Source organism: Indicator indicator, chromosome 9 (genome assembly GCF_027791375.1).
Source record: "Indicator indicator isolate 239-I01 chromosome 9, UM_Iind_1.1, whole genome shotgun sequence".
In the NCBI taxonomy this organism is placed as follows: domain Eukaryota; kingdom Metazoa; phylum Chordata; class Aves; order Piciformes; family Indicatoridae; genus Indicator; species Indicator indicator.
Window position 1 is genome coordinate 28616791 of NC_072018.1, and position 235234 is coordinate 28852024.

The 235234-nt window shown below is 49.7% G+C and overlaps 3 protein-coding genes across 8 annotated transcripts; all 3 read left to right on the top strand.

Moving 5' to 3' along the window:
* Window positions 1-647: 647 nt before the first annotated feature.
* On the top strand, window positions 648-152400 carry DTNB (dystrobrevin beta). 6 transcript variants are annotated; one of them, XM_054383428.1, is made up of 16 exons: window positions 648-714; window positions 4727-4807; window positions 7125-7338; window positions 13817-13902; window positions 20349-20503; window positions 24271-24376; window positions 31396-31562; window positions 44284-44408; window positions 69377-69454; window positions 79693-79782; window positions 87225-87312; window positions 94032-94117; window positions 96596-96709; window positions 100813-100909; window positions 140932-141082; window positions 152300-152400. In XM_054383428.1, the coding sequence occupies exons 1-16, from the start codon at window positions 648-650 to the stop codon at window positions 152398-152400; spliced, it is 1806 nt and encodes a 601-aa protein (XP_054239403.1). The 6 variants fall into 6 exon arrangements, with proteins under 6 accessions (XP_054239403.1, XP_054239405.1, XP_054239404.1 ...); XM_054383430.1 differs by lacking the exons at window positions 140932-141082; window positions 152300-152400 and adding exons at window positions 92967-92981; window positions 107160-107189 and having other exon boundaries at window positions 87225-87309; XM_054383429.1 differs by lacking the exons at window positions 140932-141082; window positions 152300-152400 and adding an exon at window positions 107160-107189.
* Window positions 152401-182856: 30456 nt separating this feature from the next.
* DNMT3A (DNA methyltransferase 3 alpha) lies at window positions 182857-214861 on the top strand. The gene is made up of 23 exons (XM_054383454.1): window positions 182857-182925; window positions 187023-187127; window positions 188635-188637; window positions 196525-196864; window positions 200248-200294; window positions 201105-201251; window positions 206923-207132; window positions 207208-207366; window positions 207447-207554; window positions 208095-208251; window positions 208535-208684; window positions 208977-209021; window positions 209504-209583; window positions 209735-209847; window positions 210965-211148; window positions 211263-211347; window positions 211453-211598; window positions 213127-213217; window positions 213312-213460; window positions 213558-213643; window positions 214155-214224; window positions 214513-214631; window positions 214720-214861. The coding sequence occupies exons 1-23, from the start codon at window positions 182857-182859 to the stop codon at window positions 214859-214861; spliced, it is 2805 nt and encodes a 934-aa protein (XP_054239429.1).
* A 7630-nt stretch (window positions 214862-222491) lies between these two features.
* DPYSL5 (dihydropyrimidinase like 5) lies at window positions 222492-234847 on the top strand. The gene is made up of 13 exons (XM_054383850.1): window positions 222492-222523; window positions 226509-226773; window positions 228126-228284; window positions 229014-229193; window positions 229295-229363; window positions 229573-229617; window positions 229725-229800; window positions 230294-230450; window positions 231184-231325; window positions 231980-232122; window positions 232207-232414; window positions 233818-233986; window positions 234762-234847. The coding sequence occupies exons 2-13, from the start codon at window positions 226513-226515 to the stop codon at window positions 234845-234847; spliced, it is 1695 nt and encodes a 564-aa protein (XP_054239825.1). The 5' UTR covers window positions 222492-222523; window positions 226509-226512.
* Window positions 234848-235234: the final 387 nt, after the last annotated feature.

Below are 235234 nucleotides of genomic sequence, written 5' to 3' on the forward strand. Positions count from 1 at the left end.
GAAGGACATTAAGGTGCTGGATCATGCCCAAAGAAGGATAATGAAGCTGGTGAAGGGTCTAGAGCATAAGTCTTGTGAGGAGCAGCTAAGGGAACTGGGATTGTCAAGCCTGAAGTAAACAAGGCTGTTGGGAGACCTTCTTGCTCTCTACAGCTCCCCAAAATGAGTGAGGTGGGGGTCAGTCTGTTCTCCCTAGTATCAGGTGATAGAATAAGAGGACATGGCCTGAATTTTTGTCCAAAAAGGTTTAGATTGGATACTAGGCATTTTTTCTTTACTGCCAGAGTGGTCAGACATTGGAACAGGCTATCCAGGGCAGTGGTGGAGTCACTGTGCCTGGAGGTGATCAAAAAACTTTTGGACATGACACTTTGGGACATGGTTTAATGGCAATGATTGTCGTAGGTTGACAGTTGGACTTGATGATCTTAGAGGCCTTTTCCAACTGAAACAATTCTATGATTCTATGAAAGTCTGTCTCTGCTGTAAAGCAGGATTGTTACAAAGAGGTGTCTGTCTTTCCACTGGTTTTTTTCATTTGCTAAACACAAACTTTTAGTTGAGGGATAAAATCATGTTCTTCACAGTAAGTTGCTCTTCTAACAGAAATTCTAGCACCAACAGTGTTTGCCTTTTTTGTCTTCAGAATGATTGAGGAGAGTGGGAAGAGGAGGAGGACAATGGCAGAGAAGAGACAGCTGTTCATGGAAATGAGTAAGTAAGACATTGCATGACGTAATGTCACTTATTCTTTAGACAGAGCTTCACTGTGATAGTTTTACATCTTGTTTCCACAAGACCATTGCCTCATCTAGTGAAAAGTGTCCTGGGTTCTGGTCAGAGGTGGGTGCCTAAAAGGCCCTTCATTTCTAGGTTTTTTTGAAGCTCCTTTTTTAAGGAAAATTTATGCCTTGTATGTGGAAATGCCTGAAGTATGTGGGCAGCTATTAAAATAAATAATGACAACAGACAGATCACCTTTTAACTTTAAAAAACCCAGCCAGCTACAGAACTGCACTGTAATTCTGGTGTGATCCAGAAGAGAAACAATTTAAGGGGTTTGGGAGATTGGGTTTTGTACTTAAAAGGGACTTATAAGAAAGGGAGGGAAAGACTTTATAGCATGGCCTGTTGTGACAGGACAAGGAGTGATGGTTTTAAACTCACAGAAGGAGATTTAGGTTAGACAGAAGGAGGAATGTTTCATGTTGAGGGTGGTGAGACACTGGCCCAACTTGCCCAGAGATGTAGATACCCCATTCCTAGAACTAGTCCAGGTCAGGTTGGATGGGACTCTGAGCTACCTGGTATAGTTGCAAATGTTCCTGCTGGCTGCAGGAGGGTTGGATTAGATAACCCTTAAAGGTCCCTTCCCACTCAAACCATTCTATGATTCTTTGACACTCTAGATTAGGCAAGGACATCCTATAATTCTGGTTACAGGTTGATGAAGGTCTGGCTTAAAACAATAGTGTATCTGTGCTATTTTCTTGGGGGAATTCCAGAGTAGTATTCTTAGTGTGATGATGAGCATCTTATAATTTCAGGAACAGTTTAATTCCTGGCTAATCTATGTCTGCTTCTTCCTGTGTGAGACTGATCTTGGAGAGTGTTTCTCCCCACTTTCCCAGCTTGAATTTATAGTCATGTCCTTCCTTGGCTTGTTCAATTTATGGCACAAGCTAACTCCTGTGCTCTATACCTCATCTTGTGCTCTTCCGAGGCCTCTGTTCAGTTTTACTTAGGCAAAGGTGACTGAACTGTGTGTGATATCCTGGATGAAATCTCATTAGAACCTTTTAAAATTATGATAGGACTTCTCCTAGAAATGCTTTGATGAAGTGCATCAGAGTATGACATCTGCCTCACCACTTTCAAGTGTTGTAATCATCCTGTGATCAGTTAGTACAGAAATGGCCTTGCTAGTTTTGAGTTTGGGCCAAATTGTTAAAAATGCTCAGAATTTTTCTGATTATCTCTATACAAGGTGTCTTTTTTTTTTCCTCAGCTGTGGTTCTTGCTGTTTGTCAGTGACGGTGCTGGTGTGTAGACATTCTGAGCTGCCTTTCTTTGTAAGGCTCTTTGGCATGTTGCTATGAGAAGTTTAAGGTCTCCAAGCTTCACCTGTGCTGTGGTGGACTGTTTCATCACAAAGTGAACACAGAAATGTTTTCCCTTCTAGGTGAGCTTCATACTCAAGTAGATGTGCAATGTGTAAAATCAATACTGTCAGTGACCATTTGCTCTTGGTCAACATACAAAGTGCTCAGGTGAGACGAGAGTGGACTTTGACATTCACCCACACTGGACATGACACCTAAGGATGTGCATGTTGGGTTTGTCATGACAAAGAGAAATAATCAGTGTGCATTACTTTCAAGACGAGTACACCAAGCTGAGTGGAAGAGCTTGCACATCTGAGGGACAGGATGGCATTCAGAGAGACCTAGACACGTTCAAGAAGTGGGTCCATGAGAACCTCCTGAGTTTCAACAAGGTCAAGTTCAAGGTCCTGTACCTGAGTCAGGGCAGCCCCTGGTACCAGTCCAGGTTAGAGAATGAAGTGATGAAGAGCAGCCCTCTGAAGAAGGACTTGGGGCTGCTTGTGGGTGAAAAACTGGACATGAGTTGGCAGTGTGTGCTCACAGCCTAGAAGCCAACTGTCTCCTGACCTGTATCCAAAGCAGTGCTCCAGGAGGTGAAGAGAGGTGATTCTGCCCCTCTGCTCTGCTTTATCCAGACCCCACCTGCAGTGCTGTGCCCAGCTCTGGGGTCCTCAGCACAGGAGAGACATGGGCTGGAGAGGGATGCAACAATGATGCAGCCTCAGGAACCTTTCTGCTGTGAGGACAGGTTGAGAGAGTTGGGGTTGCTCAGCCTGGAGAAGAAAAGGCTCCAGGGAGACCGTCTTGCAGCCTTTCAGTAATTAAATTTGCAAAGAAAAGAAATATGGGAACAGACTTTTTAGCAAGACCTGTTTTGATAGGATAGGGGGTGATGGTTTTAAACTCAAAGAGGGGGGATTTTGAGTAGATGGAAGGAAGAAATTTTTTACTCTGTGAGTGGTGAGACACTGATACAGCAATTGGAGACCTACAGGAGGATGTGGCTTTGGTTTGTTGCTTTTGTTTTGAGGTATCTTAGAAGTCTGGATTCTCTTAAGTCACAGTTATCCACGTTTCTCAGTTCTCTACTCATCTAGGCTATGGCTTTTGAGAGAGGTGTGAAAGGCTGCAGCAGATCCTGCTTTTGTGCACTCTCCTGAGTGTACAAGAGGTGCAGGAGCCATGCCATTTCCACCATGCATCTGGACTGTTTAGACTGCACCTTAGAACTGTGTTGACTATAGGATGTAGTTGCTAACACTGGCATTTGGGTTTCTAATGGGATCTTCAAGGCTTGACTTTTTGCCTGCTTCCAAATCAGAATGATCCATACTGGAATTTAAGCCAGTGTCATTTATCATCACCACATCAGTTGCCATCTCATTTGAGTGGTGTAGGAGGTACCCAGGTCTGTTAACTCAGGCAGAGGGTTAGCACAATATCCTGCAATGGCTCGAGTTTGTAACCTTCAGAGAAATTGCTGGAGCTGGGAGGTGTGGTACTGATCAGTGATAGAAATCTCCCATGATGTGGCAGTGTTGGAAGGTGTGACACTGACACAGCTTACAGTGGGAGATTGCTGGTGAAGAGAACATTTTTTTTTTCTTCTATGTGTTTTCTTCTGCTTCTTACCTGATTTGGATCTATCTGGGAGACCAAAAGCATGCTCCTGATGCAGCTGCAGTGCTGGTGGTGGTAGGAGCACCAACTATCCCTTTTCTTTGTCTCTTTTTGCTTACATCTTCTAGCACCAGCACACTCCTCTTCCTTACCCACTCACCACTTAATTCTTGCTTCTTTTGAAGATAATCATAGAATCTTTTAGGCTGGAAAAGACCTTTAAGATCACAAGTCCAACTGTTAATGCAGCACTGCCAGGTCATCACTAAACCACGTTCCTCAGCACCACATCTACATGGCTTTTAAACCCCTCCAGGGATGGAGACAACCACTGCCCTGGGCAGCCTGTTTTAGGCCTTGACAACCCTGTTGGGGAAGAAATTGTTCCTCCTGTCCAACCTAAACATCCCCTGGCACAACTTGAGGCTGTTTCCTCTTGTCCTGTTGCTTGTTACCTGTGAGAAGAGACTGACCCTCACCTCACTCCAACCTCCTTTCAGAGAGCTGTAGAGTGAGAAGGTCTCCCCATAGCCTCCTTTTCTCCAGGTTCAACAGCCCCAGTTCTTGCAGCTGCTCCTCATAAGCCTTGTGTTCTAGACCCTTCACCATCTTCACTGCCCTTCTCTGGACACTCTCTAGCACCTCAGTGTCCTTCTTGGAGTGAGGGACTCAAAACTGAACCCAGGATTTGAGGTGTGGCCTCACCAGTGCCCATTACAGGGGGGGACAAACCCTGACCTAGTCCTGCTGGCCACACTATTGCTGATCCAAGCCAGGATGCTGTTGGCCTTCTTGGCCATCAGAGTAGCTCATGCCAGTCTCAAACTTAGGTCAATTTATAACACACTGCTGAAAATCATTTTGCTGTGAGATAATGAAAATCTTCATCATGTTTCTATGACAAAGGTGATGTCTGTGAGGAAACACTGATACCATTTTTGAAGTGATTCTCTCTGAGTGTTGCAGAGGAAAGAAAAACAGCACCTTTTCTATATTCATAGGAGCACAGAATTTTGATGTCATCAGACTTTCAACGTACCGAACAGCCTGCAAGCTGCGGTTTGTACAGAAAAGATGTAATCGTAAGTTACAATTATTCTTTGTCTTCCAAAATTCTCCTGCATGACTGTTTCAAATGTCCTACCCACTGTGAATTTGAAGTATAGCCAGAGTAAGCAACATTTTGTCAGACAGTGGTAGTTGTTACTTAAACGAACCAGAGATTAAAGATAATAATTAAGAAGAGGCAGCAGTCTTTGTCCAGTGTGCTTTCATATCTTCAGTTTTATACCTTAGTGTTTTGAAACTTTAAAACATCTGGGCCAGCTTGGTGTGTTTCAGTTGCCTTGACTGCTGGATGTGAGCAATCTCAAGCTATTTGAGTTCCTGTTCCATCATGGTGTACCACAACCACCCCATAGCAAGGCACAGCTGTTGAGTCTGGTGATGCAGATACAGTCCCCAGTGTGCAAGTGGCTGGATCTGATCACAGTGGCATAGAAGAAATATAGCAACCTAAAGAATTCTGTATGTTTATACCATACTAGTCGGTGTAAGTTTTCTCATTCTCCTCTGTGGTCCTTTGACCTTGGATACTAAACCAAGGATCAATTCAAGGGTGAATAGATGATCCTACTCTGCGTTCTGCTACCAGCCTTGAACTGGATGTGGCAAAAAGTGGAACAGACTGATGCATGCAGGAAGATTCCAGTGAAGTGAAATTGGTGTGTGTCTGGTGTGAAAGAGGGCAGGATACCAGCTGAGAAAACCTCTAGGGTCCATGTGCCACTTCAGCACAGCTGTCCCAGGGCCGTTTGTGTCTCAGGGCTGTTCTGATAGCCCCCAGTGCCTTTTATTTGATGGATGGCTTCCAACTTTTTTGTCCCTGTGGAATAGTGTTAGTCCTGCTCTGTAATTCCTGCTTTTGAATCAAAAACCTCTGTGAATCTATAGAGAGGTATTAAGAAATGCTGAGGATACTACATGGCACACTTTGGGCCCAGCTGTCTGCTGCACGTGTGTATAGATGACTGTGCATTCATCATCTTTGTCTGGACACAGGGTGATCCAGGGGCTGATGCTTGGTGTCAAGAGGCAGCATGGCTTTTATCACTGTGTGGTTTTTAGTTGAGAAACCATAAGATGAGTTTTGTGTAAGAAGGGCCACAGAAGAGATCTGAGGGCTAAGGACAGGCTGAGAGAGTTGGGCTTGTTCAGCCTGGAAAAGAAAAGGCTCTGGGAAGGCCTTATTTTGGCCTTTAGTGCTTAAAGGCACCTATCAGAATGCTGGGGACAGACTGTTTTTTGGCAGTGCCTTTTGTGACAAGACAAGGGGTGATAGTTTTAAGCTAAAAGAGGGGAGATTCAGGCTAGGGAGAAGAAAGACATTGTTTACACTGAGGGTGGTGGGACACTGGCCCAGCTTGTCCAGAGAGGCGGTAAATGCCTCATCCCTGGAACCATTCCAGGTGTGGTTAGATGAGGCTCTGAGCAACCTGCTCTAGTCAAAGATGTCCTGGCTGATTGCAGGGTGAGTTGGTCTAGAGGACCCTTAAAGGTCCCTTCCCACCCAAAAGATTCTCTGATTCTATGAAATGTTAAAGATCATTCTTATTTCAGAGCCTTGTTTTATAAGTTAAGATAATGAAAGGTGTGAAGTTAGTCTGTCCTTTGTAACTGTTGGATCACATTCAGTTTGGAGTGGTGGATTTCCTTTGATCCTTAAATGTCTTCTCCCACTCTCATACCTACATTCCAAGCTTTGGAACATTTAAAAATGCTATTTAATGTGGTTCTGCAGATACTCAGTGTGGATTTGAAAACCTTTTTCTCTACACTGTTAACACTTAGATATGTGCTAAGATACAGCAGGATAATTTAGAGGAACACTTTGGAGTTGTGGACCTATGTTTACAAGGTGTAGTTTTCTGGACTTGGCAACTGGATCAACTGGAAATAGTTCTAGTTTAACTGGAACATCAAGTTCCTCCCTCAGTGCTCAAGTACTAGTCAACATGAAGATGTTCAAAGTTATTTTAAGCAGATGATAGTGGATGTAGAATATGGCCGATGTCTCTTTCAGATGGAGATACCTACTCGAATGCCCTGCATGATGATGGAAGATCACTTTTCTCCTTTGGGAAGTTGTTCTCTCAGAGCACCCAGAGGTCAAAGGGTGGAATAAAAGGCACTCAAGATGTCTGGACACTGCTCTGTTACTTTAAACTATCTGACACGAGCTATGAGTATAAATATCAAGAGGCTGTCTCTCCCCACGAGTATAAATAAGTAACTGTTCATTCCAGAATGAAAGCTAACATAGTAACCAGAAACAGTACCATAAAAGTAAGCTTGCATGCGTTACAGAATAGAAGTTAATTTTTTTTCCTTTATTTTTAGTTCATCTTGTTGATATCTGGAATATGATTGAAGCCTTCCGAGATAATGGCCTTAACACTTTGGATCATAACACAGAGATCAACGTGTCTCGACTAGAAACAATCATTTCATCCATCTACTACCAGCTAAACAAACGCCTTCCTTCTACTCACCAAATCAGTGTAGAACAATCCATCAGCCTCCTCCTCAACTTCATGATAGCAGCATATGACAGGCTAGTAACTCCTCTTAAACTAATTTTCTTTTTTAGTTAGCTGAATGCAGCCAACCAACTGCATGAGTCTGGCAAACTGTCCGCATGCTGTTTCTGAAGTTCATGAAATTGTGTGGCACAGACACACAGCTGTATTGAGTATTGTGGTAGTGCCTGCAGAGTTTTACATTGCCACAGTAGCAGTGCTTTGTCTTGAAACCTGCTTTCTTAAGAAAGACGAGTTAGTGCCCTCTGTAAGTGGCAGGCTGTTGTATGCTGTGTGTCTGACCTGAAGATGAAGTGAAATAGTGCTCTACAGGCTGTGATAGAATGTAATGTTAACCTCTTGGTGGTATGGCAGTGTGGTGAAAAAGTGAAAGTGTTTCACTAACTCCTGATCCACAAGACCATTTTATAATGCTACTTCTATCCCATTCTAACATGCTGTGACCCCATAAAGGCTAATTCTCATTTCTAGACTGGAAGAAGCTTGTTTACTCGTTCAGGAGACTGTCCAGGCATTTCCTTTTGCTCACTGTTATGAGTTTCTTTTGCAGACTCTTTCTTCAGGGTTTGGTTTGCTGATCTTCTTAAGTAGATGTGTCTCTGAGGGTTCTCTGAGTAGCAACTGCAAATCTTTCACTGTGGTTTAGCACTTCTTACTTTTTCTCTTCTCTTTTTCAAGTCAGCTTTTATTTCAGTCTTATCTTGCTTTTGCTTTTGACCTCTCATAGCAGTAGAGAACTGCTTGTGGCCTGAATACTGTCACAAGGTGACTTTTACCCAGGGCAACTGCAACAAAGAATATACCAAATAGTTGCTCTGTTTGTAATGTCCAGACTTTGATCCTTTTTAATCTTATCATCACCAGAAAAGAAGCCCCCAACAGTCCAAGACTTCAGAACAATTCTTGTCTCTCCAAGGGCGGATTCAAACAACCCAAAGCTCAGAGCAGGAAGACAGCTGTGACAAAAGAATCAAATGTGTATTTGCTGTTTAGTTGTGATTTGGTCTAGTTGTGAGACAAGTTGTGAAGGTTAGCTGATGGGTTCAGTTATTCTGAGACAGATCACACTAAAAGTAAAATTTAAAAATAGAAATGGTTGTGTTTTGGGGAGCTGGCTCAAAAGTTTGAGGCTTTAGTCAGAGATAGGTTTTTGTGCCCCCAGCTCTGCAAGCTGTGCCTCTTGAGGGACCCAAGCAGCAGGCGACAGCTTCCTTTCAGCTGCCTGACATCTGGGATCAAAAGAGAAGCTGGGATGCTGTGCTGTGTGGAGCAGTGAGAGAACCAAGAGTAAAAAGGAAAGGTAGGGCTGAGGCTCCCTCTCCAGGAGTTCATCGGTGCGGCAGACAGCACCAGAGCACAAATCCAGGCTGAGCAGAGGATGGTTAAAGAGCAGCCCTTCGGAGAAGGACTCAGGGTGCTGGTGGGTGAAAAGCTGGACAGGAGCTGACAAAGTGTGCTCACAGCACAGAAGCCAACCATCTCCTGGGTAGTGTGGCCAGCAAGTTAGGGAGGGGATTCTGCCCCTCTGCTCTGGTGAGACCCTACCTGCAGTGCTGTGTCCAGCTCTGGAGTCCCCAATACAAGAAGGGCATGGAACTGTTAGAGGGGGCCCAGAGTAGGGCCACAAAAATGATCAGAGGGCTGGAGCACCTCCCCCGCGAAGACAGGCTGAGAGAATTGGTGTTGTTCATTCTGGAGAAGACATGGTTCCAGGGAGACCTTATTAACAGCCTTCCAACACCTAAAGGAGGCCTACAGGATAGCTGGAGAGAGGCTTTTTGCAAAGGTATATAGTGACAGAACAAGGGATAATGGCTTCAGACTGCAAGAAACTAGATTTATATTAGACACTAGAAATAAATTCTTCCCCATGAGGGTGATGAGGCACTGGAACAGGTTGCCCAGAGAATCTGTGGAGGCTCCAACCCTGGAAGCGTTCAAGGTCAGGTTGGATGGGGCCTGGAGGAGTGTGGTCTAACAGGAGGTGTCCATGACCCTGGCAGGAGAATTGAAACTAGATGACCTTTAAGGTCCCTTCCAACCCAAACTGCTTTATGATTTATGCTTTAAAAAGAATGACAAATCTGGAATTGTATCATCAGGGCAGCAGTGTGGTTGCTGAAACGAACATAGGAAGGTAGCTAGTGATAACACCACAAAGTCATCAGCATTCCACCAAGCAGGGACAGGAATCAAAGTTTTTTACCAGCACCTTCCCCAAGGAAATATTTCAGTTAGAGCTTATCTTAGAGCACAGTGAACACTTCACTGGGACCCACGTAACAACACTGTTCACAGTGGTGTAGAAATGATGGCTCCTGCTGCATCCGTGCTGAGCTGTAAGGAGGAGCTGTGCTGTTCTCTGTTTCTTTCTCCCACAAAGCTTTGTGACAGTTTGTTCCTGGTCTGTTTATCCCAGTATCCTCTCACGACTTTCCAAAGTCCTTAACTCATTTCTGGCAGCCCAGGCTCATCCCCTGACTGTGTCTGGCTGTTTCAGAGCAGTCAGGTTTTGATTTCATCGTTCCTAGATACCACATTTTATTTCACGGTGGGTTTAGTTGCTCCAACTTCTTTTTTTACAACTCTTGCTCCAACTATTTTTTTTTCCTTTTTAATTTAAATTATCAAACCACACTGTATGCTGGCAATAAAGTAGTGTGTAATAAGAGGGAGGGAGAGGATGACTAACTGTCAAGGGTTAGGACTGGGCTGGCCTCCAGATGGGTGACAGTTGCTCTCTATGATACTCCTCTCTCTTCCCAAAGGGAAGAGAAATGGAATAAGGGAGAGATACTTATAGTTTGGAAAAGAAAACTAAATCAGCTCTGAAGGTAATAACACTAAAATGAAATAGATACAAATGGATACCAACCAATATTGAACTCAGCCCCCTGATGGAAATGATGTCACCATTACCACTGATGCTGTGGGCAGGCACTGGGGAAGTTCCAGGCTGGACTCAGCAGAAGACAGTAACTGGATTCTGGAACTGGATTCAGGAGCACACAGGTCAGGATCAAAGGCAGAATAGATGGAGTCCTTCTCAGACACTGGCTGTTGAAGAAGAGGCTTGACCCTTGTGGTCCCTCAACCTTATGCTGAAAATGATGTCCATGTAATGAAATCCTTTGTTGGTCAATTTAGGGTCACCTGTCCTGTCTATTTCTCCCTTCAGGTGTCACCTCTTACTGCCCCCCAATCTTTATAATTCTATGGACATGGCACACAAGATTTAGCAGTGACCTTGGGTTCCATAGAGGCAAGTACAATCAGGAGCACCCCAGTCCTTGGAAGTAACTCTAAACATCAACATTATCACTCCTAGAAGCAGACACTGTCTGCAAAAACATGCTGGTGACATCGGAAAGTGCAGTCACTGAGAAGAGACTCAGCTGAGAAGTCAAATCACTGAACAGAATTCTGTTGTAGCTCAACCCAGGACACCAGCAAACAAGAAAGTGAGTTGGTGAGCAGCATGGAGTGATGCCATTAGGAGGAACCTTGTAACCAGCAGAGCAGAGCTGGAAGGGACTCAAAGCAGATGCATAGACATAAGAAAATGCCTTCAGATCAACATTGTGCAGAAGGTTCTTGTGCCTTTGCTGGGCAGTCAACCTGATCAGGTGTCTCTCTGAGATACTATTGTGTGCAGCATGGGGGAAAATCAGGTCTGATTCCTCTAGAGAGGACGTGGTGGGAGAACTGACACAACTGGAGTGCTGCAATGGGCTCTTTAAGAGGGACAGACCAGGAGGGCAAGTTGCCTTTTCTGTGAGAGAGTGGCTGGAGTGCACGGAGCTCTGCCTGGGGATGGAATGTGAGCCAGCTGGGAGCCTGAGTCAGGATTAGTGGGCAGACTGACATGGACATCACTGCTGTGGGCATCTGCTGCAGACTGCCTGGTTTGGAAAAGGTAGAGGCTGAGACTTCTGGATGCAAGACAAGTCCCCCAGTTCTCTTTCAAGTCCTGAGAGCTCCTGGTGGTGCCAGGATTTACAAAATCATGTTGAAGGTTCTGTCCCTTTTCTGTTTCATGGGGAATTCAGTAGGCTGACTAGCAGTGGGACAGAAATACATTTAGGGAAGATGTTTAAAACTACACCTCTGCCAGATTGCAGGAGGAAGAGTTTGGGGCTTTCTCTTGATTAATAAACAGAAGGTCTGCAGAAGCAGTCCTGATATCTGAAGGCACCATAAGATAGCTTTGCAAGGGTGTGTCCTCTGAGGAGGCATTGATGGCTTTAGTTACTTGTTTGTTTTTGTTTTGTTTTGTTTCCTAGAAATTAAAGCTGAACTCTTTTGGGAGAAAATTGTCTATTGAAAAGAAAAGAGGGAGGGTGACTGAGGCTGTAATTTAAGAATCTGCTAGAAAGATTTGGTTAGATGGAAGGTCAAGTCTTGCAGGCCATGAATTTTTGAGGCAAGCATTTTGAGATATGGTCAAATCTTATTTATTTTTTTCCACACTTATTCCTTTGAGAAAACTGTTTAAGAGAAAAGACAGAAAATGGGAGAGCTGAAATCTTTTCACAGCCTTTATATAACTTGAAGTAAATATCTAATGTGTTTCATTTTCTCCCTTTGTTTAGCTTCTTCAAACAGAGATTCACAGGTAAAGTGATGGCCTTTGGATTGCCATTCCTCTTCAAAGATCTTCCTGAAGCTGTAGCTCTAGGAGAGGTTGTCTCTCTTCTGTAGAGGGAACATTTGGTTCTGTGTTAGAGAAATAGCAGATTATGTTTCAGATATTCTCAGGTTAAGAGCCTTTACCTCACTGTGGAGTTGTTGACAGAAGATAATATTTGTGTATTCATTCTGAGTATGTGAAAGGGAAAACAGATTATTTAGTTACTTCCTGATAACTCCACTGGACTGCTTGACTGTCATTGATGTTAGACCTTGTTACTGCTTCAATAACATGAGCCAATGTTTACTTTGAGTGATTCTGCTCTTAACACTTTCCAAGTGCAAATGTTACATCACAGAATGCCAGGTTGGAAGAAACCCCAAGGATCATCTGGTCCAATCTTTCTAGGTGATAGTGTAGTTGAAATAAGATGCCTGTCAAGCTGAGTCTTAAACTGTCCAAAGAAGGGGAATCTTGGGAGACGATTCCAATGACTAGCTGTTCTCATGGTGAAAATTTTTCTTCTGGAGTCCAAAACAACTCTTGCTGAACTCATAGGCAAGAGTATGAGGGTCCATCTTGTAGGGATGTTGGGACATCTTGTTTCCACTTGCACATCTTCTTTCCACTGAGAAGCATTCGAGAGTTTTTCTAGAGCTCTTACAACACTTAAAGTATTTTCTCCACCATTGTAGTTGCTATGATGATAGTTCAGATTATGTGTCCAATACATTTAATTAGTTACTTGAACTTATTTTAATTATTTATATGTGATTCAACTTTCTTGGTGGAGTCTGCTGTTTATAGTTAAGGTTAATGATGTGGCATGCTTCTGTCTGGCAATAAATTGCTCAGAATTCCAACAGCTTTTACCCACTTTTACACACATTTTTTTTTTTTTCCCTAAACCATTCAACCAGGTTGTCAGTAAGGGTGGGTTTACACTGAGGTGACCACACTGTGACTGTCTTATCACATATCAGAGGTTCCCTGACTTCTTCATCACCAACAGAGGAATTCAAGAGGCAGAGAGGGTAGGGTGTGTGAGCCTTCTGCCCAGCACTGAGCTGGAGAAACTGACTGACATCAGCTGTGCTGTGCTTTATCCCAGCCAGCTGCCTTCTGCATTCCTGGTGACTTTACTTCCCTCATAATTTCATCCTTATCTGTCCTTCTGGTAACAGGAATAACACATGTAGCAGTTTCTACATCTCATACCATGCTGAAAGGCTCTCTTCATACTTCCCATAGAGACAAATTAATTTTCCCTTGAAAATAATTCCCCAGTGTGCCATCTGTTCTGATAGCACAGCAGCTTTATTAACTTAAATTGGAAGAAAAGATTGTTCATATCACTCCTGTTCTATGTGAGATATTAAGGGCATCAAACAGCTTCTCCTTTAGCTATCAATCACTGTACTATTTGCAGAATGAAATGTATATTTGAACATCAGAGCTTAAATCAAGGAGTAAGAATTTATAGTGCCTAACAAAGGGTAGCAGAGATAAAAATGAGGGGGTTTTGTTTGTTTTTTTTTTTTTACAGTGAACAAATGGGGTTCAATGGAAAGATTTAATTAACACATTACAGTGATGGGATGAAAAGGCAAATGTAGTCTCTTTATCTGTGCATTTGTCATAATTCTGCAAGAAAATTTGATGTGTGCTGAGAAACTTGTTAACTCTTCCAATATATCAGAAATGCTGCTGGAGTTATCACTGGTTTAATGTTACATAAAATAGTTTTGGCAGATTTGAGTAGTTAATGGAAGGCATCTGTGCATTTCCTTCCTGGGCCTCAAGTGGTTTTGTTATTTCTCATTCTGAGTAGCAATTACTTACCCTGTAATTTTTTTCCACAGCGAGGGCCATGGGAAGCTGACGGTGTTTTCAGTGAAAGCTATGTTAGCAACCATGTGTGGTGGTAAAATCCTGGACAAACTGAGATGTAAGTACTTTCACCTTATGAAGCACTTACCTTCCCTCCCTGGCCACAGGTTTTATTGTGTTAAGTTGTGAAAGCTGACTTTTTTACTTGCTCAGCCATCTTTGTACTGAAACAGAGCTTGCTCTGTTCATGTTTTTGTGACCCAAGCCATCTGCTGTCCATAAACCACACTGATTTGTCACTGAGAAGACTTCACAATCTGTTTATTTCTAAATACTTGGGTGCTTCTTCAGATGTAAAACTTTAAGTGTGATTTTGCTGGTAGTAGTGTCAACTTGTTGCCATCTTCCCTAGCCTGAGGATGTTGAGGAGGGCCCACTTGCTGCATACGGAATTGGGCTGGATGACTTCACTCAAAGAGTTGTGGTCAGTGGCTCGGTGTCCAAATGGAGACCAGTGACAAGTGGCATCTCTCAGGGGTTGGTACTGGCACCAGTGCTGTTTAACATCTGTCAGCAACATGGACAGTGTCACTGAGTGCACCCTCAGCAAGTTTGCAGGTAACACCAAACTGTGGCCCACTTGTCACACTGAAAGAAAGGGATGCCATCCAGAGGAACCTGGACAGGCTTGAGAGCTGGGCCCATGCCAACCTGAAGTTCAACAAGGCCAAATCCAAGGTCCTGCATCTGGGTTGGGACAATGCCCAAGCACAAATAAAGGCTGGGCAGAGAAAGGCTTGAGAGCAGTTTTGAGGAGAGGGACTTAAGGATGTTAGTTCATGATAAACTCAACATGAGCTGGCAATGTGCACTTGTAGTCCAGAAGGCCAGCCATATCCTGGACTGAATCAAAAGGAAGTGTGACCAGCAGGATGAGGGAGGTGACTCTGCTCTTCTAATCTGCTCTGGTGAGACGCTGCCTGCAGTCATCCAGATCTGGGTCCCCCAACAAAAGAAGGACTTCAAACTGTTGGAGCAGGTTCAGAGTAGGGCCACGAAGATGATCTGAGAGCTAGTGTACCTCCTATGGGGACAGGCTGCAAGAGTTGGGGCTCTTCAGCCTGGAGAAGAGAAGGCTCTAGGGAGAACTTCCAGTGGCCTTCTAGTACCTGATGAGGGCCTGCAAGAAAGCTGGGGAGAGACTTTTTACCAGGGCTTGTAGTGATAGGATGAGAGGGAATGGATTGAAGCTGAAAGACTGGATATTAGGAAGAAATTCCTTACAGTGAGGATGGTGAGATGCTGCAACAGGCTGCCCAGGAAGGTCATGGATGCTGCCTTCCTGGAAGTTTGAGGCCAGGTTGGATGAGGCCTTGAGCAGCCTGGTCTAGTGAAAGGTGTCTCTGCTAATGGCAGGGGGATTTGAACTAGATGATCTTTAAGGCCCCTTCCAACCCAAACCATTCCATGACTCTGCTTCATTTGAGGCACGCCCTCCAGCTTCTCATTCTGTAATTAGTCTCTTATTTTTAAATTATTTGTTAATTGTCTTTTTCATCAATCTTACTTAGTTTTGGTTTTTGCTTCCATGAACCTTCTGCTGTGACTGTAGAGAATCAGTGGTATCACAGAATCACAGAATAGTTTGGGTGGGAAGATTAATCTAGTCCAGCACCCCTGCAGTTAGCAGGGACATCTTCAACTAGTGTCCTCTGTTCAAAGCCCTGTCCAACCTGACCTGGAATGTTGCCAGGGATGGGGCATCTGCCACCTCTTTGGGCACCCTGGGCCAGTGTTATACCACCCTCAGTATAAAAAAATACTCTTCCTTCTATCTGGTGTGAATCTCCCCTCTTATAGTTTAAAACCATCACCCCTTGTCCTGTCACAACAGGCTCTGCTTTAGCACTTCTGGACTTTTGAATTTTAACACAGAATTTTTTAAATCCTTCTCCTTGCCCTCTCAATATGTCGCTCACACTGACTTTCCCACATTTGATCTTTTTGAACTAGTTCTTACGACAGGGTGTTAACTGTTACACCTATGTAAACCTTGGGTTTGGTGAGGGGTTTTTTGTTGTCCTGTCAGGTCTAATATCTTACAAGTCAAATGAGAAAGAAAAAGATCCATGCTGGTTTCCCACTGCTTTGTGTGGCTGCGGCACTTTGTTCACGTGCACCATCTGGTGTGAATGCTCCTCTGTCACTTCCTCATACTTCTCTGGCCCCTTATGTGCTTCTTGTGGTCTCTGCTCAGTTGGAGATGTTATATTATTATGAATATGTGATTTGAAGTTGAAGATTTGAACCACCTTATATTAACCTCTAGAATGCTCACAGCACCGTGTGTGAGATTAAACACAGAGGCAGAGTCTTGGTGCATGATTAGCAAAATTGTCCAAGAAAAGTGGATTTTGGCTAGTTTGGAGTTGAGCTTTTAGGAGTTCAGGAAATCTGTGCAGAAGGGAAAAGCTTTCTCTAAACCAGGACAGAATGAGGCTGTTGACTTCCCAGACAAGGTCATAGGAGGACTTTCTGTGAAATATGGGAGAAAAACTGGGAAAATCAGGGTTTTGTGAAGCTTCTGAGGGCAGAGAAGTGTGTTGTGTTGTGTTCTTAAACTAAGTTTCCAAATACCACCAGAGCTCAGATAAGTAATAAAATAACTAAACTATTAACTGTTGGTTACTTGTCTGTCTGAAAACTTCCTAAGGGACAAAGAATGGGAAGAATAAAACGCCATGTGACGTTTGGGAGGGGAGATGTGAGGAGCTGTAGGCTTCCCACATTCTGGGAAAGCTGCTAACAAAAAAGAACAGAACTAGCTGACATGTGGATAAATGAGATTTTATTGTTGGGGGAAATGGCTTCTGTGAAAGGATGCCCTATAAAACCACAGGAGTCCATTAAAGGAGGAGGAAAAAAAATGTTCTGGCTGATGCAGACAAGTCTGGGTAACCATGAAATAAAATGGTAGATGAAACTCAGTGTAATTTGTCAAATGGTGCATGCTGGAAGAGTGTGATCCTAATGCACAGAAGGGTGAACTAAGGAAGTTGTTATTGCTCAGATGAGAGCAACAACTGTGAAGATGTTGATGCTTTGTTTTGTAATGGCTAAAACCCATGTAGAATAGTTCCGTTTGGGAAAGACCTTTAAGATAGAATCACCAGGTTGGAAAAGACTTTAAGGTCATCAAGTCCAACCATAACCTAACATTTTCCTGTACAGAGGTGCTTCTGTCATTGATCATTGAGTCTGAGCAGTAGTTTTTCACGTTCCCTTTTTTTCCGTTCTCTCTGCTTTAAAAAAACCTGATTGTTTATAGTGTAGCAACACTGAACTGCAATTGTATATGAGAGCTAAACTATTAATTCCTTGTCACCAGGGAGCTGCTAGCACAAGCCTGCTCTGACCCTGAGGTGAGCTCTTGAGAATTGGCACTGTCAGCCTCTGTTTCACTTGAGGTTTCGTCTTTGAGGGTAATTTAACACCCTTTCAAAGGGCAGGTGACTGTGTAATGATATCCTACTAATCTTTATCTTCCCCAATTTCACTGCTAATTTCCCATGTGTGAGGCCCCTGCTGAGTTCATCATTACTTTCATTGTAAGGGCACATTTTTATGAGTGCAAGATGTAGGTTAGTGGGCTTTTTTTTTTCCCCTTCATACAGCCTGTTCCATTTTCTCATCTTCATTTTCACAGCTTTAATTACTTTCTCTTCAAAATCATTTAAAGCTTGCATACTGTTCAGTTCAGGTTAATAGACTGCATATACCCAGAAGAGTACTGTCCATTTTTAAATACAGAATCACAGAATCCCAGAATCCCAGCATGGTGGAAATGGGAAGAGACCTTTGTAGATTGTCTGGTCAAAGCCCTCTGCTAAAGCAGGGTCACCCACAGCAGGTTGCCCAGGATTTTGTCCAGGAGGGTTTGGAATCTCTCCAGAGGAGACTCTACAACCTCTGTAGGCCACTGAGGAGTCTGTGCCTTGCCCTTTAGATATGGATCAGCATTAAAAAAATAACCTCTTAGTCTTGTCTTCTCTAGGCCAAACAGCCCCAGTCTCATCCTTTCATCAGAGAGATGCTGTTGTCCCCTTACCATCTTCATAGCCTCTTCTAGACTCTCTCCAGTAGTTCCCTGTCTCTCTTGAAGTGGGAAGTCCAGAACTGGATCCATGACTCCAGATGTGGTCTCCATAGAGCACAGTAGTGAGGGAGAAGAACTTCCCTCAACCTGCTGCTCATTATTCTTCTGAATACCACCCAGGTGACTGCTGGCCTTCTCTGCAATGAGAGTGCATTGATGGCTGATAGGGAACTTCTTGTCCCCCAGCACTCCCAAGTCCTTCTCCACAGAGCTGCTTTCCAGCAGGTCAACCCCTAACCTGTCCTGGAGCAGGGTGTTATTCTTCCCCAGGGCAGGACCCTACAAGAGCTGTCATGTTCCAGTCATGATACTCCTTGACTGATATTTTACTAGACCTTCAGCTTTTGTTCATGTGCCAGTTCTAGACTGATTCTCATCTACAGTTGATTAGGATTCTGGATTTTTTGCTCTTTAATTAGTTTTAGTTGTTTTCACAGTTTCATTTGTTTGGGTTTTGATCCTGATTTTTCCTTCACGTGCAATTTTCAGTGTAATTTTTCCGTTTGGCTTAGTTTTCTAAAAGACACAATTTCTTCCACCCTCTGTCTCTCTCTTTCGTTTTTTCCCCCCTCATTATTCCAAATGTGTCTTCTCAGATTAGGGGGGCAAGGAGGCTGAAACTAGATAATCTGTAAAGTCCTTTCCATCCCAAACCATTCTGTGACTCTATAAATTATTTCACAAGGGCTCCAGACTTGTGCTTCAAGCTTCTCTGCTTCTCTGCTTCTGTTGTCATCTTCTTCTGTAGCCAATGATACAAATTCCAGACAGCCTTATCACCCTTAACGTGGATATTGCAGGCTTCTTCATCAGCTCTTTCATTCAGGAGAGGATTGCAATAATTTCTCTGGTTTACCCAAAAGAAGCCTTTCTGAAACAGTATTTTTTTTTTAATGGACCTAGTTTTGATCACTAAATTCAAGCTTAGTTTCTGTCAACATAATCCTGTTTGATGTTTCATTACTGACAGCGTCTTGAGTAACCTCACGGATGATTCAGTGGCTGTTCAGTGAAGAATTCTGGTATCTGTCACATCTTGGAAAATGTTTAGGTGTTACTAATATTAGAGAAATTTTCCTTTGCAGAAGAATCTGACTCTGCAAGTTATCTCAGGGACCCAGTTTTCCTCTTTGAGGGATTTGTCTTTTCTAAAGAGACTTCTCAATCCCAGGACAGTTCTGCTTTATCTCTGTGCACCTGTCCTAATATTTGCATCATTGAGTCCAACCATTAGATCATTGAGTCATACCATTTTAGATGACATAATTTTCTTAAAATGCTATTTCCACATCTTCTCTATGTGTACCTGTCCTGAGCTATGAGATCTGGTATCTTGCATTGGTCACGTGGAATGGCTGGAGCAGAGTGTCTGGAATTGAGCTCTGTGGTAAGAGGACAGAGGAACTCCAGAGGAGGAGGCTCAGGAGACCCCTTCCATCCACATGCCCATAGCTAGGAGCATGCCATGGGAGTGAAAATACCAACCCCTTGCCACCTGTGGGAGCACCCTCACTTCCTTCTGTGTATACACAGGACTGCTGAATATCTTGCTCCATCCTCTTTTTGGTTTCAGAGAGATTTTAGCCCTGCAGAACTGATTACAAAGCATCCCCATGACAAACATTCTTCTTGTTTAAGGACAGAAGTTCCTTCAGCGTGTGCACCATCTCTTGTATAAAATGAGATCAGATTTTGCCTTCCCAATCTACTTGTGTGTCTTAGACTCAAAGGTGGAGGTCATTGCACCCCAGTTCCTGACTGCTCTACTTCTGAGGGTTTCTCTTCTAATGTTGTGGTGTATAAATTCAACATGACTTTAACATGCATCAGAATCATCAAGTCACAGAAAGGTTTGGGTGAGAAGAGACCTTTAAAGGTTACCTAATCTAACCCCTCTGCAGTCAGCAGGGGTATCTTCAACTAGAGCAGGTTGCTCTAATCCCTGACCAGCCTAACCTGGAATGTTGCTGGGGATGGGGCATCTACCTGTTCCCTGGGCAACCTGGGCCAGGCTCTCACCACTCTTAGTGTAAACTATTTTTTCCTTCCAGAACTTCTGCCAGATTCAATGTTGTGATTTTTACAGCTTTGTTTATTTCTAGGAAGCCTTCTCAGAGGGTTTGATGTTGTTTTATTTTGAAGGTGTAACCTTCAAGATGTGATGTTCTGTAACTTCTATAATACTTTCTAGCTCCTGCTTTCTCATTGTTGCAGTTAATGCAGTGGCAGAATCTTTCCTGAAAACTGGGTGAGGTGGGATGGAAGAAAGATACCAGAGCATGTTCAAAGATGTTCCTGTATAACTTGTATCTTTATAGTAAGTGATAAGTAGAAATTTCTTAGGGTTTAAATGAGTTACTTTTTAGTAAACATCTGTTTACTGTAGGTTTTCTTCTGTTTTCTTACAGATATTTTCTCTCAAATATCCGATTCAAATGGACTAATGATATTTACAAAGTTTGATCAGTTTTTGAAGGAAGTTCTGAAACTCCCAACAGCTGTTTTTGAGGGGCCTTCTTTTGGATACACAGAGCATTCCGTACGGACCTGCTTCCCACAACAAGTAAGAGCTCACAACACAGGATTTGGGCAGAGCTTGTTAAGGCAGTGCTTGCTCCTAAAGTCTAAGGCAGTGCTTGCTCCTAAAGTCTAGGCTGCTTGTAGTTTGTCTGGGGTTTAAAAGGAGGGGGTTGACAGTGTGTAACTATATAACTGAAGCAGTTCTAAGGCAGTCTGAATGGTTTAAATTAGTATGTCTAGTTTTTAGGCAATTAAAGAATTTTTCATGTTTTAGTTTGTTCCCCCTTCTTGAAGGGACACTTCTGTCCCCATCATAAGAGCAAGGATCACAGATTCACAGAATGTTAGGGGTTGAAAGGTCATCTAGTCCAACCCTCCTGCCAGAGCAGGATGACCTAGAGTAGGTCACACAGGAACACGTCCAGGTGGGTTTAGAATGTCTCCAGAGAAGGAGACTTCACAACCTCTCTGGCAGCCTATTCCTATGCTCTGTCACCCTCACAGTGAAAAAGTTTTCCCTTATGTTCACATGGAACCTCCTATGCTCCAGCTTGCACCCATTGCCCCTTGTCCTGTCATTGGACATCACTCAGAAGAGCCTGATGCTGTCCTCCTGCCACTCACCCTTTCACATTTTATAAACATTAGTGAGGTCACCCCTCAGTCTCTTCTCCAAGCTAAAGAGCTCCCGCTCCCTCAGTCTGTCCTCATAAGAGGGATGTTCCACTCACTTCAGCATCTTTGAGGCTCTGTGCTGGACTCTTTTAATCAGTTCCCTGTCCTTCTTGAACTGAGTGGCCCAGAATTGGACACAGTATTCCAGATGTGGCCTCACCACCTATTTCTTTTCTAAAACAGGAAGCATAGCACATTTCTGTCTTACGGTGAACTGATAGCAAGGAAGCAAATGATGACAGAGAGTGTTTATGCAGAAATGTGTTCTGGGGAGTATTTCTCAGAATACAGCTTGGTGGGAGGTGGAAGGAAGCTCTGGGCATCCAATTTCCCTGCTAAAGCAGAGTCATCCACAGCATGTTGTCCAGGATCATGCCCAGGGGGGTTTGGAATCACTGCAGAGAAGGAAACTCCACATGTTCCAGGGCTTCAGGACCTTCACAGGAAAGAAGTTTTTCTTCCTGTTCAGATGGAAACTCCTGGGTTCCCGTTTGTGCCTGTTGCCCCTTGTCCTGTTGCTGGGTACACTGAAAAGAGTTTGGCCCCATCCTCTTACCCTTTAGATACTGCTAAGCATTTAGAGGAACAATCACTAGTGAGCTGTGCCATTTCCTAATTTTCAGTTTATGTTCTTGGAGTTTGGAACCTGCTGGCAGATTATTTGATTGTTGTTACATCTCCACGTGGTAACTGACTGATGTTTTTGTGATTGCTCCATAGTTGAGTCTTAGAGCAGCTCCAAGAACAGGCTTTATCTAGGCTTTTTCTCTGGCACATTCATAGAAGGAGAGGGCTGTTTGCTTTTCTGTCAGCTCAGCCATTACCCTGAATGTCGATGTCCAGACACACAAAAAGCAGCAGTGATGCTGCTGTGTGATTCCTTTCGGCCAACTGGTTGCAAAATATCCCACAGGAATGGGTGAAAATAAAGCCCAGCGCTTGTGTACCTACCGCCCTCTTGTGACCGCCATGGGAATTGCATCACTCCGCACACCGGCTTTGACGACTTACGTAAGGTTCTCACTCCTTGACGGGAACCTGGCTTTTTCCTTTGAGGAACAGCCTTGTCGGTAGCAGAAAGAAACTTTCCTCACAGGTCTCGTTTCTTCTGCCATTGCGTGTATCATATATCACTGTCTGATCATAGAGGGGTTTGGGTTGGAAGGGACCTTAAAGATCACCTAGTTCAACACCCTTGCCAGGGACAGGGACATCTTTCACTGATTCAGGTTGGTCAAAGCCCCATCCAGCCTGACCTGGAATGGTTCCAGGGATGGGAGATCTACCACTTGTCTGGGAAGCCTGGGCCCGTGTCTCATCACCCTCAGTGGTGAATCTCTTTCCATCTGAATCTCTCCTTTTAGTGTAAAACCATCCCTACCTTGTCCTGTCCCAACAGGCCCTGCTAAGAAGTCTATTTCCAGCTTTCCAGTGGGCCCCTTTGAGTACTGAAAGGGCACCAGAAGGTCTCTTGGGAGCCTTCTCTTCTCCATGCTGAACAATCTCAACTATTAACCTGTCCTCATAGCAATAAGGGTTCAGCCCGCAGATCATTTCTGTGGCCTCCTCTGGACCCATTCCAGTAGGTCCATGTCTTTCCTGTGCTGAGAACTCCAGTTTTTACTCTGCATCCTTCTAATGCTTAAAGAAAGATGGGTCTGGAACAGAGAGACCTTATAAACATTGGAAGAAGTAAAATTAAATATTTGTTGGAGTTTTCCTTAATGGTAACTGGAATAGACAATGCTAATTCCATATGATGTCTCCAAGGCAATTAGCTGCAGAGCTATAAGATGTACATATTTTATAAACCTCTTTAATTAATAAAAGCCAACAAAAGAAAACAACCCCCATGAAAAAAAAATCTAATTTTTTTTTGGCATGATAATTGCAAGTGGAAGCTGCTATTAATTTCACAGCTCCTAGAAAACCAGCCTGGCTTTCCCTCTGGCTCTGTCTGCTCTCCCTGTTGCAGAGGCTTTTTGGAATAATGCTGCCATATGCTAAGGTGAGAAAAAAAGCCACCTGACCAGCTGTTCTTCTGCCTCTGGGGAGAATCTTCAGCATCTAGCTTACTGTATGCAAAAGACAATGTAGTCTTTCTTTATATCCATAATCTTAGCTTGTTTTCTTACAAATTATCTTTCTGTTTGTGTTTGCAGAAAATATTTTTTTCTTGCTCATTTGAATTTGAAACCTTAGGAAATACTACTCTTAACATGCCTGACTTCCTTCTCCTAATGATTTAATTCCAATTTATTTTTGTGTGTTTAGTTGTTTTCAGTCATAACCTACTTCTCCCTTTGCCTCTTTTATTCCTTATTTTGCCTTTAAAAATATTTACTGCAGGGATCCTCTAGGACTGTTAATTGTAATTACTCTTTTGTGCAGCTACTTCTTTTAGAATTGCCTGTGTATGTCTGAATTACTGTTTTCTACGTTGTTGATGTGAGTTAATGTTAATTATATGTTAGTAACTTCTACTCACATTTCATAGAAGGTTTGGAAGGGACCTCCAAAGGTCGTTAGTCCAACCCCCCCGCTGCAGTCAGCAGGGATATCCTCAATTAGATCAGGTTGCTCAGAGCCTTGACCTTGAAAATCTCCAGGGATGGGGCCTCAACTACCTCCCTGGGCAACCTCCTTCAGTGTTCCACTACCCACGTGGTAAAGAACTTGTTCCTAACATCCAGTCTAAATATACTCTTCTTTAATTTCAAACCATTGCTCCTCATACTGTCACTACAGGCCTTTGTAAACAGTTCCTCTACAGCCTTCTTGTAGGCTCCCTTCAGCTACTGGAAGGCTGCTATTAGGTCATTTGTTGTATTCTTCAAAACAGGAACCTTTAACTGCAACACAGGACCCAGTCCTGACTGACTAGTGCTCCCTATGCTGCAGTTTTCTATTCCTCTGTTTGTCATCTGTTTTTGTGATTACTTCATATCTATATTAACACCTGTTTGCTTAATATAGATTGAAACTCCTTGAGCAAAGATTTTTATCACCTTCTAGCCTATGAAGCATTCTTGATAGATAGAAGTTGAGTCAGAGATTTTTAACGCTGAAGTAGTTTTTGGTATATAAAACAGAAATTTCTCCTATAATTAAGTTCTCTTTCTCTTTCCTTTGCAGAAAAAGATCATGCTAAACATGTTTTTAGACACGTTGATGGCTGACCCACCTCCTCAGTGCCTTGTGTGGCTGCCTCTCATGCACAGACTTGCCCATGTTGAAAATGGTAAATGGAATGTTTTCTTGTTTAAAACATCTGTTCTGTTCAACATGTGTGGATATCCTGTCCCTTCTCATGCCACAAAGCATTTAGTGCCTTCACTCTTCCAATTGTAACCATCTCAGTCCCGGAAGCATTTACCCCACACTTCTCATGGAGTGAAAAGTGTTCTGTGTTTCTGGGATGACGACAGATTCTGTATGAAATCAGTAGCAGCAACAATGCAAAACAAGATTAATTTTGGAGTGGAAGGTGGAAAAACAAGCAGCAGAAAGATGATCTTCTCCAAAAATTCATATTTATGCTGGAACTTTTCAAAAGCTTCACTTGAACTGTGCTGTAACACACACTTCAAGTGTGAACTCCCAGAGATTTTGGTACCTGTTCAAATGTCTGTCTTGAGTAGCATTTGAACACAAGTCACTTCAGTGCTTGCTGTGGAAGGCAAATGCTGAACTTCAGACCTTTTCTTAGCTAAATTGTCCTGGGTTTGCTGCCTACAGAAAGTTTTTAAGGGGCAGTCAGGGATGGAAAACTAAAGAGGGACAGTGACAAAGAATGCTGAAAAAGTTATCTGGCTAGGAGGGCTTTATGGAATTCAGGGAAGCAAAAAGGTTTTGCAAGTGTATCAAAACTATTTCTTGGGTTTGGTGGCCAAAAGGGTGGTGTGTGTTTCCTGCACAGTTGCACACAGTGTATGTATGTGAGTGTATGTGAATTCTAGGGGGAAAATCCCAACCTTTTTATTTCTTCACCCATAAACTAAATGTCATTCTTTTACCTTCCCCACTAAGTAAAATCATGTTGTCAACCTTCAAACCCCTACTAGTTGTTAACTCTTCTTCCTTTTAATGCATTTATAGTCATTTTGAGGTCTATAGAGTCTTCCTTTTAAGACACAGACTCTAGACTCTTGGTTTTGCTCATCTGTTTACAGGCACGCCTTGGTAGTTTTCATGATTTATATTCCATTCTCTGATTCTTGACATTTATGCCTGTGATGTGGCTCAGTATTGCTGTGATTTTTGATGTGCTGGGTTCTGGCATTCCTTTCATCACCTTCTCTTGATCCTTTTGCAAATCAGGATTGTGAATTTAACCTGCATTTGTTCAGCACTGAACAAGCTTGGAGTTGTGGTGTTCTGTGGGCCTTTTTGTTTATTGCAACAGAAGAGAAGGTGAATTTTCCATTTGCTCAATATGTGTACAGACCTTTTCTGATAACTGTGGGTCTCAGTACTAAAGTGATTTGAGAAAGAATTTTTAGGAGAGCAATTTCATGAAGACAAATCTTACAGGAAGACATAGCAAAAAGGTGAGGAGGATGATCTAGTTGAAATAGTGTGCTCTACAGTAGTGCAGTTTCATTCCCATCCTTCTGTGACAGGTTGCTCTGATAGCATCTGGCAGAAGCAACTTCTTGCTTTCTTCTTCCTTTATCCTCTTAGCCTTATAAAACTTGTACTTCAGGAAAAGCACACAGGTTAAACTCAGTAAGGAAACAGGCAGTAAAATTGTTGTATATGAACTGCAGGTCAGGATAGAATTGTACCAAGCTTAGGCAAGGATAAAATGTTTAAACAGAATGTATAGAAAGACCTGGGATCTTTCTGCTTGAAAGTAGCTGAAGGAAATACTAGATACCCAGAATAATATCATCCTTATAGATGACTGCATGCATTCCTGTATTGTCTGAGAGTTTCTATTGCCCTCATTGTGCCTTGGGGCTGCATGAGTGCCCCTTTTGCTAGTACTTTCTTCCAAGCAGCAAGAGAGTCTCCCCATTCACCTATTCTGCCAACCAGTCCCCAGATTTCATAGAACCATAGAATTGTTTTGACTGGAAAAGACCTCTAAGATCGAGTCCAACTGTCAGCCCAACACCACCATGGCCATTAAATCATGTCCTGAAGTGCCATGTCCACAGGTTTCTTGAACAACTTCAGGGACAGTGACTCCACCACCTCCTTGGGCAACCTATTCCTGTGCCTGACCACTCTTTTTGTAAAGCATTTTTTCCTAATATCCAATCTAAACCTCTCCTGGGATAATTTCAGGCTATTTCCTCTCATCCTATCACCTGATACTAGAGAGAAGAGACTGACCCCCACCTAACTACAATCTCCTTTCACATAGTTGTAGACAGCAATGAGGTCTTCCCTCAGCCTCCTCTTCTCTAGTCTAAACAACTCCAGTTCCCTCAGCCACTCCTCACAAGACTTGTGCTCTAGACCCTTCACCAGCTTTGTTGCCCTTCTCTGGGCACACTGCACACTGTGTTGGGCCCAAACCCAAATACAGTATTTGAGGTGAAGCCTCACCAGGGCTGAGTACAGGGACACAATCACTTCCCTACTCCTGCTGGCCACACAGTTGCTGGTAGAAGCCACACTACTTTTTGCCTTCTTGACCACCTGAGCACACTGTTGGCACACATTCTCATGGCTGTCAACCAACACCCCAGGTCCTATGGTACACACAGGAGTCTTGTTTCACATAGGTGTTTAGCAGTCAGATAACTTGATAGGATAACTTTTCATGTTTGTGGCGTTAAAATTCTGTTTCTAACACTTCTCAGCCTGTTCTACAGCTACCTCCCAAGCTGCTTGCAGAATTATGTTACCATCTATAATTCCTGCCAGTGTTCTTGTCCTCTAAGTTACTACAATTTCTTTGTTTTCCTCAGAAACTTTTATTCTGTTGCAAGTGATATCTTTGCTCCAGAGTCAGGCAGCAGTTCCTCTGACTACTTAAAACAACTGATGAGAAATCATTGCAGCTACTGTAGAGAGGTATGTGGCAAGTCATAGCAGTCTGAGGAGGTGGGGGGATTGAGTCTGGATTATGCCCCTGCAGTAAAAGAATGCTAGAATCCCAGAATGGTGGGGGTTGGAAGGAACATCTGAGGAATATTCAGTCCAACTCCCCTGCTAAAGCAGGTTCATAAAGAACAGGTTGCCCAGAATCACAATGACCAGGAGGTTTTGGAACCTCTCCAGAGAAGGAGACTCCAGAACCTCTCTGGCCAAACTGGTCCATTGCTCTTGCTCCCTACAAGAAAGAATTTTTCTTCTCATGATCAGACGGAACCTCCTGGGTTTCAGTTTGTGCCTTCTGCCCCTTGTCCTGTCACTGACCACTACTGAAAAGAATTTGACCCAATCTTTTTGACCCCCACCCTTTAGTTATTGATCAGCATTGGAAAGACCTCATCAGAGAGATTCTTTAGTCCTCTCAGCATTTTTGTAACCTCTGCTGCACCATCTCCAGTAGTTGCTTGTCTCTCTTGAACTGGGGAGCCCAGATCTGGACCCAGTACTCCAGAGGTGGCCTCACTAGGGAAGAGTAGAGGGGCAGAAGAGGAGGAGAACCTCCCTCAACTTGCTGATCCCACTCTTTAGAATTCACCCCAGGAGACTATTTGCCTTCTTGGCCATGAGGACACCTTGCTGGCTGATGGGCAGGTCCTTCTCCACAGAATTGCTTTTCAGCAGGTCGACCCCTAACCTGCCCTGGTGCAGGGCTCAGGAACCTACAGTTGCCCGTGTGAACTCCATGAGGTCCCCCTCCACTTACATCTTCACCCTCACCAGCTCTTGCTGATTGCCAGCACATACTGCTGGTGTGTGAGCCACAACTCCCATTTTGTGTCATCAAAAAAAGGAGTTAAAGGAGGCTTAGTGTTGGGGGAGTGACTATGGGTAAGTAAAAATAGCAATCTTGAGGCATAGAGACAGTTAGAAGGAATGCTTGTTGGAACTGGAATATTTGGTAGGATAAGAAATACTGAGGGATTCCAGATGTTCCTGGCAAAGAAAAAGCAAGCCAGCAACTTTTGTGGTTTAAAATCTGGGACAGGTCATAGGCAAGAGTTCATGCTTGCTGTGGATCTGGGCTAAACATCTCCTATTAAGTGGTAATTTTCAACTTTTTAAAAGCAGTAGCTTAATCAGCTTGTGTTGACATTGGCTGCTGCTGTGGCTTCTTTGACCAGATGAGTATGAAGTTATGTTGTGAGAGCTGTGTTATGTTTTAATATTTGCAGATATATTTCAGCTTGGTTGAAATGAACATTTGTAGGAAGTCTCTTTTCAGTCAGAAAACACAGACAGAAACATGAATGAAGAAGAAATCTCTGCTCATTTAAAACAGGATCATCTTTTATTTGAGTATGTTGAACTAATGATAGAATCATAGATTGTATTGGAAAGAACCTTTCAAGGTCATCTAGTCCTGCAGTCAGCAGGTGTATCTTCAACTAGAGCAGGTTGCTCAGAGCCCTGTCCAAGTTAACCTGGAATGGTTTCAGGGATGGGGTATCTACCACCTATCTGAGCAACCTGGGCTGGTGTCTCATCACCCTCAGTGTAAAAAAAAAATATTTCCTTCTCTCTAGTCTAGATCTCCCCTCTTTTTGTTTAAACCCACCTCCCCTTGCCCTGTCACAGCAGGCCCTGCTAAAAAGTCTCTTCCCAGCTTTCTTATGGTCTCCTTCAAGTACTCCAAGGCCTCAATAAGGTCTCCCCAGAGCTTTCTCTTTCAGTCAGATTTCTGTCAGCCTTCAAGCCAGCCAGAACTAATCCTCTGGTTTGGAGGAAAGAGTTGGCCACAAAGGTTATCCAGTCTTTATCCATTACTTGATAATGAGTTACCACCCCAACTTCCTTGAGGCATTACCTCCACTTCTGATCCTGACCAGCCATTCAGTGCTGTGTGCAGGACTGATTTTTCCCAGGACTGACGTGGTGGGAAAATCAACATTGGATACAGTAAGAATTGGCATCACCCCATGGAAATCTTAGAGCTGAAACCTGAGGCTTGATGGCCCCAGACATAATATTGGAGTTGTTTCATAAACTGTTCCACAATTAGGAATAAGGCTTGTGTGTCAGAAATGGATTTGAGCCCCTAATGCATTTGGTACGCTTGGGTTTTAAATTTTAAACCACAGCTGGCACCTGTGTTTCTGCACGATACAATTTTGGAGTGATAGGTTCTCACATCCAGCACCAGCTAAAATCAGCAGCAGTCATGACAGGAAGAATAACTGATATAGTCCACACGGATGCTGGAGGTGCTTTGCTAGGGTTGCTGTGAAAGTCTTGCTGGCTGATGAACCTCTGTTGTGTTGTGATCTGATACTAGAACTTGTGAGAATTGTGAAACTTTTCTACCTTCACCAATGCTAAACATAAAGATGGATTCTCCGGGCAAAACAGAATCCCATCATGGTGGGGGTTGGAAGGGACCTCTGCAGATCATCTAGTCCAACTCCTCTGCTAAAGCAGGGTCATCCACAACAGGTTGCCTAGGACAGCATCCAGGTGGGTTTGGAATCTCTCCAGAGGGGAATCCACAACCTCTCTGGGCAGCCTGGTCCAGGGCTCCAGCACCCTCAGAGGAAGGAATTTTTTCCTCATGTTCAGGGGGAACCTCCTGGGTTCCAGTTTGTGCCCATTGCCTTTTGTCCTGTTGCTGGGCACCACTGAAAAGGGTTTTACCTCATCCTCTTGCTGTCTGCCCTTTATATATTGATCAGTATTGGGTAGATCCCCTCTCAGTCTGTGCTTCTCCAGGCTAAAGAGCTCCAGGTCTCTGAGCCTCTCCACATGTTTGTCCTCGTCACAGCTTGTAAATATTCCCATTAATTTCTGTGGCAATCTCTGCTGAGTTACTTCAGAAGCATTTGAACACCTCAGTTGACACAAAAAAATATCCTGCAATCTTGGTTGTCTTCTCCACTCTGATACAAGCAAAAGGCAATTAGCAAAATAACACTGCCGGGTGAAGAAGAACATCTCTTCTTTCTTGAGGCATCAAATAAGCTCATGGATTGCTATTATTGATACCACAGCATGTTATTTTTGAGAGCTATCATCTCAATTTGCATGCTGATGTGCAGTGTAATACAAGTGTGCTTTTTGTGCAGGCATTCTGATCTGGTTAGCTATGCTCTTGTAGAAACAGAGGCCTTTGTAAATGCAAGTGGAAGAAGCCTGCAGGCTATGTGGGTTTTTTTATCTCTCATTTGTAACAAAGGGAAATACAGAAACAAACAATTAGCTTTTAAACTTGTCATGGCTGTTACCTTAAGCTTATATTAAGATGTCCTGGTGAACAAGTTTCCCATGAGCTAGCAGTGTGCCCTAAGGCTGATGGTCTCTTGGGGTACATTAAGAAGAGTGTGACCAGCAGGTGGAGGGAGGTTCTGCTCTCCCTCTACTCTGCCCATATGAGATGCAGGATTTAGCTGACACAATAAAATCTCACTTTTACTTCATTCTCACATTTCTCCTTTATTTATTCTGAAGACTTTTCTCTTAAGTGGACCCAAGTCTGTGATTGTTCCTGGGTAGAAGAACAGGAAAGAAACATTTGTTTATTTTTAGCCTGCTTCTTATGGGGGGCTCTGCCTCTCACACCTAATTTAATGTTCCAGTTCTTGAGATATTCAGATTTAGAGGTGTTTTAGAGATTTCTCCAGTTTAAGCTATAGAGGTACAAGAGGCAGCACACAAGTGGGGATGGGTGAGGGAAATATCTCAGTGAGAGGTGGTTCAGAGCAGAAGCCCATTGTTGTGCTCTGAATTTGTCTGTTCTGTGGAAAGCTTTCCCAGCTGACTCCAGGGCAAAGCAATCTCCTTTAGGCAGGAATTAACTTGTGTGAATATAGCCTGTTGCTCTCCCTGTCCACTCATATGTGTTTCCACTGCTCTTAGACTGCCACAGAGGCTTCTGGGTCTGAGTGCATCAGAGGAGGGAAAAAACTGATGAAAAAATTACTGAATTTGTCAGATGGAACTTCTGTGTTATCATCAACTTCATTAAGGTTAATCTTACTGAAATTACCTGCTCTGCCCTCAAAATCCATGACTTGCCCAGAAAAACAAGTTGTTTTTGTGGTTAAGAACCTGGGGGGTGCTTTGGAAGCTCCAGTGAAATTCTATGATCAAGATTTTCCTGAAGTTCACTTATTACTTTTCGCTGTTTCTTTTTTTCCCCCCTCCTTCCCCATCCCCACCAAGTCTTCCATCCTGTGGAGTGTTCCTATTGCCGGTGTGAGAGCATGATGGGTTTCCGGTACCGATGCCAGCAGTGCCACAACTACCAGCTCTGTCAAAACTGTTTTTGGCGTGGCCATGCCAATGGTCCTCACAGCAACCAGCACCAGATGAAGGAGCATTCCTCTTGGGTAACTCACCTTTGTTTGTCGTGCTGAAACCACCACCTCAGTACTCATTTGTTCTGAAAGTTGTAGTTCCTATAGTAGAGCTGAGCAGTGGGACTTGGCAAGGTTTTATAGAATCATAGAATGGTTTGGGTTGGAAGGGACCTCTGAAGGTCATCTAGTCCAACCCCCTCTGCAGTAAGCAGGGGCATCCTCAACTAGATCAGGTTGTCCAGAGCCTTGTTGAGCCTCACCTTGAATATCTTCAGGGATGGGGCCTCAACTACCTCCCCGAGCAACCTGTGCCAGTGTTCTGCCACCCTCTTGGTAAAGAATTTGTTCGTAACATCCAATCTAAATTGTTTGAAAGTAGCAAAAGCTTGTAGATAGTTAAACTGTCCTGTTTTTATCGTAAGTCATGGTGATTTATTGATGGTTGTCCCTGTATTCACTGCTGTTTAAAGCACACAAGACAGCAGCCTCCATCTGAAGGCCTTAACAGGTGGTTTTGCCTCCTCTTCACAATAGTGCTACTTTTCTTGTATTTTCTTCTCTTCTAGCTTGAAAAGACTTAAAGGCTGCCATACCCTTCCTCCCCAGGAAGGAAAACTGGTTACCATGAATGTTGTGCTTAGAAAGGGACTGGTTTCTTTAAAGACAGTATTTCTGCAAGAGAAAAATTCAGTACTGTTATTGTAAATATATGCATTGAAAACTTGTAACTAAAAAGCCTTAAAGAAATTATATGAGAAATATAATTTAGTTAGATGACAGAATCCTAGCATGGTGGGGGTTGGAAGGGACCGCTGCAGATCATCTGGTCCAACCCCCCTGCTAAAGCAGGGTCACCCAGAGCAAGTTGCCCAGCATGGCTTCCAGGTGGGTTTGGAATCTCTCCAGAGAAAGGAGACTCCACAGCTTCTCTGGGAGCCTGGAGCAGGACTCTGGTATTCTCACCTGAATGAAGTTTCTCTTCATGTTTGGATGGAACCTCTGGGGAGTGCAGAACTGAACCCAGTACTCCAGATGTGGCCTCACTAGGGCAGAGTAGAGAAGGAGATGATTATCACAGCACAAGAAATAACAGACAATTTTAGATACAAACCCTTATTTTATGGCAAAAGATTAAGCCCAACCTTTCACTTATTAAAAGAGAAGTTCAAATGATGATTGGATTATAATTAGTAATTATCTTCATGAGGCAGAGTCATTATAGCATTACTGTTTAATTTAGAAAATTGGGGCTGACTACCATGCACTAGTTGGAAGGTGAAGAGAGGAAAATTCAGTCTTAAATATTGTCCTTTTTTAAACTATGTGAGTAATAAAGTACTGGAACGTTTAATAATGAGCTTCCAGTAGACTATTATCCCTTTAAGTATATATAAATCCAGCCTGGATTGTTTAATACAAAGACATATTTAAATAAATAGCTTTAATGTAGATATTTCCTTCTGAAGTTCTGAGCTGTCTGAAGCAAGCTGGGTTAGATGAACTGTGCCCCGTTCTGGTACTAGGATCTGTGGCAGCCTTTTTTGGCTCACTAGTAACTTTGAAGACATTTGGTTCTTACTGGGCTGTGCAGAATAAGTTAGCTTTAAGATATAATGTGATTCGCAGGAGTGGAAAGTTGTCTGAATGAAGAAGGAGGATATTCAGACTGTCGCTCTGATAAATGAAACGGTGCAGGTTTTTGGATGATCTCACCTGCAGGACTGCTAGCGGAATCCCTAGCAGACCAAACAGCACTCTCCAAACAGCTCCTAAGGTAGGTTTAGGAGTTGACACAGGCAAGGAACCTACTAGACAATCTGGGTGCAGTTTGGTACAGAAAATGGCAAAGTTCTCGGGTGGGATGAAGCAGCTGCAAAGTTTTGTGAAGGGGACATGGCTGGCTCTGCAGAAGACAATGTGGGGAATGTGGTTGCCTATGAACTGAACACATATGAGCAATGTCATATTGCTGTGAAAACACTATACTGGTGCCTGGAGAGGAAGACAAGACCACAAAATCCACCTCTAACTCTTTCTTCTACTCAGTGCTGGTGCAGTTTCAGCTCTTAACCTGTCCTGGTCCAGGGTTTTTTTCCTCCCCAGGTACAGGATTCTACACTTGCCCTTGTTGAACTTCATGATATTCCCCACACCTCTCCAGCCAGTCAGGGTCTCACTGAATGGCAGCACATCCTGACTGGGTGTCAGCCACTTCTCCCAGTTCTGTAAATCACATAATATAGTGATTTTTTTACTATAGATAAGAATATGTATTATTATAGTGATATCATAGAATCACAGGCTGATTTGGGTGGGAGGGGACCTTTAAAAGTTATCTAGTCCACCCCCCCCTGCAGTGAGCAGGAGATACATATATTATATATATCTGAGTTCAGGTGGTACTCTTTCTTTAAGAGTGAGGTTTTGCTGCATGAGCACAATTCTTGTTGGGGCCTGTTTGGGGGAGAAACAAAAACACTTCAGACACTTCCCACCTTTTTCCTTCTGGGCTATTTCAATTTTGGTTTTATTAAATAGCTTCAAAGGCTGATTCATTTGGTTATGTACACGCAGCAGATCTGAAACCCAAACTGTTCCTTTTGAAAGGGAGCAGATTAGTCATTGTTCATTCCATTTGTTTATATTTGTTTAGTCTGCTAAACTTCAACAGCCTCTGTCATCTATAAATCTCAGGTAAAATGCTAAAACAACCAAGTTCCCCTAAAAGCCCAAACCTGAGGGTCTAAGTTTTCACAGATTCCTAGACTAGTTTGGGTTGGAAGGGACCTTAAAGATCATCTAGTTCCAAGCCCCCCACCATGGGCAGCAGCATCTCCCACTAGCCTAGGTTGCTCAAGGTCTCATCCAACCTGGCCTTGAACACCTCCAGGGAGGGACATCCCCAATGTCCCTGGGCAACCTGTTCCAGTGTCTCACCACCCTTACTGTAAAGATTTTCTTCCTAATATCCAGTCTGAATCTGCCCTTCTTAAGCTTCAATCCCTTCCCTCTTGTCCAGTCACTACAAGCCCTTGTAACAAGTCCCTCCCCAGCTTTCTCATAGGCCCCCTTCAGGTACTTGATGCTGCTATAAGGTCTCCCCTGAAGCCTTCTCTTCTCCAGGCTGAGTAGCCCCAACTCTCACAACCTGTCCCCATAGGGGAGGTGCTCCAGCCCTCTAATCATCTTTGTGGCTCTCCTCTGAACCTGCTCTAGCAGTTCGATGTCCTTCTTGTGCTGAGGGCCCCAGAACTAGATGGAGGACTCCAGGTGATGTCTCATGAGAGCGGAGTAGAGGGGGAGAATCTCTTCCCAAGATTTGATGAGTGATTATTAGCTATAGTTGAGTTAGAATCTGCTTCCTGCTGTAAATAACTGAATGTTTGTGATTTATAACCACCCTTAACATGGTGGCTTTGGAGTATGTATCCACAAACTAAATCAATGTTCAATTGTTTCTATAGTAATACTATATATGGCTTCTGTTGGGAAGCCATTGTTCTGGGTGCTAATCAAATGGGAAATAAAAGACAGAGCCTTTCATCTGCTAACTGTGAGACTAGCATGACCCTAAGCAGTTGTTAATAAGGTTTTGCTCTCACAATGACATCTCTCCTATTTCTGCTTCATTTAATTTCCCATTTAGACGACCTTAAAGTTATTATAAATTTTTGAGCAGATTTTGATTTGGTCCCCCAGAAAGGAGCCAAAAAGGAACATGGCATTAACCAGTGTGCTCTGCAGCCCTGTCACGTTGCTGTCTGTGTGTGGACTTCCACCATCACATGGCCTCCTGTTTTCAGATGTTTTCAAAAACCCTTCCATCATTCGTCATTTTCCAGCAGAGGGCACACTGGCCTCGCAGACAGACAGATCTAGGGTGACCCTGCACCTTCTCTGCTGGGAGCTGGAGGCACACATGTGCGTTAGCCTCCTTCACCAAATACCATCTCTGAATAAGGGTTGCATTCGCTTCACTTAGCCCATTTGCTTCTTTCTGCTTAACCACGGGGCTGCTCAGCAAAATTCCTCTGCTGGAAGAAGAGGAAATGTTGTCTCTGTGCTGACTTGGACAATGTTTTTTGCTTACTTACTGCTTTTCAGTATAGGGGAAGGAAAAGTGTTGCCTTATTTCATAGAATCAGAATCACAGAATGCTTTGGGTGGGAAGAGGCCTTTAAAGGTCATCTAGTCCAACTCCCCTGCAGTCACCAGGGACATAGAATCATAGAATCAAGAAGGCTGGAAGAGACCTCATGGAGCCCTATCCAATCTGATCTAGAATGGTTCCACAGGTGGGACGTCTGCAACCTCTCTGGGCAACCCAGGCCAGTGTCTCACCACAATCATCATAAACAATTTCTTTCTTATGCCTAGTCTGAATCTCCCCTCATTTAGGTTAAAACCATCGCCCCTTGTCTTGTCGCAACAGGCCCTGATAAGAAGTCTGTCCCTGGGTTTTTTATTGACTCCTTCAAGTACTGAAAAGCCTCAATAAGATCTCCCTGGAACCTTCTCTTATCCAAACTGAACAACCCCAGCTCTCTCAGCCCATCCTCACAGCAGAGGGATTGCAGCCCTTGGCCTCTTGATCCGCTCCAGCAGGTCCATGTCTCTTCTATAGTGAGGACCCCAAAGGTGAACGCAGTACTGCAGGTGGGGGTGTGTGTGTATCTACCAGAGCAGAGAAGAGGGACAGCCAGAGCACTACTCTAGCCCTTGTGCACTACTGTAGTTAGTCCATCATAGAAGGCCACTGGCTTTGTCGTGTTTACATCCTGTGTAGTTTATCATATTGAGAGGAGCATCAGTAAAATGCAGTGGATACTGTGGACGGGAGTGAAGAGAGAGAGAGAAGTAACTTTAAACACTCGATTTTCAAACTGGTCTTCTTGCCAACCAAGTTTCAATATGGTTTCTATAACCTGCAAATTTCTAAGCCCATCATATCCATGTTTACTAGACACTTGAGGTGGAGGTGATTTCTAAATAGACACAGGCTACCCAGAGAGATTGTGGAGTCTGGAGACATTCAAAACCTGCATGGATGTGTTCCTGTGTGACCTACTCTAGCTGATCCCGCTCTGGCAGTGGGGTTGGATTAGATGATCTTTTGAGGCTCTTCCAACCCCTAGCATTCTGGGATTCTGTTACTCTGTGATAAGGTGGAAATCTAAAAAGACAACTTTTAATCTAGTGTAGTTTTGAATTTCTGGCTTTTTTAATTCCATGAGAGAAGTATTATCTTTTTTTTAGCAGATCGGCATGCAGGTGGACAAAGGCAGGATCTATAAGCCATTTGGAATTGAAAAAGGTCTGGCACACACAATACAGATGCAATTTGGAACATCAGAGTTGTGTTTTACTGGTAATTTCTCATATCTTTCCATAGAATCATAGAATCATTGAATGTTAGGGACATGTAGAGATCATCTAGTCCAACTCCTCTGCCAAAGCAGGACCACCTAGGGAAGGCCACACAGGAACACATCCAGGCAGGTCTTGAAACTCCAGAGAAGGAGACTCCACAGCCTCTCTGGGCAGCCTGTTTTAGTGCTCCATCACCCTCACAGTAAAAAAAGTTTCTCCTTGTGTTGAGGTGGACCTTCCTGTGTTCCAGCTTATCCATGTTGTTCCTTGTCCTATTATTGGGCACCACTGCAAAGAGACTGCCATCTTCATCTTGACACCCACCCCTCAGATATTTATAGATATTAATAAGATCCCCTCTCAGCCTTACCTTCTCAAGACTAAACAGCTCCAGTTCTCTCAGTATTTCTGCATAAGAGAGTTGTTTGAGTCCCTTATTATCCTCATAGCTCTCCACTGGACTCTCTCCAGTAGATCCCTGTCTCTTGAACTGGGGAGCCCAAAACTGATTAGTTTTGTACATATAACACAGCTTTTCAGTGCTGTATGTTAACAACATATTAATTTCCCTGGCAGAGATGATCAGCCCATTTGCATGATGCAGATACCTGGGCCATGTGTGTTTGTGCAGATTTAGGCATCTCCAGGGGTGATGCTTGCCCGGCCACAGGCACAACACAGCTTTCTCTAAGCTTGGTTAAGAATGTGCATGCTCAGCACTTGCCGTGGTTTTGTGGGAGAGCCCTTCATGGTATTTTCCTCATCTCCCTGGCTAGTGGCTGAACCTCTACTGTCAGAAAGAGCTGCAGAGCAGGGTGCCTGTTTCACTGGTTGAGCAGAGCCAGACCCCACACAGAGCAGCCATGTGCTGATGTCTGGGTCTCTGGGAAAAAGGAGTGGGATTGTTCTAGTACTTAAAATGGCTTTTATTTATAGGCTTGTTGCACGCTTACACAGACATCACTACGTCAGTTACATTTTGTTCATCCCCTCTGCTGTGAGAACAAGCTGAGAGAATTCGGGTTGTTCAGCCTGAAGAAGAAAAAGCTCCAGGGAGGCTTTCTTATAGCCTTTCAGTACTTAAAGTGGCCTTTTTAGCAGGGTTTGCTGTGACAGGACAAGGGGTGATGTTTTTAAAGTGAAAGAGGGGAGATTTGGACCAGATAGAAGGAAAAAATTTTGATTGAGGGTGGTGAGACACTGGCACATGTTGCCCAGAGAGCTGGTAGATGCCCCACCCTGGAAACATTCCAGGTAAAGTTAAATGGGGCTCTGAGCAACCTGCTCTAGTTGCAGATGTCCATTCTAGGGGGGTTGGACTAGATGACCTTTAAAGATCCCTTCCCACCCAAACCATTCTGTGATTCTATGATTGTTTATGAAATACAAATTTTGAGTCCAGGACAGTCCATGGCTGATTTAGCAATGATACCTTTACTGAAATAACTGAATCCTGAGTGTTTGTTTTGCATTGATTCTAACTAAGGGTGGAGGCCATAGGGAGAGTGAGTCGATAGTTAATAGGCAAGGTCCCTTAACCTTACCTTGTGGCTACACAGGTGGAATGTGATATCACCTGGAGAGGTACAGTGTAGAGCCAGAATCTCCTTCAACTTCTTACGTTAAAAAAAAAAAAGAGCAAAGCTTCCAGTCTCTCAGAAGTATTTATTTTACTTTTTGTTGAACTTTCTTTGGAACCTGGAGAAGCCAGCTGTGCTTGCTGGTAGGTAGACACTGTTTTGGATTGTGCAAGCTACTTCTGCTACTTATGAATTTGAGTGGCACTGCTGAGGAATGCAGTTTTGCAGCTTCCCACTGCAGTGGCCACAGCAGCTGTGTATGGCCCTGGAGACAGATATGACTGTTTTAATACTTGCCTGATCTCTTCTGACCTCTGTTTCTTGTTCACCTGAAAAATTTATTGAAATGTATCCTGTAGAAAGTGGGGGAAGTAATGTCACAGAAACAGTTCTGGGTGCCTGGATTCATACATAATTAAGTGGCCTGCCTCTGATTCCAAACTTCTCAGGGTTTTCAAAAAACAGGAACCCCCAAAACGTGCATCTCAGATAACCAGCTCAAAAGGAGGAGGATCCTCTGGGATGTCTTAATAGCTGTGTACTGAATTGTGACTGTTTAGAAGATTCATTGGGCCCTTAAGCATCTACAGTAGCTGGTGCAAACATTTCTCACAACTTTTATTACTATCAGCATAATGAAGAAGAAGCTGTTTCTTTTGAGAATTTCATGATAAACCTGGAGAAAAGGTAAGTATCCTCCACTGATAGGGCTAGACATGTAAAAGGCTGAGGGAGCTTGCTGAAGAAGGAAAGACCATGAAATTTAAGATTTGTTATGTTGAAAAGCAGGAGTTCTGCAGGAAGAACTGCAGATTTTCCCTCCTAATGCACACAACACTGCAAAGCCCTGTTGCCTTATTCTGAGGCACAGGTCTTGTGAGGAGTGGCTGAGAGAGTTGGGGTTGTTTAACCTAGAGAAAAGGCAGAGGGGGAGACCTTCTCACATTCTACAACTCCCAGAGAAGGTGTTGGAGAAAGGTGGGGATCAGTCTCTCTGCCAAGTAAAAAGTGACAAACAGCCTTGAGTTGTGCCAGGGGAGATTTAGGTTGAACATTGGGAAATTTTTTTTGCCCAAAAGGGTTGTCAAGGCCTGGTGGCAGTGGTGGCATCCCCATCCCTGAAGGGCTTTAAAAGCCATGTAGATGTGATACTGAAGGACATGATTTAGTGGTGACCTGACAGTGGTGGGTTAATGGCTGGAGTCAATGATCTTAAAGGTCTTTTCCAACCTAAAAGATTCTGTGATTCTGTTGTTGCTAAAGCCAAAGTGACACCCGCACCTGGTGAAGCTTTTGGAGTCACCTGGAGAAGAAACCTTTCAGGAATACCTTGGCAGTTAGATGATCAGTAAAAGGGGGAAACACAGTTGCTGTATGACAGCGTTTTGGAGGAAAACCAAAGCCATGAATTCCTGGGTCCCAGGAGGTGGCTGAAACGTGGTGTCCAGATAGAGAGCACATATTTTGTTTGGTTGTTGGGGGGGCATCAAGAGCCACGCTTGAAGTCAGGCTGGTAGGATGGCCACAGCAGTGCAAGTCCTGCTGAGTCATGTACATGTACCATGCCCATTCAGGAAGTAAAACAAAATGGATTGCCTGCCAGCTGTTCCCGGGAGAGCGGAGGATGAAGCTGAAGGCAGAGCAGTGTGTTGCTGGCTGGTTTCTACAGTTACACTTCTGTTGCAGAAGAAAATGTTCGAAGGGGTTGAAAACCCTTTGAAAATAAAGGCACACCAGATTGTTTCCCCATCCCAAGCTGAAGGCTGAAGATAAGTCAGACAACAAATTGGGACTGGAGGATGTGTGAAAACTTTTTCAAAGCCTGAAATTGTTTATTAGTTTTTAACAGCTGGTTTTGTGTTGAAATTAATTTATAGCAGTAGTAGATCCAGGTTCCAAACAGACTGACATCCTGTTGTGACAACAGTTACTGTCATTACAGGCTTTTGTAAACAGTCCCTCTGCAGCCTTCTTGTACGCCTCCTTCAGGTGCTGGAAGGCCTCTATTAGGCCTCCCAACTCTCGCAGTCTCTGTCCATAGGGGAGCTGCTCCAGCCCTCTGATGATTTTTCCTGACCCTCCTCTGCACCACTTCCAACACCTCCATGTCCTCCTTATGCTGGGGACACCAAAACTGGATGGAGTACTCCAGGTGGATTCTCACCAGAGCAGAGGAGAGGGGTAGAATCACCTCCTTCATGCTGCTGATCACACTTCTTTTGATGCTGCCCAGGATATGGATGGCCTCCTGGGGTGCAAGCGCACACTGCCAGCTCATGGTGAGTTTTATCAGCTGACACCCCGAAGTCTTTCTCCTCAGGACTGCTCTCAAGCCACTCCTCACCCAACCTATATCTGTGCTTGGGATTGCCCTGACCGAGGTAGAGTACCTTGCACTTGGTCTTGGTGAACTTTGTGAGGTTGGCTTGGACCCACTTGTCAAGCCTGTCCAAGTCTTTCTGGATGGCATCCCCTTCCCTCCAGTGTGCCCTTGTTGAACCTCACGAACTTCTCCTTCACCTAGTTCTCCACCTGGTTTAATGTGATGTGGAAGGCGATCGTGTTATTTGTGGGTTTACAGTGGTGGATAAGAGGATTGTGTTACTCTGGGATTTTTTTGTTTGTACTTTATGCTTTTTTTTTTCCTTAAGAAAAAGTTGCTTACAAATGCTCTCAAACAAGGGATCCAGGTTAGTGACAGTGATGAAAGAGAAATGGCTTCATTAGAAATTTCTAATGGAGAACTCAGCTAATTAAAAGAAAAAAAAAAAGAGAGCTATTTCTCTGGGAAATGAGACACCCATAAGAGGTTTACCTGCCTGTGAAGCAGCACCTCACTCAGCCTGCTCTGCTCTTCTCACTATCAGCTGCACTGAGAAGCATTATCAGAAGGTTGGGATCAATGGGAATTATCTTTCCCCTGTAATTTGGGGAAAGCAAAGCTACAGTTGTGGCTCAGTTGTGCAGCGTTGCAGACAATACTCTATGTGTTTGACACAGTAAATGGTGGGGTAGCACAAGAGGATGTAGTGTTTGTTACCACAATGGGGAAAAAAAAATCACCTTCCAAATAAGCCTAAAACACTGCAAAGGGGAGGTCATAGCAAAAGGAAAGGTCTCATGCTGAGAATAGATGGGCTGTGCAGGAACTGAAAGGTGAACAATGGGAAAATAAAGCAGGAAATACTCTAAAAGGAGAAGTGAACAAGTTAAGAGACAAATAAATGTGGGAAAATTCAAGATGTAGAGGAATTAATTTAGGACAACTAGAATTTTAGCTTTGCTATTATCACATTTAGGTACATAATTTAAATTTGACTGCACACTTTACTAAGCAGTGATATAAAGATTGGATCATGGGTTTCATAGGATTTCAAAATAATTAAAGCTGATGGTTGTTGGCCAAGAAGGCCAATGGTTTCCTGGGGCACATTTGAAAAAGTGTGGCCAGCATGAAGGTTCTCTTCCCCCTCCACTCTGCTCTAGTGAGGTCATAACTGGAGTCATGTGTCCACTTCTGGTTTCCCTGGTTCCAGGGAGACAGGGAACTGGAGAGAGTCCAGTGGAGGCTGAAGATGTTGAGGGGACTGGAGCATCTCTCTGAGGAGGAAAGACTGAGAGACCTGAGGCTGTTTAACCTAGAGAACAGCAGACTGAGAGGGGATTTTCTCAATGCTAGTCAGTGTCTAAAGGGTGGAGAGCAAGAGGATTGAGCCAGACTCTTTTCATTGGTGCCCAGCAACAGGACTAGGGGTACCGGGCACAAACTGGAACACAGGAGGTTCCACCTGAAAAGGAGAAGGAAATTCTTTCCTGTGAGGGTGCTGCAGCGCTGGACCAGGCTTTCCCAGAGAGGTTGTAGAATCTCCTTTGCAGAGGTTCCAAACTCACCTGGACATTGATAAGTGGGCAGCCTGCTCTGGGTGACCTTGCTTGGACTAGATGATTCCCAGAGGTCACTTCCAAGCCCCACCATGCTGGGATTCTGGGATTCTGTAATTTTCCTTTAACGTGCATCCCGATTTACTACAAACTTTGTAAATCTACAGAGGGAAGAGCTTTGTTCACACAAAGGTTCTCCACACAAAAAGCCATTACTGCCTGGTTTATATCATGACAGCCAAAAGGCCCAAAGTTGAAGATTCTCACTGGTTTATGGATTATGAATTGTTTATTTTCTTCTTAGTAAATAATAATAATAATAATTGTCAGTAATTGCTAGCTACTAATTTATATTAGCTGTAAGTATGTGTGTAGCTCCCTCCTGAGCAGCCTTGCCTTCTACTTAAATCAGTGTTAATCTAAACTTTAATTTGATTTTGTCTTGAGAATTTGCCCTAATTTCCCTTTGGAAGGCCTTACAGGAGCATTAAAAAAATTAGAGGAGTAATTAGCCACTGGGTTATACCTGCATGGACTGTTGGTGAATTGGATCAAGAAAACAGGTTGCTTCTGATCTCGTAAAAGCATTATCTGGCCTCCCACATCACTGGCAAGACTCCAGTGGGTATAATAACATTTTAAGACTTAATTTTGTATGTCAACATTGGACCTAAACCACATTTTCAGTGCATGACTCAGGCCAGCCAGCCATTCTTGTGTGTTTGGCAAGACTTGTCTGCAGAGTTGTAGTCTTTCTTGGATGATCCCTGAGTACTTGCTCCTGTGAGGTTAGTTAGCACAACCCAGTGAATTTGTGGAAGAAGATAAAGGAAGTGGTCATTCATATGTCATAATTCATACGATTCTTAATTTTATGATTCTATATCTTATCACTGTGGTTCACCTTGGCTTTGCCCATAATGACCAAAAAATGTGAAAGTTGTCCTGCCAAACTAATTGCCTTTGCAAAGGAGGGAGGGGGCACAGCACCAGCTTTCCATGAATGCCAGTGGCTGTGAGATGAAAGCAGTGCTGGCTCTTGGTGCATCTGTGTGTGCCAGTTCCTTACCTGCTCATACACCAGGTCCTTTGTCCTTCTCCTGCCCTTCCCTCAAACTGAAATGCCTGTGCTCTGAAAATATAAGTATCAAAAATTCCTTAACTGGGTAATGGTGGAACATCACTGACAAGGAGAGGCTGAGAGACCTGGGGATGTTCAGCCTGTAGAAGAGCAGACTGAGAGGGGATCTTCTCAATGATGGTCAATGTCTAAACGGTGGGGGGCAAGAGGATATATCCAAACTCTTTTCAGTGCTGCCTAGCAACAGGACAAGGGGCAACAGGCACAAACTGGAACCCAGGAGATTCCATCTGAGCAGGAAGAGAAACTTCTTTCCTGTGAGGGTGCCAGAGCACTGGAACAGGCTGCCCAAGACAGGTTGTGGAGTCTTTTACTTTGCAGAGGTTCCAAACACACCCAGATGTTGTGAACCTGGGCAGCCTGCTCTGCATGTCCCTGCTTTATCAAGGGGCTTGGATAGATGATTCCCAGAGGTCACTTCCAACTTCCACCATGCTGCGATTTGGTGATTCTGTGGTTGCCACTTGATTTAATTCATAATAGAAATGCCAGACAATTGGTTTATTTCTTCATCTTGCGTACTGTTGTGAAACTACTCCTACAGCACAAAAAACCCACCCTCACAAACCTTGTTCACCTCTGTAGTGTCTGTGTTAATTACTGATCTCAATGTCCGAACTAATTTATCCCGTGTGGTACAACATACCAGGGTATTTCTGAATATTCTGGTACTATGTATTTCTTTACACCTCTGTGTTGTCTTATTGCACAGTTAGCTATTATCTCATTACCCTGCTCTTTGTAATATTCAACTCATTTTTGTCATTCTCACCAACAGAAATCACCTGCAAAGAAGCTGAGCCATGCAATTAGTAAATCTCTTGGTTGTGTACCGAGTCGAGAGCCACCTCGTCCTGTATTTCCTGAGCAGCCAGAAAAGCCACTTGATCTTGCACATATAGTGTGAGTATCTGTTTTTATCTGTTTTTCATAGATTTAAAGCTGTATTTGACTTCAGAATAGGCTGACAGAGAAGAGAATTTAGGTTTGAATGATAAAGTTATGATGCCATAACTCTTGTGTTTCTCTCAAAAACCATTTGAAGCATATTGTTTTGTTAAAAATACCTCATTAACAAGAACAGAGACACTGAATGTGTTTATGTGCAGTTAGACCAAGGTCTGACTCAATACTCTCCTTGCATCTATTAGCATTTCAAAGTACTGATCAGTCTTACAATCAATCAATCTTAGCAATCAATATTTTGCTCATCACCATATTGCATCAGACTCTATATTCTCATTTATGGTAGGTTAAAATTATCTAAACAAATAAACTGAAACATATTTACTTGCACCTTGATGTTGCCTCTTATTAGCAGCAGCAGGTTTAGCTGCCTGGCAGCTCTGGCTTTACATCCTTATTTGTCTCACTGAGGGGGTTGCTGTGTTTTCCTGCTCAATGGCATTATTGTTACCCTTTCCTTCTGACCTTATTATTGAACCAATGCAATGATTGTACTCGTGCTGGTTTGAACAGGCTTGAACTCAGTCTGCTTCCCCAGTTTGCCAGTTTTCATATCAAAAATAAAACCTGAGACATCCCACCCCCCTCCAAACGAATTCTGTTACTATGTATGTATAATAAATGAAGCCTCCCAATAGATCTGTCCTACCAAGTCTGGAAAGAAAGTCTCAGTCTCTTCATATATCTAAATTTAAGGACATGCTCTACAGAAGGGTGAGGAGAGGAGCAAAGCAAAGGGATATAATTGGTGTAATGGGGGACTCCTCTTCATGCTCATTGAGTCATTTGCAGTTCTGAGATTAAGTGGAATTGATGGGTTTTTGGTTTTCTTTTGATGTCACAAATAGCAGATTCTTCTTGAACTATATTTGTCACCATTTCTGAACGGAGAACCAAGGTATTCACATCTGAAAGTCCTGTAACCTCTGTCAGTTCACTGCTAGGATGTGCTGCTTGACCTTTCCTGATGCCATATGGTTGTAATTGACTGGCTCTTCTGTACACTCCTTTTGACAGTTGACAGTCATTAAGGAAAAGCTGGAGGCTAGCTTGTCAAAATATGGGAAAGGTGAGAACTGTAAAGCTTATCATAGTGTGGTAAAACACTCATGTGGCTTTCTCTTGTGAAAAGCATAGAAGATCCATAACTTGACATGGAAGTGTAGATGCAATGCAACTCCTTTACAACATAGTTTTGAGCTTTACCAGTTACTGCTTAGCTGTGTGAGTGGTTTTTCTCTTGTTCTTGCATCACCAAGTATTTACCACCTTTTCTATTGCTTGCTTTAGTCCTGTGCAGTGAGGGGAAGCTGATCTGATTTAATGGAATATGATTTTCTCTGTGAAATTGCACATAAATTAAAACCAAACCAAAATGAAGCCTGTTCTGCCGCTGTTCAGCTCAGAGCTGAACTCTCTGTTCTCCTTAATGAATGGCTTATCAGACCCACATGGACAAGGCTGTACATTGTCCACAGATTTAGCTCTATGCTTGGCTGGGATGTGTTATGGAGCTTACCCTTAAATCTGAATGTTCTGTAGTAAAGGTGCTGCTCAGCCTCACAGAAAACAAGATTGTTTAAAAATCTTATCAGATCATGAATCCATTCACATTCTTCTGTTTAGATTTTTCTCTGTGCTGCTTCCATGTTGAAAGGCACTAACATTCACAAGAGAAAATGAGTTATTTACTATGTCATACTTCTATAAAAATAAAAGAATACGTAATTGCCTAGGTACAGTGTATGAAAATAATTGCAAGGGTGGTGGTGTGACTCCTGCATGGACAGCAGCAGAAATGGACCCCAAAATTAATGAAGCAAAATTTCAGCTCTGACACAGATGACCAAGTCTGATAAACTCCTCCTTTCTTTCACAAAGTCATAGAATTGTTAAAGTGGTAAAACATCTTTAGGATCGTTGAGTCCAATGGTTAACCCAGCGCTGCCAGGTCGCCACTAACCGTGTCCCTCAGCACCACATCGACATGGCCTTGAAATTCCTGCACGGGTGGTGACTTCATCACTGCCCCGAGCAGCCTGTTCCAGGCCTTGACAACCCTTATGGGGAATAAATTGTTCCCAGTGTCTGACCTAAACCTCCCCTGACACAACTCCAGGCAGTTTCATCATGTTCTGTCACTTGTTACTTGGGAGAAGAGACTGACCTCCGCCTCACTCCCAATCTTTTTTCAAGGAGAGTGAGGTCTCCCCTAAGTCTTTTCTCCAGGCTAAACAACTGCAGTTCACTCAGCCACTCCTTGCAAGACTTGTGCTCTAGAACCTTCACCAGCCTTCTTGCCCTTCTCTGGACATACTCTAGCACCTCCGATGTCTTTCTTGGTGTGAGGAGCCCAAAACTCAATCCAGGATTTAAGGTATGGCCTCACCAGTGGCCAGTACACTGGGATGATCACTGCCCTGGTCCTGCTGGCCACACTATTGCTGATGTAATCCAGTCATCTGGGCACATGCTGGCTCGTCTTCAGCTGATGCTGAGCAACACCTCCAGGTCCTTTTCTGCTGGGCAGTTTCTAGCTACTCTTCCTCAGTTCTAGAGAGTTCATAGAATGTTTGTGACCCAAGTGATTTGTTTGGCACTTGGCCTTGTTGAACCTCATCCCACTGACTTGGGGAGAAATAAAAACAGGTACCAGTACAGGTTAGGGGCTGCCCTGCTGGAAAGCAGCTCCTCAGAGAAAGACCTTGGAGTGCTGGTGGACAGCAAGGTCTCCATGGGACAATAATGTGCTCTTGTGGCCAAGAGAGCCAATGGGGTCCTGGGATGTATCAAGAAAGGTTTGTCCAGCAGGTCTAGGGAAGTTCTTCTACCTCTCTACTCTGCCCTGGTGAGACCACACCTGCAATACTGTGTCCAGTTTGGGGCTCCCCAGTTCAAGAGAGACAGAGACCTGCTGGAGGGAATCCATTGGAGAGCCACAAGGATGATTAGGGGACTTGAGCATCTCCCCTGTGAAGAGGGACTGAGAGCCCTGGGGCTGTTTAGTCTGGAGAAGACTGAGAGGGGATCTGATCAATGTCTATAAATATCTGAGGGGTGGGTGTCAAGTGGAGGGGGCCAGGCTCTTTTGGGTGGTTCAAAGTGATAAGCCAAGGAACAATGGGTTCAAACTTGAACATAGAAGATTTCACCTCAGCATGAGGAGAAACTTCTTATACAGTGAGGGTGACAGAGCACTGGAACAGGCTGCCCAGGGGGGTTGTGGAGTCTTCTTCTCTGGAGAATTTGAAAACCCACCTGGATGCATTCCTAAGTGATCCTGCTCTGGCAGGGGGGTTGGACCGGATGATTTCTTGAGGTCCCTTCCAACCTCTGATATACTGTGGTACTGTGATACTGTGACCTTGTCCCATCATTCCAGCCTGTGCAGGTCCCTCTCTAGAGCCTTCCTACCCTCCAGCAAATCAACATTCCCGTCCTCCTCAGTGTCGTCTGCCACCTGGTTGAGTGCACTCAATTCCCTCTTCCAGATCACTGATAAAGATATTAAAGAGAAGTGGCCCCAGTACTGAACCCTGAGTACCACCACTTGTGACCAGCCACCACCTGGATTTAACTCCATTCCCCACCACTCTTTGGGCCTGGCCATCCCAACAGTTTTTATACCCAGCACACGTGCCCTCATCCATGCACATCACATGCAGCAGCGATGGTGGGAGCCGGACGGGGACATGCTGGCTCTGAGGAGATGGGTGGGAGGGTGCTGAGGCAGGCTGGGGAACCTGACAAGGGTATGTGACCCTGGGGATGAGCAGTTGGGGTACAGCAGGACATATTCTGCAGTGACTGGGCCTGCTGCCCAGATGTTCTTGGCAGCAGCCTGACAACATGGAGACATCTGCTCTGGGCTGCCAGCTTTAATTAAAAAAAAAAAGGAAAAAAAAAAAGTGTGTCCTAAGAAGTCAAAGTAATGGGAAATGCTGCCTAATGCTTCAAGGACAACTGTGGGGAAGTCTGGGGTGAAAATAATGTGAGTGGGTGATTTATATCAAACACTAAATCACATGATAATAGAACATAGGGAGGGAAAAAAAGACCTGCTGGGTTTTTTTATATAAGTGATGGAAGGCCTTAGGGGGTTTCTGTGTAAGTGATACCACTAAAGTTAAAGTGAAAAGCAACATAGCCAGCCAGATTCTTTAATAGAACTCAACTAATAAAGAGGAACTGCTCAGGGCCACAATGAGTCATTATTTAGGTGTTGGTGATCATGGCATGATTCCATTTGTTTCATGTAAATGAGGTGCCCATCAGCATCTAACACATGCTTTAGAGGAGACTCACAAAGCTAAAATCAACTTCAGCTGAGTAAATAATGAGAATGTAAAAAATATTAATAACTAGGAACAGTTCAAAAATACTTGGCCAAAGATTCCAGGCAAAACAAGGCTTGGAAGGGAAGAAAAACAGCTATGCTTGTCAAGGGGAGGAGACAAGGCAAAAATTGGTAGCAAGGAATGTAAACAAATGGTTTAAAAGTTGCTAGAAAATAGTTTCCATGTTGTGGTTTGGCAGGGGGGCAGCAGTTTTGTGTTGTGCTGCTGGTTAGATATTTACCTTGCAAAGGATGTAGAATTGCACCATTGATGTTTTCAGTCCAAACTGCATGTTGAAAGGATTTCTTAATTTGAATTTTTGCTACTTGATTGCCGGTATGTCTTGGAGCATTCAAAAGTTCCTGGAGTACTGGAGGAAAATTCACATGATCTCATTTCTTTTTTTTTTTTTTTTTAAAGGTGTGGAATGAAGTCAAACAGGGCAATTTCTGACATGTTGTGTTTACCAACATGATTTTGATGGTGAAATAATTGAGCAGTAGAGAAGCTGTTTTGTTGATCAGTAAATAAAAAGATAACTCCTGCCAGTCAACCAAAGCCTTTTTGCAGTCTGGTGTAGTCAGACACAGTTTATATCTTCTTTAATTAGATTAAGTTTGATTAATAAAGTGATATCTGGCTTCTTGTCTGTGGCCAAGAAGGCAAATGGTATCCTGGGGTGCATTCAGAAGAGTGAGAACAGCAAGTCGAGGGAGGTTCTTCTCCCATTCTACTCTGCCCTAGTGAAGCACATCTGGACTACTGGGTCTGATTCTGGTCACCCCAGTTCAAGGAAGACAAGGAACTACTGGAGAGAGTCCAGCAGAGGTTACAAAGATGCTGAGGGGACAGGGGACTGGAGCACAGCCTTTCCTGTGATGAGGAAAGGCTGAGAGATGTGGGACTGTTTAGCCTGTAGAAGAGCAGACTGAGTAGGGATCTTCTCAGTGCTGATCAATATCTAAAGAGCAGGGGGCAAGAGGATGGGGCCAGACTCCTTTCAGCAGTGCCCAGCAACAGGACAAAGGGTAATGGACACAAACTGGAACCCAGGAGAACCTATAAGGAGAATCTTTGTTTCTGTGAGGGTGCTGGAGCTGTGGACCAAGCTTCCTAGAGAGCTTGTGGAGTCTCCTTGTCTGGAGAGATTCCAAATCCACCTTGGCATTAGGATCCTGGGCAACCTGCTCTGGGTCACCCTGCTTTATCAGTGGGTTTGGGCCATGCTGGGATTCTGTGATGTTGTTGGCATACTGCTTTTATTATGAGCACTGAATAATTTAGAAAACAATAATCAATAGAGCACAGATAGAGCAGAGAAAAGAGTTGTTTAGCTTTTTGAACTCAATATAACTGCAAAAAGCAGGTTGATGAGTAGGGTCAGTTTCCTGCAGAGATCAGGCCTGTCTTTTGTGCTGTTACAAGTTTGTTTCATGACTAGGAGCAAAATGTGTAAAATGACTACTGATAGGTTAGACAGGGAAATGGAAAAAATACTGGAGGGTTGAAGAAGATGAAAAAAACAGCTTACTGCTCCAAAAATGTTTGGAGGTTGTGGTATCCAAAGGGCTGAACATGTGATTGCAGGTCATTCTGTAACCTTAAAGGATCACAGAGTCACAGAACGTTAGGGGTTGAAATGGATCTTGAAAGATAATCTGCCAGCCCTGCCAGAGCAGGATCACCTAGAGTAGGTCACACAGGAATGCACCCAGGTGGGTTTTGAATGTCTCCAAAGAAGGATACTCCACAACCTCTCTGGACAGCCTGTTCCAGCGTTCTGCCACCCTCACAGTGGAAAGCCTTTTCCTCCTATGCTCCAGCTTACACCCACTGCTTCCTGTCCTGTCATTGGACATCACTGAGCAGATCCTGGCTGTGTCCTGCTGACACTCATCCTTCATGTATTTATAAACATTAATGAAGTCACCCTTCAGTCTCCTCCAAGCTAAAAAGACCCAGCTCCGTCAGCCTTCCTTCGTAAGGGGGATATTCCACTCCTTTCAGCATCTTTGGCTCTGTGCTGCACTCTTTAAAGTAGATCCCTGAGGTACTTCTTGAACCAAAGGACCCAGAACTGAACAAAATATTCCAGACATGGCCTCACCAGGGCAGAGTAGAGGGGGAGGAGAACCTCTTTCAACCTACTAACCACACTCCTTCTAATACATCCCTAGGATGCTGAGAGTGCCAGCCACAGAGTTAACCCACTGTGCTGGGTGGTGGCAGGGTCCTTGTCAGGAAACTAATTACAGTTCTCACCATCAAGACAAATACTGAAAGACTGAATAGTCTGAGAAAATCAGGGGATATGATGAAAGGACTGGAATTAGGTATGAGAAGATGAACAGCTTCATATCCAAAGAGTCAAGGAACATAAGTGTAGCACAACGAGGTTAAGGAATTATTTAATATGTCTAAAAATACCCATCCTAGAGAAATTAATTATAATCCCAGAGTGCTTTAGCAGACAGGCTTAATGAAAGTCATAGACCGTAAGTTTGAGTTAGACAAATTCAGGATAAAAGTAAGAAATAACATTTTTAATTGTGAAGGTAAGTAAATAATGGTTAGGATAGATTACCAAAATGAAAAGTGGTGGTACAATTTCCTCCACTGAAACCTTCAAACCAAAGGGAGAGTATTTCTAAATCAAAGAAGAATTGCAGTCAGTCTTTGGTTCTGTGATTGACAGAAGCTCAGTTCTTACAGTGTTTCCTTAGAGCTTTATGAGAGAGAAAAAAATGCATACAAAACTTTTCATGTACTCTTGAGAGTCAGGAATTTTACAGTATCCACTGCAGGAGCACTGTGCGCATGCTGCATGAGGCAATGACAGATTTGCTTTACTTGTATCTACAACAAGTAGTACTGGTATTGTCCTGCTGTGAACCTGACAGTGCTTTGGTATTCCTGTGCTATTGCTGAGCATGGTTGTTCTTGATGACACAGCTGCTGCGGTGTCAGATGGGTTGCATCATGCTCAACCTGGCAGGTGACGCTGCTTTCCCTGAGCTGCTCCTCTCTCCTTGCTGTGAGACATTGGTGTCTTCATGGGATGGGTGACAGAATGTGGCATTTGTCACCTGTGCAGCTCTTCACAGCTTGGAGGGGTTTGGCGTGGCCTAGTGAAGGTATGGTTGTGCTGATGGGTTGTGCTGCGTTCAGTGACGTCTGGAAAGGAAACATATGTCCCACTTGGATCACAGAAAGGGAGGCTGTCTGCAACTAGTCTCTCCAGGTGACACTATGTGAAACCACAGAGAGGTAAAGGACTATTGATTACTCCAAATGAACTTGCTGATGTTAGGGAACTGGAGATGCTTCTTGAAGCCTTCATCAGATAAATGAAAATGGGCTGAGGAACCCTTTGTAAGGATTCACAAAGTGTTTTGTACTCCTGCTCAGCAGGGCTGACAAAAGTAAAGTTAGGAGCCACATTGTCCTTATGTTAATGTACTTGCCTTGTGCTCAGCCAGAGCCAGTGTCACAAGGGAGCAATAATCTCTGGTATATAGCAGTTGTCCCCCCAGAAGAGAACCTGGGGACATCTGAGTTTTGTTGGTTGCCCCAAGTCAGCTGATGAGATGATGTGAGACACTGGAAAGCATATTTTAAGTATTGTTACTGATTTCAATCTGAGCTTAAGGAAAAAACTTCTTTCCTGTGAGGGTGCCAGAGCCCTGGAGCAGGCTGCCCAGAGAGATTGTGGAATCTTCTTTGGAGAGATTCCAGACCTGCCTGTATATTGCTATCCTGGTCAACCTGCTTTGGGTGACCTTGCTTTAGCAGGGGTTGGACTAGATGATCTTCAGAGGTCCCTTCCAAGCCTCACTATGCTTGCACACAGTTGTGATATCTCATCATCCTCTTGGTTTTTTTTCTGTTCACATTTTTTGGAAAGTTGCTGTGTTTTCCTAAGATCTGCAGAGGCATTTAGTAGGAATTTATTTCTTGGGAATATGATGGCTTGTTTTTAACTTTTGTGCTCATTCTGTTGCTGCTGAGGAATGCTTCTTTCTCATTATAGGCATTTTTTACTGAAATGACACAAATACTCATTTTTAAATTGTAAATATGTTTAACAGAAGACAGATAACATGGTTCTTAATAAGGGCTATAAAACTAAACATGTTAGAAATCCTTCTTTTCCTTGATTTTTCTGTTCTCTTAGGTTTTGTATTTCAGTATCACACCTGCTTCCTTGAATTTTTCCATCATTTCATGGAATCATTTAGGTGGTACAAGACCTTTAAAGTCACCAACTTGAAGCATATTTCCCAGGGAAGGAGCCAAGTTTCTGTGTTCTCTGAAGTTCTCTTGATTGTTGCTTCTTCAGAACTAAAAATGGTTTTAGGTATCTGCTCACTGGTGGTTTCAGTTGCCTGGTATCCAACAGTTTCCTCATAGACTTAAACCAGTACTCACTTCTGCTGTGTCAGCTGGACTTCAGATGAGCTGCCTCATAGGCAGGATCTTCATCTCACACCAGGAGAGGAATTCTTGCTGGGTTTCCCTGCTTTTCATGAAGTGAGCTATTCTTGGAGAACAGGGAAATTTCCTAACGTTTGGGTCACAAATACTTTTGCCATTTTGCACAATTTATCTGGATCAACACATAGCAGCTCTCCACCACATTTCATAGGAACCTTTAATTTGGGGACCTGATGGCCCTGTGCAGGGTGTTATGTGTACAGTGGGCTTTTTCCTGAAGCATTTGGCTAGTCAAAGAGTTCAGACTAGAAAGGCTTGGATGATGTGCTTGTCTTAACTGCAACTCTCATTATGCTCCATGACATCAAAAATATTTCTTCCTTTCAAATTCTTTGGTAAGCTGCCAGGTGGAAAAGGACCTGGAGATGTTGGTTAACAGCTGACTGAAGGTGAGCCAGCATGTGTCCAGGTGGCCAAGAAGGCCAACAGCATCCTGGCTTGGATCAGCAATAGTGTGGCCAGCAGGACCAGGGCAGGGATTGTCCCCCTGTACTGGACACTGGTGAGGCCACACCTTGAATCATGGATTCAGTTTTGGGCCTCTTACTCAAAGAAGGACATTGAGGTGCTGGAGCATGTCCAATGAAGGGCAACAGAGCCAGCAGCAGGTGAAGGGTCTAGAACACAAGTCTTGTGAGGAGCAGCTAAGGGAACTGGGGTTGTTTAGCCTGGGGAAAAGGAGGTTCAGGTGAGCCCTTCTCACTGTCCACAACTTCCTGAAAAGAGATTGGAGCAAGGTGGTGGTGGGTCTCATCTCCTGAGTAGCAAGTTACAGGAAAAGAGTAAATGGCCTCAAGCTGCACCAGGGGAAGTTTAGGTTGGACATTGGGAACAGTTCATTCCCCAACAGGGTTGTCAAGGCCTGGAACAGGCTGCCCAGGACAGTAGTGGGGTGACCATCCTTGCAGTGGTTTAAAAGCTGTGTAGATGTGTTGCTGGGCGACATGGGTTAGTGGTGACTGGCAGTGCTGGGTTAGTGGTTGGACTGAATGATCTTAAAGGTCTTTTTCAACCAAAACAATGTGAGGATTTTATGATTCTTAGTGCAATTTTTGCTGGCTGAGAGAAAATAATGTGAGGATTTTACGATTCTTAGTGCAGGTTTTGCTGGCTGAGAGAAGTCTCTTCTGCATTTCATGCTGGTAGAAGGTTATTATGATACTATCCAACACAATGAATAGAAACCTCCAAGTGGTTGGATTTTCATTCTGGTGGGTTGTTTCGGGGGTTTTTTAATTGTTTTTTGTATTCACATGTTAATGATCTTTTTACAGTATTAGTAAGCAGCTTTCCATCTGCACCTTGACATGTGGTATTATCAAGGTTCTTTGTTAGGCCATCAAGTTATGGGATAGTGTCAATATTTATTAAATAATCATCTGACATAATACTTGTGTTCACAGCCATGGTTCTGGGAGTAATGCTGGTATGGAATATGAACCATTAGTTAGAAGTCCTTTTATATTTGAAAGAGAACTTCTTTTAACCCCTAAGCTATTGATGCTGAAGCCAAACAAATGTCAGGTCAGAACCTGCGTTTTATGATCAAGACAGGAATGGAATCAAGAACCAAGGGGACATGTTGTGGTGTTTTGCTGAGTCCCAGAATGATAGGGGTTAGAAGGGACTTCTGGAGATTATGTAGTCCAAGTCCCCTGCCAGAGCAGGTTCACCAGAGCAAGTTGCACAGGATGGCATCCGGGAGGGTTTTTAATGACTCCAGAGGAGTCCCCACCACCTCTCAGCAGCAGCCCATTCCAGTGCTTCACCAGCCTCAAAGTAAAGACCTTCCTTCTCACATTTAGGTGGAATTCCTATGTTCAAATTTCTGCCTGTTACTTCTTGTTCTGTCACTGGGCACCAGTAAAAAAAGACTGGTTCCATCCTGACACCTACTCTTTAAGTACTGATGATACCCCCTCAGTCTTCTCTAAGCTAAAAACCCCAAAGTCCCTCAGCCTTTCTTCGTAAGAGAGATGTTCTAGACCCCTCCTCATCTTTGTAGCCCTTTGCTGTACCCTCTCAAGCACTTTCTTATTCTTTTTGAACCAGGCAACCCAGAACATGACAGAAGACTCCAGATGAGACCTCACCACAGCAAAGTAGAGGGAGGAGGAGAACCTCCCTCAGCATTCTTGCCACACTCTTCCTGATGCACCCCAGCATGCCATCGATGCTTTAATTGTCAGGATGCTTTGGATCCAAGCCTGCTGAAATTAGGCTTTAGACAAACTGGAATAACTAGTCTCAGTGCTAGAGTAAATGGAAGAAATGTGATTTTTTTTGTTTATTAGATTTTTTCATATACAGGAGGGCAGATTGACAGGTGGAATGATCTATTACATTTGCAGTTTATCAATCCTATATTAATTTTTCTTTGAGTTCAAAACATACAGCAGTTTGCATTTCACTGTGTGTATATTGGCTGGATCTGTGCTTCTGTTCTAGTCAGTCTTTCTATTCTCTCTGCCACCCTATCCCTTCTTCCTTGCTGTATTTTCAATGCCCAGAGGTGCTTGGTGTGGTGCAGAGAACAGCCTATCTGTGTATCCACAGCTCTTCTGTGCCCCATTCTCTCTGGGCAGCAGAAGATCAGTTACTGATGCTGTTTGTATTAAACTCTCAGGTTTCCTGGAGTTCATAGAATCGTAGAATGGTTTGGGTTGGAAGAGACCTCTGAAGGTCTTCCAAAGGTATTGCTGAAGCTGGGATCCTGGTGAAATAGGAAAAAGTCTGATCCACTCAGGACTTTAAAATCACAAATGTATATGTGACAAATAATTAGGCACCAGAATTTCACAGAGGCTGTGCTGTGCTCTTTCTAACCCACATGGGATTTGGCAGGACTGGCTGTGAGCAGCCTTGTTGGAGAGCCATGATAATGTTCTTCCCCAAAAAGCCAGTGGCTTGATCTCAGCCTGGTGATTCCTTCGTTAGGGTGCTGTTTCTCTTGATGACTATGGGATTCTAAAGAGTTGACTGCTATTCCATTTACATGCAGGAGACAGCATCCAGCTAACGCTCTTCACTGTTTTTCTTAAAGATGTGTAGAAATAAATTGGCTGTTACAGAAAAAAGCAGCAAAGCCTTCTTTGTAAAACCTGTCTGAAAGAACACAGTGCAGATTTTGCAGTATACACAAACTGAATTGCAAACTGCTGTATGCTGTGAACTGAAAAATTAATAGTGTGCCCAGGCAGCCAGGAAAGCCAATGGCATCCTGGCCTGTGTCAGGAATAGTGTAGCCAGCAGGACAAGGGAGGTTATTCTTCCCCTGCACTCAGCACTGGTCAGACCACACCTTGAGTCCTGTGTCCAGTTCTGGGCTCCTCAATTCAAGAGAGATGTTGAGGTACTGGAACGTGTCCAGAGAAGGGCAACGAAGCTGGTGAGGGACCTGGAACACAAGCCCTATGAGGAGAGCCTGAAGGAGCTGGGGGTGTTTAGCCTGGAGAAGAGGAGGCTCAGGGGTGACCTCATTGCTGTCTACAACTACCTGAAGGGAGGTTGTAGCCAGGAGGGGGTTGGTCTCTTCTCCCAGGCAACCAGCACCAGAACAAGAGGACACAGTCTCAAGCTGTGCCAGGGGAGGTTTAGGCTGGAGGTGAGGAGAAAGTTCTTCACAGAGAGAGTGGTTGGCCATTGGAATGGGCTGCCCAGGGAGGTGGTGGAGTCACCATCCCTGGAGGTGTTCAAGAGAGGATTGGACGTGGCACTCGGTGCCATGGTTTAGATAGGCATGAGGTGTAGGGTGACAGGTTGGACTCGATGATCCTTGAGGTCTCTTCCAGCCTTCTTGATTCTATGATTCTATGATTCTGATTCTATGATTCGATGACAGGATGATCTTGGAGGTCTATTCCAACCTGTTTGATTCTATGATTCTATGATTCTATTTCAGTTCATCTAAAGCCTAATTTCAGCAAGTTTGGATCTAAAGAAGTAGGTCAAGAGAGGTTCTTCTCCCCCTCTGCTCTGCCCTGGTGAGGCCACATCTGGAATATTGTGTCCAGTTCTGGGTCCCTCAGTTCAAGAAGGACCTCAGGGAACTGCTTGAAAGAGTCCAGCACAGAGCCACAAAGATGCTGAAGGGAGTGGAACATCTCCCTTATGAGGAGAGGAGACTGAGGGAGCTGGGGCTCTTTAGCTTGGAGAAGAGGAGACTGATGGGTGACCTCATTAATGTTATAAATATGTGAAGGGAGAACAGAGGACAGAGCTAAGCTCCTCTCAGTGTTGTTCAATGACAGAACAAGGAGCAATGGGTGCAAGCTGGAGCCATGTGAACATAAGGAAAACCTTTTTCACTGTGAGGGTGACAGAGCCCCAGAACAGGCTGCCCAGAGGTTGTGAAGTCTCCTTCTCTGAGAGATGTTCAAAACCCACCTGGATGCATTCCTGTGTGACCTACTGTATGTGATCCTGCTCTGGCAGGAGGGTTGGACTAGATGATCTTTTGAGTTCCCTTCCAACTCCTAACATACTTGGATTCTGTGAAAGCATCAAAGAGAAAAAGTCATGACACCTTCCGTTGGTTGTTTATTCTATTGCTGTCTTGATCATAAAAGGCAGGTTCTTACCTGACATTTGTTTGGCTTCAGCATCAATAGTTTAAGGATTAAAAAAACTTCTCAGCTCCTTTTTCAAGTATAAAAGGAATTAAAACTAATGCTGAGTATTCTGTCCTTGAATAACAGTATTATTTCCAGAAGCTTGGCTGTGAATACTGCTATACTAAGATGTTAAATGATGATTAAATAAATACTCATTTATTCAAGGTGGAGAAGGTAGTGAAATATATATCTATAAAGTACTGTATGTTTGTTAAAGAACTTTACCTGCACATCAACGTGCAGTGTCCAGCTGGCAGGGTGATGGACACCTCTGTCCTTCACCCCCAAGTAGGTCAGAGGGGGTTAGATTACAAAAAAACCCTCAACAAAACAACAACTTAAAACCCCATCCAGAGTCCTTTTGTAGCTGAACAATTCATCCTAGACCGCCTCATCCAACCCAAACCTGTTTTGTGGGATAACATCCCCTGTGCCAAGGAGATGCTGGGTCACGTGGCAGCCCCGTTTCCTTAGAGACGGCACCGTGCGGTGCATCCATCGGGATGCTGCCTGTCGTCAGGATGCCAGCTCGGTGGAGGACAGGAGAGCTGCTCGCCACCAGCACAAAGGTTTGAGGATTTGCATTCCTCAGCAGGAAAACGTTAGCCAGGGCTTTGGGAGCTGTGGGGATGTGGGAGCGGCGCTAAGGCAGAGCGAACTCTGGATTTGGGTTAAAACGTCACCCTGACTTTTTGTGGTGGTGCATGGGGAGCTGTTACGGACTTGGGAGAGAGGGACGCCAGCGAGGAGCAGCAGCACGACCATGCTGGCAGGTTTTGTTTCTTTCTGGCTGTTGTAAACGGCTGGTAGGAGCAGCTCAGAGAGGGAATTGGAGGGGTTTCTTACTGAGCCACTGGGAGCGGGTAACTTACTGACTGAATGCTTCCTTTTCGTCGCTCCTGTTAGTCATTTTTGAAGAGGGGGAGAGCAAAGTCATTATGAAGTAATCCCTCACTCGGTGCCTTGTTTACAATCGGAACGATTACTAACAGCTCATCCCCACCCTTGTGACGTTTTAGTGGAAACCAAAAGAATTTACTGTGGCTCTTTGTCACAGTAAGTAACAGTGCACGTTGCAAATCACTGGAAATAAACAGGCTTAATAACAACCTCGTGTTCCTGTCAGTGTCTCTGAGCAGCTCCTGCTATTCCAGCTACGTGATGGAGACAGCAGCTAGCTGAAGATGCTCCTTAGTGTTTTTGTTAGAGATGTTGCATCCAAATTAATTGCTTATTACATAAAAAACAGTGAGCATCTTCTTGTAAGATCCCTCAGAAACAATCCAGTGCATGTTGTGAGAGTGTTCAGGGATTTATTTTCCTCAGTACCTATCTTTTGTAAGATGGACAGAGATTTGATCAAGCAAATGTTTTCAGGATTGTGACTGGTGTTTAACTTCTCAGTATGTCTCATTTGTTTCTGATCAGCCATACACCTTAAACAATTTTTTGGAATGACTACAAATCCTGTTAAATTAAAACAGTCTGTTCATCACCCCTGCTGCTAAGTAACCTAAATCCATAGTTTTCTGGAGGACAGAGCAAAGTGATGAGGTCTTTGAGTCTCCTCACCTGCGCACATGGCAATGCAAAGCCAGGGTGAGTTGCAGGATGTTGCTCTGGCTTTGGGAATGAGTCAGGTTGTAGAACATCATCATATCAAACATGTTTAAAATGTTTCCCCTTGGCAAATACTTATGCTGCTGGTTTGGGGTTATATATTTTTAAATGGAATTGCTGGATTATACATTGTTCTTTTTATTCCTATCTTCTTTTGCATCAAGAGAGCTTTGGGCTGGTTGACTACGAGGCAGCATTAGGAAAATTAGTCACAGTTAAACAGATGTAAAAGCTCCATAAAGGCATGTGTAAAACTAGCTCAAAATGTTACAGGGAAGCAGAGACCACATTGCTCATTCCTATTCCACAAACAAATAGTAGAAGAACAGGAATTGACTATTTTCTACTCTTTAAAGTAACAAAGGAAACACAAGAGTAATTAATCTGTAATATAGAAACACAAATGTTCTAGAAAGTGGCTCACATGATTTACACTGGAGGGGGGTGGTGAGATCCAATTTGGTACTACAGTTATGTTCCCTTTTTATAGGGAAAAAACTGTTGGCTCAGGATAGCCAAAGATGTATTTGCCCTTGGTGTTCTCATTGGAGAAGTGTTAGCATATATTTTTAAACAATTCCCTGTTTTTTCTGTACAAATACACTATCTGTCAGGAGTGTTCCAGTGAGGAACTGCCAACAGTCATCCTGAGCTTGGAATCCTCCCTGAAAGAGCAGTTAGGGAGATAATTTAATTACAGTGAACTAATTCTTTAGAACTATTTAAACAGTTCTAGAATCTGGATAGTTTAGGGAGTAGGTAAAGAGCTATAGGGCATTTTTCATTTGTTTTTCTGCCATTCAGGGACAGCCACAGAATCACAGAATCCCAGCATTGTAGGAGCTGGAAGGAAGCTCTGGGGATAATCTCCCCTGATAAAGGAGACTCACCCAGTACAGGTTGCCCAGGATCACAATGTCCAGGCAGGTTTAGAAGGAGACTCCACAACCTCTCTGGGCAGCCTGTTCCAGGGCTCTGGCACCCTCACAGAAAAGAAGTTTATCCTTGTGTTCAGGTGGAACCCCCCCATGTTCTAATTTGAGCCCATTGTCCCTTGTCCTGTTGCTGGGCACCACTGGAAAGAGTTTGGCCTCATTGTCTTCCTCTTGCCCTTTAGATCTTGATCAGCATTTAGAAGACCCCCTCTCAGTCTGCTCTCTCCAGGCTGAACAGCCCCAAGTCTCTCAGCCTTTCTCCTCAGAGATGCTCCAGTCCCTTCAGCTTCTTTGTAGCCTCCAGTAGACTCACTGCAGTAATTTCCTGTCTTGCTGAAAGTGGGGAGTCCAGATATGGACTCAGTACTGCAGACATAGCCTCAATCGAGACACAAATGCAGTTTCATTGTCCAGTTTGTTTCATCTGCACATTTAATTAATTTACATGTCCTCGAAACTCACGTTATCCCTATTAGGGGATTTTTGTTCCTTGCTCAGAAAAGAAATTGAAATAGTACCAGTAGCTTCAATCTCTCTTCTTTAGTGAAAGTCCACTTTGACTTTAAACAGACTTTCATTTTTAGTTAACAGGGGAAAAAACAAGTAACAGTGTCCCACTTTTTGCTGGAGTTTTTTAGTATTTTGTTGTGAGATCATAGAATAATCTCCAAGTGACTTCAAAGCTCAAGGCTGAGCTTTATTAGCCACTCTCCTAGGCTCCCTGATGAGATAAAATAAGCCCTTGAATAGAGCACAGATGAGGTAGGAAGTAATACGAGGTTTTGGTTGCCCTGTGGCCATGTCTACACCTGCCTGGACACTGCAGGACTCTTGTGCAGTTTTACCTTACAGGCACCTTTACAGGTGCACAAAGTCATAGCATCATGGAACTATTGTGTTTGGAAGAGACCTTTGAGATCCTCATATCAATCATTAACCCAGCACTGCCAGGTCACCAGCAAAACATGTCCCTCAGCACCACATCTATATGGCTTTTCAATCCCTCCAGGAATAGTGACTCCACTACTTCCCTGGGCAGCCTGTTCCAGGGCTTGGCAACCCCTTTGGGAAAGAAAGTTTTCCCTGTGTTCAGCCTAAACCTCCCCTGCAACAACCTGAGGCTGTTTTCTCTTGTCTTATTACTTGTTGCTTCGATCTATTCCTCCTTCATAAAGAGGGAGAAGGTAGTTTTGTGATTCTTAATCCAAACTCCTACCCAAGATTAACAAAACCATAAAATCCACTAAGGAAAGATCCAGTATACTTCTGGCTTTTGCACAGTACCTCTACCAAAAATACTTTTACTATTACAAATCGCATCAGGTTGGATGGAGCTCCAAGCAACCTGATCTAGTCAATGTTCCTGCTCACTGCAGGGAGATTGGACTAGATGACTTTGAGAGGTTCTTTCCCACCCAAACCATTCTGTAATTCAGTGACTCTATGGTTTTGTGGTTGGTTGTCAGCTGTTAGAGAACATGGGCCATAGCTGCCACCAAGTGTCATTTTGAATTTGCTTATTCTGCCTCTTGAATTTGGCTGCTAATTCTTCTGTTTGTGTCTGATGGGGTTTTGGTGTCATGTATTTGTCTTCATTCATTGTAAGGAATCACATCATGGCAAACAAGAGTTTCCAAAACTTCTCCCGATGTGAGGCTTTTCCATCATGTTTTGGGGCAAAAGAGCTGAGAACATTTCCACAGATTATTCTACAATTTTTTCCTAATTCAATGTTCATGGAGTCCAAGTGAATTATCATAGGCCTTTAACTTCAGCTACAAGTGGAACAGAAATCAGAAGGTTTCTTTGAATTAATTCCAGTGCAAAGGAAAAAATACCAACAAATATGAAATGTTTTATAAAAAGCTTTGAAGTTTCTGATGTGAAGAGAGTGCCCGTGTCCTGGGAGTATCGCAGAATCACAGAACATCAGGAGTTGGAAGGGACCTCAAAAGCTAATCTAGTCCAACCCTCCTGCAGAGCAGGATCACCTAGAGTAGGTCACACAGGAACAGAACTAGGCAGGTTTTGAATGTCTCTAGAGAAGGAGACTCCACAACCTCTCTGGCAGCCTGTTCCAGGGCTCTGTCACCTCACAGTGAAAAAGTTTTCTCTTATGTTCATGTGGAACCTCCTATGCTCCAGCTTGCACCCCACCCACTGTCCTTGTCCTGTTATTGGACATTACTGAAAAGATCCTGGGTCTGTCCTCCTGACACTGCCCTTCACATCTTTATAAACATGAGTGAGGTCACCTCTCAGTCTCCTCTTCTCCAAGTCAAACAGACCCAGCTCCCTCAGCCTTTCCTCACAAGGGAGATGTTCCACTCCTTGAATCATCTTTGTGACTGTACACTGGATTCTTTCAAGCAGTACCCTGAGGTCTTTCTTGAACTGAGGGGCCCAGAACTGGACACAGATGTGGCCTCACCACAGGGAGGACAACTGCTCTCGACCTACTAACCACACCCCTTCTAATACACCCCAGGATGCCACTGGCTTTTTTGGCTCATGCTCATCCTTCTATTCACCAGTACCCCCAGGTGGCTTTCCTCTAGGCTCTTCCCCAGTACTAGAGCTGGTAAATTAGTAGCTGATGTTGCTTTGCTGCACTTTGTTCATTGCAGTTTCTGCCCTTTGGATTTTGTTATGTCTTTGCTTGTGTTACTGTGGTTTGGTTTTATTAGAAGTAAATCAAATTTAGATCTAAGTTGCCATCACATCACCACATAATTGTCTGCTAAATAGGAGGTTTGGAATTAGGCTTCTCTGTGGAAAGAATGTTCTCCAGCTTGGAGCTGTTCCTGTTTTTCTTCACTGAACCATTGCTGCTTTTCAGCTTCCCTCTTGAATTGTAGTTCCTCAAATTGGATGCAATTCCATTAGCATTCTTAAAGAGCCAAACGCAACAAAAACTCTCAGTTCCCAGAAACTGCTCTCCTACTTCTGCACATGGTTACTGCAGTTGGCTCTTCTGCTCCAGCATTTCACCAGGGATGCTGCTTAAATTGACCGCCATGAACCCTTGTGCCTTTTGCAGTCATTTTCCCAAAATGAAATCTATTTCTGTCCCTCAATCTGTTAATTTTGTGGAGAAAAAGAAGGGTAATTCTAGCATCCCCTTCCTTCCTGTTGTGAACTTTTTTTTTCCTTAGCAGCTCTTGCAGTTTATATAGCTCTTTTTTTTCTCTGATGTGGAGAGACTGAGAGACCTGTAGCTGCATATCCTGAAGAAGTTCACAAACTGAACATGAGGAGAAAGTTCCTTGCTGTGAGGGTGCTGGAGCCCTGGCTCAGGCTACCCAGAGTGGTTGCGGACCTGTACACAATCCTGGGCAACCTGCTGTGGGTGACCCTGCTTTTAGCACAGGGTTTGGACTAGTGGATCTCCAGAACTCCCTTCCATCCCTCACCATGCTGGAATTCTGGGATTCTTTTCTTTGTTCTTCTGCCTTCAGTGATGTATTGATCAGATATATTGATCTTATATTCTACTTACTCAGACCTGTAGTCAGAGGGAAAAGGTGGCAGGAGATCATTATTTAGCTCTGAATAATAAAAATTGGGCCTTAGTTTGGTTCTATATAGTATACTGTACAAAAGAAGTCATTATTTCATGCCCACCTACTTTATGAGGGGCTTTGAGTAATTAGCAGATAAGAGTACTAGTAAATACCAGTAAAATAGTTACCCTCTTAAACAGCAGAAAAATTTGTTTGTTAGAGAGACCACTAGACAGGAAATTCACCCATCTTGTGGTCACTGTTACCAAGGGCATGGTGTGACCTACTAACATCAGAGCTGATGAATTTCAAAGCAAGAAAGTATCTGACCTGATTAACTTCCAGAAGTGTTTCAAGTAACTGTTGAATCTCTTCAGGCACACAGCATGGAATAGCAAGGGCAATGTCCAAGTAAGAGGTCTGCTACCATTTTCACCTAATCTTATTTAAAAGTGGCTCCATGAGCTATTGAAGCATCAGTATCTTGCAGCACTGCACAATATCCTTCTCTCCATGCCAGCCCTCCTCTTTCAGTTTAATGATGTCTGTATTGCACAAGTTTCATACATGCTCCACCCCAGAGCCACTGCACACAAAGCTCTGAAACATATATGTTCTCCTGCCTAGCATGAATTTCACTTCTGGACATTCTTTAACCTGTTTTAGATAAATAGTTACCAGTGCTTGTGTAAAGTCAGGCCTGAAAGGACAATTTGAAGCTCATGGACCTTAGATGTTCTGGTCTTCTCATCTGCTTGCTCACTTCCTGCTCCTCAGCACATGTAGGTTTAGAATCATAGAAATCTCAGGTTGGAAGGGACCCTTAAGGATCATCAAGTCCAACTTCTTTGATGTTAGTGAGTGCAGACCTTAATTCAGACTACCTTGTTTCTGCAGATTGTCCCAGATCCAACTGCTCAAACCCTCTGATGTAAGAAGAAAGGCTGCCTGATTGTAGATGAAGTATGTGAGGGTAGTTGAACATTGACATAGGTTGGTCAGTGGGGTGGTGGAGTCTCCATCCTTGTAGATGCTAGTAACCTGACTGAGCAACCTGATCTGGCTGCTCAAGCTTGGGCAGAGAGTTTGGACTAGTTGATCTCAGAGGTCCCTTCCAACCTCAATGATTGTGTCAGCTGAAATAACCAATTGCTTCAAGATGCTGGAGGCAGGGTAATCAAGCAGTGCCCTAAATCATTGGTTAACTCATGACTGCCAGTTGCCTGAGTGCCACCACTGATGAGGAGTTTCCCTGGATCATTGCTTCTGCTCAAACACCATCCTCTGGCAGATTTCTGGTTTAAGTGCTGTGCAGACTTGATAGCAGAGAAAAATTGAATCTGCAAAGCCAGAGCAACAAGCCTTTGATCCAGTCATAGTGCTGTGCATGGCTGTTAATTTGAATGTGCCTGGGACTGCTCTTTGCCAGTGAAACAGCTGGCTCTGAACTATCACATCCATACTATTAATCCTTCTCACCTTCAAAAAGAGTCTGGCCATATCTGAACTACTTCCTGGGAGTTGTTCCTGGCTCCTGCAAACTCCCAGGAATTGTTAGGAGAGAGCTGTTTGACTCAGCCAAGTCTATGCTAGTCCCTGCTAACAATTTAAATGTGTGGATGATCCCATTCCAGGGTTTTGGAAGACTTCCTGGCACTGTTTCATTTATTAATCTGAGTGGGGCCAAACTGGCTCTGGATCAGGTCATCAAACTATGTTCTTGAAGATCTGTGGGACAGGTTGAAAATGAGGCATGTTGGAGCAGGCTCTAAATTTTAAGTCAATAAATGGGCTCTCCCATTTTTATCATTATCTTTTGGAGAATTTGCAATGTAGTGGGGGAAGATGCTGCCTTGGGGGACTATGGTTGCCACAGCCATCTGTATTTTTTAACTCTGCTCCTTCAGTGTCCCTCTGTGCACAGAGCAGGTTTCTACACCAGTCCAAGCCTGCAAAGTTGTATGTGAGCAGGTGAGGTTGAAATGCTCTCCTATCATGGAGCAGTTTGATTTTAAATGGCCAGACTCCTCAGACTGCAGCAAACTGCTCAACAAGAATGGCCCTAATTCCCTAAGCCACACAGAGGATCCACCATGCTGCCACCCTGGTTTCATCCACAGCTACGCACCAGTGGCCGTGAGCTGCAGCAGCATAAGGACAACCTCAGCAGATCCTCCCCTGAGAACCTTGGCAAGTTCCAGCATGGGGAAAAGAGTTTTTTCTTTTTTTTCCTTCACTCTAAAAGGACACTGAGGTGCTGGAGCATGTCCAAAAAAGGGCAATACAGCTGGTGAGAGGTCTAGAGCACAAGACTTTTGAGGAACTAAGAGAGTCAAAATTGTTTAGCCCAGAGAAAAGGAGGCTCAGGGGAGACGTTCTCACTCTCTAGAACTCCTGAAAGGAGGTTGGAGCCAGGTGGGAGTAGATCTCTTCTGCCAAGAAACAAGCAATAGGACAAGAGGAAACAGCCTCAAGTTGCACCAGGGGAGATTTAGGTTGAACATGAGGAGCAATTTCTTCATGGAAAGCGTTGTCAAGCCCTGAAACAGGCTGTCCAGGGCAGTAATGGAGGCACCATACCTGGACAAATTGAAGACATAGAGATGTGGTGCTAAAGGATTGAAAAGACCTAGAGATGTGGTGCTAAAGGACAAGGATCTAGCAGTGGACTTCACAGTTCTGGTTTAAAAGTTGAGCTCAACGATCTTGGAGTCTTTTCCAACCTTTATGATTCTACAACTCTTATGATTCTACAGAGTATTTTGCATATAGTGGTGTGGTTTTACCCTGGTTGGCTGCTCCCTTGAACCTTCTCCTCACAGCGACCCTTACTTTTGGTCATTTAAATCCAATGATCACTTTGCTAGAGCAACCAGACTTGTACAGCTGTTAGCACTTGATGACCTGGATACGCTTTGTTTTCATGGTTGCATCTTGTGCCTTTTTGTCATATTGCAGTGCCTGCATCATGCCAGGTAGAGGCAAGACTCTGTTCTCCTTAGAGCAACCCAGTGTCCTTGTACTGCACTGAACGTACACCAAGTCTTGTCATATCTGTGACAGATGGGGAGATTCTGAGAAGGAAAAGTTCCATATAAATGATTAAGTTCTTGGGCAAAGTGCATTTCAAACATCTATCTCTGTATCTATCTTCCTTTGCAACTGCTTGGTAGGTTCTTCAGTCCTCTGGCAAAACAATCAATCTCCTTTATACACTAACCTGGAAGACTATGTCTTCCTTTGGCTTTTGGATTGGAGTCAAATTGGCCAGAAAGGAAGCTTGATAACAAAACAGCAGCAATAGGTCCTGTATCTCATCATCTTAAAGGTAAACAAGACTGGCTAGAATAACAGGAAGCACAAGCAGCCCACTAATCATTCTTAGTGTGAATAATGTCCATGTTGGCCTGGTGAAAGAAATGATCTATCATCTCAGCATCAAGTATGATAATGCTCCTACTGATGTTGATGAACCATTCAGTCTGTGCCTGACTACAGCCTTTCTGAATGAAATTGTTGAATCTCAGACTCATTTGGGTGGGAAGGGACCTTTAAAGGGCATCCACTCCAACTCCACTGCAATGAGCAGGGACATCTGCAACTAGAGTAGGTTGCTCAGAGCCCCATCCAACCTTATGTAGAATGCTTCCAGGAGTGAGGCATCTGCCACCTCTCTGGGCAACCTGGGCCGGTGTCTCACCACCCTCAGTGTAAACATTTTCTTCCTTTCTCTCTAGTTCGAATCTCAACTTTTTTTAGTTTAAAACCATCACCGCTTATTGACCCCATTAAGTACTGAAAGGCCATGAGAAGGTCTCCCTGGAGCTTTCTCCAGGCTAAACAACCCCAACTCTCTCAGCCTGTCCTTACAGCCTTCAGATCATCTTTGTAGTCTCCTTTGGGCCCACTCCAACACTGGGGAGTCTCTCCTTTGTTGAGGAGCCCAGAGCTGGACACGGCACTGTAGATGGGGTCTCACCAGAGTGAATCAGAGCCTGCTGGCCACACTGCTTTGGATGCAGCCCAGGAGACAATTTCCTTCTGGGCTGTGAATGCACATTGCCTGCTCCTGTCCATCTTTTCACTCTCCAGCATCCCCAAGTCCTTCTCTATAGGGCTGCTCTCTATCCCTTCAACTCCCAGCCTGGACTGATGCCAGGGGTTGATCCAACCCAGGTGCAGGGCAAACAGTTCTAGTGAATTCTAATGAATGGTACTTCTTAAACTGCTGTATGAGAGAAACTCAAGTTCCCAGAGACAGAGGACTCAATCTCACTTTATTGCTTTTTCTAATTGACACCTTCTCTGAGAAAAGTGTTAGGATTGTCAGGCTGGCTGATGATTTTATCTGATCTGTTGTGTGCACTTTTATGCTTCATCAGCTGTTGCTTATCATTCATGGAGGGGGTTTCAGTTAATGAACTAATCTATGGTTCTCTATGGATTTGATTGCTATTCCTTATAATCCCTATATTTAACTTGAAACAAATCTTTCTAATGGTATCAAGGTCTTGAGTGCAGGGTCTTCTGCTTGTGAAGCCAGCCTGCCTGGCCCCAAGAAATGCTTACCTACCAATATCTGCAAACCCACTTGTTTTCTTTTAAATATCTCCTTAAAATTCCATCAACATGCCTGTGAAATAGTCATCGTCAGTCACTCTATAGTGTAATGTGATGTAACATCAGTGTGATTCTTCAGTTTCATGTCTCTAATATAAACAATATATCATGTGTGGAGGCTACCAAGATGCTGAGGGGACTGGAGCATCTCTCTGAGGAGGAAAGGCTGAGAGACCTGGGGCAGTTTAGCCTGGACATGAGCAGACTGAGAGGGGATCTTCCCAGTGCTGATCACTAGCTAAAGGGCAAAGGGGAAGAGGATAGGGTGACACTCTTTTCAGTGGTGCCCAGTACCAGGACAAGGGGTAGTGGGCACAAACTGGAACCCAGGATGCTGGAGCCCTGGAGCAGGCTGCCCAGGGGGTTTGTGAAGTCTCTTTCTTTGGAGAGATTCCAAACCTGCCTGGACACAGTTCTGGGCAGACTGCTGTTGGACTAGATGATCTCCTGAAATCTTTTCTGACCCCCACCATGCTGGGATTCTGGGATTCAAATAATTGCCCTAATTTGAATGTTTCCTACATTTGCTTGAGGTATTAGACAATGCCAAATGTCAGTTAATGACAAACGTTAGTTTTATCTCATTTAATGTAACACATCACTTGTGAAAAATTATTAGACAAGAGTGGACCAAGCTCTTCAAGTCTCTTTGTGCAAAGCAGTTTTTGCTGCTGCTTTTTGACCTGATGCTGTCACAGAGCACACCAATGTCCTTTTCCCTTGGGTTGGGTTTGTTTCCTTTTTTGCTGAAATCACTAACTGGAATAAATATTTCTGTTGTAGTCCTCCTCGGCCTCTGACTAACATGAATGACACCATGGTGACCCACATGTCCTCTGGAGCACCTACCCCAACAAAAAGGTAAGCATGCCTCAGTTGTTGATTCCTCTGAGAGGTAAAAATTACAGGTTTTGGGGGTTGTATCACTAGGACCCTTCTGTTTCAGACGACAATGACACTTCCAACCATGTATGCAGCACTGGTAATATAAGGAACTCTTTGCAGTGCTTCCTGTTGTTCTCTCTGGAGTGGTTTTCTTTTGTTTTGCATGAGAGTGACTGAAGAAATATCTAAAGAGCTCTAAAGATGTTTTTAGTTTTGTTTTTAGTTAGAGCATTGCTTTCAAAGCTGTTCTGAGGAAGGCAGATCTTGTATCATAGGCTTCTCTGCTCACAAAGACTGATCTGTTCCGCTGGAGATAGTTCACGTTTCACCGTGCACTGCACTGCTGTTGTTAGCTTGTGTTCTGCACACGCTACACAGCCAAGCTGCCAGAGGTCTTTGGAGTTGCCCATGTCTGCTGAAGGCTTTTAGGCTTGAGTTGAGTTTGGGCTTAAATTTCATTAGTTCTATATATGTAAATTAGCATATGGCTGTATGTATTCAACCATCAAAAAACCTAGCTGAATCCTTCTGGAATTGCATTTTTCTTGTTAAGATATGTTAGGGAGGATAATGAGGTGGTTCACTGGAGACTTCACTTCTCCAAAGCTGTGAGTGAATATGCCCTTCAGGGAATGGGCAACCTAGCTGTCACTCTTCTAGTCACAAGGTAGTACTCAAGAGGCAAGCCAAAGGGCAGGGGCAAGAGGACGGGGCCAAACTCTTTTCAATGGTGGCCAGTGGCAGGGCAAGGGGCAACAGGCACAAACTGGAACCCAGGAATTTCCACCTGAACATGAAGAGAAACTTCTTTCCTGTGAGGATGCTGGAACCCTGGGCCAGGGTGCCCAGAGAGGGTGTGGAATCTCCTTTTCTGGAGAGATTCCAAACTTGTCTGGGCATTGCGATCCTGGGTAGCCTGCTGTGGGTGACTCTGCTTTATCGGGGGGGTTGGACTAGATGATCTCCAGAAGTCCTTTCTAACCCCCACTGTGCTGAGATTCTAGGATTCAAATAATTGCCCTAATCTGAATGGTTCCTGCATTTGCTTGAAGTACTAGACAATGCCAAATGTCAGATAATGGCAAATGTTAGTTTTCTCTCATTTAATGTAACACATCAGTTGTGAAGAACGATTAGAGGTCCCTTCCAACCCTCACCATGCTGGGCTTCTAGGATTCTGTAATGCATCCAACAGCAGGGGATTTTTTTTAGCCTTGAGCATTTCAGGGTCCACTGACTTGTGCATAACCTCTGTGTAAAGCCAAACTGGATGGCTGTGGGATCTGTGAATTTAGCACTAAGCTCGAAAGCTGAAATACTTGACTCTTGACACTCTTAGGTGTGTCTCATTATATGCCTGTCCATGTATCGTATAATGTTTCCAAGTATTTTGAGGCTTTTAGTGCACTGACTGAACCTCTGAATATGTTGAAGCATTATTGGTTCATCTGTCATGTAGCCTGTCACAGAAGCTCGTGTCTGGGCTGTTTGTATCTTACATTTCTGTAAACTTGGAGAATGTAGAGGTGAAATAGAGTGAGGTGAGGAAGAGAAATGGGGTTTTCCCCCTTTGAAAATTCACTCAATTTCTCTTCTGTCAGTTCACCTATGTCTCATTACAGTGTTTTCCCCAAGATTTATTACTGTAAGTATTGCTCTGGGTTAATCCATGATGTAAAAGCCCATCACTGACTAAACTTCAGGCCTCGTTTCCCTAGCTGGAGGCACTGTCACATCTTGGCAGCATGAAATAAAGATAGCAGGGTCACTGAGACTGCTCCATGTGAGCTGAACAGGGCTCAGAGCCACATTTTAATTTGCTGAAGCTGTTCAAACTGAATATGTTTCAGTGGCTTCACTTCTTTGTTCCTAAATTAGAGTCATAGAGTTGTTGAGGTTGGAAAAGACCTTTCAGATTGAGTCCAACTGTTAGCACTGCCAGGTCACCTCTAAACCGTGTCACTCAGCATAACATCTGAATGGCTTTTAAACCCTTCCATGGATGGGGCCTCCTCCACTGCCCTGGGCAGCCTGTTCCAGGGCTTGACAATCCCTTTGGGAAAGAAATTGTTCCTCATGTCCAACCTAAACTTCTGTTGGCACAACTTGAAGGTGTTTCCTCTTGTCCTTCTGCTTGTTCCCTGGGAGAAGATACCAACCCTCACCTTGCTCCAAACTACTTTCAGGGAGTTGTAGAGAGTGAGAAGGTCTCCCCTGAACCTTCTTTTCCTCAGGCTAAACAACCCCACTTCCCTCAGTTGCTCCTCACAAGACTTTTGCTCTAGACCCTTCACCAGCTTCGTTGTCCTTGCTGACTGCAGAGTAGCTGGATTAGATGACCTTTAAAGATCCTTTCTCCCCTAAATTATCCCATGATTTGATCACGATGGGGCCAGCTGCACTGCAGACTTTCTCACTCTTCCCAGTGAACACTGACCATTCAGTGGCAGGGAAGGACAGAATCCTCTTTTTGTGATTTCCTGGTCTTAAAAACACAAAAATAACCTGCCTTTGACAACTGTTTGTTGGGAGTGGGGCTGAGCTGAAAGAACAGGGTTTTATGCCTGAGCTCACTTGTTTTGTCTACTAAAAAGTGAAAAACAAACAACCCAAAGGAGCCCTCTCTGACACTGCTTTTGATTCCACACACATCTCTTGGAGGAGCCTTGAGTGTTTCCAGCCTCCTCATCCTCCACTTTCAGTGAGAAAATATCCAGAGGGGCAATGAACTCTTCAAGTACCACCATTGCAATAGCTCTGTTTTGCACAAGGGAGCAAGCTCTCCAAACTGCTGTAGACAGAATGAGGTCAGAGAAAGATTTTTGTGGTGATGGGGGAGTTTCGGGAGCTGTGGCCACACTCAGCTGTAGATTTGTTCACATTTCCATAGGTAATGTTACAATTTTGGTGTTCTTTGTCTTGCAAAATGTAAGTTTCCAAATGGAAAATGCCAGTTTATTCACTGGTGTGTTTACATGTAATGGTGTTGGTTCAGAGGTGGAAGCCAGATGTTCCATATATTCATGGAGATATCTACAAAGGGAAATCCCAGAATCTCAGTATGGTGTGGGTTGGAAGGGGCCTCTGGAGATCAGCTAGTCCAACCCCCCTGATAAAGCAGGGTCACCCACAGTGGGATGCCCATGGTTGCAATATCCAGTCAGGTTTGGAATCTCTCCAGAGAAGGAGACTCCTCGACTTCTCTGGGCAGCCTGCTTCAAGGCTCTGGCACACTCACAGAAATGAAGTTTCTTCTCATCTTCAGATGGAACCTCCTGGGTCCCAGTTTGTGCCCATTGCCCTTTGTCCTGTCACTGGGCACCAATGAAAAGAGTCTGGCCCCATCCTCTTGCTCCTTGTCCTTTAACTATTGATGAGCACCAAGAAGATCCCCTCTCAGTCTGCTCTTCCCCAGGCTAAACAGTCCCACGTCTCTCAACCTTTCCTTGTCAGAGAGATGCTCCAGTCCTCTTACCATCTTCATAGCATTTGCTGGACTCTCTCCTTTAGCTCCCTGTCTCTCTTGCACTGGGAAGCCCAGAACTGGACTCAGGACTCCAGGTGTGGTCTCACTAGAGCCAGAGTAAACGGGGAGGAGAACTTCCCTCGACCTGCTGGCCACACTCTTCTGAATGCATCCCAGGAAACCATCAGCTTTCTTGGCCATGGGGCACGTTGCTGGCTGATGGTGAACTTATCGTTGTCCACCATCACTCCTAGAGCCTTCTCTGCCAAGCTGCTTTTAATGCACCTTTTCATTTTAATGCAACCTTGCCTATGTTTGTTAATCTAACAAAACTCATCATTTCTCTCATCTTCACAGCCAAGGAGCCTTTCTAGCTGAACAATGATTATGTTTCTTCTTTTGGACTTGGTCCAGCCACTAAATCTTGTTTTGCTTTAGCTAATTTATTTTAAGTTACTTCAGAAATAGATTTGTTTGTTTGTTTGTTTGCTTTCCCTTGTGGTCAATGTGCACTATTGTTCTTTCAGTAATTCTCTTCCCAAAGACAGCATGTCCTTCATTAAGTTAATTACATGATTTTCCCACTTCAAATATCCTTCTACTTCAAATACACTTCTACCCTTCTGCCCTGCTGAGGAATCTTCTGCAGCTGTGGTGAGTCCATAGGTTATGCAACATCTTTTCCATTGCAGATCCATGTTAGACATTAAATTCCTTGTATTTCCATCTTGTTAATGTATACACTATGTGCAGTAGGCTTCCTATGAGCTTTATGTGTACAGATAACATCTTCTGCAGTGTGACAGAGCAGACCTGATCTAGATGTCCACTCTAAGATGAGAACAGGCCTGAGGAGATGCATCCCAGAGTCCTGAGGGAATTAGCTGATGTAGTTGCCAGGCCACTCTCGATAATATTTGAGAAGTCCTGGCACTCAGGTGAAGTCCCTGGAGACTGGACACATTACACCTACTTTTAAAAAGGGTAGAAAGGAGGAACCTGGGAACTACCTACCTGTCACCCTCACCTCTGTGCCTGGGAAGGTCATGGAACAGATCCTCCTAGAAGCTCTGACAAGGCACATGGAAGACAGGGAGGTGATCAAAGACAGCTAATATGGCTTCATTGAGGCCAAGTCCTGCCTGATGAACCTAGTGGCTTTCTATGTTGGAGTGACTGCATCAGACCTACAGATGTTATCTATCTGGACTTCTTCAAGGCCTTTGACACAGTCCCCCATGACACCCTACTTGCCAAGTTGGAGAGATACAGATTTGACAGGTGAACTCTTCGGTGGATTAGGAATTGGCTGGATGGTGGCATCTAGAGAGCACTCAATGGCCTGCAGTCCAGATGGAGACTGGTGACTAGTGGTGTCCCTCAGGTTGTTTAGAGCATTCAGAGAATGTTGTGGCTTCCCCATGACTTCAGATCTTTAAGCCAGGCCACATCATGGTCTGAACAGGCAGCTGCAGGTCAGGCAGAGGCATGGCTTTGATTAGAAATTACTGTGCTACATTTCAGCCTCTGTGTTATGCAGACAATGGTGGTAATTATCCTTTTTGACCTTCACATCTATTTAAATCAGTCACAGGGGAAAGTAATGCAACAGAAAACAAGTGACCCCTCTAGATTACATCCTGGCAGCTCTGTCAAAAACTCCTTCCCTTCTTAGCAGCCAGAGCAGCAGTGTGCAGTTTAGTGAAGATTTACAAAGTTGTGAGCCAGGAGAACAGAAATTTGCAGGGAATTCTGCTGTAAGTTCAACAAGGGCAAGTGTAGGGTCCTGCAACTGGGGAGGAATAACACCCTACACTAGGACAGAATCATAGAATGGTTTGGGTTGGAAGGGACATCCAAAGGTCATCTAGTCCTACCCTCTCTGCAGTAAGCAGGGGCATCTTCAACTAGATCAGGTTAGGGGTTGATCCACTGGAAAGCAGCTCTGTGTAGAAGGACCTGAGACTGCTGGTGGACAAGTTCCCCAGGTCCCTTCCAGCCCCCACTACACTGGGATTCTGTGATATGAAGAAGAATTTTTTGCTGAAATACTTCTGTGAAATTCAAAGGGATACCTTCAGATTCCCAAACACATTATAAAGCAATCGGCCAGGGCCCACGTAGAGGGGTAGAGAATAAAAATAGCTGACATATCTATGTGGGGAACAAATCCTGCCCAAGAATGGAAACTGGGTGATTCTGCCTGGGTGGGTGGCCTCCTAAGGGAGGGGGAGGCAGCAGTTTAAATTATAGTGACTCATAAAGCTCTCAACACTATCCCATATGCTGTATTCATAGATAAACTAGGTGGATGTGGACTGTTCTGGGAGTGCAACACCAGTGGAAAAATTGCAGTCAGAGAAGGAAAATATCAATATTTTCCCATCAAAGAGGGAACACAAGTCAGGTGGGACTCCAGGGAGTCTGTTCCTAGTTTGGCATTACTGGGTTTATGTCTTGGCAGCCTGCAGGGGCAGGAACAGGTAAATGTCACAGCTACTATGTGAGGGAGTGCTGAGGATTCTCCAGCCTGTGATTCAGAATGATCTATAGATGCAGGACCAAGAAGGCCAATAGCATCCTGGCTTGTATCAGCAATAGTGTGGCCTTCAGGACCAAGGCAGTGATTGTCCCTGTGTACTTGGCACTGGTGAGACTACAGCTTGAATACTGGGTTCAGTTCTGGGCTCCTCACCAAGAAGGATGTTGGGGTGCTGAGCATGTCCAAAGAATGGCAATGAAGCTGATGAAGTACCTGGAGCACAAATCTTGTGAGGAATGGCTGAGGGAATTGGGGTTATTCAGTTGGAAGAAACAGAGGCTTGGGGGAGGCCTTCTCACTTTCTACAACTCCCTGAGAGGAGGTGGGAGTGAGGTGGGAATCCATCTCTTCTCCCAAGTAACAAGGGACAGGACAAGAGGAGATGGTATCAGGCTGCACCATCAGAGGTTTAGATTGGACCTGGGAAAAAAATCTTCATTGAAAGAGTGATTAAGCTCAGGGGCAGAGTGCCCAGGGAACTGGTGTTGCACTTAAGGACATGGTTTAGTGGTGGACTTGGAAGTGCTGGATTCATGGATGGCCTTTTCCAACCTTTGTGATTCTATGATCCTGTGATCAAAATGATGAAATTAATAAAGACAGCTTTGAGTGACAGAAAATAAAATCAAATGCATTAATAGGTTGTAGAGAACAACAGACCTGACAGAACTCTTGTTGAGAGGTGTCTGTGGAGTCATAGAGGATTCAGGGCTGAACACAAGACAACAAGTTCCCACAGAAAAGAAGATGATGATGTCATTGGGGTGTGTAGTTACAGAAGCATCTTATCTAGGACCTCAGCTGTTTGACCTAGAGAAGAGCAGACTGAGAGGGCATCTTCTCAATGCTCATCAATATCTAAAGGGCAGGGGACAAGAGAATGGGGACAGACCCTCTTCAGTGGCACCCAGTAACAGGACAAGGGGCACCAGGCACACTGAAACGCAGGAGGTTCCATTGAACAGGAGGGTAAGCTTGTGAGGGTGCTGGAGCCCTGAAGTAGGTTGCCCAGAGAGGTTGTGAAGTCTCCTTCTCTGGAGAGATTCCAAACCTGCCTGGACGTTGCAATCCTGGGCAGCCTGCTGTGGATGACCCTGCTTTAATGGTGGGGGCTGGACTATATGACCTGCAGAGGTCCCTTCCAACCCCCACCATACTGGGATTCTGGGATTCTGGGATTCTAGGAACAGCATTCAGACTCAGTTGAATCTAAGTTATTTCTCTTCCAAACCCAGGAATGCTGTTTGTTGTCGAAGCTGTTGCCATTTTGTGTTACAAACGTTGTCATCTCTGTTGGGCTTTTTCCCTTTCAGAAGAGCAGAGCATTGTCAGAACTTAGATGAAAAAGGTCTTGGAATTTTACTGGTTGTGTTTGCAGTCATATGCTTGCTCTAAAGCCCACCTAAACCAAACTTTTCAGCAGTTGGTGGTAGTCAGACTTCATGAAGTACAGATAGCTTAAAAATTCCTCCATGCAGTGGTTAATGTTAAGGCACTTTCTGATTACAAACCCATTAGTACAGAGGTTGCTCTATGCCCAGAGGGGTTGGTGTGGATAATTCCATTTTACTTCTTTTTCTGTAAGGTCTTATTCTGCTTCTGACAGACTTCTCTGGCATGTTGCTGCATGTAACATAGAAGAAAAGAGTTTGTGCATCTAAAAAATGTGAATTCTGTTTTCATAGTGTCAGTGTATTAATGCTGACAGCAATAAAAGCCATGTCTTTAAAGGTCTCCTGGCCATGTATGGAGAAGGAACTAACTGCAGGTTATGAACTGAAAAAGCTTCTCTATCCCCTGATAGAGAAATGACAAATGGGATTTCTTAAACACTGGTGTTTTAGGAAGAAATTCACATTAGGCTAAAATAACAGTGATTTATGCTCAAGAATAATTTTTTTAATGTAAAAATCTAATCTCATACCTGCACAGGACTTTCATTTCTCAATAGAGAGTGGTGCTTTCTCTAGACACTCACCATTTTGTGTGGTGGAACGGCAGGCAGGAGAGAGTGTGGCCAGCACGTTAAAGGAAGTTCTCCTCCCGTTCTACTATGCCTTAGTGTGGCCATATCTGGAGCCCTGGGTCCAGTTCTGGACTCTCCAGTTCAAGAGAGACAGAGAACTACTGGAGAGAGTCCACCAGAGGTTACAAAGATTCTGAGAGGACTCGAGCATCTCTCTGGAGGAAAGGCTGAGACACCTGGGGCTGTTTAGCCTGGAGAAGAGAAGGTGATCTTAGTACTGATCAATATCTGAAGGGCAGAGGTCAAGAGGATGGAGCCAGACTCTTTTCAGTGGCACCAAGTGACAGGACAAGGGGCAACGGGCAAACATTAGAACCCATCTGAAGATGAGGAGAAAGTTTCTATCCTGTGAGGGTGCAGAGTCCTAGAAGAGGCTACCCAGAGTGGTTTTGGAGTTCCTTCTCTGGAGAGATTCCAAGCCCACCTCAACATTGTGATCCTGGGCAACCTGCTATGAGTGACCCTGCTTTAGCAGGGAGGTTGGACTAGGTGATCCCCAGAGATCCCTTCCAACCTGCACCATGCTGGGATTCTGAAGCTCTGTGAAATAGACAAATAGTTCTTTATGTCATCAGTAAATTTGTGGATGACTCTAAGATGGGAGCAGGTGTTGATCTGTTAGAAGGTAGAAGGGCTCTGCAGAGGGACCTTGACAGGCTGGACAGATGGGCAGAGTCCAACAGGATGGCATTCAACAAGTCCAAGTGCCGGGTGCTGCACTTTGGCCACAACAACCCCATACAGAGCTACAGGCTGGGGTCGGAGTGGCTGGAGAGCAGCCAGACAGAAAGGGACCTGGGGGTACTGGTTGAGAGCCACCTGAACATGAGCCAGCAGTGTGCCCAGGTGGCCAAGAGAGCCAATGGCATCCTGGGCTGCATCAAGAATAGTGTGGCCAGCAGGAGCAGGGAAGTCATTGTGCCCCTGTACTTGGCACTGGTTAGGCCACACCTTGAGTACTGTGTCCAGTTCTGGGCTCCTCAATTCAAGAAGGACATTGAGATACTTGAATGTGTCCAGAGAAGGGCAACGAGGCTGGGGAGAGGCCTCGAACACAAACCCTACGAGGAGAGGCTGAGGAGCCTGGAGAAGAGGAGGCTCAGGGGTGACCTCATTGCTGTCTACAACTACCTGAAGGGAGGTTGTAGCCAGGAGGGGTTTGGTCTCTTTTCCCAGGCAACCAGCCCCAGAACAAGAGGACACAGTCTCAAGCTGTGCCAGGGGAGGTTTAGGCTCAAGATGAGGAGAAAGTTCTTCACGGAGAGAATTGTTAGACATTGGAATGTGCTGCCCAGGGAGGTGGTGGAGTCATCATCCCTGGAGGTGTTCAAGAGGGGGTTGGACATGGCACTTGGTGACATGGTTTAGTGGTCATGAGGTCTTGGGTGACAGGTTGGACTTTGATGATCCCTGAGGTCTTTTCCAACCTTATTGATTCTGTGATTCTGATTACTTCTGACAAATATTTCATGTGTCCAATCTCTATACATAGAAATAGTCAGAAGCACGGTAGCCTTATTTTTACAAGTTCTCAAAACAAGCAAGCAAACAACGTCATTTAATTAATCCCTATTAGAGGGTAGTTTGATTGGGTTTGTAGGTTTTTGTACTCATTTTGTAGGTTTTAATCACTTTCCTCATATTTTCATTTATTATTATGAGAAAAAGAAACTGGCCACTTAAAGGTCTGACTTTAGACACAGCAATCAAACTGCCACCCAGTTTAGTTTGAGGTATTTTGGGTGCTGTTTGCCCGCATAAGGGTAAGTTCTCTACAGGTTCGGGCTCCGGTCTGCCCAACCATGCTGGCTCTGGCTGTTCTCAGCTGTTCCCAGGAGCTACCTGAAGACCACAGATTCTGGTGGGAATGTCCCTGCTGCCATCAGAGCTTCGATGGCATTGTTTGAGGCTGTCTCTCTCTCCAAGTGGCATGCGGTTCAGGGACACTCCCCAGCTGTACCCATTCCATATTTACCTACCCAAATGTTGCTCTGAGCTGCATTTCCATCCCTCCCTGCAGAACAGGTCATTTTCATGGGGCTTACAGAAACATCTTTACATGTTTAACCGCTCATGTTTGGTTTGATTTTTTGACTGTTTGTTTTGTTAACATTCATTAATGATTTGCTTTGTATTCATGTCCTGTTTTGTTTGCTCTCTTTTGCCTCCATTAACACCAGGTCACCCCGCAGCCTGGAGGCTGCCAGCCCAGTTGCTGACGAGCACACACTGATAGCCACCTACGTGAGCCGGCTGCAGAGCGGGGCACGGTTAGTGTTAGGGAAGCCTTCCCGGAGCAGGGACAGGTACAAGAACTGCTGCTTCTTCTGGGAATGATGGTCCCATTGAAGGTATTTGCCCTCCGTTGGCAAATAGAGGGAAATGTTTGTAGTATTCTCCAAAACCTTCTGAAAAAACACAAACACCTGTTCATGCATGCACCAAGAGCACGGGGGAGACATCTGACAGGAAGGGATCTCTTTATGTCCATTCCCACTCCATTGCACTCACTGTGTGACAGAATCCCTGACAGGAATGGGTTAATATTGGTCCAAACAGGTTAGGTAGTTTTTCTCTCTGTCACCATTCTGAAATCTTGTTTTTCACCAATAGGAAACTGTCAAATTTCATAGAAACATGGAATGGTCTGGGTGGGAAGGGACCTTTAAGGGTAATCTAGTCCAACCTCTCTGCAGGCAGCAGGGACATCTTCTCAGCAGGTTGCTGAGAGGCCCGTTCAACCTGACCAGTAAAGTTTCCAGGGTTGGGGGACATCTACCCTTTCTCTGGACAACATGGGCCAGTGTCTCCTCACCCTCATAGTGATGAACTTCTTCCTTATATCTAATTTCAATCTCCCTCCTTCTAGTTTAAAACCATCACCCCTTGTCCTGTCACAACAGGCTCTGCAAAAAAATCTGTCCCAATCATTCTGATAAGCTCCTTTAAGTATTAAAAGGCCACGAGAAGTTTTCCCTGGAGCATTGTCTTCTCCAGGCTGAATGACCTCAACTCTCTCAGCCTGCCCTCACAGCAGAGGGGCTCCAGACCTTGGATCATTGTCACAGACAGATGTCCTATCCTGTAATCACCTTCATTACCTGGGCTAAATAAGCAAGCTCTTCCAACCCCATTAACATGATCTTCTTTTCTTTCTGTGCCCTTCCACAAAAAGGAGTTAATGCTTTGAAGAATTTTTTTCTTTAATCTCAGCTTTACTATTTGTTCACATTTATATTTCATGTCTGTGTCTATACAGAAATTTTACCCTAAAGCCCCAAAATTCAGCTCTCCCATTTCATCGCAGGACATAGCTGGGAGGTTTCCCATATTCCACTTTTGGACCTAATTAAGTTCTGCCTTTGCAGAGCCAGAGCTGAGTTGGAGGGGAAAGGAGGTTTGGTAATCTGGCGGCTATATGTAAAGACCTTGCTATGTCCATGCTGTCATCCTCTGGATTGTATTTTTAGAGCCCTATTTCATCACTGTGTCGTGTAGCAATGTGTGCTCCACAGCTTTGTCGATGAGGTCCATTCTGGCTGACGAGATCTGTGGGGAAAGTCAGGGTTTTTTTCTTGGTAGTGAATCACTCTTGTCTGTCATCACCTGCTATGAACTGAAAGCTCATAATATTGCTCACGAGACAATAAAAACCAAGGAATGTCAGGCTCTCACCCTCACTCAATTACTGTAACCATAGGACTTGGAGATACAAAGGAATGCATGATGGAAATCCTGTGTGTAGCTCCTAGCTGCCATGTCACAACCAGCTAGAGAAGAGGTGCTCAGGCTTTGTAAGGCTTTACATATAAAGAAGCCACTTGGTACAGTACTCCAAGGAGTCAAACACAATGAAAGCAGTTTAAAACCTGTTTTCATTGTGCATGGGAATGTCTCCCAGTTCAGCATGAGGAACTGAGGAAGGTGTGCTTCACTGGCACTTCAGGGATCTTCTCAATGATGATCAATATCTGAAGGGCAGGAGGCAAGAGGACGAGGCCAGTGATGCCCAGCAACAGGACGAGAGGAGATGGGCACAAGCTGAAACCCAGGAGGTTCCTTCTGAATAGGAGGAAAAAATTCTTTCTGTGAGGGTCCTGGAGCCCTTGAAGAGGCTGCCCAGAGAGATTGTGGAGTCTCCTTCTCTGGGGAAATTCCAAGCCCACCTGGATGCAATGCCAGGCAACCTGCTCTGGGTGATCCTGCTTTTAGCAGGGAGGTTGGACTGGATGATTTGCAGAGGTCCCTTCAGACTTCCACTATGCTGGAATTTGGTGATTCTTTTGGTTTTCACTTCTCACCCCTCCAAAATCTCATGTAACAGTACAGCTTTCTGCTCTTGGCAGTCTTTGTGGATATTTTTGTACTCCAGCCAGCCCTTGCAGAGCATCTCTATTTCTGAGTGAGACAACAGTAAAGTCTCACTTAGGGAAGCTCTTCCTGTGATAGCCATCACTTACTTTCTCTTTTCTATTCTCCTCTTTGCATCTGCTCTGGGCTGTTGTGGGAGACATAGTACAGGGCTGCTGTTCTGACCAGTTGGCTGTTCTGATGCTCCTCACGGCCCCTCTCCTGTCAGAACAGTACCAGAAGAGATCATTAGAGAATCTTGTGTGCCATCTCACACCAATCTTAACACTAATGTCCAGAAATTTGAACATCCAAAAGGCATTTGGACAATATCCTTTATAATGTGCTCCAAGTTCTGTTTAGCACTGAAGTCATCAGTCAACTGGGATGGTTGGTGTAGGTCACATCCAACTGAAATAATCTATCCTAGCCTAGCCTAGCCTAGCCTAGCCTATCCTACCCTACCCTACCCTATTCACTGAATTATAGAATGATTCCCCATAGACCATCTGAAGGGACTGCCCTGTTTAGAATCATAGAATGGTTTGGGTGGGAAAGGGACCTTTAAAGGTCATCTAGTCCATCCTTTCTGAAGTAGCAAGGACATCTGAAACTAGAGCAGGTTGCTCAGAGCTCTGTCCAATCTTACCTGGAATGATTCAGGGACAGGGCATCTACCACCTCTTTGGGCAACCTGGGCCAAGGTTTCACCACCCTCAGCGTAAACAATTTCTTCATTCTTTCTAGTCTGAATCTCCTCTCTTTTAAACATCATCATCCCTATTCATCCCTGAGCTGAACCTAATACTTTGTTCCTCTGAAGATGTAGCTTTCAGAGAACATTATGATGGAGAAGCCACTCATGTCATCAACAGTCTGTCCCAGTGATTAGTTGTGCTGACTCTTTTGAAAAAGAGCCCTACTTCACATTTGAATTTATCTTTCTTCCATCCCCAGCCACAGAGTTTGTGTATAATTACCTCTGCTCTTGTCATGTCTTTCAGCCAAACTTTGAGATCCTTTCAGCCATAATTAGCCAGATGCATGAGATTTTTTTGTCATATTAAAAGTTCTTTAATTCACTGATTCCAGCCAAAAAGTGTATCCAGACCACATAAGGAACAGAGCAAGGAGAGCTCAGTGAGGTTCATTTATGTTAAAATAACATCTTTTTCTGGATTTTTCTACCTTCTGTACAATTGTGGTAGCAAGCCAAATTGGTTAAGTGCTTTTGAAAAAATAATAGAAAATCCCCACCCTAAAGGATGTGCTGGAGGCAAAGCAGCTGCAAAGCAGAGCAAGTTACACAGTTAGACAGTACACAGTTAGAAAGCTTACAGAGCTGATGAGTCGTGCTTTATTACTTGGTCAGATGTTTGTGACATATTTCTTAAGCTCAGCATTCATAACTTACGTTCCGCATCATTCACCAAGTCTATTTGTCCCCATGACGTTTCTCTTTCAGCTCCACTTTTCACCAGAAAAAAAAATTAAGCAGCCCTCCCCAGAATGTCATTATTTTTATGTATGTTTCCTGCAGAAGACAACTGGCTGAAGTGTGGACATGGTTTGCTTTTGGTAGGCTGATCTAGGCAGATGGGTGGGTGGTTAGATGCTTCACTGGTTTGGTTTGCTTTAACTTCCTGACCCTCTGAAACTGCAATTCTCTGCAGCACTCCTGGGTTTAGAGGAGAATGAAAGAGAAAGGGCACTTTTAAAGACTTTAAAGATTCTGTCCCCACAGTCTTTATTCTTGGCTCATCATCAGTTGACACTTGGGATGTGTGGCTCTTCAGGTCAGTGCTAGAAGACTAAGTCATACCTCCTTTGCCACTTCTCAGCATCATGAATTCCTAAGCAGTTTTGGAAGGAACCCAAGATCTCAAACCTCCCCCTGTGGTGTATCATCTTCTCTTACATCCCTTGGGACCTGTTCCAGTGCTCTGGCACCCTCACAGGAAAGAAAGTTTTTCTCCTATTCAGGCAGAGCCTCCTAGGTTCCAGTTTGTGCTCACTGCCCCTTGTCCTGTTGCTGGGCACCACTGAAAACAGTCTGGCCCCATCCTCCTGTCCCCTGGCCTTTAGATACTGATGAGCATCGAGAAGATCCCTTCTCAGTCTTCTCTTCTCCATGCTAAACAGCCCCAGGTCTCTCACTTTCCTCCTCAGAGAGATGTACCAGTCCCCTCAGAATCTTTGCAGCCTCACAGTGGAGGCTTTCTCCAGTAGTTCCCTGTCTCTCTTGAACTAGGGAGCCCAGAACTGGATCCATGACTCCAGATGTGGCCTCACTGCCACAGAGTAGAGAGGGAGGAGAACCTCCCTTGACCTGGTGGCCACACTCTTCTGAATGCACACAAGAAGACCATTGGCATTTTCGTCCATGCAAGCACATTGCTGCCTCATGGTGACCTTGGAGGTCCTTCACAGAGCTGCTTTCCACCTTGTTGCCCCTTAACCCATCCTGGTGCAGGGAGGGGAGGGACCCTGTGCTTGCTCTTGTTGAACTTCATGAGATTCCAACCCCACCATGCTGGTATCCTGTGTGCTTTAAATATTAAAATGAAATGTTTTTAAGATGAAGAGACCTATAATATTACCTTTCCAAAATTCTGCTGCCGTGAAAACCTCTAAACTGTCATTCACATCTCCTCCTCCTCCTGAGCTCTGGGCTTAAGTCAGGGTTAATCTTTCCCTTTGCTGCCTTTCCTATTCTCCTTCACTGCTGCCCTCAAGTTGGTGTGTTGGCTGTCACTCCAGGACAGGAAAGCACTGGATACTGGTGGGGTTGCTGTAGGCAGGGGGAGTTTCACAGTTTGCAGGGACAAAGCTCCACAAGGCATATGTCCGAGAGGAGTTTTCAGGGGTGGAAATCCTTTCCAATGGCTCCAAAGAAATTAAAACTACAGGAAAGTGAATTTTCCTTCGTGAAACAATGTGAAGAACTCAATGGTGTTTTGCAGATGGTGTTTAATGCTCCCTCTGTTAATCCAAGAGCTGGAGGTTGTGGTCCAGTTTCCTTGTTTAAGGTGGTTTATATTAAAGAATATGCAGAAGGGCCAGGAGATGGACTTGAACTCTAAAAGTAAATGCAGAAGAATTTATTCTTATTTACAGATTTTCTTCAGGAAAGTAGGAAATTGTCAATAAGTATTTTCTGATTCACTTTGAGAAGAAGAGTTTAAAAGTTACAGGGGCTGGAAGAGGTATTGGGAGAAAGCAGATAATGGAAAGGGAAGAAGGGATGGAATGAACTTGTACAGGCAGAGGCAAGCCAAACAAAACCAAGACCTTCAGAAAGTGGGATGGCAAATTGTTCTTCAACAAAAATTAATCAGGAAATGAATTGGCGTGAAGGCATGGGAAGGTTCATCAAGCCTTCTGTAAAGACTTGATTTTTCTTCAATCTCTTTTCCCACAGGTTTAACTCACCTTTTGCCAGCTTCTTCCATTGCACTGTTTATTTAAACGCCTTCAGGCCCTTTCCACATGAATCCTGGTGGTTTTCAGTTAATAATGGTGTGGTTTATATAACTAATTCAATGGCTTCCCTTTTAGAGGAGGTCCTGGTTTTGCTGGGACAGAATCACAGGCCAGGCATGTGCTGCAGGCCATTAGCAGTTCTAAGTCAGCCAGGACAGCTGGTTTGAGTTGGCTCACAGGTGTACCCCAGACCATGAGCTTCACACTCAGTGTAAAGGGGGAAGTTTGAGGATAGGGTCATCTTCAGCTTGAATTTCCGGCTTGGGCTGCTCCTCAGCCTACTCCGCTTCCTTCTCCTGCAATGTACCTCGTTGCAAAGAAGGCCAATGGCATCCTGGGGTGTATTAGAAGGGGTGCAGTTAGTAGGTAGAGAGAGGTTCTCCTCCCCCTGGTGAGGCCTCTTCTGAAATCTTTTTCCCTTTCTTCTGTAATCTCATGGAGGTGGGGGCTGGCCTCTTCTCCCAGCTAACAAGCAATAGGATGAGAGGAAATGGACTCAAGTTGCACAATGGGAGGTTCACATTAGATATTAGGAAAAATCTCTTCACTGAAAGTGTCATCAGGCACTGGAACAGACTGACCAAGAATGTGGTGTAGTCATCATCCCTGGAGGTGTTTGAAAGACATTTGGATGAGGAGCTTAGGGAGGTGGCCTAGCAGTTGTGTACACGAAGATGTTAGGTTATGGTTGGACTCGGTGATTTTAAGGTCTTTTCCATCCAGGCTATTCTATGACTCTGTGGTGCTGTCCCTGTGGCTGATGATTATATTGGCAATATTTTGTAATACCTCATTCAGCAACATCTCCAAGGCAGCCACTGCATTGTCTGCGTGAGGTGATACAAGGCAGCTGGAACCGTTTCACCCTCCCCTAGCTGTGGAGTGAAAGGCCAAGTCTCAAATTACCACCTTTTGTACGTTTGGTTGTGTGTAAGGCAGTAGTAAGTCAGGTGGAACTCGGGCTGACTTACTAAGTACTGTTTGCATTCAAGTTGATGCCATTCAAGGAACAGAGTCCATTCTTGGCTTAGCATGGTTCCCCTGGTTCTTCTTCCTGGAAGTCACCCTGACTCACAGAGCCACAGAATGGTTTAGGTGGTAAGGGCCTATAAAGGTCATCTAGTTTAAGCACCCTGCAGCGAGCAGAGGTTGCAGAGCAGGTTGCAGAGAGCCCCATCCAAACTGATCTGGAATGTTTCCAGGGCACTTCTCTGGGCAACCTGGGCCAGTGTCTCGAACTCCCTCAGCATAAGCAATTTCTTCCTTCTGTCTAATCTGAGCTTCCCTTCTTGTTAAATACCATCACTCCTTGTCCTGTCACAACAGGCCCTGCTAAAAAGTCTCTCCCCTGCTTTCTTATCAGCCCCAATAAGTAAAGAAAGACTGCAAGAAGATCTCTCTGGAGCTTTCTCTTCTCCAGCCTGACCCCAACTCTCTCAGCAGAGAGTCTCTCACTGCAGAGGTGCCCAGACTTTGACACTTTGTCATCCTGCATCTCCTGAGGACAAAGCTTTTCTCTGTTGTCATTCAGCTATTTTCCCCTTGGGTAAATCCAAAGGCTTTGCAGAAAAGCTCCTCAGAAGCAAATTAAATTTACTCGTAGTGATACATGTTTATCAATTGTTGAAAACAAATTATTTTAATTATTAAAAATTGGAAAATGTGACTCCTGGATGAAATGCTGCTAGGCAGAAGGTCTGGAGAGCAGTCCCCGTTTCAGAAGTGGAATGTAAAAGGGAATGATCTCGTTTCCCATGTGACTCTTCACTTCCCCATCACTGTCCCGTTGCAATAACACAGCTTTTCTCTGTTATGCCCCAGCCTGAGGAACATCTAGAGGCAGCAGGTACTGACAAGGTGTTTTGGCTTTCCCCAGCAGCGTCCTGGACAGCCCTGGCCGGCTGGACGAGGAGCACCGGCTGATTGCCAGATACGCCGCCCGGCTGGCTGCTGAAGCCGGAAATGCAGTAAGTCAATATTCCATCCCCCTCTTACCGACCAGGGAGCGTGGAAGGAGGTGTTTTTCAGAGCCTAATGAGTAGTTTGATGCTAATAACTGCATTAAACCCTCTGGTTTTGTTTATCCAGCTGAAAGAGCAGCTCGCTTTCCTCCTCTTCAGCAGAAATGCTGCGTCCTCTGGCAACGGGGGAAACAACAACACAAATTTAGTAGAAATGAGGTCAGAGGAGACAAGGGAATAAGCAGATTAGTCCTACTTAGTTGAGAGAAGAGATAAATACATAGATACCTGAAGAAAACAAATTGTGGAACAAACAGTGTGGAATATATTTATACCAGAGGGAAGGAGCCTGAGAAAGGAAGATATTTGTTATGTTTGCAGTCTCTCACAATAGGCAAAACTAAATGAAGCACCCAACCAATTTTAAATTGGTAAAAATAAATGCTGCTTGAGCAGAAAATTGCTAGAAGAGACTATGGCAATTAAGAACTTACTGAAATTCCATAGAACTCATTCTGTAGCTGGATGAGATGCTTATCTTTGCCTTTTTAGCCATGTGAAAGCAGAGCAGCATTTGCAGGAGCTCTCTTCCCTAGCAGCAGTGGATCTCCCTTGATTCACAGCTGCCATTTTACATTTCCCCCAAGATGAAGCAGCTTGACTTAGCACGTCCTCAAAAACCTGGCCACTCTTCTGTCTGTTGAAAGTGCACACACACCATCAGGCCTGCTCTAACAGCTTTGGACCGGCTGTGCCATCTCTTCCTCATTGCTGCTCTACACAATTCCTATTGCAAATGAAATTTGTTCCCATGTATAGTTTCCAATACAGCCTTTGTCTTCTGCAGCGTCCAGCAGCAGCAGTCCTAAGCATAGAATCACACAATCATTTTGGTTGGAGGAGACCTTTAGGATCACTGGGTCCAACCATTAACCCCACACTGCCAGGTCAACACTAAGCTATGTCAGTGCCACATCTATGCAGCTTCTAAATCCCTTCAGTGATGAGGACTCCACTGCTGTCCTGGGCATTCTGTTACAGGCTTTGCCTACCCTTTCAGTGAAGAAGTTGTTCCTCATGTCCAGCTATGTTTCCTTGGTACAACTTGAAGCCATTTCCTCTTGCCCTATTACTTGTTCCTTGGGGGAAGAGACTGACCCCCTCTTCACTCCAGCTTCCTTTCAAGGAATAGTAGAGAGTAAGAAGGTCTCCCCTCAGCCTTCTTTTCTTCAGGATAAAGAACCCCAGTTCCTTCAGCTGCTCCTCACAAGATTTGTGTTCTAGACCATTTGCCAGCTTTGTTGCCCTTCATTGGACATGCTTCAGCACCTCAATGTCCTTCTTGGAGTGAGGAGCCCAAAACTGAACCCAGTTTTTGAGGTTTGGCCTTACTAGTGCCCAGTGCAGGGGGACAATCCCTGCCCTGGTCCTGGTGGCCACGCTGTTGCTGATACAAGCTACAATGCTGTTTGCCTTCTTGGCCACCTGGGCACACGCTGGCTCATCTTCAGTCACTGACAACCAATGCCCTCAGGTCCTTTTCTGCCAGTTTTCCCTATTCTTCCCTGAGCCTGGAGCATTCATAAGGTTGTCAAGACCCAGGAGTGCAGTACCCAGCATTTGGCCTTGTTGAACCTCATCCCAGCCCGCTCAACCCATCGATCCAAGGCAATACCTCCTTCTCACTTGCTTTCACTCACTGCCATCTTTCCCTGTTTTCAGCTGTAGCACACACCCAGATCCTCCTGAGGTTCTGCTGATACACCTGGGGAGGTTAGTTCATGCAAGCACAGGTTGGTATCTGGTCTGTGAGGCAGATGTGCCTGCTGCTTCCCAGTGACTTCTGATGGAGAGTGACTCACCCAGGCAGGCAGCAGCCTGTGGCACTCAGCAGGAGCAGAGGTCCACAGGGACTATGCACTCTTGGCAGGACTCTGCTGACCTTTGCAGCCTGGCAGCTAGGAAAAGTACAAGCACCTAATAAATATGAGATAATAATCATGGGTGAGTGGATAATTAGGTTGAGTTATGTGGATGAGTTACGATAATTAGGTTCTTGCCCACATTGCTCTTTTTTGACAGCAGTGTGTGGTTGCTTCTCTTCCCTCAACATTAAGCACTGCTAAAAGCATCATCTCATCTCGTTAAAGCTACCTACAGCCTAAATAGTATTTATCATTTTCACTTCATGTAACTTTTCTTTTAGGCTTATAGGCATCATTATTTAATAAATAGTTTTAATCAAGGAAGAACAAGTAAATTAGATTTCCTGCTGTACTTCTTTGCAGGATGTATCTGCAGCTTGGTCCTTAGGTCATTGCTTCTTCTCCTGGATGCACCAGTTATATGAGACATTTTTTTTCTTATTTGTTTCCTCGTCTTCTTTGTCATAAAGAACATTGTGATACCACAGGGAAGGGGAGGGGAAATACTGTTCCAGATTTTCTGTGACACCATGATGTCCTTGCACCAAGAAACCTGGAATCTGATGCCCATGAGACATGAGCTTTACTGTTCTTTGACAGTTTCTTCCAGATCAGAGTGATGGAGGAGTGGTTTGCCAAACTTGGGTTTGGGAGCTTGATGAAACGCTGTCGTTAAATCCTCTTCTGTCACTCAAAGAAAGGTACACTGTAGGTGAGGTCTGAATGCTCTGTATTTGAAATACCAGTCTAGTGAAGAGTTGGACTCACAGAACCCCAGCATGATGGGGGTTAGAAGGTACCTCTGGGGATCATCTATTCCAACTCCCCTGCTAAAGCAGGGTCACCCACAGCAGGTTGCCCAGCATGGCTTCCAGGTAGGTTTGCAGTCTCTTCAGAGAAGGAGACTCCACAACCTCTCTGGGCAGCTTGGTCCAGGGCTCCAGCACCTTCACAAGTTTGTCCTCCTGTTCCAGTTTGTGCCTGTTGCTGGGCACCACCGAAAAGAATCTGTCTCTCTCCTCCTGTCCCCTGCTCTCTAGATCTTGATAAGAATTGAGAAGATTCCCTCTCAGTCTGCTCTTCTCCAGGCTAAACAGCCCCAGGTCTCTCAGCCTTTCCTCATCACAGAGATGCTCCAGTGCCCTCAGCATCTTTGTAGCCTCTGCTGGACTCTCTCCAACAGTTCCCTGTCCCTCTTGAACTGGGGAGCCTAGAACTGGACTCAGGACTCCAGATGTGGCAAGTGATGTGATGCAGGGGATGAACCAGAGTTCAATAAACTACCTACTGTACACAGGACAGCCTGCAATCCTCTAGACTTCAGAAAGGCAGAGACAAAGTTTTTTAAATCTCGGTGTCCTTTGTAGTCACTTTCATGATGACGCTGTGTTTTTGTTCGATCTACAGCAAGATACTCGCCAGAGAAAATGGTTACGTCTCAGGACTGGGTTGTGAAGGAGCTTGGTTGATTATTGATCAATGAGCAATCACAAAAAGATTAAGCTACTGATCCTGTGAGCAAAGTAACTGATAAGAAATGTTATCATCCATGATATTCATGGAAATATTGAATAGCACTAACTGTAAAACCCCTCAAAAGGATGCCAAAAGCATCTACTGTGTTCATAGTTTCCTGTACACAGGATTTGATTTTTTTCACAGTGAAAGGAAAATGGTTTGCTTTGGTGTGATTTGTTCTTAAAAACTTCATTTAGATGACTCTTTAACCTGTTCCAAGCACTGACAAGTGAGTTTACTCTGTGGTTTTTTTCCAAGAACTGGGTTTAAGCTGACTGGTCTGTTGGTTCCTTCTTGCATTGTTTTGAGGTGCAACCTTTAGGGATAGCCTCTTCCCACATCTGAGGTGTCAGCTTATAAAACTCAGTGCTTTCAGAGATGAACTCAAAAGCTTTGAGGCTGCCTCAGGTTTATTTAAGATGAAAGTAGTCTGATGAATTTCCTTATGCCATGGCTACTCAAAGCATCTGTTTGTGTGTTCTTCAGGCTGCTTTCTCTTTTCTGATCAAGATTTTGCCTGAAGGCTGTAAAGGCTGTGTCCTAGGTAGTTGTCTTTTTTCAATATTAAACCTATTATTGGATTTTTTAAAATAAAGCATAACCCAGGACTGCCTCTTGCCCACCACTGCTTCTTGCACTGCTGCCTGCAGCTGGGCAGTGGTAGGGAGGATGTAGCCTGCTACTTCCCAGGATGCCTGTCTGCTGGGGAATGTGGGGCAGGAGCTGTGTCTTCTTATCCATGCAAGGGCAAATATATCTAGAACAGGTGTCAGATCTTCTCTGGGCAATTGCAGAAACAGTTATACATGTACCTCTGTTGTATTTCCATCAGGCTCACTGCTCTCTCAGGTGACCCTGATAGACTTTTGAATATGGAAGAGTTTAGCCACATCTCCTCCTGAGCCCACATCATAAGTGACTGATAAGTGCTACTTCTCAATAGCTGAGGGTATCATAGAATCACTAAGTAATGCTTTGGGTGAGAAGGGACATTTAAAGGTCACCTAGTCCAAACCCCTGCAGTCATCAGGGAAATCTTCAACTAGAGCAGGTTACTCAGAGTCCTATCCAAGGTGACCTGCAATGGTTCAAGGGATGGGGCACACTGCTGGCTCATCTACCACCTCTCTGGGCAACCTGGGCCAGTGTCTTATCACTCTCATGGTGATGAACTTCTTCCTTAAATCTAATCTCAATCCCTTTTTAATTTGAAACCATCACCCCTTGTCCTGTCACAACAGGCCCTGCTAAAAATTCTGTCCCCAGCTTTCTTATAGGCCCCTTTAAGTAATGAAAGGCCACAAGAAGGTCTCCCTGGAGTCGTCTCTTCTCCAGGCTGAACAACTCCAACTCTCTCAGCCTGTCCTCACAGCAGAGGAGTTCCAGCCCTTGGATCGTTGTTATGGCCTCCTCTGGACTTGCTCCAACAGGTCCATGTCTCTCCTGACCTGGACACAGCACTGCAAGTGCAGTCAGAGCAGAGGGGCAGAATCCCTTCTCCCAACCTGCTGGCCACATTGCTTTAGGTTTGCATCTGTGCTGTGAGTGCAAATTGCCAGCTCCTGTCCAGCTTTTCACCCACCAGCACCCCTAAGTCCTTCTCCACTGGGTTGCTCTCCATCCCTTCATCCTCCAGCCTGGATTGATACTGGGGGTTGCCCCAACCCAGGTGCAGGACCATGCACTTGACCTTTTTTGAACCTCAGGAGGTTCACATGGTCCCACTTCTCCAGCTTGTCCAGATGCCTCTTGATGGATCCCATTCCTCAGGTGTATCAGCTTCACTACTCAGCTTGGTGTCATCTGCAAACTTGCCAAGGCAGCACTTGATCCCACAGTCTGTGTCACTGAGGAAGATATTAAACAGCTCTGATAGACCCTTAGGCTTCATATGTAGCAGTCATTAAATCCTTCTGGTGCCCACATCTATCATCCTGGGCATTCTCCCCCACCAGCCCAGTGCAGCTGTGCCAACGCAACCACCTGCTGCAGATAGTTCTCAGCTTAGAGTATATCTTGAACCACACTGAGGATTACTGGAGAGATCCGTTCAGTCCAGGCTAAAAATAGAGTAGGGGCAATGCTAAACATCTGACAATAAGGGTGGTCAAATTCCAGTGCCTCTGCCTGGTGCTTTTAGGCACTTCCTTTGCAAACCTCCAGGCTGAGCATCTTCTAATAAGTTCAAGAATTGGGAAGGTTTAGATATTGGTAGAGAGTCAGCAGCCTAGGGTTTTTTTTGTGGTTTTGTTTCCTTGTTTGTTTTTTTTCTGGGTGTCCTTAGCCTTGAGAACACTGGTGGGGGTCTTTTTGTGTATTGATAATGGTTGTAAGAGGCAGTGGAGCCAGTTCAGTGGTGTCATGATAGAACAAAAGGTAATGGGCACCAGCTCATTCCATTTAAACAAAATAAAAAACTTTTCTTATGGTCTAAGTACTCAAGTAGTGTAGCAGGCTGTGGAGTCTTCATCCTTGGAGGTATTCAAAACTCAGCTGGACAATGTCCTGAGCAACCTGCTGTAGTTGGCATTGCTTTGAGCAGGGGTTTTGGGTTAAACTGTTTCAAAAGGTCCTTTCCAATCTCTGTGACTCTGACTTAAAATGAAAAATTAAATGTACTCTTGGAAGCAATAGAACAAATAAGAGAACATTGGCTTGTCCTACAAAAGAGCCACTGTAGTTTCCAAAAGACCTCTTGACTAGTGATGTTTGAAAGTGAGCAGCATGAAGGATGTCTCTCCTCTGCAGTGTCGTCTTTGCTCCTGAGGACTCAAGTACTTTAGATCATGAGGGTGATTTCAGGCTTCGGACAGGATTTCCGAAGAAAGGGATTAAGGACTAGATTGTATTTTTCACAGGCACATCCCTTCTTTTCAGCAGAACAAAGCTGCTTGTGCTTTGGATGGAGCCCCAGAACCTCAGGAGCTTCCTGAGTCTGCAGATGAAACACATCACCTGCACTTGTCCTTGTAGCTGATTGTACAATGATGCAGGGAGATACCATGGGACCTCGGCTTTGTGACACACTCTTTGGGGATAGCAGTAGGTCATCAAGTACAGCTGAGAACCCAGCACTGACAGGGCTCCACTGAACCATGTCCCTCGGCACCACATCCACATGGCTTTTTAACCCCTCCAGTGATGGGGACTCCACCACTTCCATGGGCAGCCCATTCCAGGTCTTGACAAACCCTTTGGGGAAGGAGTTTGGTTCAGACTATGTCATAGGTGGTAACAGGTAATGAATATTGTGTCTAATTTTCCTCTGTTTCTTATCCCCAGCCTCGCCCACCTACAGACCTCGGTTTCAGCTTTGATGCCAACAAACAACAAAGACAGCTGATTGCAGAGCTGGAAAACAAAAACAGGTAAAGCAAGCTTTGATCAGCACTGTTTGGGGAACAATGTTTGAAGAGAGAAAAGCCTTTAGTCCTTGTGCTTTGTTGTTTCTAACCTTTTGTATTGCATTAACCAGATTGTTCTTCTAGATCTTTTGTTGAAGCTGCCTCATTAACCAATTAGCTCAGTGTGGATAGAGCTGCAGGGCTCTTAGTCTCCAGGGAGCAGGTTGATCTTCTTCACTGATCTTCTTAATACTATCTTAGATGGTGACAAGTGTTTGGAGCTGCTTTGCAGTCTTCTATTGAAGTCTGCAAACTTCTCACCACAAGGTCAAGCAGTCAGATGGCAAAAAAATAAGTGGACTGAGACAATGTAGTGAAATTAGCAGGTTGGACAGCTGGGAGGAGTAAACTCGTCTTGAAAAGAATGAATGTTTTTTTTTTCCTTTTGTTGGGACACAAAACAGTCTGAAGGAACTGGTTGGCCTGGAAGAAATAGGAGATGGGCTGTAGGAGATGGCTTCCTTCTTCTGGACAGGAGCCAGTGGTGTGCACTTGCAGGCCTGAAGCCAACCTTTCCCTAGGCTGCATACCCAGCAGCATGGTCAGAAGGTTAAGAGAGGGGATTCTGTCCCTCTGCTCTGCTCAGACTCCTCCTGCAACGCTGGGTCCAACTCTGGATTCTCAGCATAGGAGAGACGTGAACTGTTGGAGGAGGGCCAGAGAAGGCCACAAAAACACTCTTACGGCTGGAACCCTTCTGGTGTGAGGACAGGCTGAGAGAGTCAGGTTTGTTCAGCCTGGAAGGCTCTGAGACCTTGTTGTGGCCTTCTGGTACTTAAGGTGATGGAGAAGAAAGCAGGGAACAGACTTTTTAGCAGGACCTGTTTTGACAGGACGAGGGGTGATGATTTTAAACTAAAAGAGGGAAGATTCAGACTAGAGAGAAGGAATTTTTTTTTTTTTCCTGCTAACAGTGGTGAGAAACTGACCCAGGTTGCCCAGAGAGGTGGTAAATATCCCATCCCTTGCAACATTCCAGACAAGTTTGGATGGGGCTCTGAGCAACCTGCTGACTTCCCTGTTTGTGGCAGGGGGGTTGGACAAGGTGACCTTTGAAGGTCCCTTCCAAATCAAATAATTCTGTGATTGTGTGACTTGTTGGTCCAAAGGGACTACTAAGAAGCAATCTGCCCTGGTGGATTGCATAATACTGCATTTGCACTCACCTGCTTCTTCAGCAGCTGCATTTTGAGTTCATGTTTTTCTGGCTGAGAGAAACTAATTGGTACAGCTCTAAATAACAAGCTGCTGAGTAGTTCAGGCCCCAAATGTTGTATGCAACAGCAGCCCCTGTGTTATCTGCAGAGCCTCTCCTGGATGTTGGTGTGCTCTCCTCAACAGTGTACTCTTCTCGTAGCTGTGATCTGCTCTCTCCGTGCTGCAGCTGAGCCTCACTGGCATGCATGAGCTTGCTGCCTGCACAGCCCTTTGCCAAGACATTCACAGTGCCAGGTAAAAATACTGAAGGTTAGTTTGGAGGAGAACCAGTTCCTGGAGAGCGCAGGAACAGCTCAATCCTTGCACTGTCATAGCTTCCATATACTACCAAGAGACCTTGCAGGTATATGAAGTTCTTTGTGAAGATGACAGATAAGGGAGATCTCAATCAATGCTGGTATGAAAGCCTGGGAGGAGAGCAGAGTGGCTCAGCAACTTTAAAAAGGGCAGGAGGAGAGAACAAGAGATTATGATCTTCACTCTTGAAAGGATTTCATTTCCCTTTCATTCAGTGAGCCCTTGGCTGTCACTACCATATTCTCTCACCTCTGGCTATGCAGAACACAGTGGCCTTAATGGTGCTGCTTGCTGATCACCTTTACTCTGGGAGACCTCTGAATTGGTCTCTATTACTATGAGCTCTTGTTTTCTTTAGTTCTGCTGACCTGCCAGAAGGCCTTGAAAAAGTGAGTGGGAAGCTGAGGCTGCCAAGTGAGAGGCTGCCAGACTGTCAGGCTGTGCTGCCATTCAGCGAGACCTGAACAGGCTGGAAGTTGGGCTTACGAATAGCTAAACCATGAGGGACAAGAAGATGGGAACAGACTCTTTTCAGTAGTGCCCAGCAGCAGAACAAGTGGCAACTGGCACAAACTGGAAGCAGGCTACCTAGAGAGATTGTGGAGTCTCCTTCTCTGGAGTGATTCCAAACCTGCCAATCCTGGGCAACCTGCTGTGGGTGACCCTGCTTTAGCAGGGATGTTGGACTGGATGGTCTCCAGAGGTCCCTTCCAACCCACACCATGCTGGAATTCTGGGATTACAGTAATTCAAAGGACTACACTAATTTCTGTATTGGGTTTGAGTCCATGCCATCCACATATGAACCCAATTGCTGTGCCTAGGCTGGAAACTGGCACAAAATGCTCTGGAAGGGCTCTGACTGTATTTAAGAGCCATGTGTACACTGACTGACCTTTCTCCTCTAATCTTCCCTCTCTTCTATAGGGAGATACTCCAGGAAATTCAGCGTCTCAGGCTGGAACATGAACAAGCCTCTCAACCCACTCCTGAGAAAGCCCAGCAGAACCCAACTTTATTGGCTGAGCTCAGGCTTCTGCGGTAAAAACAATCCCAGCTCTGGTCTGTGGCTGTTATTGGGGAAAGAATATCTGCAGCATATTCCAATTTGCCCACTTGAAGTGTATTTAGAAGTAAATCAAAATGTCTCTTAAAATCAATTCTATTTGGGTAATTCAGGCAAGTGTTTGTAAAGAAGAAACTTACATGAAAAAGAAGCAGAAAAGCCATGAACTGCTCCTCATTTATTGTTTAAAGGAGCACAGCTGAAGATAAATGTCAGTCAAACTCTGAAAGTTCCTACATAGGAATAGTCAGATATGCATCCAAAGCTAGAGAACAAACTTCAAAGCCTCTGATTAAGTTTGTAAAGCAACAGGGGGAAATTGTCAGTGGGGTTGTTCCTTTTGCTGGAAGATAAAAAAGTCTTAAGAAACTGGAAAAGGATTGGTTTAGATGCAGCCTAAGGAAGAACTTTCTCAAGCTGAGGGTGGTGAGATGCTGGCCCTGAGTGCCCAGAGAGGTGGTAGATATCCCATCCTTGGAGCCATTCCAGGTCAGGTTGGACAAGGGCAGATGTCTCTGCTAACTGCAGGGGGGTTGGACTAGATGACCTTTAAATGTCCCTTCCCACCCAAACCATTCCATGATTCAGTGATTCCATTAATTAGATGGTTTGTATTTTACCAAGGTAAAAAAAGATGAATGATCTTTGTAGCCGTTTCTGGCCTTCAAATATGTAAACACCACTGACAAATACAGAAAAAAAAAAGTTAAATTCAGCATGTCAAGCTGATCAAGCCAGTTGTCCTGTCTGACCTTCTGTGTGTCTCAGGCTGGGAAATTTCCCTGCAGCACTCCTGCAGAACACTTTTGGGCTGGGCTACAGCATCCATGTACAACAGATGTTCAGGCTTTTGTTTCAGAGATGCAGAGAATCCCATGTCCCCTGATATCCTTAATGTGATCATCAGCTAATTTCTGTGCCTTGGCTGTGCTCAGTGGACTAGAAGCATGCACATTATTACTCACCTCCAGAAGCTTGGTGCTGTTTCCCAAACCTTCTCTTTCCCTCAGGTTTTGTCTACTAAAGGTCTTTCTCAAAATTCCTCTATATGGGATTTTGATTCCCTCCTCTCTTAACCTTATCTTGCCTAAATAGCTTGAACTGGTTCTGGTTTGCCCTAAAGCTCTTTTGACACATCTCCATCTCTGCCTTCAAGATTGCTGTCAGGTTCTCTCTAAGTCCTCTCCATCTCTTCCATATATAGACTGGGATATACTAGCTTCAGTACTTCATATGGAATCTCACTGGTGCTATAGATAGAACTAATGTTAACTTCCTTACCACTAAACATCGCCCTCATTAATCAGTTCAAAATGCACACTAATTGTCTTGACTGCATTGAATCATGCTGGAGGGTCACAATTAGCAGGTTATCCATGATGTGAATGTACTTCCCAGAGTCACAGCTAAAGAGCAGGCATTTCCCAAGGCCGGGAGCAGTGGGTGATGACCTTGCCTTCAGATGTATGTAAGCACCGGGGGCTGGTTTAAGTTGGGCATGAACAATTTCTTCCCCAAAAGGGTTATCAAGGCCTGCAACAGGCTGCCCAGGGCAGTGGAGGAGTCCCCATCCCTGGAGGGGTTTTAAAGTTGTGTAGATGTGGTGCTGAGGAACATGGTTTGGTGGTGGCCTGGCAGGTTTGGGTTAACAGTTGGACTTGATGATCTTAAAGGTCTCTTCCAACCAAAATAATTCAATGATTCTATGATTCTAAGTATGTTCTTAAATGTTCTCAGTTGCTGTGCAGAGTTTAGACTGTGAAAGCCTGAGAAAGATAATCCCTGGAAAATCAGCTTGTCCTAGGTTTCAGAACCTGCCTACAGTACAGCCTGCAGAGCTGAGTCAGCTCCACCATGCTGCTGGCAGATGTAACCTTGGAAGAAGCACGGCTGGATCCCTCGCCCTTCCAGATCCTGCCTTTGATGCAGACTGCATCTGTAGGACTCGGCTGCATCTGAAAGTCCACGGATGCTCATCCCTATCCCAGTGCCCCAGGCTGTGCCTCAAACAGCATCACTCCATTTGCCCTTAGAGCTTTTCCTGACCTTAGTTGTAAACATTTAAACTATTTGTCATTGCCAAGCAGTACGTCCTCTTTCCTCACTGGAGGGCATTAGAAAAGAGATTGAGTAGCATCAACCAAAATCAGGCAAACTGATGTTGGTTCTTCATTAACAACACCACTGCGGGGGCTCAGCTTATTAAGTAGGTTGATTTTTACATGATTTGTAGATGTTAAATAGAAGAAAATATTGAACAGAATAAAATATTAAATAACTATAGAATAAATGCTTTAGGTTTTGAACTCACCTAGAGAGAGAAAAAGGACCATAGAGATGGATAAAGCTCTGTCTCTGGTGGGCTTTAACACATTTTAGTGACCAGGCACCTGTTATCTTCTATGACCTCATTTTTGTGATGTTTCAGCATTTAATAACCATGTTCTTCCAAACACAAAAAAAGTGTTGAAAGAAACACCCAAGATAGTTAATACTTCACAGTCCTCTGTCCTTTTAAGAACCAGTATAGACACAAGTGAATTCTGGCACATAGTCTGAGCAGTTTTCTGGTTGGGGTGTATGCTAAAGGTCTGCCATTTTCCTGGTCACCATGATGAAAACAAGCCACATTCAACAGAATTATCCTGTCTAAGTAAATGGCCTCTTTCTTTTCCATGTCCCAATGTCCACTTGGTGTTTCTCACAAAATTCCCACAATGGTTTCTCCATAGTATATTAGGTGAGAACACAAATAGGGCATCTCTATCAGTCTGTTATATGTGGTGCCTTGAACTTAGGATTAAGACATCATGCTGGCCACAAGAAGAACTCTAGGTGAAGTTACTGAAGTGAGTCCAGAGGAGGCCATAACAATGATCTGAGGGCTGAAGCCTCTCTGCTTTGAGGACAGGCTGAGAGAGTTGGAGTTGTTCAGCCTAGGGAAGAGAAGGCTCCAGGAAGACCTTCTTGGAATCTTTCACTACTTACTGGGTTCATCAAAGATGGGGACAGACTTTTTATCAGAACATCTTGTGACAGGACAAGGGCTGATGGTTTTAAATTAAAATAGGAAAAACTCAGACTAGACCTAAAGAAGAAATTTTTTATGCTGATTGTGGTGAGACCCTGGCCCAGGTTGCCCAGTGAGGTGGTAGAAGCCCCACCCCTGGAAACATTCCAATGGAAGGTTGGGTGGAACTCTGGGAGACCTGCTCTAGTTGCAGATGTCCCTGCTGACTGCAGAGATTTGGACTAAATGACCTTGAAAGGTCCTTTCCCACCAAAATCAGTCTGTAATTCAGTGATTCTACAATGTAAGACTTACATTTTTTTTTTCTTAGTTATTTGTCATTACTTCTGTGTGGGATTTAGGGGGCCCAGCATCTGTTAAATCATCTTAAGATACTGAACTCCTGACATGATGATGTTCATCTTTGAATATCTTTTTTATATGAGTCACTTTATTTTTTTAAAATATGAAATAAACCCAAAGTGTCATATTTCCTTAAATATCTGATAGATAGGCATCAATAGTCATAAAGAGCTTTCTGATGCCAAGGAAAGGGAAGGTCACTTTTCATCTCCTTTTCTTGTTCCCTGGCTTCTGGTGCAGCCAATATGTCAAAATTGTACGTCACAATGGTGGACAGAAATAGCTCTGCTGAGTCTCCATCCAGAGAGTGATGGCGTTTCCTTCCCAAACATCTGCAGCCTTTTCTCCTCTGGTTTTTTTTTCCTCTTCCTCCCATAGTTCATTCCTGCTTGTCTGAGTGCTCTGCAGGGTGTCTGAGTCTGACGTTAAGAGAGTTCTTAACAAGGAGAAAAAAGCAGGGTTTTCTGCTCAAAATGCAGGGCTGTTGACAAGGGCTTCCCGCTGCCAAGGTGCTGAGTGAGGATCTCTGGAGCTGAAGTGAAAAGGCTGATTTTCTACATGGGTTTCATGGTCCTTTGCTTTGCTGTGGATTTTAAATTGGAAGCAGGGGGGAGTGATGAAATCGAAAGACACAGATATCTGCGTGAACTTCTGAAATAACTCAAAGTTTGTTTTCTGGCTCTTTTTTTCATGTAACTGAAACAGACAGAGAAAGGATGAATTGGAGCAGAGGATGTCTGCACTTCAAGAAAGCAGAAGAGAACTGATGGTGCAGCTCGAAGGGTTGATGAAACTGCTCAAAGTAAGCCATCCCTTATCTGAAATTCACTCCTCCCTCTCTTCCTCAGCCCTGGAATTTGTATTGCTACTCTGAGATTCCTGCCTTGCTGTCATACCATTCATTATAAACACTTCCTGAGGAACAGGAACAATTGGCAAAAAGTCATTTCCACATTGGCTCTGTGCATTGGTGCAGCTGGTTGAGCGGTTTCAGGTCCATATCTTGCTGCTTCGGTTAAAGTATCAAGAACCCATAAGATTTGGAGGTCTTTAGAGAAGTATTAGATTTGGTGATCACCCGAGTGCTGTTCTGGGTACCAGTTTGGTTCTTCCAACCTGAACTGGAAGATAAACTGGAGACTCTTGTCCCTGCAGTGCAGAACATGACTCACCCATGGCACAGTGATGTGTCCCACAGGTAATATTGCACTGATCCCACAATGTCTGGGGAGATATTTTCATTTAGAGTGTGATGACATTGACTCTGATCTACCATATAAGTTGATGCTTGGATTTCTGAGGAGGGTATATTACAAAATTTTATAGAGTCCCACTAGATTTGAGCTCTTAAAATCATTCAGGTTGGAAAAGACTTCCAAGATGATCAGGTCCAACTGTTAACCCATCACTGCCAGGTCACCACTAAACCATATCCCTCAGCACCACATCTACACAGATTTTCAGTCCCTCCAGGGACTCCACTACTGCTCTGGGCATACTGCTCCAGGCTTTGACAACCCTTTCAGGGAAGAAATTGTTCCTCATGTCCAACCTGAACTTCCTCTGCCACAACCTGAGGCGGTTTGCTCTTTTTCTATCACTTGTTCTTTAGGACATGAGACTGACCCCCACCTTGCTCCAAACTCCTTTCTGGGAGTTGTAGAGAGCTTCTTTTCTCCAGTCTAAACAGCCCCATTTCCCTCAGCTGCTCCTCGCAAGACTGGTGCTCTAGACCCCTTCACCAGCTTCTTTCCCCTTCTCTAGACTCAGTCCCACACCTCAATGTCCTTCTTGGAGAGAGATGCCCAAAACTGAGCTAAATATTTGAGTTGATGGCTATAGACTGAAATATGTGCTTATCCTTTCTGGTTTTTAACTCAGACAAGAGCCTTTATAAAGTGAATGACAAAACATTGGCTTTACTCAGAGAGGTGTTAGTCCGAGACAAGATGCAACAAAGATTCTATAGACAGTGTAGGAAGTGGGAGAGAGATTGTGGCAATGACACTGATGAGAGCAGCACAGGGGGTTATACATTAGCTATAGACACATCCAGAAAAATGAAGAGCTTCTCTGCACTTGGCAGTGATAATGAATTCACATCATCTGTAAATCCAAAGTGCAGCTGCTCCTCAGATTAGGCTGGAGTTCTGGAACAGGAGTGTGTATCCAAGAGTCAGGCCATTACTATCTACCATTCTGTGATTCTATAAACTATGGGTTTAGGACTCATTCATTAAGTTCAATTGTGCAGTTCAGTTATGAGCTTGACAGAAGCTTTAATGACATCTAGGCTGTATCATACAAAAGATTAGTTTAGAAGCTGATTCTTACTAGATTTTCATTTCTAAATCTAGTATCTTTTAATTAACTCCCCTTGTTCCCAAAGTTATTTCAAAACTCTAAGGGCAAATAGGACTGGATATAAAGAGAGACTCCTTCCCCATGAGGATGCTTAAGCAATGGAGCAAAACCCCAGAGAGATTGTCCTGTCTCCACCTTAGGATATTTTCATGACTCAACTGGACAAGGCTCTGAAATTAACCTGTCCCTGCTGTGAGCAAGGAGCTGGATGTGAGACCACCTGAGGTCTTCTCTGACCTGAAGTATTCTGTGAGCCCATGACTACTGGAATGATTTGGTTCTACACACTGCATAATGGGGTTCTTTGCATTCCCCCTTCTTAGCTCTCTATGGAGCCTGGCAGCTCCTCTTTGATGAAAGCATCCTCCACAAAGACATCTGGTCTTGAACTGAAGGAATCAGAAATTCTCAATTCTCTGCCAATGCAAATTTGCTTGCACAGTTAAAAATTTATTCCTCATTTTCAGTTTTAATGCCTTTTGCTGCAGTTTACACCCATTGCCTTTGGTACGTGCAGTTCTCCCTCCATTAAATTAAGGAGTATTTTAGCACCCTGTTTTTTTCCTACGCAGATACTTACTCATCCCAGTGAAGGCACTTCTCAATCTTCTTTTTTAAATCAGTTAAGCAGGTAGAGGTTTTCTGGGCTTCCAACAGTCCTGCACTGCAGAGTTTTTTATGGGCTATTTCTTTACCATCTCCAGATTTTTAACCCAATTCTTACTTTGGGGGGGGAAAAAAAGAGAACAAACAACTAACTGTAAGTTGAATACTTCTCTGGAGCATAGCAACACTACACACAGAGCTACAGGAGGAATTTCGTTGCTCTTTATCACTATTTCCCTTCTTGCCTTTCTGCACCAGTGAGTGCTTATTGAAAGCTGTCAGTTCGCCAAATCTTACCCTGTTAAAAAGTGATTTATTTATTTCATATAGTGCTAAGTGATTAGTGACAATGTTTTACACCTTTGGCCTCTGAAGGAAATGTGGATATGAAAATATATCACATCTGTGCAGTCCCTCTAGAAGCCAAACTTGTAAGGCATTCAGACAACAATTCAGATTTATTTGGCAAAACCTCTTTTCCGTGAATCCCAGACTTCCAGGTTGGAAGGGATCTCTGGAGATCATCTATTCCAAACCCCTGTTAAAGCAGTGCCACCCAGAGAAGGAGATTCCACAACGTCTCTGGGCAGCCTGCTCCATGGCTCCAGCAACCTCACAGCAAAGAAGTTCTTTCTCCTGTTCAGGTGGAACCTCCTGGGTTCCAGTTTGTATCCTTTTCTCCTTGTACTAATGAAAATGCAGTATCTAATATCAGTGCAACTCAGCACATTCCAGTCCTGGCTGTTCCAAGATCTATTAAAAATTACCTTCACTGGGCTGAAGAAATCCTCATCTAAGTATTTTCAGAGTCTAACCTGCAAGCCACCCAGACCTGCTGATCTAAAGATACTATTTCTCGTAGGTACTTTCTAACACCTTTTGTCATTATTAGTGGCAAGTACTTCACTGATTGCTGACAGAAACTATGAGGGGGAAATACTGTGAATCAAACACAGTGCAGAAATGTGGACACCTCTCCTCATATTAACAATTTTACTGGGACAGGTTGGAGAGCTGAGCAGAGGGGATCCTCATAAAATTCAACCAGGGCAAATATAGAGGCCTGCACCTGGGGAGGAATAACCCCTTGCACCAGGACAGGTTAGGGGTTGACCTTCTGGAAAGCAGCTCTGTGGAGAAGGACCTGGGAGTTCTGGTGGACAAGTTCACCATGAGGCAGCAGCGTTCACTTGTGGCCAAGAAGGTCAGTGGTCTCCTAGGGTGCATTAAGAGTGTGGCCAACAGGTCAAAGGAGGTTCTTCTCCCCCTCTACTCTGCTCCTTTGAGGCCACATCTAGAGTACTGTATGCAGTTCTGGGCTTCCCAGTTCAAGAGAGACAGGAAACTACTGGAGAGACTCCAGCAGAGGCTAAGAAGATGCTGAGGGGTCTGGATCATCTCTGACAAGGAGAGGCTAAGAGACCAGGGGCTGTTTAGCCTGGAGAAGAACAGACTAAGGGGAGACCTTCTCAATGCTCATCAATAGCTAAAGGGCAGGGGGTAAGAGGATAGGGCCAAACTCTTTTCAGTGATGCTCAGCAACAAGACAAGGGCAATGGGCACAAGCCAGAACCCAGGAAGTTCTATCTGAAGGTGGGGAAAGACTTATTTTCTGTGAAGATGCTGGAACACTATACCTGGCTGCCCAGAGAGGTTGATGGAGTCTCCTTCTCTGGAGAGATTCCAAACCCACCTGAACATTTTATCCTGGGCTACATGCTGTGAGTGACCCTACATTATCATGGGACTTGGCCTAGATGATCTCCAGAGGTTCCTTCCAGATTTCTTCTGATGTTAATGTTCGTTTCAGAATATCCTTTTTGGTGGTTTTAGCCCTTCCTGACATGAACTTTTCCCACAAGGTTTTAGCCTTTCTCATCATTGAGAAATATTCATCTATAATTTACAGCAGCTGTTAAGCTTTTATGATTTTTTCCATTTTCTTACACAGTATTTTGTACATTTTTAATGCTGCCTTCATTCCATTATTTAGTCCTGGGTTCAGCTTATCTAATGCTAGTTATCTGAAAATCGGGTACCTCAGTCCCTCTGTGAAAAAAAAGAAAAAAACAGAACAAGAAGAAAGCTTGTGTTTGAAGAAGATGGTCTCAGGAGGTTCATCCATTCTAACATGGTGAGCCATGCTGTGATAATTGACCTCAGAGCACAGAAAGGCCCTCAACTATTTTAGTTGTTAGTGTGGAGGTAATCAACTCCCCAATTAATGTCACAGAATCCTCAAATCACAGAATGATTGGTTGGAAGGAGCCTTTAAAGGTCATCCAGTCCAATCCCCTTGCAGTCAGCAGGGGTATTTTCAACTTGAGCAGGTTGCTCAGAGCTCCATCCAACCCAGCCTGGAATGTTTCCAGGGATGGGTCGTCTATCACCTCTTTGGACAACCTCTTCCTGCTCTGTTGTTTACTTAGCCCCCACAGCAACCTACCCATGCCACTGCAATTTAGAGTTAAGGTTGGGTTTTACCTCAAGTGTCCTTCCACATCTTGTTGTTGACTCTCTTGTTGAGAGGTTCCTGATAAAGGAATGTGATGGTGGTTTTCCCTGAAGGAGAAGTTCTGGCTGTTTGTCTCCACTAAGTCATTGGTATCTTCTGCCATGTTGTCCCATACTCTTGCGAGACCCTGGCTGTATCTGTCTGGTGAACTTGTTAGTGCCAGACAATGTTCCTTGGACAGGCACTCACCTACCTGCTCTGCTGGTGGTGTGGTTGCTAACGTGCTTTTGGATCAGAGCTACCAGTGGTTCCTCAACACATCTCCAACCAGCACCCAGAGGTTATCATGTGTGGATCATAGCTTCCAGCTCTCCCCCAAATCATCTCCAACCACCACCCAGAGGTCATCAGTAGCCAAACCCATTCCTGGAGGCCAGTGTGGATAAGGCCACCCCAAGAGGGTAATAAGGGATTTTAGCAGCATGGGTATTTGCAGTTGGTGATGGAGAACAGTTGCAGAGTTTCATTTAGTACTGTAGCCTCTGAATCTGCAGAGCTGCTGAAGTAGCCACTGTAGGGCTCCTGTTGGCTGCTAACCTTGTCCTCCTGACCATTCCAGTCTGTCTGGACTGAGCAGTGGCCAGTGACCTGTCAGTACTCAGTGACTTCTTTCCCTATTTTTGTCTTATTTTCCTCATTGTGGCCGTTGGCTTAGCATTCTCTTTTTTTCCTGAGGATTCTGTGATCACCTGATGCCATTACCTGGCACTCCTCTAAGAGGAGTTTGCCTCCTGCCTGCCTTGTTGCAGGGCTTTTGCTTTCGCTGTTGCAGATGTTCCACAGACAGATCTCATTTCACTTTTTCCTCGATGGTGATTTCCTCACTGGCTGATCTGATGATTTATCTCATCACTGCTCAGTCCTTGTAGCCAAGGTCCATGCCTCTTGGGATTATTGTTTCACATCTGTAGTTAATGCTAAAGCCTCGTTTTTCAAACTAGCAGTTTCTTTCTAGAGCGGAGATCATTTAAGATCTTTTCCCTGACCCCACTCGCCATCTGGTCCTGCAAATCCCACTGCTGCTAGGAGGAGCAACTGCAAACGTGTGGGAATGTGGTAGGGACAGCAGTGGCCTCTGCTGCTGGTGTGGGTCTGTGGTTGACAGGATCCCAGTGTGGTAGGGGTTGGAAGGGACCTCTGGAGATTATCTAGTCCAACCTCCTGCTAAAGCAGCATTATCCATAGCAGGTTGCCCAGGATCACAATGTCCAGGAGGGTTTGGAATCTCTCCAGAGAAGGAGGCTCCACAACCTCTCTGGGCAGCCTGGTCCAGGGCTCCAGCGCCCTCACAGGAAAGAACTGTGGCCAACACTGAAGGCCAGTTTAGACAAGAGTCATCTTCTGAGAGTGGAACAATTGACCCCTGTGCTCTCCCACCATCCTGTGGTGTCTGGCATCCTTGTTTCCTTTGGTGTCTGCAGATGTTTCTACACTTTGCCATGTTCTGTTCTTCAGTGAGGTCTGTGGTGGATCTTGTGTGTGTGTGTGTGTGTGTTCAGTTTCTATTCATGCCATAATTAATGATCTTGTTTCTCTCTTCGCCTTTTTCTTTTGCCAACATTTATAGGAAGAAGAGCAAAAGCAGGCAGTAAGTTGACTTCCCTTTGTAGGTGATCTGACTCTTTTTCTTTCTGCATGACAACAATTTTCTGCTCATTGGCTTGTATGCAAATAATCCACGGGCATGTGGGGCCTGTCACACTTGTGAATTTGAAAGCAGCCTTTCCAGCAGAGCATGTTTTTGTGTCTGTCCCTAAAGTTACTCCCCTCTCCCTTCCAAATTAACTTGATTGCCATGGGTACAGCCAGTGGCTGCGTTCGTTAGGTTTTGATAGCGTCGTACACTACCATCCAAGGTTGAAAGTGTGGGCTCTAAGCCGGCTTTGTAGTTCGTGTTGTTGGAGATTCTTCACTGTACGCAAAGAAAGCTTTCTTGTCTCTTCAGGAATCCTTTAGTTTCTCTCCTTGCCACATACAAGTCCAGGCATGAAAACTAATTAATGACTTAATATTCCGGGCATGGATCCATATCATTCAGTCATGATGTAGTCTCCTTGAATCGATCCCAGTGCGCTCGTTGTAAACAGGAGGAGTAAGCTGAGAGACAAGAACGCATTTGCTGTGTTACCGATTTTCATTTGCTCTGCCCACCGATTAAAATCTGCATCCTGTGTTAATTTTGGAATTCACTCCAGAGGGAGCCCTTCTGCTTTCCTCAGCCATAGCCAGATGTTCCATCTCTTCCTTCCAGAAAAACAGATTTTCAGCCTTTTTGAACGTGGTTTTCATTATACACAAAGCTTTAATGAAGTTTAATCCTGTGTTTCCCATTGTTGTGTTTTTTTTTTTTTACACGTTGCTTATTAGCTATGTGGATATTGGATATGTGAATTGAAAATTGTGGTGGCTTATTTTTGTAAGGAAATACATACTTATGGCTGGCTTCTATTGCTGAAAGCACTTGAGTTCTACATGTGCTGAAATTGGCTTTTGGTTCCTCTTGGATCGCCTTGTATTAAAGTTCTGTCATCAGTTTAAAAAGAAGATGGTGGTAAGTGTGCATCTGCTGATGGAGCTCCATTCATAGAATCACATCACAGCATCTTAGCTGGTGCTGCCAGTGAAGATTTCAAGGAATCTCAGCATAATTAGGGTTAGAAGGGACCTCGAGAGATCATTTAGTCAGACCTCCAGCTAAAGCAGGCACACTCAAAGCAGGTTACCCAGGATTGCATCTAAGGCAGGTTTAGAATCTCTCCAGAGAAGGAGATTCCACAACCTCTCTGGGCAGCCTGGTCCAGGGCTATGGCAGCCTCACAGGAAGACTTTTCCTGATCTTCAGATGGAACCTTTCTGTGTTCCAGTTTGGGCCCATTTCCCCTTGTTCTAATACCCACACATTGACACTGTCCTGTTGTGTTCTCTTGGAATCAGTGATGAATGAGCCAGGAAGGGTTTAAAACACAAGAAGTCAGCTTTTCATCAACCAAAGGACACATTGCTGGCTTGAAGGAATTGTGAATTTGCATCCTTACATTTACAGACTGAAACAGCTTGAAATGCTCTCCTCTTAACTACAAAGGTGCAGATGGTGCCCAGCAGTCCTGGTCACACCCTTGAGAAGCATTGCATTGTATAGAGATATTATTCCACTAATGGAGTATTAAGCCACATGGTATTCATAGTCTATCACACTATTCTCTACTACTGCTAAGATTGTTGTGTCTCAGCTTATAAAGATCTTTGCCAGTGTAAATCCTAATTCACAACAGGACCATTTTCATGTCACAGCTGGTGAGAGGCTTGAGTAGTCTGCTAAATATTAAACCCTCTTTGTTTATAGTCCAACGAACAGCCGCTGGAGCTGTAGTCTTCCACATTCAGATGAATGTTAAAGGAATTCACAAAGACGTACATCACATCTATGATGTCTTTGACATGTAGTACAATTCATCCTACACATCCAGAAGAGCATCAAGGGCTCATACTCCAACACATGAGAACTTCTCTAATGCCAAACAGGCACAGAAATGGCTTCACAGCAGAGGAGCTTGCTTGGGAGTATTTAAACACTGCCATGGAAATCTTTTTGCATTTCAGAAGATGGTGGGAACTGTGCAACAGAGCTGAGCAGGCTGAGCTCATGAACTCTGAGGTTATGTTACCAATCAAACAAAGCAGACATGCTCTCAACCAACAATCCTTGTGAAGTCATGGAGGTTGTGGGAGGGATCCTGTGTAACCCTGTGGAGACTGAGTCACGAGTTCCCGTTTTCTCCCATCATTTAGATTCAGAGCATATAGATCAAAGAATCACTGAATGCTTTGGGTGGGAAGGAGCCTTTAGAGGTTTTCTGGTTCCAGCCTCCCTGCAGCAGGCAGAAACATCTTCACCTATACCAGGTTGCACAAAGCCACACCAAACCTGACCTTGAACACTTAATTTCAGTCAGCTTGTCTGCAGGCACCACTGCACATACCCTTAATGAGATGAACCTTCTTAACCAACTGCTGTAGCAAGTCTGAGCCCAAACAACAAGCTAGGATGATACTTGTGTCCTTTTCCAAGAGGTGTAGAAATCTGTAAGTGGGAGATTCTCTGCCTTGAAAAGCCCTGTGACAGCTGAAGAAGTCTCATCATGTCAAGGGAGGTGATTCTTCCCCTCTACTCTGCTCTGGTGAGACCCCACCTGGAGTACTGCATCCAGTTCTGGAGCCCCTATTACAAGAAGGATCTGGACATGCTGGAACATGTCCAGAGAAGGGCCACAGGGATGATCAGAGGGCTGGAGCACCTCTCCTATGAAGACAAACTGAAAGAGTTGGGGCTATTCAGTCTGGAGAAGAGAAGGCTCCAAGGAGACCTTATGGTGGCCTTCCAGTATCTTAAGGGGTCCTACAAGAAAGCTGGGGAGGGACTTTTTAGGGTGGTGGGTGGTGATAGGACTAGGGGGAATGGGGCAAAACTAGAATTGGGTAGATTCAGATTTGATGTTAGGAAGAAATTCTTCACCATGAGGATGGAGAGACTGGAACAGGTTGCCCAGGGAGGTGGTAGAAGCCTCATCCCTGGACGTTTTTAATGCCAGGCTGGATGTGGCTCAGAGCAACCTGAGCTAGTGTGAGGTGTCCCTGCCCATGGCAGGGGGTTTGGAACTAGATGATCCTTGAGGTCCCTTCCAACCCCAACAATTCTATGATTCTGTGTTGGTAACCAAATCTGAGACTGCTCTTCAGTTCTGCATCCCTTTTTCCATCAGCCGAAGGTCCTGTACACCTCTCCAGAGGGGATCACTGATGAAGTAAAACTTCTTCTCTGTGAGGGTGCTAGAGTACCAAACAGACTGCCCAGAGAGGTTGTGGAATCTCCTTCTCTTCCAAACCTGCCTGGACATTGTGGTCCTGGACAGTTTGCTGTGGGTGGCCCAGTTTTAGCACTGGGGTTGGACTAGATGATCTCCAAAGGTCCCTTCCAACCCCCACCATGCGGGGATTCTGTGAAATAAATGGAAGGCCACCTTCTGGAGGGTAGGATTGTGCTACAGCCCAAGGAGCATAACGTAGAATAGGAAAAAAGTGCCTGTTTGGGATAAACTTAAGGACAGGACCGAGTCTGGTTACCCACTACACTGGCAGCCTTAAATGCCTTCTCTGGTTGAGCTGGCAGGGTTTGTAGCATGCAGACTGCCTGTAAATGCACACAGAAAAGTCTCTTGCACTGAAGGCAAGCGGCGTGACGCTGCCTGCCTCCATGCTCACAGATTCGCTTAGCCTCTAAGGCCTGGTGGCTGCAGGCAGCATTCGGATTGGTGTACCTGGGAACTGCTGAGAAATGTGCTAGCTGAAATGTGTCACAACCCTGCCAGGGAACGTTCTAACACTTAGATGCTCTAAATTATCTTGTTCTCCTGCCAGAAACACTCCCGCATATGGTTCAACTCACTAATATAGCTATGGAATAAGCTTTGAGAGGTTGCCTCCACAATAAGAGCCACGTTCATGGGCCTCCTGGAGGATAGCAAACCTGGAAAGGCTCCTGAGTCATGTCATGTAGGGAACCAGACCTCCACACCTATGGAGTTTTATCTGTCAGTAGACTTTCTGGAAGGGAGGGCTGGGTCTGTACTGGCTGGTATTAGGTAGCGGAGGTGAAGAAGACCTTACCCTGCTCTTGAGTTGGCAGACGACTTGAGGAGGAAGGCTTGGCAGGGAATAGCCATGGCTCAAGAATCCCACAAACAGCCATGCATCAGGATCGCTTTCTTGGAAGTCTGTTTGCTCTGATGGATGGCTCACACTGTCCTGTGGTGGCTGTCAGGTAAGAGACAGATCCCTCAAGGGTCATAAAATCACAGAATGATTTGGATGGGAAGGGACCTGAAGGTCACCTAGTCCAACCCCTCCCATGTGGTTAGCAGGGGCATTTTCAACTAGAGCAGGTTACCCAGAACCCCACCCAGCCTGACATGGAATGTTTCCAGGGATGGGGCTTCTACCACCTCTCTGGGCAACCTGGGCCAGGGTCTCACCACTCTCAGCTTAAATGCAGACCGAGGTGTGAAGGTGATGTCTGCAGAACCCCCAAATTCTGTCTGAAGGGAAGGAAAACACTTCTTCCCACACCAGTGGCACATTAGCAGGTTTCTCTGGGCTCACACCACCCTCCCCTGCCACCTTTTGCCATCTGTGCCAAGCACAGCAGGCAGAGCTAAGAGGATTGAGCATGGCTTTGTCAGCAGCACAAAAAAGAATCACAGGATCCCAGAATCCCAGCATGGTGGGAGTTGAAAGGGACCTCTGGGGATCATCTAGTCCCACCCCCCTGATAAAGCAGGGTCAGTCACCCACAGCAGCTTGCCCAGGATCACAACGTCCAGGTGGGTGTGGAATCTCTCTACAAAATGGAGCCAGGAGGATCTGTAACACCCAAAGTGAAGAAGTTTTTCTTCATGTTCAGATGGAACTTCCTGGGCTCCAGTTTGTGCCCATGACCTCTTGTCCTGTTGCTGGACACCACTGAAAACATCTGGCCCGATCTTGCCTTCTGCCTTTTAGCTATTGATGAGCATTGAGAAGATCCCCTCTCAGTCTGCTCTTCTCCAGGCTAAATGGCCCCGAGGTCTCTCAGCCTTGTCAGAGAAAGGTATCTTCATGGCCACTGTTGGACTCTCTCAGGTGGCTGCCTGTTGCTGTTGAACTGGGGAGCCCAGAACTCCAAAGTTGGCCTCACTAGGGTAAAGCAGAGGAGCAGGAGAACACCCCTCAACCTCCTGGCCACAGCCTTCTTAATGCACATGAGGAGGCCATTTACTTTCCGGGCCATGAGGGCACATTGCTGGCTCATGGGGAACTTTTTGTCCACCAGCACTCACAAGGTCAGTCTTTTTGTGTGAATCATGTAAGTTGCTTGGCAGAAAATAGATGCAAACACCTGTGGATCAGGATGGTTTGCTTAACAGCAGGTCAGCAAGAAGGTTATAAAGGCTGATAAGCGATGTCTCTCCAGAGCCAGCGGTCATTTAGAACCATGAATTCAGTGTTTAGGCTTATCCTAGAGGTTTATTTCATCAGTCACCATTCATGATTTCCTATGCCCAGTCGTAGTGACCTTCAACACACATCGAAGATGTTCTCCCACTGCCTGGGCACTTCTGTCCTTTGTCTCTTCTTCGTGGCACATTGGTGGCATTTTTTATTTCACCTAGATATTTCCACCAAATCAGTTGTTGCCACACTTGGGGACAGATATCCACGACACATCATGGAGGTATCGATGAGATGTACTCCAAAGGTTTGCATTTGCTTTGGTGCTATTTGGTTTTGCTTGATGTGTGTTTAGTCTCTCAGAGATGTGATGTGCTGATGAGATCAGCAAGAAAGAAGTAATGCGTTTTTCTATGTTTTTGTTGAGCATGGATTTGAACTGGTTAAATGATAATCCTTGTGAAGTCCAGGATGTGAAATATTTATGGCTACCCTGATCAGTTCCATGGCCATGGTGACTCTTCTGAAACAATGTTTTCTACACTTCGTAGTCAGGGACCTGCTGTAGTACACCAATAAGCTTCAATAGGTGCAGACATCACAGGCATGCTTCTCCTTCAGGGTGTGATCCAGCATCAGTCTTAGTTCTCTGCAGTTAGTAATTCCAAGGGCTGTAACCCCTCTGCTGAGAGCTGGGATTGTTCAACGTGGAGAAGAGAAGGCTCCAGGGAGACGTTATTGCAACCTTTCAGTACTTAAAGGGTCCAAGAAGAAAGATGGGGACAGATTTTTATCAGGGCCTGTTGCAACAGGACAAGAGGTGATGGGTTTAAACTAAAAAAGGAGAAATTCAGACCAGACTTAAGGAAGAAATTGTTTATGCTGAGGATGATGAGACACTGGCCCAGGTTGCCCAGAGCAGTGGTAGATGCCCCATCTGTTCTAGGTGAGGTTGGATGGTGCTCATAGCAACCTGCTCTAGTTGCAAATGTCCCTGCTGACTGCAGGGGATTGGGCTAGATGATCTCTTTAAAGATCCATTTCCCACTCAAACCAGTCTATGATTCTGAGCTTTCAGAGGCAGGGAAAACTGATACTTTTTCAGACATTCAACAAGACTATCCAACAAGATGTTGATGAAATTCAGATGAGAGCTGTTGCCTGTATCTTGGCTGTCACTTGTAGAAAGGATTGCTCCTTGTATGGAATCATGGAAAATACAGCAAGAGCTCATGAACTCATGTCATAACTGAGGCTGCTGTAGCTCCATCCTGAAGGTCTGCCTGCTCTACACCTTGTGTAAGTTCCATCTGCATAGCTGACCTCCAGACATTCAGGAGGGTATGAGGTGCATAATGCTGTTAGTGCCCCCTAATTGAATTGCAGAGAAATTAATATTAAACGTGTTTCTGTGTGCGTTCCCTCCTATCATTATCCAAGCCTGGAAGGGTAATGAAAGCCACGTGGAGAACATCTGAATCCAGTGGTGGTTTATATGGCACCTGGCCCTTATTAATAGTAATAAGGAAATGGCAGTTTGGGATTTCTTGACCTCACATGAAATTCATTTTGCTGGGCATAAGCTGTTAACAGATGGCAATGATTTGGGGCTCATTTCATCATCTGTTATACAGATTTTCTTGCTGCATTTTGGCCCTTTCCTTTGTAAGGAGCTATCCTTTTTTCCACCTCATCTCTTTATAAGAGTTGTCTCTTTCAAAAGGAGTTCTGAAACATCTTGTTAAAGCATGTTACATGTAGCACAAAGGTTTAGGTATGGTCTGAAACAACAAAATGATCCCTTTGAGCATAAATCACTCTTTTACTAACTGTGCTATAAAATTTTCTCTTTTTGAAGTCAGTATTTTCTTCTGGGTTATTGGCCTCTCTCCAATTTGTATTTCCTTGGCCCACAAATACAGTTTTGCACTCCAACTTTGAGCAAATGGAAGAGCTACAAGAAGACACAATCCCTGAACTGTCTACACCACACTGTCTCAAACTAGTAATCATTTCCCTGAAGTCCAACCTAATAACCTAATCCATTGAGCTGGACACCAGCAAGCCTGGTTTTGAAGGGTGCTTACAGAAAGGATTTGTGTTTTGGTGTTTACCTTGCTGTTGTTACATTGGTGTTACAGAAATCCCAGCATGGTGAGAGTTGGTAGAGACCTCTGGGGATCGTCTAGTCCAACCTTCCTGCTAAAGAAGGGTCACCCACAGTGGATTGCCCAGGTTTGCAGTGTCCTGGTAACTTTGGAATTGCTCCAGAGGAGACTCTGCAGCCTCTCTGGGCAGCCTGATCCAGTGTTCCAGAACCCTCAGAAAAAATAGGTTTTTCCTCATGTTCAGGTGGAACCTCCTGGGTTCCAATTTGTGCCTTTTGCAGCTTGTCCTGTCACTGGACACCACTGGAAAGAGTCTGGCCCCATCTTCTTGACCCTTGCACTTTAGCCATTGCTGAGCATTAAGAAGATCCCTTCTCAGTTTGCTCTTCTCCAGACTAAACAGCCCCATGTCTCTCAGCCTTTCGTCCTCAGAGAGATGCTCCAGTGCCCTCAGCATCTGTAGCCTCTTCTGGACTCTCTCCACTAGTTCCCTGTCTCTCTTGAACTGGAGCCCAGAACTGGACCAAGTAGTCCAGAGGTGACCTCACTATGGCAGAGTGGAGGGGGAGAAGTCAACTGAGTGTTGACTCAGTTATCCTTAAAAAGCCTTCTAGGTTGAGCAGCCAAGAGGAGATCTTTGCGCAGTGGCTTGTACAAAGGTTGGTTGGCATGTGCTAGGTATCCTTATTGGTAGCTGTGAAGCTCTTTGCCAAACAGAACCATTTGTGATGCTCTTCAAAGGTTAAAACCTTTGCTCTGTGTGTTTGGGTTTACTTTTTGGTTGTTAGGGTTTTGTTGTTTTGGGGTTTTTTTTAGTAGTAGCTGATTTGAAGCGTGCTAGAGGTAAGATGAAGAAACCTGGAAAATACAGACACGATGCTGGTTAGTAGTAAAGAAATATGAATTCAAGACTCTGGAAATGATGAGGTTTGATATTTACTTGCTCAGATGTTGCAGTAGCCATTATAGTGATAACTTCCTCTTGAACAGTGGTGGCTACTGCTCCACGATTACACAGCTGAGCCATCAAAAACATCAAAATGCTTTACAGTGGTGTAAATATTACACAGTACTACGGAAAACGTTTAAACCCCCCATACCTGGAATCAATTTATCCCTAGTGCCAGATCAAAACAGTTTTACCTAAGAGACTGATTGTATGAAAGATCCATTCCAGCTGTAGATGTGGCCTTTCATGATGCTTTCAGGCTGATACCTCATGGGGGTTTTATTTATCCAAGTGAAATGAAGGTTGTCCTAATGACTAAAATTGTCATGTAATCCAAATTGGGTTTAGAGGGAAAGGCTTGTGCTGTATTTGTGATTTAGTCTGACTGCTGTAAATATCCCTCTGGTTTTGCAGACTTAAGCCTGTGCTTAAATCCACAGGGAATTAAAACAGCAAAGAAACAGAAAAATCTCAGTGTTTAAACTTACCTAGAATCGTTTAGGTTGGCAGAGACCTTTAAGATCATCAAGTTCCAAGTAGTTTAGGCAAAACCCGGCTTGTGAATATTAATTCTCTTTTCTCTGAGCCTCTAAATTCACTGAGGGAGGTGCTTGCTTTCAGAAACAACTGAGTCCCAGTAGCCTCTTGGGACTGTGAAAACGAGGAGCAATGGTGGAGCCATGATGTGGTCAAGCCCAATCATCTGAACTCACCTGCAGACATCACGTTTGCTTCTGGCAGCTTCAGTTCTCCAGATCCTTGGCAGTTTAATTCTGTACTTCTAACAAGCAACATCAATTACTTCATCAGATTGAATGAAATACAGGATTCCGGGAGAGCTACATCTTGTAAGTTGGGTAACATTGCTATGAGGTCCAAACTTGATGTGCTCTTGGCACTTCGGTATGTCAAGGTTGGACCCTGCTGAATATTGCTGCAGATGCAGGTGTTGGGTACTCCTGCTCTCCATGTGATCAGAGCAGTCCTGGCAGCCCTGATCAGTACGTCCCTCCTGAGGAGACTGAAGTGCCAGATTCTTAACTCCAGGGATTTTTCTCAAAGATTCCTGCAGTCTTTCTCATCTGTTGATGTACAGCCTTTGATATACAGGCTTTGACCTGATCGAGCTGTGTGCTGACAGTCAGGTTCACTCCGGCTCAGCTTGCATCTTCAGATGTCACTTTCCACATCCTTCTTCCTCAGTGTAAGAGACTGGAAACCTTTGGTCCCCTAATCTCCCACTGCTAATAGTGACTGATATCCAGAACTTCATCATCTTGATATCAAGGATATCAAGAATCCTCACCATCAGTTTCTAGTCTTACCTTAACAGTCAAGAATTATTGCAGACAATACATCGCTTGCGACATTAGGAGATGCCTTGTGGCATTGTAATCTCCTTTGACAGCAGCAGTAGCCTTGGGCAAAAGCCACAGGAGGAAACAAGAAGGAGCTCTGAGCTCCATCATGTCCAGCCTCCCTACCAGGAAAGCCATTGCCAAAGCTTTTGAGAGATTTATAGCACAACTATGTGATGTGGTTTTATGTGGTAAGAGGACATCAGGCTTGATGTCATAGAATCAGAAAGGTTTGGGTTGGAAGGGGCCTTTAAAGGTCATCTAGTCCCACCCCTAAAGAAAGTCTAGCTCTGTACTACTCTAAAAACCAGCAGGTGGCTGAAGAGTATTAGAAGAATTAATGAGTTTTAGAGACTGTATTGGTCCTGGTCATCATCAGTGAAATCTCTTAAGAGATTTGATCATGTGGATGATGTTCAGCCATGGTGCTGTACTGGCCTTCAAGCTACTCACGTTCAAATGGTTGGAGATCAGAGCTAAGCCTGGCTGCCAGGATTTGTGTATTTTACCCTGTGCCCATTCTCGCACCCTGGATGTGTCAGCACTGCAGGAACACCAATATGCTGAAGGGCACATTTAAGGGCTGGTAACTACAAAGGCTGAAGATCTTATGTGTCCTTGTCTGCAAGCTGCCAGACCATAAAAGCCAAGCCCAGTGCTGTTCAGTATCTTCATCAATGAGATAGTGGGATTGAGTGCACCCTCAGCAGGTCTGCAGATGACACCAAGCTGAGTGGTACGGTTGATATGCCTGTGGGATGGTATAAATGAAGAGGGACCTGGACAAGCTGAAGAAGTGGGACCATGTGAACTTCCTGAGGTTCAACAAGGCCAAGTGCATGGCTGAAGGCAAAGGGAGTAAAGGAAGGAATAAGGCAAGGTCAAGTAAATACTGGAGCAGAGGCTGCTCTCATGGTTTTCAAAGCTGTTAACATTCATCATGAAGTAGAACAAGGCCAAGTGCAAGGTCCTGCTTTTGCCCTGAGTCAGGGCAACCCCTGGTATCAATACAGGCTAGGAGACGGAGATGGAGTGGGGGGCAGTCCTGCAGAGAAGGACTTAGGTACGCTGGTGGGTGAAAAGCTGGACAGGAGCTGGCAATGTGTGCTCACAGTACAGAAGGCAACTGTCTCCTAGGCTGCATCCAAAGCAGCATGGCCAGCAGGTGGAGGAAGGGGATTCTGCCCCTCTGCTCTGGTGAGATCCTGCCTGCAGTGCTGTGTCCAGCTCTGGGGTCAACACATGAGAGATACGGACCTGTTGGAGCGGGACCCGTAGAGGCCGCAACAATGATGTGAGGGCTGGAACTCCTCTGCTGTGAGAACAGGCTGAGAGAGTTTGAGTTGTTCAGCCTGGAGAAGAGAAGGCTCCAGGTGCTTCATCTGTTGCTTAGACCCATGGCTGTCACATCAGGAAGTGTGTAAGGGAGCCCTAGAAGAAAGACAGGGACAGACTTTAGCAGGGCCTCTCGTGACTGGACAAGGGGTAATGGTTTTAAACTAAAAGAGGAGAGATTCAGACTAGAGAGAAGGAGGAAATTGTATATGCTGAGGGTGGTAAGACACTGGCCCAGGTTGCCCAGAGAGGTGGTAGATGCCCCATTCCTGGAACCATTCTGGGTTAGGTTGGGCAGGGCTTTGAGCTATCTGGTCTTGTTGCAGATGTCCCTGCTGACTCCAGGGGGTGTTGGTCTAGATGACCTCTGAAGGTCCTTTCCCACTCAAACCAGTCTGATTCAATGATTTTATGATTTCAACTGGAGCATGGTGATTCTCTTCCACTTAAAACCCCATGGTGTTCATGAGGGATGGAGATGAGCTGAGACAGCTGGGTTATACAGCAGGATTGGTGATAGTGAACATCAAGCTCCGAGCACAGGGTTTCCCTAGGAAAGGGAAAAGTCTAGGTGTTTGAGGAGTTGGTGTTTATGGGATGGGCTCTGTCTGCTGCCTGCCATCTCAGCTCCCTGCTGCAGCTCCACCCTGCAGCCACTAGCTCAGACAAGGCAGCAGTTGCTCTCACAGCATCACAGGCAACTGCTGCTCTACTCATAGGGAGCAACCCAAAATACAGCAGAGATCATCAATCTGTGTCACTCATGATGGCTCATGCTGCTCCACTGGCAGCTCTGTGAATTTCAGCCTGGATTTGGGAACCACCTGAGAAGGAGGGAGCAGAAAATGCGGAAAATGGAAGAAATTTCACTTATCTCCCTATAGCATCAGACACAAAGGGGCAGAAGTCGTTGCCTGTGCCTCCAACACCCATTTGTGTGGCAGTCTCTGTGTCTCATGACCCTTCTCTCAAGTGATGCTTCTGTCATGAACTTGTTGTCAGACAGCATGTGCTTATTGCTGTAGCTAGGAGCTAATGGCAGGTTTTATTCCTACTAGGTTTTTTTCTTTCAAAGAGCTTTGTTTCTTTCTGATATTTGACTCAAGAAGATGAAAAAAAAAAAAAAGGTGCTGCCTCTGTCTCAGGTTCAGGATGGTACTGTCCTCCAGCCCCAAAGTTGTATGGCCAGAGTATGCCCTATTCATACTTTCACATTTAACCCATTAGTCTTAAGCTCTTGGAAAATATGAGGAAGATTTTATCATCATCATAGGAAACAAAGTCTGCAAGGACTGGTCTGCTCTCAAGCCAGAATAAATTTCCATTAGAAGCACAATGCTTATATTTTACCCCAGCCATCACAGAATCCCAGCATGGTGGGGATTGGAAAGGACCTCTGGGGATCATCTGCTCCAGACCCCTGCTAAAGCAGGGTCACCCAGAGCAGGTTGTCCAGAACCTCCCTCAACCTGCTGGCCACACTCTAGGACCTGGAACTGCTGGTGAGCAAATTCCCCATCAGCCACCAATGTGCCATTGTGGCAAAGAAGACGAATGATCTCAATGGGTGCATTAAGGAGACTGTCACCCACAGATTGAGGTAGGGTTTTCGTCTCCCTCTACTCTGCCCTAATGAGACCACCTCTGGAGTCCTGGGTCTGGTTCTGGGCTCTCCAGTTCAAGAAAGAGAGAGTCCAGTGGAGGCTATGAAGATGCTGAGGGGACTGGGTATCTCTCTGAGGAGGAAAGGCTGAGAGACCTGGGGCTATTTATCCTGGAGAAAAGCAGACTGAGAGGGATCTTAGCTGATCATAGCTAAAGGTGAGGGAGTGGGGAGGGCAAGAGGATGAGGTCTGACTCTTTTCATTGGTGCCCAGTGACAGGACATGGTACAGCAGGCACAAAGTGGAACCCAGGAGTTTCCATCTGAACTTTTCTGTGAGGGTGCCAGAGCCCTTGACTAGGCTACTCAGAGCGGTTGTGGAATCTCCTTCCTCTTGAGAGATTGCAAACCCACCTGGATGCAATCCCAGGAATCATGCTGTGTCTGACCCTGTTTAGCAGGGTGTTTGGAATAGATGATCCCCAGAGGGGGCATCTCTACCATTCTGTGATTCCATGATTCTGTTGTAGAAATCCCATTCCTGAAAACATACCAGCTCAGACTGGACTGGGCTCTGAGCAGCCTGCTCTAGCTGGAGATGTCCCTGCTGATTGCAGGGAGTGTTGGATTAGATGACCTTTAAAGGTCTCTTCCCACCCAAAATTTCCTTCCATCTCTAGGATGAGAGGTGCCCAAACACCCACCCTGAAAGCCAGCCTCCCCAATTGGCATTGTGGGGAGGTTATTAAACATACTCTCTTCATTTGAGATGCTGCCCACCCTACATGTGGCTGTGCTCATCCAGCCCGCAAGCATCACTAATACTGCTGGACAGGAGGAGGTGGAGGAGGAAGGAGGTTCATTCTGCAGGCACAGTGTGACAAGGCAGCCTCACTGCCTCTTTCCCATGTCATCTCCATACACTTTTTGTGTAGGCCATTGCCTGTGGAGGCCCACACTGAGGAGGAGCTCCACATGCAGATAATTTGATGTGTTAAGGTAATTCATTTGTAAGGTATTTGCAGCATCCTTACGTGACAAGCCTCACAGGCGACTCATCTGCATTTGTTTTTGCTTCTTTTGAGAGCCAAGTATGTTAAAAAGGGATGACAAATCCTGGAGAATTTTATAGGTAGCCCACTTCAGAGAAGCAGTGGAAGTTGCCAAGTAACCAACCAGCTGCTGCTTACCAAGGAAAATATGTACGACTGTGACTTCAAAGGGTATCAGAATTACTAGTTAAGGGCATGGGAGCCTTCCACTTCATGTCTAAAACATAGCCAAATTCCATCATAGCACAAGTGTTCTCAGCCCCAAAGCAAATATTTATTTGTCAGCATGGTCTTCCTGAAATGGGTTGAGAAAGTGCATTTTGATCAGTTCCTACAGAAATTCACAACCTTACGTCAACAGCGAGATAAGATTTCTTCACTGTGCTCCTCACTGCCTTATATCCTTCTTATCAGACTTCATCTTTCCATCTATTTTAGCCCCCTTGCAGCTATTCAGAGAAAATATTTAGACAGAGAAATCAAACCATCTAAGTTTTTGATTATTCAGTGGTGAGGTTTAAGTTTATTAAGAGTATAATACGGTTCTGTGCCCTTTTGAAGACTGATTTTATTGTCCTACTCTGTGGTCAGTGAAAGATGTGTCTTCCTAACTATCTTTTTTTAATGTTTTCCTGTCTTTATAATTACCAGCATTTAACAAATGTGTCTTCTGGTGAAAAAGAGCAGAGACTCAGGTGGTGCCTGGAGTGGCACCAGTGGTGTTGGCATCAGTGGCACTGTGCAAGGCCCAAAAGCATGGGTTCTTAAGATGGTTTGTGTTTGGACATGGTCACCATCTTCATGAAATGAATTTTCTGAGAGAGTTCATGGTCAGGAAGGTTTCCTTATGATTTTGTAACATGTAAGATCCACGTGTTCAACACGGCAGAGTCTAGTTGGAGGCCTGTAGCTCACAATGTTACCCAGCGGCCAAGACTGGATGCAGTCTTGCTCAACATCTTCACCAGTGACTTGGATGAAAGGACAGAGTGGACTTTCAGCCAGTTTGCTGATGGTACCAAACTGGGAGGCATGGCTGACACACTGTCAGGCTGTGCTGTCATTCAACAAGACCTGGACAGCCTGGAGAGCTGGATGGAGGGGAATCTCATGAAGTTCAATGTAGGGTCCTGCATCTGGGGAGGAATAATCCCCCCACACCAGTACATATTAGGGTCTGACCTGCTGGAAAGAAATTTGTGGAGAAGAACCTGGGAGTGCTGGAAGACAGAAAGCTCCCCAGAAGCCAGCAGTGTGCCCTTGTGGCCGTGAAAGCAAATGGTTTCCTGGGGTGCATTAAGAGTAGTACAGCCAGCAGGTCAGGAGGTTCTCCTTCCCCTCTTCCCTAGTGAGGCCAGCTCTGGAGTATTGTGCCCAGTTCTATGCTCCCCAGTTCAAGAGAAGCAGAGACCTGCCCAGAGAGGTTGCGGAGTCTCCTCTGGAGAGATGTCAAACCCAGCTGGACACTGTGGTCCTGGACAACATGCTGTGGGTGACCCAGATTTAGCAGGGGGGTTGGACTAGCTGATCCCCAGAACTCCTTTCCAACCCCTGCCATGCTGGGATTCTGAGATTCAGCTGAGGGAGTCTAGCCAAAGTGGGGTCATGTTTCATTATTTCGTGGCTTGACTAAGCCCAAGTAGGTGACCTTCCCAGTTCAGCTCCTGGAGAGTCTCTGCAGCTTGTCAGCACTGTTGGTTGTAGGCTGAGTGCTCATCTCTCACGAATAGTACATTTTTTTCTCACATTCCAGGCAGCTCCTTGTCCCTGCCCTGCAAGCAGCATGTTCCATGCTCTGTGCTCATGCTGGCCCCAGTGCCTCTGTTCCAAGGCCAACACTGGAACATGGATGTGTGGCTCCAGCCCACGTTTCTCAGTTAATCACCTATGTTTTGGCCTTTTCCATGGCGCACCAACAGAGCTGTGCTACAGCAACACCTGCCTTGGCAGTGTGCATCACCAGTGCAGAACTTCCCAAGCATAGTCTACAGTGTCCTTGAGGACTGGGAGAGCGTTTCAGGAAATGAGGGAAGCCATGAAGAATTTAAATGTTTTCCCGAGTTCTCTGTCCACACCCACATTCTGTCTTCGTTGGCTTCCTCTCCTTTTTTCCAACACACTCAAACCTTAAGCCACATTTTTTAAAGTCCTGCAAGAAAACTTGAGTACTCTCTTGCTTTTACACTTCATAGAAACATTGAATCACAAAGTGGTTTGGACAGGAAGAGACTTTAGAGGTCATCTAGTCCATCCTCTCTGCAGTGAGTAGGGACATCATCTAGACCAGGTTGCTCAGAGCCCTGTCCATCCTGACTTGGAATGATTCCAGGGTTGGGGCAGCTACCACCTCTCTGGGCAACCTGGGCCAGTGTCTTACCACCCTCAGCATAAACAATTTCCTCCTCCTCCCTAGTCTGAATCTCTCCTCTTTTAGTTTAAAACCATTACCCCTTGTCCTGTGACAAGAGGCCCTGCTAAAAAGTCTGTCTCCCTCTTTCTTCTAGGCCTCCTTTACACACTTCCTGACGTGACAGCCACAGGTCTAAGCAACAGATGAAGGACCTTGTAAATCCACACGGTGTTTTCTCCCCATTCAGCATCTGAAACCATATCATTAATTAATGATTAGTTCTCAGACACAGTTAATAATTGTTTCCACCACCACCACCCACCAGTCTCCTCTGGGACAAGACTATAGCTTTTTATCTCTTCATACATCAGTAAAGTCTCAAGGGCTCAGTTTGGGACCAGGATTTCCAATAACTTGTTCTCTTCTTTCACCTGATTGCCACTGAGAGTCCCTTTATGAGGGTCTGTGTGCGATGCCTTGCAGCAGTTCCGTAGTCCTGCTGGCAAATGCTGATCTCTATTACAAATTCCTAATAGTCCTTCCTCCTCTGAAGATCTCTGAATGATTATCCTGTAGTGGAATGGCTCTCTGGAGCATATCCAAAGAAGAACAACAAAGTTGATGCAGGATCTAGAGCACAAGTCTCATGAGCAGCAGCTGAGGGAACTGGAGAAGAGGAGGCTCAGGGGAGACCTTCTCATTCTCTACAGATCTCTGAAAGGAGGTTGGAGACAGGTGGGGATTGGTCTCTTATTATAAGGAACAAGCAACAGGACAGAAGAAAAGGGCCTCAAGTTGCACAAGAGGAGGCTTAGTTTGGACATGAGGAGCAACTCCTTCATGGAAAGGGGTTGTCAAGCCCTTCAACAGGCTGCTCAGAACCCTGGAGGGGTTGAAAAGCTGTGCAGATATAGTGCTGAGCAATGTGTTTTAGTGGTGACCTGGCAGCATTGGGTTGACATTTGGACTTGATGATCTTAAAGGTCTCTTCCAAACAAAATCATTTTCCAATTCTGTGATTCAAGAGGAAGATGTCTTCTTGATGAGAGGTATTGCTCTTAAATATGGTGCATCTAATGCTGTTATCAGGACTGGTCAGATAAAGTCTGATCCGAACAATGACACAAATTAGTTATTTACTGGGTCTAAAAGAAGAATTTTGACTTGAGAAGTCTTTTTTTTTTATGGCTTCCTTCAACCTTTCTTAAATGCAAGAGTTGCAAGCTCAGAGAGATCAGATCTCTCAGTAATTCCATTGTTCTGTAAGAACCTCTTTTCTCTTTGGAAAGTAAAAATATTCTGCTAATGCATTTTTATCAGTTCTCTCCTTCACGGAGCAGGTGGATTCTCTTCCAAGCAGCCTATTTTAAGTTACTGAAGGGTTTCAGTTCCTCAGAAGACCACTATTCCTCTGCCATTGTTAGTATTCACTCCTCCAAGTTTGTGTTGTCTACATGTAGAAAAATTTTTGGTTAACAACATCCCCAAGGCCGGGAATTTCACTTTTCAGTGAAGACTTTGATGTTCAGAAGATGTTCACATTTGCATAGCAAAGGGTCTCAAATATTCAGAAATCTCAGCATTTTCTTACACGTGCAGATTTCGTGGTGCTCTGGGGTTCATCACGACACTGCTACCAGGGACTAGATGATAGGAAACATGTGACATCGAAAATGTCTGAGATCAAAGTTTGCTTCTGCGTTGAGCTCTCCCCTTCCCAAGCTCATGCTTACTAAGATAAGCAACCACCTGCACAGCTGCTCTGTACCAGAGCTACCCCTGAGCTATGCAAACCCCAGGAGAGAATGGGCAGAGCTTTTTGGTACAGCTGGTACTCTGACATCTGCATCTGGAAGATCCTTGGCTTTCTGGCTGTGCTCTGCAACAGTGCTCCTTAGGGAAGAGCTCACAGAATCCCAGCATGAAGGGGTTTGGAAAGGACCTCTGAAGATCATCTAGTCCAACTTCCCTTCAATGCAGGGTCACCCACAGTATAATGCCCAGGATAACCATGTCCAGGAAGGTTTGGAATCTCTCCAGAGAAGGAGACTCCACAACCTTTCTGGTCCAGGACTCCAGCACCCTCATAGGGCCATCTGGAATTCTCTTGTTTCTTCAAGATTTATCCAAAACAGGTATCAGTAGGCCAAAAAAACTTTTCAAGCAAATCTTCAAGTACTCTTAGGTAAAAGTTATGCAGCTTACTGCCTTTACAAATAAATATCTTCAGAGAACAGTCTGCTGAGCACTGAAAGACTGCCCTGTGAGCAAGTCACCAAACCTGCTCCCACAGCTCGTGTCCCCAGCATCTGTTAGTTCATCTTTGTCATCATCCTGAAGTCCAGGTGGTATCTTGTGCTGGGTATGGAGCACTTTGCAGAAGAAAACTGTGATTTCCAACCTTTCTGAGCACTCAGTGTTCCAGAGGGAGCTCTTGCAAACCCATCTCAAGTTTGAGTTCTCCAAAACTATGCTTCACTTCAGTACTTTGTGAGGAGATGCTTAAAGAAGAGCTCATCCTGCCTCCTTATTTGGTGTGATACTTAATGCTGTTAGTTCTTTTGTCCATACCAGTTATCTCAGAGATCAATTGCATTGGAGGTCCTGGAGTTCTGGGTTAACAACGTAGCTAAAGGAAAAATATTTCAGATGTGCCACCATCCATGTGCCTCTTTTTCATAGAGTCATCACTTCACAGATTGGTTTTGATGGGAAGGGATCTTTAAAGGTCATCTGGTCCAAACCCTCTACACTCAGCAGGGACATTTTCAACCAGAGCAAGTTGCTCAGAGTGCCATCCAACCTGACCTGGAATAATTCCAGAAATGAGGCATCTACCACCTCTCTGGGCAACCTGAGACAGTGTCTCACCACCTTCAGCATAAAAAATACCTTCCTTCTGTCTAACCTGAATTGCCTCTCTTTTAGTGTGACACCATCATCCCTTGTCCTGTTGCAACAGGCCCTGCGAAAAAATCTGTCCCTGTCTTTCTGAAGGGTCCTCTTTAGTACTGAAGGGTCACAGTAAGGTCTCCCTGGAGCCTTCTCCAGGATGAACAACCCCAACTCTCTCAGCCTGTCCTCACAGCAGAGGGGTTCCAGCACCTCACATCATTGTTGAGGCCTTCTCTACACCCTCTTCAACAGGTCCATGTCTCTCCTGTGCTGGGGATCCCAGAGCTGGACACAGCACTACAGGTGGGGTCTCAGCAGAGCAGTGGGGCACAATCCCTTCCCTCCACCTGCTGGCCATACTGCTTTGTATGGAGCCCGGGAGATGGTTGTTGTCTGGGCTGTGAGCACACATTGCTGACTCATATCCTTCATAGGGCTGCTCTTTCTCATTACTTTCTTCACTTTTCCTAAATGGGAAGAAGTTGGATTCTGGGATGCCAGCATACAAAGTCTCTATGTTCACAGAGTTTGTGTCTGCCCCATTTTCTCCTTTTCCAAGTCAGATTCCTCTTCAGGAACAGGACTAACTGGACCAAAGTCATTGTCCCTCAGGGTGTCCCACATTGTGAATGTTAGAAGAGAGGTGAGGATATTTCAATGGCCATACCTTCAGAGTGAGCCCTGGGACTGCTTACATGACTACAGTGTCCTCCTAACCAGTACTTACCTTGCAGTTCTTAACTAGTGACTCGTACTTGCCTGGTAATCAGTCACTAGTTCTGTTCTGAGGGCATCCCTATGCCCAGGTGCCAGAAGCCCTTACTCTGTTGTGCATGTGCCCCATGCCATTTATGTTCTTCTGAGACCCCAGCTGATGTGTAATGTTCTACTCTGCCCCTGTATTAATGATTCATCCCAACCTTTATGTCATCAGGAAGCTTCATTAGAGAAGGGTTATTTTTGTGCACATAATTAAAATATTAAATGGACAAATCCCTGTGGAACTCCTCTTGTATCCTGCAGTCTGTAGGTTGTCTTTTCAGCAGAACTCATTTCCTTTTCGCTTTCATGGTGGTGTGGAGTCACAGATCACAGCCCTGCCTCGCTGGTTGACCTGTGTTGACCACTATTTCAGAGAACAAAATCAAATAGCAGGTTTATCTCCTAGAGCCTGTTATCACAGATTCAAAGAATGTTAGGGGCTGGAAGGGACCTTGAGATATCATCCAGTCCTAACCCCCTGCAGAGCAGGATCACCTCTACCAGATCACACAGAAACTCATCCAGGCAGGTCTTGAATATGTCCAGAGAGGGAGACTCCACAACCCCCCTGGGCAGCCTGTTCCAGTGTTCTGTCACCCTCACAGTGAAATAATTCTTCCTCCTGTTTCCATGGAACTTCCTATGCCTCAACTTCCACCCATTGCCTCTTGTCCTGTCATTTGGCTTCATCAAGAAGAGCCTGACTCCATCCTCTTGGTGCTCACCCTTCACATATTTATAAACATGAATGAGGTCACCCTTAGTCTCCTCTTCTCCAAGGTAAAGAGCCCCAGCTCCCTCAGTCTCTCCTCGTAAGGAAGATGTTCCACTCCCTTAATCATTTTTGTGGCTCTGCACTGGACTCTTTCAAGCAGTTCCCTGAGATCCTTCTTGAGCTGAGGGGCCAGAACTGGACACAATATTCCAGATACGGCCTCACCAGGGCCGAGTAGAGAGGGATCTGCCGTGGTACCTGGGGTAGATTCCTTGGTAGTTCATTCTCCAATCATCATCTCACCACTTGGTGTTCTGGCTTGAAGAGGTCACCCTTCTGTCTCATGGTCACAAGTCCACAATCCATCTTTTCAGCTCCTCAAACACCAGTTTTACTTGTCTTTCTCTTTGGCAATGCTTATCACAGTGGGCTAACCATAATGCTTTGAGATGTGTCTCTGGCTACCCCAGAAGCCACAAGCTTTGGGGGGTTCTTTCTGCTCTGTAAAGGCAGCACAGCTCGTGCAGTATTACAAAGGTACTTCTTTGTTGTCAATATCTGTCAAGCGTGTAGACAGAGTTATGATTCTTGTCCAACTTCCTTGCAAGCCACATGCCCCTGCCTGCTTGGAAGCACATGTGCAAACTTGTTTCTATCCTGTCTTTTTAGCTTCATGCTGGTATTACCAAGGAAGAATTTCATCAGTGACTTCAAAAGCTCCATCTGTTGAGAGACCCACTAGTTCTGGTTCTTATCTAATTGAGTGGCTGCCAGCATCATTGTACCTGTGTCCTGCCCAAGAACTACTTTGCTCTGCTTGTGTGAAAGGAGAAAGAACTTGATCTTGGGAAGCAAGATCATAGAATCATCAAATTACAGAATAGGTTGGGTTGGAAGACGTTTAAAGGTCATCTAGTCACCCCCCCCCTGCAGTCAGCAGGGACATCTGCAACTAGAGCAGGTAGCTCAGAGCCCTGTCCAACCTGAGCTGGAACAGTTCCAGGGATGGGGCATCTACCACCTCTGTGGACAACCTGAGAAAGTGTCTCACCACCCTCAGCATAAAAATATTCTTCCTTCTATACAGTCTGAATCTCCTCTGTTTTAGTTTAAAACCATCATTCCTTGTCCTGTTGCAGCAGGCTCTGCTAAGCTGTCAGAGATGAGTGTTGTGCTATGACACACTGATCATTGCCACCTCTAGACTTGTTCCTTCATGTTGCTTGGTGGTGTCCCAGTGTGTTGGAGCAGTTGGGCTTGTCTATAGCCACTCACTCATAGGTGACAACAAGTGACCAGAAGCACTTTGAACAGGCTGTTTGTCCATGGAGAAGTCGGTATGGAGCTGGAGTTGCAAGAGGTGTTCTGTCTTCAACTTGCTTTGCTGGGCATATGTTTCCAGTACAAGCTTTTTGATGTTTTTTTGGGGGTGTTGTCTTCTCTCCCATGTCTGAACAGCAGTGACAGATGTACTCTCATTACACTGCTGCCGTGGTAGAGTCATGGAATCACAGAATCATATTGGTTGGAAGAGGCCTCTAAAATCATTGCATCCAACCATTAATCCAGCACTACCAGGTCACCACTAAATCAAGTACCACTACTACACAGCTTTTAAATCCCTCCTGGTATGGGGACTCCATTACTGCCCTGGACAGCCTACTCCAGGCCCTGGAGTAGGGCTGTACTTTCCATGAAGAATTTTTCCTTATGTCCAACCTAAACCTCTCCTGGTGCAGTTTGAGGCTGTTTCTTCTTGTCCTGTCACTTGTTCCCTGGGAGAAGAGACCGACACCCACCTAACTCTATCTTCCTTTCAGGGAGGTGTAGAGAGTGAGAAGGTTTCCCCTGAGTCTTCTTTTCTCCAGGCTGAACAACCCCAGTTCCCTCAGCCACTCCTCACAAGACTTGTGCTCTAGACCCTTCACCAGCATCATTGCCCAGGTGAAAGAATTTCAGGTGGCCCTTGTACCTCTATTAGTGGAGATTGACCTTCTCAGCTTGGGTGGACTTTTCTGGCTGTTATTTTAGTGGCAGGGAAATTCAACCTGAGGCACTTCACATGTCCCCAGGCAATGTCTGGAGAATGGAGCAGACTACAGACAGAACTACAGACAGTGGGTCTGGTGGTTGGTCTGGATGCTTCCAGAATTAAGACATTTTGTTCTGGCCCCTTACAGACCCCACCAGGCTGGTGCTGCAGGATGGAGCTGGAGCAACTCCTCCACCCTTCCTGCTCACCCCTGAGACATGGTGGAGAGCTTTTGAGCCATATTAGTGATGCTGATGAGCTAAAGGGATAAATGTGGCAACTGAGAAGCCTGAAAAGAAAACTGGGATCATTCTGAAAGATAACACTTGCTTTTAGGCTTTGTAATCCAAGTCAGTCAAGGAATCAGGTGGGAATTGAAACCATCAGAGTCCTGGGAACGGCTGGAAGGGAGGGAGCAATGCTGAATGCAGGGAGGGGAGCAATGTGCGACATATTGAGTGCAGTTTTGGCATCCCCAGATGAGGCCCTGTTGGAAGGAGAGGCAACACATGCCCCTGAACTGTGGAAATGGTGGATGAAAGCAAAAATGTCAGGCTTTGAAAGGAGCGGGGAAAAAGGAGGCATTCTGTGTGGTAACCAAGATTTTATTGTTTCCTGATCCCTGCTCTGTGTCCCACAGCTGGGGGGAGAGAGAGGAATGAAAACAAACAGTGTTGCATGAATGGAGTAGTTCAAACAGCTCTCTGGCACTCAGCAGAGCTGGGGATGGAGCAGACCTGGTTCTGGAGGGGTCTTGGGGCAGTGACCAGGCTCTTCAGCAGCTGGCACCACAAGGCTTTGGTTATTTTGTTTATTTATTTTATTCAGAAAAAGCCAAACAACAGCAAAGTACAGGGTGGTGCTTACGAAGTATGGGTCAGATGTGTGGACAGTGAGGTGGACTGAGAAATGACTGAAGGACAGAGCTCAGAGGGTTGTGACCAGTGGGGCTGAGTCTAGTGGGAGGTCTTCAGCTTGTGGTGTTCCCCAGGGGTCAGAACTGGGTCAAGTCTTGTTCATCTTCTTCATCAGTGACCTGGATGAAGGGACAGAGTGAACTCTGAACCAGTTTGCTGGGGAGGAGTGGCTGACACCCTGTCAGGCTGTGCTGCTGATCAGCCAGACCTGGACAGGCTGGACAGCTGGGCCAGAGAAGAACCATGAAGTTCAACAAGGTCAAGTGTAGGGTCCTCTCCCTGGGGCGGAATAACCTCCTGCACCAGTACCGGCTGGGGATAGACCTGCTTGAAAAGAGCTCTGCAGAGAAGTACCTGGGAGTGCTGGTGGACAAGTTCACCATCAGCCAGCAATGTGCCCTTGTGGCCATGAGGGTGAAAAGCATCCTGGCTTGTGCCAGCAGTAGTGTGGTGAGGAAGACTACAGCAGTGATCATCCTCTTGTACTGGGCACTGGTGAGACCACATCTAAAATCCTGGGTTCAGTTGTGGGCCACTCACTACAAGGACATTGAGGTGCTAGAGCAGTTCTAAAGAAGGGCAATGAAGCTGGTGAACAGTCTAGAGCATAGGTCTTGTGAGGAACAGCTAAGGCAACTGAGGTTGTTAAGCCTAGGGAGAAGGAGACTCAGGGGAAACTTTCTTGCTCTGTACAAGTCCCTGAAAGGAAGACAGAGCACAGTGGGGGTCAGTCTCTTATCCCAAGGAACAAGTGACAGGACAAGAGAAAACAGCCTCAAGTTGCACCAGTGGAGGTTTAGGTTGGACATGAGGAACAATTTCTTCATGAAAAGGGTCATCAAGGTTTGGAACAGGCTGTCCAGGGAAGTGGTGGATTCCCCATTCCTGGAGGGGTTCGTGAGATATGTAGGTGTGATTCTGAGAAATATGGTTTAGTGGTGCCCTGGTAGTGCTGGGTTAATGGTTGACTTGATGTTAAAGGTCACTTCCAACCAAAGTGGTTCTGTGGAAAGGGCATGCAACAGAGTGTCAGGGAAGCTTCATGAAAGTTGTTCTGAAGTCCTGGGTTATCTCTGCATTAGAATTAAAGCTGAAAAATCAAATTGCAGAAAGAGCTGAGCAATACACACTGGTTGCAGTGGAATAGTGCTGAGGCTCAGTATCTCCCAGTTTGGCACTGGGGCCTGACCAGCTACCTCAGTACCTGCTGCTGGCTCTGCTGGAGGCTCTAACAGAGGTTTCTCCCAGTTCCTGGGCACTGCCTGGATGGGGACAATTGCCACAGGGTCCTGTCCTTGGAGCAGGATTTGGGGACTAGGGCAACAGAGGTTTCATTTCACACTAAAGACCATAGCTATGTGGCGGCCCTGTGGTCTCAGAGTCTTCAGTACAGGGTTTCACTAGTCTGTCCTTAGCCCCCAGCCCAGTGCAATGCTGGAGCTACAGGCAGGAGGGCAGAGCCACCATCTTCACAAGCAAACCTGCTGTTAATTAATGCCGTGACTTAAACCAAAGACTGCTCGGTGGTGGCACAGGCTTGGCCCCTGTCCTTCCCTCCTTGTGCCCTCCTGGCATGCTCTGCCTCCCTGCCCATGCCTGCCTCACAGCCCACTCAGCATCGCTGGGTGGTTTTCTGTATCTAATCTAATTATGTCATTCTGAACAATTAAGCACAAACCTTTCAGTGCAACGTGCTATCCTGATAATCCCATCAACTCTGCCTGGCCTCTGCCCTGCACCACTGGGTTGGCATTGCTGGGCTGCCATCACTGAAATGCCCAGCATCAGCTGGGTCTAAACCACAGCATCCCTAGTTAGGAGGTTGGTGTTTGTGCATTTGTGGTACATTCCCATCCACACATCCACTTTACATAAATATATGTTTATTTTATATACAGAATCCCAGGGGTTGAAGGGGACCTCTGGAGATCATCTAGTCCAAATCCCTGCCAAAGCAAGGCCACCCACAGCAGGTTGCCCAGGATCACATCCAAGAAGGTTTGGAATCTCTCCAGAGGAGACTGCACAACCTTTCTGGGCAGCCTGGTCCAGGGCTATGGCACCCTCACAGGAAAGAATCTTCTCCTCATGTTCAGGTGGAACCTCCTGGGTTCCAGTTTGTGCCTGTTGCCCCTTGTCCTGTTGCTGGGCACCACTGAAAACAATCTGGCCCCATCCTCTTGATGCCTTCCCCACCACCACCTTTAACTATTGATCAACACTGAGAAGATACATTCTCAGTCTGCTCTTCTTCAGGCTAAACAACTCCAGGTCACTCAGCCTTTCGTTGTCAGACAGATGCTCCAGTCCCTTCAGCACCTTTGTAGCTTCTGCTGGGCTTTCTCCAGTACTCCCCTGTTTCTCTTGAACTAGAGAGTTCAGAACTGAACTCAAGACTCCAAGATGTGGCCTCACTAGGGCAGAAGAGAGAAGAAGGAGAACCTCCCTTGACCTGCTGCCCTCACTATTCTTAATGTACCCCAGGAGACCATTGGTCTTCTTGGCCACGAGGCCATATTGCTGGCTGATGGTGAATTTTTTGTCCACCAGCACTCTGAAGCCCTTCTCCACAAAGCTGCTTTCCAGCAGGTCAGTCCCTAAACTGTCCTGGTGTGTTAGGTTATTCCTTCCCAGATGCAGGACCCTGCACTTGCCCTTGCTGAATTTCATGAGTATTCTCTCTGCCCAACTCTCCTGTCTGTCGAGATCTCGGTGAATGGCAGCACAGCCTGACGGGGTGTCAGCCGCTCCTCCCAGTTTGGTACCATCAGTGAACTGGCTGAGGGTTGACTCTGTCCTTTCATCCAGATCTTTGATGAAGACAATTAACAAAACTGGACCCAGTTCTGACCTCTGGGTAACACTGTGAGCTACAGTCATCCAGGTAGACTCTGCCCCACTGATCACAACACTGTGTACATAGATAGATGTTGGGGTGCCAGCAGCACACTCGGAGCCCTTTTCTTGTGCTGTGTTTCAGAGCACTGTGTTCCTCTGGTACAGGATGTGTTCAAACAGTCAGCAGGGGGGTGCAGTTCCTTGTCCAGGTGAGCTGGCTGCTGCCCCACACCAGTGAGACTTGGGAGACTGGAGAAATTGGGGGGTAACCAGGAGAAAACAGGGAGACCAGGGGAACTGGGGGGAGCAGGAGGTCTGGGAAAGCAGACACAGCTCCTCTCCCCCGCCATGGCCGTGCAGACAGCCGTGCGTTGTTTTTCAGTCAGAGGATTGCATTATCGCCTCCGAAAGGTCATTAGCCCACTCCACTAATGAGCCTTTGATGTATTCCTTGGCATGGTTGCTCTTGGAGAAGAACAGCAGGCAGCGTGGGGCCTTTCGGAGCCAGTAGCCTTGGCTGATGTGCCACGGAGGACAGTAAAATTCAATTTTGCTACAAGAATAAGGTTAAGAGGAGCGATTGGTGGGGCCTCTGAGTTAATGACCTTATTTTTTGTTTTAATATTTTCCTCCAAGAGCATTTGCAGGGAGGGGGTTGAATTATTTTTAGCACAGGCTTCGATCGAGCTGGAATTATTCAGGCGGCAGCAGCAGCAGCAATAGTTTTGTTTGCAGCACTGAAAGCATTTCCCTCCTCCATTTCTGGTAGATCACCTCTTGCAGATGTGAGGGCTGAAGGACACAGTTTAGTGGTGCCCTGGCAGTGCTGGGTTAACGGTTGGACTTGACGATCTTTAAAGGTCTTTTCCAACCGAAATAATTTTGTGATTCTATGCTTAAAAAAAGTAATTTTAAATTACTGGTAAAAACAAAAAGCAAAAATTACAACAGAGACTCAAATTCTGGAGCAATATCTCACAGGGAAATTAAGCCCCTGGGGCTGCAGTCATAATGCTGAATTGCACAAGGGGTTGCAGAGCAGAAATGGGGAGAACAGCTCTAGTGGTGTCCCAGGAAAATAGGATTTCTCCCACAGGCTGCCGCAGTTGTTGTGCACCTCCATGGTTGAGCTTGTAGCACGCATCTGATCCCTCTGTGAAAGCTGTGAGGACAAAACTGAAGGTTCTGACACCAAACCGGCTCAGCAGCATTCCAGTTTTTATCACAGAGTAATTTGAGTAAATGTGTATGAGGAAAAATCAGCCAGCACCAAACATCCTCTGTGCAGTGCTCTTCTGCAGGCCTGCGCCACAGCAAACTCCCATTTTCATGGAATCATTGAATCACAGAATGGTTTGGATGAGAAGGGACCTTTAAAGGTCATCTAGTCCAGTCCCACTGCAGTCAGCAGGGAAATCTTCAATTTGAGCAAGTTGCTGAGAGCCCTGTTGAATCCAAACTGGAATGTTTCCAGAGATGGGCCATCTACCACCTCCCTGCGAAACCTGGGCCAGTGTCTCACCACTCTCAGCATAAAAAATTTCTTCCTTCAAACTAGTCTGAATCTACCTTCTTACAGTTTAAAACCATCACCCCTTTCCTTGTCACAACAGGCCCTGATAAAAAGTCTGTCTCCATCATTCTGATGAGTCCTTTTTAGATCTGAAAGGCCACAATAAGGTCTCCCTTCTCATCTCCAAAATGAACAACCCCAGTTCTTTCAACCTGTCCTCACAGCAGAGAGATTCCAACCCTTGCATCATTGTTGTGGCCTCCTCTGTCCCCTCTCCAACAGGTCCATGCCTCTCTTGTGCTGAGGACTCCAGAGCTGGACACAGCACTGCAGGTGGGGTCTTAGCAGAGCAGAGCAGAGGGGCAGAATCTTCTCCCTTGACCTGCTGGCCACACTGATTTGGATACAGCCCGGGATGCAGTTGGCTTCTTGGCTATGAGTGCACACTGCCAGCTCCTGTCCAGCTTTTCACCCAGCAGCGCTCCCAAGTCCTTCTCTGCAGGGCTGCTCTCTGTCCCTTCATCCTCCAGCCTGGATTGATACCAGGGATTGCCTCGACCTCGGTGCAGGACCTTGTACTTGGCCTTGTTCTACTTCATGTTAACAGGTTCAAAAACCATGAGAGCAGCCTCAACTCCAATATTTATTGGACCTTGCCTCATTCCTTCCTTTACTTCCTTTGCCTTCAGCTGTTGGAGAAAGAAGGTTGCAAGAGTGATTTATGGACCCTTCTCAGCGACATTGCCTCATCCAGCCTTGGGAGGCATCCCTGAGCACACCCGCTGACAGTCACTGCCTCTGGGCTGTCCTGCTTCATGTCCCACAGCTGCAGAGGCACTGCTACACCCACCACAGCTTCCTCTGCCCTGGCCAAGCCCCATCACTGCGTTCTAGCACCTGCGTGTCACGTGGGGGCTGCTTTTACTGGCGTGGCTCCATGCTGCTCCCTTTGTGTCTGCCCCAGATGGCTCTCTTGGTTTCTCAGTAGATAAAGTGCTTTCTAGGACAGGTTTCATGCTCTGCAATCACAGTCATAAAATCATTTTGGTTGGAAGAGACCTTTAAGATCACTGAGTTCAACTGTAAAGCCAGCACAGCCATGTCACCACTAAACCATGTCTCTCAGCACAACTTCTACACACGTTTTAAACTCCTTCAGGACTTGGGACTCCACCATGTGTCTGCCCTGTGCAGCCTGCTGCAGGTCTTGACAACCCTCTTGGGGAAGAAATTTTTCCTTATCGTCCAACCTAAACCTACCCAGGCACAACCTGAGGCCATTTCCTTTTGTCCTATTATTTGTTCCTTGGGCAAAGAAACCGATACCCACCTGTCTCCTTTAGGGGAGTTGTAGAGAGTGAGACAATCTCCCCTGAGCCTCATGTTCTCCAGGCTCAACACCCCCAGTTCCCTCAGCCACTTCTCACAAGACTTGTGCTCTAGACCCTGCACCAACTTTGCCCTTTGAATATGTTCTAGCACCTCCATGTCCTTCTTGGAGCAGGGGCCCCAAAACTGAACCCATTATTTGCTGTGCAGCCTCACTAGTGCTATGTACAGGGAGATCTCTGTGCTAGTCCTCCTTGACACACTTACACAAGTTTACACAAGCCAGGTTTTCTACCCCATTCTAGACCTATTCAGATGTCATCTCCACTCCAAATGTGGCCATCTGAGGGGGACTGCACCCTCAAAGAGATCTGCCAAGAAATCATCCATAATCAATCAGATTCTTTCTTTCCTCCTGGAAACATAAACTTGGAGGCCCTTGTAATAACCTTGCACATGCCCTTCACACACAGGTGGAGCTCAGGCCATGATGTTTCCCACCTGTAGATGCTGCATAGGAAGGGTTCATGTCAGCGCTGGTCAGGACTTTTTCATTTCTCTTCTAGATCAGGAGTGAGAGGTTCTTGTCTCCTTGCCTAGGAAGTCCATCCCAGGTGTCCCACAAGTCTTTCTGGCTTTTGCATTTCCATTTCTCTCCCCACCCCCATCATGGTGGAGAATGCATGAGCAGCTGGTAGGAGCTTAATTATTGGCTGGGGCCAACCCTTCAGTGCAGCTCCTGGAGCCCATGGGATACCAATGCATCCCCTGTGATCTCACTTGAGCTCTGTGAGCCCCATTAGCCCAGGACCTGTAGCTCTGTGGTCCTGAGCAGCAGCCATGTCTCCATCAGGGAGTTTCTGGTGAAGGTGAGTTTTGAAGCCTTCACTGAACCAAAAACTCTCAGATCCTCCTTCTGCTTGAGTGCTGTAGGGTGGATCACATGAGGCAGCTGAGCGCAGTGCTGTGACCATGCATGAAGACAAGGGAAGAGGGAAATGTGGCTCTGTCCCATCAAGATAACGTCGTCTGTGCGCGACCTCGGGAGCTGCTCTCACAGTCACTGCGGTTTCCAGGAGCTGCCTCACGGCGTGGGTGAGGGAGTTCCCAGCTTCTCTGCTCCAGTGGCTCTATGCAAATCAGCACAGCCCATCTGTGTGCCCAGTGGGTAAAGCAGGCTGAAAACCAATACATCAAGTGCTCAGGCACTCACTCTAAGAATGGAGAAGTAGAGAGGGTGTCTCAAAGGGGATGGTGGTGAAAACAAAATTTCTTCCCCCCAGGGCTGAAGTCTCTGTGCATGGAGGCTACAAAAATGCTGAGAGAACTGAAGCATCTCTCTGAGGATGGGAGGCTGAGAGACCTGGGGCTGTTTAGCATGGAGAAAGGCAGACTTGAGAGGTGATCTTCTCAATGCTCTTCATTAGCTAAAGGGCAGGGGGCAAGAGAATGGGGCCAGACTCTTTTCAGTGGTGCCCAACAACAGGACAAGGGACAATGGGCACAAACTGGAACCCAGAAGATTCCATCTGAACGTGAGGAGAGGTAATGATAGGACTAGGGGAAATGGTAAAAAAATAGAAATGCGTAGATTCAGATTGGATGTTAGGAATAAATTCTTTACCATGAGGCTGGTGAGACACTGGAACAGGTTGCCCAGGGAGGTGGTAGAAGCCTCATCCCTGGAGATTTTTAAGGCCAGGCTGGATGTGGCTCTGGGCAACCTGATCTAGTGTGAGGTGTCCCTACCCATGGCAGAGGGTTTGGAACTAGATGATCCTTGAAGGCCCTTCCAACCCTAACAATTTTATGATTCTCTCCTATGAGTACCAGAGTCCTGGAAAAGGCTGCCCAGAGAAGTTGTGGAGTCTCTTCTGAAGAGATTCCAAACCCACTCAGACATTGCAGTTCTGGGCAACCTGCTGTAAGGGATCTTGCTTAGCAGGAGGGTTGGATGAATGATCCCCAGAGGTCACTTCCAACCCCACCATGCTGTGCTGCTGTGGACAGTGTCTGGGTGCTTCTGTCCCAGCTCTCTGCCAGGGTTCAAGGCACAAGCACATCTGCACAAGTCACCGCTGGCCAGATGTGGAGATGGGTGGGATGGATCAAGTTTGCCATTGCAGGGTAAGATCTGTCCCCTTGCAGCCTTGGCATGTGTTTTGGAGAGAAGGTGCCCAGTGAAGTTTTACTGCATTCGCTGAGCTCTTTTCCAAATAACAAAATCTCTTGGCGGCTTTTCATTCGTACTTCCTCCCACAGCTGCCATCAGCAGAAGGTCTCAGGTGGTTAACAGGAACATGTGCTAAAGTCCCAAGGTGCAACCTGGGAGACAAGCTTCACAACATACAATGGTCACTTAGACTCCCTCCTGGGGCAAGCAGAGTTCTGACTTGCTAGACTCTGTCTCCATTGTGGTGCTGGCACTGGGTTTCCTCCTGGTTTTCAGTCTTAACTCACATGTGGACTGATTTTCCTCTTCTGAGCAGCTTCTGAGGGAGGAGAAGGGATGAGCCAGTTCCTTCAGCCCAAAGCCATGGGATGGGTGAGCACTGCTGTTTGCCATGCTGTGTCTCCTGTAGCAGACTGGGAGCACTGAGCAGGGGGCAGGCATCTTCTGCCACAAATCTGTGCAAATTTGGGCACTGCTGCCTGTTCCTGTTTATTTTCAGGTCATTTTGAAGGTTTGGTTTGAGGTTTCATTGAAGGCAATTGACGCTGCTGGTGATTTTACTTTTGAAAGATGTCCTGTCCCTCCTGCCCCATCACGAGAACATGGCATTCAGCAGTGTCACTGCTGTGACACAGTGAGGTGCTGGTGATGTCACCACTGTGGCAATGTCATTGCTCTACAGGCCGCTGGCAGTGTCACTGCTGCACAAGGTGCTGTCAGTGTCCCTACTGTCCAGGGTTCTGGCAGTGTCATCACTGTGTGAGTTGGGCCAGGTGTTGCTGCTGTGCTGGTGATGTCCCCATGGTGGTGATGTCACTGCTGTGCTGGGTGCTGGTGGTGTCAGTGCTGTGAGGGCTGCTGGCAACGTCACAGCTGCGTGGGGTGCCAGCAGTGTGACTGCTGCTCAAGGTGTAGGTGGTATCAGTGCTGTGAGAGGTGCCAGTGGTGTCACCACTGCACAGGGTGCTGGCAATGTCAGCTCTGTACTGGGAGCTGGTGGTGTCACTGGGCAGCAACACCGCTGCACTGGCCAGGTCGCCCCAGTAACTGGTGTACGTCAAAGGGAGCAGAGCTTGAAGAGGTTCACAAAAGGGTGACAAGACGCCAGGTTTTGCTCTGAGAGGCTGGGGGAGTTTAATGCCCCTCGCCTGTAATTATTTTTGAGTGACTTTCCTTTCATCAGCAGCAGCACAGGGACCGCGCCTCCGTGCAGACACGGTCACAGCTCATAAAGACTCCCCAGCAAACCAGGCAGAACTGATCATTAATGACCCTGCAGTCGGTTCAGAGGTGGTTGACAGACACAAGTGGCTGCAGAGAACAACCAGATTATTAACAGTAAAGTAGCACTGAGTACATCCAAACTCTTCATAAGTAACAGGCAATGCTCCAGGGAAGGTGACATCTTTGCCTCCTGAGGTGAGGATGGGTGATGGGGAGTGAGCAGCTTCTAGGGAGGAGGAACTTAACCAAGGCTGTGCAGACCCTCTGCTATGTAGTGAAGGGAAAGGACACTGAGGTGCTGGAGTGTGTCCAGCAAAGCTGGTGAAGGGTCTAGAGACCAAGTCTTGTGAGGAGCAGCTGAGGGAACTGGGGTTATTTAGCCTGGAGAAAAGGAAGCTCCAGGAAGACCTTCTTGCTCTTTACAACTTTCTGAAAGGAGGTTGGAGACAAGTGGGGATCAACCTCTCATTACAAGGAACAAGCAACAGGAGAAAAGGGCCTCAAGTTGTACCCAGAGAGGTTTAGGTTGGACATAAGGAACAATTTCTTCCTCAGAAGGATTGTAAAGGACTGGAACAGACTGTCAAATGGAGTAGTGGAGTCCCCATCCCTGGAGTGGTTTAGAAACAGTGTAAATGAAATGTGATGCTGAGGGACATGGTTTAGTGGTGACCTGGCAGTACTGGGTTAGCTGTTGGACTTGGTGATCCTAAAGATCTTTTTCAATCTAAGGGGGATGGACCTTCAGCAGAGGCTTGGTGGTACCATGGAGCTCTGGATGTTTCCTCACTGCTGCCCACTGGAAGGACAAGTAGATACCAAGTGGTAGACTGGTCCTTCAGCAGCACATGGCTGGGAAGGTCACTCTGTGCCTTCCTGGGGTTTTCCCACTTGCTGTTTGACCCAGTGACACAGTAGACATGTGGTATGGAGGCTGTGGGTCAGATCCTGTGCTGGAGGCAGCACAGATGTGTGAACCATGTGCAGCTCCACCTTGGGCGCTGTGATGAGGTGCACCCAGAGTACCACCACAGGGTCCTCCCACAACTTCTCCCCATCACACATCCCATCATTACCCAAACTGAGAGTGGTTTGGTGAAGCATCTGTCCTCATACATTGCTCTTTTCTTTTAGCATTATTTTTAGACATTGACCCAAAAACCAGTTAAAAATTTGGAATCTGTGTCTCATGTCTCATGCAGGTGCAAGCAGCAGGCTCAGCACACTCCTCGCCCACCCATGGAGCCATGCCCATGCCTGTCAGATCCACCTCTGCAGGCTCTACCCCAACTCATGGCCCACAGGACTCGCTTGTAGGTGTCGGGGGAGACGTGCAGGAAACTTTCATTCAAGGTGGGTATCAGACAGGGCAGAACCACATCTGATGTTAGTCCTGCATCAGCATGTGGAAGAGGAGGGACTCAATCTGGATGAAAGGCATTATTTGAGTGAGGGGGGTGAGACACTGGCCTAGGTTGCCCAGAGAGGTGGTAGAAGCCCCATCCCTGGAAGCATTTCAGGTCAGATTCAGTGGGGCTCTGAGCAACCTGCTGTAGCTGAAGATGTCCCTGATGACTGCAGTGGGACTGGACTAGATGACCTTTAAAGGTCACTTCCCACCCAAACCATTCTTTGATGCAACAGAAGTGTAACTCACCAATATCAAGACAATATCCATGAACCCCCTTCCTGGGCTCTAGATCAAAGAGACTGAGGGCACATTTTTAATCTTTACAACTTAATGACATTATTTCTGTCATGAGGATCTCTCTGGGGAAGGAGTCTTCCATCCCAGAAGGTAAGTGAATAGTAAGGCATCAAAAAGTGATTGCAGTTACAAATCTGGTGTTTGAACTCCACTGTGACTTGCAAGAGGGAAATAAAGAGTTTAATAACCTGAAGGAAGAAAACAAACAGGCCTCTCACCTAGGGTGTTGGGGAGGAGAGAGGAGAGGAGAGGAGAGGAGAGGAGAGGAGAGGGAGAGGGAGAGGGAGAGGGAGAGGGAGAGGAGAGAGGGAGAGGGAGAGGGAGAGGGAGAGGGAGAGGGAGAGGGAGAGGGAGAGGGAGAGGGAGAGGGAGAGGGAGAGGGAGAGGGAGAGGGAGAGGGAAAAAACTATCCTTTTGGGCCCAAATTCATGGAGTCATAGAATGGTTTGAGTTGGAAGGGATCTTTCAAGCTCATCTAATCCAACACCCCCTGCAGTCAGCAGGAACATCTGCAACTAGAGCAGGTTGCTCAGACCCCTTCCAACCTGACCTGGCATGTTTCCAGAGATGAAGTATCTACAAGCCCTATGAGGAGCAGCTGAGGGAGCTGGGGTTGTTTAGCCTGGAGAAGAGGAGGCTCAGGGGAGACCTTATTGCCATCTGCAACTGCCTGAAGGAAGGTTGTAGCCAGGTGGGGGTTGGTCTCTTCTCCCAGGCAACCACTGACAGAAGGAGAGGACAACAGTCTCAAGCTGCACCAGGGGAGGTTTAGGCTGGATGTTAGGAAGAAATTCTTCACAGAAAGAGTGATTGCCCATTGGAATGTGCTGCCTGGGGTGGTGATGGAGTCACTGTCCCTGGAAGTTTAAAATAAGACTGGCTGAGGAACTTAGTGCCATGGTTTAGTTGATTAGATGGTGTTGGGTGATAAGTTGGACTTGATGATCTTGAAGGTCTTTTCCAACTTAGTTAATTCTGTGATACTATACTCTGGGCAACCTGGGCCATTGTGTCTCACCACCCTCAGAGTAAATTAGAATCATAGAATCATAGAATCATAGAATCATAGAATCAGTCAGGGTTGGAAGGGACCACAAGGATCATCTAGTTCCAACCCCCCTGCCATGGGCAGGGACACCTGGCACTAGAGCAGGCTGGCCAGAGCCTCATCCAGCCTGGCCTTAAACACCTCCAGGGATGGGGCCTCAACCACCTCCCTGCACAACCCATTCCAGGCTCTCACCACTCTCACGGTGAAGAACTTCTTCCTCACGTCCAGCCTGAATCTCCCCACTTCCAGCTTTATTCCATTCCCCCCAGTCCTATCACTGCCTGATAGCCTAAAAAGTCCCTCCCCAGCTTTCTTGTAGCCCCCTTCAGATATTGAAAGGCCACAATAAGGTCACCTCGGAGCCTTCTCTTCTCCAGACTGAACAGCCCCAACTCTTTCAGTCTGTCCTCATAGGAGAGGTGCTCCAGCCCTCTGATCATCCTGGTGGCCCTTCTCTGGACATGTTCCAGCATGTCCATATCCCTCTTGTAATAGGGACTCCAGAACTGGACACAGTACTCCAGGTGGGGTCTCACCAGAGCTGAGTAGAGAGGGAGAATCACCTCCCTTGACCTGCTGGCCACACTTCTCTTGATGCAGCCCAGGATCTGGTTGGCTTTCTGGGCTGCAAGTGCACATTGACAGCTCATGCTGAGCTTCTTGTCCACCAGCACCGTTGCTGCCAATTGCTCCATAAGCAGAGATTAGAGTTGCTGGGTTATCTGGGAGTTCCAGCTGTATTCCTCTCTCCACCATGTCCCCTGGTTCTTTGGTGACATTGGTGTGGTTGGAGCAAGTGGGTAAGCTATCCATTTGTAAATAATACAGCTCATTGGGCTCTGTAGAAAAATCAGAAGAGCAGTTGACACACGTATTTTTATCCCCCAACTTCTGTAGGTAGTGTGAGTTTATACTTAGCTGCTGTTGCTTTCTATAAAAACATGAAGTGTTGGAGTCACGCGTTGCAAGAGTCAAACTGCTCCATGTCAGAGCCGTCATCGGCTCAAGAAGGGCTCCAAAATTTGAAGGTAACAAGATGAGATGAAAACTGGTGCAGGCCACTGCCACTTCCTCAACTCCTGAAGAGGTTTGACTGCCTGGAGATACTGGAAGGCAGAAAGCAAAAACATGACTGTCAGTCTGATGGCAAGAAACTTGGCAAGCACTTTTTATCCTTCAAGAGCCATTTTCTCACTGCAGTGGAGGTGAAATCCGTTGTTCTGCAGTCCTGCCTACTTCAGCTCTGCTCATGGTGAAGGAAGCCATTTCTTTTAGGACTTTTGTCCAGACCTCTTCATCTTTAGTAGTCCAGAAGCACCTCAGGATGTAGAGCTGTGAACAAAAACAGCAGCAGGATCTGGTCTGTTCTGGTGTTTCTAATAGATTCATATGATCCACAGATCTGGAATGTGATCTGCATCTCTGGAGATGGACATCCACTCATGTATAATATTCTTCTTACTGAGGATAAAAGGAAGAGGGACAGAAAATCCACCTGAAGGACTGGCAGGGACTTCACGTGTTTGTGAGCAGAGACCAGGCAGTGGCTCTTTGTGTGGACATCTTGATACTCCAAGGAAGATCACACCAGATTTTGGACATCTTGGAGCTTATAGTGCCAGGGTGCTGCAGCTTCTCCTGTGTGTTGGTTGCTTGCAGTAAGCAACCAACAAAGCTTTCACCTTGTTGCAGAGGCCAAGCTGTTCATTGCTTTAAAAGATAAAAATTTTAACATATGGAGTCCCAAACCTGGAGGTGGCGATTTTTCATACTGGGAAAGGAAGATTGTGAATGTTGGTGTCAAATACCTTTGTCAGATGGATGCTCTCCTTTTCAAAACAAAGAAAACATGAAAATAAACCTCCTAGAACTGCTGATATACCTGAAAACCAAACAAATTTTAAATAGCAGTTTGTGTTTCATGGACTCACAGCGTGGTGGGGGTTGGAAGGGACCTGTAGAGATCATCCAGTCCAACCCTCCTGCTAAAGCAGCATGCCCATGATTGCAATATCCAGGCAGGTTTGGAATCTCTCCAGAGAAGGAGACTCCATCAGCCTCTCTGGACAGCCTGGTCCAGGACTCTGTAACCCCCAAAAGAAGAAAGTTTTTCCTCCTATACAGAGAGAACCACTTGGGTTCTGGTTTGTGCCCATTGCCCCTTGTCCTGTCACTGGACACCACTGAAAAGAGCCTGGCCCCATCCGCTTTCCCCCTGCCCTTTAGCTATTGATGAGCATTGAAAAGATCCCCTTTCAGTCTGCTCTTCATCAGGCTAAATAGCCTCAGGTCTCTCAGCCTTTTCTTCAGTCTCTTCAGCATCTTTGTACCCTGTGCCAGACTTTCTCCAATAGTTTATCTCTCTTGAGCTGGGGTACCCAGAACTAGACCCAGGACTGCAGAGATGTTGCCTTACTAGGGTAGAGTAGAAGGATAGGAGAACCTCTCTTGACCACACTCTCCTGAATGCACATAATTTATCAGCTGCTTGTGAGTTATATCCTTTTAGAACAATTTTCTTCCTTGCCTAAATGAGCTGCTGACAGAAGAAGGTGAGGAAAGAGACTGCAGCATGGCAACAAAGGAGCAGGACGTATCAGGCAATACTTCTAATTTGATGGCTGTGGTGCCGCATCGAGGATGTCAAGCCCAGAGCTCCAGCACACTCCAGAGAGAGAAAGGCTGTTATTTGTTCTCCAGAACTTCAGTCAGTGAACGGATCAGGCGATGGAGGACGTCCAGTCTGAAAACACAGAGCATCTACAACTCAGGAGATGTCTTTTTCCTATCCAGTGGGTAGGAACAAGCTCCTCATCTCTCTAAACACTTCCAGAAATGACAGCAGGAGCAGGCATTTCCAGGGAGGCAGGATGCCAAATACCAGAGGCACAACACTCCATCTGTTGCTGTGGGTGGTCCAGTCGCCTCCTCTTCATCTCTACACAAGAAGTTTGATGGTACAGCCGAGAGCTCTCAAGTGATGTCTTTGGCAGCTGCCTCTCCTCCCCCCATTCTCCTCTGCAGATCAACTTTCTTTTTTTCCAGGCTGCATGAAGGGGAAGAGCAGCGCAGTGAGTCCCACCAGTTCCTGGGGAAATCTGCTCTATCAGCCTCAGTGTTTTCCCTTTTTCTTTCTCAAGGGGGAAAGCACAATGAGATGAAAATGAGAGAAGCACAAAGAGAAGAAATTATTTCCTTTGCTGCTGGGGCAATGAAAACGACTGGAGTAGCACAATAACTGTCCTACTCGATTTGTTGTCATTGTGCAGTGTTTCTCTGGCACCAAACTCACTCTCCATCCATCTGCTTTTTTCTTCGGAGACACTGGGAAAAGCCATGACAAAGCAAACTCCTCTGTAGTGTTTGCAATCACCAGAGCTCTCTTCCTCCAGCTCCTGGCCCAGGCAGAAGCTGATGTCATTAATCACAGGCTCCTTCATGCCTTTTACTTGACTGACTGCTTCATAATGGGATTGTGTTCGTCAGGACCTGTTGAGATTGCCCAGAGTGAAAACTTGGTTTTTTCTAGGTTTTTAACACCTGACAGCATCTCAAATATCTGTTGCAGTGAACCAGGTGTCATTTAAATTATACAGCGCTGGGCTAAGGACTTGGGCATCAGCCACATCACCACAGCTTGGTGTTAGTAGTGATGACCACTCTTCAGAAGCAAAAAATCTATCATCGGTACCTGCAGAACACACATTTTGTGGGGGCTTTTTATAATAATATCATTTAAATTGTATTGGCTGACTTTTGCATATCCACAGAATGGTGGGGGTCAGAAGGGACCTCTGGAGATCATCTAGTCCAACCCCACCTCTAAAGCAGGGTCACCCACAGCAGGTTACCCAGGGTCACAATGTCCAGGCAGATTTGGAATCTTCAGAGAAGGAGGCTCCTCAACCTCTCTGAGCAGCCTGTTCAGTGCTCCAGCACCCTCACAAGAAAAAAGTTCTTCCTCATGTTCAGAAAGAACCTGCTGGGTTCCACTTTGTGCCTCTTGCCCCTTGTCCTGTTGCTGGGCACCACTGAAAAGAGTCTGGCCCCATCCTCTTTTAGGATATTTGTAAGCATGGAGAAGATTCCCTCTCAGTCTTTTCTTCTCCAGGCTAAACAGCCGCAGATCTCATCTTCATAGCCACTGCTGGACTCTCTTCAATAGTTCTTGTCTCTCTTGAACTGGGGAGCCCAAAACTGGACATTTCTGGATTGATACGAATCTACCAGACTCGTATAAAATGTTGTGGTGGGAAAAAGGAGGGAAAAGGAGTGAAGATCACAGTGTTGTTCCACATCTTGCTGCTCTGACCTAAGAGCAGCCAGGGATGTTAATGTGTTGTCTTTCCTCCCATGGCACAAATCTTCTTCCCTATCAACTCTAGAAGGTATAAAGAAGGAAAACCTTAAGGAATTGAATCCCTGGCATCTTGATTATGTAGTTAGAAGTTTTTCAGGGAAGTGGTAAAGTCCCCATCCCTGGAAGGATTTAAAAGCTGTGTAGATGTGGTACTGAGGGACACGTTTTAGTGGTGACCTGGTGGTGCTGAGTTAATAGTTGGACTTGATGATCTCAAACATCTTTTCCAACCAAAACAGTTCCATGATTCTAAGAATATAGAAATTTTCTCCATATGTGATTCAATGATCTTCTGCTTGGCCATAGGGTGAATGCAGTAATATGTTATTAGATAAATTCCCTGATATTTCAGGTGAGATATTCAGGTAGAGAAGCCTTCATCTAATCGGAAAACTAATGCTGCTGTTCACCATCTTGAAAGGGAAGAAAGTCCTTCAGGATATCTCAGTTCATAGTATCATAGAATGGTAGGGGTTGGAAGAGACCTCTGGAGATCAACTAGTCCTGCCCTGCTGCCAAAGCACCATCTAGGACAGGCCACACAGGAATGCATCAAGGTTTTGAAAGTCTCTAGAGAAGGAGACTCAACAACCCCACTGGGCAGCCTGTTCCAGTGCTCCATTACAGTAAAGAAGTTTTTCCTAATGTTGAGGTGAAACTTTCTGTGTTCCAGTTTGTATCCATTGCCCTTCATCCTATCACAGGGCACCACTGACAAGAGACTGGCCCCTTCTGGACACCTACCCTTCAGGTATTTATAAACATTAATAAGATCCCTTCTCAGTCTTCTCTTACCCAGGCTCAACAGCCCCAGGTCTCTCAGCCTTTCCTCATAAGACAGATATTCCAATCCCTTAATCATCCTTCTAGACCTCCTTTGGACTCTCTCTGGTATTTCCCTGTGTCTCTTGAACTGGAGAAGCCAGAACACCAGATGCAAATACAATGCACCATTGCCAAGAGAGAGGTGGAGCTTCCTCTCGCCATAACCACAACAGTGTCTTATTCAACTCCTAGACAAAGTCTTGCAAGAAGAATATTCAACAGCCTCTGTAATAAGTTTCCTGGCCTGGTGCTTCCGGAAGGGCCATCTGCACAATTAGAGCAATTTCAGAGCAGTCACACAAAATCAGGCAAATTCAAAGCAAAGGGAAAATGCAGGAAACAGGATCAAATTTCTGTGTTTTCTCATAATAAAATAATTGAATGCCACCAGGCAGAAGGGCTTCAAGTGGCTCCTGCACGTAGATGTCCAGGCAAGCTCAGTAACATTGTTCATCTATTTCACAGGGGAGACAAGCTGGAATTTTACAACCTGTAAAATCATGTCAGGCATGGCAGGGGTCATCCTTCACAGTCATGGTCAAAGACAGGGCTAGGGACATCGAGAAAGCTGGGAAAAGTGTCCTCCTTTGTGTAGCAGATGCAGAGAAGTCTCCTAAGTCACAGGTCATAGAATCATAGAGTAATGCAATCACTTCTGCTTTGAAGAGACCTTTAGGATTATCAAGTCAAACCATTAACCCAGCACTGCCAGGTCACCACTGAACCATGTCCCTCATCACTACATCTACACAGCTTTTAAACTTGTCCAGGTTTGGGGAGTCCACCACATTCTTTGGGCTTGACAGCCCTTTAGGGGAAGAAATGGTTCCCCATGTCCAACCTAAACTTCCCCTGTAGCAACCATTTCCTCTTGTCCTCCAACCTCCTTTCTGGGAGCTGTAGAGAGTGAGAAAGTTTCCCCTCAGCTTCCTTTTCTCCAGGGTAGAGTTCCTTCAGCTGCTCCTCACAAGACTTGTGCTAGACCCTTCACCAGCTTCATTGCCCTCCTCTCCATGCTCTCCAGCACCTCAGTTTCATTATAGTGAGGGACTCAAAACTGAACCCAGTATTTGATCTGCAGCTTCACCGGTGCCTAATACAGGAAGACAATCCCTGACCTGGTCCTGCTGGCCACACTATTGCTGACTGAGAACAGGATGCTGTTGGGTTTCTTGGCCACCTGGGCACATGCTGTCTTATCTGCCACTGCCAACCAGCAGCCCCAGGTCCTTTTGCACCAGGCAGTTTCCAGCCACTCTTCCCCAAGCCTAGAGGTTGTTGTGACTGAAGTGCAGATCCCAGCACTAGGCCTTGCTGAGCCTCATCCCACTGGCCTCAAGCCATTGATCCGGCCCATCCAGGTCATTCCCTAGCCTGTCCTAGATCCAGGTCCCATATTAAATTATCGGCCAATATCTTCAGGCTTTCCCAGAAACTGCACAGTTTGTATGTGCACAGGAACATCCGGTGCCTTGGTGCCACCATGGGAATGATGCTGGTCAGCTGACAACTTAATTTGGAGGGCTGGAGCTTCAAATCCTCTCTGCTATGAGGACAGGCTGAAAGAGTTGGGGTTGATCAGCCTGGAGAAGAGAAGGTTCCAGGGAGACCTAATTGCACCCTTTCAGTACTTAAAGAGGCCAATAAGAAAGCTGGGGACAGACTTTTTAGCAGGGTCTGTTGTGATGGGACAAGGAGTGATGGTTTTAAACTAAAAGAGGAGAGATTCAGACTAAACAGAAGGAAGAAATTGTTTGTACTGAGGATGGTGAGACGCTGGCCCAGGTTTCCCAGAAAGGTGGTAGATGCCCCATCTCTGGAACCACTCCAGGTAAAGTTTGATGGGTCTCTGAGCAGCCTGCTCTAGTTACAGGTGTCCCTGCTCACTGCAGTGGGGTTGGACTAGATGGACTTCCCAACCAAAATCATTCTGTGGTTTAATGATTCTATGAAAAAGCCACTGATGGAGTCATGTCATCTTGGTAGCATGCTCCAGCAGTGCTTAAATAGCACAATACAGGAGCAGGAGCTCTGACATCTCCACAGCCAAGGACAGAGTGAAAACCAGCAGAGCATTTGGGAGATAAAAGCATTGCATCTGAAATGAGAGAGACACCCAACTTCAAACAAAAGTGACCCTGTAATGTACAGTTGTCACATCACTGCCATTCTGAAAAGCTGAAAAATGTTACATCAGATGTCTCCAGTGATTCCATGTGCTGTCTTCCTGCCCTTGCTGAAGTAAATGGCAAGAGAGGATCTCAACACCGAGATCTTGGAGAAATGTCAGGCTCTCAGCATCAAAGTGGTTGAGGCTGTGCCAGTGCAGACATCTGTTGCTTATGTGGGATAACAGGCCACCTAAAGCCACTTTCTGTGAGCACAGCTGAGGTGGTGCCAATGAGCCAGTACAGGGACTAGCAACACTTCGGCTTGGGGCCATCATCTTCACAGCCTGGGCAGAAACCATGAGTCCATGGCATCAAAGCCTCCAGATCAAACACAAACAAGGAGCACAAAAAGGTGCTGGAGAAAAAGGAGCTCAGCGAGGACAGTGAGTCATGTCTGCAGTGTCTGTGGGCACAGCAAAATTGGTCTGCAGTTGGCAGGGTATGCAGCCACAAAAATACGGAGTTAAGTCCAGTTGGCAGCCAGTGACAAGTAGTGTCCCTCAGGGCTCAGTACTGAGGCTGGAGAAAACAAGGTTCAGGGGAGGCCTTTTCACTCTCTGCTGCTCCCAGAAAGGAGGTTGGAGTGAAGTGGGGGTCTATCTCTTCTTCCAAGGAACAAGTGATAGGACAAAAGGAAGTGGCCTCAGGTCAAGACAGGGGAGGTTTAGGTTGGGCATGAGGAAAACTTTCTTCCCCAGAAGGGTTGTCAAGCCCTGGAAGAGGCTGCCCAGGGCAGTGGTGGAGGACTTCTGTCCCTGGAGTGGTTTAGAAGCTGTGTAAATGTGGTGCTGAGGGACACGGTTTGGTGGTGACCTGGCAGTGCTTGGTTAACACTTGAACTTCATGATCTTAAAGGTCTTTTCCAAACAAAACAATTCCATGATTCTATGATAATTTGGCCAGCTGTGCCACATGGAACCAGAACAGCTATCAAAGAAGATCATTATCTTCCCATTTTCAGCAAGAGGCAATTATTATGATCCCCTGCTGCCCTCGCTCCTCTCTTTTATGTGCAGCAGCCATTTTGACAGTTCCTCTACTGATCTTGGCCCCTCCCAGCTGTTCTTGCAGAACCATGCCAGATGTTCACTTGCTGATGGGGTTCCTGGAGCAGAGGCTGGCACAAGCTGGGTGTGCAGACTGGCACTAGGCAGTGTCACTGTGGATGACATCAAGGTGCCATGCCCCTGACCGTGTGGCATCCCCGGGAAGAGGATTGCTTCCTCTAGTGATGCAGGAGAGTGAGCAATCAGTTGTCTCTCACTGCACTCAAACCTCAGTGGTATTGATTGCAGCAGAGGCTCTGCCAGAAGTAACAACTCTGCACAAACAGCAGGGATGGGCTGTGGCACAGCCAGCACCCAGCCACTCCTGCCTTGGGGAGACAAGCATCTGCCCTTCAGCTGCTGTACAAGCAGTGTCCTTGTCAGGAAGAGTGATGTGATAGCCATCAGGCAGCCAAGCACAGCTGACCTCTTCCAGAGCAAATCATAGAATCATGAAATCATAGAATGATTTGGGTTGGAAGAGAGCTTTAACATCATCAAGCCAAATTGTTATGTCTTAAATCATCACCTCTTTTTAAGCAAGGTGGCTCTGGTTGGGCTCTGCTGGGACATCCAAGTGCTATCCCAAGGTGGGCACCTTGGTGGGGAGCAATGAGGCTGAGCACCGATACAGGCTGGGCAGTGACTGGCTTGGGAGCAGCCCTGAAGAAAAGGTCTTGGGGTTGCTGGTGGATAAGAAGCTCAACATGAACCACCAATGTGCACTTGCAGGCCAGAAAGCCAACCAGATCCTGGGCTGCATCAAGAGAAGTGTAGCCAGCAGGTCGAGGAAGGTGATTCTTCCCCTCTACTCAGCTCTGGTGAGACCCCACCTGGAGTACTGCATCCAGTTCTGGAGCCCTATTACAAGAAGGATCTGGACGTGCTGGAACATGTCCAGAGAAGGGCCATGAGGATGATCAAAGGGCTGGAGCACCTTTCCTGTGAAGATAGACTGAAAGAGTTGGGGCTGTTCAGTCTGGAGAAGAGAAGGCTCCGAGTGGCCTTCCAGTATCTTAAGGGGGCCTACAAGAAAGCTGGGGAGGGACTTTTTAGGGTGTCAGATAATGATAGGACTAGGGCGGAATGGAACAAAAATAGAAATGTGTAGATTCAGAGTGGATGTTAGGAAGAAATTCTTCCCCATGAGGATGGTGAGACACTGGAACAGGTTGCCCAGGGAGGTGGTAGAAGCCTCATCCCTTGAGGTTTTTAAGGCCAGGCTGGATGGAGTTCAGAGCAACCTGAGCTAGTGTGAAGTGTCTCTGCCCATGGCAGGGGGTTTGGAACTAGGTGATCCTTGAGGTCCCTTCCAACCCTAACAATTCTATGATTCTATGTGTCCAAGCATCATGGCACAAGGAGGTGAGGCAGTGGCACTGTTGATTGTATGTTTGCTCTGCTCCCAGGTACGAGGAGGAACCTCCGCAACGACCTCCTAGTAGCAGCTGATTCCATCACAAACACCATGACGTCACTGGTGAAGGAGCTGCATTCTGGTAAGAGTTAATTACTGACTTGTGCAGAAAAGGGAGAGCTTGAGGTCACAACCTGGAAACTGGTCTTTAGATTTATTTTAGTCTAGTCTCCAATGTTTGGTGTGTCCTCCCAAGGAGCAAACAACAGGAGAAAAAGAAATGGCCTCAGGTTATGCCAGCAGAGGTTTAGGTTGGACATGAGGAGCAATTTCTTCTGCAAAGGGGTTGTCAAGCCCTGCAACAGGCTGCTGAGGGCAGTGGTAGAGCCCTCGTCCCTGGAGGGGTTTAAAAGATGTGGTGCTGGTGGACATAATTTAGTGTTGGGTTGACAGTTGGACTCAATGACCTTGAAGATCTCTTCCAAGCAAAATGATTCCACAATTCTGCATTTTTTTATAAAATCTATTTAAAGCATCCTGTGAGGTTCTGTGTACATCTTTTCAATGATAATGTGAAAAAAAAAACATTCTAGAGCCGACATCCCTGAGAACTCCAAGTACCTTCTGAACAGGATCTCCATTGATTTTATCACTGAGAGTTAGGGCAATGCTCTGCAGACACAAACCTGGCTGATGGCACCGTTAGTGATTCATGACTCACATCCAGTTCCTGCTCATATTGATCTGTGCATGTGTAACAGCACGGAGAAGCTTTTCCTTCAAGCCTCTCCTGAACCACTCTGAGGCAGGAGAAGTGCTACTTCCCAGTCCCACTTTTGGAAGTCAGAGCTCCTCCACAACACAAGGCAGGAGCTGGGGCAGATCTGTCAGTGTCTCCAAAGCATTGCCTAGTGACATCAGTACTCGAGCATGAGGTGAGGTCCCTCTGCAGTGAATCCCCATGAGATGCCATCATCACAGATATACAGTAAATGTGTGTGAGGTCAATGGCAACAGAGGATTAAACAGTGATGTGGGAAAAGCAATGATTATTCCCTTTGTGCTTTTTTTGCTGTGCCAGTAGAGGTAAATATCCTGATGAGACTGAAGCAGCTTCTGCTGTAGCCCAGCAACACATCTCAACCTTTGTCACACAGAATCCCAGCATGGTGCAGGTAGGAAGGGACCTCTGAGGATCATCCAGTCCAACACCCCTCTGCTAAAGCAGGGTCACCCACAGCAGGTTGCCCAGGATCACAATGTCCAGGCAGGTTTGGGATCTCTCCAGAAAAGGAGCTACCACCACCTCTCTGGGCAGGGTGGTCCAGGGCTCCAGTACTCTCATAGGAAGTAAGTTTTTCTTCATATTCAGGTGGAATCTCCTGGGTTCTGTTTTGTGCCCCTTGTCCTATTGCTGGGCACTACTGAAAAGAGTTTGTCCCCATCTTCTTGCCCCCTGCCTTTTAAATGTTGATGAGCGCTGAGAAGATCCTCTCTTAGTCTGGTCTTCTCCAGACTAAACAACCCCAGGTCTCAGGTCTCAGCCTTTCCTTGTAAGAGAGATGCTTCATTATCTGTGGTGGAATAGAAAATCATTTAGGATCCAGCAGCACCACAGCTGCCTTCCCTTTTCCAGCAGAAGTGAAGCATTCTGCATCCAGAACTTCCCTGTTTCTGCTCCACACCTCCCCCAGCCCCATGCTTTATGCAGTAGTTCCACCACATAATCCCCCTTCATAAATTTATCCAACCCCACATTCAAACCAGTTCAGCTTTTCCCTTTTTTCCCCACTGCCCTTACTGGAGATCTCACTGCTATAAACCAGGTTAATATTTTACTGCCAAGCAGTAAATTCAGCCCCTCTCTGCCCGGTGCCTGGGCTGCAAAGGCAGCTGTGAGTTAATAAAGTCTTTCATGTAGGGCAGCAGCAGTGTTGGTGCCGTTGCTGCGAGGGGCCAAGTGTGCCCTCAATAAATCACCACGCTGGAGACATGCCACTCTTTCCCCTCCAGGCTGAAACCTGGCAAGCCAAGCCTCTGCCCAAACCAGATGTCTGCAGTCATTTATTTTTTGCTTCTAATAGCAGAGGGGTCTGGCCAAGCTCAGGGTCTGCTCTGGGCTGGCTGCAGGCAAGGCTGGTGTTGGCTGAACCTGCAGCAATCCTGCCCTCCTCTGAGACGCCAGAGAGACTGGCAATGCCAGCAGCCCAGGTTTGAGCTCCTGAAAGGCCTTGCAGCTCATCAGGGATCATAGAATCATAGAATGTTTTGGGTCAGAAAGGATCTTTAAAGGTCACCTAGTCCAACCAACCTTCAGCCAACAGGGACATCTTCAACTAGAGCAGATTGCTTAGAACCCTGTCCAACGTGGCATGGAATGTTTCTAGGGATGGGGCTTCTACCACCTCTCTGAGCAACCTGAGACAGTGTCTCACCTCCCTCAACAAAAACAATTTCTTCTTTCAAACTAGTCTGAATCTTCCCTCCTTTAGTTTAAAACCATCACAACAAACCCTGCTAAAATGTCTGTCCCCAGCTTTAAGAAGTTCTCCAGGCTGAACAACCCCAATTCTCTCAGCCTGTCCTTACAGCAGAGGGGCTCCAGCCCTTAGGTCATTGATGTGGCCTCTTCTGTCCCCTCTCCAACAGGTCCATGTCTTTCCAGTGCTGAGGACCCCAGAACTGGACACAGCACTGCAGGTGGGGTCTCAGCAGAGCAGAGCAGAGAGGCAGAATCCCCTCCCTCTACCTGCTGGCCACACTACTTTGGATACAGCCCAGGATGCAGCTGGCTTCTGTGCTGTGAGTGCACACTGCCAGCTCCTGTCCAGCTTCTCACCCAGCAGCACTCCCAGGTCCTTCTCTGCAGGGCTGCTCTCTATCCCTTCATCCCCCAGTCTGGATTGATACTCGGGGCTGCCCCAGCCCAGGGCCAGGACATTACACAGGGCCTTGTTGAACCTCCAGAGATTCACAGGGACCCACTTCTCTAGCTTGCCTAGGTCCCTCTGGGTGTATTCTATGTTTTAGATGTGTCAAACAAACAGACCATGCAAAGCTGTTAGAGCACACAGGGGAGGGAAGATGCAAACAATTACAGTCTCCTCCTTGAGAATACACAGATACAGAAGGCGGCTCCCCTGGAAGTATCTGAAACCATTTCACTTGTGTAAATTAGGAAAAGCATGAGTTATCCTCAGCTGAGAGGATCTAACACATATTGTCTCAGAGGTAAGCTGTGAGAATTGACACCTCCTCCAGCCCCACGATGGCCCAGTGGAGCTGCAGGCATTGTGTTTTGTGAGATGCCAGTGCCTGCATCACCCACGCTTCTGTTTGCCTCTCCCTCCCTTCACAGGAGCTCAGAAAAAAATATTCCTTCAGAAAGGAGACACTGCTCAGGGTTCCCTTTCCCATCTGGGCTTCCAGAGGTGCTCTCACTATCCCACATCTAATAGTTTGATGCTCCTGGTGCTGTCAATGAGACCAATGAGACCATTTTTACTCCAGCTGAACTTAAAGACACACATTGGTGATCTCCAAGGATTGGGGGTGATGCTACTGGAGTGGGCTCAGTGGGAGGCAACTTCAGGACCCAGAGTAGCTGCTGAGCTCAGGCCACCTATGGCTGTTTGAAAGGCATTTGGGTTCTTGGTTTCTTTTGCACTTACATCACACAGAATCCCAGAATTCCAGCATGGTAGGGCTTGGAAGAGGCCTCTGGGAATAATCTAGTCCAATCCCTATTCTAAAATAGGGTCACCCACTGCAGGTTGCCCAGGATCACATCCAGGTGGCTTTGGAATCTCTCTGAGCAGCCGAGTCCAGGGCTCCAGCACCCTCACAAGAAAGACGTTTTTCCTCATATTCAGTTAGACCTCTTAGGTTCCAGGTTGTGCCCTTTGCCCCTTGTCCTGTCGATAGGTACCACTGAAGAGAGTCTGGCCCCATCCTCTTGCCCCCTGCCTTTTAGATATTGTTCAGCTTTAAGAAGATCCCCCTCAGGCTGCTCTTCTCCAGGTTAAACAACTCCAGGTCTCCCAGCCTTTCCTTCTCAGAGAGATGTTCGAGTCCCTTCAGCATCTTTGTTGCCTCTGCTGGACTCTCTCCAGTAGTTCCTTTTCTCTCCTGATCTGAGGAGCCCAGAACTGGACCCAGGACTCCAAATGTGACCTTACTATGGCAGAGTAGAAGAGGAGAAAGACTCATCAATGGTCGTCACTGAGTAGGCAGAGACTGTGTGACTCTCAGATATCTCATCGGTCCTGCTGTCAAAGCAACAAAAAGAGCAAATGGTTGTGGGATTCCCTTTGATCAGCTTGATTCAGAGTGCTTCAGTTTGTCAAGACTGAGCCTTTCCTTTCATGTCTCTTCCTTTGCTCTGCTTCCCGCAGCATCTGAGGTAGGCAGATGTGATATCACTGCTTTACCTGTTTGCTCAGGTCTCATTGTGCAGAGATATGAGCCACTACCTCCAGAAGAATGTGACCTTCTGCTCCATAAATATGAGCCTGGCCATAAACTCTTTAGTTTAACCAGAGCTAAGTATGATGAACCACCAGCTCTTGAACATCAAATGAGTGGCTGCCTCTGTGGGCACAGCCCCTCACCAGTGGTGTGGTTTTGCCCCGGTGTGGGCATCACCATCACTGACCACCTTGTATGGGCAAATCCTGCACCACCAGGAGGGATCCTCCAAGGTTGTCACCTCATCCATTTTTCTTCCTTAGATTTGACCTCAGTCTGAAAGTCCTGATTTCCTCCCCATTGTGGATATCATGCAGATCTTTGTTCTTTCAGTAAGAGTGCACAACGGACTTAGGTCCCAATACTACCTGGGCTGGGTAGCAGCCCACTAGTATCCCACTCTTTTGGACATCATTAGTGCTGCTTCCAGCTAGTACTTCACAGCCTCTGAGCAGGATGGAGTGGGTATGGGTTTGCCACCAGGCACAGTGCCATAGGAAGGATGGTGATGCTTCCATCCAAGTTCTCCTTGGGAGCCTGAACACTTGTCCTCCTTCCTCTCCAATATCATCTATGCCTGAAAAGCCAGTTCTTCTTGCTCCAGGAAAGGCCTCCAAGAATGGAGTGTGTAGACAGAAGGACATTGAGATGCTGGAGCATGTCCAAACAAGGTCAGTGAAGCTGGTGAAGTCTTGTGAGGAGTGGCTGAGGGAACTGGGATTGTTCAGCCTGGAGAAAAGGAGACTCAGGGGGAAACCTCCTTGTTCTCTACAACTCCCTGAAAGGAGGATATAGCCAGGTTGGGGTCAAAGCCAAGGAACAAGTCATAGGACAAAAGGAAAGAGACTCAAGTTGTGGGAAGGGAGTTTTGGGTTCAACATGGGGAACGATTTTATCCCCCAAAGGCTTGGCAAGGCCTGCAACAGGCTGCCCAGGGCAGTAGTGGAGTCCCCATCCCTGGAGAGGTTTAAAAGCTGTGTAAATGTGGTGCTGAGGGACATGGTGTAGTTGGTGGATTCCACAGCATTGTGTTAACAGTTGGACTCATTGATCTTAAAGTTCTCTTCCAATCAAAACAATTCCATATTCCATGATTCTATGATTCCCTCTATTCTTTCTTGTCTCATGTCTGCTTTTTTTCTCCTTTTTTTTTTTAAAGCAGAGGAAGAAGATGAAGAAGAAACAGGAAAAATGCAGAATGGAAAGGACCAAGGTAAGGGGACAGACTGTGGTCTCAGAGCTCTGAGGCATTTTCTGACCTGTTCCTTTGTAGGAGCTCAATTTGCCATGTGGAGACCCAGAAAGGACTCTGAGTGAGGATGGTTTCTGGTAGAAGCAGCCAACGTTGCTCCTGCTCCTGTCACACCACCTGTAGACAGAGCACAAGTTTATCTGCCTGCTCTGGTCATCACCATGCTGCCAGATCACTCTCTCCCCCAACATCTACCATGGCTCAAAGTGATGTCTCAGCAAGGGTTTCTTCAGCATGTGTAGTCAGCTGTCAAGAATATTTTTCTTTCATCAAAGGTGATGCACAGAAACGTGTGAGATGAGGAAAAGTTGCTCCCAGTGCTGTGAGCTGGCCAGTTCAGATGGATATGCTGGTAAAAATCAAAGTGTGGGCTGGCCACCAGCTTGAGAGGTGGGACCAGCATCTGATGAACCACCACCTCCTGTGACACTGGCTGGATGAATGTTCAGGACTACTCTGTTGGTGGTAACCCCATGTAGGCAGTACTACCAGCTAAGTGGGATTCTGCAGGAGGTCCCTTTCATCTCTGCTATCCCTGGATTGCAGGTCTAGATACTATTGCTCCCCAGACCTCATCTCCCTTTGGAGCACATGAATCCAAACGTGGTAGCAGTGTTATTCCTGGTGCTAGAAGTGATTGCCACAGGCATAGAGAGCAGACCCAAGACTTGCAAACACCCGTGCAGTGGACAGTTGAATTGGAGGGTGCTGCAGGAGATCTGTTCCTCTTATTTCTTCACAAGCACCTCCCAGACTTTCCTTGGGATAGACCTTGCTGAGAGATCACAGGAGTTTAGCTTTCTGTGTTTTAAACCAAAGTGACTTGGATGGCTTTGAATCAGTCCAAGCATTTGTTTCACTTGAGCCAAACATAATTTCAGCATTGACAAATCAGAACTTCTCCTTTTTTTGGTGTCTGCACATTTTCCTACAGCTGAGCTGAAGGGGTGGGGATCAGGTTTCTCAAAAAAAGAGCTCATTTTCCTGAGTTTTCTGTCCAGTGAGTTTTGTGAAGCATGTGGATGTTTGGAAATGCTTTGCTTCCCCGTGATTTGTCCATCAGTATCTCAGAATCCCAGAATCCCAGCATGGAGGGAGTCAGAAGGGACCTCTGGTGATCATCTAGTCCAACCCCACTGCTAAAGCAGGATCACCCATGGCAGGTTGCTCAGGATCACAGTGTCCAGGCAGGTTTGGAATCTCTTCAGAGCAGACAACTCCACAGCCTCTCTGGGCAGCCTCCTCCTGGGTTCTGTACCCCCAAAAGGAAGATTTTCCTCTTATTCAGATAAAACCAGTTAGTGCCCGTTGCCCTTTGTCCTGTTGCTGGGTACCACTGAAAAGAGTCTGGCCCCATCCTCTTGCACCCTGCCCTTTAGATATTGATCAGCACTGAGAAGATCCTCTCTCAGTCTTCTCCAGGCTAAACAGCTCCAGGTCTCTCAGCCTCTCCTCCTCAGACAGAAACTCCAGTCCCCTCAACTTGTTTGTAGCCTCTGCTAGACTCTCTCCCATTAGTTCCCTGTCTCACTTGAACTGTGGAGCCCAGAACTGGGCCAAGGACTGCAGATGTGGCCTCACTAGGGCAGAGCAGAGGAGAAGGAGAACCTCCCTCAACCTGCTGGTCACTATTCTGAATGCACCTGAGGAGACTATTGGTCTTCTTGGCAACGAGGACACATTGCTGGCTGATGGGAAACTTGTCCACCAGCACTCTCAGATCCTTCTCCACAGAGCTGCTTTCCAGCAGGTCAACCTCTAACCTGTCCTGGCGCAGGAATTTATTTCTTTCTAGGGACAGGACTCTGCACTTGCCCTTGTTAAACTTCATGAGGTTCCCTTCCACTTAGCTCTCCAGCCTGGCCAGGTCTCAGTGAATGGCAGCACAGCCTGACAGTGTGTCAGCCACTTCTCCTAGTCTGATATCGTTAATGAACTGGCTGAAGGTCCACTCTGTGCCTTCATCCAGGTCACTGATGAATGAAACGTGATGAGTTGATATGAAGAAGTCCATCACTACAAGATGTTGTAAGTTTGTAGGAAGAAGTGCAGTAAGTCTAATTTTAGCTAAAACAGGAGTTTTCAAAGCAGAATCACTTTGGCTCTGAAGCACAGGACCTCCTTTGCCCTAGAACATTCCTCCTCAGATACATATTTTAGATGCTTGGCAGAGGAACCAGCTGCTCTTTTCCACATACACATTGTGCCTTCCATGGGAAATAGGGAAAGGGGGATCTTGAAGAGCTGAAATACGATGTCTGGTGGCAGAGATGTAGTAAGACAAATTCCTCTCTGTTACTCATTGTGGCAGCGTTGAAGTCAGGGCGGGACCAAGACATGTAACCAACAGCAGAACTTGGCCCAAAAGCCTCCATGAGGAATGTAAATATTGTCTCTGCCAGAGGGTGAGTGCTTCCAAACGTCACACAGCCAGCAAGAGGAAAACCTGGCAGGAAAATCCAGGAACAATGCATCAGCTGCAGTCCTGGATCATGGCAGGAACTCCTCCAGAGACCACAACACAGGTGGTGGTGGGGTATCAGATTGTGTTTTGTACAGGCTACATCAAGGATGAATGTTCTAGAAGTGTTTGTTCTCTGCACCTGGTTACCTAAGGGCCCATGGCCAGGGTGCTCCAGGCATGCAGAGTCTGATAGACCCTGTGCTCATGTCGAGCTCTACCTGCCCCAACTTCATTCTTTGCACAGCGACTCTGTGCACAGCCCCATCTCAGCAAAGCTCTTCTGATGCTTCCTCCCATCTTGAGTGGGTGAGAGGATGAATGGATGACCTTTAAAGGTCTCTTCCAACCCCTTCCAAACCATCTCATGATTCTGTGTTCAAAATGACTTGCAGCTCGTTTATTCCCCATGTTCTGCAGCAGTGTAGACCAAGGAGATGCTGGTCCTCATGGGGACTCCGTTGCAGGGCGTTTCCTGGGGTCAGTGTTGCCCCTGGGCCTCCTCACAGGTTTCTTCACAGAGTTATTTCATGTTTCTCTGTGTCCCAATTAGTGAACCTCAGAACTTGCTCCGCTGCTGGAGAGCCTCACGTTCGTACTCTTTATTTAGCATCAGCATGGTTTGGCTTCAGCAGGATGAAATCACTCAGGAGGACTCCAAGTTGGCTGCATCTTTTGTGGTTGGGATTACAAATGACTCATCATCTCCAGAGATGGCTACAAGGTTTCCAAGCACAGTTGGGAACTGGCAAAGCCACATCCATCCAGTTGCACAGCAGTTCACCCAACCTCAGTGCTCTCTTTGAGTTACACTTTTCTGACATGTGGTGTTACATCTCCACACATTGCATGCATGCCAGTCCAAGCTGGATGGTCACTCAACTAGGGCTGTCCCACAGTCACTGTTTGCCATGGTCCTGCTGCCTCTCTTCCATGATGCCTGCTCCAGCTGGTGACTAGGAGGTGAACCCCCAACAATAGCACCTGAAGTGAGATTCTCCATCAGCTGGTCCCTTCATATATGGATTCCATAACCCCCAAAACCACTTGAAAAGGGACTGAAGAGCTCTGCCAAACTGCTGGCAGAAAGTATGTGGTTTGCAGACCCATAAATGTGTTCCATGAAAATACCCAGTTTGAAGTAGAGCTGCCCATATTGACCAAAACTGTAGTCTCTGCAGCTGTCTGTTCCTGCAGGACTGGACAGAGTCCATCCACAGCAGGTTTGCAAGTGAGGGCGGGTGGGACTCTGAGCAATATGCTTCAGTTGAAGGTGTCCCTGCTGACTGCAGGGAAGTTGAACTAGATGACCTTTAAAGGTCCATTCCCACCCAAGCCACTCTGTGATTCAATGATCTTTCATTTCAGAGGAAATCTAACCACTTCTTTATGTTCCTCTCCCTCTTCTACAGGCTAGACAGATGACTGCAGGCTGTACAACAATCCAGGTAAGGATGGATGTGGGGGTTTGGATGCATTTTTCTTTCCTGTCCCCACCATCACTGCACAATACTGCAATGCCCAGGACCAAGTCCTTGGTCGCCTCCTGCCTTTGTCCTGTCTCTGCACGAGGAGGGTTCTCTGCCCATCACTCCACAACTCTGAAAAAGGATGTGGAGTGTTTCCCCACTGAGATCAAATTCTGCTCCTGCTGTAGGCAGTGGGGAACCGTCACTAACCTGGGTGAGAACAACATTATCTCCTGGTTCATTAGCATCACGTCCACACTGAGAGGCCCCAGCCAGGAAATAGGACCCTGTTGTGATGGACACTATCCAGATGTACTAAAAATACAATCTCTGCCCTCAAAGAGCCTGCGCTTCAAGTTATAATAAGGCACAGCAGATGGACAGACAAACAGGTGCTTGGAAAGCAGAGATAGGAGTGAGGGAGAGAGCCTGAGCCCTGTGGTGACAATGCCTGAAGGACCTGAATGAGATCCTTATCATCCCCTTCTGAAAGGCTTGTAGGAGGGCTCAGGTTTCCACACTCTGGGTGTGTGTTGTGGCCACAATGCCTATCTCACCATCCCCAGTGTGAAGAAGGAGGGCTGTCATGGCACAAAACCTAGCATGGATGCTACATAATTCATCAGAAAGGGATGAGGACTGGGGCAGGAGGAAATCTTGCTTCTAGGATCTTCTCCTTTACATTGTGGGTTGGAGAGAGTATTTTAACTTCTCAGTTCAGCTCCAGCCTGATGGATCTGAAACACAGTTTTGCATAATAAAGCCATCACAGTTGTCTTCTGAAGGTAATCACCAAAGGAGAACAAAGTGGGGTTTGCCCTTTTAGCCTCCCTGCCATTTTAGCTGTGGATAGAAATAACTCAAAAGTAGCTTAAGAGTCTCCCTGAGAGTTTCTACGTGAGAAATTCAAGTCCTGCCTCATCTGGGAGACGATCTGGTAACCCAAGAACAGGTGAAATTATACCGTTGGAGAAGGATCCAGCAGGGAGAGCTGTTCATGCTGCTGGGGGGACAGGGAGGGGAGGCTTTTCTTGATGTCCCTTTAACTTTGGAGAAAAGGGTGGCTTTGACCCTGCTCACCACTTAGCCACTGATACAGAGGTGAGAAGCTCCCTGTTCCCTGGGAAGCTCAGGAGTGCCTCCACTCCACCAAAAGCCAAAGCTGATGAACACTAAAGTAGAAATAACTAGAAAAATACAAGAAATAACTTCCATGTTTCTATATCCTCCAGAAGGAATGGGAAGACATGTCAGTGAAAGGGGAAAATCCTTTAAACTGTGGTGGTTCTTCAAGTTCCTCCTGTTTGTGGTGTCAGGGCCTGTAATGGGTTCTCCTGAGCCTTCCTGATGGTGGTGTCTGGCCAAGATGAACTGGTGGCTCTGTCCACCCTTTGGCTCTGTTTGCCCACCAGTGATGGAGGGGCTGAGGTGAGCAGCATCATCAGGGTCTTTCTCCTAACACATCTTGGCTCTTCTGGAGGGAAGATGCTCAGCAGCAACCTCACCTTGGCTTCCGAAGTCAGCAGTGTCAGCTCATGGGCCTTCACTTGCAGGACCTGGGGACCTGCCATAGCACCATGTTCCTGGTGTCATCGACTCAGGAACTCAGGTTTCCTCTTTCCTGAGTTGTCTGGGATCCAAGGTGAGGAGCTCTGGGATCATCAGGACATTTGATGGTCATGGTGGGTATCACACATTTGTTCTGCCCTGCGCTTGCCAGGGATGGCCCCAGAGCTGCACAGCCAGAAAGTTCAAGAGGTCACAGCAGACCTGCAACTTTACAGGAGCTGCTCTCCAAAGCTGCAGAGGGTGAGGCTGGAGCTCTGCTCCCTGCAGATGCTGATGTGTGTTGTGTGTTTCTGATGACACAGGCATCCAGGAGAGCTGCGCTTGCAACTGAGAGACTTCTCCCTGTCCTCTGGAAGAGGCACATTCACCATCACGCAACTGTGACTGAGCTCAACAACCTGCTGACCAAAGCAGCTTCCTCCAACCCACCTGGAGGGCTTTCCCCGTGGCCACTTGCCTCTTAGGTCATTGCATGTCCTACTTTCCTCCATCTGTCTACTAATGATAACCAAATCCATCAAAGTCAGCAATTTAAGGGAGGTTTAAATGAAAACAGCACAAAAGGAAAGCTCATACTTGCAACTCCTGCTCTGTGTCCTGAACTTCTTTGATTTCCTCCCAAATGGTGTCACTGTGGCTTCACACGCAGGTTATTTCCTCCTGACCTATCCATGTGCATGGGAAAATGGGTGGGGACCTCCTAGGGTCCTTCCCCTGTGTGATACAGAGGGGATGTGGCCACCACAAACACACCTCCTGAAAACGCTGCGCTGTCTGCCACTGGTTTCCATCCCCTGTGATGCTACCTGTCTCATCCCAGGGGTACCTGGCAAGGTATGTCACACACAGAGTGCTGCCCAAGCAGAGGAGCAGCAGTGGTGGGGATGGGCCACCAGCCTCCTGCCTCCTGGCTCTGCTTCTCTTCAGACTGTTAAAAGGTGTCTCTTTTCAGCAGGGAATTCAGGGATGGTCATCACCAGGCTTAGGCCAGCATCTCTGCATTCATTTCACAGAATCCCAGCATAGTGGACAGAAGGGACCTCTGAGTGTCATCTAGTCCAACCTCCCTGATAAAGCAGGGTAACCCAGAGCACACTGTTGTGGATCACAATGTCCAGGCAGGTTGGAATCTCTCCAGAGAAGGAGATTCCACAACCTCTCTGGACAGCCTGGCCAGGGCTCTGGAAAGAAGTTTTTCGTCATGTTGAGGTGGAACCTCCTGGGTTCCAGTTTGTGCCCATTACCCCTTGTCCTGTTGCTGGGCCCACTGAAAAGAGTCTGGGCCCACTGAAAAGAGTCTGGCCCCATCTTCTTGCCTCCTGCCTTTTAGATATTTAATGGGCATTAAGGAGATCCCCTCTCAGTGTGCTCTTCCCCATGCTAAACAGACCCAGGTGTCTCAGTCTTTCCTCATCACAAAGATGCTCCAGTCCCTTCAGCATCTTCATAGCCTCCACTATACTCTCTCCAGTACCTCTCTCTCTCAAACTGGGAAGCCCAGAACTGGACCCAGGACTCCAGGTGTGGCCTCACTTGGGCACAGTAGTGGGAGAGGAGAACCTTCTTCAACCTGCTGGCCACACTCTTCTGAATGCACCCAAGGAGACCATTGTCCTTGACTGTGATCTGACATTGCTGGCTGACAGGGAACTTGTCCGCTCCCAGGTCCTTTTCCATAGAGCTGTTTTCTAGCAGGTCAACCCTAACCTCTCCTAGTGTAGGGGATTACCAGGACCCTACCCTTGCCCTTGTTGAACATCATGAGGTCCCCCTCTGCCCAACTCTCTGTCCAGGTCTCACCGAATGGCAGCACAGCCTGACAGGGTGTCAGCCACTCCTCCCAGCTTTGTACCATTAGAAGTGTTTCCAAACCACGTTGAGCCGTGTTTGGTTTCAGATGAAGAACCCAGTTGTGTAGCCTGAGGCTGGCAGCTCACTGCTGCCAGGGCTTTTCTTCCGTAGCTGCTTACAAAACCTCAGCAGCAGCTCCAGTCGCGGGTGGGTTTCTTCTTTTTTTTTTTTTTTCCTCTTGGTGCTCAGGAATGTTATTTTTAGTGGCAGGAGCTGAGTGCCCTCGTGCAGCTATAAATATTTATTGAGGGTGATGAACGGGAAGCAGTGATAAGCCCTGAAACCAGCCCTCAGCTTCTCTTCCTGTCTGAACCCATGCGTGGCCCCGGTGCTCAGTGGAAAGCGCTCACTGGGTACCTACAGTCCTTGGGAAGAGGGAAAATAAACAGACTTGGTGGCCACAGCTTGGGGTGAATATAAATATTGTGAATGAGCTGTCAAGGAAGAGAGGAAAGTGATGATAACCTGGTGCAGCATTGCTGGCTTCAGCCTCCCAGAGAGAGCGCGGGGAATGTCCCGTATGTGTCTGTGGCTGGATGTGATGAATTACAGTCAGAAACATAGAACCCAGGGAGTGGTTTTGGTTGAAAGAGTCCAACTGTTAACCCAGCACTGCCAGGTCACCACTAAACCCTGTCCCTCAGCACCACATCTACACAGCTTCTAAGCCACTCCCGGGGTGGGATCTCCACCAGTGCACTGGGCAGCCTGTTCCAAAGCTTGACAGCCATTTTGGGGAAGAGATTGTTCCTCATGCCCAACCTAAACCTCCCCTGGTGCAACTTGAGGCCCTTTCTCTTGTCCTGTCACTTGTTCTTCACAAGAAGAGACCTATCCCCACCTGGCTCCAACCTCCTTTCAGGGAGTTGTAGAGAGTGAGGAAGTCTTCCCTTAGCCACCTCTTCTCCAGGCTAAATGATGCCAGTCCCCTCAGCTGCCTCTCACAAGCCTTGTGCTCTAGACCCTTTACCAACTTCATTGCCCTTCTCTGGACATGCTCCAGCACCTCAATGTCCTTCTTGGAGTGAAAGGCCCAAAACTGAACCCAGTATTCAAGGTGTGGCCTCACCAATGCCAAGTACAGGAGGATGATCACTGCTCTGGTCACGTACCCTGTAATTTTCCCTTCTCACTTTTGCTACCATGATAGACAAAGCCTTCTGCCACAGCCAACACCTTGGCCATCAGCATCTCTCAGCCTGTGGTCCAGCTGCAGCTAGAGGACATAATGGTGGCACCACTGAGACCTTCCACCACAGATGCTCCAGCTGGCCAGGTGCTCAGAGGGGAGACATTGGGGACATCCCCTACCTTTGCCAGGGGTCCATTCCCTGCATTGCAGGCAATGCCAAGGGGACCATTCATTAGCTGGCTTGGTGGTGCCCTGGGCAGGCTGTGGACATCCAAGGGTGTCTTTTACGAAGGCCATTGCCAGTCTCCAGAGTCTGTTGGTCAAGCCCAGCTGGTGCAGATGGTCCCAGTACCATGAAGTCTGCCCTCACCATGCTGCTGCCTCAGGCTCAGGTGTGGTACTGGACCAGGCAGCTCTGGTCATTGAGGGGGTTCCTGTGAGAGGCAGGATGTCTGAGATCGTTTTGCACCCCAGTAATGCCAGGCACCTCCACCAGTGATATGCTGGCACATTGTGTAGGGAAAAAAAAACCCAAAACATCACTGCAGTTTGCTTACAGGAAACTGATCGATTGGCTTTGGAACCATCACCTTAAACCCCCCCAGGAGGAATGTGGGTGTGGGAGTGTGTGCCTGGGAGGATGCGGGGGTGGTATATGCCCGTGGGGGTGTGCCCATGGATGTGGCGGTGTGCCTGTGGGGGTCTGCCCATGGGTGTGTGCCTATGTGCTGATTGTTCTCCTTTGAGAACCCTCAAACTTTGCTCAGCCTGTGCTGGAATTCCCTTGCCAATAGAATCAGAAGCACAGAATGATTTGGGTGGGCAGGGACCTTTCAAGCTCATTTATACCAAATCCCTGCAGCCAGTATGGACATCTCCAACGAGAGCAGATTGCTGAGAGCCCCACCCAACTTGACATGGAATGGTTCTAGGGATAGATAGGGCTGCTACCACCACCCTGAGCAACCTGTGGGCAGAAAATTTTTTCTTTCCATCCAGGCTGAATCTACCCTCTTTTAGTTTAAAACCATCATCCCTTTCCTTGTCACAACAGGCCCTGGTAAAAACTCTGTCCCCAGCTTTCTTGCAGGCCCGTTTAAGTACTGAAAGGCCAAAAGAAGGTCTCCCTGGAGCCTTCTCTTCTCCAGGCTGAGAAACCCCAAATCTCTCAGCCTGTCTTCACAGCAGACAGGTTGCAACCCTTGCATCATTGTTGTGGCCTCCACTGGACCAGATCCAACAGGTCCATGCCTCTCTTGTGCTGAGGACTCCAGAGCTGGACACAGCACTGCAGGTGGGGTCTCACCAGAGCAGAGCAGAGGGGCAGAATCTCCTCCCTTGACCTGCTGGCCACACTGATTTGGATGCAGCCCAGGATGCGGTTGGCTTCTGTGCTGTGAGTGCACACTGCCAGCTCCTGTCCAGCTTTTCACCCAGCAGCACTCCCAGGTCCTTCTCTGCAGGGCTGCTCTCCACCCCTTCATCCCCCAGCCTGACCTGTTACCAGGGCTTGCCCCAGCCCAGGTGCAGGGCCTTGCACTTAGCCTTGTTGAACCTCAGGAGGGTCACATCGTCTCACTCTTCCAGCTTGTCCAGGTCCCTCTGGATGCATCCTGTCCTTCAGGTGCCTCTGCACACTTGCTGAGGGTTCACTTGATCCCACTGTCTGTGACAATAACAGAGATATTAAACAGCACTGGTCCCAGTATGGACCTCGGAGCAACCCCACTGCTCACCTAGGAGTCCTAACTAAACCTTCTGCCATTGCCCCAGCAACTATAAAACTACCAGGAACAATATCACTCTCTGCGAGCCATGTCCCTGCATTGGCATCCCTGACCAGGGAAAGCTGGCATCCCCAGCTGCTGCCCCTCTGTCAGTGGTTAATGCCAGGAGAGGGAAACCCCCAGTTTTCCTGGCATAGGGAATAGGGATGGTGCAGGATATTGCACACCCAACTGATCTGTCAGTGGTGTGAAAAAGGAAAGTGGTGGCTTTGGCCACTTGTGCCATCCCTTGGCATTCATATTGCTCCCCACTAGTGCCATCCCTCAGCACACGCATCCCTCCCCAAGCCCCATCTGTGCCCACATGATCAGGGTGATCTGGGTGGCAGAGCCCAGCAGTCAGAGGGATGGGAACCATGCCAAGCTTTGGTGCCATTCCCTGTTGCTGGCACAGTGCAAGCACAGCCATGGGCATGGATGTGTGCAAGAGCGGTTGGCAAAGACGCTGCTGTGAGCCTGGGGAACGACTCTAAGAGAAAGCTGTAAACTGGAAGCCATGTTCTGTCATCTGCCAAACACTTAATAAACTCATCTCAGCCCTGAGGGGTGCCTTGTCCCTTCAGTGTGTGAAAAAAGCCAAGACAGTGATTAAAGATTGAGGGGAAAAAAAGAGGTTTTTAGTAGGGAAGGAGAGTGGTGTGGGAGCAGCTGCCAGAGCTTTGCCGTGGGCTGGGAGGGAGCAGCAGAGCCGGGAGATTACCCACATTTGTCATGGCTGCAGGTCACTGGAAGCAGACAGAGCTGCTTGTGTTCGGGCGTCCACCCTGCCAGATGTTCCTCACACACACTGCAGATCCCAGTGATCACATCTGGTAGTGGTAGAAAGGGTGAGGGACAGGCTTGGAGAGCAGGCACAGGGTGGGAGCATCTGCACTGGAGCCCCCCTTCATCCCCTCCCAAAACAGCAGGGGTTTGGGAGGGTTGGTGCCAGACCCCCCCCTCAGCAAAGCCCCCTGTGATGGTGGGGACGTTGTCACTGCTGCCCCCGTCAGGTATGGAACCAGTGATGGAGGAAGGCTGATGCCCCATCCAGCCCCAGTGCATCGGAGTGGTGGTGGTGGTTAAGAGCTGGCATCAGTTCTCGCACAGGGATGCCAGTCTGCCATTGCTGGATCTGGCAGTGATGCCTCATGCCCATTCCCGGACCCCTTGGCCCCTGCAGACTCCCAGGCAGAGCTGCCAGCAGCAGGGACGAGGCTCAGCTTATGGAGAGGAAATCTTAGCCTTTGGAATTCGCAGCTTCAGGGGCACAGATGCATCCCCTCCACTTCCCTGGCCCCAGTTTGGCACAGCACTGCCCGGCTCCAGGCACCCTTGTGCATGAGGGATTAGGTGCCTTGGTGGGAAAGATAACAGACCACAGCCAAAGGAACTCCCAATTACACTCCCTGGCTGCAGCCAGGGTGCCTGTCCAGTGGCATCCATGTCCCTATCCCCTGCCACCCATGTCCCTGTCCCCTGCCACCCATGTCCCTGTCCCTTGCCCTTCTGCTCATTCTGTGGGGGATCAGCTCATTGTGGGGCAGCAGATGGGCTCAGCCCTACAGAGACCACATGGATCTCATGTGCCCCACAAAGACCCCAAGGACCCCATGTGCTCCATGAAAACCCCTGGGTCTCTATGCACCCAAAGGAGACCTCAGGGACCCTTGTGTGCCCCATGGAGACCCTGGCAACCCCATACACCCCACAGAAACTCCAGTGACCCCGTGCATCCCCTAGATGCACCCATGAACTCCATGGAACCCATGAACTCCACAGAGGTCCTAGGGACCTTGTGTACCCCAAGGAGACCTCAGGGGCCCTGTGTGTCCCATGGAAACCCCATGGACATCATGCACCCCAAAGACACCCCTATGGTCTCCATGTGCTACAAGGACCCCATACAATCCACACAGACCCTAATGATCCCATGCAACCCCAAAGGTTCTCTACATGCCCCATGGAAACCTCAAAGACCTATAGACCCCACAGAGACCCCCAAGAATCCCATGTGCCCCAAGGAGGCCCCAGTGATCCCATATACCCCATAGAAACCTCATGGACACTATGCACCCCAAAGACACCTCAGTGACCCTGTGCAGCCCAAAGACATCCCAGGAAAACTGTGAGCCGCACAGCCAGGCTCAGATTTCAGTCCCTCAAGTAGCATTGGGAAAGGCCCCAAATCCTGTCTGCAGTGCCCACCCTGCTGCCATGCTCCAGTGCTGCCACACAGCCTGTGGGCCCCTGTCCAGCAATGGCCTCATATCCTGGACACTGCTCCCAGTCCTCACCGGAGTTCCCAGTCCTCACCGCACCTGCTCACACCCACCTCTGGCACTTGGACTGACCTGGCTGCCTGGCACATTGTGACACACACTGTGTCACCTGGAGACAGGCCACCTCCACGTGCTCCCAGTGCCAACAGTGCTCCCGCATCCCTGTGCTCTCTACCTGCTTCCCTGCCCCATGGGATGGCACAAGCCCTGGTGGCGCTCTGGGACATGACATGGGGGACACAGCCCCAGCAGGATGTCTCTGAACTGGTTTCAGCATCCTATGTTGCAGACATGATATCAGGATAGGGATGAGGAGGAGAGGGGCTGGGGCATGCAGGGTCCATCCTGGCCACCTGCTTCCCTGCTTTGGGTCACTGGGACATTCAGCCTGGCTACCCCTTGCCATGTTTGGCCACCACTGGCTTTGCGTGCTGGCTTATGCAGAAATTTAGCAGCGATTACATAAGGAAGAGTCATGACGTCCCAGCCCATGTGACTCTTGGGGTCTTCTGAGCCACGGCGACATCATGGTTACATCCTGTGGAGTGCCCTGAGCCATGGTGTCATTACACCTGCATCCCTTGGGGTCCCTTGAGCCATAGTGGCATCATGCCTAGGTCCTTTGGTGCTAGCTTGTTGGGTACTGCAGGCTAACCCCATGCCATGGCAGGCTCAGGGGCTGCACCCTGCACCGACTTACTGGCTGACCATGTGTCACCAGATTAATTTGATGCCTGCCCTCTTGGTGACATTAATTAATCCAAACCCAGAGCCCCAGGAGGGAATTGCCTTCCAAATGGCAAATGTCACCATGATGCAGAGCTGACAGCTCTTGGTGACACAGCTGAGCTGCTGCAAGGGCGGGCAGCTGAGCAGTGTTAAGGGACCCCCCCATCTCTGCCAGGGGCTGCTGCCCTCCTCCAGCTGGAAGCATCCTGTCACACAGAGATGTGACCCAGGCACAATTGTACCTGTACTGGGCACTGGTGAGGTTGCACCTCAAATCTTGGGTTCAGTTTTCAGCCCCTCACTCCAAGGACATTGAGGTACTGGAGAGAAGGGCAACAAAGCTGGTGAAGGGTCTAGAACACAAGTCTTGTGAGGAGCAGCTGAGGAAACTGGGGTTGTTGAGCCTGGAGAAAAGGAGGTCAGGGGAGACCTTTTCACTCTCTAGAACTCCCAGAAAGAAGGTTGGAGCCAGGAGGGAGTTGGTGTCTTCTCCCAAGGAACAGGCAGTAACATGAGAGGAAATGGCCTCATGTTGTGCCAGGTGAGGTTTAGGTTGGACATGAGGAACAATTTATTTCCCAAAAGGGTTGTCAGGAATAGGTTGCTCAGGAACTGCCCTGGGCAGTGGAGTCCCCATCCTTGGAGGGATTTACAAGCCTTGTAGATGTGGTGCTGAGGGACATAGGGTACCCTGGCAGTACTCGGTTAATGGTTGGACTCAACGACCTTAAAGGTCTCTTCCACCCAAAATGACTCCATGATTCTGAAAGTACAACCCCAAGCAGTTTGTTCATTGGTCATTTAAGTTAAGCCTTCCTGGAGATGCAGTGGTTGAAATGCAGTGGGACAGCCCTGCCCAGCCAGCAGGTGCAGGACAGCAAGGGCTACAGTGAGGTTGGCCATGCAAGCCCCAGCCACGACCAACATAGCTGCACCTACACACAGCTGTATCCAAATGCAGCACGGCTGTGGCGTGTGCCTGGACTGGTGCCAGGCTAGTGTCAGCCAGTGCTGGAGGCACAGTCACCTGCAGCACTGCAGCACAAGGAGTCACAGGCATGCCAAGGTGTGCCAGGATGGCTGTGCCAGGGCACTAGGGCAGCTGTGCCAAGTGGCTCTGCAATTAGGCTGGGCCTCAAGATATGGAAAAGAATTCCTCCAACACAGCATCAGACTGCGCTGGAGCCAGGAGTGGGCCAGGAGTGGGCTAGAAGTGGAGCCAGGAGTGGGCCAGGAGTGGAGCCAGGAGTGGGGTGCTAATGCCAGCATTGCCAACAGCAGCATCGCCAGCGCCAGCATCGTTATCTTAGAGGACTGTGGGGAGCTGGGCAGAGCCTAGCTGACGGCCTGTAGCTCACGAAGTTCTCCAGGGGTCAGGACTGGGCTCAGTCTTGGTCAGTATCTTCATCAATGATCTGGATGAAGGGACAATGATCTGGATGAAGAATGGACTTTTAACCAGTTTGCTGATGGTACCAAACTGAGAGGAGTGGCTGACACACCATCAGTCTGTGCTGCCAGTCAGTGAGACCTGGCCAGGCTAGAGAGCTGGGTGGAAGGGAGCCTCATGAAGTTTAACAAGAGCCAGTGCAGTCCTGTCTCTGGGGAGGAATAACTCCCTGCACCAGGACAGGTTAGGGACCCACCAGCTGGAAAGGAGCTCTGTGGATGAGGACCTGGGAATGCTGGTGGACAAAAGCAATGTGCCCTTGTGGCCAAGACCAATGGTCTCCTGGGCTGCATTCAGAGAGTGTGGTCAGCAGGTCAAGGGAGGTTCTCCTTTCCCTCTACTCTGCCATAGTGAATCCACATCTGGAGTCTTGGGTCCAGTTCTGGGATCCCCAGTTCAAGAGACGCAGGGAACTACCAGAGACAGTCCAATGAACGCTATGAAGACGACAAAGGTACTGGAGCATCTCTCTGAGGAGGACAGGCTGAGAGACCTGGGGCCATTTATCCTGGAGAAGAGCAGACTGAGAGGGGATCTTCTCAACTGGGGGTATATAGCTCCAGGGGGAGTGCGACAAGAGGATGGGCCCAGACTCTTTTTGGTGGTGCCCAGCAATAGGACAAGGGGCAATGGGCACAAAGTGGAACCCAGGAGGTTCCATTTGAACATGAGTAGAAACTTCATTCCTGTGAGAGTGCTGGAGGCCTGGATCAGGCTGCCCAAGGTCATGGAGTCTCTCTCTGGAGAGATTCCAAGCCCACCTGGATGTTGTGATCCTGTTCTGGGTGACCCTGCTTTAGCAAGGGGGTTGGACAAGATGGTCCTCAGATGTCCCTTCCAACCTCCACTACAGTGGGATTAAGGGATTCTGTGATCACCAATACCAGCAGCACCAACACCCTCGCTGTGGCCACAGGAACCAGCTGGGAAAGCTCTGCCATAGCTATGGGGACCATGAGGCTGTGGGCAGCTTGAGGAGGGCACACAATGGGACACATCAAGGGCAAACCTGCCTGAGTTCTGCTGCAGGCACAGAGTATTCTGGCACACACTTGGAGCCAAGGCTCAGCCAGATAGGCTGTCCAGTCGTGGGTTGTATCAGTAATAGTGTGGCCACCAGGACTAGAACATGGATTGTCCCCCTGTACTCAGCACTGCTGAGGCCCTGCCTTGAATACTGGATTCAGTTTCGGACTCAGGTCCTGCACACTGTGGCCACTATCAGCCCCTGGCTACACCAATACCCAGAGCCAGGGCAGATGTCCAATTTCACATACCTGGGCAATGACATGCTGCTGCTCATTGCACCCCAGCTCTTCTCCAAGAGCACTGTGGTGCTCTTCCCAGTGCAGCACCAGGACCTCATCATCATGGATATGGGCATCAGCAGCTAGTGCTGGTTTGGTGAGGGCAATCCCAGCCCCAGGAACACCAGCATCCACTCGATGGCTCCAGCAAGACATCCGTGGGAGCAGGAATGAGGGCAGAGCAATATTGCCATGCAGCAATGAGGAGCTGGCCTATTAAGTCAGGGGAATGCCACATTAATTATCATTATTAATTAGTATTTTATTTTACAGTGCCCCCACGTGCACTCAGTGCCTTCCAGCACCACAGACAACCCAGGGGCTCAGCCTGGAAGAGTTCTTTTTGGGGTTGCATCCCTGCATGGCACAGCAGGGGCCAGGAATGGGGCTACTTAGGGTACAGGAGAAGGGCCAGGCACTGCCAGGTCCCTCTGTGCCCTTGCCAGGAAATGTGGATAGCAGCCTGACACTATAAATGGTGCCAGGATTCTCCCTTAGCAGCCACTGGTGACAGCTTTGGCATGTGGGCCTGGTCAAGCACAAGCTTTGGTGCTGTAGCCCATGCCCAGTGTGCACAGTGTTGGGGGTGGCAGTGTAGCCATCTCTGGGTGCCACCATGGCTAGGAGGACCCAGCAACCTCCCCTCCTATCCCTCCTGTCCAATGGTGGCCCACAGCTCTTCTAGGGTCTCAAATGGCCCTCAAAGCCCAGCCCTAAGCCTTTGACCTGGGTCTTCCCTATGGCTGCTGCCAGCCAGTGGGGAAGATGTGTCAGCCAGTGTCCCAGTGATGCTTGCAACGTGCACTGCTGCACAGATTACCACTGCATGGCACAGCTTGGCATGGCATGGCCTGGTGCTCCTTAGCTAGGTATGACACTGCTTGGCTTAGTGCTGCCTGGCCTGGCACTACTTGGTTTGGCCTTCCACTGCTTGGTTTGGCCTTCCACTGCTTGGCATAGGCTGGCACAGCTTGGCATGGCCTGGAATTGCTCAGATCTGGCCAGTACAGTTCAGTGATGCTGGACTCTGCCTGGCTCAGCTTGGCCCAGCCTGCCTCAGCCCAGCACAATGTGGCACAGCTCTGCTTGGCTTGGCACAGGTTGGCTCACAGTGGCCTGGCCTGGCTTGGCACTGCATGGTCAACATTGGCTCAACCCAGTCTGATCCAGCCTGGCTTGGCTTGTCTCAGTTTGTCCCAGTCCAATCTGGCCTGGCTTGACACTGCACAGCCATTGACTTTGCTTTGGTTGGCCCAGCCTGGCTTGGCTTGGTCTGGCATGGCCTAGCTTGGCATAGAGCAGCACAGCTTGGCATGGCACAGCACAGGTTGCCTCACCATGGTCTGGCTTGGCTCGGCACTGCATGGCTAGCACTGGCTCAACCCAGCTTGGTTCAGCTCAGCTTGGCTCGGCTCAGTGGGGCTTTGCTTGACACCACACAGCCCTTGACAGCGTTTGGCTTGGTCTGACACAGTCTTGCTTGGCATGGCATGGCACAACACGGCTTGGCATGGCACAGCTTGGCTTAGCCGAGCTCAGCAAAGCCCAGCGTTACCCGAACTGTCCCATTCCTGCCGATCCCCGATGACACTCGACGCAGCCCAGCCCGACCCTGCCCGCCCCTGCGCGGCTCTGCCTGGCCCAGCGGGTCCGGGTTGCGCTGGCGCGGGCGGCGAGCGCTAGGACCGCGCGGCGCGGCTCGGTGCTGCAGTGGAGGCGGCGGCGCTGCGGGCGGAGGGAGGCCTGGCCGGGCAGCGCAGCAGCGGCGGCTCGGCACGGCTCGGCACGGCGCGCCGGGCCCGCACCGGCCCAGGTAACGGCACCGCGGACACGAGCTGGTCCCCACTGACCCCCGGCATAGGGCAGACCACCCCCGCTCACTCGGCACCCGCCGGGCTCGGCAAGACTAGGCTCGGTTCGGCAAGACTCGGCTCGGTTCGGCACCGCTCGCCTCGGCTCGGCAAGACTCGGCTCGGTTCGGTTCGGTTCGCCTCTGTTCCGCTGAATTCGGGTCGGTTCCGCACGGCCCCGCCCGTACTACTCGCCGACACCCTTCCCGCCTCGGTCCCGTCCCTCCCCGCTGTGTGTCCCCCGTCCCGTGTCCCGTCCTCCCCTGTTTCCTCAGACTCGGGGGCTGCGGCGGGGCCGGGCCGGGCCGGGCCCCGCAGCGCCAAGCAGGAAAACATGGCAGCGGCCGGGTCGCCACCCGCCGGGCCCGCCTCGGCCTCCCCCCCCCGCCCCGCTCCCCGCCGCCGCCCCCGCTCTCGGCCCGGCCCCGCTCGGCGGGCGGAGGAAGGGACGGTGAAGGGGGGGGTTGTCGGCGGGACCCGGCGGGCTGGGCCCGGCCCGGCCCGGCCCGGCCCCCGCGGCGCCGCCGTGTCCTTGAGCGTAGCGCCGGGCGGCTGAAGGACAGCGCGGGGGACCCGGCCCGGCCCGGCCCGCGCCCCGCTACGGGGGAGAGGTCCCCGGAGTGGGGGAGTGTGTGTGTATGTCCCAGCCCCATTGCTTAGCTGCGGAGACTCCCGGGGCGAGACCTGCGGAGAGCCCCGTGGTGACACCCCAGGGAGCCGAGGGGACTGTAGGGAGCCCAGATGTGCGCCCTGGTCACCCCGGCTCCGGTGCGGGGTCGCAGCCCAGAGACCCCCGGCCCTGCACTGCCCTCCCTCGGGCAGCAGTGGAGTTGCCCCGGGGGGGTGTGTAAGTGGCATCCACCTGCCAAAAGTTTTCTGTATTTGCAGCTAAAATAACACCCACCGGCGGAGCCCGAAAAGCCCAGGGCAGGGAGGGGGCAGCAGGGCATGGGGCTGGCAGGGTACTGAGTGCTGCCTGTCCCCCTGGCCTCAGTGAGGTACCGTTTGGCCACCCACTCACTTCCCTGCTTCCTTCAGCTTATCTTTTTTCTTTCCCCTCACCACATCCCGGGTTTTGGGGTGTTGGTGGTGTCGGGACCTGTGGGCAGATGAAATGTTCCTCTTCCTCAGTTCCTCTTTCTTTATTTCTTCCCTTTGTGTGACGTAGACGGTGTCACCGTGGGATTGGCGTTTGGTGCTCACATTTGCTGCACCGAGCACGGCAGCGGTGGTGGAGGCAGGACTGCCACAGTGGGCACCCGCATCCTTCCCACCTGTGCCAAATGCTGCCCATCACCCATCCTGATGGGGAAACACCCAAATGGGGGACACTCAGGACCCGCCCCAAGCAAACCAGTGGCCACAGGGAGTGGATGTTGTGGTAGCTGGCAACTGCTCCCGGCAGCTCCTGCGCCCATGTTGGCCTTTTTGTGCTGAGTCAGCTCAAAACTTCCTCACAGGAGCCTTATTTCGTGGCATGAAGCGCCTGCCACTGCTTGTGGAAAGGCAGGATGCTGGCAGTGCTCGCTGTGGCTCAGGCCTTGCCCTGGCTATCTCCGTGGCCACAGAGATACTGACTACAGGTGACGTCCCTGCCTTAAAGGTGGCCACTGGTGCTTGCTACCCTGTCACGGTGCCATGGTGGCCTCTCAAGGACCTTCAGGTGGTGATTTCTGTGTGAGTATTTTTAGGTTGGCACACCCACATGTCCCTGCCCAATGCTTTCACATACGTTCTGTCTGCCCCAGGCCATAGGAAAGTATGTGGGCTTGCCAGGTAACCACCAGCGCGTGTGTGCGCGTGCCCAGGACATGCGTGTGCCAGACACACACGTGCTGCAGCGGCTCTGGCTCCGCAGGATTTGCCAGAGGCATTTGGGCGTGATGTTTCTTGGGGTGGGAGAAGTCATCTGTGTTCTGTTCTGGTTCTTGAATCCACTTGCCCTTGAGGCTGCAGTTGGTTTGGGGGTTTAATGCCACCATCTGAATACCCACTGGTGCCACCACCTGATTGTGAGACTTGTGGGGGCCGAACAAAGCAACTTCACCAAACCTGTCAGCCAGGATGGGGATTAGGCTGAGCCACCGTTCCACCGTCCTGCTTTCCCACCACTGTCCCGCTTACCAATGCTGTGCTCTCGCCACAGGGTTCAGCATGCACAGTAACGTGCCACCTCCGGTTTGGCCTGTTCCTGCGGTTAACCGCCCTTCCCAGTTCCAAGCATGTACCTGGCTGCCAGTCTGAACCACCCCAGCTTTGCTCCTGGACCTGCTCTGCTGCCAGCTGGAGGGTTCATCAATGCCGGGGGCTCTGCCCACAGTGGCATTTGCTCACCATAATCAGATCATCTCGCAGCCTTTTTTCCCCTGATAAGCTGAGCATGTTGAGCTGCATGGTGTCCCGTGGTGAGGTGTTCCTGCAGCTTGGGGAGCTCAGCTGCAGCTCATAAACCCCACCAGGGCTGCACTGTCCCACCTGCCAAGCCACGCTAAGACACAGGGCCAGGGTCTGTAGCGTGTGTCATGGCACTGCTTCAGTGAGGTGCAGTGAGGTGCCATGCATCACTCCAGGGATGCAACAGCACAGGGCAGTGCATTGCTTTTGAGGTGCAGCACAATGCACTGCATTGCTCCCCCAGGGTGTAGTGTTGTCCAATGCACTCCTCAGGGTTCAGTGCAGTGCCTTATGTTGCACCCTGGGGTGCAGCGTCACGCAGCGCATTGCTCCTGGAGTGCTGCTCAGGACCACACGTCACTCCCCAGGGTGCAGCATGAGACCAGTTTGGTGATGCCAACCATTCTGGGGTTTCCCTCAACCCTCCTGGTGGGACCTGTTAGCAGTTCCTGGGTGGCTGTGGTGAGTGCAGGAGCCACTGCAGGGGCGGGTGAGCAGGAGCTTCCCTGCCTGTGGCCATGTGCACCCCCCAGCACGGTGGCCAAATATTTGGCTCCTAAGTTGTAATTATGGGCGATGAGGTCAATGCTTTGCCCGCGACCGTGGTTTTGGTGCAACCATCTGTCAGAGGCGATCATAAGGGCACTGCCAGCACTCAGTTACATTTCATGCCCTGGAGGATGCCCACTCTGTCCCCGTTGCTCCCACTGCACGGGGGTGTTGGGGTTGGGGGGAGGCCCCCTCCATGAGTCAGGGGTAGGGGGTGCAGGGGCTGGGGGTGACTCACGGACGCAGCTCTTGGCCCCTCTGAGTCAACGCTGAACTTCATCCCCGGTGCTGGGGAGGAGGAGGAGGAGGAGCGCGGCTGCCTGGGGGTGGCGGTGACTCAAAGTGACAACAACAATAATAATACGCTGCGGCACTTGTCACGGGAGAGGCGTTTGGACAGGGTCCCTCCTGCCACCGGCGGGGCGGAGATGCACGAGGGACCCCGGCCAAACCTGGCGATGGGTGTCACCGCGCCGGGAGGGGGGCGGGATGCTACACGCGAGGTCACATTAGGACAGGAGCGAGGGGGACTGCGGTGAACGTGTCACCCGCCACCACCTGCGTGGGGGTCTGTGGGGACCCTGCTCGCCAGCACCTAAAATGGCCGTTTGGGTTTCTGCGGGTTCCCGGCTGCGGCACAGCAGCGGCGGGCGCCAGCGAGGTCCCTAAATGTATGGGGGGGGGGAGGGGGAAAGGAGGGGGGGAAGGCAGAAAAAAAGAAAAGCCTTTTTTTCCTGTTTTGTTTTGGGGTTTGGTTTTTTTTTTTTTTGGTGTGGGGTCTGTGTGGTTGGTTTTTTGGGGGTTTTTGTTGTTTTTTGTTTTTTTTTTTTTGGTCAACGCGGCGTGTCTCATCCCCCCGTCGCAGGTAACCTACTTTGGAACGCCTCTGCCGAGCGTGACTCGCCGGGGCCCCGGAGTGCGGGAGCGGCACGGCGCGGGCTGGGGGCTGCCGGTTCCCCCGCTCACCGTCAGCCCTGAGGCCGGCCCGAGCCCTTAAATAAGGAGGCAAGAGGCAAGCGGCGCCGCGAGTCCCTCCCTGCGCCTCGGCACAGGACGAGGGGCTGTGTGTGTGTGTGTGTGTGTGTGTGTGTGTCCCCCGCCGCCACCGCCAAGCCGCCGCGTCGGCGAGGGGATGCCCCGGCATTGCGGGAGGAGGGTTCCGGCGGCCTAAGGTGGGGGGTACGACACCACAGGCCCCCCCTTCGCCCCGTCCCCTACATCCTGTGAGCCTCGGCCGGGTAAGAGCGCGGGGGAGCGGGGCCGGTGCCGGGGGGGCTTCCGCGTTAGCCGCATGGACCCTCCCGGTGGGACCGCGCTCGGCTGTCCCCGCGGTGCCGACAGTGGGGCTGGGGGGAGCGGGAAGCAGCCGGTGCCGCCGGTTTCTCCCCGTCTTTGTTCCAGCGGCCGGCGGGCCGGAGCTGCCGCGGGGTTTTGTACGCAGCCCAACTATTTTTAGAGCGTTCGGAGACCATGTTGGCTGGAAGCGAACCAAAACCCTGCGAGCTGGCCCTTCGGCAGCGCCAAGCAGGGTAGTTAGTGGCCGTACGAGCACCGGGGATAGCGGCTTCGGGGGTTCACCTGCCCCCCGGGGCTGCCAGAGGGACGCCGGTGCAGTGGGGCTGGGTTTGGGGGCTGGAGGGACCCCGGTGTCTTGGGGCTGGGGGTGCTTGAGCCATTTCCTAGAGATGTATCACATGCCAGCAGGGACCCACCGGGGACGTTGTCATTCCGCCCTTCGGGCACGGGGGACCACCCTGAGGGGGCTGGGGCACTCCTGCAGGGTGCGGGGGTGCTGCTGGGGTGTCCCCGGATACTTCCCTATGGCACGTGTCCTCCCGTGCCCGCAGCAAGGGCTTTGCTGTGGCACAGCTTGATGGGAGCAAGGATGGGGGCTCTGAGGGTCACAAGCAGCCCCATGCCGACGGAGCAGCACGCTAGGGAGGCAGCTCACAGGAAGGGACATGGGACTGAGGTGCTACACCATGCTGTGCCATGCCATGCTGAATGGTGTGCCATGCTGTGCCAAACAGTGTGCTGTGGTGCTGGCGGCACAGCAGCTACCAGATGCGTGCAGGAAGCAGCGGCTTGTGGGTGTCAGAGGTGCTCAGTGCCAGCCCGGGCCCCTAACAGAGGGGCACAGCTGTGCCTGGGGTGCCAGTGTGGGGCAGAGTCCAGCAGTGGCAGGAAGCAAAGAGCATGGCCAGGCCCTTTGTGGCACAGGGCTGGCAGGGCCAGTGCCTCAGAATGGGGCTCTCCCAGGGGCTCCCCAAACTGGTGAGGGAGAGGGATGGAGAACCCCCTGACTGGCAGCTGGCACAGGTCTGACCATTGCGGGGGAAGCAGCCTGCACCCTATCTCTATACTATGCCCTGTACCCACACTTTCATCCCACACTCCCATCCCACACCCATATCCTGCAACCCCAGGTCTCATCCTGCACCCAGCACTCCCAGCCCACATCTCCCATTCCCATTCAGCACTCCCCAGGTCTTACTCTGCACCCAGCACCATTAGCCTGCATCCTGCACCCCCAGCCCACACACAGCACCCCTGCTTGCATCCTCCACCTGCATCCCCCACTTCCAGTTTGCACCCTCTGTGTGCACCTATGCCTTGCACCCCCCTTCCTGCCCCACTGCCATGTCCCACCCCAGCCCTCCCTGCAAGAGGGGCCATGTTGAGGGAGCTGACACAGGAACAGCTAAGCTCCCACTCATCTCCCACTCACCCATCTTCTACCTTCCCGCCTAGAACCCTGAGTCCTAGAGAGTCCCTATGCATGTGGTGGGTACAGCTGGGGGGGCCAGGAAGAACTGCAGACCTCCGCCCCTCACAGGCAGCCCTCCATTGTAGGTAGCCATGGGGATAAACGGGATCTGCCAGATCTGGGCTTGGTGTTCTCTCATCAGTGGCCCTCCCTGCCCATAGCCCCCCACAGCCCCCTGGCAGCCCCCCACCCGCCTGCCGGCTGGGAGCAAGCAAGCAAGCAGGCTGCGGCTGGAAAGCTCTAGAAACAAATTGCAGCTCCGGTGCCAAAGGCAACAGCAGCCTCGGCCATGGCTAATGCAGCGTTTGCCATAGCAACAGGTGCCGGGGCTCAGCCTCCTCCACAGCCCCTGTCGGCACCCCCCCCGCCCTGCACCTCACACCCTGCACCCACAACCTGTGCTCTGCAGAATGCAACATGCCCTCTGCCCCCACACCTTGCACCCCACAGAATGCACCCTGCATTCTGCACCCCGCGTTCTGCATCCTGCGTCCTGCAGCATGGACAATCTGTGCCTTGCACCCTACATGCTGTGTACCCTACCTCGAGCACCCTACACTCTGCACCACACAGAATGTACCCCACCCCGTGCACCCTGCACCCCAGCTGTGCACTTCGCAGAATGCATCCCGCACCTCGCATTCTGCCCTGTGCACTGTGCATCCTGCACTGTGCACTCTTTACCCAGTGCTGTGCACCCTGCAGAATGCACCTCCTCCATGTACTCTCTGCTGTGCACCTCATGCTGCACCCTGCAGTGTGCAGCACACCCCCTGCACCTTATATCCCACAATCTTCACCCTGTGCCAGGCAGCTTGCGTGGTGTGATGGGCACCCCATGCTGGGCACCATGCACCCTTCAAAGTGCTCCATGCACCCCATACTGCACCTTGCACCTTTTGCTGGCACAGCCAGCACCATGCACCCCACGCTGTGCCCCCTGCAGCCAGGGCAATGCTGGGAACAAGGTCCCCCAGCCCAGCCCGGCTGAGTCAAGGTTGTGGTGTGTTAATAATTGCCGGGGACCAGGGCGCGGTGCGGCGGGCGAGGGGTGGCAGGGCTGCTGTTCCCCCCTCACCCCAGTCCTGGCATTCCCCCCTCAGTCCCAACCCTTTCTACTTCCCGCAGGGGCAGAAGGATCCAGGCAGGTGGTGGGACGCAAGGGCTGGCTGCTGCGCTGGTTGACAGCTCCCAGACCCCCTCCGTGGTGCAGAGAGCCAGAGAGTGGCAGTAGCAGCAGGACCTGCTTTGGTGCTGAAGAGCTGACAGTCCTGAAGAGCTGACAGTCCCAGACACCCACCCTTGCTCCCCACCATGCCATCCAGTGGGAGCCTCGACACCAGCAGCCCTACTCCGAACCGTGAAGCACTTGACACGCACAAGGTAGGGTCCTGCCATAGCTCAGGGAAGCTGTGGGGAGGTGGGGGGAAGCCTTGTTGTGCTGCAGACATCCCTAATGTTGGGCTTGGCCTGATACAGCCAGTGCTGGAGTACTGGTGGTCTTTGGGGGTCCAGTTTGTGCCTGGCTGGATGGTGTGCAGATAAAGGGAGTGCGGGGTCCCTTCTGTCATGTGCCAACCCGGGGGAGCCCTGAGCTGCAGCTGGGATTAGTATGGATTGAGCTATTCCTGGCAGTGGGGAGGGGGCAGGGCAGCAGAGACCTGTTGTCATCTCTCAGCAGTAGCAGCCAGGGCTGGGATGAGCCTGGCTGTGGGGAGGAGGCTTCTGGGGTAGGGGATGTCCCCCAGCTCTGGGGCTGAGTGGATGCACAGCCTGGGCTGTGGGGCAGTGGGATGGGGACACAGGACATGCATTGAGAGGTGTCCCTGTAGCCTCACCACAGCAGCCAAGCTCAAACCCTCATGCCAGTCTTGATGCTCTGTTGTGGGGGTGCTACCTGCTGCAGGGACTGGGGTATCCCTGTCCTCCTGCCTTCTTATGTGCAATGCTGCAGTTGGGGAGGGAACAGTAACCCCCCTGTGCCAGGTGGCATGTGGTGCATGCTCACCTTCTCATCAGTGCACCATACAGGGGGCTCAGCCCTAGTGCATGGCCCCCATTCCTGGTACATGCTCTCCGCCAGCATCTGTTTGGAGACCGACTCCGTGGGGAAGGGCTGCCCCTCAAACTGCCCTGCCTGCTGCAGCTCTCAGCAGGGGCCGTCTTGGTTGGGGCTGAGGGTGCAGCAGTGGGCGAGAGGCTGTGCTGTGCTTGGGGAGGTTGGAGCCAGAGGGGAGGTTCTGAACCTGTCCTCACTGCTCCCTGCACACACAGACACAGCAGGCTGGTGTGGCGCTCCCGTGCTGGCAAAGGCATCACTCTTCCTGTGGAGAGAAGCAGTGCCCTGGCGGGCACAGGGGCAGGGCCTGTCCTAGTCAAGGCGTGGTGACTAGAGCTGGTGGCCAGCTGGCTGCTGTCCTGCTGCAGGCAGCAGGGGATTGGGGTCATCCCAGTCCCTCCAGACCAGCTTGACCGTGGCAGCTGAGCCTCCAGGTGAAGCCTGGCTGGTCCCTGTACCAGTGCTCCCCATCCTCCATCCATCACTCTGGGCTGCTGGATGGGTTGAGCCGTTGGTACTTTTGTAGCATAACTGAAGGGGGGACAAGTAAACCAGGGGTTAGTTAGTACCATGCTTTAGCACACAGCAGGCTATGCCAGGGCAGCATCAATTGCTGGCACAAGGAATGAGTGAGGCGGTGGGGCAGACCCAGGAGGTGGGTGTGAAAGCTGACCCTGTCTTTTGGTGCTGTTCTGGAGGCGTATGGCAGAGCTGGCTTGGAGAGTGGGGCTGTGGCATGTGGAGGGATGCAAGGAAGAGCCATGGGAGAAGCTGGCGCTTGCAGTGCAACCTGGCTCACCCTCAAAAGCAGGACCCGCCAGTGCCAGCACTGGTCCCTGGGGTGCCAGTGCCCCACGTGGGCTGGCAGCAAGCTCACCACAAGTGTGCCCAGCTGAGCACTGTCCCGGCCTGACCCCACCGGGACTCAGCATCGCCTTCCCCACGGAGGTCACCTCTGACAAGGGGATGCACAGCGCCAGGAGGATGAGGCTGTACAGTGCTGTAGGTCATGCCAGGGCTGTCAGCTCTCAGCACAGGCCTGGCAAGGCTGAGCTCCAATTCCTGTGCAAGGTCGGGGGGGTCTCTGCACCCCCATTCTTCTGCCCAACCAAGCCGATTTCTTTCCACTGCCAAGGTCTCCCTAGTGCAGCCGGGAGCTGGGACCCGGCACAGCGGCTGCAGAGCCAGCACTGCGTCATGCAGCAGCTTTTCTTCCTCCTCCCTCCTCGGCGGTGGTTTCCCTCTGGGTTGTTGCTTGGCAGCGGCGCAGGAGCAGGGCGCGTTGGGGACGTGCCATGCAGCCCCGTGCCTGGCCGAGCCCTGGGGAGCGGAGCCAGTGAGGAGCAGGGTGATGTATGGGGAGATGACTCAGCTCCTGGCGGGCTGCGGGCAGTGAGGGGCTGCGGCAGTGAGGGGCTGCAGCACCAGCTCCCCCGCGCCAGGAAGGGGACAGCAGATCCCCCTTGCAGCACTTTGCAGCATCCTTGCTTATGCTTGGGCTGCATTCATGCTTCTCCTGATTTTAGGATGCAGTGCCCTGGAGGGAGTCCCTTCAGTTCTGGTCCTGCCCCAGGCCCTGCATCCTCCAGCTTGTTGGTGTGAAGACCATGCTGATCTCCGTGGCAGGGCTAGGGGAGCTCATGTTGTACCCCTCTGGGCTGCAAGCACCTCCCTGCCCCTGCATCAGGGACCCCCCTGCAGTGTCAGGGGGACACTGCAGTGTCCTTTCATATACAGTGCTCCATATACTGGGCATGGCTTGGGGAACAGAATGGAGCCCTGAGCACCAAACCAGGGTAGGGGGTCCCCCTGCAGCCCTGCACCAGGGTGCCCTGTGCACCATGGGAGGAGCTGGGGTTGCTGTGGCAGGCAAGGCACTGTGCCCAGCATCGCCTTGCCAGCACAGGGCACTGCTGGGAGAAGAATCACAGCTGTGCCTGTTGTGGCTGCTCAGGCAGCGAGACAGGCCTGGGGCAGCAGAGAGAGCCCCCTGTAAAGGACTGCAGTCCTCCAGGAGAGGGAGCATTGCCTGGGGATCCTGTAGAGCACCCCTAGCCTCACCAGCACCCATCATGTGCTCCCCAGCTGCAGGATTTGACACCCTGCCAGACCTTTCCATTCTATCCATTCTAAACACTCATGCACGACTCTGGACAGGGGGAGATGGGAATCAAGGGGCATGGTTTGGGTTGGCAGGGGTGGGAGGGAGCTAGTCTGGGGCATGGGAGCTGTGGGGTGCCATGGCCATGGGACGTGGTGTGTCCCAACCCTGCAGGACCTTTGGGCTGGAGCTTAGCAGGGAGGTGCTGATGCTGCGAGCATCGCTGCCTGCAACCACCCCAGGCCCAGGGAGAAGGAAGGCAGCGGCATGCAGCAAGAATGCGGCCGGGACTGGCGCCCGCCATGACTGCAGGGCCGCACGAGTGCAGCTGGATGTCTGTGCTGTCTGGCTGCCAGCCCCATCCCCTCCCCGGCCTCTCCCTCGCCAGCCCCCCGCTGGCCTCTTCTCCTTCCCCTGCTCCCCCTCTGTGGCCTCTTCCTGCCTTGGCTGTTGCCGACGGGATCTTCTGGGGCTCAGGTGAAACCAGCTTCGCCACCACCACCAGACACACAAGGGGCCCTGTGCAGCCTCACCCTGTGGGCACGTCCCTTCGTCAGGCCACAGCACCAGGTGTGGGACCCCCGGGCAGGGAGCGGGTGCCTGCGTGGGAAGCATGGCCTCCGGCACGCCACCGTCCTTGAGCGGGTGCTGCCACCGCGGCGCGGGAGCAGGTTCATTTCCCGGGGCCAGGTTCCTGCTCCACTGTCTGTGCTGGTGCGGGCACCCTGCCAGCACATAGGGCTGGGGCATGGTGCTGGGGAGGTGGGGGTAGGGGGGTGGGGCACTGGCAGCTGCTCCAGGCAGAGCATGAAGAGAGAGGGTTTCCAAAAGCACTCAGACACCTTGCCCTGAGGACACCCTGGCTCCTGCTGCCTGTCCTTGTCCCCAGGGAGCTGCATGGCCCCTGCTGTGCCATGCCATGCCATGGGGTCCACGCAGCCCTTTCTGCATGCCACAGTGCAGAAGCCCCAACTCCCACATGCTTAGGGCTCTTGCAGGTTGCAGGAGTGGGCACATACTTCTGAGCTGGCTGGGGCAGGAGCATGTATAGGAGGGCTCACCCAGTGGTGGTGCCCAGTCCTGTGGCAGCTTGTGCTGCAGCCCCAAACTGGCAGGAGCCATAATCACCCTTCTAATGGTGCCCTGGAGGCCACGGGCCTGCTGATGCCAGATGATGCCAGGCACTCAGCCATGTGCAGCCCTCTGTGGTGCAACCTTGGTGCCAGCCATCTCAGCACTGAGCAGAGCCGTGCCCAGGACCCCAGGCTGCCCAGCCCTGGGTCCGATGGCATAACCATCCTCTCTGTCTCTGGCTCGCAGGGGGAAGAGGAGCCTGAGGAGAACCAGAGCAAGGAGGAGAAGCAGGAGCCAGGGACGCCCATGAGGAAAGCCGGGCGGCCTGGGCGGAAGCGCAAGCATGCCCAGGTGAGCCAGTGGGCACTGGGCACAGTGGGGTGTCCCCCATGGGGCTGTTCTGCCCCTTTGCTGTGTTGGTGGGAGACTATGGCTTCCGGCATACAGCTGGCCCCCCACAACTTCCCTGGGTGCAGGACATGCAGCTGCTCTCCCGTCACCCCAGCAGCCTCCAGCCCCCAGTAAATGTTTCCTGTGCCTGGCGGCAGCAACTTGCTCCTCAGAGTGGCTCTGGTTGAGGCTCTGCCATGCATTTGCTCCCCACCTGAGGAGCTGGTATCCTTGTGTGTCTCCTCAGCCACCATGAAGCTGCTCAGCCCTCCTCCAGCTGCTGTGACCAGTCGGGCACCAGGTGATGGTGCACAGCTCTTGGGCTCACTCCAGCAGTTGCAATAACAAAGTGGATGTGAGCATGAAGGGCTGAGCACCCCCCGCCCCCAGCTTCCCCAGGTCCTGCCACACAGGTGATGCCCACTCCAAACTGTGCAAGGCTCAGTGAGCTCCCCGCTCACTGGCACAGCTGGCTGGGATTGCAGCCAGCTGGGATTGCAGCCAGCTGTGCGCCAAAGTGGCTCAGCCTGGGGAGTACCTCATGGAGCCCCAGCAGTGCCAGTGCTTACAGGCTGCCATGCCCATGGCTGGTAACAGGGGGTGCTCAGGGCTTTGGGCAGAAGCCACCTCTTGTGCAACACAAAGACAAGGCATCCAGGGCAAGTAGAGACTCGTGAAGATGGTGGTTTGGCCTTCCTAAGCCATGGTTTGTCATAGTGGGCATAGTAGCCATGGTGACTTTGTCCTTGTCACACCACCAGCTTCAGGTATCACCATGAATTCAGTGTTCAGAGCAGGAGCAGGGGTTCCTCTGGATACTGAAGCCCCAGATGAACGGTGCACATCACTGCCCTGGGCTTCAGCAGTGTCCTTGTCCCTGTAGGAGGGGACAGTGGGGCAGAAATAAGCAGGGGTGGGGCACTTTCACTGCTAGAAGGGTGAAAAAACCTCTTTGCTGAGGTTTCCAGCTGCAGAAAGGGTTAATCCTGCACTTGGCTATGTCCAGATCCTGATCTGTGTGCTGGATCTGTGCCATCACAGCAGCAGGGCCAGGGAAGCCATCACCTGGGGGTGAGCAGGGGTGCGATGGGGCTGGACAGGGTGCAGGGCTGGGAGCAGGCAGGCAGGCAGGCTGTAAATGCAGAGGGGAGGGAGGTACGTGCTGGGGCGGGGGGAAGCCGTTTGGGTGGAAGAACAATGCTGGCATGGAAACAACTGGGGAAAGTTGTCAGGAAGAGATCGAGCCTGGGAACCAGGAGGTTTCTGCCCATGAGAGCAGGCGGCCTCCAGGAGCCCTCTCCATGCCCCAGAACGGATGGCAGTGATGCCACAATGCCAGGCACCTCCCAGGCCTCCTGCAGAAGAGCTGACTGGCTCACAATGGGTCCCCATTCCACCTGGTCTTACTGCTTTTTTCCCTTGTGCCACACCTGCCCCATGTATGGCACCAGCCCCTTTGTCAAGCCAGCAGGTCCTGCTGCCAAGTGATTGGAGCTGGCAAGCTCCACGGCCCCATGGACACTGCCAGGAGGCTGAGAAAAGCCCCAGCGAGGTGCGGGCTGCTAAAAATATCCTCCCCATGCTGCCAGTGCTTGCAGGAGCAGCCCTCTTCTGGGGCTACCAGGCTGGGGACCCTGGGTGAGCAAGCTGAGTCCTTGGGATCTGGTCGAGGGTCCCCAGAACCCTGATCACCAGGATCCAGCAGGTAGATACATGGCAGGAGAGTGCTGAGCACCCACCTCAGCTTATGCCTAGGCAGGGACATGAGCCCTGTGTGGGGATGGAGCTTGCCAGTATGGGGAGGGGGTCAAAGTGGGGCTGGCAACAGGCCTGGGCACTGAGCTGCCCCAGCCTGCTGCTCTGGAGGGGCTGAGGTGAGTGAACCTCCGTGGAACCCCTGCCTGGTGAGAGTTGATCCAGGGGTTCTGGCTGAGGACAGCCCCGCAGGGACATGTATCGTGGTATTGGTGAGCTATGCTGCACCAAGCCATGCCAGGTCATACTGTGCTGTCCTGTGGTGCACTGTGCCATGTTGAGCCATCCCATGCCACGTAGAGACACACTGTGCTATACAGTGCCAGACTCTTCCATGCTCCCAATCCCCAGCCGGGTCCAGCACAGGCTCAGGAGTGGGATACACCCTTGTGCCGTGGTGCCATGGATGAAGCAGTGACTGTCGAAGCACCTTCCTCCTGCTTGGTCTGGATTAAAGGAGGCTCAAGGGAGACCTCTCTACAGCTCCCTGAAAGGAGGTTGGAATGAGGTGGCAGTTGGTCTCTTCTTGCACAGAAGAAGTGATAGGACAAAAGTAAACAGCCTCAAGTTGTTCCAAGGGAGATTTATGTTGGACATGAGGAGCAGTTTCTTCACGGAAAGGTTTCCAAGGCCTGGAAGAGGCTGCCCAGGGCAATAGTATAGTGTCCATCCCTCGGGGGGTTTGAAAGCCATGTAGATGTGTTGCTGAGGGACACGTTTTAGTGGTGACCTGGCAGTCAGACTTGATGAACTTAAAGGTCTTTTCCAACCAAAACAATTCTACGTGTCCCCAGCACAACCAACCTACCGAGGTCCCCCATGTGTCCCCTCTGGCAGCAAGCAAGGCATTGGGGCGGGCACTGGGCTTTCCAGCCCAACAGGCTGCCGCCAGAGCAGCCTCCTTGGCGGGGGCCCAGCGGAGGGGAGGGGAGCAGCAGAAAGGCTGTGCTTGTTCCCAGGGCCCGGACAGTGCAGAGGAAGTGGGTGGGTGGGTGGGCAGGAAGACAGACCTGCCGCTGGGCTCTCCTCGGGGACGGGGACAGGCGCCGGGGTGGCCAGAGAGGGGTAGGGACACAGGGTGGGTCCTGGCTTCCCCTTCCCTTGTGCCTCACTGTCCCAGAGGCAGTGTCTGAGCGGTGGCACCGGCATGCCTGGTGAGACAGAGTCTGGTTCTAACCCAGGCAGGGAAGTGGTGACGCTGCTGGAGCTAGGGTGCCAGGTTCAGCTGGGGCAGCTGTCGAGGGGCTGGAGGTAAGAGGATGCTGCTTGTGGATGGGTGTCATGCCAGGGCAGGCTAGCCACTGTGCCAGCTGCAGTGTCCCTGTCCCAGCAAGCCATCATGCCAGGGGATGCTGTGTTGGAGTTAACCTCCTGATGTGCCCCTTGTCTCACTGCAACATGGCAGGACCCACAAGCCTGGCACAGTCTGGCACTGTCTCACAGCACCGTGGTGCCCAGGGAACCAGAGCTGTGTGAGTGCCATGGTAAATACATGGTTTCCTGAAAACACAGCTTGCTGGGATCTACTGTGCTGGTGGGAAGACACTGTGAACGGCAAGGCTGTGACACCAGGGTGGCATACAGCATGGCAGCCCCCACAGCCCTGCATGGGGTAGGGAGTGACATAGCTCCCAGTGATGGATGTATGATCCCATCAGGGTGGCATTGCCCAATCCCCAGGCTGGTAGTAATGTCATAATGCTCATCCTGGTAACACTGCCATGGCCTCACAGTGTGAAGGGTAGCACATGCCACCATGCTTCTGCTACCTTTCTTGGGTCTCCTGCAGCCAGACTCAGGCCCCATGGATGGATTAAGCCCCTGCAGCTGCCTAATCCAGAGCCCATTTGCTGTCCTTCCCATTTCCTCCTGGGAAGCCCATGCAGCCCCTGTGATTGCTGTTGGTACAATGTCCAGGATACAGCCTCAAGTAAGAGGCAGGAGTGGGGCTGGAGGTGGCTGGGGCCCTGACACCACAGTGAGGGGATGGCAGCCAAGAACCACAAGCATGCCAGTGTGTGTGTTGACAAGCCTGAGGGATGGGATCCATCCAGAGGGACCTGGAAAAGCTGGAGAATTGGGTCCATGTGAATCTCATGAGGTTCAACAAGATTAAGTGCAAGGTCCTGCACCTGGGTCGGGGCAGCCCTCAGTATCAGTTCAGTCTAGGGGATTAAAGGGATGGTGAGCAGCCCTGTGGAGGAGAACTTGGGAGTACTTCTGGGTGAAAAGCTGGACCTGAACTACCAATGTGTGTTCACATCCTAGAAGCTGTCTCTTGGGCTGCATCCAAACAGCATGGGCAGCAGGGCAGCAGGTCAACGGAGGGGATTCTGCCTCTCTGCTCTGCTGAGACTGTACCTGCAGTGCTGTGTCCAGCTCTGGGCTCCTCAGCACAGGAGAGTCATGGGCATGTTTGAGCTGGTCCAGAGGAGGCCACAACAATGATACAAGTGCTGGAGCCCCTCTGCTGTGAGGACAGGCTGAGCCAGTTGGGGTTGTTCAGCTTGGAGAAAAGCTCTAGGGTGATCTTACTGTGGCCTATCAATACTTAAAGGGGCTGATAAGGGAGCATAGAGACAGGACAAGGGTGATGGTTTTGAACTAAAAGAAGGGAGATTCACGATAGTGAGAGGGAAGAAATTGGTTGCACTGAGTGGAGAGGCACTGGCCCAGGTTGCCCAGAGAGGTGACAGATGCTCCAACCCTGGAAACTTTACAGATAAGATTGAATGGGCCTCTCAGCAACCTGCTGTAGTTGAAGATGTCCCTGCTGACTTTTGGAGGGTTGGACTAGATGAGCTTTAAAGGTCCCTTCCCACCCTAACCATTTGTGATTCTGTAACACCTCGACCCTCCCAATGGCACCAGCGTCTGCTTGGTCAAGCTGTGCCCTCTATGGTTAACCAAACTTTGTTGCCTGCCACAGCTCAGAGCCCATCCGTCATGGGGAGTGGCTGTCAGGGACCTCTGTGACTGGTGGTGGCTCGTGTTCCCAGTGTATGGTTGTATGGTGACCCTGTGCAACCTGATCTAGGCAAACATGCAGGAGAGTTGGGCTAGGTGATCTCCAGAAGTCTCTTCCAACCCCTACCATTCTGTGATTCTGTGACCCTAATCCTAGTTCACACACATCCCCAGCACAAGTGCCATCACCATGCTGTCCCCACGTGGGAGTGGGTCCAGCCTGTTGCAGGGAGTGCACAGCACAACAGCATTCAGGGGGGTTCCATGGAGCTGTCAGCCATTGCACCAGTGTGGCCGGAGCAACCCACCAGTGCTGCCAAGCACCCTGATTGGCTTCCCCCTGGCCCGCATCGCCTCTCCTGCCCTCCTTCCTGGCTCTTGCTTGCAGCCCCTCAGCACAACATCTTGCACGCTGGGGCCAGCGAGCATGCAAGGGAGTGGAGGAAGTGACTGCCAGCAAGCCGGAGCAGCCGAGGCGGGCAGGAAGCGTGCGTGGGGAGGAAGCAGCTGCACCCAAGCGGGCGGCAGCCAGGCGAGAGGGTCTGCAAGCCCGAGGAGGGGATGCACCATGGTAAGCGACACACGTTCCCCACCGCCTGCCAGGCATGCCTAGGGAGGGAGCCCCATGGCATGAACTCAGGAAGCCCTGGCAAGCAGAGCCTCCTCTGTGACTTGCCATTGCCCTCGGAGCTCCTGCTTTGCGCCTCAACCTCAGCATCTCCTACCCTATGGCCCTGGGGCAGGGGAGGGTGGACATTGCCATGGGCACTCCTACCACACTGCAAGCACCCCAGCTCACACCAGGCCTGGCTGGCAGCTCAGCATTTTCTCCCTGGCACTCTGCCACTGTGTGGTGCATCCTGGGACATGTAGTTTGCTGGGAATGGGCTGGAGGGTCCCTGCAGCTGGCTTCTCTCTGTGCCACCCCAGCGCTGCAGCCAGTTTCTCCTGTGCCACTCGGCCACTGCACCAGCCCCATACCACTTCCCCAATACCCCGTCCCTCCTGGGAACAAACCTGGGGCCTCTCCCTCCCTGGGACTCTGCAAAGCTCCTGACACTCCTGGCTTCTGGCAAAGCCCCCAGTGAGGGTTCAGGGGGACAGGGGTGGGCAGGTAAGTGCAAGGCTCAGACACACAAGCTCACAGATGCAAGCGTGAGGCTGTCATGCTTGTGGCAGTGAGTGTGGGGCATAGGATGCACAAGCTTGTGGTGTGGAATGTGGGGCTCAGGGCTACAGAAGCTCACAGAGACAAGTGTGTGGGTCTGGGAAGCGCAGGCTCCCAGAGGTGAGCATGAGGGTGGTAACCTTGTGGAAGTGATTATGTGGCACAGGATATACAAGTTTGCAGCGTCAAGGTGGGGCTCAAGGTTGCACAGGCTGGCAGGAGTGAGCACAGGGCTGAGGGATGCACAGGCCTGCAGAGGTGACTGCAGGGTTCCGGGGTACCCAAAGTTGTGGAGGTGAGCACAGGCATCTGGAATGCACGAGCTCACCAAGGTGAGCATGGGGCATGGGAAGTGGCGAGGTGCCACCTCCTCAGCTCCTAGTGCTGGGGGCGGTGGCAGCACCTCTGGGTGTCTGTTCTTGAGGTGTTCAGCCTCCTGTGACCCCCCAGGAGCACATGGGGGAGGGTGCTGAGCCCTGTGGCAGTGGGTCCCACCAGGGTGGCAGAGCCCACCCTGCCGCGGCTGCGCCCAGTGTTGCAGTGACACACCAGCACTTTCACTCTCCTTGGCCACGGAAACCACCGAGCCAGGCTGCACCTCTCGCTCTGACTCTGCTCCTGCCAGCCCATGTCGTGCAGTGCTGTGAGGCTTCCCCATGGCCGGTGGCACAGCAGAGACTGGTTATGCCATCCCCAGCCCCATGGCCCTGTGCTGACATTGGCACCGCCTATCATGTGCGGGCACCTGCTCAGTGAGCAGCAGCCCTGCTGGGCTGCCTCTGTGCCCCTCACACATAGCAGGGCCAGCAGCATCCTTGCCTGACACACACACACAAGCCTGTCACACACACACACCTGTCACACCCCCACAAGCCTGTCACGCACACCCCCATGCACATCACACACACACACAAGCCTGTCACACACACCCCCATGCGCATCATACACACACACCTGTCACACACACACACACCTGTCACACACACACCTGTCACACACACACACACACCTGTCACACACACACCTGTCACAGACACACACCTGTCACACACACACACAAGCCTGTCACGCACACCCCCATGCACATCACACACACACACCTGTCACACACACACACAAGCCTGTCTCACACACACCCATGAACATCACACACACACACCTGTCACACACACACCTGTCACACACACACACCTGTCACACACACACACACCTGTCTCACACACACCCATGCACATCACACACACACACCTGTCACACACACACACCTGTCACACACACACACACCTGTCTCACACGCACCCATGCGCATCACACACACACACCTGTCGCACACACACACACCTGTCACACACACACACCCACCCATGCACATCACACACACACAAGCCTGTCACCATGCACACGCACATCACACACACCTGTCACACACACACACACCTGTCACACAAACACCAGCCATGGCCATGAGTCATGTTCCTCTGGGTGTCATGGCATCGTGTCCTGGTCCTGCAGTGACAGCGCTGTGCCCAGGTCCTTAAGAGTCCTCTGCTGGTATGTCCTGTCTCGTATGTCCTGGTTCTGAAGGTTTCGTGGCTCTTGGTCCATATTCTGAAGGTGTCATTGCAGTGCATCCAGGTCCTCATGGTGTCAGCTCCATTTATCTTACTCCTGTGGGTGACATGGCATTGTGGCTGGGTCCTAAGGTGGCACTGTGATATGTCCAGGTCCTGAAGGTGTCATGGCAGCGTATCCATGTCCCTGTAGTGTTATGTCCTTGTCATTTGGTCCTGAGGGTGCCATGGCTCCATGTCCTGATCTTCATGGTGTCACCTCCATTTGTTTTGGTCCTAAGGATGACATGGCATATGATGGTCATAAGGACATCACAGTAGTATGTCCTGGTCCTGAGGGTGCCATGATGGGGTGTCCTGATCAGGAGGGTGTCAAATCCATGTATCCTGGTGTTGAGGATGCCATGGCTTTGTTTTCTGTATCCTAAGGCTGTTGTGGCTGGGTGTCCTTCTCCTGAGGATGTCATGCCGGCATGTCTAGCTCCTGAGAGTTTCAGGGCATTATGTCCTGGCCCTGAGGGTGTCACGGTTGTGTGGCATGGTTGTGTATCTTGTCCCAAGGGGTGCTGTGTCTATGTGTCCTAGTCCTGAGGATGTCATGGCCCCATGTCATTTTTTTGAGGGTATCATGGCAGTGTGCCCTCATCCTGAAGGCCGTATATCCTCATCACAAGAGTGCTATTTCACTGCATCCCTGTCCTGACAGTGTGGCTTCCATGTGTCCTGTTCCTGAGAATGTCATGGCATCATGTCCTGCTCCTGAGAATACCATGTCCTGGTCCTGAGAGCATCATGACAGTGTACCAAGGTCCTCACGGTGTCACATTCCTGTGTCCTCGTCCGAAGGGTCCAGGTCCTGAGGATGCCATGGCTCCCTGTTCTCTCCTGAGGGTGTCATGGTTGTGTGTTCTTGTCCTGAAGGTGTCCATACAGCATGTCCTGGAGATGAAGGTGTCATTGCAACGTGAGCCATGGCAGCACTCCTGGTGTACCGTGGTACCATACTCTGGCCCTAAATGTTTCATGACAGCGTGTCCTGGTACTTAAGGTCTCGTGGCACCATGTCTTGGTCCTTCAAGTGTTGCAGCAATTTCTCCTTGCCCTGAGAGTGCCATGGCAGTGTGTCCTGAAGGAGTAACAGTTGATGGTGTCATGGCAGTGTGTCTTAGGCTTTGATGGTGCCATGGCCTTCTCCCCAGGTCTAGAGAGTGTTATGGCTGTGTGTCCAGGTCCTAAAGGTGTTGTGTAACTGTGTCCTGGTCTTGAAGATGCCACAGCAGCATGTCCTGCTCTTGAGGATGTCCTCTTAGCATGTCCTGCTCCTGAGAATGTCCTATTAGCATGTCCTGAGGGTGCCATGGCAGTATGCTGTGGTCCTTTTGTCCCATGTTTGTGTGTCCTGGCCCTGACAGTGTCACAGCAATGTGTCTTAATCCAGATGATGTTATGTCTCTATATCCTGGTTCTGTGGGTGCCATGGCATTGTGTGGTGGTCCTCATAGTGTTGTGATGCCATGTCCCATGTCCTGAGGGTTCTGTGACTACTTCTCCTAGTCCTGAGGGTGCCACTGTTGCCTGAGGGCAGCCTGCCAGCCTCTGCAGCGAGCAGCAGCCTGAGGTGCAGGAGGTGGAACTTGTTTTTTGTGGCGCAATGCACTTCTATCCTCAGAGCATCACCACATCCTGGATCTGTGTCTCTGGGGGTATGGAGTGTCATCCTTCATGCTGTGCCATCTACAGTGGGGAACTGGGGCCAGGGCAGGGGGCCAGCGCCAGGGACTGGATGGGAGTGGCAGACCTGGGATGATGCTGTGGGGTCTGCTGGTGGTGGCTGGTGGAACGCAGGCTGGGCACCTTGCCAGCACCCATCACGGCTCCTTCCCCTCTCCCTTGGCAGGTGGAAAGCAGTGACACCCCCAAAGACATTGCAGCCATCCCCAAGTGCCCCCCACCCTGCCCAGAGGCCAGCCCTGCTGAGGCACTGCCCAATGGTGACGTGGAAGGCGACAGTGCCCAGTGGAAGGGCGCAGAGGAAGGTGGCAAGAGCCCCAAGGGTGGTCGCCCCGAGGAGGACGAGACGGAGAGCCTGCCCGACGGCGAGACGGGCCGGACGCTGGAGAATGGCCGCTGCACCCCCAAGGAGGGCATGGACGCCCCAGCCGATGAGGGTGAGCTGGCCCCTTCCGATCCCCAGAAGAAACGTGGGAGGAGGAAACTCCTGGAAGCCGCAGAGAAAAGTAAGACCTTAGCGTTGAGGGCTCCCGGCTACAGGGCTGCGGCTCTGCCTGGCACCCACTGGCACCCACCCGCTGCACCTCACTGGGGACCCCCCAGCCCTGCCTGGCATGCCCTCCCTGGGCTGGGCAGTGCTGCCAGATGAGGAGGAGGAGCAAGGACTGAGCCCCTCAGTGCCAGGCGGGATTTGGGGTGGGGGCAGCAGGTTAGAGCTGGGGGCTGCCCTCGCATGCTCATCATGTTGTGCCACCCATCCCTCCAGAGTTGGAGGGGAGCTTGGTCCTCGTCCTGCCGATGCAGCTGATGCCCTGTGGCACAGATGTGTCCTTGCCTGCATGCCCACTGGTGCTCATGTCGCTTTGCATGGCAGCCCTGCATGTGCCACAGGCAGTGTGGGAGGTGTGGCCTTGGGGTGGTCCACTGTTCCCTGGTGCCAAGGAGCTGCTAGCTCTGGTGCTAGTGCTGCTCTGGGCATTGCATAGAGTATGGTGGGCCCCAGCATGTGCTGGGCACCACTCAGCAGGCAACCAGCTGTGCAGAGAAGGGTCTGGAGTTCTTAGTGGGCACCAAGTTGACCAAGAGCCAGCAGCAGGTCCCTGTGCAGTGAAGGCAGATGGTGACTGCATTAGGAGTGGTGTCCATGAGCTGAGGAGGACACACTGGGAGTGCTGGGTCCAGTATAAGAGAGACATGGACAGACTCAAGAGAGTTCAGTGAGGGGCCACTGAGATGCTAAGGGACTAGAGTGGCGAGAAGCTGGGGAAGCTGGGACTGCTCAGCCCAGAGCAGAGAAGTCTCGGGAAGGTTGAACCCATATCTATGCCAAGAGGACAGAGCCAAGCTCTTCCAGTGTGCCTAGTGCCAAGACCAGAGACTGTGGGCACAAACTGGACCCCCATCTGGGACATACTTCTCATTGGGTGAGTGACACAGGGACTGCAGGGCAGCAACATAGGGAGGACGAGGTGGGGATCAGGCTCTGGCTCCTGGGGGCTGCTTGGCCTAGATCTGCACAGACCTGCTGCCAGCCACACTGAGCAAAGATGGATATGAACACAGAAGGGCTGGAAATGGAGAGAGGAAAGGATGGGATGAAGCAGGGAGAGGCTAGGATGGAGCTGGAAGAGGCTGAAGTGGGATGGAGATGGGAGAGGCTGGGATGGCATGTTGCTGGGAGAGGCAGGGCTGGAGATAGATGAGACAGGGCTGAGATGTTGCTGGGAGAGGCAGGGCTGGAGACAGATGAGGCAGGGCTGGGATGGAGTCGAGCAATGCAGATGCTGCCGCAGTCACGAGGCACAGAGCAGGCAGTCGAGGGAGCGGAGAAGGCAGAGCCAGCAGTGCAGCACAGACGGTGGCAGGGAGCTAGCTGGGCTGGGCATGCCTGGGGCAGCCCCAGTGCCAAGCTGAGTGGTGCTGATCGGAGCTGGACCAGACAGGCTGAGCCAGAAGGGTCAGCACAGCAGGGCCTGATGTAGGGAGCAGTGTGGAGTGGGGTAGAGGCAGCCCTGGGGGTGTCCTGCACCAGCGTGAGCTCTGGATTCAGCGGCCGTGTCACTTCCCTCCCCTGGAAGCCATTTGCAGTGCTTCAGCCATGTCTGTGCTGAGGTTACCAGAGACATCAGCACCTTCCAGCCACAGGCTTGGCTTCTGCCAGACCACTTCTAGGGCAATGATCATCCCCTTGTACTGGGCACTGCTGAGGCTGCATCTTGAATACTGGGTTCAGTTTTGGGCCCCTCACTCCAAGAAGGATATTGAGGGGCTGGAGTGTGTACAAAGAAATGCAAACAAATCAGGTCTACAACACAGGTCTTGTGAGGAGCAGCTGAGGGAACTGGGCTTGTTTAGTCTGGAGAAGAGAAAGGCTCAGGGGAGACCTGGCTCTCCACAGGTTCCTGAAAGGAGGTTGGAGTGAGGTGGAGGTCAGTATCTTCTCCCGAGGAACAAGTGATAAGACAAGAGGAAACAGCCTCAAGTAGTGCCACAGGAAGTTTAGGCTGGACATGAGGAACAATTTCTTCCTCAGAAGGGTCGTAAAGGCCTGGAACAAGTTGTCCAGGGCAGTGGTGGAGTCCCGCTCCCTGGAGGGGTTTCAAAGCCACGTGTCTGAGGGTCATGGTTTAGTGGTGACCTGGCACTGCTGGGTTAACAGTTCGACTTGATGATCTTGAAGGTCTCTTCCAACTAAAATGATTCCATTATTCTGTGATCCTAGTCTGCTTCTTGCTCCTGCTGCCTCATGCTCAACTGGCTGGAGGGTTCTCCCAAGCATCCTTCATCCCTCACCCAGTACTGCAGCCTCCAGCACTGATTTCTTCTCCTCCTCACACTCTTGCTTTTCACCTCTTGCTGCCCCACGTCCCAGCCTGCTGTCACAGCAGGTTGGCAGAGTGCACAGGGCATGGCACTGCTGGGATGGGCTCTGTGTCCCCAACCACATGGTGGGCAGGATGGCAGAGTAGTGGGGGGACGCCAGTTGCATGTCCCCAGTTTAGTTGGTGCCCTGCAGTTTAGTGAGTCTCAGTGCCTGGGTTGTTTGACTCGGTGACAGAGGGCACCAGCATCTCAGAAGAGGCCAGATCCACTCTCCTGTGTCTCAGTTTCCCCACCTGAGAGCCACATGCCCATGTGCAGAACCAGGAAGACAGGCTACTTGAGTACCCCCAGGGCACACACCCCTAGCACAAAGCCAGAAAACTCCTGTTCCCCAGTGTCACCTGCTGTACCCTGGCTGCTCTCCTGCTGTGTCCTTGCTGCTTCTGGGGTGGGGGCTGGCTGCTGTTGGGGAGTCAAGTCCCCACGTGCCATCTGCAACAGACTGTCTGGGTGTCATGCGAGTCTGGGTAGGAATCTGGAGGAGCTGTGACTGGGCGATGTTGCACCCTGCAGCAAATCATGGCGTGTGTTCAGCTGGAGAAGGGGGCACTGGTGGTCCCAGCTGAGCCCCCCCAATGCAGCCCAGCTCTATGCCAGGGTGGCTGATGCCCAGACTATGGGGTGAAGCTGGTGCCCAGGACAGAAGTGCCCTCCCTGGCATGGGGACCTATCTCCAGTGATGCCCACAGAAAGGCATGGGTGGGTGGCTGCCCCCACATGCACCCCACGCTCTGCCTTGTCTCTGACCCTGTCACCATGGGGTGCATGGAGATCTGCAACTCTAGACCTCCCAGCTGGACTGCAGGAACAGGCAGCTCATGTCCCAGAAGCTGGCATTCCCTGGGGAACATGGTCCAGACATCACATGGCAGCAATAGGTACCCTGCTCTGGCCCAGGAGTACTGAGGCAGGGCACGCTAGGTGGCCTGTTTTCCCCCTCGGTGCCCTGTCCCATAGCACTGAGCCAATCCCCCTCGCTGATGGCTGCTCTCTGTTCTGTGTGCAGGCAAGGAAGAAAAGGAAGAAAACAACTTTGACACCCTGAAAATGGAGGCAAGTATGTCCCGGGGCTGGGGCTCACTGAGGGTGAGCACAGTCCTGCAGCCCAGCAGATGGCACTGTGCTCCCCATGCCCATGGCAACCAGCACCCCTTAGCCTCTCTCTGGCAGTGGCTGTCAGGGAGATGCAGGGATGGGCATCCCATGCACAAACAGGCACTGGAACCGGATGGCACCAAGCCATTGCCAGGCTGGTGAACCCTCCTCTCCAGCCCTGACGTTGGATGGGACATGCTGGGTTGACCCCACACTTTCCCCTAATGCCTGGGCAGACCATGTTGGCCAGAGGCAGATCCATGCCCAGATGGCAGTGCCCATCACGATGCAGCCAGGCATGGCTGTCTCAGGTAGACCCGGTGGGCCAGAGAATGTGTGTGTGTGCATGTGTGTGCATGTGTGCGTGTGTGTGTGTGTGTGCACATATGTGTGTGCACGTGCGTGCGCGTGTTTACGTACATGTGTGTGTGCGTGCACGTGTGTGCATGTGTGTGCACACGTATGTGCATGTGTGCATGCACGTGTGTGCATGTGTGCGTGCGTGCTCACATGTGCGTGCACATGTGCATGTGTGTGCGCACATATGTGCATGTGTGTGTGCACAGGTGTGTGTGTGCACAGGCAGACAGTGTGCCCTGTGCCCACCCCTCCCAGCCACTCCCAGCAGGGTGCCTGCCTCCAGTCTCCCCCGAGTAGCTCCACTCTTCCTCATGCCAGGCCATGGCTCCCACCACACTGCCATCCCCAGTGCTGGTGGCAGCAGTGGGGCTGTGACCTTCAGCCTGACCTCTGTTCTCTCTGGCACAGGGCTCCCGTGGGCGGCTGCGTGGGGGGCTGGGCTGGGAGTCGAGCCTGCGGCAGCGGCCCATGCAGCGCCACACCTTCCAGGCTGGGGACCCCTACTACATCAGCAAGAGGAAACGGGACGAGTGGCTGGCACGCTGGAAGAGGGAGGTAAGGAGATGGGCACTGTTGGAGGGGGTGGGAATGGCACCAGACTGGGAGGAGTGGCTGACGCACCATCAAGCAGTGGTGCTGTTCAGCAAGACCTGGGCAGGGTGAAGAGTTGGGCAGAGAGGAACCTCATGAAGTTCAGCATGAGCAAATGTAGATTCCTGCCCCTGGGGAGGAAAAAAAAAAAACTGCACCAGGACAGGTTAGGGGTTGACCTGCTGGAAAGCAGCTCTAAGGAGAAGGACCTGGGAGGAGTGGTGAACAAATCCGCATGAGGGGACCCTGTCCCCTCGTGGTCAAGAAGGTCAGCGGTCTCCTGGGTTGTACTGAGTGTGGTTGAGGGAGGTTCTTCTCCCCTTCTGCTGAGCAGACTGAGAGGATCTTCTCAATGCTCATCAATAGCTAAAGGACAGGAGGCAAGAGGATGAGGCCAGACTTTTCAGTGGTGCTCAGTGACAGGACAAACCAGAAGCCAGGGGATTCCATCTGAACAGAGGAGAGACTTCTTCCCTCTCAGCATGCCAGAGCCCTGACCCCGCTGCCCAGAGAGGTTGTGGAGTCCCCTCCGAAGAAATTCCAAACCCTCCTAGTGGATGCAATCCTGGGCAACTGCTGTGAGTGATGCCAATTTAGCAAGGGGGTTGGACTAGGTGATCCTCAGAGGTCCCTTCCACCCCCACCGTGCCTGGATCCTGTGATGTTGAGATGTGGTAGGCTGCAGAGCTTGAGCTGCCACTCTCTGGAGGCCTGCAGCCTGGTGTGTGCAGCTGCCAGTGGCGTGGACAGTGTGGGCCCCTTCCTTCTCCTGCAGGAGAAGGAAGGTCATGTGGGCCATGACCTCGCTGAAAGCTACCATGGTGGAAGGCTGTGGGGCAAGAGGAGCCCCAGGGCAGGTGCAGGGCTGTGAGCATGCTGTGGTGCCAACAGCTCCTGGGGAGGGGTGCCATGGGGCAGGGGCTCTGTGGGAATCCTGCTGGTGTTCCCCATAGCCCCCCTCATCTCATTCTCAGCGTCATCCCTAATTGCCAGTGGATCTCCCTGGCAACAGGTCTCATGTGCCACCACCACCCCCGGCACTATTTATAGCCCTGCACTGCTGAACACCATCACGCTGGCACTGTGCAGGGATGGGAGGAGGCTGGCACAGCCATGGTATCTTACAGGGCATGACTGGAACAGCCATGATGTCCCCATGGTACACAAGGGGCACAGGGCATGGCCAGGTCATCCCTGTGGGGCACAGAGCACAGCTGGCACAGCCACAATGTCCCCAGAGGGCATGGAGCAAGGCTGGCACATCTATGATGTGTCCCCATGGGGCATAGGGCTGGTGTGGTCAGTGGTATCCACACCAGAGCATCTCATGGATCAGATCCTCTCAGGGAAGCTGGCCTTGGCACAAGGAGATCCCACTGAGGGGCTGGCACCATGGGGCATGGAGGGTCTGCGCATCCAGGGGTCTGTGTGCGGCTGCTGCCCACAGACACAGGGTGGGCTGAGAAGCCAGTGGGTCTCGTGGTGGTCCCTGCCAGGGTGAGCATCCCCAGGCTCAGCTGAGCTGTGCCTGGAGTCAGGTTTGCCAAACACATTGGTGGTGTTTGCTGCCATGCCAGGCACAGGGAGCACCATCAGTGCCAGGCATATGCCCCTGATGCAGCCATGCTCTGACTGTCCACAGCTGCTGCTGGTGATGCCACAGACCCCTGTGCTATGGACATGGACCACAAGCCAGTGGTGGCTGCCCTGGAAGCTATTTGACACCTGCCATTTCCTCCCTGGAAGGTCCCCAATGGAGATGAGGATGGAGATGGAGATAGATGGAGATGAAAATGAGATGGGGCAAGGACAAGGGATGGGATTTGGGATAGGGCAAAACATGGAGGTGGGATGAAGATAGGGATGGAACAATGGAGACAGGGATGGAGATATGGGGATGGAGATGGAGCAGCAGGTGGGGATAAAGATGAGGATGAGGATGAGAATGGGACAGAATGGAGATAGATGGAGATGAGGATGGGAGTTGGAAAGGGACAAGGACAGGGAGTGGGGATGGGGACAGAAGAGGGGATGGAGATGAAGGTGTGATGAAGATGGAAGTGGAGATGAGGATGGAGATGGGGCAAGGACAGGGGATGGAGATGAGAATGGAGATAGATGGAGATGAGAATGGGGGTGGGCTAAGGACAGAACAGAGAATGGGGATGGAGGTGGGATGGGGATTGGGCAGAACAGGAGCAGGACTGGGGCTGGGCAGAGTGGGTTGTGGCCTGAGGGGAGTGGTTGCGTTGATTGTCTGGATGTCCCATCCCCTGGAGATGCAGCTTATCTCTCTTTAATGACCCTCTGATGGGACATTTCCTCCACTCCCTCCCCTCCCTCCCCCGGACAAAGTTGGAGATTCCTGGCATCGTTGCTGTCTCCTCCACCAAGGGGACCAGACAGTGGGTGCCCCATGCTCCTCTCTCAGTATCCTAAGTGCCCCTGGGTGACACTGGCTGGGGTGTCTTCCCAAGGACACCCCAGGTGCATCCATCCCCTGGCCATGTTGATGAACACTTGTGGCCCACCCCATTATCTGACCAGGGATGGTTTGTCTCCATTTTATTCCAGATTTCCAAAGCTACTTTATTGCTGTGGTACAGCTGAGGAGTCCAGGAGGGGACACCCTGTGCTGCCCATGGGCTGCTGTCACCCCCACTGTGACCCAGAGGGACCCATCACCTGCCATTGGTGCACAGATCTTTGGGTCACTTGGGTGGAATGGTTTGGCCAAGGTGCCACCCCCTAGGCAGGGTGGGGGTTGGCAGGGCAGGAGTGCTTTGCCACTGCCCGGGGGTAACAGCCATTTGCCCCATTGTCTCTTCACTCTGCAACACAAAGAGGTCCCAGAGCTGAGGAGCCACTGCTCTGTGGGGGGGAGGGGGAGGGGGAAAAGGTGGGAGGGGGCCACCAAAGCCTCCTAGGGTACTGGCAGGGTACGACTGGGGGCTGCAACTGGTCCCCTTGCTCTGCCCAGTGTTGGTAAAAAGACTGAGTCCCAAAAACAGCCACCAAGGCTGGCACCCCATGGGCATCTGTGCCACAGATTGGTCCTGCACCCTCAGCACTGCAGAAGGGTATCCCATGCCCCTGAGCAGCTTGGCACCCAGCTTCCCACTCAAGGGGCACTGGCAATGGGCAAGGAGAGGGTACATGGTGGGAAGCTGGTGCTGCCACATCATCTTTGTCATGGTCTTTGTGGTACTGGCACAGCCCCTGCAGCCATGGCCAGCTGGGACATGAGGCCAGGCACATGGCATGGCACAGGCAGTGCCAGTGCTGGGGGGAACCTGTGCTGCATCCAGCTGCTGGGGGACGTATACCAGGGGATGTGGTCCCAGACCAGCGCCTTGTCAGTGTGTGCTGATGGGCTGCACTGGGTGATGTCCCAGATCAGAGCCATGTTTGTCTGAGGTGAACTGGGTGATGTTGTCCTAGATCAGTGCCATGTTTGTCTGAAGTGAACTGGGTGATGTTGTCCTAGATCAGTGCCACCAGTTCTGGGCATGCTGAGTGGTGACAGCCTTCTTCAGCAGGAGCCGAGAGGCTGAGCTGGGTCAGTTGCTCTCCAGACCACTGTCCATAGTGGGCTGAACTGGTGCAGCGGGGCCAGTGGCTGCTCCAGAGCAGCCATCCGTTCAACTGGTGTGCCGCTGGGGCGAACTGGGCCGACGGGTCCCGTCCGATGCCAGCGCGGCGGGGTCCAGCCCCGCGGCGGATTCCTGCCGTGGCGGGGCGAGGTCCCCCGGGGCGCTGCCGCCTCCCCCCGCCCCGGCAGCACAAAGGGGCCGGTGGGGCCGCGGCCCCGGGACAAAAGGCAGTGCGGAGCAGCCCCGCGGCGGGAAATCCAGCCCGGACCGGAGCGGTGCTGCCGGGCCGGTGAGTACCTCGGAGGCCAGGGAGCCCCCAGCCCGCTGCTGCCACCCGACCGGGCCCGGGGCTGGGCAGCGGGGAAGGGCCCGGGATGCATCGAAAGGTCGAGCCGGACTGAACTCCCCGGACTGCGGGGAGACACCGGAGCCTAGCCTACCGGGACCGGGCCACGGTGTGAGAGCCGGGCGAGCGGAGACGAGCCGAACTGAGCCGAACCGAGTTGACGAGCCGGGCCAAGTGGAGTCGACCGGAGCTGAGCCGAGCTACCGAGCCGAGCCGAGCCGACCAGACTAGAGTAACCGTGTCGGGCCGAGCAGAGGCGAGCTGAGTTGCCGAGCCGCCGACTCGAGGCAGGCCGACTTTAGCCGGGTCCGAGTCCCCCCGAGGTGACTCGAGTTACCGAGCCGGGTCGAGCGGAGCCGAGGCCGGACAAGGCGCGGGCGCGGGGGGGCCGAGCCGGGCTGTCCCTTGGCGGCGCGCTGCCCCTCCCCGCCGCAGCCAACCAGCCGGGCCGGGAGGCACCATGTGACCCGGGATCCCAGACAAAGGACCGAGGGGCCTGCCCCGCGGACCGGCTCGGCTCGGCTCGGCACGGCACGCCTGGCCCGGTTCGGCTCCCTTCGGCTCGACTCGGAGCGGCCCGCCGCGGCGCCCTGTCCGCATGGGTAGGTGGCCACCGCGGGATGGCTTGATTCCGCCGCGCTCGGTTCGACTCAGTCCGGTACGGCTCAGTCCGACACGGCTCGGTGTGGCTCGGCTCGGCCAGGCTGATCACTGTTCGGCTGTGCTCAGTGTCCCGACTGGAGCCCTGTCTGGTTCGGCCTAGTCTGGCAGTCCCTGCCCGACGGAGGTTAGTGTTTCGACTGGGTCCCGGACTCGGCTTGGCCCGTCTCAGTTTAGTACAGCCCGGATCGCCTTGACTGAGCCCGACTGGTTCCCGCCTGGCTGAGTTTAGCGTCTTGACAGCACCCTGGGGCTGGCTTGGCTCGGCCCGGCCAGCACATTTCAGCGCAGCCGGCCCGGAGACAGTGGGTGCCAGGGCAGGGGAGGGCCGCAGGGCTGGGTGACTGTCCGAGTGGGACACCGGGCCACCTGGAAGAGGGCTAGGATGAGTGTCTCGGGACAGAGGCATAAGGTGCGCGGAAGACCCGGCTGCTGGGGATCTGCTCAGTGGATGGAGCTGCAAGCCTGGGGCAGACGCCAGAGAGGCTCCAGGAGGGGCTCGGACTGAGAGGAGCTCGGGAAGGGGTTGGGTGGTGGGGAAAGGGGCCAGGAACAGGGAACACAGTGTGGTAGCAAGGTGTGGGGACAGGGCAGGCCAGGCCAGGCCATCCTCCAGGCCGGGCTGGGAGTGAGACTAGAGGTACAGGTTATAGGACTGGTAGAATTGCCCCTCTCGCATTCCAGGGGGCCAAAGGCTGTGTCTTAGGGGGGACACACAGGGGGAGCCTGCCTGGTCAGCAGCCAGGGACAAAGCTCAGTGGGGAGCAGAGCTCCTTGGGGGCTGTCAGCTGCCATCTGCTTTGTCCAGAACCATCCTTGGCAGCTTTGCCTCTTGATACACAGGGAGACTGAGACAGGAGCACCCAAAAGGGACAAGGTAGGAGGATGGTGTCTGGGGGGCAGCACAAGGGAATCAACACATGCCCAGAGGAACTGGTGGGTAGTCAGGCTGGGTGGTGCAGCCAAATGTGGCCTACACCTTGGGATGCAGAGTGAGCTATGCCCTAACCAATCCCTCCCACCTTGTTGTCCACAGGCGGAGAAGAAGGCAAAGGTGATTGCCGTGATGAACGTGGAGGAGACACAGCGGACCGAGCCCCAAAAGGAGGAGGAGGCCAGCCCCCCTGCATCACAGCAGCCTACTGACCCTGCCTCGCCCAATGTGGCCACCACACCTGAGCCAGTGGTGGCCGACGCTGTTGACAAGAACGCCTCCAAGTCAGCTGATGATGAGCCTGAGTACGAGGTGAGGGTTGGCCAAGAAAGTTGTGGGTGGGTGCATGGGCACCACCCGGGCTCTGACCATGTCCTCACGGCACAGGATGGCCGGGGCTTCGGCATTGGCGAGCTGGTGTGGGGCAAGCTGCGTGGCTTCTCCTGGTGGCCCGGACGCATTGTTTCCTGGTGGATGACAGGCCGGAGCCGGGCAGCTGAGGGCACTCGTTGGGTGATGTGGTTTGGGGACGGCAAGTTCTCGGTGGTAAGTGGCACCCTATGAGGTGGAGGGTCCTACCAGCCTGCTGTTCCCAGGTGTCCTCACAGTCACATCTTGTCTCCCAGGTTTGTGTAGAGAAGCTGCTGCCGCTTAGCTCCTTTGCCAGCGCCTTCCATCAGGCCACCTACAACAAGCAACCCATGTACCGCAAAGCCATCTACGAGGTGCTACAGGTGAGCTGCAGGGTGGCACTGGCTGTAAGCTTGCGCCAGTTGGCTTGGGGGCATTGGCTGCAGGGTGTCATCAGCTGTGGGGTGGCACCTTCCTCCCAGTACCACGCGAGGAACTCCCAGTACCAGGCTGGGGGAACGCTAGTGCCCAAATGGGTCCATTCTGCTAGCACCAGGCAGGGTGTGTGGGAACTGCCCCCTCCGCCCCAGCATCATCTCCTGCACCCAGCAGCATCCAGCAGGGATCACAGAGTGTCCCCTAGAAGGTGGGAAACTTCATGAGAACACTGGGGCTCTCTTGTCCCAGCTAGGGGTGTTGGGAGGTCTTGTTGGACAGGTTTGGATCTCCGTGGGGTTACTGAGTTCCCTGGGGGCTATTGGCAGTGCTGGGAGGTTCTTGTGGGACAGTGTGAAGAGTGACCATGTAGATCCCTTTGGTGAGTTGGTGGGCAGCATCTGGAGCAGCCAGGATGAGGGGGTGGGGATGGGGACCACCTTGGCAGGGTGTGTGTGTGATGGCTGGTCCCACGGCTTCCCTGGCAGGTGGCCAGTAGCAGAGCAGGGAAGATTTTCCCAGCATGCCCTGAGAACGATGAGACTGACACCTCCAAGGTAGTGGAGATCCAAAACAAGCAGATGATCGAGTGGGCCCTGGGTGGTTTCCAGCCCTCAGGACCCAAGGGCCTGGAGCCCCCTGAAGGTGAGCACTGGGGGAAGCGCAGGGTCCTGCTCATGGGATCGGGACCTGTTTGGTGGCTTCAGCAGTTATCCCTGGGACCCCTGGCCATTGGCTTCACCATCACCAGGGTGGTGTGAGCTTGGGCAGAGGAAGTGCCATGGGGCTGGCAGGTTCTTTTGTGGGGTATGGAACCACCAGGACCCTACTGACAGGACCCCACTGATGAGACTTCTGCTAAAGGGATCCTATTGTTGGGATCCCGCTGATGTAAGGTCACTAATGGGACCCCACACCTCCCTTGCAGAGGAGCGAAACCCCTACAAAGAAGTTTACACAGAGATGTGGGTAGAGCCAGAAGCAGCTGCCTACGCACCACCCCCACCCGCCAAAAAACCCAGGAAAAGCACAACAGAGAAGCCCAAGGTCAAGGAGATCATTGATGAGCGCACCCGAGGTACCACCCAGGAGGTGTTGGGATTTCCCTGCACCCACCCTTCCTCAGCCATGGCCTTGCTTGGGGCTTGGTTCCAGCATCAGGAGGGCTCAGCTCACTGCAGGCATCTGTGGAGTGAAAGCTGCTTCGGGCCATGTCCCCTTTTCCACTCCCATCTCCATTGGGAACCTTCCCTCCTAGGGGTCCCATGCCCTTGCCCCTCTACAGGGGCTGTGTGGAGGGATTGTGGGCTGGGGCAGGGATGGCACCAGGCAGGACCTCCCCCAGCCTGACACCTCTTGTCCCTCCCCAGAGCGACTTGTTTATGAGGTCCGGCAGAAGTGCAGAAACATTGAAGGTGAGTGTGGGGCGGTGCCTAGCATCAGAGCTGGGACAGAGGGTATCTCCCTGGTTGGGCACCAATTCTGGCTGTAGAGTTGAGTGTCAGAGAAGGGGTTTGGCAAAGCAAGGGACCCAAGGGGTGACTGGACAGGGTTTTCCCATCTCTTAGCCTGCCTGGCAGCTGTGGATGCCTAGATGGTGGCAGGGACCCTTGGGACGCTGCCCATGGCTAGGGTCACCAGCATGGGCATGGAGTGAGGCAGGGCTGGGCAGGCTGTTGGGGGCCAGGATGGGGACAGGGAGGTGATGGGAGTGCTGGCCCACTGGATTCATCCCTGTCACACTGCAGTAGCTCCAATAGTGCCACCAGTTTGGGGCTTGGAGGGGGGTTGAAATTGGTGTGAACCGGACACAGGGGTGAGTGTTTGCTGGGACAGCATCAGAATGCAACTAGGGGGTGGCAGAGCCTGGGGGTAACGTCTCTGCTCTTGCCCCCAGACATCTGCATCTCTTGTGGGAGCCTCAACGTGACCCTGGAGCACCCTCTATTTATTGGAGGAATGTGCCAAAACTGCAAGGTATGGCATGGCACCAGCAACCCCAGTGCCAGGCCAGCAGGCATGGCTAGGACCCCCCAAAGACCCTCTCTCAGAGGTTTCCTGGAGGTGCTCCAGTGTCTGTGGCACAGGACTCAGGCCATGCCACACTCACACCTTGGCTCTCCCTCAGAATTGCTTCCTGGAGTGTGCATACCAGTACGACGACGACGGCTACCAGTCCTACTGCACCATCTGCTGCGGGGGCCGCGAGGTGCTCATGTGTGGCAACAACAACTGCTGCAGGTCCGGGGCCACCGGCCCAGTGTGGGGCTGGGTGTGTGCTGGGGGTGCCACAGTCCTGGCGTGTGCGGTTAGGAGGTTGTGGTGGTGTCATGATTCTGCAATGGGATTGGGAAGGTTTTAATAACGTCCAGGTCCTAGCCTGGAGCTAGGGCTGGGGAGGTTTTGTGATGCCCTGGTCCTGGTGTGGGGCTGAGAGGGTTTTGGGGATGCCACAGTGCTGGTGTGGAGCTGGGCAAGCTTCAATGATGCCAGTCTTGGTTTAGGGCTGGGACATTTTGGTGATGCCACAGTCTCAGTACAGGGCTGGGGAGGTTTTGGGGATGCCACAGTCTTGGAATAAGGCTGAGAGGTTTTGGGGGATGGTCCTGGCAAGGGACTGGGAGGTGTTGGTAATGTCCTGGTGTGGGGCTGGAAGGTTTTTGAAGATACCACAGTCCTGGGATGGGGAGGTTTTAGGGGTGCCATGTTCCTACCATGGGGGTCTGGTGATGCTGGTCTTAGTGTGGAGCTTTGACATTTTGGTGATACCACAGTCTCAGTATGGGACAGTGAGGTTTTGGTGGTGCTGCAGTCCTCCTACTGTGGCATTTTGGTGATGCCCCACTCCTGCTTAGCATGAGGCTGGGGGAGGTTTTGGTGATGCTGAAGTCCCAGCATGGGGCTGGAAAGTTTTGCTGATAGCACAGTCATGATTTGGTGCTGGGAAGGTTTTGGTAGCCCTACAGTGTGATGTGGGGTTGGGTATGGGGGGTGATGCCACAATCCTGGCATGGGGCTGGGGAGATTTTGGTGGTACCATGGCTCTGGAGTGGGACTGGGAATCTTTGGCAATACTGTAGTCCCAGCATGGATGTGGAGAGGTTTTGGTGAAGTCAGTTGCAGTGTGGGGCTTGGGAGATTTTGGTGAGGCTGCAGGGTCCTAGATTTGAATATTTGCATAGTGCTGGCTGAGCTTTGGGCATGTGGCAGGTCCCAGCGTGGGGCTGCCAGGTCCAATGTGGCCTTCATACTTCCTTCAAGCATCACAGCCTGCCCTTACCCCCAGCTGAGACAGCATGGCCATGCCAGGGCCACTATCTCCAGCCCCACTGCTGATGCCAGCCCCTGAATCTCCCAGGTGCTTTTGCGTGGAGTGTGTGGACCTGCTGGTGGGCCCAGGGGCAGCCCAAGCTGCCATCAAGGAGGACCCCTGGAACTGCTACATGTGTGGCCATAAGGGGGTCTATGGACTGCTGCGGCGGCGGGAGGACTGGCCCTCACGCCTCCAGATGTTCTTCGCCAACAACCACGACCAGGAGTTTGTGAGTGCCTCTGTGGAAGGACCGTTCCATCCTTAGTCCCAGCCCTGCTGCCCCCCACATCTCACCCTCTCCCTGTGTCTCCCCTCCCTCCTGATCCCCACCCCTGCCTTTCAGGACCCACCGAAGGTGTACCCACCGGTGCCAGCTGAGAAGAGGAAGCCTATCCGAGTGCTCTCACTCTTTGATGGCATCGCCACAGGTTGGTGAGGGTCCCCAGAGACCCTTCTTGGGGCATTTGGGACCGATGAGGGGGTCAGGATAGAGGGTGGGGGGCTGTTGCCCACCCCAATCTCATTCTCCACAGGCTTACTGGTGCTGAAGGACCTGGGCATCCAGGTGGACCGCTACATCGCCTCTGAGGTGTGTGAGGACTCTATCACTGTGGGCATGGTGAGGCACCAGGGCAAGATCATGTACGTCGGGGACGTCCGAAATGTTACCCAGAAACACGTAAGTTGTCCTCAAACCCAACTCCACTGCAGCTTCCCCCATCTCTGCTGCCAGCGAGTTCCCTCAAAATGTCTCAGTGTTCCTAAGACAGGTCCAGCCTCTTGTTCTGCATCTTCCCACACGCTGGGCTTCACCAGGCCATCAACAAGGCCAAGTGCCAGGTCCTGCGCTTGGGTCGCAACAACCCCATTAAGCACTCCATGCCTGGGGAGGAGAGGCTGGAAAGCTGCCTGGTGGAAAAGGACCTCAAGTTGTTGATAGCTGGGTGTGAGCCAGCATATGCCCAGAAGGCCAAGAAGGTCAACACCATCCTGGCTGGCAATAGTGTGGTCAGCAGAACTTAGGGCAGGGGTTGTTCCCCTGTACTCTGCACTGCTGAGGCCACACCTTTGATACTGGGTTCCTTTTGGAGTCCCTCATTCTATAAAGAACACTGAGTGTCTAGGGAAGGGCAACAAAGCTGTTGAAGGGTCTAAAGCACAGGTCTTTTGAGTAGCAGCCAAGGGACTGAAGTTGTTTAGCTTGGAGAAAAGGATGCTCAGGGGAGACCACTTCATTCTCTACAACTCCCTGGAAGGAGGTTGGGGTGAGATGGGGATTAGTCTCTTCTCCAACTGAACAAGTGAGAAGGCAAGAGGAAACAGACTCAAGTTTTGCCAAGATGAGGTTTAGGTTGGACAAACAATTTCTTCATGGAAAGGGTTGTCAAGGCCTGAAACAGGCTGCCTAGGGCAGCGGTGGAGTCACTGTCCCCAGGGTGGGTTTAAAACGTGGTACTGAGAGACACCTGGAGTACTGTGTCCAGTTCTGGAGCCCCTATACAAGAGGGATATGGACATGCTGGAACGTGTCCAGAGAAGGGCCGCAAGGATGATCAGAGGGCTGGAGCACCTCTCCTATGAGGAGAGACTGAAAGAGTTGGGGCTGTTCAGTCTGGAGAAGCGAAGGCTCCAAGGTGATCTTATTGTGGCCTTCCAGTATCAGAAGGGGGCCTACAAAAAAGCTGGGGAGGGACTTTTTAGGCTATCAGGAGGTGATAGGACTGGGGGGAATGGAACAAAGCTGAAAGTGGGGAGATTCAGGCTGGACGTGAGGAAGTTCTTCACCATGAGAGTGGTGAGACCCTGGGACAGGTTGCACAGGGAGGTGGTTGAGGCCCCATCCCTGGAGGTTATTTAAGGTCAGACTGGATGAGGCTCTGGCCAGCCTGATCTAGTGTGAGGTGTCCCTGCCCATGGTAGGGGGATTGGAACTAGATGATCCTTGTGGTCCCTTCCAACCCTGACTGATTCTATGATTCTATGATAGTGGTGACCTGGTCGTGCTGGGTGAACAGTTGGATTCAATCTTTTATATAACCAAAACAATTCTATGATTCTGTCCCACCAGGGAGCTCAGCCTCCATCCATCTCCCAGTGCCCTGTGTGTCTGGGTACACACCCCCTTGACTGGCACAGTCCTCTGAGCTGGTGGCAGCATCCAACACCAGTGCCAGCACACAGCTCACTGGGATCTCTCCCTCTTACAGATACAAGAGTGGGGCCCCTTTGATCTGGTGATCGGGGGCAGCCCTTGCAATGACCTCTCCATCGTCAACCCAGCCAGGAAGGGGCTCTACGGTAAATATCTCCAGACTTAGGCTGGGGCTGTCCTTTCTACTGTTGGCCCCCCACCACTGATCCCAGGCTCTCTCTCTCTCTCACTCCTGCCCAGAGGGCACCGGGCGGCTCTTCTTTGAGTTTTACCGCCTGCTGCATGAGGCCCGGCCCAAGGAGGGTGACGACCGGCCCTTCTTCTGGCTCTTTGAGAACGTGGTGGCCATGGGGGTGAGCGACAAGAGGGACATCTCCCGCTTCCTGGAGGTGAGTGCTGGGGGCTCACTGTCCTCCAGATCCAGCCCTGGGGACCCAGAACGGGGGCTGCTGAGCTCCACTGACATCTCTTTTTCCTTTCTTGCAGTCCAACCCTGTCATGATTGATGCCAAAGAAGTGTCTGCAGCGCACAGGGCACGGTACTTTTGGGGGAACCTTCCTGGGATGAACAGGTTGGTGAAAAAGCATCCCAAAGCTTTGTCAGTCCTTTGCCTGTGGCAGGTGCCTCCAGTACCAAGTGGGAGTGGTGCCAGGGTATGAAGAAAGGAGCAGCCCTGTGGGTCCTCCTCCAGCCCAGGCATGCGTGGTTTTGAGGGTTCCCTGGTCCATATTGGCAAGACCATATTGGCTGGGCAAGATCATGGTGGTCTCACAAATGGCTTTGTGACAGCACACCCTGAAAGCCCAGAGTGGTGGCTCCCATAGAGGAGGCTGGTCCTGTGCTTGCTGCCTTGTGCTGGTGGGGTTGGCAGGGAGCCACCTTCCATGTCCCACTCAGATGGTGGCCCGTGACTGTTGGCCACAGGCAGGCTTCCATGGGGACTGCTGCTGCAGTCCTCTGGAACAGCCCTGGCCACCCAGTGCAGCAGCTGGAGAGCTGTCCACAGCCCACAGGAGTACCAGCATGGGGATGTGGCACTGCTACCCCATGCCCTCTCTAAGCCCAACTCATTTGTCTCCCAGGCCACTTGCGTCCACAGTCAACGATAAGCTGGAGCTGCAGGAGTGCCTGGAGCATGGCAGGATAGCAAAGGTCAGCCCCAGCACACAGGATGTGGCCAAGGCGGGTGGTGGGGTCCCATAGTGGTGTGGTCCTGTGGTGAAGTCCCACCATGGGGTTCTTCAGTGGGGTCCTGGTTGTTCCTGGTGGTTGGGCCACAGTGGGGGGAGGTTCCATGAGGGTGGAGGAGGATCGTGACAACCTGGAAACAGGTGTGACCATGTGTGTGAGCACCCTGCCAGCCTGAGCATTATGCCTGGGGCAGGGGGCTCCATCGTATGCTCCATCGCTCCAGCATGACGAGCCCTGTGCCTCTTGCAGTTCAGCAAGGTGCGAACCATCACCACTCGCTCCAACTCCATCAAGCAGGGCAAGGACCAGCATTTCCCCGTCTTCATGAATGAGAAGGAGGACATCCTGTGGTGCACAGAGATGGAGAGGTACTGGAGCTGGCCTGTGGCTCGCCATGCGTGTGCCACAGTGGGACCAGCACCCCGCTGTGACCCCGCTCTCCCCATGTCCCCACAGGGTCTTTGGTTTCCCGGTGCATTACACGGACGTGTCCAACATGAGCCGCCTGGCCCGGCAGAGACTGCTCGGCAGATCCTGGAGCGTGCCGGTGATCCGCCACCTCTTTGCTCCCCTGAAGGAATACTTTGCCTGCGTTTAAGAGAGAGAGAGAGAGAGACAGGCAGGAGAACTGGTGACGCGCAGAGCAAGTTGGAAACAAAACCATCCACACCAAGAGAAGTGACAACATGGAATGAGAGAAGAGTCAGCACCCAGAAGAGAGACCGGATTTCGCAGCCTGATGGGAACCCAGCACACGACGTCTCCCCAAGCGAAAGGGTTCGGTGTCCTCTCCTGAATTTCCAATGTTCAGCTTTTAGCCTATTGAGGAAAAAAAAAAAGGCAAGCAAACAAAACAAAACAAAAAACAACCAACATAAATGACAAAAAGGAAAAAAAAACAACCTAAATGAGAAAAAACAAACAAAGCTCAAACAAAACCAAAACCAGTTTGGGGGTGGGGGGGGAATGGGGAGGGTGTTGTTAACCTTTTAATTTTCTGCTTTTTGTTGTGTTGTTGTTTTTTTTTGGTTTTTTTGTTTGTTTGTTTGGTTGGTTTGTTTTTCCTGGCTGGGTTTTTCTGTTAGTTTGGTTTCTTGCTTCTCAGAGCAGTGGGCTGAGACGAGACGCCTTTGTTGCCCAAACTCTGCTCTCAGAGGAAGGGAACCGGCAGCTGGAAAAGCCCAGCCCTGGGAGAGGCAGTGGGAGGAGGCAAAGGGAGAACCCCCCGCCCTGCCCCGGCTCCGTTCCGCGCCGAGCTTGCGGCCCCGGTGAGCTTGTGGGGAGCTGCGAGGCGGCAGGGAAAGGCGCTCATCCGGCTCCGCAGTAATGCCCAGCGACTGAGCCTCTCACTCTTTTTCAATTCCACCAGCACCGTTCACTGGTGATATGGAGCCAACCCAACTGGCAGGGAAGCCGAGAACACACACACCACACCACACACCTTTTCTACAGTATTTTTGGGTGCCTACCACACAGGAAACCTTGAAGAAAGCAAATTCTAGAAGCCGCTGTTACCTCTTGTTTACAGTTTATATATATATGATAGATATGAGATATATATATATATATATATAAAAGGTACTGTTACTACTGTACAACCTGACTTCATAATGGTGCTTTTAAACAGCGGGGTGAGTCGAGACATCAGCTTCCATGTTGCCTTATGTGCCGGGCCTTTCTGAGCGAGCGGCGCGGGCCAGGGCCGGGGCAGCGGCCAGGCGGGAAGCGTCTCCATCCCGAGTCATGCAATAACCTTTTTCTGTCCTAAAAGGAATCGCCTCCTATGGCAGTGGTGGCAGCAATGGTGGCCCTGCCCTGCCTGCGCTGCCCACCCTGCCTGCCCCACGCACAAACGTACTGGTGCTCTTCTGCGTACGTGGTGTCCCCGGCCAGGCTGGTGCTGGTTATTCCCTTGCCCCAACCCAGTGGCAGTGGCGGCAAGGATGCTCCTTCCTGCACCTTGCCTGTTCATGCCTGCTAGGATGGGGCACTGGTGCTGTGAACTGGGCTCTTGCCAAACTGGTGCTGCACTGTCAGGGATGCAGGAGGCAGGACGGAGTGGTGCTGGAGCGTAGCTGGGGCGCTTTCAGCACAGGACAGGGATGGCTGTGGGTGCCTGGACCCTGGTGCTACATCTGTGGAGGTGGTCTGCTTGGCAGGAGGATAATGCCCCTGTGATCCAGGATGGGACCTTGGTGCTGCCCGCAATGTTGGGCATAGCTCTTCTGTCTGAGTGTGAATTTCAAGCAACTTGTGCCCTGTGCCCCTTTTGTAGGGTGTTTGGTGCCCACAAGATGCTTGGTGGGCATGGGGATACTGTGGTGATGGTGTCAAGGGCAGGCAGCCCCGGTCGCAGGGGGCCGGGAGCAGTGGCGGTGTTGGTGGTGCCAACGGGAGCTGTGGTGCAGACAAAGTGCAGTCAGGACACAAGCAGGTGCTGGCATTGCTGCGGATGGTGCTACTTGTCTTGGCAGCTGTGGATGCTGCAGGAGGTTGGTGGGTCTGGCTGAGTACAGAGGGTATTGTCCTGCAGCCTTGGTGCATGCTGGGGTGGCTGGATCCTGTGCCTGGTGCTGGATCTCAAGGGCCTTTGGTGGGGGCAAGGACTGGTGCTACGGCGCTGGGGGAGGCTCACAGAGGGTCTCCAGCCTGTTGCCGTCTCTTCTCTAACTGTGAAAGGTGCTGGGGGGACCGCTGGCCACTCGGTGCGGGGTGCTGGCTAATTTGGCAGCGAGCTACACCGGCGGTCCCTGGGGTGCTGAGAGGTGCTGGGACCGATGGCAACAGGGGCAGGCTGGCGGGACCCCAGAGATCCCCTCCACCTCCCCGTTGTGCCTGGTGCTACATGGGGGCAGTTCAGAGGCCCCTCCGTTGGTGTGGATGGCGCAGGGAGCTGAGGGGCAGATGAGGTGGGGGCACCGCGGGGTCCTACTTTGCCAGGTGGTAAAGGAGGCGAGGTAGGACATGTCTTTCCCCCACCACTGGCTGAGGTGGGACATGTCTTTCCCCCACCACTGCCCCAAGTGCCGAGCCATGGCCAAGGGCTCTGGCTCAGTGCCTGGGCCACATCCTGTGCTGTCCTGAAGCACTGGGGTGAGTGGGGCACGGGAGTGCTGCAACATGGGCAGATCCTACCTGCTGCAGCAGTGCATGTGCAAGTGCTGCATGGCCCTGCAATGCTGGATGCAAGTCTTGTGTGGCCCTGCATCATCACGTGTGTCTTGCATGGCCCTGCAGCACTGGATGCAAGTGCTCATGGCCCTGCAGTTCTGGGTGCAGATCTTGCATGGCTTTGCAGCATCACATGAGAATCTTGCATGGCCCTGCAGTGCTGGGTGTCAGTACTGCATGGCCCTGCAGCATTGCATGCAAGTCTTGCATAGCCCTTCAGCACTGATCACAGCTCCTGCATGGCTCTGCAGCACCAGCTGTGTGCCCTGCACAGCTCTACAGCATCACATCCTACATGTCTGCAGCATCACATGCGAGTCTTGCATGGTCTTGCAGCACTGCTCACAGGTCCTGCATGGTCCTGCAGCATCACATGCAAGTCTCATGTGGCCCTGCAGTGCCAGGTGCAAATCCTGCACAATTGTGCAGCACCATGAGTGAGCCTAGCATGATCCTGCAGCACCAGTAGCAGATCCTGCATGGCCCTGCAAGTACCAGCAGGAAGTCTGGCACAACTCTGCCACAGGGTTTGGGGGTCCTGTTGGATCCCACCATGCTACACCAGCCTTGCACATCCCTGCAGTGCTTCCCTTGGACCCTCTTGGCCCCATGGTGCCATTTATGGGCCAGGTCACAGCCAGCTCTGCAGCGATGGTTGCCAGCCTGGTGCAGTCTTGGTACATCCCAGGCAGATCCAGCACCTGTTCTGGGTGCCCACGGTTGGGCTTCTGGAGCCAGAGCTGGTGCCGGAGCCAGTACTAGAGCCTCTATGTTCTAGGCTGCTCTGGCACCTGGTCTGGGCACCCATGAGTGGGACACCTGGGCTGGTGCCAGAGCCAGAACCAGTGCCACCAGCGGGAAGCACATTCCCATTGTGGCACAACTGGAAAGGCGCTTGAGGTATCACCGAGCTCGGCTCAGCAGTGCTGGGGGCACGTTGGCTGCTCCACGGCAGCTCTGGCAGCGCTGGGGTCCACGGGGCCGGCCAGGGGAAAGATGTTCAGTTTTTAACATACCCGACTCACATCTTTTTTTAAAACAAAACAGCAAAATGTTGTTGCACAGCCCCAGACGAACCAGTGAAAAGAGACAACAGGAAAAAAAAAAAAGGAAAAAATATAAAAACAAAACAAAAAAAGCCTAAATTCCTTAAGATCCGCCGAGGGAGTGGGTGACAAACACGGTGCTAAAACCTTTTATTAAGAATATATATTGTTAAATTAAGTCTGCTGTCTGGACAATGACTGTTTGTTTTGTTTTCTTGTAGTGGAGTTTCAAAGAGCACTATTATTTTACTCTTCTATATTATTATTAAAAACAAAAAAGGAAAAAACAAACAAAAAAAACAAAAACAAAACAACAAAAAAAACACAAAAAAGAGGCATTTTAACTTTGTACTTGAAACCTAAACAAGCGCGTTCACGTGTTTTAGCCTAGGCATTGAAGTAGCTGATGCTTAACTATCCGTGGGGAAAACCATGTACTCATCACCCCGAGGAATCAATGCGTAGAGTTCGGTCCCCCCCCTTTTTTTCTTCCTTCTTTCCTTCATTCCTTCCTTCCTTTTCCTCTTCCTCCTCCCCTCTGATTCGGCCCAGCTCTTGCCCCACCGCCACATTCCCGGCAGTGCCGGCGGTGCCTATCCGCGTTTCCTCTTCCGCCTCCCCATCTCTCTCCCCCTTTCCCAACCCCACCCTGCTTTAATTTTTTGACTTTTCCCTCGGTTCATGTCCCGTCCTGTTCCCCCCCCCCCTTTTTTTTTTTGTTTGTTTGGTTGGTTTGTTTGTTTTCCTGTCGGTTTATGTTTCTTTTTTGGGGTCGCTTCTCTATTTATTGCCGCTGAGTACTGTGCATCTCACCGTACGGTCGTGCCGCGGGCTCGCCGGCACTGGTGTATCTGTGTAAGTATTGCTCGTGACATTGCTGTGCTCAACTAATTAAAGGTCAAATGCGTGCAGCCGACGTAGGAAGTCTGTCCGTCCCGCTTCCATCCCATCCTTCCTTCTTTTTTCTTCCTTTTTTTGGTGCCCGGAAGAATATAATTACAGATGAGCTCCTTTCTAATGTACTTGTGCTGGAGAACACTTGAATCAATGTACTGTTTTTGTGCAGAAAAAAAAAAAAAAAACAACAAAAGAAAAAAAAAAAGAGGAAAAGAAAAAAAAAAGAGGAAAAAAAAAAAGAGATTAAAAAAAACCTAAAAGCCTCACCTGCGATCCTGTGCTCTGTGTACTCTGGGTCCAATCAGCAGGGCATGGGAGGTGGGCAAGGGGGTCCCAGTGGGTGATGGGAGTCCAGTTGTTGGTGGTTTTCCAGCAGTTGGTGGGGTCCCAGTGGGTGGTGGGAGTCCAGGCAACAGTATGGTTCTGGCAGACATTGAGGTTCCAGCAGTTGGTGGGGTCCCAAAGGGGGGTGGAGCTCAAAGAACAGTGGGATCCCTGTAGGCAATCGGATCTCGTTGGGTGGTAGAGTTCCAGCAGACAGTGGGATTCCAGATGTTGGGGTCCCAATGGGTGGTGGGGTTCCAGTGGGCACTTGGGTACCAGCAGACACTGGGATTTCAGGAATTGGTGGAGTCCCAATGGCTTGTAGGATCTCAGCATGGGTGGTGGGGTCTGGCTTAGGGTGTGGTCTTGGTGGACAGTGGGGTCCTAGCAGGAAATGGGGACACAGTGGGGTTCCAGAATTTGCATGAGTTCTAAATGGATGGTGGAATCCCAGGCTGGTTGGTGGGATAGCGTGGTCCTGCTGCAGGTGGTAGAATCTCAGCACAAGTGGTGGTAATGGGATCCCAATAAGGTTCCAGCAGTTGGTGGGATCTCAACAACAGTGAAGGTCCCAATGGGTGGTGGGATCCCCACACAAATGGTGGTGTCCAAGTGATGATGGGTTCCTGGTGGGCAAAGGTGAAAGCAGACAGTGGGGTTCTGGTGGGTGATGTCCTGTTGTGAGTGGTAGGGTCCCAGCATGTGGTGGGGTCCAGGTGTTGTTTGGGATCTGGTGAATAGTATGGTCCCAGAAAACGACGGAGTACTAGTGAGATGCCAGCATTTGGTAGGGTCTCAGTGATGATGGGATCCCATAGATACCAGCAGGAGTGGTGGTATGCAGGTGATGGTAGGGTTGCAGCAACTGGTGGGATCCTGATGATGGTGGAGTTGCAGCAGGCAGTGGCGTCCCAGTGCAGGGAGCAAGTCCAGAGGGGCCAAAACAATGATATGAAGGCTGGAATCCCTGTGCTGCAAGGACAGACTGAGAGAATTGATGATCTTCAGTCTGGAGAAAAGAAGGCTCCAGGGAGACCTAACTGCAGTCTTTCAGTACCTAAAGGAGCCCATCAGAAAGATGGGGTCAGACTTTTGACCAAAACCTGCACGACAAGGGGCAATGGTTTTAAACTGCAAGGGGGTGGGTTTAGATGGGACCTACAGAAGAAATTCTTCATGCCAAGGGCAGCCCAGATTGCTCAGAGAGGTGGTAGATGCCCCATCCCTTGCAACATTCCAGGTGAGGTTGGACAGGGTTCTGATCAACTTGCTGTAGTTGCAGATGTCTCTGCTGATTCAGGGGGCTTGGACTAGATGGCTTTTTAAGGTCCCTTCCCACCCAAACCTGTGAGTCTGTCATGACTCAGTGACACTGCATTCAAAGGGCAGAGCTGCTAGTAGTGAGATGGAGCTCCACTGGTGAAGAGGGCCAGAAGGGACCTCCTAAGGCCAAAGACAAAGTCCTGCCTGGTTGGGCAGAGACGTGCGCTTCTGCATCTCTCCTCACACTCTGGGAGCCAGGGGCTGCTGAGGTGGGCTGTGCTGGGCACTGTCTGGATGGACTATGAGATACTGGGCTGTGCAGGGGTTGATGGGATTTACCAGGCTGTGCAGGGGATTACTGGGTGTTACCAGGCTGTACTGGGGTACCAGTGGGTGGTGCTGGGCACTACTGGACATCACTGGGGCACTGCTGGGCACAGCTGGGTGTCACTAGGTGCTGCTGGGCTATATTGGGCACTACTGGGAACCATTAGGGTGTACTGGGCACTACTGAGCTGCACTGGGGCATTGCTGGCACTACTAGGGTGTACTGGACACTGCTCATGGAAATGTCACGGGTGGCTATGGGGGAGCACTGTGATTCAGGGGAGGTTCTCATGGGGGGGCCCACCAGGTGCCATGGGGGTATCGTTAGGTACCATCGGGAGTGACCACTGGGTGCTATAGGTGGGGGCCGCTGGATACCATGGAAGGGCCATAGGGTGCCCTGGGTAGGTGCTGCGGCGGGGGGCCATCTGGTCTCGTGGAGGTCCCAAGAGGAGGGCCCGGGGGCCGAAAGGGCCGGGTTACAAGGGGCCACTCCGCGCCCCTTTGTGCCGACTCCCGTCACCATGGCAGCTGTGCGGGCAGGTGGCACCTCTGGGCGGGGTCCTGTGCCTTGCACCGCCCATTCCGTCTGTCAGTCAGGGGGCGCGCAACCAACCTTGCTGGGGGTTGCTCGGCCCCTCCCCTCAGCGGACAAAGGCGGTCGACAATTGGCGGAGGCGGCACTCAGGCCCAGCCTTCGCCGCGCAGGTTTGGGTGAGAGGCGATCGCGGACAGGGAGCGCGGCAGGAGCGGCATCGGAGCGGCGGGAGCGGGAGGTACCGGCGGGAGCGGGAGGTACCGGCGGGAGCGGGAGGTACCGGCAGGGACGGGAGGTACCGGCGGGGACGAGAAGGGCTGGGCAGGGCTGGGCTGTTCCGTTTCGTTCCGTTCTGTTCCCACACTGGAGGGACTTGACTTGTGGCGGAGGTATCGCAACGGGTACGACAATCGCGGTAGGTGCGTGTATCGCGATAGGCGGGGGTGTCGCGACAGGCGGGGAGGGAGAGTGCTCTGCCACCACTACATCGGGCGTCAGGCAGGGTGTGGCGAGTCAGAAACGTTGCGTGTGGCCCCCACCCATGTACGGGCAGCCCACCTATCGCGACAGGGCGATAGTGTCGCGACAGCGCGAGGGGTTCGCCTCGGCGGGGTGTGCCGACGGAGCTACCCCGCCCGAATAGGCCTGGCTGTCTTTCATCTGTGCCGTGTCGCGACCGGGTGCGGAGTAGCAGGTGCACGGGGCGCGGTAGAGCAGGGTGCGGGAGCAGTGCGGAGCCCCGGGATGCGGGGGGAAGAAGGGGGCGTTGGCGAGGGCGGGCGGGGGTCCCGCCAGGCCCGGGCCATTGTTCAGCGGGGGCTTCCGAGCGGCCCCGCCCCGGCTCCGAGCATCCTTTGTGCTGGGCGGCACCGGGGCTTTGTCTGCGGGGCCGCCCCGGGCCCCGTGGGGCCGGGACATAGCCCTGTCCCCCTCACCGGGAACTGGGCACCGGGTCCCCGCCGCAACATCCCCGCTACTGCCCCTCGCCTTGGGCCGCGCCTCGCCCCAGTGTCCCCGCACCTTGCCCTTGGGGTCCCGCAGTCCGGTAGCGAGGGCGGGCACCCCCAGCTCTCTGTCTTGGGACCACCCCCCGTCAGCTCTGGTCTTCCTCCCTCAGCCCCATGACCAGTCCCCTCCCCGTGGGCTGGCAGCACCCCTGAATTCGGTGCCCGCCGTGCCGCCGGCCTGCCGCAGTGACGGCCGAGACGCGCCCTCCTGGCACACCCTGGGTGTGACAGGGACCCCATCAAAGGGAGGGCCCCACCGGGCTCTGTCACCTCCCGGCCCGGGTGCACTCGGGTGTGGCCGAGCCGTACTGTGACAGCACGTGCCGCACCGAGACGCCTGAGGGGACCATGAGCGGCTGCTCACATGCCTGCAGCATCCCTGCCAGAGCATCCCTGGTTCATCACCCATGCATCACGATTCCCTGGACACCACATGGGTTTCTCTGTCCCTTCCGGTGCTGTGGCTCGGTCACCCTGACATGGTGGCTGGGGGGGTTAGTCAGAGGGGCCCTGGCACCAGGGCAGCCCAGGCCCCATGCACATCAGTGGAGTTAGAATTCTGTCATCTACCCTGTCTGTGTCTGAAACAGAGCTGGGGAAGGGAAAAGGCTGGGGGTGATGTGGTAGTTGTGACCCACACCACAAGAAGTGTCTCTGTTGTGGGGGATGATGCCCACTCATCTGCCACTGCTGCCAGCCACAGACAAGTAGTGGTTATGGTTTGGTATCACCAGCAGTGCTTGTCCTGCCCTGACAAAGGAGGGCCCCAGCCAGGAGGGTGGGTGACAGTCAGGGTGACAGCTGGGGATCTCACCAGTATAGTCACAGGAGCAGTGCCTGGCCTTCCCTTGCCACACAATGCAGCTCTGTGTGTGGCCGCTCCACAGCCCCTAGCGTCCCAGCACAAAGGTCCCAACAGGTGCCCCTGCAGCAGCCCCTGCTGGGGCAGGGGTCCCTTTGTCCTAGCAAGATAATGGCTGTCCATATGCCCCCACCCTGCCAGCCACCACAGCTCAGGTCCAGTGGAGCAGCGAAGAGCAGTGGATGGGCCATGAGCCCCCTCCTATATGGCTGTACTGCTTTGTATGCTGTGAAACATCACCACAGCAAAACTGCTGCTGGCAGTGCCCAAGGACTGCCAAGCTGGGGGCCTGTGACATGTGTATCAGCTGCAGTGACAAGGTCAGTCAGGGGGTCCCCAAGGACACTTGCAGCCCCCCTCCCTCCAGTGCTGACACTGCTTTTCTGCCCCGCTTGAGGAACCTGTTGTCACACAGAAACCTCCTGCCACAGCCCCAGTGAACAGCCACTGCTGCTCCTTCCACCAGACCTCAGCAGCTTACCATGGCACAGGCAAGAGCCCCCACTGGGGTTGTGCCACAATGCTACTGCAGCATAGGCTGTGGGACAGGGACAGAGGGGCAGAGGCTCTGCGGATACTGGATGTGACTGAGTGTGAGCTGGAGGGACTGGTGTGCCAGGCATTGGGACTGTCATGTCAGCTGTCATGGTGACTAGTGGAGAGTGGCAGAGCTCTCCTGGAGCCAGGGGCAGTGAGGAGAGGGCAGGAGACGGGCCTGTTGCAATGGGATTGGAGGAGCAGGGTGGCAGGTGTGTGGGTGTCTCCATGGTGGCCATGGCCTTGAGCAGCATGTTGAGCTGCCAGACCTCATCTGTATGTTATGTCCAGCCCACACAGGGCTCACTCTTGCCCGTGTCCCCAAATGATGCTCTGTCTCCATGGCCAGCATCTCACTTCCTGTGCATCCTGGCGATGCCCACCATGCTGTGCCATGCACCGGGCACAGTGAGTGCCCTCTCCCCCATCCCACCCATGTTGGGTGGGTGCTGTAGCACCACAAGGAAACGGCACCACCGGGAAATGGCACAGGCTGCCTCCCTGTGTGCTGCTGTGCTCCAGATCTGTCCATCACAGCAACCTGCTTTCATCTTGGGGTGCGATGCACCACCTCCCTCCACCACAGCAGCACAGCCATGGGTCCAAGTGCCCCACACCGCAGCCCTTGCCTGGGGTAGCAGCTTCCCTGAGGCAGAGCTGGGTGGCAGTGTAGGGGCAGGTATGGGCAGGAGCTGCCCCAGTACCAGCTCTGTTGAAGTGCCAATGCTCAGTGTGCCATGGCAGCCTGGCACACTGCTCAAGGAGCTGCTGCCGGTAAGGTTGCTACCATCCTGACTCAGACCGTCTGGGACTCCTTTTTGGCAGCTGGCACAGTTGAGCATGGTGGTGGCATTTCTGGCAGTGAGAAGCTACCTTTCCCCATGGGGCAGGGCTGCCTATGAGACAACCCCCACCAGCAGATGCTTACTGCAGTCCTATACTGTAACAGGAGCAGAGCAGTAGAACAAGACATGGGCTGGCACTGGACATTGACATCATTCATGGAGCCCTGGGGTAGGAACAAGCCTGGGAAGGGTGGTTGTGGTGGTTGTGACCTTGTGGTGGGTACAGCTGGTTGCCCTCCCAGGGCAGCTGCTGCTGTTCACCATGCTGGGAATGCTCAGCTGTTGGCAAGGCCCAGCTCAGCCTCTCTAAGCTTCCCTGGCACCCAGGGAAGCCATTTGCTGCTGAGCTGGTGTTTTGCTGGGCAGTTGGGAATGTCTGGCATGTGCTCAGGACTGTCCCTTTGGAGCAGTGTTGGGATGCCAGGAAAATAGGCCAGTCCCTTGCCATGAGCACGCTCATCTCCACAGCCCTGTGTTTGCCCTGGCACGATGGCAGGGACAGCATGTGCCATGTCTTTCCAGGGGCTTGGGGACACAGGTTGGGTGGGTGCTGAGGCCTTCATCACACAGTGGCCAGCTCTGCCCCATGGTTGTGCCAGCAAGGTGGGACAGTGCTGTGCTGCCCATGTGTGCCCTGGCTCTTGTCTGGAGGCAGCATTGCTGCAGTCCTTGGAAGGCAGTCCATAGGGCAGTAGTCCTGGTGGGGTCCTAGCACCTTATGCTCCCAGGGTGCCCATGCAGCTGGCACGTGCTGTCTTTGCTCAGACGGGTCGATGGTGTTTGACCTTCATCTACCAAAGGACTTATAGATCATGTCTGGGGACACCCCTCACTGCTGAGGGGGGCAAAGGCAGCTCTGGGGCAGCACAGGGAGCTCTAGCAGAGCTGGAATCTTATGGGGCCATGGGACAGAGGCCTTGGTGTGCAGTGCCAGCCTTGGTGCTCTGCATGTCAGCCCCAGCCACCCTACAGTGCCTCTGGGGCAAGGCGTGTAGCCTGCCTCAAGCATGGATGCAGGGGTGAGGGTCCAGCAGCCCTACTCCCTGACCAACTCTGGGTACTGGGACCACAGGGTGACCAGGGGATGGGGTGCAGGATCACATCACCAGAGCAGGGGGGGCTTGACAGGGCAGCAGCCCTTGCTAAGCACCCACTTCCGCCCCCCCTCCACGGATTTCCCAGGATAATCCAGTGTTGACATGGCCCGAGGTGGGGATGGGTATGGTGGATGCGCAGCCGCGGGCTGCCCGCAGCCCTGCCTGCACTGGCTCCCCGTGCCCATAAAGGGGACTCACCACAGCAACAGAAGTGTGCCAGCCTAGGGACCCCCGGGAGAGGGAGATGGGGGTGAATTCTTCCTGGCCCCACGGCACTGCATGGGACAGGGGCACCAGTTGGTCACCCCTGGGCTGACACCTGCCCTCACAGCGCCATGCTCGCCAACGCGGCCACCATGCGGATCCTCATCAAGGGGGGGAAGGTGGTGAATGATGACTGCACACTGGAGGCTGATGTCTACATCGAGAATGGCATCATCCAGCAAGTGGGCCGTGAGCTGATGATCCCTGGCGGGGCCAAGGTCATTGATGCTACTGGCAAGCTCGTCATCCCAGGTGGCATTGACACCAGCACTCACTTCCACCAGACCTTCATGAATGCCACTTGCGTGGATGACTTCTACCATGGCACCAAGGTACTGTCTGTCTGTGCCCCCTTTGCCTTGCACATCCCTGGGTGTGCTGCCCACCTGCATCATGAGCCCCCAGCTGGTGGGTTGGTCCCTGGAATGCTGACAGATGTTGCAGGGGGATGCTGGGCAGGCAAGAGCATTCAGTGGCAGGAGGTGTGTGGTGCAGGCAGGCTCTGCCCTAGCACTGCAGGCAGCACTGGCTCTCTGACAGCCTGGCTTGGCACTTCCTGTCCCGATGTCCCCATCCATCACATCACCTTGCTGTGAGCATCCCCCTCCCTCTCCATGTCCACAGCACTCCGTGCTGGCATGGGGATGCTCCGTGGTGCCAGCTCAGCTTGGGGCCCTCCTGGTGCTGGTGTGAGTTGTGGTGCTGTGCACCAGCTGTCACTGCCTGGGGGTGTTGAGGGGCCGAGGTGGGCTTGTCCTGGGCAGTGCTGGGACCAGCCATCTCCAGCACTCTGCACAGAGCAACCATTGTGCCAGACGAGCGCTGGCTGTGCCTGGCCCCAGAGCACGCAGCATCCCTAGGCAGGGGGCTCAGCTCTGCCACAGCTGCTACATCAAGGGGGTGGGGAACAGCTCCTCATCATGACACAGTGAAGGCGGCACAGAGATGTACCAGAGGGCAGTGGGCTGATGCAGTGACCATGGGTACTCCATGCTGTACCTGCTCCCTGTCCCAGCATGCTGCCTTGTAGCACCATGCCAGTGTCTGCACCAGCCCACCAGGGCCAACTGGTAAAGGAGCTTTGGGGATTATCCAGTCCGGGTGAGCCAGGGACACTGCCGGGTGCAAAGCACCCGCCCTGCCACCCACGCATGCCATCCCTCGGGGTGTGGGGCGGTCTCCCTGTGGCCTCCATGCTGCTAGGGCTACGAATTGCACTCCCATCCCACCCCATGCCAGGGGTGCAGCTGGGGGAGGCTGCAGTGCCCAGGCTCGCAAGCAACCCAAGCAGGGCATCCTCCTGGTACCCCAAATCCAGCTGTTGTTGCTTATGGCAGGGGTCAGTGTCCCAATGGGCAGCAGGATGGGGCCCTACAGATGTTTCATGCATACACATGTGCTGCTGCAGCCGGGGAGCTGCAGGCAGAGCCATGGTGCTGTGGGGAGCAGTTGTACCCCAGGGTGATGAGGGGGATCCCTGCCTGCAGCACCCCAGCGCAGGGTCCCCGCCAAGCTGTGGGCAACACCATGCCCCAGATGTTGTTTCCCCAGACTAACCACCCAGGGACTGGCCCCACTCGTAGCCAGGCAGGATTTGTGCTGTCCCATGGCTTGAGCAGCACCATGGGCTCTCAGGGATGTTCACCAGCAAAGTGAATCTTCTCCCCCTGCCACCAACCTGCAGGCAGCCCTGGTAGGAGGCACAACGATGATCATTGGCCACGTCCTGCCTGACAAGGAGACCTCACTGCTGGATGCTTATGAGAAATGCCGCAGCCTGGCTGACCCTAAGGTCTGCTGTGACTATGCCCTGCACATGGGCATCACTTGGTGGGCACCCAAGGTGAGTCCAATCACCCTGACGCAGCCTGGCTCCAGCAGCCCCAGCACAGCCAGTGCCCAGGGGCAGCTGCTGTGGCCAGGGCTAATTCCTGACCCCACTGATCTCATTAGCTGCTTGGTGGGGTGGGCTGGGCTGAGCCCCCAGACTGCCTTTTGAGCTGCCTTGAGCCAGGCTCAGCAGGGCAGGGGGTCCCTGCAGGACTGAGCTCCTCACTGGATGCTGCTGCTCCATGGAGGCAATTGGGGTGCCTGGGTGTGATATTCCCAGCTTGGGGTGGGAAACTCGTCCTCCAGCATGACCCCCATGGTGGTGGCCCTGCTCAGTGCCCAGACCCTGTCCCATAGCATGCTCAACACCTGCAATCCTGGAGCAGGATCAGGCTCTACTTGAACCAAGCTGCTCCTGGCTGCACTGCTCTTGGGTACCCCATGACCCAGCCAGCTCTTGCCCAGGCAGAGGGATGGATTGGGTGCTCCCCACGGTGCGTCCCAGTACCAGCACACTGGGGATCCATCCAGGCCAGATCACAGCATGACAAGGCAAGCAAAATCCCCCCAGCATCTGTCACTTCCCAGATCACCCTGGGGTGCAGGTACAAATCCTGTATGTTGTGTCCCCAAGGACAAAGTGTTGGTCCCAGCCCTGTGGTGGGATGAGGAGATGGGAGCATGCACTCCAGGGCCACTGTGTCCTGCCCTTCACCATGCTGCCCTTCCTGTCCTGGCACAGGTGAAGGCAGAGATGGAAACGCTGGTGAGGGAGAAGGGGGTGAACTCCTTCCAGATGTTCATGACCTACAAGGACCTGTACATGCTGCGGGACAGCGAGCTCTACCAGGTCTTCCGGGCTTGCCGTGACATTGGTGCCATTGCCCGTGTCCATGCTGAGAATGGCGAGCTGGTGGCTGAGGTGAGCACTAGGAATGAGGGTGCCCATCCCTGCTGGGCACCTAGCCACGTGCTTGGGACACTGTGTCATCCCCAATCTTTATGCCTGACTTCATTCCCCAGGGAGCGAAGGAGGCGCTGGACCTTGGCATCACGGGACCGGAGGGAATTGAGATCAGCCGGCCTGAAGAGGTAGGTGACCACTGTCATTACTGCAAAGATGGTGGCCTGGGGCATGGCTGAGATCCTTCAGGGCATCCTCATAGCTGGCACTACCTATCTGTGCGACCTTTGCACTCATCTGCATGCCTATCGTTGCACCACTGACCCAGCCATTGGTGCCACCAGGGCATTTTGCTGTGCCACACTATGCCATGTCTTACTGCCCACTCTCTCCACAGCTGGAAGCTGAAGCCACACACCGTGTCATCACCATTGCCAACAGGGTGAGTGGTCCTGAGCTGCATCTGGGAGTGGGCACCCCATTTCCATGGGACCCCCTCATAGAGCCGGGGTGCCCACAAGGCTGTTGTTACTGACCCCCTCTTCACAGACCCACTGCCCTGTCTACTTGGTGAACGTTTCCAGCATGTCTGCGGGGGATGTGATCGCTGCTGCCAAGATGCAAGGTATGGGGGTGCTTGGGTGGGCACCCGTCCTCCCTGGATATATGCAGGGACACAGGCACAGGCAGAGGGTTAATGTGGGCACTGGGCAGGTCATGCAATTGAAGTGACATGGATATGGGCACAAGAAGGGGCATGGACATGCATGACACGGGAGATAGGTGGCCTTGGGCACACAGAGACACACAGACCCTTGTACAGGCAGAGACAGACACAGGATACAGCAGCATGCATGGGCACGTGCGGACATGGCCCCTTGGCCACGTCTGCACCTGTGACCCCACAGCTCCAGGCACACGTAGCTGTGCTTGTCACATCTGTGCCATGTCTGTGCCACATGCGTACACGTGGGCACACACGTGGTGACTGGCTCGTGCCCAGCGGGGTGTGCAGGCTGCCTGCGGTGATACCAGCACGGGCAGAACTCTCACACTCCTTGTACACTTGCCCTCGCACGCTTGCCCCCAGCCCCACGCCTGTGCTTCCACCCTGGCAGGGAAGGTGGTGTATGCGGAGACGACCACGGCGCACGCCACGCTCACCGGCCTGCACTACTACCACCAGGACTGGTTCCACGCCGCTGCCTACGTCACTGTGCCACCCTTGCGCCTGGACACCAACACCTCAGCCTACCTCATGAGCCTGCTTGCCAAGTGAGGCGCCCCCTGCCCTGGCACCCCTTTGCCCTATGCACTCCCTCCCCATAGGCCTTGTTTCACTATGCGCCCTCCTCAGCTGCCATGTTTGCTGGGCATCTGCTAACAGGGCATGGCGCTTTCTGGGCATCTCTGGTGTGTAGCGTACATAGATGTCCTGCTGCCAGGTGCCAGTCCATCCAGCTGCCCTGTCAACTCAGTACCATGCTTTCTTGTACCTTGCTCCCCTGGTGCTGCACTCTTCAGACATTCCATCTTTTGGACACCTTCGTCCTTGGGCTAACTCCTGGTCATCTGTGCCCCTGGCACCCCACTTCTTGGGCACTGGGCTCTTGCTTTCCACTGTGCTCCCTTGAGGCCTCACTCTGTGGTTACTGCACTTTGCAAGCACTTGCTGAGCACCTAGGATACTGGGTGTTTCACTCTCTAGGCACCCTGTTCTCTGGGTGCTGAGCTCCTTGGTCACCACACTGCATGGGTACTGCATTCCCTGAGTGCTAAGCTGCCCAGGCATCCCACTGCATGGATGTCCCATTCCTCAGGCACCCTGCTCCCTGGGCACCCTACTGCATGGATGCTCCATTACCCAGGTGCTGAGCTCCTCAGGCACCCTACTGCATGGATGCTCCATTCCCTAGGCAATGAGCTCCCTGGTCCCCCCACTGCCAGCTGGCAGTGCCTGAGCTTCCCTGACCATGTCATCAGCAGCTCTGCCCTGTCCCTCTCACAGCGACACGCTGAACATCGTGGCCTCTGACCATCGACCCTTCAGCACCAAGCAGAAGGCCATGGGAAAGGAGGACTTCACCAAGATCCCCCATGGTGTCAGTGGGGTGCAGGACCGCATGAACATCATCTGGGAGCGAGGCGTGGTACGGGGGCCTGCACCCCTCCCTCTGAATGGGGCTGGGATGGGGCTGACCCCACCCCAGCTCTTGGGGGCTCAGCAGTGGGACAACTTTGGGGTAGGATGTTGCTTGGGGAATCTGCCCTCTGGCATGGGAATGGGCGAAGTGAACCCTAATGCAATCCAGTGGGTCTCAGCAAGGGGCACAGTCCCAGCAGCACATAAGGGGATGAGGAGATGGGAATTCCTAGGGTTGTGGACCCCCAGCAGTGAGGGGACATTTGGGGATTGAGGACCCATCATGGATGTAACCCCTAAGGTCTGGGACCCTTCAGGAAAGGTGTTCCCAAGGGATGGGACCCTAAGGGGACAGGGGGACTGGGGACCCACAAAATTAGGACCCTGCAGGGAAGGTGTCCCCAAGGGATGGAGTTCTCTCAAGTCAAAGGAATGGGACACTGAAGGGATGGAGGGATGGGACCACTTCTAATTGGCATCCCAGGGGTGAGACCTTCCAGGATTGGGACCCTTGAGCTCCTTCACCCATGAGCTGGGAGTGGGGGGGTTGGTGTGGGCAGCACAGGGTATGAGGGACGGACCACAAGCAGCTGGGCAGCAACGTGGGGCTGAGGCAGGATGCAGCCTGGCATATCCTCATCCCACCCAAATCCGATGGCAGGTCGGGGGCAAGATGGATGAGAACCGCTTTGTGGCTGTGACCAGCTCCAATGCCGCCAAGATCCACAACTTGTACCCCCGCAAGGGCCGGATAATCCCTGGCGCTGACGCTGATGTGGTGGTCTGGGACCCTGAAGCCACCAAGTAGGTGCAGTTGTTGGCAGGTGGCCAGAAAGTAGACTCCAAGTGCCCCCAGGCATCTGCTCACTGCCACATTCTCCCACCCAGGACTATCTCAGCCAGCACCCAGGTGCAGGGTGGCGACATCAACTTGTATGAGAACATGCGGTGCCATGGCGTGCCCCTGGTCACCATCAGCCGTGGGCGAGTGGTCTATGAGAATGGTGTCTTCATGTGCGCCGAGGGCACTGGCAAGTTCTGCCCACTCCGCTCCTTCCCAGACTCTGTCTACAAGAAACTGGTGCAGCGGGAGAAGGTATGGGCATGGTGCCGGGTTGCACTGGTGGTGTGCTGGTGTGTGGGGCAAGGGCTGTGCCATGCCTGCCTCCTGGCTGCTGGAGCAGGGACGAGAGGGATAGTGGCAGCAGTGGTGTGAGTGGTGTGGGTCAGTGTTGCCTGGTGCACGATCTGTGCCGCCTAGTGCTGTGCCATGTCAGTTCTATGCTGGTACCACCCTGGAGCATTACATGGAGAGAGTGCAGCATGCCTCCCTCCTGCCAGGGACAGGGGACGATGGCAGCAGCCACACCCAGCTGGGCTGAGTGCCAGTGATAGGATTCCTGATGGAGAACACACAAAGGACCCCCCAGGTCCTGCTGTTCCCTGGCACCTTACCCACATGCTACAGGGGCTGAGGGTTTGGGGACAGGCACCCTGCACATTGCTGCAATCATCCCAACAAGTGTGCAAGGTGTGTGCCAAGCTTTGGGGACTCCCACACCCCACTGTCCGTCCTGGGCTCTCTGTCCTTTGCTAGGTCTCTGCAGCCCCATGAGGTAGTCCCTCAGCTCGTGGTGGCTCCACATGCACCAGGGAAGGGACACATGGGTGGGATATGAGGGGAACCTGGGGCATGTGTCCTCCTGGTCCTTCCCATGCCCAGTGGAGCTGCAGGATCTCCTCTCCTCCTCTCTGTCCCCCTCAGTGCCCCCATCCCGCAGTAGGCATGGGACCACCCCACACCTACCTCCTCTGCCCTTGTGTGTCTCTATGACTGTCTCAGTGTAACACTTGGAAGCTCTGGTCTGAACCTGGCACCAAGGACTCATTTGTGCCTGGCCACTGCGGGGGGATGCACAGCGGGGCTCGATGTGGTGCTGATGCTTTGAGGGAAGGGGATACCTGAGGAAACCTGGCACCAACTGAGGGGAGGGAGCTGGGAGCTGATGGTCAGTACTGGGGTGCCCATCTGGAGCTGAACATTGCTGTGGCAGCACCAGGAGGAGCACAGGGCAGGGTCCTGCTGCTGTGTCTGCATGGGGCATTGCACTGTAAGAAGGAGTCAGCTTGGCATCATGAGGGGGACAGTCAAGAGGCAGTGCCATCAGGGTCACCCCCTGCCCTGGCACTTCTCTGCACCAGGAGCCCAGCCAGCATCCCACTCAGTGCCTCTTCTCCCTGGCTATACCCCTCCTTATGCTACAGCCCCCTGCTCACACTGAAGCTTTCTCCTTAGCCCCAGCATGCACCAGCCCCGTTTCTTTACCCCCACACCCGGCTGATCCGCACCCCGCTGTAAGGCAGTGGCATCCCAAATCCTGCTTTGCTGTGAGGCACCCCCTTGCTCCCCCTGCATCCTGTCCACAGCCCCTTGCCCGCCGTGGCATGGTGCCAGCTGGAGCTGACATGGTCTCTGCTTTTCTTTTTCCCTTCTGGCAGAGTTTAAAGCTGCGGGGTGTGGATCGCACCCCGTACCTGGGGGACGTGGCCGTGGTTGTGCATGCTGGGAAAAAAGAGACGGGGACACCCTTGGCCGATACACCCACCCGGCCTGCCACACGACATGGGGGCATGAGGGACCTCCACGAGTCCAGCTTCAGCCTCTCTGGTAAGAGCAGGGCCACAGTAAGGGTCCCGGTAGCTCTCTTGGCACCAACTGGGCGCTCAGCACCTTGCTGTTTCTAGGTAGGGTCGTGCACCCCACTGGTGTTCCCATGGCAGAGTAGGGAGCAGACCCCAGACCCATCCCCAGACTTGGCAGGTACTCTGTCCCTCACCCATCCATCCATGCACCATTCATCACGTGGCCATGCCAGGCAGGAATCCATGCTGGGCATGGGGTAGACAAGGTATAGCAGGGCAGGCAGTACTGTGCTGACTCAGGCATTGTGTTTGTCCTGGGTGGGCACCTTTGACCCTGGGAGCAGGACCAGAGGGATGGGAAGCATTGCCATGGCTCTGGTTGGTACCCACCCTCTTGGCACTGTGAAGTAGGTTGGTTCCAACCCTGCGCTGTGAAGGACCAAGCTGTGTGCTATGTGTCATGCTCAGGTGGAAGTGGAGCTCGCTACATCCCACTCCTTTGGTTGCAGTGCTCAGTGCTGTCCACACTCACCACAACTCAGTGCCAACTCGTAATGCTCCACGGGGTGGGTCACAGGGACCTGTGGGATTTCAAGAGTCCGTCCCAGCATGGCCAGTGCCAGCACAAGACACTGGCGCTCCAGTGCCCACCCACTGCGGGGAAGCCAGGAGCACATGGAGCACCTGCTGGCCCTAGAGTGCCGGTGGTCGGGCTGTTGGCTGCACTGGTGGTGCCAGGGTGGCTGTTGGTCTCTTACCCCTGCCCCAGCCTCCCTGACCCCTGTTCATCTGTCTGGCAGGTTCTCAGATCGATGACCACGTTCCAAAGCGAGCTTCGGCCCGGATTCTCGCTCCCCCCGGAGGCCGGTCGAGCGGCATTTGGTAAAGCCGGGGACCTGTCCCCCAACTGAGGACCAGGTGCCGGCCTCACGCCGTCCCCCATCCTGGGACCCTGGCTCCGGCGGGGCTCCCCTCGCATCGGGAGAGGGGGGCCCTGCCTGGCCCCCGTCCTGCCGTGATAGCTGGTAGCCGTGTGCGGTGGGCCGGGGGCTGTGACCCGGCTGGCCGGAGGGGACAGGGGGCAGCGAGTGGCTCTGCCCCGGCCCTTTTCTGTTTGCACGTTGGGTTTGGATCAGTGAATTTTTGACTTGTTTGTGCATCACGTGGAAATACTCTGAAGTGGTTTGTGTCACTAGCGTTAGGGGAGAAGCAGGGACCCCCACCCACCCCGGACTGATCCCCTCAACCCCTGCCCCCACTCCCGGCCCCCACC

What these genes read in the sequence shown, in the direction of transcription:
- DTNB (XM_054383428.1), top strand. Translation starts at nt 648, where the DNA reads ATGATTGAGGAGAGTGGGAAGAGGAGGAGGACAATGGCAGAGAAGAGA. An exon ending in ATGATAGCAGCATATGACAG is followed by an intron (nt 7,339 to 13,816) that starts GCTAGTAACTCC and finishes TTTTTTCCACAG; the next exon opens with CGAGGGCCATGGGAAGCTGA. An exon ending in AATCCTGGACAAACTGAGAT is followed by an intron (nt 13,903 to 20,348) that starts GTAAGTACTTTC and finishes GTTTTCTTACAG; the next exon opens with ATATTTTCTCTCAAATATCC.
- DNMT3A (XM_054383454.1), top strand. Translation starts at nt 182,857, where the DNA reads ATGCCATCCAGTGGGAGCCTCGACACCAGCAGCCCTACTCCGAACCGT. An exon ending in ATGATGAGCCTGAGTACGAG is followed by an intron (nt 207,133 to 207,207) that starts GTGAGGGTTGGC and finishes CTCACGGCACAG; the next exon opens with GATGGCCGGGGCTTCGGCAT. An exon ending in CTTTGATGGCATCGCCACAG is followed by an intron (nt 211,348 to 211,452) that starts GTTGGTGAGGGT and finishes CATTCTCCACAG; the next exon opens with GCTTACTGGTGCTGAAGGAC.
- DPYSL5 (XM_054383850.1), top strand. Translation starts at nt 226,513, where the DNA reads ATGCTCGCCAACGCGGCCACCATGCGGATCCTCATCAAGGGGGGGAAG. An exon ending in ACTTCTACCATGGCACCAAG is followed by an intron (nt 226,774 to 228,125) that starts GTACTGTCTGTC and finishes ACCAACCTGCAG; the next exon opens with GCAGCCCTGGTAGGAGGCAC. An exon ending in AACTGGTGCAGCGGGAGAAG is followed by an intron (nt 232,415 to 233,817) that starts GTATGGGCATGG and finishes CCCTTCTGGCAG; the next exon opens with AGTTTAAAGCTGCGGGGTGT.